Source organism: Lethenteron reissneri, chromosome 42 (assembly GCF_015708825.2).
Source record: "Lethenteron reissneri isolate LAM-NWPU_2019-01 chromosome 42, ASM1570882v1, whole genome shotgun sequence".
NCBI classification, from domain to species: Eukaryota; Metazoa; Chordata; class Hyperoartia; order Petromyzontiformes; family Petromyzontidae; genus Lethenteron; species Lethenteron reissneri.
Window position 1 is genome coordinate 10,520,509 of NC_083820.1, and position 287,525 is coordinate 10,808,033.

The following is a 287,525-nucleotide window of genomic DNA, read 5'->3' on the forward strand; positions in this document are numbered from 1 at the left end:
AAACCAAAAGCGTTATTTTAGCAGTACGGAGGCAGATAACTTGGCAATGTGACAATCCATGAAAAGTGTTTCATGATCAAGCTTGACTGCACGTAGTTGGTCACATCACGAATGACAAAAACAAAAAATTGTTTCCTTCTCCAGAACAACTTTACCAAAGTAAAATTAACTAGTGTAAAAGAGTGAATATTACCAAAACGACATGATTGCATTTGAAAATAACATTGCTTTTCATACGTAGATGCCTGTAGGATGTCTAGGGGAAGCCGATGCATGAAATACTGTATATTCAGTGTATGGCGATTAGGTATAAAAGTGAGCTTGAGTTACCTGAATTGCGGACGTAATAGGCATGAGGACCCACACACCTCCATTTACAGGTAGGATAATTTCACATTGTTGGGATTAACAAAAATTCCATAATTTTGCAACTCACTCATTTTCATGGTGTTTTCAAGCTTTGCTATACTTCCATTAAGTAAACATTAGTTATTCGACTGCTGTTCACTCAACATAAGCCTCCCATAAGTATTCAAATTTTTGAAATTCATAATCAATATTATAACAATCTGCCAGCAATACGTGCAATAACATAAAAATACAGATTATGCAAAGATGGCATTGTTTAATCACCACGCCATCACTTACAACATAGCAATTAAATGGGTAGTAGCCATTTATCTAAATTATTGGTTTTCATTTTTTTTCTCCCGCACCTCTGATTAGCGCGGTTGGCAACATACAGTGCGAAAAGAGGTTCAACATACATTTCTGCTCGGGAATAAAATACAAAAAGTAACAATAATCGACAGCTATGATGCCACATCAAGTTTATAAAGACTGAAAAAGGCATCGGTCTCTAAATGTACGCATGTGAGCTTACCTGGACATATGGAATACCTGAATAGATTCTGTAATGTGTGGCTGGCAGGATGTGACCGTGTATTATTAATTATGTATGTGGATATATAGGATACAGTACAATCTCTTCATCCGAGGAATTTCTTTAGTGGCCTTGAATTATTCGCGATTTTACATTTGTATACCATACTCTTTGGTTCTTTCGGTAAAGTCACGTCGGTAGAAAAATAATAATACATCAGTGGTGGATCACGCCCCTGTGTGCTTACACGAAGCCATTGTGTAACGCGGACGCCATGCGCTCACACGCACTGCGGGTGCGCAGACGTTGCCGCATGCATTTGGCCGTCCAACTCGTCAAGGACGTGCCCCCTACGGACGCCTCGATGGCGTGTCATTAACTTGAAAGTGACCATGACGTGTTGTGGTCGAGATAAAGATTCTAAAATTACTACGTATCATTTCTTTGAGAATATGGGTGTTATTTGTGTGTACAGTACAGGATAAATGTTATTTAACATTTCAATCTTCTCCCATATTTAGTCGGAGGGAACCTCACCCCCTTTACCCATATATCTACATTAGCAAATTCTACCTTCATGCACATTTTCGAGAATCTCAAGGGCTTACCGTAGAGATTTGTAACTATATGGTTTTGTGTATGGAAAGGGATGCATATATATGTATGGATAGGTAGTCAATGTACATGGTGTGAATTAATCTGTATGCACGAGTATGTTTGTGAGTGTACAAGTATCTGTATCTGGTTATGTATACAGATGTATGTTTTTGTAGGATTTGTAATGTCACGAGAAAATATTTTCGCTATAAAACATAGTATATAGGGTCCCCACAAACACTATAATGAGGTGAGATTTTACTGTATAGCAATATTTTACAAAACGAAACATTATAAGACATCGTACAATGTATATCGTCATATTATAGCAACCTTAGTCTTAGATACTGGAGCTTGACACTGATGACTTAAAATTACCTTTTCCTAAAGTTGACAGCAGTCACCTGCTGCCCTGGAGTCGCATGTGGCTCTTTAATGACTGCTTCGTGACGTTATCAAGGACCGCCTCTCGTATTCACATGCATTGACGGCTCTTGAAATAAGAGTTTTTTTTACCGAATTCGAAAAAAATGGCTCTTCTTGTTATTATGGTTGCCAACCCCTGGACTACACAGCCATTATGTAAATTATCAAATTTAGCAAAGGTGAGAGGAAGCCTGCACAGTTCAATGGGCTGGACTTTAAAAAACTAGCAAAGCTTCTGGGTTCAAAACAGGTGGTGTATGCAGAGTATGGTAGGAATTTCATGGAGGTAAAAGGTGAAAAATAACATGCCATGATGGTATAGGATGGCAGTTTATCAAGGTAGACAATGAGTTGTACTCAGCAGAGGTCCATGACCTTGGGAAAAGCCAGATGGTGGGACCGTGCAATTTACAAACATTGGAAGTCAGGTGTTGACTTTGAAACTCTAGGATTTCGCAGGAGGAAGTAGTGATGGTGAAGTGCAGTGACACCAACTTCGTGATGACTTCTTGATCTCTCCTTCTTTATCGTGGAAACTCGGTAGTTCCTTGAAAATTAGCAACTCTATATTTTTTTAAGCTAAATCATTACATTTGGACCATATCCCACAATTCCATTACTTAATGGCACACCCGATGAGTGCCAGCGTAAACCTTTTCCATCATTCAGTAAAAATGCATTATTTCATAAATGAAACCTGGGTGCAGTGTTTTACTCTTCGGAGTCATGTATAAATATATCAAATAACTCGGGTAACCAGAAATGCATGAGTCAAGTTGTTCAAGCACTCCATATTTGTGCACTGTCATTGAAAGTACAAAAAACTAGCTCAAGCGCAATAACCAAATTAACTATTCCAATAATCCTCTTTACAAAGCAAAGTACAGGAAACCTTAAGTCCTTGCAGACATTTCCCAGATTTAATACGGTTTATATTTATAAAACGGCTAGGACCAAATCACTCATAATTGAGCCTTATTGATATATCCCCAAGTCATTAAGTAGAGAGCCTGTACCAGTGCTGGATAGGTGACCACCATGCACAAAAAACAATCTAGGATTTGTGGGCAGCAGAGGGCAGTGCAAGAAATTCCATTGATGTCGTGTACTCTCCGCACCTTCACCAACCCCGCAAAACACTGAACAGCGTGAAGGTCAAACATCTCTCGTGGGCTGCGAGGTGTGGTGGGGGCACACCACCTGGCAATGCACTGATAAACAGCTTTACATATTCGAGTCCTATATTGCATGAGTGTAGAGAGTTTCCATTTTGCTGAGATCCATCACGGTTACCTGTGCAGATTTTACAATTGAGGTCAAAAAGATGAGCCTTGTGCTGGTCAGTGGTGTCGGTGAGCATGCTAGACATGATGTCGGCCTTTGCAGTCTCAGTCTTGCAGCCCTCAGGAACGCTCTCCTCTGCCTCCTGCAGACCACACACCCGGTCATCAGCTGGTGTAAAAAAGCGTGCAGCGCATGGTCCTACATGACACAGCATAGCAGTTACGGCAAAACTCAAATGGGAAAACTGGACAAAGGTCGACCTCAGAGTCAGGATGTGGAGGACTCTCCTCCATGTCCACTTCCACCTTGTGCCGATGCCTCCGCTCCAATTCCCACGACTCTCGTTTCATCATCTGGACAGGACCAACACGTACATTCATGTTTAAATGCGCTCTATAAAGATATGCTACGGCACCAAAAATAACAAGACACCCATGTGTTTATAAAGCTCAAGAAAAACGTCCGAGGAGAGACATCTTACCTTACTGCTGTCCCTCTCCCTCCACAACGCAAGCTCGCGGGATGCCAGCTCCTCAGGGCTCAAGCGAACCAGGCGAGGCGCCGTCATGTCCCCCACCAATACGCGCCGGAAGAGGCCCTTCATACACAGCGCAGTAGTAATCGTCAGCCACTTAATGCACACACACCATCAAGCAATGGGGGCAGCAGCTGTGCGAAATGTGTGACGTTAAGACTCCCAACCTGGTTCTTGGGGTCTTTCAGGTTGAGGATAAGGCCACGGACTTTGCCCTTGTAGCGGCTGTCCGTAGCCTGGAAGAGCAAGAAGAGCTCCTTCTCGATGCGCCCTGCCACCTTCACCAACTCCTCCTCCGCCACGGTGAGGTCGTCCGAGTCGCTGCACCTGTTGTGCACCAGGGCAGGTTGAAGTCAATGGTCCAACACAGCAGAACGTCCAGCAAAGGTACAGCCCTGCAATGTCTTGCTCATGTCACTCTAAGAGCAAAGGCCTCTGTTAATAGAAGCTCTAGTGAGCACCTCGGTGTATTTGGCACTCTTCCACATCTTGGAAGAAGTGGGAGTACCCACATTTTACCCCACAACATGCAACCTGCCAAGTGACTGTGGTGTACCCATTTACACTCAAAGGTGCACCGAGGTGGGATTCAAGAAACGTGAAATTTGTTTCAACAGCCACATTAGGAGCTTACACCGGTGACATCTGCATTACAAGTCTAGTACATTAACCTTTATATTATGGCAGAGCCTATGGTAAAACATTCACAACCCGAAATACAATCTAAAATTAAACTGTTTGCTAAAATGCAAGAAAGATATAAGAAGTGCTGTGAAAAAATACACTGACAAAGGTCGTTGACAACCAAAATATAACAAGTGAAACATTTTAGTCTATAGTCCTGCAGGGCCACATCAACGTATGTTCACACAATTTGTTTAAACAGGCAAGATTGGGATAAACATTGATTCATAAGACCCAAATGCTAAATTAGCAAGTGTTATTTAATGCTGGTAAAACCATATCTATTAAGTCTAAACCGTATTTTACCAAGACAATATATAACGTTATACAAGATTATGAACCTTAACATAGATTGCTATAATGGCAAGTGAATTATTACGTAAAATGGAGCCTCCTGGGATAAAATATATGCACGTAATATATATATATCAAGTTCAAACGATTGAGAAGCACCAGCCTATATATTTTTAAAATTAAACCAGTTGAACAAATGTGGGCTTCTATTTCAACTTTACAAAATAAAGCACCGATGGCTCAGCTAAACATCAGTTGTTTCATTTTACACGAACATGTCTATTTACCGTTTGGCAAGAATATCCTTTAGTGTCCTTCGAACATTCTGACGGATCTGTTCCACAGATGGGTGGTTCTTTTGGTGGCTCGACGCTGGGTGGCTGCCAGAGGGTGCTACAGTCTCCTTATGCAGTATTTTCTCCTTGGAAACTGAGCCAAAAAACATTTCACGAAACACATTTTGTATTAAGGCACATCTCATTGTAAATTGCAAACACGAACCAGATTAACGGAAATGTAGCTCAATGTACGAAAACATTTCATTTGTATCTCAAATATAAAATGCGACTGTCCCCATCCCATTGTCTGCCTGTCGTCAATGACCAATCAAGCATGCCCACGTCCTTCCTGTAAGTCCGTCATCACTTAAAGTCATGTGACCATCACCCCAAACCCTCCACCCCCCAATGGCCAGATTCGAATTCCTGATGAATGTTAGACTATTTGTTTTTTTTTGTAAAATCATGTAGTTAAAAATAAAATAAATGAAAAAACGACTGAATTAAATCATGACGTTTCAGAGGCAACAGAAGCTTCCGTCTTCAGGTGGAACCGTCACAGAAAAATTACTGTATCAAGTAATACAGTTGTTTTTTTATTTATTTTAACTATGTGACTTTACCAAAAAAAACAAAGAGTATGAAACCTTGCAGTCACGAAAACTTCAAATCTAGAATTAATGCTAGACTAATTAGCATGCTCAGCTCAGGCAAGCAGGGTGGAAATATGAAAGACACTTATGTCAACATGAAAATATTAAACGTTTAGATATCAGTCCATAATCTGTGAACGTGTGGTGCAAGGCAAACCGTGTCAGGTGAGCGATACATTTTTTCAGTTTCTGGTGAGCAGTATCAGGCGAGTGGTGCAAGGCGAGTGAACTTGTCTGGTGTGGTGTCAGTTAAGTGGTGATTGGCAAGTGGTAAATGTGACGAGGGTGTGATGCACGAGTTGTACTCAGTAGTTTTTGTGGTCAGGTGAGTGGTGATTGGTCTCCTTGGTGGAGACTTAGCAGGTGAACGCCAGTCGTGAGTAAGATGAGTGTCGGGCAAGTGTCACGTCACCCCTTCAGGCCTATTACTAAACACAGATCGGAGTAGTGATGTGAGAAAGAATATATGAAAATGAATCAGGGTATTGATTACTGCAAAAAAATAAGTGTATATTTATCCATTATTTATTATGTACCTTGATGAGATGAAGAAGTTGAAGCTACTGCAGTCTTTTCTATTTTAGGAGCTGTGGAAGCAGCTGTTGGTTTCTCCACTTTGACTCCTGGTGTTCCAGCAACAGACTTATCTGGCCTGAATATTGTTTTTCCAACTTCGTGCTTTAACACCGTTTTACTCGCCTCTTGTTTGACAACCGTTTTACCCATCTCATGCTTGACAACTGGCTTAAAACCAGGTTTAGACGTTTCTAACTTGGTACCTGGTCTAGAAATGTCTTGCTTGATCAATGGCTTAGTAGCTTCTTGTTTGACAACAGACTTACCAATGTCATGCTTCACGAGTTGCTTAGCATTGTCCGACTTCACATTTAACTTGCCTTCTACCTTAAGAATCGGCTTAAATGTTGCTTGCTTCATACCCGGCTTTACAGTATGTTTAAGAGCATCTACTTTTGCTGCAGCTTTGGCCACCTCTACAGCCGAATGTTCCTGGGATCGTTCTGCTGATGCAGTCCTTGTGACTGAAGCCTGAGGATTTCCTTTTCCCTTATCTGTGGGAAGAGACTCTTTGGCTTGTTTGGAGTCCTTACTTGCTGCTGCTGCCGCCACTGATTTTTTTACAATCTTTCCAGCTTTGCTCTTCTGAAAAACAACATTCACCACATCACAAAATAGTAAATAAACTAAATAACTTATAATATCCGTAAATTAGAATGTGTGCATTAATACACCATTACGTTAACCCAAGAGTTGATTAAATAATGTATATTTTAACGATTGAAAAAAATGTGCAAATCTGTGCCAAAATTTACCTGTGTGGAACTCTTGTCATCTTTTGCGGACCTAAGTTTGGACTTGAGCATTTTTTCGTGCTTCGCCGGGCTCTGATCCCGGGACTTGTCGAGCAAACCTTTCTTTTTCTTCTTGTTTTTCTTATCTTTAACTTTCCCTCCTTTACCCTTGACAGCATTTTTGCCTTTTTTGTCCTTTTGTTTGGCACCATCCTCGCGCATGCTCTGCAGTGCCGCGGCGGCGTGCTTTAGGATGCATTCGTTGCTACAGTACACCGAGCCAGCTAGGGCATTGTTGGAACACTCGACAACAACACACTTCTGTGAGACTGATGCGGGTTCCGGCTCATTCGGTGCAGGCTGCGTCTCTTTTTCCGTGGGTTCCGAGACTTTTGCAGACCGTTCCGATTCCGTTGTTGCGGGTTCTGATTGTTTTTCTGCCGGTTCAGGATCCTTTGCAACAGGTTCTGGGTCTTTTTCAACAGGTTCTGGGTGCTTTGCAGCAGGTTCAGGATTCTTTGCAGCAGATTCTGGGCCCTTTGCAACAGGTTCTGGCGCCTTTGCAACAGGTTCAGGGAGCTTTGCAGCAGGTTCAGGATCATTTGCAACAGGTTCAGAGAGCTTTGCAGCAGGTTCAGGTTCATTTGTAACAGGTTCAGGGAGCTTTGCAGCAGGTTCTGGGAGCTTTGCAACAGGTTCAGGGAGCTTTGCAGCAGGTTCAGGATCTTTTGCAGCAGGTTCTGGCTCCTTTGCAGGCTTTAAGAGAGTGAAATAGACCACATTTCAATCAGATTGTCATAGTAAGCTGAACAAGCACCCCAAACAATTATCCCACCATTCGAGGTTCAACAAATTGTAATGAAAAATAACTGAATGCTAAGCATACAAAATAGGAAAATCAGCAGTGTAAACATATAATCTGCACACAATATGTTCAAATAAATAAAAGGCAGAGATGGTGATTTACACATTCCTTACCTCTTCTTGTTGTATCTTAATCCTTGGCCTTTTGGGATCCGAAGGTTCAGTTGCTTGCTCTAGTTTTCCCATATACTTTTTGGAGTCCAGAGAGTCCCCTTTTGATGCCGGTTTTGCACTTAGACCAGGACCTAGCATTAAACAAAAGGGTAGGCACAGAAGTAAAAGTAAACCCAGATATATGAAAGCTTGCTCTCTCAGGTGCTCTCCACGTGGCATTTGTAACAAGATAACATTTTGGTGAAATGCTTTACTCTTCTGTGAAACTAAAGTAGTATAAAATGCAAATTAACAACACGCATGTATACCTTTCGTATGTGGGTCTTCATCATCACTCTCCATAGGACAGCAGCGCGGACATAAATAAACCTTGTTGTCCTTTTCTAATTCAAGTGCCAGCTCCACCGTGATGCCCACACAGCTGCCGTGAATCCACTCCTCACACTGCTTGCACAACACTTGAACTCTGCACAATGGAAACAGAGGCATTTACATTTTCACGAAAGAACGCACGCCAAATTCAAAGTGCAGTACTGCAATGAAAAGCCGGCTGTAAATTATATGGTCACAAGTTAAATGCAACTAATGCTCTGGCAATATGCTTACCTGTCAAAATTATTTTTCCCACAGATGCACCCAGTTCTCTTCTGAAAGGCATAGTCGTGATCTAGCAGGTTCCCTGTACAGCCAAGGGACTGATTGTTGTCATCAGTGTTGGCGTCTTCAGCAGCAACCATTGCTACATCTTGCAAACCTTCATTTTCAGATTTATTTTGATGTTGCACATCATTAACTTTGTTATCAGCGACTGGTGTTGAATTTACTGATGTGACTTTGCTTGTTTCAACCACAGCTCCCAAACGGGCTTCCATTTGTTGCTGCTCCAATTTTTTCTTCCTTAACCTCTCTTGCAGTTCTTTGAGAGGAAGATCATCTTCACTACTTCCACACATGGGCTTCAAAGCAGAATCTTCCTCTTTCCTCAGAATAGCAGTCGGCAGAGGTGTTAACTCTATTTTGGCAATTTTATCTCGACACGCTCTGTTAATGGACATTTCAGAAAAGTAACTTGCCGCTTCTTTATTTTCAGACATCACAGTATCCTTATCACACTTGCTAGAGCCTTTACCATCACTACTCAAGTCAATTTTGTCTTTACTTTCCTTCACGGGCGAGCCAGCTGTTGACCTGCTCGACGTTGGCGAGCTGCTACCAGAGTTTGCAGGTGAACCAGACGATTTTTTACTCCGACTTTTTGGGGCGAGGAAGGCCTGCACATGCGGCGACCGCTTCGTAGACCGCCCACTGCGCCTGGGCATGATTTGTAAGGTAAAAGAGCTGCGTCCCCGTGTCATGGGCTTCTCCTCTTGTGAATCGCTCAGACTTTCGCCATCTCGCTGTGCCAGGGTGCTTCGTCTGAACCCCCAAGTCTTTCGCAATTCTTTTGCTTTCTTTTCATCCTCAGTGTTGTCTCCCTCTTCCTCCACACCCTCGTCGTTTTCTGTCACGACAAAATTACCACTTCAGCTATGCAATGCACGACACGTGTAACCTGAAAACAATTTATTACAAATTATTTGCGCTTCTTCATAATAGTGTCATGTTTATGATACAGAAGCTTAAAATTACCTTCGGGCTGGGAGGCAGTCTCTTGAAGTTCACTTTCTGATCCTCCGGAAGCATCTCCTCTCATAGACTCCAGCTCTGCAGGATCTTTTGAACCACCGACAGAACTGTCACTTTCAAGCTTATTTTCTGTACCGTCAGACGCTTGTGAGGTCACGTCCTCGGTAGCGCTCTTCTCTGCATTCGCAGAAACCTGGTCAGTGCTCGTCACTGACATTAATTTAGCATCAGATTTGTCAGTGTCTGCCATAATACTTGCATCTCAATGCTAAACAAAAACACAGAGGAGAAACACAACTCTTGATTTTGTCTACGGAAAAACCACCACGTGCTTAAAATACGCATCATTAACAGCTAGGATTCGCATCACACTTATGTATTATTTGCCCAAATTTAAATCTTTATACACAGTAACACAATAAATGCCACCAACCTGAACATGCGCAATTCATGCAAAGCAATTTATATTTGCGAAAATTGCTAGAATCACTATAAAATTGCTAACGGGAGGTCACGGTGTGGCTCAGATCAGAAACCAGCAAAGTGAACTCTCGTGATCGAATCTGGACAGTAAACATTGATGAAGCCGGTTTAAGATATAGAACGATTTGATTGATCGTCTCAGTCTGGTCTCCAATGACTGCACAAATTAAATCTAGAGTAAATATTTGCCTTTCCATGTGTTTGTCAGAATTAACTCGCGTGAAAAACAACTCAGCTGTGTGGAAACGTGCACCACATTATAATAAATAAAGAAATGGCCACTGTACAAGAGGTTTTGAGATGTTTTAAAATATCTTCCAAAGCCACTCGGGACACGGATTCGTATTGCTGAGATTATCGAGTGAATTATATCTAAATAATTAAAGGCGAAAGCACAGCGCGATAAAACAAGGATTACCAAAAACAACGACGCTTTCCATTACACATTACGTAAGAACTCCATTACAACGCATACTTTTCCAGACTCATGAGCCACACACATTTGACGAGCTACAGTTCATTGCAGTGAAAACATTAACTTATTATTCGACGCTGCCGCGAAGTTGGCCTATTAAGAACCCCAAATAAACATTGCAATTCTCAACACATCCGTTCCGTGGGACGATAAAAGTATACAATTGTTTAATCATCCGCTTTAGTCTATCCACTGCCTGATGAAGGCCTCCCCACACCGACACAATCCCTCACGATCCATTGCAACTTGCATCCATTTCATTCCACCGCATGTCCATTCAGTATCTCATCGCTCTATCTACGCGATGGTCGTCCTCTTGGACGAGTTTTCTCCATTGGCTACCATTCACAAATGTGTTTAAGTATGCATAAAATAATTATCGGATTCATCATTAAATGTGGTGACTTTTGTTCAAGTAAATTAGTTTTAACGATGCGTGTCATTGTTATATGATTGTGCCGCAGCGTGCAGTACAGTACAACATACTGTATGTACTCACTGAAAGAGTGTAATGTAAACAAACAGCATCGTAGTTAAACTTAGAAGCCGGCTAGGCATTTCATTTAAATAAATCAACACGCACCACCAACACAACTCGAGACGACGAGGTATAAACTAAGGCTTCACAGCCCAATGGACTTTACCTATCTACCCCGCTCCGCCATGCGGAGTTATCAAAGCCTTGCACGAACACTGGGAAAAGCGCCATCTTACTCCGCGTGGGAACCCCCATAACAAGCGGGCTTGTTAACCTCGTGGACCTACAAAGTTATTTACCCAAACACCACAATACGCAAGGAAATGTACGAATACAAACCATCGAAAGCAACGGACTTCGCTATAAAGAACACTAGGTCGGGGCCCCAATGACCATCGCCATTTCCACTACCGCACCACTTCACACGCTCATCTCTCTCTGCCACGAACGAGGCTGAATTACGGCCCAAAATCCCGACTCGAGCACTCAAAATGCCAGCTGAAACATACGAACAGAAAGGCGACAAAAGTGCAGCCACTGCACCGACCACAAAAGCTTCGTGCTCACCCACGCATCGTCCCAGGACGCTCACGACTGCCGGTGCTGCCCGCTGAGATGGAATACACCTCGTTAACGAGACCAGTCTCTCTCTCAGGTGAGAATGGTGGCAAAGACGCCTTGTGAAGGTGAACATTGAATTCGGAAACCCGACAAGACAGCCAGGCCGCTCCAACGGGAGACGCCCAGTAAGGGGAAATGAAGCCCCGATATTAAGAGTCGAGTGAGGGGGGGGGGGGAGAACCCCAAGGGGGTAAGACCCTGCAGAGCAGGATACCCCCCGAGGAAGTGAGGCACGGTTCGGATGCGCGGCGTGGGAGCCCCGGGCCACGGGGAGGACGACGCAAGGCCCAGGCCTCGCCTGAGCACACAACACGAGCAGCGCCTCCCGCGACGAGGGGGGTCAACCCGCGCGTAGAGGTTACGACACCGTACATCGCGAACGTAAACTATGCTCGGGAAACACGACGACGACGACGGGCGAAGTTTACCGCGGCGAAGTCGTCTTCTCGGGCGTTTCTTAGAAGGAGAGCGCCAGGCCCAGGCGGACGGGAATCAGCACGAACCGAGAGCCGCCATTTCGAGACAGTCACGTGACGCGGCAGAGGGGCGGGGTGCAGGGGGGGGAGGGGGCGGGGCATGAGGCGCCCGTGAAGGGAGGGGCCACCGGTGAGGGGAGGGCTCCGCTCATGATTGGAGGAGGTTGCCTATGAGGGGAGGGGCCACCGGTGAGGGGAGGGCTCCGCCCTTGAGGGGAGGAGGTCGCCTATGAGGGGAGGGGCCGTCATTGAGGGGAGGGGCCCCCATGAGGGGAGGGGTCCGCCCATGATGGGAGGCTGCAGAGTCCGATGGGCGGTGATTCCATTCTATTGAGTGGTAGTAGTGGTGTAGTAGTAGTGGTGTTGTAGTGGTGGTGTGGTAGTAGTAGTGGTGTTGTAGTGGTAGTAGTGGTGTTGTAGTTGTAGTGGTGTGGTAGTAGTGGTGTGGTAGTAGTAGTGGTGTTGTAATAGTAGTGGTGTCGTGGTAGATGTGTAGTAGTAGTGGTGTTGTAGTGGGGTTGTAGTGGTGGTGTGGTAGTAGTAGTGGTGTTGTAGTGGTAGTAGTGGTGTTGTAGTTGTAGTGGTGTGGTAGTAGTGGTGTGGTAGTAGTAGTGGTGTTGTAGTAGTAGTGGTCTCGTGGTAGTGGTGTAGTAGTAGTGGTGTTGTAGTGGTGGTGTGGTAGTAGTAGTGGTGTTGTAGTGGTAGTAGTGGTGTTGTAGTTGTAGTGGTGTGGTAGTAGTGGTGTGGTAGTAGTAGTGGTGTTGTAGTAGTAGTGGTGTTGTAGTAGTGGTGTAGTAGTGGTGTTGTAGTGGTGGTGTTGTAGTAGTAGTGGAGTTGTAGTGGTGTGGTAGTAGTGGTGTTGGTGTGGTAGTAGTGGTGTTGTAGTCGTAGTGGTGTTGTAGTGGTGTTGTAGTGGTGTGGTAGTGGTGTAGTAGTAGTGGTGTTGTAGTAGTAGTGGAGTTGTAGTGGTGTGGTAGTAGTGGTGTTGGTGTGGTAGTAGTGGTGTTGTAGTCGTAGTGGTGTTGTAGTGGTGTGATAGTGGTGTACTAGTAGTGGTGTTTGTGTGGTAGTGTTGTAGTGGCGTGGTAGTAGTGGTGGTGTCGTAGTAGTGGAGTAGTAGTGGTAGTAGTGGTGTAGTAGTAGTGGTGTAGTAGTAGTAGTGGTGTTGTAGTAGTGTAGTAGTGGTGTGGTAGTGTTGTAGTAGTAGTGGGGTTGTAGTGGTAGTAGTGGTGTAGTAGTAGTAGTGGTGTTGTAGTAGTGTTGTAGTAGTAGTAGTGGTGTTGTCGTAGTAGTGGTGTTGTAGTAGTGTTGTAGTAGTAGTGTAGTAGTAGTGGTGTTGTCGTAGTAGTGGTGTTGTCGTAGTAGTGGTGTTGTAGTTGTAGTGGTGTAGTAGTGGTGTAGTAGTGGTGTGGTAGTGTTGTAGTAGTAGTGTCGTAGTAGTGGTGTTGTAGTGGTGTTGTAGTAGTAGTGGTGTTGTAGTAGTGTCGTAGTAGTGGTGTTGTAGTGGTAGTGGTGTAGTAGTAGTGGTGTTGTAGTAGTAGCGTTGTTGTAGTAGTAGTGTAGTAGTAGTGGTGTTGTAGTGGTAGTAGTGGTGTTGTAGTGGTAGTGGTGTAGTAGTGGTGTAGTAGTGGTGTGGTAGTGTTGTAGTAGTGGTGTTGTAGTGGTAGTGGTGTTGTCGTAGTAGTGGTGTTGTAGTGGTAGTGGTGTAGTAGCTGGCCACCACGAGAGGGCCTTAACAGGGGAGAGGGAGACTTCACGAGGCGTTGATGTTCCTCCGTTGAAGCAGCCCAGACTGGCAGCGCTTCGTTACTTCATCCATCGTTTGAATCGCATTGCTACAACCGCACTCGAGTGCTAATTTATATCTAGAAATGTGTTCATTTTTTTCATTTTTCATTTAATTGGTATAGCCCTGTGAGCCATTCGGCTCTTGAATCGGGTGCAACCGCAACAAACAAAAACATGAACAAGAAAACATCTTAAAGTGACTATATGACTAAGTGCAAACATAAAATCCAGGAAAAGACAGCAAAATATTGCAGAAAAAGCATCGTACACCAACGCTGTGTGCAAAAATCCCAGTGGGATGCAAGTCAAACAACAACAACAACCACAAGACAACTTAGACTAAGACCATCAGTCTTACTTCGTACTACAACAAACAAACATGGCCAAACCAAAAAACTTTTCGAAATCACCAAAATAAAGCCATGAAAGCAATGAAACAGTGATCATAGGAACTGTGACGGAATTTTCACAATAAATTACATAACAACATGTAATAACCAAAACCCTGCAGCCATAGCTGGCTGATGATTTCGTATGGCCAATGAACATCCACATCAGTAATACCCTGAATTACGTCTCCCACTTACATCTCCTTTGTGTGGGGTATTAAGAGTTTTACCAAATCATCAGGTGGTGCTGCAGCGTTGGCAGGAACGCGCACGCAAAACTAGCAATTACCTGCGAAACGTCGTACTCTGATTGTAAATGTTGTGGCTTGGCTCTCCAACACACAACCCGTGTGCTTTAAACTATTGTCGGATATCACGTGTCACTGGTCATAGCCGTCACTGGGAATCGAACTCAAGTTAGGGGCCGTCCATAAATGACGTCACGCGATTTTGGACGATTTTTGACCCCCCCCCCTCGTCACACGGCGTCACAAAAAGTCAGACACCCCCCCCTCAAATATGACGTCACAAAGCTCTGCCCCCCCCCCCCAAAACCATATTTCCATTTTTAAAATAAAACATGCTTCACATCGCTTTAAACTATTGTCATTGTAGGGCGTATTTAATGCGGCGCTGCACTCTGATGTTGTAGGAGAAAACGTGTATTAAAAAGTCTATTTCATTAAGTAGAACGTGTTGTCTATATTTAAAGTTGCGCATTTTGATTTGACGTCACATTTCTCAAACCCCCCTCCCCCCCTCGTCATATATCGTCACAAATGTCTGACCCCCCCCCCCCCCCTAGGTGCGTGACGTCATTTATGGACGGCCCCTAAGCAGAAATGTAGATACCACTGACTTATGTGTGTATGGGGGGGGGGGTCTACTGACAATGCACACATAGGAAACGGGGGTGGGGGGTGAAGCCTCGATAATAATTTGTCTACATTGGCCTTCAAATGAGTCAGATAGTCCGGCGGTGGACTATCTGTTTGCTTAAACACGTTAATATTATTAATCCTTGATCGTTTCTTCGTGGATTAAATATCGGCCGTTCTATAGGATTGGGGGGGGGGTCAAGTTTTGACAGATTTTTGCGTTCCTACTAAATGGATGGCTCCATACTACTGACTTGTTTGTAGGGTGTGTATGTCTATATGCCTACAAAATACATTTATTTTTTGGGGGGGTCGACAATTTGTTGTAAACCTATTGGATCAACTTGTTACCCCCACATCTGTGGGGGGGTGGGGGGTCCACTTTCGATAACTTTTTGATTCAGGGCGCCTAATTTAGTTGACGGATAAACGTTAGGAACGCCAGGCTTTTTATAATAAATTTATTTTGTGAGTTTTGTGGAAAAAAGTTTTCACAGTAGGAGGCGATATTGCTATGTGTAATTTGCAGATACTGTGTATATATTTTTTTATTTTTCAAATTTGCATCGGGATGTTTGACCATTAGTAGTACTCGTTGCTATAGGAGGTCAACCGAAGGAGCCAAAGGATACCCAAACAGAACAGGACATGCATATTGCACACAGAAATGCGGGAATCGAGCCCAGGCCCTTCTTGCTGTGATGTGTCTTGCCCATGCCAACTTATTGTGCTTGTTCACTCATCCATGCGTTGGTCTCCGTGTCCGAGTGTAAAATAATAGGCATTGGTTGATTCAGCCTGGGAAATAGCAAATATCTTCATTCTGCAGTTGATAGATCATGACTGATGGCGATGAATATGTACAGCAGTGCTTACCAACTCCAGTTCTCAACCCACCACGGTGGCGAGATGTTAACTACCTCGCCTGGTATACAGGAGGTCGTGGGTCCGATCCTGACCCTTTCGCCTGTGTATTTGGAGTTTGCGTGTCTCTCTCCCAGTGGTGGCGTGGATTTTTCTCTGGGTCCTCCGTGTTTTTCCTTCCACATTCAGAGTATTTGGCCAATTCGTTGAGCTATCGTTTGTGGCTAGGTCGCTTCTGAAAAAGAGCTACAATGTGCAACTCAGTGGGCCTTGCCCTGTGAATTCAAAAGTTTTAGTTTCGTTATAATTGGGTTTTTTTACCCTTTTATCTGGCAACAAAACTGACACCTTTTTTACAAGGAGTCATGTTTGCATTGACCACAATAGCTGCAGTCGGAATGCAAAAAAACACAACTCTGATAATGTATGCACTGTCCTTGAAATTGATTGGTCCACACCCGAGACAGCTTTCCTTAGAGCCTAGTCTCACATGGTGTTGGACCAGATGACGCCAAAAGGCGCACAACTCAAAGACAATGCACCATCAGAGTATGAGAGCTCGGGGTAAGCATTTACACCATTGGAACCTCATTTACCAGTAGAAAAATATGATAATTGGTTTTTTTACCCTTTTATCTGGCAACAAAACTAACGAAAAAAAGGTGTCAGTTTTGTTGCCAGGTAAAAGGGTAAAAAAAACAATTATCATATTTTGCTAATGGCAAATGAGGTTCCAATGGCGTTTTAGTTTCGTTAAATATTTTCGTGATCACCAGCCCTGCAGTTGCGTTTTCTTGCCTCAATGAATCACACGTGGGATTGAGTCCCTCCCTTGTTAGTGGCATAAAGTCGGGGGCACAGCTTTACAGCGTATGGCTCTGCCCAAGAAATGGGAGGACAGCTTCCCCTGAGAGTTTATGGTTTCCAGGATAAATGGAGGGTTCGGTTTGGCGGGCAAGTTGGCAATATTGAAAAAGCCTGCGAATGTGTACTCAACTCTGCCCATAGTACATGAGCCCATGTCTGATATTTCACTGATCGGTATCACTCGAGGTGGCATAACTATACTGGTGCCAAGTTTTTCGCGTGGCTAATAAGTCAATAATGTGATAGCTGCTTGAAATTAATGGGGTTATGAAATAATCTAATTTTATCATACATATAAATACATCGCTACTGCTAAGGTTTTGCTACCTAAGGTGGTACTGTACCAATTTCTGTGGACTATATACTTTCGAGAATTAAACAAAATAAACAAGACACCGAGACAATTGCTCAATTCAACTTGGGCTATCTTGAAGGCGATGTTTGGATTTCGAACATTTCAGTAATGCGGTAATCAAGGAATAAATATAAAGTTCCAGTAATTGTAATGATTGCAAACTGAAGAAAACATGCGATGTTTGTAAACTAGGAATTGGGAGCATGTGGCGTTACTGTGGAGATGAGACTGTGTGAGAGATGACTCAGAAAGCGGGCATCGCTTCGTGGGACAAACACTCCAAATATACATTTAATTGCAGCGTTACTGCCAAATGTAAATACGCTCAGTTACGGGTGACATTTAATTAGCATGTGTGCATTTATTCAAATGCATTACTAAATAATACAAGTGCACAGAATGCAATTGTAGATTATTGTATTAAAATGTAACTGAGGGCGGATTGAAAGTGGTAAGCACTCAACGAGTATGAGTCAGTCTGTCGCTCAAAGTATGTTAAGAGTGTTTGACAATGTCTGCGGCACGGTTGTATGCTCTCTAATCGCGTTTCTAACCATCTTAAATGTTATTGGTACTACATTTGGTTTGTCGCAATAGGTAGTTGTTTTATGATTCAGTAGTTTAAAATGTTAACCGAGGGATAATCATTTAAAATTACCAATTTAAAATGGGCCAGCAGTGAATGAGATCGCCTATAAAGGAACATAGTTTAATGGTAAACGGTATTTATGAAAGTACATGGATCTATAGTCTTGGTTCTTTCGGTAAAATCACGTAGAAGGGAAATAATAAAATAATCTAAATATAAAAAAAATTTTAATCACGTTTCGACTGCAACACAAGCAATCATCATCAGGTGTGAAATCCACAGCAAGAAAATTTGATGATGATTGCTTGTGTTGCAGTCGAAACGTCGTGAAAATTTTTGTTTTACATTTATATTATTTTATTATTTCCCTTCTACGTGACTTTACCGAAAGAACCAAGAATATGAATCCCTGCAGTCACGAAAGCTTTAAATCAAAATTTAGTACATGGATCTATTAAGACGCAGCACATTTACCAGTTGTGAAGCCATTGTTGCTGTTCAGCACCAATCTCTGCTAAAGGAAACGGTACAATTGACAACAAGCAGGAGGACTGTGCCCCATTCGCTGCACACACAAATACGTTTGGCCTCATTATTAAGTTCAACTGCTTTTATTGTTAGCAAGCCAAACCTCAGTTACTGCAGGACAGGCGCACGTTGTGGTGACAAACCTTGGGCGATTTAAATTCTGCAAAATCTTATCACGTACACTTCACATTCTTAGTACAATACGAGTAAAAACAATATTAAAAATCATCCGGAAATAAAATTAAGACGGTCGAAGCGCATATCTGCATGGCGTCGGTGTGGTTGCAATGCGGTCTCCTTGGCTTTGCTCTAATGTGCAAATATCCACTTGGCATCAGCAAAACGAACACAACAGAGCCCTGTTTGATCCACCCCAACTCCACAACAGTGATGGGAAGCCAGAAATGAGGGCATGGTGCTTTGTCTGCCCTTGGTAGTCATAACACGATGAGTGCGCTTGGCCGCTCATGTGAACCAACATGAACACGCATGGCGATCGGAACAAACCAAACGGCTGGGCTTATACTGGTAGAAACCTCCTGGTTACACCAGCCCACAAGGGATTATTGTGTCCGTCCGTCGTGCAGGGAATGGCTGGGTGAGGGTGGGGCTGGGTGGAGAGGGGCTGGTCACCCCGTGGTGCCCTTATAAAACTCAACGTTTAACCTACTCACGCCGGCTTGTGCCCGCCCTCACAGTCGGGCATATTTGCGGAATACACCACGCCGCCGTTGACCCTGCAGGCCATTGACCGAGCAACCCAACGTTCCTACCAGCTCCCTCCGCAGGAATGTTGTTATGTGTGGCGGGTTAGAAAATTAGGAATGTTCTGAAAAACTCGGGATAACCCACATTAAATTTCAGTAGAAAACACATTATTTCATTGAATCGCCTGACGATCCATTTTTGATAGATTTGATTGTGTCACTTACCCGAAAGATGGCCGCACAAATAACCCCAATAATTTACTTACTTCGACCACCTAATTCACTGTCAACTAAAATCCTACTACTTTCTGGACAAAACGCTTTGTGGGTTATTGTGTTTTTCCAGAACACCCCCATCAAATTGACGAGGCAACAGCACTACTTGCTCAAGTTATAACTGCGCAAATGTAGGAATACGATTGCAGGTCTGGGACCAAAGCTTTGTGGGTGCATGAGCAGTCTTGTAAGAGATGAAGTGGATCAACACATTCGACTCACTGTGACATCATTAAGTCACGCTCTGGGTGTTTAAAGTGTCCCGTAGAAGCTGGCCATTAGTGGTACAACAAGTGATGCTCTTTCGCAAAGTGATAACAGTCAGTGAACAAAATACTTGTGAAAAACACATTTATACAGATTAAGGCAATGTCTTTTCTGTATATTCCGAAAAATAAGGCTTCACAAAGTTTGGAAGCAAATACCTCCACTTGCTACCTTGCTACAAAACACAAAGTCGAATATAAACCAACAGCTGCAGGTTTTGTGCTGTGCTCATTCTACAACTGATTTCCTTGTGATCCACAACAATTAAGTGTATATCCCTGTCCATCACAATTATACTTTCTGTCTATACAATGGTCTTTCTTGGTCTTAAAATGATAACACAATGAATAACCCTTTTTGCAAATAAAAAAACAAGATTTCACTAAAAACTACACATTAGGTAAGTGCTTTTAAGCTGGAGTCGTTGGTAAACAGATGATTATAATCACCATATCAGGCACGGTGGATAAAAAAAAACCTCATCAGTTTGGTGTGAACATCACACCAACACATTACCAGTTGCTTTAGGCAGGCTACAAGGGTTACATGGCAATACACGAAGCAGTTAGTCCTAGGGCAGGCTTTCTTATTCTATAGCCACAAGATAATGCGCACATTGTTAACAAAACTAATTTAGAGAAAGCCACTTTTTATCTGTGCATATAAAAACGAAATAACTGCGGACTCAAGAGGTAGCAACGCCAAAATTGTCAGCAGTATATTTAAGTTGCATTGGACTTAAAATCTAAGCAAATTTAAACATAGTTATGCAAACACTTCAGCACACGTTTACCTTTGCACATTTGCCTTTTGCTCATATTATCCTGAAGCAACGACGATAAGGACCATGTTCTTGACTTCAAAAGGTGGCAACATTGTGCCAGTGTAAGTTTGTGAGAATGCCAGGAAGTCAAGCGTTTAGGAGTTGCTATGTCACGGTGCGCGCAGATGACGCACACAGTCACTGAGGGCATTTACATTATTCAGGACATGTCTGAGTAAACGGCTAGCCGTGAGACGTGCCACCAATTTGTTGAAATAAACCGCCTCACTACAACGCTTCATTCTGACAGTGCTCATAAAGATTTGAAGTGCATTTTCCTCCAAGTTAGTAACTCTGAAATGTGTATCCTCATTGTGAAATGTCCTCAAAATGTGAGTGTTTAAATGCCCCGCTTTAAAGTGTAAGAAATTTATCGTGGAGTTCATGAAAATGTAAATCAAACCAGAGCAGCTTGAATCTTCCCAGATAAGTGTAATTTGACGAATTTCCACACTGCAGAAGGCTGCATTTCATACCAATGTTGCAGCTTGGGAACAGACATAAACAATCACTTTTGTCATCAATGCAGTGTCAGCTTTTTGTGTTGATGATCAGTACAGGACGTGAGCACCGACTTATTAGGAAAATGTTAGATTTACAAATTAACTGCTATTTCCTTCCCTTCCAATTTTGACATACCAAGTCGAGGGCTTAAGTCAACGGCTCATGTACAGGGTGCGGGAAAGTTGGAATCCCCCAAGCGTGTCGGCCTTGCCCAATAAATGGGCCTGGGGTATCGCTGTGTTACACTCGCTTGGGCTTGCGCTGCCGCGTGCTGTTGCCGTTCTCGTGAAGCTCCCCAGTGCTCCGTGGCTCCATCTTGCCGTTCGCGTGGCTCTCCAGCTTCGGGCGCGAGCCCTGCTTGATGTACGTCTGTGGAGCAAACACCAAGCATTCTTAGTATCGTTCTTTTTACGACTGTTTACCCAGAAGAATCCTCGCGAAGTCTCGTCACTCTTTTTCAGGAAGATCCAGCCAAGTTTAGACAGTAGGGGGAAAACGATTGCTGTGCATATGCCAACTAAGTAAAAAAAAATTTGACCGTGACGCCGGCACATATTTACCTAGACTTGCAAAGGGCGTCACAGGATCTTTAATGTCCACTGTGAAGGGAACTTAACGTATTTTAAGTTTGGACACCCGTAATATTAACCAGGGTGGAACCACGGGACTTGAACCGTGAGCAAAGTGTGGTAGACGTGCTTCCACTCTACAACGTAAACCGCCCAAAGTGCTGCAGCGAGCAACGGCGTGCTCGGGTATTATCTGTAGAAGTCATACATCCGTTGTATTATAAATCAAGTCATTATTTATGAATGGTGAACGCTGATTCTATTATATTGATTGTACAATGTGTTTTCTCAACGAGGAACATTTTGTGCGAACATCTTAGGAGCCAAGCTCCTCTCTCCTTTCATGGCCGTGCAACAACATATACTTGGCATTCCCTCCCATAGTCTCTTCTTCCCAATGTTCTCAATTCTATAAGTGTGTTAATTAGCTATCGCGACTTTGACCGTACTGTTTGTAGCTGGCCGCTTGACATTTTTGTCCTTTGGGTCTATGCTTTTGAATAGTGTGTTAAAAAAATATACGTACATCTTCCAAAAGCCAACCAATAAATTATCAGTAATTCAATGACAGGCATTCAAGAGAATGTAATTTACTGGGAGAGGGTTTGGACTGTTACATTAGGGTGGGTTTGAGCACAGCTACTACATGTTTCCCATTTATCTTGTTATTGTTGTTATTGTTCAATACGATGATCGTTCCCCGAGCCCAAACCATGAGTACAAATTACCTGGATGTAAAAGTTGGAGAAGAGAAGCACCAGTGACATCATATAGGAGATCTGGAACCACAGCCAGCCAACTGGAAACCCACACGGCATCACGATGGCACTCCCCGACTGCACCATTGTCATCACGAACTGTGTCTAAACGGGACCAGGAGCAACACAAAACAGACATTTATACAAATCAAGTGTGTATCATCTGAAATTAAGAATAAAAAAATTCAAGTTAATTGCAGGTCTAGCCCTGCTAATTCCACTGCTGACAGAAAGGCCTCCACTAAAGGGAGCTCTAGAGAGACCCTCTGCAGGATATTTGGTCCACTCTGCAACCCTGGCCACATGTCTTGGAAGAGCTGGGAGAACCCATACATTGCCCCACCATGAGCAACATACCGATCGACTAACTGTGGTGCCGTCCCCTTTTATACCGCCGGGTGGACAGAGGCGGGCAGGATTTCAGAAACTTGCACTATTGACACTATGAGACCTCCTTTACCAGTGGCAAAATATAGTAATAGGTTTTTACCCTTTCAACTGGTACAAAAACTGCGCTGTCTTTGAGTAGTACGCCTTTTGGCATCATCTGGTCCAACACCATGTGAGTCTAGGTTCTAAGAAAAGCTGTCTCGGGTGTGGACCAATCAACTTCAAGGACAGTGCATATCATTATCATCATCAGAGTTGTTTCTTTTTGTTTGCATTTTGACTGCTTGTGTTGTGGTTATTGCAAACATGATGCCTTGTATAAAGGTGTCAGTTTTTGTACCAGTTGAAAGGGTAAAAACCTATTACAATTGCACTATTGATTTAACTTCTATGCCAGGAAATCAAACTAGTGACCTCTGGATTGCAAGTCGAACGTCCTAATAATTACACCATGGCAAAAACAGGGTAACATCATTTAAATACAGGTTTTCTTTATTAAATGCTTAAACACCCATGATATTTGGCATACACATGAATTCGCTTATGTAATGTAATTCTATGCTGCGGATGCATTTACAGTACACATAGCAGCATTGATCATTTATTATCCAATCATCCGTGCAGCAGAGGGCTTCGGATCACTGGACAGGATAATAAATTGTTTACATAATCAAAATGAACTACATGTGCATGCAATATTCACGCTGAGGTTTAACAGTATGTAATAGAACAATTAATGATTCATAGTTACTTTTTGGGTTTGGCCACGTCAAAAATATTACCAAATTTTAGTCATTAAGACCCTCCCACCACTCAACATACCCAACAAATGAAAATGTCACGTGTACAAGTGACACACATTTTGGCAAGAGCAATATGTGACCTCACCCAAAAGTCCCACTCCAATAACCTGTGTTTTATATTTACAAAAACGAATGTCAAAGCAAACAGCACGTTAAGGCAGTTTAGTTAGGCGGGTCTACACACATACCAGCTGCGCCTGGGTAATGTAGCGCTTCCACCAGAGGTAGGGCCGCATGGCAGGGAATGACAGAGAGTCCGTAGTATCCGTACATCAGCACGTGGATGAAACAGTTGAACGTTGCCCCAAAGTACGCTGCAATGCACACCAATGCACGGCATGGTTTTTTGAAACATCAAAATACCTTTGCGAAAAATTGTGCAGGGTTACCGTCCTCTCTTTGGGAAGGAATGTGGTCACCATTAGTACAGTTTAATTCAATATACAACATTATTTGGATGTAGCGGTTAGATGTGACGCATCTCAAGATACGGTACAGAAACAGTGGGCATATTTATTTTATAGGAAGAAAGTGGCAGCCATTTATAGGCAGAAGAAAAAAAGGAAGTTGTTGAGCCTCCACTTGAGCAGGGGTAGAGTCGACAGCATGGATGGCTTGGGGAAGGAAGTTCTCCATACTATGGGGGCAGCAGAGGAGAATACGGGATCTTCCACTGACACGTTATCTGAGGCTCTGACAGAAAAAGCCTTGGTTGCCCGAGTACAGAGAGCATAGACAGGAGTAGAGTGAGATGAGTTGAGTGGGGAGAGGTAGGAGAGTGCGTGGAGGGGAGTAGAGTGAGATGAGAGGGGAGAGTTTGGCAGGGGGCGAGTCAATACAATTCTATATTTTCACAAGCAATTTGAAAATGAGAAAACTGATGTGAATTTCACATTGCAAACAGAAGTGGAATTTAAAGGTCATGAGCTCAAAAACCTCGCTCAGTTAAGTGCTCCGTGGCAGGCATTCGTAGCTTACAGTGTCCGCAGGGCACCCAGTTGAGGACAAACCACCAGATGGTGGGCATGGAGGCATGGTGGTAGACATGCAGCACTGTGACCTGGGTGTTCTTCTTGCGCACAATGAAGAACACCGTGTCCAGGAACTCAATGAGCTTGGAGAGGTAGTAGATCCAGAGTACACGGGCAATCTGTGCAGTGAGAAACAAAAAATCAATCGAATGTATTTTAATGTCACAGTACACAACCCCCTCCAATGGTAAAACTTTCAAATAGTGCTCGTGTTGTAAATAACTTGAGTGTTTATGACAATGCTATAAACTGTAACGAGGATACACCAACTGGAAAACCCAGCCAACTTGCATAGTTGGCTGGGTTTGCCTGCAAAACAGTTACTTTTAATACTCCTGGTTTAACCGATAGGGACCTGTACATCAATATTCACAGCTCACATAGTTCAACTCCCATTATCTATTCAGATATCTATTTGTCGAGAAAATATGATGTTGGGAAAATGGCCAAGCGGTAGAAAAAGCAGGACGCTGCATGACAATTGAAAGGCGGAGGGAGAGGGTTGCACATAACAGCATGACGAAGAAAAAATATTTAAAAAATTTAACAGGAAGGAAAGAGTCTGAGCCAAGGACCCACAAGTGCGCAGAAAGACTAAAAAGAGTGAGAAAAAGAAATGGGATAGATGAGTATGTACACTGGACACCCATCAATGACTTCCCACAAACCGACACTGCTGTTGGGTACAACCCAAACACCAGCAGGTGAATCAACTTGTTCTGTACACACGTTTCTATTGTTGGTGGATGTGTTCACAAGAAGAAAATAAATAAAAAATGTCAGCAGCCGTACCCTCATGTCAGCTTCCCCCGCACTGTGCGTGTTCTGGCAGCGCAGGTTGTAGCCCCCTGTCCACACGCCGGCCACGAGCTGCGAGGCACCAACAAGCAACTACTTGTGAGCAACCACGATCATGGAACTTGCAAGCTGCATTCCAGCGATGCGAGGCAGCACCACAGCTTCACTGCAAGTGCAGGCCCACCTATTGTTTTGAAGCCCGCTAATTAGAAGCATTTGCAAGAGTAGGTATGGAAGTTCAGGACAAAGTGCTTTAGGTTTCTTTGAACAAGGAACGGCTTGATTGCCAGTTGAGAAAACTCCCCCTTTTCACGCCAAGGTGAAATGAATGTATAGTTTTTTTACATCTATGACCAAATCATGTGGAATGCGCCAAATTCCGTCAAACCTTGGATATTAAGCAGGATTGAGCTTAGATGGTGCTTGGAAGAGTGCTCAGTATGCTTACAACAGGTGCTATAGGCTGCTGTGTGACTACGTGCCTCTAAAGGACGTCAGCAACTCACCACACACATTTTGTGGGCATTCTAAATCGAACTTTGTTATTATTCCATATTACGTTGTGGCAACAGAGGGCAGTGCAGCAAAAATCCTTTGTTGTACTGTACTTCTATCCTCCCATATTTATGCTCCTCATTTTTACCAACCCACACTGGCCGGCGTGGTGAAGTATGGTCAAATAACACACAATCTGCAAGGCGTTGGAGGTTCAAATCCTGCAGGGCTTTTACAAAAGGCTGTACATGTCCATTTTTTTGCACTCAAAAATGGTTAATATGTCATTCGATGATAGGATTCAGGCAATGAAAGAACAAGATGTAATATTTTTCATGGTATGATAAACACATTTCATTGCGTCTTTAAAATCAACATTTTAAAGTACTGTACCGTTTTACAAAATTATTCAAACATGGAGGACATTAAGGAATTCCATTGAATTTTTACAATTTTCTAAGGCATTTACAAGAAAAAAAAATCCCATGCACTTATGGGCACTTTGAGGCAGGAATGCATTTCGGCTACATTAAGATGTTGGTGGAGAAAAATATATGAATATACAGTCCACAGAGAGTATTCACTCATTCATTTGGCACCAATGATGTGCTCCATGCCATTAGCCTGACTCCATGCAGACACAATGTAGCCAGAACCCCCCCTGGGTTGCTGGTCGACTGCTACAGCCAAAATCTGTCAGGTTAGAGACCCACAAGGCACACACATGCCGTGCACGTATTGTACCTTCAAACCTAATCCCGCCAGGTGCTAAATGTTCTCTGAAAGCGTTGATTAAACGGACAATAAAATACAACAGTTTACAAAAAAGATTAATTAATGTATGACAGAGTGACCTTTCCTAGGAATTTCATTAAAGCCGTTAATGCGATTTATTAAAATCGTAGTGCATTTAAAAGCGTTGGTAATCTACGATATTTATTAATATTTTGGTTTCATATCGCGACACAAATGGAGTTATTGTAGTATGTGCCTCACTGGGCAGCACGTGCAATACATTTCATTATCTGCACTCCACGTGTGATGCACACAAAAAAACTAAACTCCGAACAGTGTTTTCCTGGAACACATCACACCACTCATGACCTGTAGACGTGGTGGTGCCTAATTTTCAGCCAACGGTGCAATGACCTACGATTAATGATTCACTACATTGGGTGACGGACATACGATATTGCCATGCGAATCCGAGATACAGCATGGGACATGACACGTGAGGATATGTTCACTCAACTTGACACAGAGTGACCCAAATCGGAGGACTTTGCTCTTAGCGTCAATGTCACCAAGATAGCCACTATGTGAAAGGGCAGACTTGACTTTCAATGAATTGGACAGGGTATATTAATTGTGGGACCAAGGTTGAAAGACATGCCATCGCCACGCAGCGCCGTACTTTGTATCAATCAGACCACAGAAGAGAAGCCAATCGTAAACGAGTTGTTAACAGAGGCTCGAGGTGACAGCAACCTTTGCTGTGGCATCAAGTCGGGCTCATGACATGTCAATTATTTATCAACTGGCTATTTATTTATTGAAACCGACGGTTGCTCAATTCATTTTAAAAAAACGTGTATGCTTTGCTCAAGATAGCAGATGGATGATATATGTGATGTCATACAAAGGCTGATTTAAAATTTTGTCTGAAACTTTCTGTGTGGGAGTTAATCCTAATGCATTTGAGCAGAAGAAAAAGAAACAGCTTAACCTTTAGCTATATTCTCTTCCTCCTTTGACAGAAACATCCACAGGGTTTTTAAAGGTCACGCAGTCATCAACGGCAATACAACTTTTAATTTTAACGAGTTTGGTTTTCTCTCGAAGTACATAACATTAAATTATTTCAGTGATAAGCCTTTTTAATTGTTTTACAACTGATACAATGACAACATAAACCGGTATTTTTCATCATAATTCAAGAGTATTTATGTTACCATCATAACACAGTCATCCTCTTTTTAAAGACACCTGGCATGCAATCACCTGATATGTTAAAATTGACAATATTAAAACGTGACGTTTTTGGATGGACCTTCAGAGCGAGACAGACCTCATAGAACATGTAGAAGGAGAGGCCAGTGAGCAGCGCATTGTAGACGACCAGCAGCCCCTTAAGCGACAACGGCTGGCGCTCACGCATCAGCTTGGGCCCAATCGCCACCACCAGCAAGTACACCAGCGTGGACACCAGCGTGGGCAGGTATGAATCCAGCAGCAGCCACCCACGGATGCGCGGGTCTGTTTCCCGCATACGGGGGGTTATTAGCAGGAGAAGGAGTAGTCCCCCTCATGACACAAGTTTGGTTCCAGTTAAGGTTGCCGCAATATGGCGATGGAGCGCTACGATATGTCGTACGACATGAAGTGCACGCAAATCGTACATCGTCCCTTTGGCACGATATTGTCATATCGTGATTATTGTTGTTAATTTTTTGAAACATAGATTTTAAATCCTGACTAAATATCTGTGAAATAACAACCATTAATATTGACAAGAATTCAAGTAAAACAGGTAGCTGTCTCCCATGAAATTAGTGCTTTGTAAAAGTTTTTTGGATAAAGGACAGTATGGTGGTGATATGACGTCACCGTTTTCTGATAGCATTGTAAGTGTTAGAGATTGTAAAGCGGCAATGATAAGAAGCCCGGAGCCAGGCATGTATTGAGTAAAAGGGAATTGAAAATCTTTTAATCTGTATTTGCATTGGAAGCACTGCCAAGCACAAACTCAATACAATAAAAATGGAAAATACAATTTTAAAGTTATGGAAAGGTGATATCACAGCAATCGTCGTATTGTGAAATTTAATATCGGATTTAATGTCGTGATATAGAAGGCAGTGTGCTTGTGTGGGGGGTTATTGGCACATGCCTGGAAGTTTATTGGCTTTGATGACGATGCTAATGGAATAAATCATATTAATACATTTATTTTCATAACTTTATGAAATAAGTGGATGGATTGGTTCTCTTTGGGATAATGAACGTGTAGGTATGTTCAGTGGAAATTTAGAGACCTAATCCCCAGGGCACCCTGTTGAGAAGATTATAAAGGCAAGCGCAGAGCAATTCAAAGTTGGAAAATTATGTAAAGGTCCTTCAGAAACCAAACACAATTCGCGGTAATGGATTGGGGCAATGGTTTTGACACGCTGATGAACCCAGCGTTTTTTAGCATGCTGCTGGAGACGGCAACGAATTAAAAGCCTCACCAGCGTGGTCCGATTTTGTCGTCCAACATCTTTGTCAGTGCTGTGTCCAGTGCCTCCATTGTTCCTTCAGCCTACAACACACAACACATTCAGTGAGCATAAGCACAGCACTGTAGATTTGGCACACTCCTTGCACACCCATCGAGTACGATGTCATGGCCAGAACACAGACAAACTTCGTTACTTGTCAGTGGCTCATCTATATGTTGTCATCCATTAAAGCAATGTTGTCCCATGACTGATATATTTCTAGATGCACTATGTTAAGCTAGGAGCTGTCAAGTGGGTAATCAAGAGACTGATAATACATTTACCTAATTTTAATCATAGTACAGTGATCCATCTTCGCCAAACATTCAGCTCTGTTATTGTTTTGATATCTACAAGGTAAAAATTTAATGTAGTAAATGCCATTTTTATAAAGGAATTCTGTGATCGTTTGCCCTTTGGCCTACAGTACTGTACACAAAACTATTGGCCAGCCCAACATTGGAGTAGACTTGATTCAAGAACGTTGTCCTGATTTTGCTAACGGTAATATCATGAGACAAAAAGTAGCCAATCGGAACTGTGGAAGAGCTGTGAAAGAGCAGTGCAACCATTCGTGTCGTTTTAATAATGGTCCATCGAAGCGAAAAATTGACAACTACTTCTGAAATGCCTTCAAATGACCTCTGCCCCACATATTTGGGGACAACCCTTCCCCACCCATTCTGCCACTGACCAATCGGAGGCACGTGCGTTGTTACTTCAAAAAAGACATACATGTCCATGCTCGCAAAACTGTTTTGTACAGGCCAACCACTCATAAAAACCAACTTTGCTTAACGTTGTGCTGATGAAGTTGAGTCATGCCATGTTCGCTCTAACATGCAGGGTGTGCTTGTCTTGGCCGCATATGTTGTAGGAAAGTTGTCAATGTGTATCAGATGACTGCAGCCGCCACCACTCACTCTTGTGAAAGCCAAAGCCAATGCTAGCACGCGCTTACAATTAGGTGCGGTCCATACCACAATCAAGAAAAAAAAGATGTGATGTTTGATTGGAGCGAATTGAATGTAATGCCCAAACAAGCATACAGTACGAACGTGCCTATGAGAAAATCAGACACAATATATTCCCCAATTTTCTCATATCTTGGAAGCTAAGCATGCTTGAGTCTGGACAATTCTTGGATGGGTGACCACCATGCACGTGGGCTGTGCAGCAAAGATCCACTCTCGTTCTGCACTACCGCTCAAACTTCACAGACCTAGATGGTCAAATTACCCGCACGGCAGAGGTCGCAAACGGGTTTTGATTTCTTACCCGTACCTGGCCGCAACAGGGTCGCAAACGGGTACCCGGTTGCGACCTCTGCCTCACGGCCCACAAGGCGTAGGGAGGCCCTCATCCAGCAGTGGATTGACAAACGCGGGTTACAACTTGTACAATACTGCACAAGTAATGCCAGTCTCCTGTGATCGATATAATTAATTGCCAACACCTGAATCTAACACCTAGCCTTTAATAAAGGTGCAGTATGCACTGGGGTACAGCCACTGTACTGTAAAATAATTGGGAGCAATGCCATCTCCTGGAAAATATTTAACAATCCCCAAGCCACATACTCCCTCCGATGAGTTCATAATATGCCCACGCACGAAACAACCACAAATGTACCAGCACAGATAGACAGGTCGTGTTGCGGGAATGTACCAGTGTGTCACATTACACGTTTCATTAAATCTGCGGCGGTATATTTCATGTCACCACCACCACCATCATCATCACCCATGTTTAATCCACTGCTGGATGAAGGCCATCTCAAGCTGCCCCAATCCCATCTCGATTCTGAGATATAATCCACTTAGCACTTGCGCACAATCCGATTTAAAGCGCCACCTCCTTAATTAGACGTCCCGGCAGATCCTTCCCTAGCCTACAGTTGTAATGATGCCATTAATCAAATTTAACGTACTTATATTTTATTTTTTTACAAATGTATATACCATGATAGAATTACAACTCTGAAAGGTTGCATTGTACGGTAGTGTACTGGCTTGTATATAAATAAGGTAAGGACCTGTGGGCCAGTCACGAAATAACATCTTGAGTGAAGATTTCCCTGAATTGATATTGATCTCAATGGGAGAAAGGGTAATATTTATACTTGCACTTAAGTTGCGTTATTCAACCTTGCAGTGGTAATGCTACCTAGGTTACCGTGGGGCGCATTGCAGGGTATTAGGTAATATGTCCTTAAGAGGCAAGAGCATGGAGAAATGCCCCATGACTCTGGCTCGCAACGCAGTTCAGAATCAGCAAGAGCACCTCCAGAGAAAGCATGAGAAATACATCCATCTCCCTTCCCATGTGTCAAACATTCACCCCCAAAAATGTAAGCTGAAGAGTGTTTTGATTCTTACAACAAATTTTAAAGTTTGGCCTTGAATCATGAATTCTAACAGAGAGCATATTCCCTGACACAATTCAGTCATTTCAAAGCAGACAAATGTCATTCAATCCCACCATCATCCCATTGGCAGATCACTGATATTGATGTACCCTTCAACACAGTACTGTACCATTCTTTTGCAGTAAAAAGTGTGAAATACGTCAGTGCAGTGTCGTGCTTTTTAGCAAAGCCGTATACATTTGTGGACCACACTGCCACGGTCAAGTTCAATGGGCAGGTTTGCATGTGGTGGGGTAAAGTGTGATTACTCTCACTTCTTTCAAGACTCCTGGCCAGTGCAGAAGAGAGGCCAAATGACCTCTGTAGGAATTCGCTCCAGTCTCGACCTCCCTCGAGAAGTTAAAGGCCCTTCCGCCAGCAGTTAGCGTGAGCAGGCAATTGCAGGGCTGCGTCTTTACCTCTCTCCGTGGACATTTGCGGTGTGTGTGTGCATATTGCACGTGTTCAGGCCCTTGGTCAATCCACTGCTGGATGAAGCTGCCTCATTATTTGACCATACTTCACCATGGCTGGGGTGCATATAAGCACGGTGCAACACGTGTAATGCAGAATTGACGTGGACCAGTCGTGAGGTTGGGAATAACACAATAATTATAGAAAGACAACATTGTGTACGGCATTCTGCCTCGACCTTCAAATGCAGTGGCAGGTGGTGGTGATGGAAAGCGGATGAAACTGCTCTTGAACATGGGTTTACACCATACAAACAACAACACGTGAGCATTGCCAACACATGCAAAATAAAACTACAGTCCACCACCCAGTCTACAACACACGGGGCAGAATGGCAGAAAATAATTTGACCAAAAATGACCACGAAGGGGTTTGTAAATGTACTAATTGGCTTTTCTTTGATGAGCAAATGATAACACATCATCTACAATATTTCGGTAATTAACTAAATTATTACCCAATTACGTTTATTAGCCACTACCATAGTTACCGTGTTGTGATGTAAAAATGGATTAAGCCTGGCTCGGTTCAAGGTGGTGGTGGTGCTGATTTACAACCACCACGTGAATCCAAGTCATCGCTGTTCTGTTAAAACGTCGTAAATTATAATGATGTATATACGATATCAGCAATACTACACACACACGCTGCTATAACGGCTTGCTACAGTATATATATATTTAATTCACGCGCCAGTATAACACTGAATTAATATAACATTTAATCTCGCAAAAGCAAATGCGCTGGTTTTGCTGGTGGCTCTCTCACCAGAAGGCGACGACTCCAGATGAACGAGACGGAGTCGAGGACGACGATGCCGACAGTGATGAAGATGATGTAGATGATGGCTGGAACGCTTTAAGGAGGAGCTACTTAGAGGAGGAGGAGGAGGCTTGGTGGTGGTGATGATGATGATGGGGAGGAGGAGGAGATGATGGAGATTTGTCCGGTAGCTGCCTCCACCCACCGCCGCCCGTGCTGTGTGACGCGGGGGAGAAGGGGATGGAGCCGGGGGTAGAGAGTGACCTGCAGTAACCCCGGGGTCCCGCCTCTTACAACGGGAGGGAGGCAATGGGGAGCTGGGCTACACGTGGTGTAGAGAGGGGGTAGGGGGAGCTGGGGCACACGTGGTGTAGAGAGGGGGTAGGGGGAGCTGGGACACACGTGGTGTAGAGAGGGGGTAGGGGAGCTGGGCCACACGTGGTGTAGAGAGGGGGTAGGGGGAGCTGGGACACACGTGGTGTAGAGAGGGGGTAGGGGGAGCTGGGACACACGTGGTGTAGAGAGGGGGTAGGGGAGCTGGGACACACGTGGTGTAGAGAGGGGGTAGGGGGAGCTGGGACACACGTGGTGTAGAGAGGGGGTAGGGGGAGCTGGGACACACGTGGTGTAGAGAGGGGGTAGGGGAGCTGGGACACACGTGGTGTAGAGAGGGGGTAGGGGGAGCTGGGACACACGTGGTGTAGAGAGGGGGTAGGGGAGCTGGGCCACACGTGGTGTAGAGAGGGGGTAGGGGAGCTGGGCTACACGTGTGTAGAGAGGGGGTAGGGGGAGCTGGGACACACGTGGTGTAGAGAGGGGGTAGGGGAGCTGGACTACACGTGGTGTAGTGAGGGGGTAGGGGGAGCTGGGACACACGTGGTGTAGAGAGGGGGTAGGGGGAGCTGGGCTACACGTGGTGTAGAGAGGGGGTAGGGGGAGCTGGGCCACACGTGGTGTAGAGAGGGGGTAGGGGGGAGCTGGGCCACACGTGGTGTAGAGAGGGGGTAGGGGAGCTGGACTACACGTGGTGTAGAGAGGGGGTAGGGGGAGCTGGGCTACACGTGTGTAGAGAGGGGGTAGGGGGAGCTGGGCTACACGTGGGGTAGAGAGGGGGTAGGGGAGCTGGACTACACGTGGGGCAGAGAGGGGGGAGGGGGGGCTGGGCTACACGTGTGTAGAGAGGGGGTAGGGGGAGCTGGGCTACACGTGGTGTAGAGAGGGGGTAGGGGGAGCTGGGCTACACGTGGTGTAGAGAGGGGGTAGGGGGAGCTGGGACACACGTGTGTAGAGAGGGGGTAGGGGGAGCTGGGATACACGTGGGGTGTAGAGAGGGGGTAGGGGGAGCTGGGACACACGTGGTGTAGAGAGGGGGTAGGGGAGCTGGGACACACGTGGTGTAGAGAGGGGGTAGGGGGAGCTGGGACACACGTGGTGTAGAGAGGGGGTAGGGGAGCTGGGAAACACGTGGTGTAGAGAGGGGGTAGGGGGAGCTGGGACACACGTGGTGTAGAGAGGGGGTAGGGGGAGCTGGGACACACGTGGTGTAGAGAGGGGGTAGGGGAGCTGGGCCACACGTGGTGTAGAGAGGGGGTAGGGGGAGCTGGGACACACGTGGTGTAGAGAGGGGGTAGGGGGAGCTGGGACACACGTGGTGTAGAGAGGGGGTAGGGGAGCTGGGCCACACGTGGTGTAGAGAGGGGGTAGGGGGGAGCTGGGACACACGTGGTGTAGAGAGGGGGTAGGGGGAGCTGGGACACACGTGGTGTAGAGAGGGGGTAGGGGAGCTGGGACACACGTGGTGTAGAGAGGGGGTAGGGGGAGCTGGGACACACGTGGTGTAGAGAGGGGGTAGGGGAGCTGGGCCACACGTGGTGTAGAGAGGGGGTAGGGGAGCTGGGCTACACGTGTGTAGAGAGGGGGTAGGGGGAGCTGGGACACACGTGGTGTAGAGAGGGGGTAGGGGAGCTGGACTACACGTGGTGTAGTGAGGGGGTAGGGGGAGCTGGGACACACGTGGTGTAGAGAGGGGGTAGGGGGAGCTGGGCTACACGTGGTGTAGAGAGGGGGTAGGGGGAGCTGGGCCACACGTGGTGTAGAGAGGGGGTAGGGGGAGCTGGGCTACACGTGGTGTAGAGAGGGGGTAGGGGAGCTGGACTACACGTGGTGTAGAGAGGGGGTAGGGGGAGCTGGGCTACACGTGTGTAGAGAGGGGGGAGGGGGGGCGGGGCTACACGTGGTGTAGAGGGGGGGTAGGGGAGCTGGACTACACGTGGTGTAGAGAGGGGGTAGGGGGAGCTGGGCTACACGTGTGTAGAGAGGGGGTAGGGGGAGCTGGGCTACACGTGGTGTAGAGAGGGGGTAGGGGGAGCTGGGCTACACGTGGTGTAGAGAGGGGGTAGGGGGAGCTGGGACACACGTGTGTAGAGAGGGGGGTAGGGGGAGCTGGGATACACGTGGGGTGTAGAGAGGGGGTAGGGGGAGCTGGGACACACGTGGTGTAGAGGGGGTAGGGGAGCTGGGACACACGTGGTGTAGAGAGGGGGTAGGGGGAGCTGGGACACACGTGGTGTAGAGAGGGGGTAGGGGGAGCTGGGACACACGTGGTGTAGAGAGGGGGTAGGGGGAGCTGGGACACACGTGGTGTAGAGAGGGGGTAGGGGGAGCTGGGGACACACGTGGTGTAGAGAGGGGGTAGGGGAGCTGGGACACACGTGGTGTAGAGAGGGGGTAGGGGGAGCTGGGCTACACGGGGTGTAGAGAGGGGGTAGGGGGAGCTGGGCTACACGTGGTGTAGAGAGGGGGTAGGGGGAGCTGGGACACACGTGGTGTAGAGAGGGGGTAGGGGGAGCTGGGACACACGTGGTGTAGAGAGGGGGTAGGGGGAGCTGGGCTACACGTGGTGTAGAGAGGGGGTAAGGGGAGCTGGGCTACACGGGGTGTAGAGAGGGGGTAGGGGGAGTTGGGACACACGTGGTGTAGAGAGGGGGCAAGGGCTCTAGGGGACCTGGGTTTGCACGTGGGGTGTAGAGAGGGGGTAAGGGGACCTGGATTTGCACGTGGAGTGCAGAGGGGATAAGGAGAGCTGGGATATTCGTGGTGTAGAGAGGGGGTAGGGGCTGTAGGGGACCTGGGTTTGCACGTGGGGTGTAGAGTGGAGCTGGGATACACGTGTGGCATACAGATTGAATGAGGTCTGTTATAGGACCTGGATTGCACGTGGGCTATAGAGGGGACAAGGGGAGCTGCAATGCACGTGGAGTATTATCGATGGAATAAGGGCCCGGAGGGTGACTGGGTTTTCACACGTGGGGCTACAGAGGGGAGTTTAAAGATGAAGGTGTTGGGGCTTGGGGGAGACGAGGAGGGGGGGGGCAGCAGCAGGCGTCACGCGCGGGGTGTGCCGGGAAACTGGACCCCACGCACGTGGTTGCAGACGCTGCTGGTTCTGTATAGGGGAAACCGGTGTGGCATACAACACACACACACGTGTTGCTGTAACACACAACACGTGTTGCTGTAACACACAACACACACATGTTGTGTGTTACAGCAACACGTGTGTGTGTGTTGTGTTACACACCATGGTGAAAAAAAATGCTGTACGGTGTTTATATGGATTCTAGATATTAAACTTTAGTGACTGCAAGGATTCATACTCTTAGGTTTTTTCGGTAAAGTCACGTAGGTAAGAATAAATAATAAAAATAATAGAAATAATAATTGAAATATTGTGATTTATAATTGTATATGGATATCAGAAACTCAGTTTGACATGACGATACAACCATAATACTGTAGAGGGTTTTTTTGTCGGTTAGATCGCGAAAATGTGTCGTTAAACCCGCCACCACCCGACACAGCCAATTAGTAGTAAGGTTTGTCACGTAAACAGAACGTGGCCAATTCGTTAAACGTAAAGCAGCACTCCGGTGTGTTGGAGAGCAAATCCACAAAGTTCACACTGAAGATACCAGCTCTTTTCGATTTAAAGCTTTCGTGATTGCAGGGATTCATATTATTGGTTCTTTCGGTAAAGTCACGTAGAAGGGAAATAATGAAAAAATTACATAGTAAAATAAAATTCTCACGACGTTTCAGCCACAACACAAGCAGCCGTCCTCAGGTGCAGACAGAGCTGTCTGAAAGACAACGTTTAGCAGTGTTCATTGGAGCGTTGTCTTTTAGACAGCTATGTCTTCACCTGAGGACGGCTGCTTGTGTTGTGGCCGAAACGTCGTAAGAATTGTATTTTATTATGTTTTATTATTTTATTATTTCCCTTCCACGTGACTTTACCGAAAGAACCAAGACGATACCAGCTCTATATGGCAGGAACGTACTGCGTAATAAAGGCGCAGCCCTGCAATTGCTGGCTCACGTCACTGCTGGTGGAAGTGGCCCCAGCTAGAGGGAGCGCTAGAGAGTGTCTGCCTAGAGGGTTTATTGGCCTGCTGTACATAAAATACACAAAGCAAACACTTATGCCAGTGTGTGTGTGCTCTGATTATATTCTTAAGGGTATTATACATCTTGGGAACATGAGTACAGCTGGATAATTCCCTTAAGGTAATCATTGTAGACCACGATACGCGTTATATAATAAGCAGTTACACTGCACCGATTTCGAGTGACTCGTGTATTTATCTATTTGTGAATATTGTTCCCATCACTGGGTGTAGCTGCACAATTACAGTACAATATAAACGCATGTACGACAAGAGCATTGTATTCCCAGAGTGTGCATGTAATATTCCCGTGTTAAATGTCAGCACATGTGCAAAGCATACTAGTTTAGTACTTGTTAATAGGTTTTTTTACCCTTTTACCTGGCAACAAAACTGACACCTTTTTTACAAGGAGTCATGTTTGCATTGACCACAATACCTGCAGTCAGAATGTAAACAAAAAACACAACTCTGATAATGTATGCACTGTCCTTGAAATTGATTGGTCCACACCCGAGACAACTTTTCTTAGAGCCTAGTCTCACATGGTGTTGGACCAGATGACCCCAAAAGGCACACTTGCCATCGCTATTCGTACAGCATGCAGTGTACCGCAAGTTACTGTATCATAACCACTTGTTACCACCAAGTATAGCAGTTGTTACATTACACACAGTAGTGTGCATGCATTGATACTATTGATGCATTCAGTAAATATGCTAACGTTCTCAACGTTGACGTGTGGTTGCAACCCTTGGGGTCAACGTTACATGACAATTAAATTAGTCCACGCTCAGTGTTCAACCCACCAACACTGGGTACCACTATGCAATGCTGTAGTACCAGCAACATTGCATTGGTACCAGTGGGTGCACAGCTGCACGTGGTCTTGAGTAGTTGCCCATGTTGTGTACTTTAACAAGTTCAAGCAAGAGGAGTAGTTGTCTATGTTGTTCACTTTAACAAGTTCAAGCAGGAGTAGTTGGTGCATGTTGTTCACTTTAACAAGTTCAAGCAGGAGGAGTAGTTGGTGCATGTTGTTCACTTTAACAAGGCAGACACCACAGCCCCTGCCATATTAAAATATTCCCTTCCCCTATAGCCTGAACAGACTGATGGGGCACGTGCTGTTTGCGTGTGGCATCTATGAAGGGGGTGGATGGCACCACGCCCGGCCGCCTTTGTCTCCCCGAGTGGCGACGTTTAACTACACACACCACTCCAGGCGACTCATTTACGGCTGAGTCGACCTATAGGAGTTGGCCCGGGACCGGTTTTGGATAATTCGTCACTGGCGTCGTCGGCCCGTAGCGGCGCAGATGGCCGGCTTAGACTACCACCACCATCATCACCATCAACCCACTCACCACCACCACCATCACCACCATCATCACCATCACCCCCCTCACCATCATCACCATCACCCCCCTCACCATCACCCCACTCACCACCATCACCACCATCACCCCCACTCACCACCACCACCCCCCTCACCACCCCCCCCCCTCACCCCCCCCCCCTCCACCACCACCACTCCCCCCCCTCACCACCACCACTCACCACCACCACCCCTCACCACCACCACCCTTCCCTCACCCCCCCTCACCCCCCCCCCTCACCACCACCCCCCCCCCTGACCACCCCCCCCCTCACCACCCCCCCCCTCACGCCCCCCCTCACCCCCCACCCTCACCACACACCCCCTGACCACCACCCCCCCCCCTCACCCCCCCCTCACCCCCACCCTCACCACCACCCCCTGACCACCACCCCCCCTCACCACCCCCCCCCTCACCACCCCCTCACCACCACCCACCCCCTCACCACCACCACCACCCCCTCACCACCCCCCCCCCTCACCACCACCACCGCCCTTCTCACACCCCCCTCACCACCACCCTTCCCTCACCCCCCCCCCTCACCCCCCCCCTAACCCCCCCCCCCCCTCACCACCACCCCCCCCCCTGACCACCCCCCCCCTCACCACCCCCCCCTCACCCCCCCCTCACCCCCCCCCTCACCCCCCCCCCTCACCCCCCCCCCTCACCCCCCCCCTCACCCCCCCCCTCACCCCCCACCCTCACCACCACCCCCTGACCACCACCCCCCCTCACCACCCCCCCCCTCACCACCCCCCCCTCACCACCACCCCCTCACCACCCCCCCCCTCACCACCACCACCGCTGTGTATATCGCGGGGTGCTCCCGGCACGCCGCAGCGCATTGGCTGGAGGCGCTGTCACGCCATGAAGCGACTGCGCCGGGCAGCCAATCAGAGCCGGGCTCGTGGGGCCCACGCGCCACGCCAGGCGACCCTGAACCCACCCGGGTGGGCGGGGCGGGGGGAGGAGGGGGGGGGGGTACCCCAGTTCATAGGGGTTCACAGGGGTCCGTGGGCGTGAGGGGGGTAGGAGAGAGAGAGGTGGGGGAGACCCCGGTGGGGGGGGGGGGGGTACCCCAGTTCACAGGGGTTTATAGGGGTCCATGAGGGGGGTAGGGGGAATCTGACAGGTTCTTGACGCGCACCGGGGCTTGTAAGCCACAAGAGGTCGCCAGTTCGATCCCCCGGTGCGGCATTTTAAACAATTGTGCAAGTTGCTTGAATCTTGCTTCCCCCTACTACGTTTGGCCACTGTGCAGCTGCAGATTTATTTGGTACAACTCCTAATAGTGGTAGGAACCTCCTGGTTACACCAGCCCACAGGGGATTATTGTTTCCGTCCGTCCGTCGTGAATCCAAAAATGGGTGGGTGGGGCTGGGTGGAGAGGGGAGGGTGGGGAGGGAGGGAGGGGCTGGGTGGAGAGGGAGGGGCTGGGTGGGGGGTGGGAGGGGTGGGGCTGGGTGGGCAGGGGCTAGTCACCCCGTGGTGCCCTTATAAAACTCAACGTTTAACCAACTCACGCCGGCTTGTGCACGCCCTCACAGTCGGGCATATTTGCGGAATACACCACGCCGCCGTTGATCCTGGCCGTTGACCGAGCAACCCAACGTTCCTACCAGCTCCCTCCGCAGGAATGTGTTTATCAGCAAGCAAGCAGGTTGCTTACGGAGGGGTAAAGTGGAGGAGGTAACGCCCACGTCTTCCAAGAAGTCTGGCCAGCGTGAAAGAAAGAGCAGGCCGAATACACCATTCGTAAGGAAGCGAGACGTCGCTCTCTAAGAGCCCCCCTCTCGTTGCGGAGGCCCTTCAGCCAGTAGTGGCGTGAAGCGAGACATTGCAGGGCTGCCCCTTTGACCTTTATAGGACGTGCCTTTTGAGAGCGAGCTCCTTGTGTTGGCAGCTGACGGGCAATGCGCGAGAGTGGCCGGCAGGGGGCGTGAGGTTTGGCGTGTGGATGCGGTGAGAAAAGTGGCAGTAATCCCGTGCGAGAATTGAAGAATGTGGCACGGGTCCTGTGTACTCTGTGGCGCTTTGCACGAGTTAAACCTTTGTTTATTCACACTTTATTTATTGATTCACTCTCTGGGTGTTGTAGACTGCATACCCTTATCAGTGCCTAGCTTATACCAGCACCATTTAGACCTTATTGGTCACCGCATGCCCATATAAATCTCAACGTAATTCCTACAAACTCCCATCACAAGGGAGAAACAGAAACATACAACAATTTTTTGTTGTTGCCCCAATTGGAACGGCTGTACACTCAATTTCCCTATATAGGAATACGGGTAAACCTTATGGGTTGAGAGGTATGATACTGGAACGCATTCTTTTATCGCATGGTCCCGTGCCGTCCCCATCAATATCTGCCACATATACCGAACTCGATACACAAATTTACCTTTCGATTTAAAGCTTTCGTGACTGCAGAGATTCATCAGCTTGCGTTGTGGCCGAAACGTGAGAATTATTTTATTATGTTTTATTTTTATTATTTTATTATTTCCCTTCTACGTGACTTTACCGAAAGAACCAAGAAGACAAATTTACCTGTTTTCCAGATGCTCCTGTCCAAAAAGTTTCCTATATTTCCATTCAAAATGTTATTTTCAATTGTGTCTATAACAAATCCGAAACAATAAACACCCTGACTGGCTCTTATGATATTTTGCAGTTCGTTTTAGAGGTGTCATGTCTGAGGTTTTTTGTAATACAAATCACGCATAGACAAATTGGGGGAGGTGGGAGTAGACAAAGCAAGGTGGTGGCAATGCACTCTGAGAATAAATCTGCCGAAATTTTCACATCTCCTGTATGTCTAGATTTTGTATTGGAGGGGGTGGGGGGTAGAGTTTTATTTCAATGAAGGGGTTCTGGCGAGATGTTAACATCCTCTACTGGTATGAAGGAGGTGGTGGGTTCAATCCCGACCCTGCTGTATATTTGGAGTCTGCGTGTTTTCTCTCCCTGTGGTCGCATGGATTTTTCTTTGGGTCCTCCGGTTTTCCTCTCCACATTTAGAATCAACATGCGCTTAGAGTATTTGGCTGCAATAGATTTTCACATGATAATCTACTTCATCGAGATATCATTTGTGGCCAGGTCACTTCTGAAAAAGATCGATATAGCTCAGTGTGTCTTACCTGGTAAAATTTTAAAAAGAGTTCATAGTTTAGTTTAGAGGCTAGGAATGGACCACATTTTATAGCATTCTATGTTTTTTTTCTCAGCTTACACCCCATGTGTTCTAGTGATGCCATTTGATAAAGTGTATTTACCAATGCTTTGAGGATGGGGGTTCGTGTTCCTTCCAAATGTTCAGAATATAGTTTTTTCTTTCACCAACATTAAACATTTCAATGAATATGTTCTTGTGTCCTGTGATATTGTGCAGTTATATTATTTAGCAGTGTTGATTATTTTATTGGTCAGAGCGTGTTGTGGTTTATCCTATGAATTGAGATATTATTGTTGAGAGGAAACCCTGTGTATCAGGGCATGTCAAAAACGCACGTTGATCGGTTTGAACAGTGACCAGAGGGCATCCCAGGACAATCTGGCAAAATCCCATTAATCAATGTCGATAAATCCGTGGCTGGTTGATGATGAATGGACTCTGTGCTGTACCTGTGTTTACACATCTGATCAAACCCAATAAGGAATATACAAATGAGTTAGATAAAAGGATCAGACACTTAAATACGTGGCAGCTGCAAATAGAGTCAAGTTCATGTAAAAGTGGTTATTTAAACAAGACACTTTTAATTTTCGATTTAAAGCTTTCGTGACTGCAGGGATTCATCTTCTTGTTTCTTTCGGTAAAGTCACTTTACCGAAAGAAACAAGAAGAAGACACTTTTAACATTGTGATTACCGAAAGGCGGTTACCACTGTTTGGCCACATATAATGGATGCAGAACACCCGAGCCCATGCCGCTGTACAGCTATGTGTCAGGTCGATACCAAGAGGTGACTGGATGCATCCATTTGGCTAACCTCATCACAACGTGCTGTGCCAGATCGAGATGGGCGTGGGTCTTTATGCTCCACAAACAGGGACTAATGTTGAAGTGACGGGCTGGGTGGAGGCCGCTACCGACATTTTGCCTGTCAAGCGCAATCGTAGTAGCAATATTTGTGCAAACTTGGCACTTGTTTTCATTCTAGATTTGAAGCTTTCGTGACTGCAAGGATTCATACTCTTAGGTTTTTTTCGGTAAAGTCACGTAGATAAAAATAAATAATAAAATATAAGTAGAAATAATAGAAATAAAATAATAAATCACGACGTTTCGGAGGCAACACATGACACGGCGTGCTGCTATGCTTTGATAAAAAAATAGATATCAGGACACGTATTAACAATGTACTGAGACTAATGTTCAACCAGATATAAAGTCACAACTGAAAACAGTGCAGACAGATCACACACGACTATCACAACAAATGTGTTGGGTCAGGATTAGGGGCTGTCCATAAATGACGTCACGCGATTTTTGAACCCCCCCCCCCCTTCGTCACACATCGTCACAAATGTCTGACCCCCCCTACCCTAGGTACGTGACGTCATTTATGGACGGTCCCTTATTTTATCTCCTAAGTGACTTTGACTCTTAAGTCTGTAACCTTTATCATAACCCTAAAGCATTTACAGGTAAAGCCCACACGGCAAAATACTTTGTGCAGTGTACACTCTATAAAGAGTCAGCGCAGACCGTGAAACTGAAGCTGCCAAAAAAAACACATGCTGACATTGGGCCAATATTGGACATTGGCCATCTCCGGCCCAGCACTGGGACAATATAGTTTGTGAAATGGGGGTGGCTGCGAGCGCTTTTCAGTTGAAACACAAGTCTCCTGGAGGTTTTTCTTACATAACCGGGACAGTGTCCTCCGTTGGCCAACAGCCCCATCCATGTGGGGGTCTTGTCACATAACCTAGTGTCAGCGTCGCACAATACCACAGGGGCTTCTCAGAATCCATGGCAGATCGGTGACCGCCACACAAAGCTGTTCCCAAAATGATGTAATGGCAAAGATGTCGGATTCTGGAAAAGACCAAGGATAAAGGTAGGGCCTCGTGCAGGATCGAATTTAAGCATTATGAGAACACTATAGAAAGCTGCCAACATTAATCACTTCTCACACCAATTGTCTGCAATTACACGCAGTGATGGCACCGATATATATGTTATATAATTGTTTTTATTGTTTCATAACTGGAACACCGTGACAATGCAATGCGGTCATGCTGTGTATGCAGCCGTTGTTTATGGATCAATTATCTGTTCTCCCTTCGTTTTATGCGTCTGTTTTGTGGTTTTGAATTCACACAAATGTTTTAGCGTAACACATTAAAGGATATCCACTCTGTGCAAAGTGCTTTTAAGTGGACCACTTGGCAAATTCCATTACTGTGGCTTCTTTTCGCAGCATTCGGCAGAAGTCATTAGTGTGCGCATTATATGTAATGAAGCACAGTAATGAGCAGTCAATAAGTCCTACCACTCGGATTTAGGAGATAGGGGCAGGGCTTTACCTAATGGGGTAAATCTCACGGTTAATGTTGTCTACTCGTGAGAATATGTGCACCGATCATCGATGCACAGTTGTGTAATGGTGGTATCATCCATACAGGCCTTCGCACGTGCTGGACTTTTAGGGACCTGCAATTAGTCTCAGCTCTGCTTCACTTCCGAGGTCTGATAAGGTCATCGGACACATTCTAGGCGATTTGGTCAGGCTACTGTAATTATATGCTCCCCGCCTTCACCAATCAGCACTGACCAGCATGGAGAGGTAAGGGAATCCCTCATCCAGCAGTGGATTGACAAAGATCTATAAACATGCTGGATCAGCATCGGCACCAACATAAACTAAATGACCCTTGCTATGATTTTAAATTACACGTTGCAAAACAATGCAAATATGCATTACGTTAGCCATGCAGAATGACCTACTGAATGCCAATGTTCGGCGACGAATAGATGTTTACAACTGGGTTTTCACTTTTACATTTGCGTTACAAGCGCATGCCCATTATAGCTGATCATTATGATAATGGCTCATGTAAATGTAGCTTTGATCGGTAGCTGTGTGTTGCAAACAAGCTAATAGTGATCTCAAATACAAGCTTTTCGCTCTTTGCATCCCAATTGAAGGACTGTTATCCACGATTCCTAAATGGTCTGCAAAAACTCCTATAATATATGCCCATATTATTCCTATCATTCGTGGGGTTTCTGATTCTGGATTTTGGAATGGCTATCACCAATTTTTCACGGATGAGTGGAGTCTGTTGGCAAATTCAACCTATTTGCGTTTATCCATGGCAATGTTGAAGCACAAGAAAGTAAAACTCATATTTGCAAAATGTTGTGGATAAGTGCACACCATCCGCAAATGCATCCTGTTATCCACAGTTATCCACAATTATTTTTCTCCAGGTACTTGGAGTAATTCCGCGGATAACCCCGTGGGTAATGATACAAACTTGGTCCCCTCTATCACTGTGAATAAATGTCTGTATTCATTTGCGCGAATCTGGCCAAGAAATGGCAGTGCAGCAAAGGTAACAATGTGAGTGTATGAGTGGTGTTTTTAGAGGTACAGTATTATCCTCTGCTTTTTCACACACTTTGTTTTTCAATATGCCACTAATTGATGGCATTGATTCAACATCTTGTTACAGCATCCTCTTTGGAAAAAAGTATCGAGAAACAGTGAGACTTTCCTGTGTAAACACGCATTATTATACATGGGTTGCTAATTCGCATACAGTACAGCCCATTTGGTTACCTGACCATACTTCACCACCCTGGTCAGTGCGGGTTGGGGGAGGTGGGGGAGGATTGGGGTGTATAGAACTGCAGTTTTCTGCTTAAACACTGTATACGTGCATTCAATTGTATGCTTGTATTTATCTAAAAGATAAAGAGAGGCAAAGGTGCAGCCCTGCAATTACTTGCTCGTGCCACTGCCGGCGGAAGGACCTTCACTAGGGATGGGGCTTCGAAATAAAAGCATCGATATTTCGAACACGCAAAGTTTTTCATAAACACATCGACGCACACTAAAATATCGCAATGAAATTATCGACGTTCTTTCATTTGTGAACGATTTGTAGGGGAAAAAATCTGCGTCAATGTTGATATAGTGTCGAGACACTGTATATAATTTACATCAAAAAGAGACCAGATGGCTCAATGAGCCATTCTGTCTACAGGAAAGCAACCCATACTGATGCCTACCTAAAACATGATTCCCACCACCATCCATCCCAGAATAATTCCCTCATCAAAACTCTACACCATAGAGCTCAATGAACACCTAACCAATGAACTCAAACACGTACACCAAGCTCTCAAGGCGAATGGATATTCTGACTACACAATCCGCAAAGCCATCACCCCAACCGTGAGGAAGGAGCCATCTGAGGATCCAATCAAAACTATCATCTTGCCATACATAGCAGGGGTAACCAAAAATATTTCCAAAATCATGAGCAAACAAAAGATCCAGGTCCGATTTAACACAGTACATAAAATTCGTGATCTGATCTAATCTGTGAAGGACAAGATTCCTGACATGCAATATCCTGGCGTCTACAAACTGAGATGTGTCTGTGGCAGTAGTTACATTGGGGAAACTAAGCGACATGTCTCGGACCGTGTTCGTGAACATAAGGCAGTTCTGAAACACGGTAGGACCAATACCTTGGCTGTGGCTGATCATTATTTTAATACGGTGGGCTCACACGAAATTGATTTCTCTAAGACGAACGTACTCTGCAAACCCACTGGCTATCAACAAAGTTTCGTTCATGAAGCCATCCATATATAGACACAGACACAATTTCTACCGAGAGGATGGGTACAAACTTATCAGTCATTGGAAGGACGTGATCAACCAGTTTAAGTCATAACTGCCTGTGATGTTCCCATCCTGCCACCTTCCGATGTTAGTTGTTATTTTCGGCTGTCCGATTTTACATTAACAGGTTACATTTCTCACACCAACACGGCAGCCTCCGCGTGCCGACTTCGACGTGGCGACGGCTCTGCGATCTTACACTAACATGCTAATCTCTTACATTAACATGCCAATCTCTCACATTAACATAGCCACACACCGCGCGCTCGCCGTGGAGGCTGCTCTCCGATCTTACATTAACATGCAAATTTTTACCTGGCAGTCCTTTAATTGGTGGAAACCCACCACCAGCGCCGTCAGTGACCATCACTTACATTAACATTAGCTGCCCCGTCCATACTGCTGACACTTGGGCTACGCCCATTTTAAACCTTTATAAACAGTTTGCCTTTAGAGGCTAACCCACTTTTCCTGATGACGACCGCTTGTGTTGCGATGGAAACGTCGTGGTTTTTTTTTCTATTTGCGTTACTTTACCGAAAGAACCAAAGAATATGAATTCCTGCAGTCACGAAAGTTTTAAGTCAAAATTTAATAGAAAAGTTATTTTTAAAAATGCATAAGGCTGTTGTTGCAGGGTCAACATTCATCCGCAATCTTAAGTATTTTTTTCAAAATATTTTGCAAAATTTACGTATATATTTCGCATATTATGTATTTTGGTCTGAAGATATTGGGCAAATCTATCACCGAAGCATTTAGCAGTTTCTCCATTGCAATGGACGGAGACCACGGTTTGAAGCGGGAATATATTACTCGGGGGAAATGTACATCTACATTGTATCGCCTTTTCGTGTATCTACTGCTGGATGAAGACCTCCCTCGAGCGTGCGGTGCATTCTTGGGATCAGGTGTTCTGCCTTCGTCACAAATGCCACGATGACATCCCCGCATTGGTCTCGCCAACATCAAGGCGTTGGTGTGCGGTGTTTTTTCTGCAATATTTTGCTGTCTTTTCTTGGATTTTCTGTTTGCACTTAGTCACATATTCACTTTAAGATGTTTTTTGTTCGTGTTTTTGTTTTTTGTTTGTTGCGGTTGCACCCGATTCAAGAGCCGAATGGCTCACAGGGCTATACCTAATAAATGAACTTGAACTTGAAGGACCTCATCTGACACCTGCCATTTGGGCCTATCCGGGCATGTAGCTCGTCTTCACCCAGACGGAAGGTTCCGCCTTCCCTGGCCCTGCGATTGAGCGTCGAAATCAGATCTGCAACAAAACCCCAACAGTACGTGGGCCTCACCACCCCAGGGGGATGCCCACGCTCAACCAGGTGCTCGACAGATCATCGCCTTCGACGTCGACGACCAGCCTGTCCACGAGGCCTGGGCTAGGGGCTAGGGAATGTCGACACCTGGAGGATACATTTAGAAAGGGCCCTGTTGGTGACCCAGCGACGACCACTAAATACCACAGTGTGCGGGAAGTGGGAGATGTATGACCGTACTGAGCAGAGCCGGCCCAGCCACTAAGCGACCCTTGCAATTGCAAAGGGCCCCGTGGCCAGCAGAGGGCCCCCTAGAGTCACTGCTAGCTAGTGGGTGAAAAAAATCATACATCAAAGGGGACTCCAACCAAATTTTGCTTAGGGCCCCCAAAGGTCTAGGGCCGGTTCTGATACTGAGTGAGCAACGTTTGTCAGTGTGGGGGTATAATGGCGAAATGCATGGACGAGGGAGCACTGGACAGTATTGAGCTACACTGCCCTCTGCTGCCCATCAAGTAAGCTGTATTTAAACTTTAATGAAGATTTACAAAACGTGGATTTCAGACGTGTTAGCTCAGCTCTCTGACCTCCAAGCCGCCCGGCAAACTCAATAATGTATGTTTATATCCCAATGTAAAAAAAATACCCGCAATTACTCAATTGGGATTATAGATAACAATAATTGCCCTCCTGTGAACATTTGGCAAGACATTCCTGAAAAAGAGTCACCAGACTCAGTGAGAATTTCCTGGGTAATGGTGATGACGTTGGTGGTGATTGTGATGATATTAGTGGTAGTTATAATGTCGTTATTGATAATGATGATGGTGACTGTGATGGCGGTGATTGGGGTGATACTAGTCATAGTGATGTCGTTATTGGCAATACTGTTGATGGTGATGCTGATGATGCCAGTGGTGATTGTGGTGATGCTGGTGGTAGTGATGATGTCGTTATTGGTAATGCGGGTGATGGTGGTGATGATGATGATGATGCCAGTGATGATTGTGGTGATGCTGGTGGTAGTGATGATGTTGTTATTGGTAATGCGGGTGATGGTGGTGATGCTGATGATGCCAGTGGCAATTGTGGTGATGCTGGTGGTCCGTGATGATGCCGTTATTGGTAATTCGGGTGATGGTGGTGATGCTGATGATGCCAGTGATGATTGTGGTGGCTGGTGGTGGTAATGATGTCGTAAATGGTAATGCTAGAGTCACATTCTTATTGTTATCGTTTGCTTTCGCGTATCTCCGTCCACGTCGCTCTTGCTGACGCTCCAGTGAAAGGTAAACTCCGAACGGATGTTGCCCAACAGCCCCGTCACGAACGTCGGCATCTGTGGATGGTGGGGAGAGGGACAGTCGCAGGACGCAGCGAGACTCAGGAGTGTAACGTTGCCCATGTTAGATGCAATGGATTAGAATAAATTTCCTATTCGTTGTGATCAGAATGAGAATCTTTATTTATCCTGGAGAAATCCGATGAGATACTAAGCTCTTTTTGTCAGCTGTGATGGGTTCATGCAACTCCTTAGCACCAGAGGTGGGACAAAGTCATTGTTATGCAAGTCCAAGTCGAGTCTCAAGTCATCAAATTCATGACTCGAGTCTGACTCGAGTCCAAGTCACATGACTCGAGTCCACACCTCAGAGGTGGGACAAAGTCATTGTTATGCAAGTCCAAGTCGAGTCTCAAGTCATCAAATTCATGACTCGAGTCTGACTCGAGTCCAAGTCACATGACTCGAGTCCACACCTCAGAGGTGGGACAAAGTCATTGTTGTGCAAGTCCAAGTCGAGTCTCAAGTCATCAAATTCATGACTCGAGTCTGACTCGAGTTCAAGTCACATGAATCGAGTCCACACCTCTGCTTAGCACTAACCAACAGGAGCCAAACCAGCCGACCGTATGACTAATCTCACCCCTTCGCTTATCAACACGAGGTAGACCAGCGGATGGTATGACTAAGCTAACCCCTTCGCTGATCAACACAAGGTAGACCAGCCGATGGTATCACTTGGCCCCCCGTGGCACGACTGAAGTGGAGCGTCACTCAACAGCGAGCGGGTCGCGATGCGAGACATTCCACAGTAAAACGTCTCCAAACAGCGCATTGCAATGCGTGGTTAAATAGGGGGTGGCGATTCCGTCACTCGGACGTGAGCGAGCAAGGAGGGCAACCGAGCAGGAACCATCTTTGGTGCTGTGTGCACCACTGGCAGTGCCGGATTAAGCCAGTGTGGGGCCTCTAGCATTTGTTATAAAGGGGCCCTAAAATAAAAAACGTAAATATGAAAACACACATCATTAGACCTCATTTGCCATTACCAAAATATAATAATAGGGGTTTCCCCCCTTTTTTTCTGGCAACAAAACGGAAACCTTTATTTTAAAAAAAAATAATCTTGTGTGCATTAACCACAATACTTGTGGTCAAAATGCAAGCAAAAAAAAAACACTCTGATAATATGTATACTTGAAATCTAGATATGCATTGTCCTTGAAACTGATTGGTCCACACCAGAGACGGCTTTCTTTTGAGCCTCGTCTCAATTGGTGCGAGACCAGAGGACGCCAAAAGGCGTACAGCTCAAAGACAGCTGCACTATCAAAGTAATGAGGACTCGGGGTGAGCATCTACATCATTAGACCTCCTTTGCCAGTACCAACATATAATCATAGGGGTTTCCCCCTTTTTTCTGGCAACAAAACTGAAACCTTTAACAAGGAATCATGTGTGCATTAACCACGATACTTGTGTTTATTTCTAGATTTGAAGCTTTCGTGACTGCAAGGATTCATATTCTTAGGTTTTTTTCGGTAAAGTCACGTAGGTAAAACATTTAAAACGTTTATTAATTAATTACTTTTATTAATTTTTATTTTTTTACCTACGTGACTTTACAGAAAAAACCTAAGAATACGATACTTGTGGTCTCGTTACTCTGATAGTGCATGGTCTTTGAGCTGTACGTCTTTTGGCGTCCTCTGGTCTAGCACCAATTGAGACGAGGCTCAAAAGAAAGCTGTCTCTGGTGTGGACCAATCAGTTTCAATGACAATGCATATATTATCAGAGTTTTTTTTGCATTTTGACCACAAGTATTGTGGTTAATCCAGACATGATTCCTTGTAAAAAGGTTTCAGTTTTGTTGCCAGAAAAACGGGGGGAAACCCTATTATAATATTTAAACACACATTTTTCACTTGCATAGTAAAGTACTTGTATTTTTCATTTGCTATACAGCCAGATAATACGACAAATCGCTAACCTTAAACACCCAGTCGTTCATAAAAGTCGAAGGCGGAATTGATAGCTTGAAAGCATTTAGCGCGGGGCCCTTGAAAGTGCGGGTCCCTTTAGCATATGCAGCTACTTTTGCTACTACGATAATCCGGCACTGACTACCGGTCGCACACCATCGCCTCCGGCTCGCCTCGGTTTACCATCGAGGTCACATCACCACCCCTCGAGCTCACGTCACCACGTTCGTAGCCGGCAACGTGATTGGTGGGGTGGCACAGGCGACACTAAGCATTTGTTACCAGGCAAAGGCCCACTGAGCTATGGAGCTCTTTTTTTCAGAAGCGACATGGCTATCACAAATGATAGCTCAACGAAATTGGTTTATCACGTGGAAATGGATAGCAGCGAAATACTCTAATCGCGCGTTGATTCTAAATGTGGAGGGAAAAACCGGAGAAAATTCCCCGCGACTACGGGGAGAGAGAGAGACGCAGACTCAAAATATACAGCAGGCGTCAGGGTCGGGATCGATCCCACGACCTCCTGTATACCAGGCGAGGGAGTTAACATCTCCTAGCCACCGTGATGATGAGAGAGGCACTGAAACTCCAAATATACAGCAGCAGGCGTCAGGGTCGAGATCGAACCCACGACCTCCTGTGTACCAGGCGAGGTTTTAAACATCTCCTAGCTACCATGATGATGGTGAGAGAGAGAGAGGCACTGAAACTACAAATATACAGCAGCAGGTGTCAGGGTCGGGATCGGGATCGAACCCACGACCTCCTGTATACCAGGCGAGGTAGTTAACATCTCCAAGCCACCGTGATGATGAGAGAGGCACTGAAACTCCAAATATACAGCAGCAGGCTTCAGGGTCGAGATCGAACTCACGACCTCCTGTGTACCAGACGAGGTTGTAAACATCTCCTAGCCACCGTGATGATGACGATGAGAGAGAGAGGCACTGAAACTCCAAATATACAGCAGCAGGCGTCAGGGTCGGGATCGAACCCACGACCTCCTGTATACCAGGCGAGGTTGTAAACATCTCCTAGCCACCGTGATGATGATGAGAGAGGTCAACAGCAGCGGGGCAAACGAATGGCGAGGGCTCGATCCGGTTAGTCGCAGGAGATCTTGAACAGAGAATCTCAACTCTGTTTGATAGTGGGAGCAATAATTATTGATGCGTGGAGCTCGCGGTACCCAGTGCAAACATGTTTACACAAACGATTAAGGAGATACATTCTTGCAAATAGAATTAGACTAATTTAATCAGTGATATTTATTTGAAAATGAATCCCATTAGAACAACAAACAGATGTTCGAAACACGTCTAGAGTTTGCGCGCATTAAATCAGTGATCCTCAAATGATGGTGTAGGACGACCGATAAAGTGGTCTTGATTGGAGGGTGCAATGCCAAAGGGGCCGTCCATAAATGACGTCACGCACCTAGGGGGTGGGGGGTCAGACATTTGTGACGATGTGTGACGAGTGGGCGGCGGGGGGTGAGAAATGTGACGTCACATCAAAATGCGCAACTTTAAATAAATAAATAATAGTTTTAACAACACTAATTGTTATAAAAACACTCCTACAACATCAGAGTGCAGCGCCGCATTAAATACGCACTACAATGACAATAGTTTAAAGCGATTTGAAGCATGTTTTATTTTCAAAATGAAATGTTTTTTTGGGGGGGGGGGGGGGGCAGAGCTTTGTGACGTCATATTTGAGGGGGGGTGGGTCTGACTTTTTGTGACGCCGTGTGACGAGGGGGGGGGGGTCAAAAATCGTCCAAAATTGCGTGACGTCATTTATGGACAGCCCCCAAAAGGTTTGAGAACCACGGGGTTTGGCATCTCCTCGACGCCTACGGGAAGGGAGTTCAAAGACATCCGTTCAGTGATCCAACAACCCCCGGCCACCACAGGGCTGACTCATAGGCGTGCATAGCCACCACCACCGCATGGGTAAGGGGCCGTCCATAAATGACGTCACGCACCTAGTGGGGGGGGGTCAGACATTTGTGACGATGTGTGACGAGGGGGGGGGGGTTGAGAAATGTGACGTCACATCAAAATGCGCAACTTTAAATAAATATAGACAACACGTTCTATTTAATTAAATAGACTTTTCAATAAATGTTTCTCCTACAACATCAGAGTGCAGCGCCACATTAAATACGCACCACAATGACAATAGTTTAAAGCGATTTGAAGCATGTTTTATTTTTTTCGGGGGGCGGGGGTGGGCAGGGCATTGTGACGTCATATTTCAGAGGGAGGGGGTCTGACTTTTTGTGACGTCGTGTGACGAGTGGGGGGGGGTCAAAAATCGTCCAAAATCGCGTGACGTCATTTATGGACGGCCCCTAAGTAAACAATGCAGTCGTGTTGACACACCAATGTGGTGGTTGTGGTGCTGGACACGAATTGGTTCATTGCGACCGATTCCAACAATCTCCTCGTTCTGCCACGCGGTCACATGGCGGCGACATCGAGTCACTGTTGACAAACCCAAGTCAAAGCCATTCTTTCTACCGCCAAACCCCACTAACACCCAGCCTCAATCCACCCACACGGTGTCCCAGATCACCACACATCCCCTCCTACCCTCCTCTCTCTCTCTCTCTCCACCTAACTACTCTCCTCCTCCTCCTCCCACCACCATCATCGCTCACTCACTCAGCCATCACCAATCCTCACGAATCCTCCAAGCCACACGCTGCTCCCCCAGTGTGGTGCAAGGGACGGAGGAGGAGGAGGAGGATAAGAAAACAAGCCAGTAGGAGCAGGAGAAGAGGAGCAGGAGGATAAGAAGAGGAGGATAAGGAGGAGGAGGATAAGGAGGATAAGAAGAAGAGGAGGAGGAGGAGGAGTTCCCGACAGTGGCTGGAAACATCCGGGGGCTGACTTGCCTGGGCTTCTGAGCAAGAAAGCCAACTTCGCAAAGGAGGGATTAGTGAATAAATATTACTACTAACAACAATAAGATAGCAAATACTTTACGTGTATCGCCAGGGAGCATTAATTAATATTTTTTAAAAACGCATTAGCGAAGAGGATCCAGCAATGCCGGACCACATCAGCGTCCCCGACTTCGTGAGCGAGACTCTGGAGGACTACAGCTCGCCCACCACGTCCACCTTCACCACCAAGATGAACATGTGCCGGTCGTCAGTCAGTGCCGTGGAGGAGGTGAGTAGGGTGGACTTTAACACAGCGGTAGAGTTAGTGTGTTGTTGTGTGGGTTGTTGTGTTGTGTGTGGTGTGGTGTGGGTTGTGGTGTTGTGTGTGTGTGGTGTGTGTGTGTTTTGTGTGTGGTGTTGTGTGGTGTTGTGTGTGTGTTGTGTGTGGTGTGTTGTGTTGTGTTGTTGTGTGTGGTGTTGTGTGTATGTTATTGGTGTGTTGTGTGTGGGTTGTGATGTTGTGTGTGAATACGTGTGTGTGGTGTGTGGTGTGTTGTGTGTGGTGTTGTGTTGTGTGTTTTGTGTGGTGTTGTGTGTGTGGTGTGTGTGTGGGGTGTGGTGTTGTGTGTGTGGACACGTGTGTGTGGTGTTGTGTGTGTGTGGTGTTGTGTGTGTGTGGTGTTGTGTGGTGTTGTGTGTGTGTGGTGTTGTGTGGTGTTGTGTGTGTGTGTGGTGTTGGGTGTTATGTGTGTGGTGTTGTGTGTGTGTTTTGTGTGTGTTGTGTTGTGTGTTATGTGTTGTGTGTGAACACGTGTGTGTTGTGTGTTATGTGTTGTGTGTGTGAACACGTGTGGTGTTGTGTGTGAACACGTGTGTGTTGTGTTATGTGTTGTGTGTGTGAACACGTGTGTGTTGTGTTATGTGTTGTGTGTGTGAACACGTGTGTGTTGTGTTATGTGTTGTGTGTGTGAACACGTGTGTGTTGTGTTATGTGTTGTGTGTGTGAACACGTGTGTGTTGTGTTATGTGTTGTGGTGTGTGAACACGTGTGTGTTGTGTTGTGTGTGGTGTTGGGTGTTGTGTGTGTGGTGTTGTGTGTTGTGTGTGAACACGTGTGTTGTGTGTTGTGTTTTGTGTTGTGTGTGAACACGTGTGTGTTGTGTGTTGTGTTTTGTGTTGTGTTGTGTGTGAACACGTGTGTTGTGTGTGTGGTGTTGTGTGTTGTGTGTGAACACTTGTGTGTTGTGTTGTGTTATGTGTGTGTTGTGTGTGACCTCTTGTGTGTCATCAGCATGTTACTTCGCAGGCGGGCTTGGGGAGGGCGTCATCCAACAGTAGATTAACCGTGGCCGATATGCAGATATCGTATCGATTATACACATGCAGATATCGTATCGATTATACACATGCAGATATCGTATCGATTATACACATGCAGATATCGTATCGATTATACACATACGTGATGCTACGCCGTAGAAGTGGTGGTACACTAGCCGTACACATGATGCTATACATACAGTAGTGTAAGTGTTGGCATACGCAATTGATACGATACATTTATACACAGTACAGTCTATACATTGACACACACACAGGATACAGTCTATACATTGACACACACAGTACAGTCTATACAGTGACACACAGTACAGTCTATACATTGACACACACATGGTACAGTCTATACATTGACACACACAGTACAGTCTATACATTGACACACACACAGTGCAGTCTATACATTGACACACACACAGGGTACAGTCTATACATTAACACAGACACACATGGTACAGTCTGTATATTGACACACACACAGTACAGTCTATACATTGACACATACACACAGTACAGTCTATACATTGACACACACAGTACAGTCTATACGTTGACACACACACATGGTACAGTCTATACAATGACATACACAGTACAGTCTATATATTGACACACACTACAGTCTATACATTGACACACACACACAGTACAGTCTATACATTGACACACACAGTACAGTCTATACATTGACACAAACACAGTACAGTCTATACATTGACACACACAGTACAGTCTATATATTGACACACACAGTACAGTCTATAAATTGACACACACACGGTACAGTCTATACATTGACACACACACATACAGTATAGTCTATACATTGACACACAGTACAGTCTATACATTGACAAACACAGTATAGTCTATACATTGACACACAGTACAGTCTATACATTGACACACACAGTACAGTCTATACATTGACACACACAGTACAGTCTATACATTGACACACTGACAGTACAGTCTATACAGTGACACACACATTACAGTATATACATTGACACACACAGTACAGTCTATACATTGACACACTGACAGTACAGTCTATACAGTGACACACACATTACAGTATATACATTGACACACACAGTACAGTCTATACATTGACACACACAGTACAGTCTATACATTGACACACACAGTACAGTCTATACATTGACAAACACACAGTACAGTCTATACATTGACACACACATAGTGCAGTCTATACATTGACACACACACAGTACAGTCTATACATTGACACACAGTACAGTCTATACATTGACACATACACACAGTACAGTCTATACATTGACACACACACAGTACAGTCTATATATTGACACACACAGTACAGTCTATACATTGACACACAGTACAGTCTATACATTGACACACAGTACAGTCTATACATTGACACACACAGTACAGTCTATACATTGACACACACAGTACAGTCTATACATTGACACACACAGTACAGTCTATACATTGACACATACACGGCTCACGGCAGTGGCGACAAATGCTATGTTGCGGTTCTGGGTCTGCCCTAGGTTTGCTCGGCCTTAAATTTAGTACCTAGTGCAGTGTATGAACATCAGCACTGGGGAGACGTGGTGTTGGCTAAGATATTTGTGTTTGATTTGCCCCCCAAGTGTTTGCTTGCAGAGCCCCCCACGATTGTTATTATTTGGGACCAGAAGCTGCCCTTCTTGCCAAATCTGTATTGTTTCTATTGTTATTTCTATTATTTCTATTATTTTTATTTATTTTTACCTACGTGACTTTACCGAAAAAACCCAAGGGTATGAATCCGTATTGTTGTGGTACGAATTGACCCCAGCGTAAATGTTTAGGGCATCAACAAACACAGCACCGTGACCATACAACTCCTGTAGCAAGCTTTGTTTAATGATTGAGAAGATGGGGGTGATGTAAAAGCCCTCTTGCAGCTCTGTTATAATGCGTCTATGTTACACTAATGTAACATAGATGGCATCAATGAAGGCTGGCATGATTATCTACTTTCGTTCTCATTGTACTGAAAGTTTAATAGTGATTCGAGGTTTTGTCCACATTTCTCCGGTTAGTAAGTGATTTTTTAGCCCGCCAGGACACTTTTTTCGCTGGGAACTGACGAATTCACGCCATTCTGTGTAGAATTGTCGACATTATTAAGTGGATGGAAGCCGTAGAAGAGTAAAAACGACTGGGATGGGCTGGGGTGGTCTGCACTGCAAGATACATACATTCTTGATCATTTGAAGGCTGTGTTATTCTAACTACTACATGATGTAGATGCTCTCATTACTTTGATAGTGGCATTGTCTTTGAGCTGTCCGCCTTTTGGCATCCTCTGGTCTAGCACCAATTGAGACGAGGCTCAAAAGAAAGCTGTCTCTGGTGTGGACCAATCAGTTTCAAGGACGATGCATATATTGTCAGAGTATGTTTCTTGTTTGCATTCTGACCACACGCATTGTGGTTAATGCAGACATGATTCCTTGTAAAATAAGGTTTCAGTTTTGTTGCCAGAAAAAAGGGGAAAAACCTATTCATATATTTTAGTACTGGCAAAGGAGGTCCTATGATGTAGATACTAATAGCTAGCCATTCATGTGCCGATTTAAACGCGTTTATCAGACAACATTAAAAAATAGTAATTCTCAGCAGGCCCCATGGTGTAAAATGCAGTCTCCAACTCTTATCCATTTTATCATGGGACTTTTCTTGTCAATATCAAAATATAACAATCATGTCCGCATTAACCACACAAAACTTGCGGTAAACATGCAAACAAAAACATGCTCTGGTAATATATGCATTGTATTTGAAACTGATTGGTCCACACCAGAGACAGCTTTCTTTAGAGCCTAGTCTCAAACAGTGTTAGACCAGAGAACGCCATCATCCATTGTGTCTCTCTGGCCTTTCTATTTACGTCCTATGAGAAATAGGGCCATTACCCAAAATTTTGCTTCTTATATATTTTTCCTTTTAAGGCCTGCACACCACTACAAACGCAGCATCACCAAATGATTTAGCTGCAACATTTGGGTCAAAATACAGGGGATGATCCATAATCATAGAAACCCCCACTAGTTTCTCAATAACCCCATTTTCAACTCGGAGTAAAAGTGACTTTGTTGCTCATATGCGCATTGAGACGGTGCTTATCTCCTGTTGTTGAAATTCCACTTTCCTATGGCTAGACCGAGTCTATCCATGGGGCAACCAATGTTGACTTCCCCACAAAGTGGTACTCGTCTAACGTGAGCCGGCAGAGATGATGGATCGAGTCAATCCTCAACCATGATTTGAACTCGCAACCTCATTCCCAGCCGATTGTTGTGCCACCAGGTGATCGAAGATTAGCAAAACGAAGATTCAATATCTTACACAGTAATGTTCAATGATATATAATCCGTATTTTCCAGATTATGAGACACCCTGGAAAGAAAGACCCACTCTGGACTAGCGGTATCAATTCGATGATACCATTTTGGCGTCTCACACGCACACTCGCCTACCAGATTATAAGACGGCACCTTCGGACGTTTGCTGCAAAACACGGAGAGAAAAGTCCGTCGTAATGATCAGACTACGGGAATATCGTCTATTGAGATTTGTCAAGATTTATGCGACGCGTGTAGAGGCTTTGAAACAAAACATTTTCTCGGTTAAGTCGCCACCCCCCTGTTATTTTAGTGGGGTATCTGTAAACGGACCATCCTGTTTGTGGTCACACTTTTAGTCTGGGAAGCCAGTGTGCAAGCAGAAGATTAGCGATGTTTGAACGCTCAAAGCTTGGGGAGGTTGCAACTTGCATTCCTCCATATTGAGTGTGTTATTGTTTACATGTTGTCTCTGTGCCTCTTACCTATCCTTTGCACTGAAGTCTCCTGCGATTGTGGTATATGTAGGGGAACGCCTATTGCCCGCGATGATATAGGGGTGCGGGCAGTATCTGGAAGGATATGCATGATTTTACTCCAGCGATTAATAGGATGAATTTGCCACACGGCTACTCTTATCCGTGGAAAAAACCTGAGCATTAGGAAGCCACTTTGCTATGCATCAGGGGTAAAATCGCAGATAATAGGAAGAAAATTGGGCCGCGGATAATAGGAGTTTCCGCGGACCCTACATTTGCCATGGATAATAGGGTCGTGGTTCAGCGCAGTTATGAAATCTGTTTTGCTCCAACACGTATGTCTGTTTTTGAGTTGTACGCCTTTTGGTGTCATCTGGTCCAACACCAATGTAGACTAGGCTCTAAGAAAAGCTGTCTTGGGTGTGGACCAATCAACTTCAAGGACAGTGCTTATCATTATCATCATCAGAGTTGTTTCTTTTTGTTTACATTTTGACTGCTTGTGTTGTGGTTATTACAAACATGATGCCTTGTATAAAGGTGTCAGTTTTTGTACCAGTTGAAAGGGTAAAAAACCTACTACTACGTATGTATAGTTAGCATCCACATCCAGCCCTTTTAAAATCCACTGCGAGCGAGATGAAGGCTTTCCCCACAGCCTCACAGGCATTGCAGTTGTTTGACCACACATTCTTAACCCTTGCTGGTTTGTTTGGATGGTTGAAGGGTCATGGCCAGGAATTGACCTCAGGTGGCCCGGGTTCGTAGCGCAGTGCGATAAAGCACTATAGCTTTAATTTATAAGATAGGTAATGCCTTCACACATGTGAACTACTTGTGCATGTTCATAGCTTGTTATAATATACCCCAGAATGTAAGTGATGTCTCTCAATCCGCAACAAATTTCACGCAAGACGTGATTGCGAGCTCGTGAGAGAAGCCAGCTAACATTTGAACATTGCCACATACAGAACAAACTAATTGCAGTAAAAACAAGATCCAGTACAATGTCGCATTCCCAGCCATCATATATCCGCCATGACCAATTAACTGCCCACACCCAATGGACTTTGTGCACGGTGTAACTATAGTTTTGTAGATAGTCACATATCAGACACTCTTCACATATCCGACCCCTTTCACATTTATGCCTATGCCTCACTACCCAGCCAGTCGGAAATGCGACGTTCATACTGACGTTTACATTCAAATTCAAGTTTCATGCTCTTAGGTTTTTTCTGTAAAATAATTTTACTGGAGTAGTTACACCTGATGATGGAGGCTTGTGTTGCTTCTGAAACGTCGCGATTTTATTTAGTTATTTTCATTTAATATTATTTTATTATTATTATTTTTACCTACGTGACTTTACCGAAAAAACCTAAGAGTATGAATCCTTGCAGTCATGAAAGCTTCAAATCTAGAATTAATTCAAGTTTGCTTATCGGAGGAAGAAAACAACCCTGGGAGGTGTTTTTGTGGACACCTCTTGGAAACCCAGACCCGATGCATGCACACACAGCTCGCACACAGCCCACATTAGTCTTTGGCGTGACACCTTCACCGCCACCACACAGGAGGAGGGCATCATCACGATCATGGGAGCCACAGCAATTTATGTATCGCAGTCTCGGCTGCGTGAAAGGAAACTAGAGATGAATGACGGCTTAAAAAAAACGTCAACTATTACGGTCGTTTGCATTTTGAAATGTCAACACGGTTAGCAAAGTGAAAGCTGGTGAGTGAAGGGATCATTGTGGAGTGGTTAGGGAGGTGGTTCCTGGGCTGTATGTCGGCGTCGGTTGAGTGTCTTAAATTATTGTGCTGAATGGGTGGTGGGGGAGGCATACGGAAAATGAGGATGGGGTGGAATGGGTAATGCGGAGGTGGGGTTGGTAGTTGGGCGATGGGGTTGAGGAGAGGGCACTTGAATGGATTAGTGGGGGCTGTGTTGGGGTTCGCTGAAGTGGGAGGGTGATTGCATGCTCGGGAAGGTGGAGAAGCAGGGTGCCAGGTGTTCAGCTCAGGAATGGGCTAAAGAGTGGAAGGAGTGGGGGAGGCACGTGGTGCTGCTCGAGGTGTGGGCGTTGTGGAATGCCGCCGTGCCTGGTCCACAACAATTTGGCCACGGGTTCCCTGTGGGGTGATGGGTACAAACATACAGTGCTTGCTGCCGGAGTGAACTGTCAATCACGTTTCTAGATTCTTGCTCTCGGTTTTGCACCATACTGTGTCCAAACACCACACTGCAGATCAAAACATCCCCCCCCCCATTCTCTCGCACTGCTGCACTTAAGAATTGCATCCCTTCATCTCTTTTAACAAGTTCTTTTGACGATAAAAAAATCCTGGTCATCAGAAAACATGAAAACTGTCATGCTTATGAGTCTTCATTGTGTAAAGTGCAGCCTCCAACTCCACTCTCTATGGCCTTTCTTGTGTGCTCAGAAAAAGGGTCATTGCCTGAAACGCTACCTTTCATTTACTGTCATCTTCCTTTTAAGGCCAAGTGTTATTGATTAATGTATTTTATGTGTGTGTGTTATTTGTGACTTTACCGAAAGAATCAAAGAGTATGGATTTCTGCAGTCACGAAAGCTTCAAATGAAGATTGTGTTATTTGTGCTTGTGATCAACTGCCAAAGCAGCAGCAGCATCACCATCACCACCACCACCATATACTTTGCTCAACTCAAGAAAAAATAACTCATCACATTTCACCTTCAGCCGTCCTATTCGTTACTGCCACTTGGCGTATGTGGGCCTCTGAGCCTGTGCTCGGCAATGATGATTTATGCAAGTGAGTGAATAACTTTTTGTGCTCTCAAAGTTTAATTGTGTTTACAATATTCTCTACCTCTGTCAGGATACCGCTACCCTGTTTGGAATAAAAGTGCCTGTACACTACCGACTTCAGCTTCTCTCCGCTGTGTAGACCAGAGGCCACTTGAAGGGATTTCAGAGGCAGCTCTGTGACATCCACCTCTGTGGGACTTGAAGGAGGGATTCTTCATCCCGTGACATAATTCCAAAAGCACAATCAGGATTGAATTGGGGTGGAAAATATTAAGTACACGACTTCACCAAACTGCACTGACCAGCGTGGGGAAGTATGGCCAAATAATCCGCCCCCTCCCATTTTTCAGCAGTTGAATGATAAAGGAATTGTACATGTGCTACATTTTGGCCATCAACAAATCCATAAAAATATTAATGTGCCTTCGGGGAAATTTAAAAAATAACGTTTGTTAATTGTGTTACGAGCATAACACTATGTGACATTAATTGCGACATTGCTTCCTGAAATAACTTTTTTACGAAAACATTGAATTTTATCTTTCTGGGGGAAGTGGGGGTGGTTACCACATGTTTCCTTCCTGTAGCATGTCCATTATGTTGCAAGAAGAATCGCCACCACGTACCTGATCGATTGAACATACAGTGTCGTTATCACATGACTGAGTGTCTCTGCGTTTCGTGGAAGTGCTTGCCTGGAACCTAATTCTCCACCGGCTTCGTGAACATTCACTTCGCATGGCAGTTTCATCATTCGAGTCCTTGTTCACTCATTAAAAAGCAACACAATTGTTAACACTTTGTTTGGTTAAAAAAAAATTAAATACACGAATTACATTTTAGACGAAAGTATTCAAAAGTGATTTCTTGCTCAATTCAGCAATTCACGTGGTGTCACTCATCTCCAGTTTACAGCTCTCCGAAGCCATTGGAGGAAATTCCACATTACCATGGCGGGGGAGAGGAGAGTGAGTTTATGAATAGGACAACCACTGTTGACCTTCCAACATAAGTGGTGCTCTATTTGTATCGACCCCGGCGGGATGATGGGGTGAGTCAACCTGCAATCGGGATTTGAATTTGCGACGCTTCCAATCGCGAGCCGCTCGCTCTACCGCTGAGCCACCTAAACTAGTTGGTTAATTTTAATCAATCATTCATGGCCTTCGTCAAATTCCCTAGCTGGATGAAGGCTTCCCCCGTGCCATTTCAGCCATGTGGGGTCTGTTGGACTGTTGGACCATAACTTCACCACGCTGCTCCGTGTGGGTTTATCAAAAGGGGGTTGGGAGGGGTAGGGGAGGAGACGCCCAGGACCATTCCGATTTCACTCACCACTGATTTTAGCCATGTCCGGGTATTCAGAATAAAAATGAGAATATGTATTATTCTGGATGAATCCGATGAGCTATTAAGCTCTTTTTTCACATGTCCAGTAGTTTCACAAATGTCGTCCAGTAGAATTGAACTCAGGTCGCTGGTTTTATAGACCAGTGCGCTTAACCACTGCACCACCCCTCCTTCCTGCACGTTTAAGCCGACGTTGTTGATGATTTTCTCCACAGTGCCAGTGAAAGGGAGTGGGCGTATTCCTTTGTTTTGAGAGAGGGGAGAGTTAAGCCCGAAGGTTCACACGACCAAGTTGGGAAAGGCATGTAGGGCTTGAATACAACTCTGCTTGTTCTTTTGTCATTCCACTGCTGGATGAGAGCTTTACCCAGGCCATGCGGGTCCTGCGGGGTTCGCTGGTCAGTGTGGGTTTGGCGAAGGTGGAGAACACCGATGCTTGAGTAGTATTTGCACAACAGTGTATTTTGCTGCAGTGCCCACTTGCCGCCCCACAATGTAGCCATGTGATCGTCCTGTGTTACCTGTTACGTGTGGCGATGACTCATCCGAGCATTATCCAAGGCTAAACATTGCTTAGCCTGCCAAGCACTCATGAGATGTGGTGCATTCCGGATGATTTGTGCATTGGCGAATGAAACTGCAGCAACGCAAATCCGATAGTTTATGTGTTGTCTCTTTCCCTTCCCGTGACGTATTTATATAAACGTTGTGTTTTTTCCGCATTATTTCCTCCTTTCTGGCGGCGACCTTCTGTGTTACAGTACTGTATTGTGTAACCCCTATGAGCGTGCAAGTGCTTGTGTGTGGCCCGATTTGCTCGTGGCACTTCTTGCCTGCATCCTTCCTCGCACTCCTTCCGTCCCCGTAATCCAAACGTACGTCCCCAGTGGCCACCGCGCCATTGTTGGCCGGTTTCTCCTTTCGTACGGCCAGGGGTGTCGGGGCGCGCGACTTCGAGGTCGGCGATGAGCCCGGCGGACGGGGCTACGGCTGGGAGCGACGTCGTGAACGCCGGCGAACGAGCGAAGCGCCCGGGCGTTGTTTCGGGCGACCTGTCTCCGTCGTTGAGCCGCAGTCGCATTGCGGGCTGTTGCCAGGCTTTGATGGCTGCCGTGCATTTTGAGTGAGCGGGACCCCCCCCCCCCGCTCACTCAATATGTGCTGGAATCCACCGCAGTCGGCGTGCAGCATGCGAGGCCCTGCCACCACACTACACGCGCCTGTCAACCCCCGGCAGCGGTGGCAGCACAGATCAGAATGACCCAATAGACAAGGCTGACAGGGAGAACAATAGACGGATTGACGACCGCACGGGATACCGTATTCTCCGGGTTATAAGAGAGCGTCGGCAAGTAAGATGTGCTCCGAAACCCCGTGTTTGTTTCCACAATGTCCATGAAGTTTTACAATTCTGGTCTTGCACAAAACCGCGCACAGCGACTGGATTAAAAGACGCACCCCTAACTTTGGTTCTAAAAAGAAGGGAGAGGAGAAAAGTGCGTTATAATCCAGATAATATGGTAATTGCATAATTGACGACAATTTTATGCATTTGGTCAGCCGATCTTACGTGCTACACATGTACGAATGCAGCTTTTAGTCATTCCACTGCTGGATGAAGCCGTCCCCATATCACACAGCTCGTGGGTTTTATTTGTACCACACAGCACCACGTTGGTCAGTGCGGATTAGTGAAGGCTGTGGAGCATTGATATAGGAGCACAGAAGTGCAGCACAACAATGGATTTGACTGCACTGCCATCTGCCGCTCACCACCTAAGCCACGCGGCCTATGAAGCCCTGTTACGCATGGTGGGCCCTGTCCCAGCTCAAAGCCACTTTGCTTCCAAGATCTGACAAGCTTGGTTGCATTCCCGGGTGACTTGGTCATAGGCGTGCACTCTACAGTTCCGATAAATGTGATAATTTTAATTGAGTAATTTTGTTTTCATACATCATGCTGCCACTGGATGTCCATGCCCTGCGAAGCCTTTATTACAATGTTTTTTTTCCAGCCAGATTAAATTTGAGATCTGGGAAAACGTTAAACCAGGTAACTCTGACCTGTAATAATAGTCAGTTTTTCTTGTTGGTAATCTACCGGACACAATATCTGTCGTATCACGTGATGTGAGGAAGTGCCATTGCTCAATATATTTCATATTTTAAGGCACAATGCTATCGATGAATGTTAGAGGGGTTTTGTGGTTGTTTAATTGTGCTTCTGCACCACCGCAAATTCAGCAGCAGCATCACCAAATCGTTTGTTTACCATATACAGTGGTGGAAATGTGCCAGTGTCCAATGGTACGCCACACCAGCACTTCTCAGAATGGTTCTTATTCCTTTAACTGCGAAGTTTCCGCAGAGGGGGAAACAACGGCAGAGAACCTGGCAAACGGCACGAATGGGTGTAACATTGGCACTTCTACATTTTGGTGACTGACAATATATGTAGTGATCTACTACTTTTGGATTATTCAATTTATATTTTGTCGGCTTGGTCATCATGAAACTCGAACCCTTACTCTAACCGTAACCAAAGGAACAATTTGTAAATCACAAATGAGAATATCATTTTAGAAATGTAAAAATTGGATCGATATCATAGGGAAATATATCTACGACGGGGTCATTATAAGGACGGTTGGCTACGCACGGTGTGAAAAAAGTTTAACATACATAAGAAGTTTTCACTCTCCTCCTTTTTAATGTTGTAGTTCATGTAATTTCATTAGTTGTGAATTCTTGTAAAGGTGTATTTTAATATTCACCGCAGCACAAGCACAGACATTTGCACATTGTTTACTAAGAAAGGAATGGTTTATTGCACTGAATGCTTTTTTTACACAAATCCTTGAGGATTAACAATGCAAATGCAGATCTATTCATGTGTTGCCTCCCAGTGTAATGTACGGTTAAAACAAATAAACAAAAACATCCAATTGAGGTTCACATCAAAATAAATCCCCATTTCCCAAAATTGTGATGAAGTGATTGAACATGTGGTGGCTCGAGAATTCAGCCGATGTAAATTGAATCGGGCAGCCCGGTTGTTATTTTCATATTGACTTGAGAAACTGATTAAGGTATATAGCTTTGTTCCAATACAATGACCTTTCTTTCACAGGAAAAGAGGGCCCAAGGTTGCTGGCTTAGTCTGCCACAAAGTCACTTTGCATGAAAAACATTCGAATGTAACCTCGACTCGAAAGGCTGAGTGTGTGCTGTCCCCGCTACTTTCAGCACACAGCTGGGCTCGTTCCAAAGTCCTCCTCGACAGATTATTCCAAGTGGATGATGGCTGCATACTGGACACGGCAGTTCTGGACAGCTCTTTTTGAGTTCCTCAATATTTGCCAATCTTAAGTATGAGGCGTTCTCCTTGTTGTTGTCGTGTCTGGGCTTCGGGGCTGGCACGTTACATCAGATCCTCTCTCAATCCATAGTCCACTGAGTTCCTGCTTCAAATATTCTCGAATTTGCGAGGGACATTGTGTGCCGGAGTCCCATCTTGCTGCAGGATGCAAAATAACTTTGTGATCACCCTGTACTGTGTGGGTTTTCGTGTTTGCGTTGCACAGCTATGTAGCTCTGTCGTGTTTTCGGTTTGGACTGTGTTTTTGCTCGGCTGCGTGTTGTCCGGCGTGATGTCCAACGTTTCGCTCCTGGTGCTGAAGCAGCTGCTAGCAAGTGGAGCGAAGCGCCGTCCGTTGCGACGAGCAACGTGCGATACAAACCTAAAATACATCGGAGTCCTAGCCTGAAATGTCTCTCCAAGACAGAGTGCTTGGTGCTGCTTGAAAGCCACCCAAAAAAAATAGATTGAAACGTCACAAAATTGGTTGGACATCTTCCAACGCCTTTAATTCAGTAATTCCCATGTCCAAAACAAATATCCTTGCACATAACAGCTCGTGCAAGGCCAATGGAGGCGAGGCGATGGTTGCAATTTCAAGAATTGACTAATGTTAGTGATATAAATGTTGCCTCTGTACAATTGAACAACTTGCCAATTGTTTTGAACAGGTCTCTTAATTAACATGTGGACATTTAAGGTTTCCATTGACACTTTTTGGAAAACAAAACATGACTACTGCATAGGTTTTCACCGTTGTACTTAATAATTCTCCCGATGTGTTTTCGGGTGGTGCCGCGTGTGCCGTAATGACGTCCAAAGTTTCACACCAGCGTCTTCAGGGGCTCAGTCGCTCCCAGCACGTGGAGCTGAAACGTCAGACATCGTGCCGAGCAAGACGCGGTACAGGCCCGATATTCCATTCCTATTAGTTGCAGGGACAAACACACGAGCCTATTTGATCGGTGACAGTTACCCATTCTCCTGCTAGCATCTTTGTACCAAGGTACTCTGACTGAATGAAATAACAAAGAGTTTTAAAGCTTTTACCCTTTTGCCCCCATCCCAGCAGGTTCGAGTGTGACAAATAACTGGTGACATCACTGTACAGTGCAGATTAGAGCAACCGCACCAGGTACTCATTTGAGGCCGAGTCGACCTAGGGGAGGGAAAGAACCAGTTCAAATTGTCATCACGGGTTCATAGCGCAGCGTGCTAACCACTATACTACCGCTCCCCACAACACACACACACGCACAACCACTTTAATTTGTGTCTGTCGGGGTAATTGGTGTGGCAGCAGATGCATGCACAGGTTTACTCTCCGGCACGATAATTGCACCATTGCGACAGGTTTTGGCACAGTGTAAATCGTACCGGTACAGTGTTTACTCTCTAATGGATGGATCGTGTGACTCGCTATCTCTTCACAGTCCTATTTTTTTTATTAAACGCAATTAAACGTGTGGCGGTGCCTTCAGACTCAGCCTTGAACGCATTAATGCCTTTTATTATTTTCCAGCACTATAGAGATGTTGTCTTCAATTGAGAACCCAATATTTATTTAGTGGAATCATTGTAACGTAGTATGTATATTGAGCTTATTTTTGCACCGTACGTAGCCAAACATGCGAATTGGAGGTGTGGGGGAAGGGACAATCAACTTAAAACCAAAAGCAGTTCTCAAGAAATTAGTTTTCACTATTGATTTAAAAGTGCATAGCTCCAGTGGCTTCCAAATATTGGAAGGAAGAGCGTTCCAGACGGCCGCAGAAGTGCACCTTGAAGCGTGGCGATGCAGTGACCGTCTTTGTCCGATGGCCAGATAACATGGAGGCCTCGTCGTGTTCTATATCGTATCGCAGGATGGTGAGAGGTAGCGGCGGCTTGGAGAGGCCTTCATCCAGTAGTGGATTGATCATGGATGATGATGATGATGATCTATCAGGAGACAATGATTTAACATTTAAAAGAGGGACTTGCTTTAAAGCTTTCGTGACTGCAGGGATTCATATTCTTGGTTCTTTCGGTAAAGTCACGTAGAAGGGAAATAATAAATTAATACAGATATAAAACAATAAAAAATTCTCACGACGTTTCGACTGCAACACAAGCAATCATCATCAGGTGTGAAATCCACAGCAAATTTTCTTGCTGTGGATTTCACACCTGATGATGATTGTTGTGGATTTCACACCTGATGATGATTGCTTGTGTTGCAGTCGAAACGTCGTGAGAATTTGTATTGTTTTTTACTTGTATTATTTTATTATTTCCCTTCTATGTGACTTTACCGAAAGAACCAAGAATATGAGGGACTTGCTGTTTGGTTAAAGGTTTGTTCTTAAAGAGTTGCATTTTTGTTAACAACTAAATTTGGCGCTGTTGTCTTTGTTGGAACGCAGCAACTCCGCTCGTCACCGCTCTCGCAAACGAGCCGTCGTTATACGTTTAGTTAATCTCGCTCGCGAACGGCGACGTTTTCCCCCTTTGTACCACAAATTCTCGTGGAAGGAATTTCCGTGGCGGGGAGAAGAATCGGTTTCTTTATCAAAGTGTTGTATGACGTGTCGTCGTATACCACAGCGTTGCGTGCATTCTCGAGGTGCAAAGTGCGCTGGCTGGTCTTGGAGGCCCAGCTGCCAACACATTGACTCATTCGGAAAAAAAAACGGTGCTTAAACGTTACAGCGAGTTTCCTGCTGGCATGGAGAGTCGTATGGCACAGTGGTTAGCAACACTGCACTCTTAACCCGGTGACCTGCATTTGATTTTTGGCCATGACTTACATCAATAGCAAGTGATTTCTTAGCCGGTCATGCCCCCCCAGCACCTCCCCCCACCCTTACAAACCAGTGTGGTGAGGCCATAGTATGGGGATACCTTTATTCATCAACTTCTTCCTTGTTGCAATATGACCATATTTGGAGATTTCTCAGAATTATATAAGGCTACGTACCAAAGTGTATTTTCACATCTGCCACGGAGATGGAGCAATGGAATCGGATTGTGCGCAGGAGCTAAAGGAAATTTAATCTCAGTTTAATCTCAGTACCTTGAGAGATGGTGGTAGCTTGGGGCGACGCCTTGAATTCATCCAGCAGTGGATAGATTACGGCTAATTATGAGGAATCTGTTTCGTCGGTATGCAATGAAGTGACTTAAGCCCGCCAGCAATTTGGAGACAAAGCTACCGCTTCACTTAAATGAATGCCTGTTGCCCGATGCGATTCTTAATTCACTCACGTCACTTTTATTGGCAACATATTGCCATAGGCAAGACTAGAATTAGAATAATCTTTCCACTGCTGGATGACGTCCTCGACTCGGCAAAAAAAAAGTGGCACGAGTGGTTCAAAGTTCAAAGTTCATTTATTAGGTATAGCCCTGTGAGCCATTCGGCTCTTGAATCTTGGTTGAGGATGACGAGTCTGTTTATAGCATTTGCAAGCACCACGACCCCACCGCCAGCCCTTTGATTGGAGTGACCACTTCCCTCCAACGGCTTCAGTCTGATAGCAGCATCTTTAAATCACCAATATGACATATTACTGTTTTTGTTTGAAATGTGTATATTTTGCAGGTGCTCTTTTTTTCCCCCTTTCCGGCTCTAATCTTAATCTTTGTGCACTGGCTTTGAGGGGGGCCAGGTGGTTTTCAGCCGGTATAAGCTGGTGAGATACATTTAAAGGTTAACCTGGAAGTCACACGGAAAGTTGCAGAGAACCTGTAACCTTCAGGGCATCATAATTGAGTTTATTTACCTGTTCTTTACGCATGAATTTCATTTTCACAGCGTTTTTTTTTTAATGTCACACTCGTATATGCCCACACCCAGGCCGTTTACTCAGGCCCTGTTCACCAATTTTACTTTTGGTAAAGTGACGCAGTTTGTATGTGGCAACCAGTTCACAGCTTTTACCCGCACTCATTTAGAAAACATCTTTGCCACTCGTGTAGGTGTTCCTGGTCGGGATGGATGGCTCTCTGACGTGTTTTTTGGGTTGTAGCGTGTGGTGTAAAGTTAGCATTAACAAAAAAACAACACGAGTAACAACGATACAATTACTTGTTTTTTGCGGGAATTGAAACTGCTCCATTGCTAACCGGCATCTTGAAATATACTTAAATACTTTTCCATAGTGTTGCTAAAATATTGTTCAACATTAGCAACATTTCCAGAAGGTGACATAATATGGGGCACCAATGCCACGGACCCTATTATCTGTAAATTTACTTCACTGATCCATGGAAAAAAAATGAGTTCTTGGACACTCTTCCACATTGACTTTTGGGTAAATTTACAGATAATAGGAAAGAATAGAACAACGGGTAATTGGATATTTTGCAGATCCTACAACTCTTGTGGATAACAGGAGTCGTGAGTGTACTTGAATAACCTTTTAAGTCAATCCACTGCTGGATGAGGGCATCCCCTCGCCTTGCCACGCCGTGGCAGCACATTTGACCGTCCGTTACCACGTAGGAGCATGGAAATGTAGAGTAGGACAATGAAGTTACTGTACTGCCCTCTTGCCCTTTGCAATGTAGCCCTTCGGCCCATGACCACTATTTATTGCACACGGTTGTCACGCATCCAAGAACTATCCACTACTCAGCCCTGCTTAGCTTCCAAGGTCTGATGCTACCAATGTTTTCGGATGTTGCTGATAATGTTGGTAATTGTTTGTGCATACCGTGCATACTGACGCCCACATCATTGCTACCTAGGGCGCCGTGCATTTGAAATAGGACGACGCGAATAGATCTCTAAAGAAATGTGAAAACAGCCCGGTGTGTGAAATGTGAAGAAAAAAAAATGGCACTTTGTTTTAACACCCTTTGCAGCAGCGCGTAACATCACAGCTCAGCAATTTCATGGCAAAACACTCGTCGGGAGAAATGAATGGAGGCTTAAAATTAATTTGACACCAACCGCACCCGGACCTGCGGGTGCACAGTGCGGAGTTGCTTGTAACAGGAGAGAGAGAGACTTTTTTTTTTACGTTGGACTGAGGGCGGGTTGGGGCGTTGGCCATCTGGCCCGGAGGCCCACCTGCACCTTCTCCGATCCACATTGTGTGCGACCTGCGTTCGATTATATTGTAGATCACGTTGCACCCTCCCCGCATTGCGAGTCCACGGCTGGGCTGAGATGATGAATGTTGGATTGGGGGGCTAAGGGGGTTACAATGCAGCAGAGGGTGCCCTGCCAGCATGCCAGCGTGCGATCGCTCTGTCTTTGGCACCGTCGGCAAGAGGCGCTGCCAACGCCGGCGAGCGGTGTGTGTTTTACTGGCAGCCGCCGATCGGTGTCGCTTTGCTCGACTAAGAGGCAGAGGTGCAGCCGCGCAATTTCTTGTTCACACCCTGCTGACAGAAGGGGCCTCCCATCACGTAAAAGAACTCGAGAGAGCCTTTATCCGAGGGTTTTCGGTCTACCTTTCTACGTTGGCCAGATCTCTTGGAAGAGGGGGGAGCACTCAAACGCTTGACCCCCACCGCACGCGACCTGCCGCCCCGTTGACAAACTGCGATGAGGCTGTGGGGGATTTAAGAAACATTCTCCCACGTTTCAGTTGCCGTGCCGGGAGATCGAATCGAGCCAACTGGTACCAGTGTGCCGCCCATCGTCCCAACGCAGCATCCTCGTATTTGCTTTCTTTTGATGTAAACGCGTGCGCCAGCGAATGCAAATGTGTGCGCCCAGTTTCCAGCGTAGCTGCCGCATCGCACTCGGAAGAGCGTGTTACAGTTGTGTGGTTTTATTTAAAGCAGAAAGTGCCGTCGAAATGAATTGCTACACCACGCGCAGCGTGTACAGCTCTGTCGTTGCGATATTTTACAAGGCTGCGTATGGGGGGGGGGGGGGGGCATTCCCACTGCTATTTCTGCCCAGCTTGCGTTGCGCCGCTATTCCATGTTGTGTATGAATTATCTGGTGGTGATGCTGCTGCTGCTGCTGTGTTGGCAGCAGTGCAGGAATAACAAAAACTCAACACATTCATTGTCAACACTGTGTGGCCTTAAAAGGAAAAATACATAATAGGTGACATTTTGGGCAATGGCAGTTTGTCATAGAACGTAACTAGAGAGAGGCCAACGAGTACAGAGCGGATAATGTATGTATTATCCACTATATATGTTTGGCTTATTTGTATAATTTTATGTTGAACTTCTTTCACACCGTACGTAGCCAAACCGTGCTTATCAGAGGTGCGGGGGAAGCACAACAAACTGAACACAAAAGCAGTTCTCAAGAAATTACTTTTCAATCTAGATGATGATTTAAAAGTGCTATGAAGGGCCATTGCCCATGATAGATTTTTGCCTTCTACAGCTTTGCAATGCACTCGTTTAGTGCATACTTAACAATTCATTTGAGGGTATTATTGTTATTATTTGTACGGTATTTGGATTCATCGTGCTATAAACGTCTCTGAAGGATCTCGTTTTACTTTTCGGTCGCGTTTTGAGTCAACCTGTTTGTTGAGATCGAACATTTATAAGGGCTGCTGCTGTCGCTGCTGCCTTGGGTTCAGAGCAATGGTTCTTAACCTGGGGGTGCGAGATGCCCTTTTTGGGGGGTGTGAGACATGGCCAGATTTTTTTTTAAACTAAATAATAAAAAAAACATTAAGCACGGGCACGTAAGTACAACTACTTTGTCTCATCAAACCGATGTATTTATAATTTATTTTTTTACCAAGGGATGTAAGGCTGCAGTCAAACGTTAAGAACCTCTGCTTTAGACCAAGGGGGCGATCGTGGAGATGCTCGCGTTGGAGTGAGCTGCCTACTGGGATGACGACAAAAACTAAACGCAACTTCTTCGGGGTTCGAACGAAATTCCTGAGACCTGTTGAGCCAATATCACATCGCTCACTGACCGAACGACATCAGAACGCATGCGCGCTGCGTGCTTGCCAGACCATAGCACGGCACATGCAGGTAAAAATAAAACCCATTTCACCTGTGGGACACGGGGTGTGGGGAGGGAGGGACTGGTGGAGCCACTCACATTGTTTGTCTCTGGTTCCTGGAAAAGAGAGGGGTGGGTCATCTCAGTCACACTCACACTGTATGCCGTGGCGCTAGGTATATCCGATAAATAAGTAATGGATTTCCCGGCCGATTATCTGTCGGTTCAATTACCCGACTTATCGGATAACACGAACATTGTGTGGGGGTAAAAAGCCTAATTGTACTATGGTACAATGCTCTAAAACTAGTTGTGATATCGGGTTGAGTAAGTAATCGGTTACTCGGCCAATTATATTATCGATTGGTTCGATTACATTTGACTAATCGGTTCACACGGAAGTAGTTTTCACCCGTGCCACTGGACGGGAGGTGATGGGAGGGGCTTTGGTAAGCCAACATCATCATTGGCTGCATTACGCTGGGTGTGGCTTATACGGACTGGGGTTTCCTGCCTTCAGGGATTCAGGGTGTGGCAGAGGGACACCATTTTTTTTTAAAGGGAGCCAAGTAATCACCCAAACAGAGATGAGTCTATGAAAAGTTTTCGTCGATTAATAAGCTTGGCCAACTGTCCCGGCCGGTTCTAATCACGTGAACCCCGCCAGGTAGCTGCCATTCATTGCATTTCTTTTTTTAACCCAAAGTTTGCCGAGCCAGACAACGACAGGCTTTTAAAAAGCCAAGCGGCCAGCAACAAACGGCGCCGTTGTAGTCGCTGTCGATGAGAGTCGGCACGTTTTTTGAATCGAGTAAAGTTTGTGATAGGAACTTGTGAAAAGTAACGATTCTAAATGGAATTCCATGGTGGAGCAGTGATGGGGGAAAGGAGCAGAGAGAGAGAGGGAAAGATTTGTCCTGCAGTGTGGTTGTTGAACAAAGTGTGGGTGAGACAAAGTGGAGTTGGAGCTTTGAACTGCGTCTGTCCCATTTGGATGCAGGTGTAGTTATTAACTAACACGATGCCACTACACAAGTAACATGCTTCTGCGAAAATCATACAAATACTGTACTTCGTTACCTTAAAAAATGAAATTCCGAAATAGTCTTTCGCTAATTAACCCGTAAAAATTGTCTCCGGGTAATGATTCAGTCTCAGCTACTACAACCTGCGATTAATTATTGCTCGAACTATAACGCATGCATGGTTTATGTTGTGTGCGCAAATGAATACGTGCACGGGGCGTCGCACGCGGTTAAAACAGAAACGAGACGGCTTGATGGTTAATTCTCTTCACGTTCGGCTTTTCTTCCTGACCTACCCGAATGTCACGTGGAGACGAAATGTGACGCTGCTTCATTGTTTGTTATCGTCAGCACGTCTTGTTCTGATTTCTTTTCGTAACAATTCAAATGACATTGGTTGAGAATTTGGAAAGTACTCAACTCAAACAAAGACCACCACCCCCCCCCACCGTACAGCCTTCAATAGAGGCTGTTGCGGGGAATTGCTGTTAGAGACCACCTATGAAGGCCGGCACAGCACCACTCCCCAGGCCGCCTTTGTCTCCCCAGTGCTGATGTTGACACACCAACACCAGGTACTCATTTAAGGCCGAGTCGACTTAGGGCAGGCCCAGGACCTGAGCTGGTATTCCCCACTGATGTAGGTCACGAGCGAGAATCGTAGCGCCCAGAAAAGCCACACAAACAAAACCCGCAAACAGCATTGTACTTCACTGCGTCCGTTCGATTAACGTTGCATGAGTCTATGCATCGCCCTGCCTCCTGTCAATATTTATTTGGACTTCAGTCTCCGGGGAGAATGTCATTGTGTTTGATCAACAGCGTGCCTCCTTATCAGCATCATCGTCTGTTTGGTGTCCTTCCCACGCACCTCCGGTTGGCTACGTGCGGCAGTGCGATAGAAGTTCAACGTAACACATCGAACCGTGATCTATCCGCTGCGAGAGGATGGTGGTCTTGCTGCTCAGCCGTCGCCAACCCATCTCGCGCTCGTGCCACGCGATCATCCTCCTGGGTGCCCCTCATCCTCCAGGGTGCCCCTCATCCTCCTGGGTGCCTCTCATCCTCCTGGGTGCCCCTCATCCTCCTGGGTGCCCCTCATCCTCCTGGGTGCCCCTCATCCTCCTGGGTGCCCCTCATCCTCCTGGGTGCCCCTCATCCTCCTGGGTGCCCCTCCTCCTCCTGGGTGTCCCTCTTCCTCCTGGGTGCCCCTCATCCTCCTGGGTGCCCCTCATCCTCCTGGGTGCCCCTCTTCCTCCTGGGTGCCTCTCATCCTCCTGGGTGCCCCTCTTCCTCCTGGGTGCCCCTCTTCCTCCTGGGTGCCCCTCATCCTCCTGGGTGCCCCTCATCCTCCTGGGTGCCCCTCTTCCTCCTGGGTGCCTCTCATCCTCCTGGGTGCCCCTCTTCCTCCTGGGTGCCCCTCTTCCTCCTGGGTGCCCCTCATCCTCCTGGGTGCCCCTCTTCCTCCTGGGTGCCCCTCATCCTCCTGGGTGCCCCTCATCCTCCTGGGTGCCCCTCTTCCTCCTGGGTGCCTCTCATCCTCCTGGGTGCCCCTCTTCCTCCTGGGTGCCCCTCATCCTCCTGGGTGTCCCTCTTCCTCCTGGGTGCCCCTCATCCGCCTGGGTGCCCCTCATCCTCCAGGGTGCCCCTCATCCTCCTGGGTGCCCCTCATCCTCCTGGGTGTCCCTCTTCCTCCAGGGTGTCCCTCTTCCTCCAGGGTGCCCCTCATCCTCCTGGGTGCCCCTCATCCTCCTGGGTGCCCCTCCTCCTCCTGGGTGCCCCTCTTCCTCCTGGGTGCCCCTCTTCCTCCTGGGTGCCCCTCTTCCTCCTGGGTGCCCCTCTTCCTCCTGGGTGCTCCTCTTCCTCCTGGGTGCCCCTCTTCCTCCTGGGTGCCCCTCATCCTCCTGGGTGCCCCTCATCTTCCTCCTGGGTGCCCCTCTTCCTCCTGGGTGCCCCGGGGTGGTGAGAGCCGCTCGGGGTCCCGTCCGCTGGCCACCCACCCACCCACCATCCCTCCTTTTAGCAACGTTTCCTTAACGCTCAGTAGACGGCGCCCAACCTTTCCTCCTACAAATGAACATTTTTAATTGCGTTTTGGTATTTTTTCGTTCTTAAATAATTTAAAAAGCACGTTTTTTGTTGTTAAGCGCCGGCGCGCAGGAGAACTCTGGCCTCGTTGCACAATGGGAGTCTTTGATGGAGTCGAGTGCTCAGACCGGGATAAGTGCTGCCTCTGCTGCTGCTGCTGCTGGAGACTGTGGGGGCGTTGAGGGGGAGGGGTTTTCTCGTGGTGGTGTGGGGGTGGTGGTAGAGGGGGGTTAAGGGTTAGTGTTCATTCAGCAGTGGATTGGCAAAGGGCTGTAACTTATAACTGCTTCCTTCTTACGTTATGCCCATATTTGGAGATTCTTCAAATGTCTTTATGGCCACATACCGCAGTGCGTTTTGAGACGTGTGGCTCGGAGGAGATGGAGCAACGAAATCAGCTGGTGTGCAGCAATTAGACGGGTGGATTGCTTGCATCTCGGGATGGTGAGATATGGCAGCAGCTTTAGGGGAGGCTCTCATCCAGCAGTCGATAGATCATGGCTGTTGATATTTTGCCTGGGGGGGGGGGGGGGGGGATCCGTGGTGGGATGTAAAGGATTGAATTATCGTGGCATCCGGGAGATGGAAACACAAACCCACCGTGATTCCACCCGGCAGCAGATTGTTCACTTTAGCCGAAAGTACAGGGATTCGGGCACAATCCCCCTTTTAATATCTTGACCCTTTTGAGCCATTGGGGTTATGATCCAGTGGCTTCCGATATTATGAAGCCACTTGGAGCTATGCACTTTAAAATCTGGGTTGAAAACTAATTTCTTTAGAACTGCTTATTGTGTTTAGTTTGTTGTCCTTCCCTCTGCACCTCCAATCAGCACGATTGGCCACTTCCGTCCACCAAATCCTCGCAGTGTTCTCTCCACTTCTCTGGTCATCATTGAGTCTTTCAACTCAAACGGCTTCCATCGCCGTCCAGCGTTTTACGTTCATGCAGATCACGGTCTTCTCTCTACCCATCGCCGTCCTTTTCGCAGCCGGTCACGATCCGTTCTGGTCACGTGCCCATAACATTGCAGCGTCCTGTTCTCTCACCGGACTTCAGTGGCCTCGATTGTTTGTCTTGTGCCGATGTTTACCCCCACTTCTCTTTCTGTGCCCCTAAGCGATTCCCGCTTAAGGCCAACGCCAGTGACGATTATCTGAATCGGTCCTGCACCTCCCCCTTGGTCGACTCAGCCTTGAATAATACCTGGTGCGGTGTGTAAACATCACCACTAGGGAGACAAAGGCGGCCGCGCGTGGTGCTGGCCACCCACCCCCTCGTGTGCCGGGCCGGCCTTCATAGGTGCTCGCTAACAGCACTTGCCCCAAACAGTCTGTTAAGGTTATACAGGGGATGTTTGTCTTTGTGTGTAAAACCCAGGGCAAGGGGAGTGAACAAGACCCTGATCACTTCCGCATCTCTTTCCGCCTCCAGTTCTTCCCGTTTTAAAATGTTCCGTTTATCAGTTTAACACGTAGGCTTTCTCGACCTTTATCAATGTTTTTTTTCCATGTACTAAGTGGAAACTCATTTTTCGTCTTAATTTCAACCCAAGTTGGCTTTTTTTCTCTCGAGGGGTGAGGGGGGAGAGGGTTTGGCGGGGTTTTCGGCAACATCGTTTAAGGTCAAAGGTTAACTCCCATCCGTGGGTTGTACGCACGCAACGGAAGCTGTTGAGTTTCACTATTTCGGATGGACATTTCTAATCCTTTCAAGCTGTGGGTAACGATTAATATCGCTCGGTGGCTTTTTAACACGGGGTGCAATATGCCACCCTATTTAGGGCCGCGCTTCGGATGAAAATAATTTGTCCACCTTGTTTTCGGAGAAACGCTCGTGAAATACCGCCGCGTCGGACGTACTCGGATCCGCCGATTCCTTTCCTAGACGCTGGGGGGGATGGCACACGTAGGTTATCGCGTGTGTGTGCATGAAGCCACTGACTTATTCGACAAATACTCCATTTTATTCTGAAACTATAGAAATAAAATTACATTAGTTCCCTTCGAAATCGAACCCCACATATGTAGTACGGTACAATATTCAAATAATGTTGACATTTCGACTGACTGCGAGGCTGCGTGATGTGTGGAATAGCCCAGCATTAAGTTTACCACTGTTGCTTTGCCTGACGGATGTACAAACACTGTGTTGGGGGCATGTGCCAAAGCCACGAGGTGAAAATGCATTAACTGCATCTGTCACTGGGAACTCAAAAAAAAATCCTCTTTCGGATCACTGCTTTCACAGCTTTGGGATTGAACCACATTACTGATGTCTGAAATTAGGAAACGCTCAGTTGCTGCATTTTTGCCTTAGCTTCCGGTTGTGATTCGACGATATGTTGCCGTTTTGCTCGATGCATTGAGCTGTTACGTTTATCTCTCCTTACATTTCGCCGCTTCACGTACATGTGGGCGAGTCCGATAAATGTGGTACATTTCGGCAGAAGCTACCCAAGCTAAACGGGCATAGCAAGGACTGGAGAAAGAGATGGACTAACGCGGTACAGAAGGATATACGGAGCTGAGTGGACTTGGTGATTGACTGGTACCAGTGGTGTTAGGATTGTCCTTTTAGCCCATGAGCCCAGGTCAGATTTTACTTATCAGTACCACATGAAGTGCCATAACTTTAGGGGTTAAAATGTATTTGTGGTGCATAACAGCGAATTGCTTGATAACAATTTGAAATGAGTAATTCACTCCTGTAAGCCATGTACATACACGGGCACTACTAAAGATGTGCTTGTTGTCGCTGGTACCAATTTGTGTTCTTGCCCATTGCCTATTTGCGGAGGAGCCTCATTAAGGAAGCTAGTGGGCAGTTGCTCTTCCGGCAATTAACTGAGGGCAGAGGAGTAACGCTCATAGCAGTGGTCAGAACACCTGGCGCCTAAAACAGTTCAGGTACGTGCGCATGTATGTTGAACTTCGTTCGCACTGTACGTAGCCAACCGCGCTAATCGGAGATGACAACAAACTAAACACAATAAGCAGTTTGCATTTAGTTTGTTTTCCTTCCTCTAGCACCTTGGGGAGCACAGTTAGTGCATCTGCCAGTTTCTGTTGTTGTGGCGCATTTGTGGCGATGCAAGCGAGTGCCAAGGTGTCCGTGCACGTTCACGTTGGGGCTGGTTGCACGCAGGGCGGCCATGTGTCCCCGATAAAGCCTCTTCCACTGGCAGATGCACCCAGGGATTATCCCTGCTCATGGCCCTGTAACACGCCAGTCTGCAATCCTTTTGAGTGCGGAGATTTTAGTGAAAGGCGGGATGGGGTTAACAAATTAAAATCGTCGACCTTCGTTTTGGGAAAGACCAAGGTCACGAGTCGAGTTTGGTACGAGGACATTTCTCACTGCGCACGCGGGAATGCACCTTGCGTTCCTGCAGCGCGATTCCCGCAGGCAAACCTCCCCCCCCACCCCTCCCCGTGTCAGTGAACAGCAGCTGAATGGACACATTGGGCCCAGTGTTGTCCCAAGGGTCCGGCAGCACGGAGAGGGAAAAAAAGCTCCAGTGTTTTCAATAAAACACTCGAAGCTTTGTTATTCGACGCATTCCACACGGCGCATTGTTCGCGCAAACCACGTAAGTGCGCCGATGTGTTTTTTGAGTATAGCGCTTGCTCGGCAGCTTTAAGCCACGAGCTTCGGTCGGGCGGGCTCCATGGTGGCGAGATGTTATCTACCTCGCCTGGTATGCAGGAGGTCATGGGTTCGATCCCGACCCTGACGCCTGCTGTATATTTGGACTTTGCATGTTCTCCCCGTGGTTGCGTGGAATTTTCTCCGGGTCCTCCGGTTTTTCCCCTCCACAATTTACAATCAACATGCGCTTCGAGTGTTTTGCTGGTAAGGCACTTTTTTGAGCTATCATTTGTGGCCAGGTCGCTTCTGAAAATGAGCTATGTAGCTCAGTGGACCTTACTTGGTAAAATAAAAACAGTTTAGTAGTTTTAGAAACAAGCGGTGGACGGCGTAGGCCTTTGTGGTTGTGCTGTACGGCTCTCCGATGTGTTTTCGGGTTGTTCTGCACGACGTCCGACGTTCCGCTCCACTTGCTGGGGAACTTCCTCGGTTCCTTGCGCTCTTCAGTTCCCAGAGAAGCTCCGAGCGGGTGGAGGGAAATGTCTGACATTGTGCCGAACGACACGTGGCGCAACCCTCAAAAAGGCGCCGGAGAGCTGTGAGCGTTTTGTCTCCTACTAAATTTTATCAGTCACCATTGGTGCCTCAGCCTCTGCTCTCTGACCCCCACACAACCCAACATCGTCTCTCTCTCCTCACCCGACGGGCGAAGAAGCTGTTTGTGTGGGACATGTGCTCTCAATCACTAGGCACGCATGCTCATCCTATTTGTCAATGGCATGCCGTTGGCCAATGGAAGGATCGGCGTTGTTGACCCTGAATGTGTAACTGTGGATGTCGGTGAGTTAGCTTTTAGCAATCTTGGCCCTGCTCGGGATCGTGTGGCTTGTGTTTGGTTGCTGGCAATTGCGGCGTGCGCGCTGGGATTTCGAATGTCATCGCCAAACGTGCCTCACTGACTGGGATCTCTTCACAGCTCGGAAGGTAAGCAGGGCTGAGCCTGCATCGTGCTTTGGATCGGTCGCCACCCATGCGCGCCAGGTTGTCTTTGGCAGCTGCGTGGCTGTGCTACGCGCGGTTAGCAGGGGGATGCAGAGCACAGTACATACATTGTTGTACTGTGTATCTAGGCTTCCCCGACTTCACCAACTGGTACTGGAGCAGCGCGGTGACGTACGGTCACACGGCTCTCACGACCCGCATGGCGCGGGGAGGCCCTCGTCCGGCAGTCGATCGACAAAGGGGGCGTAAATGAACGTGTGTACGAAGCTGGCGAGGTCTCGGCCAGGGCGTCTTTCTCGAACAACGACCCTGGGCAGTGGCCCGATGGCCAGCCATGGTGAAAAGCAAAAGGTTCCGGTCTTTCGCAAAGTGCATGCTCTGCAGTGTTGCGGATAATTCTGCAGAACGGCTCATTTGCGCCGCGCTGCGTGCTGAAACAAGCACCTTCAGTCGAGTATTTAAGGAAGCATGCCCATTCTTTCCCCATGGGGATTGCTGCTTTGCCCAGCTGTTGACAAACTATAGTTCCCCTTTTGAGGGACCGGTTTGCTGGAGCGTGATGAATGGAACGCAAAAAGAAATGTCTAAAATAAAAAATGTTTTGGATGATTTCGGCCAAACGTGGCGCCGCTATTGTAATTGTGTTTTTTGGCGACGTCTGCCTCGGAGAATAACACAGTAAATGGAGGTGAACTTGTATTTGAGGCTCTAATACTGAGCGTAATTAACCAAATCTGCAATGACTTAATAATTCATAAAAATTATTAGCCGACAAAGATGCGAGCCAGAGGTCACCGGTTCAAATCGATCTCCCGGCGCGGCAGTTAATACAATAGGGCAGCATTCTCAAATCTTTGGGTCCGCCACGGCTAGTTGATCGGGATGCCGCATTTGGTGGGGTAGAGTGTGTGGGTACTCCCCCCACCTCTATCAAGAAGTCTGGCGCTGCGCGTGAACGAGTCGGTCAAAATACCCGCTTGAGGGAAACTCTCCAGTGCCGTCTCTGGCGGAGGCCCTACCACTGCTACCACTGCTACCACTGGCAAGATTGCCAGTGGCGTGAGCAAGAAATTACGGCGCTGCTCCGGTATCTGCTTCTTCTATCAGAGTTGGTGACCGCACAGACTCGCCGCAACGCGGGAGCGTTCGCATCCGGCACGCAGCCTCTCCCGTGCGTGCGAGGCGGGCCCAGCCCACGGCAAGCGGCGGCCGACGGTCTGGCAGAGTTTCAGGAATTAAAACCGCGGCATCAAAGCCCTCTCTCTCCATAGGCCGCCCGAGTCGCGGCGAAAGGAGATGGTTCCATTCGTCGTCGAGTCGAAAGCTGCACCACAGCACCGGCTTCTTTGACGCGTCAATCACTCTGTGGCGGGGACTGGTCCGGGACAATTCCACACCCGACGCCAATGCCAGCCCTGTTACAGCGGTGCCGTGCGATTTGCACCCTGGTGGGTGTTTTTAATGGCTCGTCATGGTGGGGGTGCTCTGAGCTTGTGAGCAAGCGAGTGAGTGGGGGCACGGGGACACCCCCCCCCCCCCCGGGAGGCCGGCCTCTCCTCTGTGCTCGCGTTGTTCGCGGCGTTTACAATGCAGGGTTCGCGGGGGGTTCGCGAAGCCTCATTGGGAATTGGGACAAAATGCCCAAGGAACAAAGAATCCCAACTCCAGCAACAAAACAAAGCGGGCTTCCGTGCCGTGCCCGGCGCACATTAAGAGCCGCCCGCAAGATGCTGTCGCTCTAAACAGCGCCATGTGCCGTGATAGAACGCGTTTATTTTTTAAAACGAGCATTTTGCCCGTCCAAGGACGGGTGTATTGCAGTAAATCTGAAACTTGCAAGCGAAAAGCAGACCGCGACGTGGTATTCATTGCATCAATTCGTGTGCAGTTTGTAAGGGTGCGGTGACACAGACTTATTCAATTTAAAGATTATAATCCCTTGTTCATCATGGCGTCATTTTTTGTGCTATGTCTCAACAGCGTTACGGAGATCACGTGACGTGAGGGTTCTTGGCTTTGTAGTGAGGGTTGTGAGTTGACGCTGAGGAGGGGGGAGGAGGCGCCTCGCCCCCCCCATGTGGAGCGACGTCACCCGCTAATTATTATTAATGGAGGGGGTGTCCATTTGGAGGACGTCACCTCTTCATGATTATTATTGAGGGGGGGGTTGCCCCATGTGGAGTGACGTCACGCGTGGGGGTGGCCCTCATGTCGAGTGACGTCACGCGGCGGGGGGGGGGGGCCTGCGTCCTTTTCAACGCCATCCAACTCGGGTTGAACGCGTGCAATGCATTAGGTCCGTCCTTCAGTCCGTCGTCACGTCTGTAAAGTGGAGTGACGATAACTCTTGTAACGATGATCAAACGTGAATCAAACTTTTTCGTACACTTGTGTTGCTTTTAGGGACGTATCCATGAGAAAACTGGAAAAAATTGTAGCAAAGGATTACCCAAGACGTGGAGACATAATCCACTGCAAAAAGGACAATTTGCAAGTGTTGCAAATACATTTTGCCCTTGACAGCTACCCGTTAACTTCTGTGCTGATAATTACAGTACTGTACATGCTTATAAATACATTGCATGTAGGAAATCAATACAGAATCAATTTATGTGGATTTGCTTTAACAGACATTAACTTATGACAGTGGTTACAGAACCAAGATAGAGAACAGAGCTGGGCTGTCCGATTGTTTAAGTAATCAATCACTCTGCTGATTATCCACTTGATTACTCGACTAATTGGATCACGCAAAAATAGTTTGGGCAAAAAGAAGTCTCAACTCTGTCCCCACGTGTGCCGCTGGACGGGAGATGATGGCTTTGTGACGTCATCGGCACGTCACGCTGCGCGTGGCTTGTCGGGGGTTTCCCGCATTCGAGAGGCAGGATGTGGGGGCAGCCGCCATTTTTTAAAAAGCTAACGAGTAATCGACCGGGGAAAAAAGAAGAACCTTAACGATTTTTATTTCGAGTGTATTGATTTAATGGATGAATTGTGGCCGTCTCTTATCGAGATATGCAGTATCTGAAAAAATGTGCCCGCGTTCAGCGATACACAATGATAGCTTGATGCCCCCCTCTCTTTTGGGGAATTGGTGCCGGGCATAGAGGTGGTCCCATTTCTAGAGATGCACGAGCTTACGTTTTTTTTTGTGGCATTCGGAGTACGAGCGGTGTGGATTTGGACGTTGGGGGAGATGTTGTTGCAAATCCCTCTGCTAAGTTTGCCACCTGCCCCAGCGCTCTGTTTTGATGTCGCTTTTTATTGAAACGAGCGCTCAAGGGCAGAGTGAAATTCACCGCCCGCAGCAACGCTTGCCGTGCGTCCGTCCGTTATCACTTCGCCATCATTTCTGGTACCGCTGTATCGCGATCCCGCGCTCAGTTTAGCCCGAGACGTTCGGTCACAGCGTGCGCCGCCCCAAGCGTCTGGTCAACTCGTTTCACTCCACGCGCGCGAGCCGCGACGGTGAGCGTCGCTTGCTTTTGATCGTACTCCGGCGCGCTAATTACAGGGGACCGTTATCCGGGGTAATGAACTGCCCTCATCAAACAGGCTCGCAGTCTCTTTGTTGAGGCGTCGCGTTCGCAACTCGCCAGCCCCCCAACAGCAGCAACCGTGGTCTCCTCACCGCCGTGTCCCGCATCCTCCCGCTCCGACTCCCCCTTTGTCCCTTCTCGCCGGGGACTGATCTTTTTCCAGAAGCGGCTGCCAAATTTTGTTTTCCCCTGAATTCCCACGAATGCTGCGTTTCGTTCTGTCGCGTCCAGACGCAGCTCCGCCGTAGCGCGGCACTTGGCAGTGAACCCTGGGTTTAGTGCCGGTCGTCCCGAATAAATATTGCGGAGCGCATTAATCTTCATTCGCAATTTATTATCCCGGAGCGTTCATTAGAAGCGTTTAACCATTGCCAATTTGCTCGGAGCCATTGTGTGCAGATGAAATTCCTCCCCTTGATCAACGGCTGAGCTGAGCGAGAGATAAACTGCCAATGAGGGTGACACAAGCGGAGCCCCAGCTGCACAAGCCCTGGTTATTTTCATCTTCACAGCCAACTTTGAAGATGCAGCTCTCCGACGTGTTTTTGGGTTGTTGTACCACTTGTCCCATGGCACCATGTCCCGACGTATCGCTACCAGTGGAACCATCCGCCGGAAACCTTTCGATTTTTAGGAAGTTCGTAGGAATGCTCAATCCCTGCAGAAGCTCCCAGCACCTCATTTCCGAACAGCAAGTTACGCCGTAACTTCCTGGCACCTCCGATTAGCACGGTTGGTTACGTACGGCGTGAAAGAAGTTCAACATACCAAGAGAATGTTTTGGGCATGGAAGAAAGGTCATCGGTGCAAATGCAGCCATTGCGTTATAATCGCATCGCCACGCTCCCGGCCAGCTCGGCCCGCTGCAGTGCCGGTGTTGTGTTCGGCGAGGGCCGTCGCGTCGAGGTGCTCGTAGAGCGATGGCGTCGGCGCATCTTACAAAGTGAAGCCTTGAAGTCGCTGCTGCTGCTGCTGCTGCGATCGAGCGAGCGTGCCCTTCCCTCTGCGCCGTCTCGCCAGACCCCTCCGCCCGCCAAGCGGCCCGTTGTCATGGGGATGTCCTCGTAAATACGCGCTGCGGGTTTGGATCCCACAACCGCTCGCCCTGATCCCCCCACAACCGGCCTCAAACCCACCCCACCCCACCCCCCCATCAACTCTCATCTAGAAATGAAACAGAATGCATGTATGTGTGTGTGTCAGTGGGCACAGAGGGGAGCGCGCATTGGCTCCAGGTGGGGAGGTCATCATTTCTCTTAACGATTGTGAATCTCGGGGTCGATCTTGACTGTGACCTTTGGGCCACATCGTGGGCCCTCGGAAAGTCAGCGGAGGCATTGGGCGACATCCGTTCAGCTTCCCTCGAAGGCCATGCCTTGGGCTACCAGGCCCGGACACCCTTAGCAAATGAGATGTTCCATCTCGAGGGATTTTAACAGGTTCAATATTCACCATTGGAACCTCATTTTCCAGTAAAAAATATGATAATTATTTTTTTTTGCCCTTCTATCTGGCAACAAAACTGACAGTTTTGTTGCCAGATAGAAACTGCCAATGTTGTTGCCAGATTGAAGGGTAAAAAAAACAATTATCAGGTTCAATATTGTGATGATTAAAAAGAACAAATAAAATAAATAACCTTGGAATGGAGTGAACGCGAATTGTGAGTTTGCTCTACAAAGGCTGCGTCGGCTGGGTCAGCTTGCTGTGCGGCACACCGTGTGTTTACAGTCTGTTGAGGCTATACGGGGGATCTGTGTTTTGTTTACCTGCTGCAATTATTTCTGCTGCTGCTGCTGGCGAGGGCGGCGATGGTGTCCGTACGCGTGGCAAAAGGTCCCCTCTCCATGCCTGTGATGCCGTCTCACGCCTGCTGCTCGTTTTCAAAACACGCACGGAGTTCTCGGCAAGCGGTGGCCGACTGGCGTTTACCGCTCCGCCAACTGCTGTCGTCATCGGGCCGCTCGTATTTTAATTGTCTAATGGCATGTGGCGAGGGCGATCGATTTGCTCGTGGGGGGAAACGCCGAATTGTTTGTTAAAGGGGCCGTGAATTTAACGTTAACGGGAAGGGCACTTTCCCGTGGACTGTGCTGTATGTCCCTCCGCTGTGCCCGCGGGTGTTGCCGCCCGTCGGTCGGCACGGTGCCCTCTCCACATTTCACATTTGGGACATCGTGGCGAGCAAGACGCAGTGCAAACATTAATAAAAACAACGACAACAAGAGCAAATTCCTGAATAACCTCCCAGCACGTGTAGCGGAACGTCGGACATCATGGGTACAAACCGCTATGGCCTTCGGAGAGCAATTAACGAACGCGCCCTCTGGTCGTTGAGACGTTGGGGTTTCCGGGGGTTAATGGCATTGCTGCGTCTTGCCGCCATGGCTACGTGGGTCTGCGTGCGCCAGCTCTCACCGTCCCCGCCGATGTAAAATGAACGCTTCATTGAGTTAACGAATGTCACTAAAATGCCAGCGTCCCAACCAGCCCCGCAGGAACACTTAAGAAGAACTGCGCCATAAAAAAATCTATTAAATTACAGCTCACGATTTTAGGGGTTAAAATAAAGATGCGATTGCTCTTCATGGTTACAGAACTGCCGCGGAGGCCGCGAATGAGATGCAAGTTACACAGCAGGCGAATGCACACGCACTCGGGATTGGAATGAGTCCCAAGAATGCCTGCCCAGGGAGATGGAGCGACGAAATCATTGCCCAGGTGCAGTGGGGATTGTGGCATCGCAGAACCTTGATGGAGAGTCACGACTTGTAGGGAGGAGGCCTTGATCAGTGTGCAGCTGCTGATGTTGATGATGCGCACAAGAGCGTGAGGGCTATGATCCACTGTCAATTGATGGTGCCATGGGGCGGGTGAGGGGGGCGGTGGGCCCGAGGGGGTACAGACAGAGGCTGCGCCAGGTTTACGGATTATTAGTTGCACGGCTGAGCGTGTGGCTTCCGTTTTAGCTGTGGAAGGGATGGTACAAATTTAGCGTTCGTGCCAAGCCAGCTTGGTCATAAATGCGTCAGGGTTGCGGGGATTTTAATTTTCACTCAAATACGGCTCTCGCTTTACTCACGGCCGAGCATGTTTGTCGTACGATTCGCGATCTGTTGTAGGGGGAGTGGGGCTGTCATGGTCGGCGATGCTGGAGTTGGCTACGTACGGTGCGAAAGAAGTTCAACGTACGTACAGAGGTTGATCTCGAAGCTGAAACAATTGGGCAAGATTATATATATTTTTTAAAATCACCCCCCCCCCTCTCCACTCCTCTGTTCACCCTGCGGTGTAAAATAGGTAAACACAACAGTTGGTAAATCAGCAGGTTGCGTGCGGCGGCCTAAAGCGTGGGCACCACACCACCTCGGAGACATGCGGCTACCGTGGAAGAGTGGGCCCTCTACTGTACATCCCCCAAGACTCTCCTGAGCTGCCTCCTTGTGGAAGGTCTTCCGTCAGCAATGGCATGCGAAAGAAATTCGCGAGGACTGCAGCTTGTGCCTTGTGTGTTAAACTTCTTTCGCACCGTACGTAACCAACCGCGCTGATCGGAGGTGCGGGGAACGGACAACAAACTGAACGCAAAAAGCAGTTGGAAAGAAATGAGTTTTCAATCGACATGATTTGAAAGTGCAGAGCTGCGGTGGCTTCCTAATATCGGAAGGAAGAGCGTTCCAGATGGCCGCAGAAGCGCTATTTGTACCTTCCCCCCCCACGTGATCTTCACTTGTCCAGCTCGAGCCGAGTCAACGTTGAGTGAATGGAGGAATGTGACTGTGCATTGAACGTGGCTGGCTAGACGGCCTTTATTCTTGTGTGTTTGCGGACTGCGAGTGGATTTCAAAACATTCTCTTTGAATGTGACAGAGCATGGCTTTTGACTTGCATGCCCTGTAGTCATCCATTGAGTGCTGTTGGACTAGCACTTGGTTTCCTGCCTGTGTTACTATTGTACAACAGTGTGTTCACACGATTAGTCAGGAACACTTTGAAACCCTTAACCACCAGAGCCTCGCCAAAGCCCACACATGATAAACGCTGACTGTTGCAGCGGTTGCGTGAAACATTTGCGTTGTCATTCCCACTCATCTTGACTCCAGGGGACTGCATAGCCACTCAATGGGTGGGTCGCTCCTTCTCCTCTGCTGCCCCCATGGTGATGAACGCCCCTGTTCAAGTCCAGGCTTAAAACGTTGTCTTCTCCTTTCTCTGACTGATTGCCCCCGTCTCCCTGTAACATCTGAATGTGCCCACTGTTTGTGTACAGCAGCTTGAGATGTAGTCACGTTTAGACGCGATATAAATCTGCACTCTTGCATTTGGGGTTGTTTGGCCAATTCCGTATTGCTGAGAGCGCGCACGCACGCACACCCCCTCACGTGTGTAATGCCAGTGCGTGTTAAAAACACAACTGTGGCTTTGCGGCAGGCAAAGTCGGCCGGGTGCACGCATCACGTGACGTTATATATATAAAAAGGGGCAATACATGTGCACACTTAACCACGTGTCCACTGCACTCACTCGCTATCGAGTGCGCAGGCAGTGCAATCGCACCAGGGCTCACAGGATGGAGCTGCCCAGGCGCTGTGCTTCAGAGGGGTTGTGGGGGGGGATGTTGGGAGAGGGGGGCCCCCATTTCATTGCTTGCGCCAGGACCCTTGCCAGCCACGCTACGCCACCGGTGGGGCACGGATATGTAACGGTGAATTGAGCGATTAAAAAAATCGACATTTGTGCTTACAGGATACGCATCCGGGTCCGTGCGTGTCCTCCTGTAAGGATCGTTTGCGGCGTTTTCAAGTTGTCCTAAACAGATGCAAACGTAACCCTCTGGGCTGTTCGGACGGACGAGATGGAACGAAACAAATTAAATGGACAATTCAGATTTGTCACGATAAACGAGACGAAATAATTAGTTATTGAATAGAACGGTGACCCAAAATTAAAACAAACTCGTTGCATTGTGGGGGGTGGGGCTGGAGGGTGAGGGGGAGTGCTGTCCGTTGCAGAGCTAATTCCCAATGAAAGGTGCAATCCAAATATGATTGAAGGTGACGGCGATGCTGTGATTGGAGTTCATTTAACATTCCAGATGCTCAAGGCATTTGATACACGGTGACCACGTTAAAAATAGATCCCCTGGTGCATGCAGCTGTGGCTCAGTGGTTAGCACACCGCGCTATGAACCTGGCGACCTGAATTTGATTCCCTGCCGGGGCTAACATCGGTTACGTGTGATACCTGAACTGATCCCGGACTCCCTTACCAACCCACGCTGTCCAGCGTGATGAAGCTGAAATCGGCCCTATGACTGGCATGGCATGGGGAGGCCTTCAGCAGTGGATCGACAAATGAGGGTTCGTCATCACTACGTAGGCTTCTCTGGTTGTGCAGTACCGTGCTGTCTGACGCGTCTTCGGGTTGTACCGCGTGTCGTCTGGCACGATGTCCGACGTTTCGCCCCACGTGTGCTGGGTGCCTCGGTCAGCCCTTCAAGGGAGCGTGGCGCATCTGTTGCATTCCGTCGACTGTAATTATCACAAAAACTACTTCGTGCACAGTTTAGAAAATTATTTATGATACTTGAAAGTCACGTACTATCGAGCGCGTGACATGCAGCACTCAGCCCAAAGGAGAGCACTTAAATTGAGCTTGAGGCGCGCCGCTGATTGACAGGAGAGGGCTCCAGCGTGAATATGCATCCTGTTTTTTTGGGGCGCAGCAAGCGGCGGTGCAGTGTGACGGCGCCGCTGGGAGGGAGGAGGAGGAGAGACGGAAGGAGGGAAGGGAGGGGATGGCGAGGGAGCGGGGTGGCGAGTGAATGAGTGAGGGAGTGAGCGAGGGAGGGACAGGCAGAGGTTGGGAGCGTGAGAGGGTTTGGGCCTTCCTAGGCATGAACACTCGAGCTAGGTTAACTAATTATATAAGTAATCGATTTACTCTACTGATGATAGTATCAGTTCGGTTATATGAATATATATTTATACATTTACGCGATCTACCCCCAAAAACCTCTTACGGATAATATTGGTCACGTAAAAATTGTAACAAAAGTAGAGTCACCTGTTCACACGTGTGCCGCTGGATGGGAGGTGATGGGCGTGGCTTGCTGATGTCATTTGCATCATCAATCAGGCTCCGCTGCACATGGCTTGTGCAGAGGTTTCCCGCCTTCTGAAGGGAGCATGTCGGAGCGACGGCCGTTCTCTGAAGGCAACCGAGTAATCGATCAGGAAACACGCGCGTTGATTACGAACTTAAGTCGCTTCATCGACCCAGTGGGCTAATCGTCCCAACTCTGCTGAGCAACCGTCGGGCGCCGCCTATAAACATCGGACAGTTCGCCAGCGGTTGGTCCTAGTGAGCGCGACTGCTGATGAGGCACTGAATGTCGAGTCCGCTCCAGAGTGTTGCTCGTATTGAAACCTAAGCAGCGAAGGCCGTGTGGCCAATGGGATTTGTTATTTGTTTTTGCTGCACAGAAACAAATCTGGGAAGGGGGTGCATTATTCACTTACATTATAGACGTTCCCAACAGCGAGCGCTCGGTCGTTATTTTACGAAGCCGTCTCATTGTGGTGAGTTCGGGGGGGGGGGGGGGGGGGGGCTGGCGTTGCGTTGGCGCGGACTCGAGAGCTCTTCACCCGCTGCTTCTCCTTGCCCCCCGAAGCGAGCGCCGCCCGCGCCCCGTGACCGGCGAGATGCTCCGTCCCATCATCCTGGGCCACGCTGGGCCACGCTGGCCATGCCGAGCCATGCGAGCCACACTGGACACATCGCTCCCAGCACCCCGTCCTCCCGTCCCCCCGCCGTGAGGCCGGCGCTGATGGACGCTGGCGATAAACTCAGAAAACTTCTCCCACGTTTATTGGGCCTCCTCCAGGGCGGGGTCTTCGTGTGGTCGTGTTGTTGTTGCGTTTGGAAGAGGTCCACGTCGGAGTTTGGGTGGAAAACAACCGCCGAATCCCTTTCCTTTGGCAAGTATTGTTAAAAAGAACCCCTCTGCCGAACTTTTATAAAGCGCAGACACGCAAATTAGGATGATTGGCTTGTTTTAAGAAGCGCATTTTTATTGTGTGTTGGTCCTGCCAGAATGCATTGCAGTGGTGTTGCGGAGAGCCTCAAACGGTGTGCTTTGTTATGAACGAGAGAGACCGTCCATCGTGCGTGTGGCGTGACACTGAGATGAAGTGATTTATTTTTGTGTAATGCATCCGAAACGCCAGTGATTCCCTGCTCATCACACAAAGTGCTTGCCACAAATGACCAACAAATACCTTGGCCATAAATCATCACGTGAACTCCGGTCATCCTCACAGCAGCAGCTTTTTGCCGGCCATCGAACAAAGACGTTCACCGCATCGCGCGCTTTCAGATGCACTTCTGCAGCCGTCTGGAACGCTCTGCGTTTTGATATCAGGAAGCCACTGGAGCAATGCACTTTTGAATCGAGATTGAAAACTCATTTCTTTAGAACTGCTTTTTGTGTTTAGTTTGTCCTTCCCCCGCACCTCCGATTAGCACGGTTGGCTACTTACTGTGCTAAGTAATTTCAACATACTCTGTTGTACATACCTGAGCCAGTGGTAAATATTCCACATTCCTAATGGCTGGGGAGAGTCTATCCATATAACGATCACTGCTAACTTCACCTCCATCATGGTACTCATTTTACTGACCCCGCCCCTCTCCCCGGGGGGATGATGGGCCACGTCAACCACCAACCAGGTATTGAACTAACTCGAACTCCTTTTCTGCCGCTGAGCCGCAACGTCGTTACCGCCGTGGGTGACGAAGCACTCGCGCGACTGGCACATTCCACCTGGGGCAACCGAATTTGTGCGTATTGGAGGATCTAGAGTTGCGGGCGGTGATGGTGCCAGCCCAATGGGGGGTGGGCGCCTGGAGAGGGGGTCGGTGGGGGGGCTTTACAGAAATCATTTTTCAGTAGGTCATGTGACTACGTACATTACGTGGTGGGAAAGCCACTTAACTTAATCGTATCGCCGTTGTGTGAAATCACGATTGGCCAATTGAAAATGTCATTATTTTAATTGTGTTTTTTTTTGTTTCCGAATGAAGAGGTTCGTAATGATCCCAATTCCAGATTACATTTTGCACAACGCTATTTGTATTGTGAATTCGAGGAGGCTGCTTGAACTGCTTGGGGCGCTAAGATTTTGTTTCGGTGCTTATACCAGATGCTTGAGTGGCCCCCTGTGGAGGGAGAGGAGATGGTAAGAGAGCTCCAGGTGCATTGTTGGATTTAATCTACGCAAATTACGATGAATAGCTTAATCAGTTAACACAAATCAAATCCTGAGATATGATAAAACAGTTATTATTTGATTAGTATTATTATAATCATATCCGACTTCTTTTTCAATCCAATGCTGGATGAAGGGCCTCCCCATGCCATATCAGTCATGTAAGTTATTTAACCATACTTCACCATGCTGGTCAATTGGCTTAATGAAGGTGTAGCAGGAGGAAGGCGGATGTCCCAGGATCAGTCCGGGTTTCACCGCCGATTGTTACTTCCGGCCGGGAATCGAACTCGGCACGCTGGGTTCATCGCTTGGTGTGTGGAGCCACGTTGCCTCCTCGTTCCGTGCCGTGTCCTTTCTGAAGGGGGTTGGCAATCATGGCCTTTCTGTCCATGCTGTTTACGCGTAAACATTGCGTTCGATACTCCTTCCAGTTGCATCAATTTGAACAGACCGTTTGCGTAACTTAATTCTCTCTCTTACCCGGGCTTCTTGTACCTATCTTTTTATTTTTACCCCAGTCAATTGAGATGGCACAAACAATTAAAAAAAATATATTTGATCCTTCAATCCAACCGCGACTACAACTTGTGATGATCTATCATACGGGCGGTGGCGCGGAGTGCTGGGTTACACATACCCAGTGAAACGGAGGTGGTAAACATCGCCTTCCCTCGCGTGAAGGACAACACGTGTCATCATTTTAGGAAATCCAACCAGTACGTTCACATTTTTCTAAACACTTCAGAAGCTTCGCCCCGCCTTGCCTCCGTAGAACGTGCCCCACACACATGCATGTGCGTACACGGCACACACACGCATGTGTGTAGATAGCACACACTGCGTGTGTGTTTTCACGGCACACCGTCGCACATACCACTTGCTGGTGACTAAGGTATAGGCGGATGTGTGAGCAAGTCGGACTTGTGACCGGGTCGGATATGCGAAGATTCCACCACAGGGGAGAAATTGGTTACTCAGAAAAATAAAGAGCAAACGGCTCTGAACGTGGGAATATGCTCTGCTGTGCCTCAGCAGTCGGCGAATGTACGCGAGGTTAGATCACCGCCATGCTATGCGGTTTGTGGGGGGTGATTTGACCATTCTCTACCATGCTGGTCATCGAAGGATGATGAATTTGGGGAGAGCATAGACGCGGGAGCGTAGTACAGCACAACAATCGATCTTGCAGCACTGCCAGCAGCATATCCCCCTCGTGGCATCCTTGTGCACGCTGATCGCCCATCCAAGCGCAATTGGGACCTCGACTCTGCTTAGCTTCGTGAGATCTGACAAGATCCGAGGCGGATGCCGGGCGATTTTGGTCTGCGGGCTTCTTGCACAATGCGGCGGACGTCGGTCCCCATCGAGGAATGTGCTTCCTGTGCTTCCTCGACCGTTTGCGGGGCGCGACACCCGCCCACACGACCCTAAGTGACGACGACGACGACGACGACTCTGCCGCCAGCCTGAGTTGTGGCGCGTGGCGCGTGGGCCTTCTCAGACGCAACGAGCGGCCTCTCGAGTTGGTGGAGCAGAGCGGTATTTGCAGGGCGGCCCCCCGCTTCGTTGCCGCTTTTTCCGGATTTGTCCGGACAACGGTGCCCCCCCCCAACCCCCCCTCTCCTAAGCGTGGCGCAGTGACATAGACCGGCTCCCTGGCCGGGGGACAGCTGTCCTCGTGAATATTTGATCTTGGTGGACCCGAGAGCGGAGAAGGGGGGGAGTGGGGAGCGGGGATCAGGAGACTTGATCGGTCGAGCGTGGGCCGCCGGCTCCATCGCCCACGACGCCCCCGCACCGTGTTCGGCGAGGGCGACCCATCTTTGCCGTCTCGCCGTCTCGGCCGCGATTGACCCAACGCGCTCGCCGCAGCGCAAGAAGCGCGTCCGCGCGGCGGAGGAGCGCAGGTGCAGCCCCGCAACGGCCTGCCCACGCCCCGCTTACTGCCGAAAAGGCCTCCGTTAGAAAGCGAGCTCTGGAGAGAGACCCCTTCGCAGGGTATTTGGCCTGCTCATCCGCGATCGTCAGCGAGTCGCCGCGGAAGAGATGGGAGTCCCCACACTTTGCCCCGCCGCACGCGACCTGCCGATCAACTATCCGGCCAAGTGGCCCTGCGGAAGAGCGAGCGGCTCACAATGGGAAGGTTACAAGTTTACATCCTGTTTGGGGGTTGATTCAGCCAATCATCCCTCTCGGGGTCGATAAAATAATTTGCACTGTGTGGGAACAGAAGGCAAATATGCCTGTTCATTATTTTGGCACTAGAAGGAGCTGTAGAGGGGACCCCCATTTTTGAGGATACCTTGCTACTCTCCTACAATAAGTCTGCTGCTCAGCAGGAAAACCATGCGACAGAATGACAAGATGAGGCTATTTGGAAGAGGTGGCGGTACCTGCAGTTGTGCCGCCGTAAGCGACTTTCCTTCCAGTCGACACAACTGTTGGGGCTGCGCTCGTGTCCACCGCTGGGTGGACAGAGCCAAGGGAGGAGGGGGGGTAGTTAAGAAACGCGCACCGTTGTTTCAACAGCCGCCCTGCTAACCGTTACAATGCGCAGCGGCAGCAGCAGCAACATCCCGGTCACGCATGGAGGCCGATTTATCCACTCCCCGTCCTCCAGTGGTCGCGGCTCGGAGCGGCAACGCTTGGCCGGCCGTGGTAAAGTAAAGCCCCGAGAATCCGATCCGCCTTTCCGTGAGTCATTGCAATTACCTATTAAATAGGATTAATACGTAATCAAATTCTGCGATGGAGAGGCCGACTTTGGTTACGTCACCCCCCCCCCCCCCCCGCACGTATCGATTTTCGCGTTGAATTTAAATTGGATTGGCGACGGTCGCGATGGGGCAGCAGAGCGACGTGGCCGAAGCGCGTGTGGGAAATCATATTTTGGTGATCCCGACACGAGCCCATCGTGCATCCACCCGTCTGCGATGCCCCTCCGTCTGTATTCCACTGTTTGATGAAGGCCTCTCCGCACCCTTCAATTCATTGGGGCTTAATGGCCATACTTCACCACACTGGGCATTGTGGGTTGACTGAAAGTGAAAGTTAATTGTTTCAGGGTTATTTTATTTTTGTCCACAAAAATAACCTAAAAACTACGAACTATTTATTTTTATTTTACCACATAAGGAACCACTTGAGCTGTAGATCTCTTTTTTTAGAGGCGACCTGGCCACAAATGACAGCTCAACGAAGTGGCCTATCACGTGGAAATTTATAGCAGCCAGATACTCAAAACGCATATTTATAAATGTGGAGGGAATAACCGGACGACCCGGAGAAAAATTAACACGACTACGGGGAGAGAGAGAGACACGGAAACTCCAAACATACAGGGGGTCAGGTTCGGGATCGAACCCACGACCTCGTGCGTACCATGCGAGGTTGTTAACATCTCGCCACCTACGCTGGTCAGTGCGGGGTTGGCGAAGGCGAGTGGGGAGTGCAGAACTACGCGAGCTTTTTGCTGCACCACCACCCTCGGCTGCCCACGGCACCTGTGCTGCACCACCTGTCCCGTGTGCACGGTGAACCACACATCCCTGAGCGCTATCCCGGCTCGAACCTGCTCAGCTTCTGCGACTTGATAAGATCGGTGCAATCCAGGCTGATCTGGTCATATGCACCGTGTATTTTAGGCCAATACATAACTTTACCAGTCACGTGTGTGTGTATGTATATATGTGTATGTGTGTATATACACACACGTGTGGGGGAGTGGTAGTGCAGTGGTTAGCGCGCTGCGCTACAAACACGGCGGCCGCCCGAGTTCGATTCCCGATCAGGACCACCACCGGTGACGATTATCTGAACTGGTTCTGGGCCTCCCCTAGGTCGACTTATCCTCAAATGAGTACCTGGTGTGGTGTGTAACCATCGCCACCGGGGAGACAAAGGCGGCCGGGCGTGGTGCTGGCCACCCACCCCCTCATGTGCCGTGCCGGCCTTCATAGGTGCTGCTCGCTAACAGCACTTGTCCCAACAGTCTGTTAAGGCTACACGGGGGCTGCGGGTGAGGGAGGGGGATCTTCATCTTTGTGTTTTCATTCATTTGCCGGCCTATTGTTAAGATTGACCAGATAGGATTGATAAGATAACTTTCACATTTCGCTGGATGTGCAAGTTTGAAAAAGTAGATTTGCATAGTAGGCTTTCCCCTTCTGCTGAATAGCACGGTGTGCTCGGCCTACGGCTCTGTGAATAATTTATTGCCCGTCCTGTCCTTCTGCCTGTGGAACGTTATTTATGAGTCGAAGGCATAGGTGAACAAAAGAAAATCAGATACAATTTTTTTCCAGCGGCTCCACCTACTGAAGTCTGGGGGCTGGTTCTTTATCAGCATCAATCACAGCTTAATCAAGACACACACCGCCGGTTATACACCCACGCCCGCCCGTCCCCCTTTTGTTGATTCACTCCGGATCTTCCGCCATCCGCACTTCAAATTATCATGGTTGGCTACGTGCGGTGCGAAAGAAGTTCAACATATATACATCCTCCCTTCTTTCCCTTCTTTACTCCTCTATTGCATCTCCCTCTATAATCTCCCCCTATCCTATCTTCGTCTCTTATTTCCTCGATTATTATTTATTCATTATGAGACCTCCTTTGCCAGTAGCAAGATTTAGTAATAGGGTTTTACCCTTTTAACTGGCAACAAAACTGACACCTTTTTTTTACAAGGAGTCATGTTTGCATAGACCACAATACCTGCAGTCGTAATGCAAACAAAAAACATAACTCTGATAATGTATGCACTGTCCTTGAAGTTGATTAGTCCACACCCGAGACAGCTTTCCTTAGAGCCTAGTCTCACATGGTGTTGGACCAGATGACGCCTTTTGGCGCCTTTTGGCGTCATCTGGTCCAACACCATGTGAGTCTAGGCTCTAAGAAAAGCTGTCTCGGGTGTGGACCAATCAATTTCAAGGATAGTGCATACATTATCAGAGTTGTCTTTTTGTTTGCATTTTGACCGCAAGTGTTGTGGTTAAGGCAAACATGATCCCTTGTATAAAGGTGTCAGTTTTGTTGCCAGTTAAAAGGGTAAAAACCTATTACTATATTATTTATTCCATCACTTGGTTATCCAGAATAGCCTCGCAGGGGGCTCGGTTCTCGTTTCCCAACTAAGTCATCTGCGGTTTAATGTTCCAAATTTGGTGAACTTGGACCTTGTTGTCACTGGCCCACGATGGCCTGCTGCTCTTCTTTTTCGAACGACGTCACAGGATCTTTAACTACCTCCACTGTGACACAGAAGGTGCAACGTATTTTACGGTCATTTAAGAACAGGGTTTTCCCTTCCTGGCAATAAAACAGGTGTTAAGATGTTAAAACACCAAACAGAGCCCCTTTGCAAGGAATCCTGTCTGCATTAACCACACGTACTTGCCGTGAACATGCAAACAAAAAACATGCTCTGATAATACACGCATTGTCTTTGAAACTGATTGGTCCACACCACCGCGGTGATAACCAGGGCCGCCCGCTGGATAGGAACCGCGGGCTCTCTGCGGTCATGCCAAGTCGTGTCATCCGCACCGCATCAAGTGAACGCGGCGGTCGCTTGGAGGACACGCGTGCTCGCCTCTTTGCTTTGTCCGTAACGTCATTGAAAATGTGAATAGGCGGTTGCAGTTTATCCCCGCGGTGGGGGTCGCCCGTCGGCTTGGAAGCCTCTCCTTTCCCGGGGCTGTGTTATTTTGCAAGGCATTTTTTTTGTCTCTAAATCGTATGAAGAATTGACAATTGAGATTTCCAGAGAGCATTGATATTATTTTTTTGCTTTATATTTAGCAACGGCTGAGTGTCTCTGGCTAAGTGAGTTGACAGAAGTGTAATTTAGCCAATTTTAAGAGATGCGAATCAATCCTTTGAATGATGACATTCTCTATTACGCCCGGCTGTGATGGCAAAATCGTTGTGCAATGCAGCACAGGTAAGTTTAGCGACATCATCATTCGCGACGTGAAGATAAATAATGATTTGCAGCCCTTCGTCAAATACACCGCTGCATGTAAGGCCTCACCACACTATTGTCGGTAATGGGGATTGTTTGACCATACTTCACCATGCCGATCAGTCCGGGTTGGTGAGAGGGACACGTTCCCCAGCACCGGATCAGTTAATCACTCGCCACTGATGTTAGCCGCGGCCGGGAATCGAACTCGGGTCGCGTGGTTCGGGGTGCAGCACGTCAACCACCGCACGGCCCGCTTCCCATTCCTCATATGCGTTGTTTAATTTCTGGAATGACTGGCTTATTTTGTAATCGCCGGAACATCATTAACATTATTTTAGAGACACCGCAGTAGTTGCTCTCCTGCCTTCACGAACGAGGCACATAGGACCCGAGTTGTGCGGAATCACTTCACGGGTGGCTGAAAAGGCGAAGTCAGCACCGTGTTTCCCTGCAGACAACGGCAGCCGTGTACAAGGCCCGAGAGATAACCTGGGGAGGCCTTCGCCCACCGGCGGCTGGACGATGATGGACAACGTTAGCGTGGCCCTTGGAGAGGACGATCGATGTGAGATTTGAACTCCGTTCCCTCTAAGCTACGGGCGTCCCCCCCCCCCACCCCCCGCCGGTGCGGGGCAGGTAACGGACGCTGTGTCCTAGCGTTGCGCGGCTCCGTCGTGGAGGAATTATCGAGAGCCCTTGGCACCTCCCCCGCCCCCCCCCCCCCGCCCCCCCCCGGGGTTCCGGCAGCTGCGCCCCGCACCACTCGTCGCGACACTGCCGATGCCGAGCTGGGAAACTTGCAATCATCAACTGGCATGACACTTGTAATGGGACCCAGAGATGACCCGTGGTGTCCGCCACCCAACGTGACAACACCCCCCCCCCCTGACCCCTTTGCTGACTGATTAGTTGATTCCTACACTCATGATAACTCCCCTCCACACACACTCTCCTACCTCCCCCCCTCTCTATCTCAGTCTACTTCACACACTCTCCTACCTCTCCCCTCTCCATCTCACTAGACTCCTCTCCACATTCCCTGACTTATTCCTTCACATCTCGCTCGACACCACTCCATGTACCCTCCGCTCACCTCGCCACAAGACTTTCTGTCCAAACGCCCAGGCAGACTTTGTTATATGGGAGGTTGCATTCTTTCTAGATTTGAAGCTTTCGTGACTGCAAGGACTCATACTCTTAGGTTTTTTTTGGTAAAGTCACGTAGGTAAAATAAAATAAGAATAAAATAAAATAATAATAAATGAAAATAACTCGATTAAATCACGACGTTTCGGAGGCAACACAAGTCTCCGTCTTCAGGTGGGACCGTCACAGCAAAATGATACAGTAAATTTAGCTGTGACTGTCCCACCTGAAGACAGAGACTTGTGTTGCCTCCGAAACGTCGTGATTTAATCGAGTTATTTTCATTTATTAATTTATTACTTTTTTACCTACGTAACTTTACCGAAAAAACCTAAGAGTAGGTCGCTTCTTCTCCTCTACTGCCATCAGCATTTTAAACTCCCTTCTCCCAACCTGCCGTGATGTTGATTCCCTGCCCCTGTCGAAATTCAGGCTCAAGACCTTTCTATATTAATCCTCTCCTCTGACCGACTACCTCTCTGTATGAAACAGGCATGCCCCCCCTGTCCCATATATAGTCTTAATATAGGGACATATTTAGATTGTCGATACAGTAAAATATTCATTGTGTTGTATTATAGTTGCATCAAAGTTCATTTATTAGGTATAGCCCTGTGAGCCATTCGGCTCTTGAATCGGGTGCATCCGCAACAAACAAAAAACTAAAAACATGAACAAGAAAACATCTTAAAGTGCATCAAATTGTGCTTGTGGATTTGTAGTACTGTATTTACAATGCACGCAGATTGCACTGCTGTATGGGCGTGGGTTACCTTTAGGCTAATGCAAAGAATGAGACGGAGCAACAAAACACCCGAGACGTTGCAGGGGACGGACACGAGGCAGAGCAAAGGAGACATTGCAAGAGGGCCGTGGAAAACTGGACAAAAAAGCCGATCGATTTAGGATTCGAGTTATGACCCCGAGTAGAAACAGACTCGCTCTCACAGCCACAGAGCTGTGATTCAAGAAATCATTACATGCCTAAGCAACAGCATCAACCCCACCGCCCCCCCCACCCCCCCCTTCTTTGCGATCGAATACATGTTTCGGGCTCTCCGTCGCTGTAAACCTTAATATTGTCTGAACGAGTCCAGCCAACCGTAATGTCGACATCTCTCTTTACTCTCAGTGACGGTGAAAAAAAAAATCCGCTATTTTAATTGATCCGTTATTCATTTTATACGTTCACTGAAGCGGTAACTTCATAACGAGACTGCCGTAAAGAGTTGTCCTTAGCAGTCGCTCATTGGTTGCTTGTTTAATATCGAGCGGCATGGTTCGCGGCACGTGCATCCTTATCAGCGCGCGTGAGAATCGGGTGACTAGCGTGGTGAAGTATGGCTCACGAAAAGTCCCCGTCACTGACTTGACGTGGGGAGGCATTCGTCACGTAGGTAAAAATTATTCAAATAAATAAATCACGACAGTTTCGGAGGCAACACAAGCTTCCGTCTTCAGGTAGAACCGTCACAGCAAAATTACTGTATCAAGTCGCTTATACAGTAATATGTGACTTTACCGAAAACATCAAAGAGTATGAATCCTTGCAGTCACGAAAGTTTCAAATCTAGAATGGATTTAAAATATGTTTTTATAAAGAATGAAAGGAGGAAAACTCTCTCCCGGAAGTACGTTTGTTGGTTGTGGAGATGGAGCAAATAAATTAGTTGATCCGCACGAGCCATACGGATTGTTGTGTCGCAAGACTGTGAGTGGGTGACAGGCTCGGGAGCCATGGTAACGAGATGTTAACTACCTTGCCTGGTTTACAGGAGGTCGTGGGTTTGATCCCGACCCTGACACGTTTATATTTGGAGTTTGGATGTCTCTCTCTCCCCGTGGTCGTGTGGATGTTTCTCCGGGTCCTCCAGTTTTTCTCTCCGCATGTAGCATCAACATGCATTTACAGTATTTGGCTGCTATAAATTTCCACGTGATAAGCCACTTTTTTGAGCTATTTTTTGTAGCCAGGTCTCTGCTGAAAAAAATAGCAATCTAGCTCAGTGGGCCTTACCTGCTATAATAAAATAGTTTAGTTTTGGCCTTTATTCAGCAGTGAATAGATTCTGGTTGATGATGCTGATGATGGGGTTAAGCTGTAACGTGTTTCATGTGACCTACTGTGATGTCTTTCATTCACCAATAAAGAGTAAAAGATTTCTGAATATGAAAACACAAACTGTTGGTATATCCTTACTTACCAGTCAAGATGCCCTCACAAAAGAAGGCTTTGCTTACCAACTTCATCATCCTCTTAAGCCATGGTCAATCCACTGCTGGATGAAGGCCTCCCCAAACCATTGCAGGCACCCACTCACGATCCTACGATGCAGCAAACCACCCAGCACCACCTGCACACGAACCAACCCGGCGTTTTTTTGATTTTTTTGCCGACAAGTTCATTAAAGATTCAAAAGCTAAATCCCAACGTGTGCGTGACGTAGAAACGTATCACAGCCTATTAGAGCATTGATTTTGGTTTCCCCCATCTCATGCGTTTCTCTCTCTCTCTCCCCATCTCTCCTCTCGCTAGATGCTGCCTCTGAAGTGCTGTAATTATTTTCTTTATCTTTCTGGAGGGCATGGCGTGACCTTGTGCGTGCGCTGCAATTGCTGCGGGTTCTCTCTCTCTCTCTGGGGTAGGACGCTGCGGGTGGTAAGGAAGCGGTGGTGGTGCTGGGCATAAGCAAACAAAGCGCAGGCGTTGAGAGTTCCCAAGCAGCTCAAGGGGTTGCACACAATATCAGTTCGAACCCTGATCTTTGTAAAAAAAAAAAAGCTCAACATTTTAAATACATTAAGATAATTCTAGATTTGAAGCTTGATACAGCAAATTTTGCTGTGACGGCCCCACCTGATGACGGAGGCTTGTGTTGCCTCCTGAAACGTCGTGATTTTTATTATTTTATTTTTTATTAATTTTAATTTCATTTTTTACCTATGTGACTTTACCGAAAAACCAAGAGTATGAATACCTTAAGATAATTAGATTTTTAGTAATTGCAACTGTTTTGCATATTTCTCTTCGGCGCTTTGCATTGGCCCAGGGCAGGCTGTTGGGCAAGTGCCGGACAAAATCAACTCGAGGCGGATGGCAGAAGCGATGGCAGCGAGGTGAAATCGCCGAGTTCGGAGGCCACTCCTGGAAAGGAACAACGAAGGATAGCAAGGCAGGGAAGTTACAGGCTGACAACAACAATGATAACAACAACAGCCCAGCACAGTTACGGACGTGTGCGTGTAGTCGTCACGTTCACATGGCCGCCCGTTTACACAGGTCCCCAGCGAGTCGGATACGCGATACCGTATAAAGTACATTAAATGCAAAGGTTACACGGGTATACGGTGATAGTTGTCCGAGCTCGTATTGTACTTGAAATGCTCACATCGGGTAAAGTAACCGGATTAAACCATCTCTCTGTAAACAAGTCGGTGACGACGCCCCAATCGTAGAGACGTTTGTAATTTGCCACAAAAGCTTTGAGAGCCCCCCGGCATAATGCTTTGTGTTGATGAAACACTGCTGCTCAGATTCTTTTGTGAGCCAATTATGTATTTACTCGGCTTTGGGAGCTCCCCTGGTCCTTTTACTTTCTTGCACGTGACTCGCTGCCGTCCGCCACAGCCCAGTCGATACGACTGCCGTGGTGCACGCTCGTATACAAATGTCCTCGCTGGCGTCCGTCGACTCACGTTGCCACCCATATCCGATTTTTTCCCGCATGTTACAGTCCGAAATTACATTTCACAACCTTGACGATCATCGCCGACGTCGGGGTTGCCGGACTTCGTCGTTGTACTTCACAGTTTCACCATCTTGTTTTTATTTTACGCTTCCATACAATTCAGTTGGGAAGTGATTGCTCAGTCCTGCTCGGCGATCTACAAAAAATTGAAATTTTGACGCAATTTTGCGGAAACAGACGACACGACTGTCCGGGCGTCGCACGTGGCGCCACCACCGCCACCACCACCACCGATCGATCGGAGCGAGATTCCGGACGTCGGCGGTTCCACCGACCCGGAAATTCTCCGCCACCGCTGCACGTTCGAGATTCCCCGCCGGTATTGAACCGGCCCCCGTTAAATATCGCTTTGCGGTGCACGAACACCGTGCGTTCGGGATAACCCAGCTCATAAGACTTTATAAATGTGCCTAAACATGTGGCTCGATATTGACGGCTGATTTTCGTGTTTAGTTCGTTGTGCTTTCCCTGCACCTCCGATTAGCACGGTTGGCTACGTACGGTGCGAAAGAAGTTCAACATGCATATTTACATGTATGTTGATGTTCAACGTGCGTACATACATGTATGTATGTGTTGTGCAGTAGACTCACGCGGAGACGAGGCATACTATAAGGGCTGTTAAATTTTTTATTAAAACTTTCGTGACTGCAGGAATTCATATTCTTGGTTCTTCCGGTGAGGTGACGTTAACGAAAGAACCAAGAATACTATAAGGGCTGTTGCCGTTTATTAAAACACTGTCACACTCGACATCCTACACTCGCACCCGTGTAGGTGCACTCTGTCTCGGCCCTTTACCCCGGATACTGAATACTATTTGGGTCCTTCCCTCGGCTACCCCTTGGGCTCTCTCACTCGTCTGCCCGGAGCGGGGGTTCAGCCAACACCGCTGTGCGACCACGCCTTAAGAACCCCTTGGGCGGCTCCTCCCCCCAGCTCGGCCCCGCCTTTGCTCCCGAAGGTGCTCTCCGAAGCTCCTTACACAACCCGTGACGTTACGTCATCCTTGACTGTCGACTCGCTCACCTCCTCCTGTTCGCCCCCTCATTGGCAACTTCAACCAACCACGGCAAAGTGCTCGCAAGTGTCGTCATCACATCGACCCCTCGAAATAAGGAACGAAACAGGAGGATTTATCCACAAATCTGGCTGTCGCCTGATAATGCTAATTACTGGTAGACATTGTACTCCGATTGTTGTGGCTTTGCTCTCCGACACACCGGTGTGCTGTACTAGTCACGAATTGGCATGTTCTGTTTACTGTAACAAACCTTACTAAAAGGCTGTCGGGTGGTGGCGGGTTTAACGCCACATTTATATATTCACGCGATCTAACCAAAACAAACCCCTGTATTATAGATAATACATGTGTGAACTTTTGTTTGCACCATACTTAGCCAACCACGCTAATCAAAGGTGCGGTGGAAGGATAACAAACGAAAGACAAAAATCAGCTTTAAAGAAACGAGAGTTTTCGATGTAACTACGCGCAGAGCGCAATTTGATCCCAGCGCATGTAACGTGCGCGCAGTTTTGCGTTGGCGACGTTCAAGTCGGCAAGCATTGGCGCTGCTCTAGTTTTCCCAGGGACCTGTCCCTGTGTGTAAGCGAGCGGGGAGGGAGCGAGACACGACGTGCCACCCATGCCCTGCCCCGGGGGGGGGGGGCCGTAGCTGGGCTCGTGTTTGCAACTTCAATGTCAGTGGAGTCGCACGCGCACGCAGAGGCATGCGTGGGCTTTGGCGGAGCGTGCCCATGCACACGATTGGTATTGATTGGGTTGTTGTGTACAGAGTGGAGGTCGCGCGTGACAAACAAAAAGCTAAGTAGTAAAAAAAATCACGTTTGTGGTTAGATGGTTGATAATGACGAGTTGTGCTTGCGTCATTAGACGCGGTCGCTCCATCGCAAACAGGGCCGGTAATCTATCGCCAAAGGCTCGGCACTGGCCACACACTCGCCGCTCAGCTGACTGATCAGCCAGACACTCGCCGCTCATCGCTCGGCTGACGCCAATCACCAGACACCGATACTCACCACATGCACCCACTCCTCGCCACTCACCGTGTGGCAAACACTCGTCCAGACACTCACGGCGGCTAGTGGAGCTGCAGAGGTCACATGAATCCATTACGCGCAACATATACAGAAGCGCTAAATGTTAATTAGTTACACGCACGGCTCGGTGCGCGCATCGTGACCTTGTGGATCGATATTAATCGGTGAACCGACGCGTTATTACACCCATAATTATAACGCGGGTGGAGTGGTGTCGCAGTCATTTTGCGCACTGCAACTACGAACCCAGAGACAATGACGCAGGGGGGCGTTAATTCCTCCTTGCGGAACGTTCGCGGTTCGAATCCGGCAGCTACCCTGGTTACCACTGCGGGTGTAATAACCGTCACGATAATGAACCGTGTGCTCCAGCGGACATTAAAAATCCCTGGACCGATGTCTTGTCTGAAAATTGAGCCAAATTCGAAAAGTTACTCAAATTGGCTTTTACGCACACACACACGTAGCACTCATCAACTCCCTCCTGGACAGACGAATGACCCAGGCCGCTGTTGCGAACGTGGACTATCCCTGGTCTCTTCAGTTTTCACCTGGTTGAACAATCATAGCTAAACTTCAACTAGACCTGCATACAATGCCCAGCCACGGGTAGCGTCAGCGATGAATGACATTCGACCTGGTGCTGGCCACCCCTACCCCCTACCCCCAACATGAATCCGTGCTCAAGTAAATTTCAAACTACCCTCCCCCCACAAAGATCGACACGGCACGGCCTTCATCCAGCAGTGGAGTGACGGCAGGGGCCGTACTTGACACGTCACTTGTTCTCGTATGCTTTCGAAAAGCTGCTTACATTTAAAAACAAAGTTCCCCACGTACAGCCCTTCCCCGTGTCGCTGCTCCGTGCTTTTTCCACGACCTTCCTCCCGCGGTTTCCCGTGACACGCGAGTCGACTTGACCTTCAGTCGGCATTGGACCCGGCGATGATGACCACTATCTTGCGGCGCGCAGCGACCGGACTGGGAAACAATGCGAGTTTCCGATCCAGTGGGAATCAGGAAGGTGGGGGAGGGCGGGTGAGCGGGGGGGGGTGGGTGGAATGGCAAAACAAAAAAAAACCCTCATCGCAAAATCGTCCGCAAAACAGGCAGCCGTGTTGTTGGACACAGTGGGCGGATTGTTGCTGGTTCCCCTGGGTGATGTTCCGTGGGTGCGCTCCAACTTCCAGCTGTTGATTCCCTGCTCGGGGATGGCTGACCCCCCACGTCCAGTCGGCAGCCGAGTTACGCGCGGCGCCAGCTGATGCGGCGCTCAGCTGCTGTGATCGCTTTTTCTTCTTGTTGTGGTTGTTGTAACGCTTTCTGACTGCGGTTGAAAGCGTGAATGCATTAGCTCCGTCCGTCCGTCCGTCCGTGTGTCCGTAGCTAGCTGTCACAATTACTCGCTTAGGGATGATGCCCCGCTATGAATGAGACGTTTATGTCTAGTTGTGCTACCATTGGGGACTTCCGTCAGGGAAAACCAGCCGCATTGACCTCGGGGTGCCGCCCTGCCTTATCCGAGGCCTACGGAGGCAGTGGCTTCTTGCGCGCGTGCCGCGAGACTGACCATTATAATTGCTGATGAAGTACTGTACTTCCGAGGACGGACGCATGTTGGAGAGCGTTACATAATCCACGCGCATGGAGGATTTTTCTTTCCTGTTGTTGGCGGTGCTGGCGATGGGAACTTCCGACTGCGTTCCGTCGGCTTGTTTTTGTGCACCCTTAGCCGATGAGCAAAGTCACCCGGAATGCGAACCGGTCTCGTCAGATCTGGGAAGCTAAGCAGGCTTGAGCCTGGATAGTGTTTGAATGGGCGACCACCAGCGGTGGCTCGTCATCAGGGTCCCCGTGGGGTTGGGCCCCCTCGAGTGAAAAGAGGAAAAGAAAATGTACAAATACTTTGCTGCTCGCTATAAAGATGATAAACTGCATGCACCCCACTCCCTCCCCCTCCTTCCCCTGCTCCGCCACGAGCTTCTGTGCCTCGCTCATATATTAACCCACCACCTGCCCCTGGCGACCACCATGCATAACAGGTGTTATAGGCCGCTGCTGGGATGCCTTGAGAGCAGTGCGGAAGAACCCGTGTTGTACTGCACTATGCTCAGGCGGCGTCTCTGCTTCCCCGCGTTCACGAACCGGCACCGAAGTGCCACCGATGCGCCACCGAACCGGCGTGGTGAAGTATGGTCAAATGCGCCCCCCACAACCCGCAACGGGTATGGGGGGAGGTCCTCGTCCAGCAGTGGATTGACGACGCGGGCCCGTGACCCGGGTGGTATCTTTCGGCGTAACTTCCCGAGCAAGTGAGTGACGTGAGCGACGGTGAATGTTTGCGGTGCGTGTGAATGGCTCGGGGTTGTAGCTGTTCTTCAACAAGAGCAGTCATTACCTGGCGTGCTCATGGCAACGCCGGTTGGGTGCGCTTGAAATTCGTTACAGCCGATGTCGACCTTGGTGGGGAAAAAAAAACCATGATTTTTAAGGGTTTCTGGTTCAGATGAGTTGTCCTCCATATCCAGTGTAGTGCATGTTGTCAAGGACTTATCAGGCATGTGTCACTTGATTGGAGATAAGTAATGTTGTTCAGGTTGGTGATTTTTTTGTGTGGTTTCTGCGAGCAAAAAAGTTTTGGGGGATAAGTTGTCGGCTAAATACTTTAACCCTGATCATGGACTCTGTCGTTTCTCAAGTGGGTGATGTTTGAACGGTATTTTGTGTGGTTTTGTTGTTTATTTATTGCTGTGACTCTGCGCTGGCTGTGGTCTGCCCCTGCATCATGAACCCTCCAACCAGGTCCTTTGCCTGATCAACATTGATGGGGGGCCCGAGGGCCTTATCGTTTAGCGGGGGGCCCCCTCTTTGTATTTTCAATTCCCTTCCCTTTACCGATTCACCACCGACCATGCCAACTTAAGCCAAGCTAGTTCGTCACCATGGTTATTCGAGATCCAACTTTGAACTGCGTTGCACAAATTGCAAAAAAGCTAAATCAAAGTCTAAAGAAACTCACCCGTTCACACGTGTGCACGCCACTGGTCGCAATGTGATGTTGTGGCTTTCATTATGCTGTAGGATTTATGCTGGTGCTATAGTATTGCATATAAATCATTATAAAGCATTGTACTCATTTTTTGCGGGAGGGAGGGGCCTCAAAATCTGAGGGCACTGGGCTTGCAGCCCCTAAAGCCCCTGCTTTAATTCCGCCTGTGGTCCTGGCGCGTCACCCACGATCGTAAAAGCTGAGCGGAGGCACCTTGAGCAGCCGGCGCTCCGGCACGGCTGCGGCTGCTGCTGTGACGCTTCACGCTGCAAGGTCACGCCGTCTCAATCCACACGCCATCAGCCAGCTGTACGCTTAAGTATTACTTTGTCAAAACAACTTCACCAAATGTTCCGGCTTAAGTCTGCCACGTGCCCCCCCCCAGCTCCTCCAGCTCCTGCTCAACTCCACGCCCCCCACCCCGCCCCCGCTCCTTGCCATCGTTTGTCCCGAGGGAGCGCTCCCGTAGCTTTCATGCGCAGCTGTGCCTGGGACGAGGGCTCACACCCAGCTCCAGCTGCTGAGCTCTTAACCGCGACTGCCTGCGGCAGCCATGGCACATGCTCGTGACTTGCGCACAAGTGGCCAATACCTTTTTGAGCCCCGAGCCTTTTTGGGGGCCTTAGAGTAATGCATGGGTACCGCCCTGGGTGGCAAATGCACGCAATAATTTTGTTCCAGAAAAGCATCTTTATGTCACAAATTTGAGCGATAGCAAGCCCCCTGTAGTAGCGTTTCATGAGAAAAATGGAGTTTAAATCAGGGTAACATTGCGTATTTGATACGAGAAAAAAAAACCTGTATTGTAATATGAAACATCTACAGAATATGAATATAAATTGTCTGTAAAACAGGCATTGTGTATGCTAGGCAATTGCCCATTATCGATCCTGCTCATGGTGGAGACTGGCAGCATTTGCCACCCAAGGTGGTACCGATCGACCCCCTTGGCTTATGGGCTGTCTGGTCTATGGCCCTGTGTGGTGGAGCAGAGGAGTTGACAAACGGGAAGAGCCCAGGCAGGATTGCCACCTCTGAGTTAGAATAAAATCGGTACATAACATGGGCGGAACATCTCACAGGACAGTTCAAGCAGAGGGGGGGGGGGAGGGGGGGTTGACCGGCATGGTTGGGTGGTTTATTATAACGCCACTGATTAAAACCGGGACGACTTCCAGATTTCCCAGGACAGCTACCTCAACCATTAACTGATCCTGGGAGAGCCAGGGCAGGTGACAGCCCCAGGCCCAGGTGTTGGCTTGGGGTTGGGGGTGGCAGGCAAAGGTCAAAAGTGCGGTTGTGTGATCGAGAGCGATAGCATACCCCTCTCCCCACCCTCTGCTTTGTTTACTATTTACTGTCAGTGGCGATGGCTTTTATTGTGCAATTGTTGATGCCCAGGCTGAAGCCGTCAACTCGCGTGCGCTCTGGATCCCTGTTGTGTTGTGGGCGGCCGAGTCCTGAAGTCTAACGCAGGATCTCAGCGGTGCCGGCTCTGTGCTCTGTCCGCTCACATCCGTGTAAAATTCACGAAGGCGCCCGTTTTGCCTTCCAGTGTCACTTAGTGAATTAAAGGCGGCATCGGCACCCCGGTCCGGAAGGACGGTGACTCGCATTTCAGGTCAGAGGGCGTCGTTGTCGGCTTAAGACTGATTAATAGCGACGCTTAATTAGCCGCTCTGACGCCAGCACGGGCGTCACTGAGCGACGGCGACTCGAATGACCCACTCTCGAGCTCGAAGAGAAAAACCCCAATTGGGTTTTCTCATTATGGCCATTTGCGAGCGCCGTCTGGCCAGGAAATGGCTTGCAATTACGCTGATTGAGCTTTCCCTTCCGCTTGCAAAGGTCACCGGGGGGTCACTGATGCCCTGATTGGCTCCGGCTCCTGCTCCTGTTGCTCTCTGGACTCCCACCTTGAGCGGCCGGCCGCGTTCCGCAGGCTCCCAGCCGCTCAGCGCGGCGCTCTGCCTGGGCCCAGTGCGACCTGCAGAGGTTGAAGACACAGGCCCCGCAATTGCCAGCCGAGGCCACTGCTGGCGGAAGGGCTCTACACTAGAGGGAGGCTCCGCCAGAGAGCCCCTCCCACCCCTCGCGAGAGGGTAATTTGGCCAACCGTGAGCTGCCGATGGACCCTAACTGCTGCGTGCCCATTTATACTTGCCGGGTAGTGAGTGAGAAAAGTGCCGCGCCCAGAGATGGAATCGAACCGGCGACATTACACCGTGGCAGTATCCCTGCTGCTCCTGCTGCTGCTGTGATAAATGCCTGCTGCTTCCGCTGCGCGCTCGGCAAGCGAAGTGCACTCGTGAGCGTGCTGTAACTAAAAGTCATTAGCCGTATAATGAATCCCATTCTCTTCAACTTTAATTTTCCTCCTCTTCCCGACTTGCTTCTGCCGCAGGTCGGTTTGATGACGCCACCGGCACTGTCTGCATTGTGCCGAAGCTGCTCGCGGTGTTTCTTACAAAGCGCGAAGCGATAGGCATCTTTCAGCCATCTTCAAAGTGGTAGACCCTTGGCCCCTGCACTGAAAATATCTTCCAGATGCATTTAAAGCGAAGTGTTTTAAATTACCGCGTAGGCAATTACAAGGCGCTCGGCTTGTGTGTCGCAATGCTTTCCGTTACGCTCAACTTGGTCTTTTTCGAATCTCTCCCTCTTTCAGCCCTTGCATCTCTCTGCCTCTTGCTCCTTATCGCTGTACTGTATCTCATATCTCCGTGCGGTTCATACTCCCACTGCGCCCTCTCATCCTCACCTGTGTCTCATTGTCTTTTTTTTATCACGGTTACTGTGCACAGGCCCAGAGGCCGTTAAAACACCAAACGGCCAGAAACACACGCCACTATTAACATTGTAATTGACAAATGTCAAATCTAGAATGACAAATGTTCATAACATCCCTTGAGTTGAGCACAGCAAATTTGGCGAAAAGAGGCATTGGGGTGGAATTCCAGAGCCACGCAGTGCGGGGAGAGCAGCAGAAAGGGGAATTGTCCGTCTCTCGCGCGCTCACACGTTGGGTCTGACTACAGGTGTGGTTGGTGCTGCCCGGTGAAGACTTCCGTGTCCCTCGGTGTCCGGGACGCCTCGCGGAGGCGGGGGGGGGGTGATGGGGCGGCAGGTTTGACCGTGGAGTCACCTGGAGGCCCTCGTGAGCGAAGGGCACAGGAAGTGGCTCAGACCCAGACTCCACCTGCCGCAGGCTGCTACGGCCCGCGCTCCCAAATCGAGCGGTCACGACCAGGCCCGCCCAGAGGACCGTGGGGCCCCGCTACGCGATGTTGTGGCTGCAGGCTTGCATTCCTGCCCATCTAAAAAAAAATCTATTTTTTTTCGGAGGCCCCTGAGCTTTGTTGTATAGCTGCCCCACCCCTTTCCCCCCCTCCCTCGCCTTTCTCCCCCCATCTTTTCTCCCCCCCCCTCACCCCGAATCAAGCCTGGTCATGGCAGTCGCTCCGATAAACGCCGCACTCCCCCTACGATGGCTCCAACTTCCTCATTCCTTCTCCTCTGAGATATTCCCAACATCCATGTCAGTATTCTCGTCTGTGTCCTTTCAAGCGCTCTTATTTCTCGCTTTAGTGCCCAACGTCACTGTTGTAATAATAAAAAAACGGTGCAAAGGTTGCTGGAAAACAACTGCCTGGGCAAAAAAAAAGACATTTTATTTTAACTGAGAGAAATATATCTAGTCGAAATAACTTCACGTTCGTATTTGTTATCCACTCGCCATGGCTGCGGAAGCAGTCGAAGGCAGAGGAGAAAAACCCACGCCGTAGTTTGTCGTGGCCGTGCCGGATGGCCCTCCGGCGTTGACGGGGTCGTGTGGCGTGGTGCCAGAAGTCGGAGCAACACGTCGGAACATCTTGCCGAACAAACACGCGGCACGACCTGGAAACGCGTCGGGGAGACGCGTGGAATAATTGCAGTCGAGGGCAAAGACAAAAATTCCCTCGTGTAGCCTTTAGCAGACTGTTGGGGCAAGTGCTGTTAGCGAGCTCCTGTGAAGGCCGGAAATGTGGCATACGACGGGGTGGGTGGCCGGCACCACGCCTGGCCGCCTTTGTCCCCCTAGTGGCGATGTTTGCTACACACCACAGCTACACCAGGTTCTTATTTGAGGCCAACCCAGGGGAGGCCCAGAACCGGTTCAGATAATTGTCACCGGTGTCGGCCCAGTGACGAGGATTACGGGCACTGTGGGCCTTCGTCTCCTAGTTGTAGGCTTGAGAGGGGCCTTCAGGCTTAAATTCGAACCGATGAAGTCTAACGTAAGGTTAGGCTTCATAGGTTCGTCATCATCATCATCATCGTCTCATGATCCATGGGCACATAGCCCGCAGATGTTCACTGCACGTTTCTTAATTTGGTGACACTTTCCTCTGCCTTGTGGAAATATGCTCAAGTAGTGGCCAGATCTTTCTGGAACCAATCTCTGATGTCGTCATCGTCAAGCCATTCTCTGTTAGGTCTTCCTCTCGTTCCGGTTCTTTCCATTTTTGCAGAACCCATGCTGCGTGCGCACGATTTTTCTTCCTGGATCGTCACGGCCTGTCCCCCGGGTAGTGGGACCGGCGAGCCCGTCGCAGCGCAACAATTTTTATTCGTGTCGGGAGACATGTGCTTAAGACCGCCGCCGCTGCTGCCGCTCTTTACGGGGTCATTGCGAGCGCGCGTGGCCACCGTTCGTGCTCCCTGTTGAGTAATAAAAACGACCGGTTATTAGAGCCGCATCCGTCAAACAAAATTTCCGCCATATTTTGTTTTCTTCGAATAACGCGGCAGCATTTTTGCCGCCGCGGACGTCTTGCGTCAAGCAACTGTATTTCTGCGAGCACTGTACCTTGTGCTTGGTTAGAGCGTCGCTGCGTTTCATCTCGAGGGAATTCCGCCGGCGTTCCCCCCCACCTCCTCCCACCTCACCCCCACGCGGCCCGGTGTGTGGGGGTAAATCATCGCCGGCGAAAAAAGGGGATCCAGAGCAGAGGGGGACATGTGTGGCACGCTGGCCCTTTTGCGAGCCGCCCGTGCCGACGTAGAGGAGGTTGCCACGGCCAGGGCACCGCGTGGGAAAACGTTTGAGGTCGTTTCGAACGATGCGGGGCAATAACCTGACCACGCGCTGCTGGGGAGAGCCGAACGACTGAGAACAACCCGCCACGGCCATCACGTGCGTCGTGAGAAATTAGCGGCCGTAGCGTGCGGAGTGTGTGGCATGCCCCCCCCCCCCCCCCCCGATCTTCGTAGCTCGGCCTTCATGCGCCTCCACTGCAGTTGCACCGCCTGCACACTATGTGGCAACTGCCCGCCAGTTTTTTGAGACACGCTCAATACAAAAAGCAATGTGTGCGGTTTGTAGAAAATGTTTTCCACCTCGATGAGTGGTATGGTGCTGTGGTTAAACTTCCGTGTCCTTTCCTATTTTGTTCAATAAAAAACAATGGTGCAACGCCCTTCGTCAGTCCGCTGCTGCACAAATGCAACCACTACCACCACCGCCCCTCTTTTACGCCGACCTTTGCCATTCCTACACATGAGTTCGGGTTTTAAAGCGCTCTATCTCTTAGACAGTCCAAAGATTTGCCTATTTCCATCGCTAATGAGTCACCGGGGTGAATGAATGTTCTCTTTCTTAGGGCCGGTGAGACCGTCTAAATCGGGTGTGGTGGTTCAGCCGTTGTGGTTTTTTTTGCTGGCGTTGCCGGCTCTACGCGAGCATCAGTATTTAGGCCTCGTTCACTTGTTGTTGTTCTTTTACTTGATAGATTCCACTCAGAGACCACACATTTTTAGGCTCTGCGGCTTATGCTGTCATGATATCTCCACTAAGAGGGTTAGGGGTCACCAAACCTCTACCCCCGCTCCCCCGTGCCCTCCCCCATTTCACCCTGTACACCTCCTTGTGGCTATGGCCATCCTGAGTTGTCAAAATTGTTTGGGATCGTGAAAAGGGGGAGGTTCCAGGACCGTTTAAAATATCGCTTGTGCCACTGATGTTGGCAATGGGCAGGAATTGAACGCGAGGTCGCTTGGTTCATAGGAGAGTGCGTGAACCAGGATGTTACTGCTGCATCCCCCTCTTCCTATTTTCATCATCAGCCATGGTCATTCCACTTCCAGATGACGGTCTCTGCAATATGCTTCCATATCTGATAATGCTGCTATATAGTATTTCCTGTTTTATGATAGCCTTATGTTTCCCAAAATTTTGTTCAGTTTTTTTTTTAAGAATCTCTATCTGAAGGTGGTCCAATTATTTGCATATTTTCATCGCTAATGAGTCACCGGGGTGAATTCTTTTTTATTTTCTGAAGGCTGGTGAGGCCATCGGCTTGTGGTTTTTTGCTGGCTATGCCGGCTCTAAGCATGAGTATTTAGGCCTGGTTCACTTGTTGTTGTATTACGTTATTGCTTTCCACTTGGGGGCCGCACATGATTAAATTTTGAGCCTTTGTGGCTCATGCTGTCATGATATATCCACTTAGGGGGTCAGGGGTCACCAAACAAAACTTTCCCCCCCCCCCCGCCCCCCAACCTCTTCCAAGGCTTCTGGACAGTGATGAAGCATCGGCTAAAAATGCCCTCTAGAGCTCAATCTAGTGGCGGCCCTGCCGCCAACGGGGATGTGAGCGAGTAATTGCAGGGCTGCGCCTTTTACTTTCTCTACCGAGGACAGAATCGATGGTGCGTGTTTGCACACAGTTATCGCCTATTTCATTGAGACTGCAGGGATGTGTGATGTGTTCTCCGTGTTTCCCAGGATTGCGGTATTCACCCTGTAAAATTGACTTGGAGATATAATGCTGACTGAGAGGAGTGGGTGGGCTTTGGGTTAAGGCTTACGAGTAGATTGTGAGTGACATGCACACTGTGGGCTATAAAGTGACACACACTATTGATTGTGAGTGACACATACACACAGTGGATTGCGCGTGACACATACACACATGCTGAGTGTCGTAAACATCAGTCCGTTGTGTTAACGGAAAACTAATTCTGAGCTTTTGAGTTTGAAGTTGGTGGTGGCGGGGGGTTGTGGGAATCCATTAAAAGCAAAGCCATCAATTTTCACAGCATTTATAGCCCTAATAGCTGCGCACGTTGCCACACTGTGAGCGTGTGTGTGTGTGTGGCGCCGTATTCATATCCATCGTGGCAATTCCGAGCGAGCCGTGTGATTGCAGAAACCCTCCGTCCTGATCGCCTGAGATATTTTCGTGCTCGTGAGATATGCGCCTCAAATGAAGGTGGAGCATGACCGTTTTATATATATATACAGGTAAAAAAAAGTTTTGCTTTAGTAGACGACACTTGAATCCAGAACAGGCACCGCTTAGGCATTGGCGGTTGAACTGTTAAAGCTCCATTGGAACCTTTTGGCATCATCTGGTCCAACCCATGTGAGACTAGGCTCTAAGGAAAGCTGTCTCGGTTGTGGACCAATCAACTTCAAGGACAGTGCATACATTATCAGACTCTTAGTTCTTTCGGTAAAGTCACGTAGGTAAAAAATGAAATTTACAATTAATAAAAAATAAAAACAATAAAAGTATTAATTTTAATTTTATTTTTTACCTACGTGACTTTACCGAAAGAACTATGAGTATGAATCCTTGCAGTTACGAAAGCTTCAAATCTAGAACACATTATCAGAGTTATGTTTTTTGTTTGCATTATGACTGCAGGTATTGTGGTCTATGCAAACATGACTCCTTGTAAAAAAGGTGTCAGTTTTGTTGCCAGATAGAAGGGTAAAAAACCAATTATCACTGTTAAAGCTCTCCAATGCCGATCGGCAGTGGCGTCGTGCGGACAGTCCGTCCCAAGTGCCACGGGAGCTTCTCCAGGGGGAGGGAAGAGTGGGGCGGGGGGCGGGGAACTGAATGCTGAAGGGAATTTAATTTCGAAACTCTTGTGAGGGAATTGAATTCACTTCCAGAAATAAGTTATCGGCACGTAGCCGGGGGGGGGGGGGGGGGGGGGGAAACGTTGTTGCACGTCGATTCGAACGACGTGGGGCAGGACCCCCGAGTGCACGGCGCTGAGAAAGCGTCGCTTAGTCTCGCGGGCGTCGGCAGATTCTGGCAGCATGACGGACGTCGCCTGCTCTCGAGGTGTCCGTGTGCCAAGCACACTCGGTGTTGTGCGCGCCCATCGACCGAAGCCGTTTCACGAGTCATTGTGTCCGCTGTGTCTTGTACAGCGCTGTGAGATTCTCGTCGACGGGCGCTTTGCTTTTTTTTTTGTCCCCCACAAAGAAGTCGTTCTGCAAAAAAGGGAAGGTGCGATTGGCCGGCCTCGTTTCGTGCGTGCCTTTGTACCGTGGCGTCACCGATCCTCTTGGGAGGCGATTTGGGCCTCCCTCCTGTTTGGTCAGTTTTAATGGATTCCCCTTAAAATCGCGTAGCTTCTGAGTACTGTGTTGGTATGTCTGTGGTGGAATTTCCATATAAATCTGGTTTCTGCTTGTATTAGCAAGAAACGTCTTGGTCGGAGAGCCCCTGTAAGAGAGATACCCTAATTGGATTTTTGTTGTAACCATCTGTGCCCAAAGTCGGCTAAATGTGGCATCATATATAGCATCTGCCATCCTGACCGTGTGATTACATTCTGTTTGAGATGCGAACCAGCCGCCTCCCGTCTTCTTTGTAGAACGTGGATGGCCTGTCATTTGGTATAAATCAGCGGCGGCTCTTGGCTTTAAGACCCAAGGACAGAGCAGTTACCGATTATGTTTTAACCGTTTAGTACTAAACTGCATTCAAGGTGCGTGTAATGGTACGTCAGGTGATTATTTTTGCAATTGTGTGGCATTATGGGTAATGTGCCACCACAACGGCGGCGCATAATGAGTTGCTTTACAACAGCGCTGTTTGCGTTTGACCGGTCGCTGTAATTTAGATGGGAGTGCTCTTACCGATAACATCTGGCAACAAACCGACATTTGTTTAACAGGCCTGACTGCTGATGAGATCCCGGAAGGTTGAAACCGTTGCCGAGTTTTTCTGCTGGCGTAATATAGTTCTTGAAAGTCAATAGAGCAATAGGCCTATATATTTATTTATATATGGAGACGCATTACACAATTCTGTTTATGTAGCAGCACTTGCACGCAGTACGTACGGAAGGTGCGTTGGCAAAACCCGAGCGGAAAACGGAGAGATGACGAGGCTGGCAGAGCAAGCGCGCTGCGAAGATATATAGATTTGCATTTTTTAAAACGTCCGAGTGACAAGTAAAAATACAAAACCCCGAGACGAGCAAAAGCAAGTGGCAACTCTCCTGGCAGCCTCGTAGGGAGACGTCACTGGCGGCGGTGACACCGCGGGTCACTGGTTTGTAGCCGAGACTCCCCGAGAAATGCGACAGCCTCATCGGCCTCGCAGGGAGGAGGAGAGGCTGCGGTTTACGGCTTCTTCCCGGCGGGGAGCGGCTGCCGCGTAAAATAGGTCACCGTTTAAATGTTCCTTTGACAATTGCACGATACTAGGGGGAAGTGAAACGCGTACGGTAGCGTGATGTTAACTACCTCGCCTGGTATACAGGAAGTCGTGGGCTCGATCCTGACCCTGACGCCTGCTGTATGTGTCTGGAGTTTGAATGTTCTCCCCCGTGGTCGCGTGGATGTTTCTCCGGATCCTCCGGTTGTTCCCTCCACGTTTAGAAACATGCATTTACAGCATTTTGGCTGCGATAAATTTGTACGCGATAAGCCACGTCGTGGCTATCATTTGTGGTCGGTTCGCTTCTGAAAAAGAGCTATGTAGCTCAGTGGGCCTTACCCCTGGTAAAATAAAATAAATAGTTTAATAGTTTAGTTTAAACAGTACATCCCGACTCCCGCTGGAACACCTACTTCCCAAATTGATGCCTTATTTAAAAAGAGAAGAAAACGCACGTACAACGGGTTAACTTTCATACGGAGCAGGGTATTTGGCATTATGGTGACAGATATGTGTGTGTGTGCGTGGGTTGAAAATGTGAATCGGTGGTGTAATGGTTGGCGCACGATTGCCTCCGCTTTGAGCACCCTGTTTAATCATCGTCGGCCTTAACAGGCACTCGCTCACCGCGGTCGCTTTGAAAGTTCGTCGCCTAAATGGGGATCTTTGTCCGCCCGCGTCTCTGTGTGTGTGCAGTACCTGGATTTAGACCGGGCCGCGCTGCAAAAAATGAAGAAGTCGATTAAAGCCATCCAAACGTCCGGGCAATGTGAGTTCTTTTGCGCCCGATCCACAAATGCACGATTTTGTAACCCTGAAACGGAGCAGGTGTCCTACGTTCCGAACGCTGGATGTCGCATTTCGTACACGCATGATTTCTATCGGATGTTCTCTAATTGTGTTGTTGTCAAGGTTCAAGAAAACCGATCCTGAACTACAATTTCGGGTTGCGCAACAGCGGAAACATACGCGTTTTGAATGCTGCGTGTCACGTGTTGCATACACGCTGGAAACAATTCCTTACGTTTTCTCCACTCTAGTTAATGTTGTTGTCAAGCAGAAGCTCAATACGGCTAATGGGTTGAGGATGTTGTTGTTGTTGCTGCTGCTGTCTGCCATTTGCTGCGAGTTAATAAGTTCTGTCTCAATGACGGGGACAGATACAATGCAGTTGGTGGTTGTAAATACTTGGCAGTGAGACGGTGTCAATATATATACGCATACATATTGCGTAGCTCTGTGATACACCGTCTTTCTTGTTCCTTGTAATTAACATGTATCCGTTTTATTCCGCGTGCAGTCGAAGTTAAATGCTTAATTAAAACACACGGGTGGCATTTAATAAAGCGGATGTGTTTTTTTTTTGCCGTCACAATGTCGCCTTTAATTTACGCGTACTTCTAATATAATGGCAGGCTTTCAAATTTACGAAGATGCAGGCAAAATCCACTCTCTACTCATTTGTATTAATCACTTTCTTTGGCTGTTAAAGAGGGGGCGGGGGGGGTAGGGTCGGGAGCCAGGGGGGGGTAGATGACACGGTGGTTCGCGCACTGTGCTATGAACCGGGCAGTCTGAGTTCGATTCCCGTCCACGGCTAACGTCAGCGGCGAGTGACGCCTTCAACCAGCCCGCACTGGTGGCCAGCTTGGTGAATTGTGATTGGGCGAAAAAAAGACCACTTGACCGACACCACATGGGGACGCCTGCGTGCAGTGGTGGGTTGACGAAGGTGCTGTAAACGTTAGGGTGGGCGCGAATTGACCCGAGCCGAGAGTCTCCAGTGCTGCCGCCCAGTTATGGTGCCAACGTTGACGAGCCAATGTTCGCATGTGGCCGGAGAACCGTTGGTCAAAAAACTTTGGCCCCCGACCGACGTGCCGCGTTTCTCCGGGTGGTCGTGCCGTGTGACGCCGTTTTCGTGCGCCCATGCCTCCCGCAGCCCACGTGGAGAACGAGGAGGCGTACACGCTGTCGCTGGACAAGGTGGGCACCAACCTGATGAGCCGGGACGACCCGAACCTGGGGGCGGCCTTCCTCAAGTTCTCCGTGTTCACCAAGGAGCTCACCTCTCTGCTCAAGAATCTGGTGCGTCCGCGCCAGCTTCAAACTGCATGCGTTGCGATGTGCACTTGAATAATAATATAAACTATTTAAATTTTACTAAGTAAGGCCCCCCACTGAGCTATGTAGCTCGTTTTCAGAAGCCACCTGGCCACGAATGACAGCTCAACAAAGCGGTTTATCACGTGGACATTTATAGCGGCCAAATACTCTAAACGCACGTTAATTCTAAATGTGGGGAGAAAAACTGGAGGACGCAGAGAAAAGTCTACACGGCCACGGGGAGAGAGACGCACAAACTCCAAATATACCGGCATCACGGTCAGGATCGAACCCACGACCTCCACCATACCAGGAGAGGTATTAAACATCTCGCCACTGTGACGCCCAATAAATTAGTCAAGAGAGCGCTGCCCCCCCACCCAGGTTTAAACACCTGAAACGACCGAATAATAATTTGGCGCTGCCCACGCACGGATCGGCTAGTGAAGTCTTCCCTCGCTGGAATTTCTGTCAATGCCAGGCCGTGACCGCCAACAATGCGGACGGCGGGCAGCGACGTGGCGACGCTATTTTAATGACGTCCCCTCCCCAACTCCCCCGCACTCCCTTCCGGCCGAGCGCCGGCACTGAATGGCACTCGGCATCTCGCTTGGCACCGTGGGGGGTGAGGGTGGGGGGGTCTAGGGCTTTGACCGAGTTTTCTGCGGATCCCTTCACATGAAGTCATCGGCTCTCTGTGCGCAGAACGTGGGCGTTCATTAAGGGTTGTGACGAAGCCGCGTTTTTGTCTTCTTCTTAAATCAGAACGGCACGAATTCTTGTTATTTTTTTTGTAAAAAGATGGAATGCGGGGGTCCGGGAACCGTCACACAGCGGAGTGCCACGCAGCCTCCGTTGCAATGGAGGGATCCCAGTTAGCAGTGCCTTGAAGATGGAGATGTAGAATATGTTATTGCCGCGTGGGTGGCTCACGAAAAAGGGGTAAAAGAGAAAAAAAACTACGTGGCGCGCACAGTGTCGCATGAATAAAACATTGTCTTGTGCAGGCTTTGTGAGCATATGTAGGCTGCCTGTAGAACGCACGTGGCTACGTGCGTGTGTGTGTGGCTACGTGCGTGTGTGTGGCTACGTGCGTGTGTGTGTGGCTACGTGCGTGTCTGCATCTTCGTGGAAGAGGCGTTGGCGCAGGGGTTGGTGCATTGCGCTACGAACCCGGCGACCCGAGTTCGATTCCCGCTCACGGCCAACACTGGTGACGATTATCTGAACCGCTTCTGGGCCCTCCCCCCCCCCCCCAGGTGGACTCGGCCTCAAATGAGTACCTGGTGCGGCGTGTAAACATCGCCCCTCGGGAGGCAAAGGCGGCCGGGCGTGGTGCTGGCCACCCATTCGCTCATGTACCGTGCCGATATTTGAGTGCTTGCTATAACAGCACTTGCCCCAAAAGTCTACTAAGGCTGTACGGGGGAGCTTTGTCTTTGTATGTGCTTGATATAGAACAATCCCTTTAGTTCCCCAGAAAATCCTCACCAAGTCTCAAGGCTCCTTTTTCAGAAGGGCGCAGCTCTGGGTTGTTTGTCCAGTTTCATTACCGAGCGTTTAGCTCAAAGAAGGAAAACTGAGTAACCGGGGAAAACCGCCGCGCATACAAAGCGGTGACTCAAGGCATTGCGCAGGTAGATTCAAGAATCCATAGCTGCAGTGCTTTCTCATGGCCGCTTGGCATTTAAAGTCTGTAACACCTCGTATGCAAGGGCAGTCAATCATCCAACTTCTCCATAATAGAGGTTTTTTTTTGGGTTAGATCGGTAATATAAATGCGGTGTTAAACCCGCCTACCACCCGACACAGCCAATTAGTAAGGTTTGTCACGTAAACGGAACACGCCAATTCGTTAATAGTACAGCACACCGGTGTGTTGGAGAGTAAACCCACAGCATTTACAGTTCGATAATTACAACTAGCATCATTAGGCTACAGCCAGATTTGTGGAGAAGTCCTCCTGTTTAACCCAATCAACCATGCCAATTCTAACCCAATAAACTGTAATAGCCTACGTGTGAAACCATCCAGCATCTATCCTCGCAAATAGCAGATGGCTGTGCCTACTGGCTACTGGACATCTGTGAAAAATAGCTTCATAGCTCATCGGATTCCTCTTGCAGTATAAATACATATTCTGATTTTCACTCCCTTCGGCAACTGTGGCTCACTGTCAACAACCGCATCCCAGCATCAGACGGATGCTGCGGATAGCTTGTGCAACGAATTGGAGACTCGAATGCTCGCTCGCTCATCACTTAAACACTCACAACACTCTTGCAACGCACTCACCCACGCGCACGCCCACACGCTCGCTCATTCGCACGTGACTAATGCACACGAGGAAACTCGACGACACTCCACAGTCCGAACGTGGTGAACAAATCAAACAATGGGACATCGACGTGACCTGCTCTCCCACTTGCATCTTTACGCATTTCCCGGAATCGTCTCTGAGATTCACTCCGCGCCTCCCGAAGCTCTTGACACCGCACGGCAGAAGGTTGCTTTTCTTCCATATGATGTCATCGTCATTGTGACTGACCAAGTGCAACCCCCCTTAAATTCCTGAGCTCCGATGTTATATAGAGGGCAATAGAGGTGATGTTGTCGTGTGTGTGTGTGTGCGTTTGGTGGGACCGTGGGAGCGGTGCTGCATTGGTTAGCGCACGGCGATTTGAACCCAGTGACCTGAGTTCCATTCCCCACCACGGCTAACATCGTTGGCGAATACCTGAACCAGTCCCTGGGCGTCGCCTTGTGTCAACTCAACCTGATGTGCTGTGCGTGGCCCTGGCCACAGCAACCGATTATGCACCGTGGCTGACCCTTCATAGGTGCTGCTACTCGCTAGCAGCATTTGCCCCGACAGTCCATTCCAGGCTGTACGGGGGAGGGGGGCGGGGCGGTGGGGAGCGATCTTTGTCTGTGTCTTGACTGCGGTGATGTCGCTGCGCATGCAGGTGCAGAACATGAGCAACATCGTCGTCTTCCCCCTCGACTGCCTACTCAAGGGGGACCTCAAGGGCGCCAAAGGGGTACAGGACGCTCTGCGGACTCTCACCGGATGTCGCTCGCAAACGTCTCCTCGCTTGCGCTTCCTGCGGTTTTAGTCTGGAAGACATTTTTTTTTCTGAAGCTCTGTTCGACTGTTGTAACAAAAAACTGTTTTTTTAATTTGACACGGTAAGGTCAAATTAAAAATAATAATGTTATTTCAATTTTTTGCAATTTGACCAGGTAAGGTTAAATGAAAAAACGGCTTTTTTATTTGACCAGGTAAGGCCCACTGAGTTGTGTATGGCTCTTTTCAGGAGCGACCTGGCCACAAAATGACGGCATAACGAAGTTGGCTCATCTCGTGGAAATGTTTAGCGGCCAAATACTCTAAACGCGTGATGTGGATTCTCAGTGTGAAGGCAAACACCGGAAAACCTCGAGAAAAAAAATTCAGGCTACCATGCGGAGAGAACATGCAAACTCCAAATATACAGGCGTCAGGGTCGGAATATAGCCCACGACCTCGTGTATACCAGGCGAGGTAGCTAACAGCTCACCACCGCAGCGCCCCAGAAAGTGATTGCAGACCGAATGAGTAAGTATGAAACGTAGTAGGATATCGTTCCCTATCTAGATTTACTAAGCGCCTTTATCCAAGGCGCTTTACGGCAACAACAAAAAATTGTGCGTATGGTGATAGTGGTTGAGATAGAGTGGGGTTATTAGAAGTGGTGGTGTTGTCATGGTGATAGCTGGGAGAGCAGGGAGAGGAGAGGTTACACTCGTGCCTCACAGAAGAAGCACCTGGGTTCGATTCCCAACTTGAGTGTCTTTGTGTATGGAGTCAGAATGTTCTGCACGGGTCTCCTCCTAGGTTACAAACAGTGTGCACCGAATAGAATACAATAACAGGTGTTATAGGCCGTGTTGGGCGACGCGGGTAATAGAAGGCATCCGGCACGCTACATCCTCTGTACATCTCGCTATGGCTGTGGCAATTCGTCGCTGTACCACCTGCCAGTCAACAGTAGCCCAAAACTATTAACCTCTGCACACATGCAATATATTCAGAGTCCACACGCGTGTAGCGGTTTGCGCCGCTGCGCTACGAACCCGGGGACCCGATTTCGCTCCCCGCTCACGGCCAACATCAGTGACGATTATCTGAAGCGGTCCTGGGCTTCCCCTAGGTCGACTCAGCCTCAAATGAGTACCACGATGCGGTGTGTAGACATCAACACTGGGGAGACGAAGGCGGTCGGGCGTGGTGCTGGCCACCCACCCCCTCGTGTGCCTTGCCGGCCTTCATAGGTGCTCGCTAACAGCACTTGTCCCTAAGTCTTTTGAAGGCTATACGGGGATCTTCATCTTTTTTTTGTATACCCTTGACTACCAAACGACCGCTCCACAATGTCCTTATACAATCTCTGTCTGGATTAGAGATGCCTCGTAGAGTTCAGTTGTAATTCCACTCTTGTGCAGATTATGTGCGCTATTTATATCTGCGACCAGCAGCCGCTAGGAGTATTGAGCACGCCCCCTGGTGGTCGTTACAAAAACACGGAACAACAATTAATCATATTCTTGGTTCAAAATTTAACAATTCATCAGTTCATGCGACGTGAAGTCCACGATGAACTTCTTTTGCACCGTACGTAGCCAACCGCACCAATCGGAGATGCCGGGGAAGGACAACAAACTAAACACAAAAAGCAACAATTTATTTTCTAAAATAATGATACAATTATTTTGTAAGCTTGTCGATTAGATATTAATTGCAATATTTAGAATTTATCCTGGAAAGCATCGCAGTTATCAGACTGATTTTCTAATTTGAGTGTTTGGTAATATTTTACACTCGGTTTTTTTTTGTTCCCTAAGTTTCATTGTATGCATCTAACCCCACTGGAGCTTCAAGAATACAATATAAATTTCCTAATTTTTTTTTTAAATGCTCCGAATTACAACTAATTTGTAAAATAGCGCATATAATTCATTTCTTAACATCTAAAACATCACCCACTTCTCGGTTCATCGTATATTCCTGCACTTTGGGGTGTGGTGCATGGCTTAATTTCATCCAGTTCTGTCCGGGTCGGCGATCCGGCGGATATTTTCTGCACCCGGCACACCACATCCAGAATGTTCCTCTCGTTGTGGATACCGAATCGTGCGCCACCTCCAGTCTCTACGGGCGGCCCGGGAATATTCTCCAGTGAGAAATGAAGCCGCGAGAGCGAATGGATTCTGCCGAACTCCTGCAGCTGCGGTGGCTGTGGGGATAGATGCTGCTGCTGCGGCCTCAGCCAAGGTGCAGCTGTGTTGCTTGAAAAAATAACTCCTGGTCTCAATGGGCACTGAGCCAATGATAAACAAATGTGATCTTAGCACCATCGTCATCACCATTGTCATCGGCCCTGATCGGTTCACTGCTAGATGAAGACGTTCCCTGCGACGATCCGTCCGGCCACCCGCGCACGCACGCGAGCTGATTTCGTCGCTTCATCTCCACGATGGGCCGCCCTCTCCCCGCATTGCGGTTCATCGTAATCGGTTGCCGCTTCGATGCGGTGGCATCGGAAAATTATTCCAAAGTGCGCGCAACGGGTAATCCACACCGCCCGGATGCCCACGCCGCCCGGCGGTGTCCCGGCGGGACGATTGTTACGATTGTAAAGGGGACGCATTAACGGCTGCGCCGATGCCGCGTTTACTCACAGCGCGTCGTATAATGAATAGCGGCGCGCGAGCCGTTCATGGCCGTCACTCTCTCTGCTTGTGGCCCTGACGGCTGCCACGTCCGCGTGGGGGGGGGGGGGTGATGGGGGTCGGAGGTTAGGCGTGCCGCGAAACGTTTAATGGCTCCGTCGCGAGTTGTCATAAAAAAAAAGTGCCGCAGCTGTTTATTCTTACTGATGCGCGCGCATTTGCGGAACGAGTACGTTTTTATAACGCGTGTCAAACGTGCTGATGGATGTCCGCTCGCTCGGTGCCAGGTGGTGGGGGGGTGGGGTGGCGGAGAAGGCGTGGGGGGATTTTTTGAGCAACCGGCGTTTGTCGGTCGTTGTCGGTGGTTGTCGCTCCTCGCTGCGACCGCACGTCTCCCTCGCTCGGCAACGTCACGGCCAACTGCGATGCCGCCGCCTTTCCAGCTCGACAGCTGAAGTGACGCTGCGATTCATCGGCAAGTCTAGCCCAGCGTTCTTCATTGCAAGGCCCGCGGGCCACTGGCGGCCCCCCGTGGTCTTTAGTGCGGCGCCTGACGTGCGCCCCCCGACAATACACAACAAACGTGAAAATACCCCGTCATGCTGTCAAACCCCCAAAGGTTTCAAACGTGTGGTGGCCCCCCTCACACTGATGATGTCTTATCGGCGAAAGTGGGGCCCCCCTCCTTTGAAAATTAGTGAAGAAAATTGTTCTAGCCACTTGACCCATTCGCGTTGTGAGCGAGCGGCGCTTTAATCCTTTTTTGTTCAAGGCGCCTTTGCGTTGTCGTGCTTAAAACACATGCCCCCCCCCCCCTGCGGTGAAAGTGGCGTTTGTTACGGTTTTGATGAAATGCTAATTGTGGAGCCGCTTTACCAGAGTACGTTGTTGTGCAATTAATGGCCGTTTGGCAAGGCATTTAAAGACGCTGCCAAAAATAATTGGCGTTTTCTTTTTTTAATTGAGTCGTCGCTAGCAAAACGACGATAAGCAACCCGGCAAACCGAGAGCAGCAGCCAGGAGCCTTGCATGCCTTGTCGTTTTCGAATTTTGGCGGTGCGTCGCGTCAATGTAACATTTTTGGTTTGGAGACGTCACCGGTGATCTTACGAGCCTGCGCGACGCCGTGAATGTGCGCGTTCTCGTGTTGCCGCGCAGACATCGCCGTAATTATGCCGTGCGTGCGTCATAATATTTATCGCCTGGCGGGTAATTGCGCGTTAAGGAAATATGGGTCAACGTAAAAAAATACACGAAGTTCAGACCTTACACGCGTAATAACTCCTTAGGCAAATTAGCTGGATTATTCGGTCATTCAGTTTCTGCAATCTGCCCTGCCCAGTATTGTGCCCCTTGGGATCCGTGAAGGTCACGGTGCTTAGCTTGCTTGACAATAAGGAGTTAAATCGACGTGCCACATGCTGGGATGGTAATGTGTTCGTGACAATGCCCAGAGGGGCTTTGTGCGCCCAGGCGATAGCTCCGTCGCCACTCGGCCACGCTCTGCGAGCACGCGATTTTCACTCTCACAGCCTCCTCATTCGTGCTCCTTGTCCGTTTGTATTTTTTTCAGGACCTCAAGAAGCCATTCGACAAAGCGTGGAAGGACTATGAGACAAAGTTGTAAGTGTCTCTCTGCTGTCTTCGTGTAGGTTGGGCTACGTGAGAGGGAAAAGATCGATTTGTTTTTTTAATCGGCACAGTTTTTTAGGCCTGCGCGCACCGCTCCTCGCCACTGTACCTGGGCTCATCGTGACGGTCACGGGAGGGTGTGGGTGGTAGGGGGGTGTCGGTGGTAGTACAGTGGTTAGCGCTGCACTACGAACCCGGGAACCTGAGTTCAATTCCGCTCACGGCCAACACCGGTGGCGATTATCTGAACCGGTCCTGGACCTCCTCTGGGTTGACTCAGCCTCAAATGAGTACCTGGTGCGGTGCGTAAACATGACCACTAGGGAAAGAAAGGTGGTCAGGGTGTGGTGCTGGCCACCCACCCCCTCGTGTACCGTGCCGGCTTTAATAGGTGCCCGCTAACAGCACTTGCCCTAACAGTCTGTTAAGGCTATACGGGCGATCTTTGCATTTGTGGGTGGTAGGGGACGGGGGTGGGGGCACTTCTGAAATGTATATCTTTTAAGCAGGGCACTGCATTAATAACAAGTCAATAAAAAAGTCGGTGTATATATTTTCCTGGTTGAACGTCAACCCGCCACCGAGCGCGGGCCCAGCGCAACGCTTCCAATGTCGCTCGCAGCCTCAAGATCGAGAAGGAGAAGAAGGAGCACGCGAGGCAGCACGGCATGATCCGCACCGAGATCACGGGCGCCGAGATCGCCGAGGACATGGAGAAGGAGCGCCGCGTCTTCCAGCTGCAGATGTGCGAGGTAGCCGAGCCACGGCCGCCGTCTCGCCGCGCACGCCGCTCCCCGACACGCACGCACTGCACTGCGAACACAAAGGTCTCCCCGTTCTCGCCTGTTGTTGGGCGCAAGTGACGTCAACGAGCAGCGCCTTCGAAGGCCGGCACGGCACGCGAGGGAGTGGCCGCTTCGTGGTGACGTTTACACGCCGCACCAGGTGCTCGTTTCAGGCCGAGACGACCTAGGGGAGGCCCAGGGCCAGTCCGGATAGTTGTCACCGGTGTTGGCAGTGTGCGGGAGTCGAACCCTGCTTGCCAAGTATGGTGCGCAGCGCCCCTAGCTGCTGCACCACCACTCCCCACCACACACACAGACATACACAGCGCCACCAGCCTGGCCTTAGCTGGGCGGCAGGGAGTAGCAGTAGCAGGGTGGGCTCGGGAGGAGAGACAGGTTTTAAGGGAGAAGTCGCCAGAAATTCAGGACACCCGATTTAAAATCTCCATTTGAACATTTCTGAATTTCAAATTCAGTTTCAAGCCGTGGATAAAGCTGCCCTCGTGCAATGGGTCAGCACGCTCGAAAGCTCGAATCGCAATCCAGAGATCGCCAGTTCGATGCGACTTCCCGGTGCGACAGTTGAGACCACGGTGCAGGTGTTTTTGAACCACCCCCTCCCCACCGCCGCCTCTGTGTGCCCAGCGGTGCAGATGGGTTGAGCACAGTGAGTCTACGGTCGTGTGCGGTGGGATAAAGTGCGGACACTACCACCGTTTAGAAGACGTCTAGCCAGTGTGGAATAGTAGGCCAAATACCATCTAGAGGGGCCCTCTAGAGCTCCCTCTAGCGGAAGTCCTTCCCCTCCCCAGCAGTGGCGTGGGCAAGAGATTGCTGCGCTTTCAGCTTTTAATTGAAAATAATGAAACATGAAGAACAAAAAAATCCTCGGCGTGAGAGTGCAAGGTTACCACCAGCAGACGGGCACACGCAGGCACACGCAGGCACACGCAGGCACACGCAGGGGCACGCAGGCACACGCAGGCACACGCAGGCACACGCAGGCACACGCAGGCACACGCATTCCCCAATGATGTCGGCCTACCATGCCCTCTGCTTCGCGTGACCTTGTGGCGCTCTCATTTTTTTTTTACGTTAAACGTCGGAACAAAACAACAACAACAAAGAATCCCCCCCGCCCCCCCCCCCCCCCGAAAAAAAAATGAAGAAAATGCCCAAAAGCAAGAGAGTGCAGGTCCTGCTGTGGTTCTGCGCCAGTGAGATTCTCGCCTTGACCTGCGCTCATCGTGCCGATGCCAAGTCTTGGCTGCAGCTCGGTCTGCATGAGAGCATGGGTGGAAAAACCCCGATTTTTCCAGCGGCAGGCATCGGGTTTTTTCTTTAATACAATTACATCCTATTTGGGGGAATTAAAACCTGGTTTAACTAATACGAAAGTCTGATCCAAGGCTTAGGCTGCTTCCTCGTCGGTGCTGCTATCGTACTCGGGGCCGTCGGGCACGGGGTAGTCGTAGAATGCGGCGGGCAGGTTGGTCTTGATGAACACGAGCTTCTCCTCCACAATTGTGGGTGCCAGTGAGTTCCTTAGCTTGGAATGGATGAAGCCCATCATTGAGAAGTTGGCGAAGTGCGGTTCTGCAATTAGAACCAATTAAACCGGATTTCTCCCAACCTCAGATGATTGGGTTTAATATAAAAAGATAATTAAACCCGATTGTAAAAAAACCCGACTGTGCCACCCTTGCATGAGAGCAGCCGCGGGCTCCGCCGAAATCCATGCGGAAGGATGCTGTCCGATAGAGGGAATAAATGTCCCTCCGTGATTTGTGTCTGTTTTGCTGACGTCCTTTGTCTGGACGTGTTTATTTCATCTTTGGACACGTGCCATGCAATCACTGCGGGCGGCACTGCAGTTTATTCTGGTCTTCAAACGGAATTGGCTGCTGCTGCCAGCACCGAAGCTTGTTTGTTTTCCAGACTGCTGGAATGACGGGCTCGATAAATTCTGAATGAGCGCGGCAGAGATATGGAATGTGACAGTCTGAGATGGCTCTTCAACTTCCCTCGATGGTTGAAATCTCTCTCTGGAATCGAGGCCGATTAATGTTGTCATTCGCAGTCAAATTCTGCCGAGCGCCAGCGGAGTGGTTAGCGCTTAAATCTGTGGCAAGTAAACTACTAAACTATTTAAATTTTTATTTAAAGCTTTCGTGACTGCAGGGATTCATATTCTTGGTTATTTCGGTAAAGTCACGTAGAAGGGAAACAATAAAGTAATAAAAATATTAAATAATAAAATTCTCACGACGCTTCAACTGATGATGATTGCTTGTGTTGCAGTCGAACCGTCGTGAGAATGTAATTGTTTTATATTTTTATTATTTTATTGTTTCCCTTCTACGTGACTTATCGAAAGAACCAAGAATACTAAACTATTTGTTATTTAACCAGGTCAGTCCCACTGAGCTATGTAGCTCTTTTTCAGAAGTGACCTGGCCACAAATGATCACCCCATGAAGTGGCTTGTCATGCGTTGGTCACTTTGGGCTCGTAAACGTGCGTAGAGCAGCAGGCTTCTTGCGGCGACGCCTCTTGCTTCGTGTTCCCCCAGTACCTCATCAAGGTGAACGAGATCAAGACCAAGAAGGGAGTGGATCTGCTGCAGCATCTCATCAAGTTCTACCACGCGCAGTGCAAGTAAGCGGCTCGCCCACGCCGACATGCGTTGCGTCGGAGATGCGTGTTTGTGCCGGCCCATCGGTGTGCCGGCGACGTCCCATTGAGATTGGTCAGCCCTGTCTCCTGCCCTACAGCTACAACGAGGCCTACACCAACCCCTATCACTACTCCTATCACTGCCCTACCCCTATCACTACCCCTATCACTACCCCGATCACTACCCCTATCACTACACCATACCCTATCACTACCCCTATCACTACCCCTATCATTACCCCTATCACTACACCATACCCTATCACTACCCCTCCCACTACCCCAAACACTACCCCTATCACTACACCATACCCTATCACTACCCCTACCACTATCCCTATCACTACACCATACCCTATCACTACCCCTACCACTATCCCTATCACTACACCATTCCCTATCACTACCCCTATCACTACCCCTATCACTACACCATACCCTATCACTACCCCTATCACTACCCCTATCACTACACCATATCCTATCACTACCCCTATCACAACCCCTATCACTACTCCTATCAGAACCCCTATCACTACCCCTATCACTACCCCTATCACTACCCCTATCACTACTCCTATGACTACTCCTATCACTACTCCTATCACTACCCCTATCACTACCCCTATCACTACCCCTATCACTGCCCCTATCACTAACCCTATCACTGCCACTATCACTACACCATACCCTATCACTACCCCTATCACTACCCCTATCACTACACCATATCCTATCACTACCCCGATCACTAGCCCGTCACCCCTATCACTACCCCTATCACTGCCCCGATCACTACACCATCCCCTATCACTACCCCGATCACTACACCATACCCTATCGCTATCCCTATCACTGCCCTACCCCTATCACTACCCCGTCACCCCTATGACTACCCCCTCACCCAGCCTCCCAGCTACGACGAGGCCTACTCCAACCGCTCCTGAACCAATCCATACAGCAAGGCACCCGAGTTGGGAATCGAACCCAGGCCCTTCTTGCTGTCAGAGACGAGTCTCCTGACTGTCACCGTAGCTGCACCACCACCACTTTTAATAACCTCACTCTTTATGTCAACCAGCATCATCTTACGTGCAATTCTAGAATTGTTGCAAAGCACCCCGGAATAAGGCGCTATATACATCTAGATACGATAATAATATATATTATCCTTAAATACATGATATTTTTGTATTTGTACTTTCAAAAACTACAGAAGCAGGAGAGAGATCGGGGGCGTCGGGGGGGGGGGGATACGGCATCCTCCGATTGACCGAGGCACACGCGCGCGCGATCGTAGTGCTCTCCGGACGTGTGACATCGTGAACGAGCGGTCCTGACCACTCTCCAGAGGAGTTGTCTCCCGAGTTGCCCGCAACGGGGAGGGTCGTCCGCCAGCAGTGGCTGGAGCAAGCAGTCCAACACATAGCAGTAGGGCTTTCACGACCAATGTTATACATAATGAAGGTTTTTTTTTGGTGAGATCGCGTAAATATAAACGTGTCGTTAACCCGCAGCCACCCGACACAGCCAATTAGTAAGGTTTGTCATGGAGAAACATGGAAGACCTCCTCGCAATTGTGGCTAATCGTATGACGAAGCTGGTTGTGACCGCCAACGAAACGTCGTACTCGAACTGTAAATGTTGTTTGGTTTCCTCTCCAACGCACAGCCGGCGTGCCGAAGTGGTAACGAGTCGGTGTGCTTCGTCTCCGTGGCAAACCCCCTTGATGATTGAGCGAGCAATCGCGGGGCCTTTTTTTGCCTCGGCGTAACATTTTTTTTTGTCCCTCGCGCAGTTTCTTTCAGGACGGCCTCAAAGCCGTCGAGTCCCTCAAGTCGTACGTGGAGAAACTCGCCAACGACCTCTACTCGGTGAGTGGGGATCGCGAGCGCCAAATTCTGCCGCTCCAAACGGCTCCCCTCTGCCCATCCCCCCCCCCATGCCTACCGGTAATTAGAACGGACAGGTTATACAATATGCCGTGTTGTGAACACTAAGCGCCTAAAAGCCATTGGGGAAAAATGAAAAAAAAAATACCCTTCGCCGTTTTGAGAGGCAGCCGCTATCACCGTCACACTGAAATACGCTCGTTTTTGGGCGTTGTGGACGGACGCACGGAGCCCTCACCATTGATGTGTGGGTTGAGCGCAAACATCGGCGTCTGGCAGGGAGAGGCTGCTTTTTAAAAATTACAATTTGCCAAATGCTCGCGCAAAGGGTCTAAACGCCAAGCAGCCAGCAACTAACATCACTGTTGAAATGGACACGGGTTGAATCGAGCAAGGTTATGAGGATGACGTCTTATCATCATCTTGGCCAGCGAAGCGGATGCTTTTCGTGATGGATTGTGTCTGAAAGTTTCGAGTGACACTTCAATCGATTTGGCAGGTTGTCTGCAGGATAAATCCCGAATAGCGACAACGTTATCGATTTAAAGTTTCATTCGTTTTGGACCATCTTTACGGGAGTTATGGTGACCCCACTTTGCAGACCGACGGACAAACGGGCAGAGTCGGTGCTAACCTAACACACAGATTTTTCTATTCTTGTGATTTAGTCTGACTTGCTGGTGTCCAGCATGAAGCGCCACGAATCCAATTGATGACTTTTGTCATGAGAATCGCTCTTCCACTCACTGGTGGCGAACGAGCCACAACAACAACAATAATTTGCGCGTCGTTAAACCCTCGTACTCGTGACCACTTAATTTGTTTCGCTATGCCGGGTGGTGGAGAGCCTCGCAACGTAAATATGGCTCAATTGCTACGTCGCCTCTCCCAAAAATCAATTTTAAATCACGATATTGGCCTGTGCGAAACCTTCTTGCTCGATCATAGTGACTGTTGAGAAAAATAAGTGGCATTGGGCAATGACTCACCACGTGGCTCGAAAGGATGATGATGGCCGTCCGTGGAGACGAGTGACAGAGTGGCATCCAAAGCGTGGGGGGAACCGTGCGGAGAGAGGGGCGAGAGAGGGGGGCATCTGCCGCAGAGTTGCGCCGACGCTTCCTAAAATCGTCGCCGCTAACGACGCGTGCCCCGTGCGCTTGTCCCCCGGCACACAGATCAAGCAGAGTCAGGACGAGGAGCGCAAGCAGCTGTGCTCGCTGCGGGACACGCTCAAGACCTGCCTGCAGGTGGAGCAGAAAGAGGTACGGGCGACCGTGGCATCACCAGGGGGGTGCACGTGACGGGTCAGGGCGGTTGCGATGTCTGGAGCTCCCCAACCCCCCATCTTGTTATAGAGGGGTTTGCCGGTTGTGGTTTGGGTGCCAGGTAGGGGAGAAAAAGCTGTTAATTGACTTGTTTTAATTTAAAGCTTTCGTGACTGCAGGGATTCATATTCTTGGTTCTTTCGGTAAAGTCACGTAGAAGGGAAATAATAAAATAAAATAAAAATAAAAAATAAATATAGAACAACAATATTTATATTATTTTATTATTTCCCTTCTATGTGACTTTACCGAAAGAACCAAGAATATAATTGTCTTGTTTAAAATTCATTTTTAAGCCAATGATGCCCGCATCATATAGTGGTAGAGTCGGGACCGGTGCTTAGGGGGGTGCACTGCGGTGGGTCCTGCACCACCAGATCTCCCCCCCCGCTGCTTCAAATTTAAACATGATAAGCCACTTGGTTGAGCTATTATTTGTGTTGCCAGGTCGCTTATGAAATATAGCTGTACAGCTCAGTGGGCCTTACCTGGTAAAATAAAAATAGTTAATAGTAAAAAAAAAATCGCCAATGAATGAAGATGTGTGAGTGCCCGGTTGCCACCGGGCCCATGAGCTGGTGTGGGCTAAGGGCTTTTGTGCCACGATCGAATCCTCCATCGCCAATGGGCACGGGTGGGAACTTTTTAATTTGGGCCATCAAATACCTTTGCCGGGCAACCACACTTTGACGCACGCACCTCAGTCCCTTCCGCCGCTGCAATAGACGCGGGGCCCTTCAAGTGTCAGCGGTGACGGAGGGCGGCGCTAAAATTAGAAACGGCGCCGTTGCCAGGTCGAAAATTTTCCTCCTCTAGTACCCGATTAGTGTGGCTCACATGCTCGCAGTGGCGAATCAATATCGTGTGCGGGGCCACGTCGCAGCGGCAGGGCGTCGTGTGGCCACGGGCTGTCGGATTCCCCCAGCCTTAGCCAAGAGGTTCAGCGGGAACAATTCATGATGTTCCTACTCTAAACCCCCCTGATGATTAGTGCGGCTGAAATAAAAATAGAAAGGCTCGGGCAGTCGGCTGTTCGAGTCAAAGTGATGCAGTGTAAATTCACGCGGGACCCGGAGTGTGAACGAAAAGATTAAAAAAGACATGTTTATATTCACTCCACTTCACGAGCCCTTTCTCAATCCACTGCTGGATGAAGGCTCCGTCCCACCCCGTGCCGTGTTGGCCCCCCCTTCCCCATTTACCAACTCTCACATTGGCGAGCGTGGGGAAGTATGATCAAACAACCCCCTCGACTGATGGTGGAATATCTCACCGGCTTGTGCGTTGTATCATGCTGTCTGGCCAATTCCACGTTCGTCTTTGCACGTGACTTGAATTGTACAGTGCGGGGAGTCTCATCAAGTCAAAATCGGCGTCTTCTCTGCTCAGAGGTGCGAAGGGCAGTGCTCATTTGTACTGGTAGCTCTTAAGAGGGTGGTGAAAATTCCACATTCAAATGGGGAGTGGGTGCCAGCATATCGATAAAACTTGCTGAAAGTGGGAGATTAAACGTCTTTTAAAAAATCCAACTTACAAATCTGTTAAGAGAAAAATGATTTCCATCGTCTTTATTCAACTCGGTGAACATTTCCCTGCAAGGTTTTTCCCCCCTTGGAACCGCTTTAGACATTCGGTTGAGACATTTAATCTGAGATGTGTTCGATCCGGAGCATTTCGCCAACGTTCGTTGCCACTGGCAGCTAATGTTCCTCTGATGGCAGAAGCAGCAGCGGCGGCGGCAGTTTCGGCTTCAAAGCGATCGTCCTCATTAAAAATGCATCACAGCCCGGCAGCGTAAGAGGCATTAAAAGCCAGCAGCCGCCCGTCTCCCACGTTTGAAAGTGCGCACCATCTCGAGGGCCGTTTAACTCTCCCCTCGACCGTCGTGCCAGGCAATGGCAAGGAGCGGTGGCGACGTTGGGCCTCGTTTTGGGGCCTCGTTGACGACGACGAACGATGGAGGACGATGCCCCAGGGCTGCCTTGTTTTGACAGCCGGTTCAATTGCCATGGACACTATGGCCGTGGTGTAACGGTTGGCATACTGGACTTTGTAATCCAGAGGTCGCCGGATTAGTGCGGTTCAAATACGCCAGCGGAATCCGTGGATACACCACAGGTTAGCCGATCAGCAGGTCGCGTGGGGTAGGGTAGAGCGTGTGGTTTACTCCCACCTCTTCTAAGACGTCTTGCCAGCGCTGAAGAAGAGGCCAAGTATCCTCTAGAGGGGGCCTCTCTGGTGTATAAATGTGTGTTGAACTTTTCTCGCACCGCACGTACCCAACTGTGCTAATCGGAGGTGCGGGGGGAAGGACAACAAACTAAACACAAAAAAAATTCTAAACAAATTAGTTTTCAAGATTAAAAAAGTGCATAGCTTCAGTGGCTTCTTAATAATAGTGCTCCCTATAGCACAGGCCCTTCCGCCAGCAGTGGTTTTAGCAAGAATTCGCAGGTCTGCACCTTTACCTTCAATTGGCCCCTTGTGATATATTTAAAGGCGCGATTGTGTTCATTGTTTGGATTGCATCCTTTAACGTCACATCCAAAATCTAATTTATAGGTGATTAGAAGGCGAACACGGAGAAGGAGAAAGGGGGGTGGCCAAGACGGCGTGAGCGGTGACTGCGTTACCAAGTTTTACACGCCCAGATGCACTTCACCGATCAATCACTGTTGGAGGGAGCGGGGTAGCTGGGCCCAGTGTTCCGCTCGAGGAGGAGCGCAGCGCCAAAGGGCTCCTCCTGCGCTGCTGACGACGATAATAAACGTGCTTAAACTTCCCAAACCCGTACTGCTGACCCCGAGCACCCTGTTGCACGGCTGCAATGTAAAAATATATCAATCCTATAGCCGTATAATGGGAGAGCAGTGGTGCAGTGGCTAAGACGTTGCGCAATTAAACTGGCCGTCCGAATCGTTTGATTCCCGGCCACGGTTACCGTCATTGGCGGCTCACGAGTGAGAACCGGTCCTGGGCGCACCCCCTACCACCTCCTCACCGGCTTGTACCGACCAGCGTGATGGAGTATGGTCACATGACCTCCGTGACCAACAAGGCGAGGGGGGGGGAGGAGTGAGGCCTTCATCCCGGAGTGGATTGACGAGGGGGGCTCCGAGTCGTAAATTATTTGGCAATGAAAGAGACTCTTAGGTTTTTTCGGTAAAGTCACGTAGGTAAAAAATAAAATTAAAAGTTAATAAAAGTGATAATGGAAATAAAATAATAAATCACGTAATAATGGAAATAAAATAATAAAAGTAATAATGGAAATACAAATATTTTATTTCCATTAATACTTTTATTAACTTTAAATTGTATTTTTTACCTACGTGACTTTACCGAAAAAACCTAAGAGTATGAATCTTTGCAGTCACGAAAGCTTCAAATCTAGAATGAAAGAGACGTCCCGCGTCAGACAGGGAAACAAAGAAGGTACTCGCAAAAGGTGGAGAGAAAGCAGCAGGGGGCAATCCAATTCTGCCATGTCAGGGGGGTGATGCTGTGTGAAGATTAGCGCGTGAGGCAGGTATTTGATCTCCCCTGCGCGGGCGCCCTTTGGGCTCCCTGATTAAGCGACTTTCCCCGGGCAGCTGAGATGGCACGGCGGGGGGTGGGGGGAGGTGCTCGATTGCTTGGGCAAGATGAATCTCGAGGTGAAGGAAGGTGGCGAGGACCTGCGATCATTTATTTGGCTCTCTGGGGGCGGATGGGGTCGGGGGATGGGAAAGATGACGGTGACTCTTCTCACTGATAAGGACTCGGACGCACGTTTGTCCGCCCGTCAGAGTTGACTCTTGAGCGGCACGTGCAAACGAGCGTCCAGGGGTAACCACGCCGAGACGTGTCGCCACCCGGGCCTCGTGCCATCGACTCACCCCGCAGCCCGGCAGACGCCGCTCGTTTTTGTTTTGTCGGCATCGTCGCGACGGCTCCCGCTCGCCCGTCTGGCCGCCGTAGCCATCCGCAGATCGACTGAGCTACCTACCTCCGTGAGCACCCATTACAGCAATTACCTGATAATCCTCAGCGTGGCTGCAATACTGAGGGCCGTGCACCACGAGAGGGGGTTGGAGAAGGGGGAGCGGTGTGGAGATGGGGGCGGAGCACCGGAGAGCTTTACTGTTGCCGCTGCTGCTTCTGCACGCTATCCCGTTGCCGAATAATGGATCGTCAGCAAATAAATTATACAGAGCCCTGACACTTCCCCCGCTGCACTGCGGTCAGGATTCCGGGGGGGTGTGGTGGAGATCCATGGCCGGATTTGCTCCGGCGTCCGCCCCTTAAAAAGATCTCTGCCCTTGGGATCTGCCTCTAAAGCTCCGGGCCGGGGAGTATGGTCCTCAGTGGTGCTCGGTGTCGCTTAGCGCCGTGTCGACCGCCGATTCATTCGTGGGACGCTTGCGGGCGAGTGGGAGCCGGCTGCCGTAGGCCTCGTTCGCGTAAACATGCATCTCAGGGCCAACCCCACCTTATCCTCCTGCTGCCGGTAACGTGTGGCTTTTTGGTTCACGGTAATGAGTGGCTTTTTGGTTGACGGTAACGCGTGGCTTTTTGCTTCATGGCAATGTTTTGATTTTTGGTTCACGGTAACGTGTGGCTTTTTGGTTCATGCGCTCATCTCCGTTTGTTATTCTGCGTTCCTCAAACTAAATTCGGTTGCCATTGACGAGAACGCGTGGAGCTGTTCGACTTGCCAGCCGTGTGGCCGTTGAGTTTTTTTAATTTAGACATCTCTCAGGAGAGTAACGCCACACGAGCTCCAGGTGTTAAGTTGCCATGTTGCGTCATTGGCGCTGCAAATTGGTTTTTTCGTCAAATTTAACGTGCGAACGGGAGGCGATGGTGACGCGTTTATTTTGGTTTCCCGGAGATGGCCACCACGCGTTGTCTCCGCATTCGGCGAGCGCGAGTAAGGGCAGGTTCTAAGCTGTCGCCCCTTTTTGTCACAGCCGTCAGCCGTCATGCTCTGTGAAGACGTGTCGGGGGGAGTGTTTTACGGAGGTGTTTGAAGGTGCTTTGCAACGAGCGCTGTTACAGCTCTCCGATGTGCTCTCAAGATGTTCGGTATTGATGTCCGACGTTTCGCTCCACATGCTGTTGGGAGCTTCTTCACCAACCGTGTTCAGGAAGTGTGTTCCTGAAGAAGCTCCCGGCACGCGGAGTGAAACGTCGGACACCGTGCCGAGACAACACCGCGGCACAGCCCCTATACACATCGGAGAGCTGTACAGCACAACAGCGAAAACCTACGCACTGGTTTAGACCAGTGAGTATATGAATTTCATTTATTTCCACGTAGTTGATATATTGCCTATTCAGTAATTATGAACAGTTTTATGAAATTTTTACCGGAGGATTTTTTTCTAGCTTGCTCAGTATATTGCTCAGTTATTTTTGTCTAGATAACTTTTCAAATGGCACGATTTCCCCGGCAGAACCCTTCGTTGAGAATTGTGCAAAAGACACACATTGCTCTGCATAAGCACAGCACGTCAACTGTGATCAATTACCGGTTACTGCGTTAGTTTGTTGTACCAGACCCCCGCTGAGTTGCTGTTGCTGCTACTGTTGCTGCTGCTTCTGCGAGCAGATTTCACTTGGACGTAGTACTGAGGTAGGCACGAGTGCGGCACCGCTTACCATTTTTTTTGGTTTGCCGTAAGTTGCCGTGACGAAGGAAGGCTTCGAGAGTCGAATTGTGGAAGCTCTTTGCTTTGCAAACGTACAAAAGGAATAGGCCTTGAGGCGGCAGGGCTCGTTCTATTTAAATGCATTCTGCTCTCTTTCTAGCAACGCGCGAGACTAATTAGCGGTAAAGCCTCTAAAGCATTGCGGGCCCAGGATCTATTTGACAATTCTATTTTGGTGAGCACGCGCCTACGAGGCGGCGCTCTTCAAACGATGTTTCTCTTTCTCTTTTGCTTTGCTCGAATTAGTGCTTTTATGGCTTTCTGTTTGTTTGTTTTTCGTAGTTGCTTTCAACGTACGGCGGCGTGGCATTTAATCAAGGGGGGGGGGGGGAGCACTGCCGACAGCCGCCGTGAGCTCAAAGCCAAGGCTGGTTGCCAAAAATATAAAGCTGCAAAAAAATCCGTGCTGTTTTCTGAGAAGTCACTAAATCTCTCGTTCCCCTCCCCCGCGCTGCCTGTTTGCCTCTTCTACTCCCAAGTCTAGAAGAGTAAGTGCAGATTTCTGTTCCGCTCCACGGTTTCCACTCCACCGCTTGCCCTCTCGCCCGCCCGCCCGCTCGCTTGCCCGCCCGTCCGTGCCATCGTCTGTGCGTCGTCGGTGCCGCCCTCCGGTCTCTTCATTGCCGCCGGATGCGTCGCGCGTTACATCTCCACTCGCGGTGCCCCGCCGAGATTCCAGGGTTTGACTCCAGGTTTCGCCACCTGTCATTAAACCGGTGTTTCTCGAGTTGCATTAAACGTGGCGGTTCGTTTAATTTGCCAGAATTCCAGCTCTGAGAGTAAAAATTCTCGATTTGACCGTCGTGTGGCAAACCTCGCCCTTCATATGCAGAGCGAGTGGGAAAGTGCTGCCCTCTACTGTGTGTAGAACCAGAGGTCACGTGATGAAGGGATCTCAGCGGTAGCTCTGTGATGTCCTCTTCCATGGGTCGTTCTCGACCACGCAGAGGTTACACTGCTCTGTGAACGATACGAAAGGTTGCATCGTCGCGTGACGTCACGGCGAGAGTACATTCGGGATAAAAGTGTGGATAAAATGACAAAAACAATCCGATCCGCGGCTGTTTTAGCTGCATGTTGACACGGGAAGTCTTCTAAGTGGGCGTAGCTGTGGTGCCAGTGGCACGAAGTAGACAATTAATATTTGCGATGGAAATTTCAAAAACTGGCAGACTTCACTCAGTCAAATCGTCGCTGCCATCTCAGCTTAGATCCTAAAACTTAACCATCCGGTTTCCTTTCACGGTGCGCATCGTCTCCCTGTGTGTGATGGTTTTTTCCGGTGATTGTTCAGTTACAAAGTACCACAATTCTTCATCGTGTTGTGCTTGACACCTGTTGAGGGTGAATGAGTGTCCGTTCGATTTCCGTTTTGGAATGCAATGTTATGATTATTTCTCCCTCAACTTATCAAGTGACTAATTGGGTTAAAAACCTTTTGAGTATCAGGGGAATGTTGATGACATAAAGGTTCAGTTTTACATCAATAAGTGTTAATCTCCACAACATTGATGTGAACACCAGCTTACAGTTACATGCGACATCGTGTGTGTGTCGTATCTCCTCGTAAAATTGTAATAATTCGTAGCCCGTGATCAAAATCCACTGCTGAATTAAGGCCTCCCAAAGCATTGTTACTGATGGGGTTTGTTTGACCATACTTCTAAACACGCGTTCGTTCGGATATCACCTGCCACTGACTATTAGCCATGGCCGGGGGAAGAACTTGGGTAGCCTGGTTCGTAGTAAGTGCATTTCTAAACGCTCACACCTTATATAACCTAGCTCACCACGAGTGCGCAAACCGCCGCGCCACCGGTCCCCCTCACTTGAACTTCCTTTATCAACAAACCTGAGGGATAAAAGTTATCCTGAGGTGTTTTTTATGCCATTGAACCGCCGCAGGGCAGTATACCCGGTTGACGCGCGGAACGTCGCGTCAACGTTGACCCAACGACGTTGGACGAGTGAGTTCGCCGATCCGAGCCGGGTGATTTATGAGCTCGGCCGTCTCCCCTGCCGGCCATTGTCGGTGGGGCCTTCCCTGCGGGGCCTGCCCACGTGCGCGTGCACTACTTTGGAAGCCATTGGCGCGTTGGGGCTCGGGGACGTGTGCCCCCCCGCCTCCCCCCCACTTAGTCAGCCTCGGCCGTAAGCCGGTACAGTCGGTGCTGCGGTGCGTAGACACCGGCACCGGGGGAGACAAATGTGGCCGGGGCGCGGTACTGCAGACGGAGCGCCTCCTTGTGCATCGTGCCGGCCTTCAGAATCGGTGCTCGGCTGACGACGCTTCGCCCCCTCCCCCGCACTCCCCAACGGCCTGCGTGATGTTTGTGCTCGTGGGTGCCGTGTGCCAGGATTCGCAGGGGAGGCAGAGCGGTGCCGGCTACAGCCTGCACCAGCTGCAGGGCAACAAGGAGCACGGCAGCGAACGCACCGGCTACCTCTTCAAGAAGAGCGAGGGGTGAGTGAGCAGGCCGGGCGCTCGCGCGTGCAGGAGGTGCCGCCGGTGGGGGTCAGGGCGGCGATGGTTACGTGCGGCTGGAGCGTGCAGCGGTATGCTGTGGCTGCTACTGCTGGAGCAGAAGGAGGGTGGCTGTGTATGTGCTTTTTTATGAAGGTGCAGCTTTTGTAGGGTTGGTTGAGGACACGTGCAGGAGGAGGAATGCTGGGTAAAAAAATATAACGTTTACCCAGGAGAGTCTGGCTGAGTCTCAAGACTTTTTCAGGAGGGCCCTGCCACGTTTCGTCATCGTGGGTGGTGATTGCGATGTGCTTTCCCCCATTTGGAGTAATTTTCGGGTACATTTTCAAATTTGGTGATTTTTGAACCACGACTCCAGGCACGTGTGTGGTCTCTTGCTCTTTTTTTCAATCAACGTCACGGAATTTTCGAGGGCCACTGCTGAAGCAGACTATCTGGTTAAAACGGTATTAACCGGGGTGGCTGCAGGGTGCGAACCTCTACAACAGGTGGTAAAATGTGCTTCTGCTCGGCCACTTCACCGCCCGAATTTGCTTGGAGAATGGGGCGGAGAACAAGGCGCTGCTCTCTCACGTATTTTTCCGGTTGGTACACAGGAGGTCGTGGGTTCGATTCCAACCCTGACGCCTGCTGTATATTTGTTCTCTGTCCACGTGGTCACGTGGATTCTTCCCCGCACATTTAGAATCGACATGCGTTTAGAGTATTTGGCTGCTATAAATTACCACACGATAAGGTCGCTCCTGACGTTTTTGCTCGACACGGTTGGAGATCCTTCGGAAACTGAAAACAACGCACGGCGAGCCACGCATCACGACCGCGAAAACCCACGCGTTCTCGGATGTGGTGGCGCGCGCGGTTTATTCGTGCCCAAATAATGTATTTTGGTTTTCATCACAAGAGCAAATGTAAATGTATGGCCTTGTCACGGGGAGTAGGAGACAGCGATCGCTCTCTTGTCGACTCAGTCTTGAATTGAGCCCAGAAAACCTCTGTGAGGCGTGGGAGTCATCTATTAATAGCACTTTCATTTATCCAAAGACACTCGCAGTCACACTCATTTTTAAATGCCAACCCGTTCATTGGCTCTTCACATTCTCAAATGTCAACCGCGCGAGCTGCCGCGAAGATTAATTGAGCTGCCCTTACAAGTGGCACCAAGCGTGTTACAAGTGCGAATCGCCGTCACTTTTACCTGAACGCTGCCACTCGCGCAACACGCCGCGACATCTGTTATTGATGTCTCCCGTGACAGTCGAGCGTTGTTGTTGTTGACGGATGTCGCGATACCGCCCATGATGAGCCAAATCTCTCTCTCGCCCTCTCCGCTTCGGAAACGCGTGCGCAGAATTCGCAAGGTCTGGCAGAAGAGGTCGTGCGCGGTGAAGAACGGGTACCTGACGATCTCGCACGGCACGGTGAGGGGTTCCGCGATCCGCTCTCTCGTCTGCGTCGTCACCGCGGTTTCATTTTCACGCGGGATGTTGCACGGACGGCTATTCCGCTGCAGGAGATGGCCCATGACTAAGTAGTCACAAGGGGTGGGTTTCAGTTTTGCTGATCGATCTGAAGAATTCTGAAAATCGGGCTTGCGTTAAAAATTTTGCGCGATCCAAAATGGTTTCTTTTTTTTTTTACACTTCTTGTGATTTTTTTTGTAAATCTGAAACTCATCCCCTTGTCACCACAGAAATGTTAAGTTTACTTGGATTTGTTACACAAATGAATGTACGTTGAACGTGTTTGGCACTGTACATTGCCAACCGTGCTAATCGGAGGTTTTGGGTGAAGCACAGCAAACTACACGGAACTGTTTAGCCAGTTGCCCGGCTATTTTACAAGGGAGATCCGTGGTGCAAGAGCACAGCAACAACAAAATAAAGACAAACACATCAATAGTGCAGAGAATGAGTACAGGGTCCCTGAGAAATATTGCACAACTAAAAAAACGAGTTATTCAAAGGTCATAAATGAAACGCAAGAGAATCAACTAACATTGTCTTCATATTCTTAGGTTTTTTCGGTAAAGTCACGTAGGTAAAAAAATTACATTAATAAAAGTAAAATAAAAATAAAATAAAAATCTAAGAATATGAATCCTTGCAGTCACGAAAGCTTCAAATCTAGAATTAACATTGTCTTCCCCGCGCGTCTCGTGCCTCTGTCCCCACAGGTGAACCAACCGCCTGCTAAGCTGAACCTGCTGACGTGCCAGGTAAAGCCGTACCCCGACGACAAGAAGAGCTTCGACCTCATCTCACGTAACTATCCCTCGTGTGCTGCACACCACCGGCAGAGATGCTGCCTGACCCGTTCGCTCGCCCACTCTCTCACCCTCTCGCTCGCTCACCCGCTCTCTCGCCCGCTCTCTCACCCTCTCGCTCACTCGTTCGCCCGCTCGCTCACCCACTCGCTCGCTCGCCCGCTCGCTCACCCGCTCGCTCTCTCGCTCGCCCGTGAGTGAGAGAGCCCATCGTGCGCACACGTCGTCTTGCGAGCCATGACGAATTCCCGGAGGATATTCACTGATATATAGAATTTTAGTAAAATGTACTTTTTTTTAATGTCGTGTGCCGTACTTGCACGCTGCTGCTGCGGCACAATGGCGAGCAGCGCGCTGCACTAGCAACCCAGAGGTCGCCAGTTCGATGAGAATATTCCGACTCGGCCTTTGAAACAATTGGGGAATTTTTTTAAATCCCCCACACCACCCCCTCCCCCCCACTACCGCCTCCTCGGTCGACCCAGCGGTGTGAGTGGGTTCGGCACGGTTAGTCGATCGGGTAAAACGTGAGTACTCCCACTTTCTCCAAGGTGTCTTGCCAGCGTGGACGAGAAGACCAAAGTACCCGCGAGAGGGGCTCTCCTAGAACAAGTGGTGTGAGCAAACGATTGCAGGGATGCATCCTTAACCTTGTACTGTTATTCAAAGCAAACGTAACCACTTAATCGTTACGTTTCATGAACTCTGCACGGATTTTCTTCATAAATTTTGCACTTTCCCCTACCTGCAGCTCAGCGCCTGCTTGTGCCGTTTATTCTAAGGCGGCCGTCACTGCCAGCTCTGCCATCGCCGCTGCTGCTGCTGCGCTTATATAAATGCAGGCGGCACGGCGTGCCTGCCGCTGATTTGTTGATCAATCGCCGCATGTTGCCGTCCTCGGTGTGCAGACAACCGGACGTATCACTTTCAAGCCGAGGACGACCAGGACTGCCTCATGTGAGCACCCCGCCCCTCCCCGCCCCCCCGCTCTCGGCACACGTATGCACGTTTAACTTTTTTCGCGCCGTACGTAGCCAACCATGCTAATCGGAGGTGTGACCGCGCTTACGTAGCATTCTCCGCTCGTTGCTGGGGGCCGTGGTTGGAGCCCACGGGCGCTCTGGATTATTGTTGTTTTTATTAAGCGTTTTTATTATTATTGTTTTTCAAGAGCCAAGGATACAGTCGGAATATCAGAGGGAGGGTGAGACGGCGTTTAGCGAATCGTGCGATTGACGTGGCGAGTCACTGCACCTTTGTCATTCGGGAACGGACGGGGGCAATGGCCACCCTAGTTAACACACCCGAGCAGGTGTGTTAACCATTAAAAAAATGAAATACACAAGGCCTGCTTCGCAGCTGACACGTTAAAGATCCGGTTAGACTCTTCAAAAAGGAGTAGTAGGCCATGTGTGCTGGCAGCTTGGAATTTTTTTTGCCAATTTCCTAAAATTACTTAATTGGGAAACCCATAAATCCCTCCCACCCTCCTACAGTGACCCTCCTGGTAAAAGAGTCCCAAGACTCGGTGAGGCTTTCCTGGGGAAATAATGTAAATCTAATAAATAATAGTACAGCCGTGGTGCACTATTATACTCGAGGTCCTGAAGGGCGAGATCTTTAACCTGGCAGCAACACTAATAACGTGAGTGCACTCGGCCACCTCTGACACTGCAAGGGTGCTGTTGCGGTGACACGAGTGATTTGTTGCTTGGAGACCGGGAGATCATTGATCCGCCGGGTTGGTGGTGGCGTCAGTCGTGATATCTCACTTAACAGAGCCGGCCGTGTGATGACCGCCGTCTTCCACTGCAGTGACAGAAGCGACGCCGCTGTTGCGACGCCGCTGTTGCGACGCCGAGCTTGCGACGCTACGGTTGTGTTCGCAGGTGGATCTCGGTGCTGACGAACAGCAAGGAGGAGGCGCTGAACATGGCGTTCAGCGGCGAGGCGGGCAGCGACGAGTGCGACAGTGCCACGGACCTCACCAAGGACATCATCGCCGACATCCTGCGCACGCCCGGCAACAACAGCTGCTGCGACTGCGATGCACCGGGTACGCGGCGCCGCTCCTCGGGGCTCGTCTCGGCACGCTGTGCAGCGCACCAGCGATCGCCGGTCGTGTTTTTATGTTTTTCTTTTACCAGGTAAAGGCCCACTGAGCTATGTAGCTCTTTATCAGAAGCGACCTGGTCACAAATGATAGCTCGACGAAATGGACTATCACGTGGAAATGTAGAGCAGCCAAATACTATAATAAAATTATATTTAATTTTAATTTTATTTTTATTTCCATTCTACGTGACTTTACCGAAAGAACCAAGAAGATGAATCCCTGCAGTCACGAAAGCTTTAAATCGAAATTCAGCCAAATACTGTAAGCGCACGTTTCTGAATGTGGAGGGGAAAACCGGAGGAGCCGGAGAAAAATCCACATGATCACGAGGAGGTCATGTAAACTCCAAATATAGAGCAGGCGTCAGGGTCGAGATGGAGCCCACGAGGTAGTTCACGCTGCTGCCCCTGCCGTGAGGTTTACGTTGATCGTGCGCGCGTCGTGAGTACGTTTGGAGGAGGAGGACCTGTGTGAAACGTCTCCCCCCACCCCCTGCTGCCTCGTGCCTTTATTTAATTTCCTTGATTTGTCTCTCGTTTGCCCCAACTCTATCCCCGCATGCCCTGTCGGCATGTCACCACAAATGGTTGTTGATTTGCACGTGGAGACACAGAATGGGGTCCCGCCCTTTGTACGCTTTTACCCATGATGCTCCACAGCAACGCGTCACCACGAGGGAGGGGTTTAGAAGCAAGGTTTATGCAAAGTGGCGGATCCAAGGCGGGGGGGGGCGATGCGGGCAGTTGCCCCCACCCACCCCCCATGAAGTAAAGTCCCTGACAATTGGTAATTTATTGCGATTTATTGAGTTTTTTTGGCTTAAGTATAATAATATTTATATTAAAAAGTGGCAATCAACCGACCAAGAAAAAAGCAATGAGTGTAATGGTTTCAAGAAAAATATCTGGCCGTTCCCCCCTTCACCACCCCTCCGTGCCCCCGCCCCCCCATGCCCCCCCCCCCCCGCCGCCCCCTCATCATCATCGTTGCTGCTGCTGCCTTGCGCTCTGCACAGATCCGTCGTGGCTCTCCACCAACTTGGGCATCCTGACGTGCATCGAGTGCTCGGGGATCCACCGCGAGATGGGCGTCCACGTCTCACGCATCCAGTCGCTAACGCTCGACGTCCTGGGAACCTCCGAGCTGCTGGTTGGTCTCGCGGCATCTGGCGTGCGGCGGTGTCTGTCTCACGGGGCCTGTGTGTCGCTCGGAATGATGCGCCACGAGAGGCTTCGGAGAGCTGAGTGGACTTGACGATGACCGGTACGAACGGTGTCAAAGGTCAGCCTCTGTGGAGGAGGAGGCTCGTGAAGGACGCAGTCGCCCTCCAGCAACAACGGAGAGTGGAGGAGCGACGCTCACAATAACGAGCGGAGTGCCGGGCCGCTATAGCACAGCGAGTTGGCACAGTAGAGGGCACAGGAGGCGCACCTAGGTTTGTCCCGTGACCTCCTACCAGCGGGTATTCGACTTCACGTTGCCTTAAAGTGGACATAGCCTGGCACGTGAAGTGGCGAAGGCTCGCTGACAGGAGGTCACGGGACAGACCTAAGTGCCATGGGTTGACTGAGATGACTGGCAGATGCACCAGCTGTGCTTGTCTCCCCACAGCCATGCTCTACGCATCTTCCTTACCTTGGGGCTCTCTCGTTAAAGAGCCCCGTGCCTGCGCCTGCCTCTGTTCTCGTCTGTGATTGTGGACAGTGGCTTAGCTGTTGAGCTGTGCAGGCAGTGCAACTGCACCGGGGCTTATGGACCGGAGTGACCCAGGCACCGCGCTACGATAAGAGGGGGGGGGGGGAGAAATTACGTTCCATTCCTTGCGCCAGGGCCCATGCCGACCAGGCTATGCCACTGGCCGTGGGTGTGTCTGCGGTGCGGCCACAGCAGGGGTTTACTTGGTGGGTGCCCACTCTCGTGCCTGTGCGTCATTTCTAACGGACCGCGCGTCCTTCCCTTTTAGTCCGCTCGGTGGTACAGCCCGATATTTCTTGCTAATTGAACTCCTGCCCTTACATCAAGGGGTGTGTGAAATTGATTTGGCAACGCAGGTCCTAATCTATTACTCGTGAGTGATGTGCCTTGCCCTCCGTCTTTCATTGCCTCGGTCCCGTTCACAATTACGTTTCGTCAAACTGGTGAAGCTATGGTTGTTATTTTTTTTTATTAGGGCATTATCTCGGCTATCTATAATCGTTTTTCTAAGTAATGAGCAGTGATTTGCAGATGATTCCACAGGCACGAGCCTCAGACGTCAATTCGATCTCTCACGGTAACTTCGCTGCAGAGGCCATTGTTCCACCTTCGCGGGGTGTTTTAGCGTCGCGGTCGGCCCTTGCCCGGCTCTGTGCGAATAGAGGATTCAGCAGAGTCGTTGGGTAACTCCAAGGGCACGCAGGGAAGGCTTTTGCTTTTCCTCCCAGGCAGACGAGTCCGCAGGCCAGGCAGTCCCACCACCCCCGCCCCTCTCCCACCACCAGCCCCATAGCAAGGGTGAGATTTACGTTTTGACCTAGAGGAGTGACCTTCATAGCTCCCGAGCTACAGCTCCCTGGCACTGCACACTGTCGTTATTGTTACTTGTTTTTCTCTTTTTTTGTAACTTGCATCGTCTGACATGTAAGGCTAATCAATCGTTCAGCTTACCACCTGCCGGCTTTGCGGCCCAGCACAGCATTGCATTGAGTGCCTTCCGTGTAGGGTCGAAAGCGTTAATGCATTAGCTCTGTCCGTCTCTCCGTCCGTCCGTCGGTCCATCGCGGGTTGATGGGGGTGTCCCGATAACTCCGGTAAAGATGATCCAATGTGAATTAAACTGTAGTATGAAGTCTCATCGCTATTAGGGACTCATCCTGTTCATAATCGCCCAAATTTATTAAAGGAGTCTCCAAAAACTTGGGCGACCGGAACGTGTTATGGCCTGACCAGCTAACCTTGAGCTTCCGTACTTCCATCGAAGCACTGCCTTCCAATACAACACATACGGTTGGAAAACTTGCATTGATCCATGCACGTGCATGATTTTTCGCAACTCGTTTGTAACCGACGTCCCTCGTTGGCAGATCGCGCGCAACGTGGGGAACTCGGGGTTCAACGATGTGATGGAGGCTCAGCTGCCGGACGCGTCCAGCTCCAAGCCGACCCCGAACAGCGACATGTGAGGGCGGTCGCTCCTCCCTGCCCGCATCTCACCGCTCGCACGCGCTGTCCCGTGCGTTTCCGGTTTGCGCCGTGCGTTGTCGGAGGTTTCGCCACGCGCGACGATGGGAGAGCTTCGCCAACTTTCGTAACGGGCGGCCGTGTCTCGTCTGCACACGCCCCCCCCGCTTCCGTCCCCCCTCTTCTACCCCCGCCCCCTTGGCCCCCCCGGCCCGTACGCTCGCGCTTTCCCAGGGTGGCGCGCAAGGAGTACATCGTGGCCAAGTACGTGGAGCGGCGGTTCGCCCGCAAGTCGGGCAGCACGTCGGCCGCCAAGCTCAACAACCTGTACAACGCAGTGACGTCGCGCGACGTGCTGGCGCTCGTCGCCGTGCACGCCGAGGGGGTGGACCTCACCGAGGCACTGCCACCGTACCCGGGCCAGGTGTGGGAGGCGGGCGATTGTGCGGGCGAGCGTGCGGGCGAGCATGTGGGCGAGTGGGCTGGCGTGTGGGCGAGCGTGTGCCCGCCGCTCTTAGCGTGATAGTGTAATGCGCATTCACTGCACAAACCATGGCAGATGCGGATACCGGATGCACAAATGGAAAGTTAAAACTCTCCAGTAGTGTGCTGCGACTGTGGTCATCCAGAACAGACCGTACAACGTACAATGACGCAATGCCCCGATCCACAAATACGAACAAGACATTACAGCGATACACTCCGCTACTGCTCCTGACGCGGTTATATGGCTTAACTACCTGAATGTGAAATTGTAGTCGTTGCTATGGTACAAAATACACACATGAAGGACCCACAGACTGACACTGAGATCCGTATACTTTTACGGAGATGCATAGATGAACACAGAGACCCATAGACTCATAGAATAAAACAATACAATGTAGATTCATACATCGCAGCTCAATGCGACCACATCCCAAGAGGCTGTTTCAAAACAATGACCTATAGACTTAGACAGAGATTTATAGGTTTACAAGGAGACCTATAGAATGGCATATAGCATACAATACAGAAGCAGTCGGCACATTGTAGAGCATTGATGGCTGAGGTATGTAAATACGTATGTTGAACTTCTTTCGCATCGTACATAGTCTAACGTTCTAATCGGAGGTGGTGGTGGGGGGAGTTGTAGAGCACGGGGCCAGCAGCCCTGCACCGCGCACACGGCAGGCTCCACGGCAATAGCCACGGTCGCGATGACCTTGCAACCCCACGCAGCAAACATTTACCCGCCGTGCATTGTCGCCCGCCGCCGCTGCTCGTGGGATACGCGATAGGGCTCGTGATAAGATTTTACCGGCGGTTCGCTGCTCCGTGTTTGTGCGCAGGAGGTTGGGGAGACGGCGCTGCACTTGGCCGTCAGGAAGATGGATCGCTGCTCCCTGCACATCGTGGACTTTCTCATTCAGAACAGGTGCCTGGGGTCAGGGGTCACCGCGATAGAGCTCTGGTGCAAGGGTGTAGATGTGCTGGGTTGTGGATAATTCGAGAGATATGCAGCGCGTGAATGCAACAAAAGCTGAAAGAGGAACACGTGGACATGAGAACATACACAAGTTAGATTCATCATATTGTCTATTGAGAAAAGAGAGTGGGTTTTGGCAGAATACGTCGCTGGATGGGAGGATAGCAAGTGGTCGCGTCTAATAACGGATCACGACAGAGGACAATGTGCGGGAGCTGGATAGATTGCTGATTTTGCAAGACTGCTAGAGTTGGCGACGGCTTGGGGAACATCTTCATTCGGCAGCGGATGGAGCACTGCTTGAATGTTGTTTTCCTCAAATGTATTCTCTATTGTCCTCCGTGTGTCATTCTTTTCAATCCGCTTACGGCTGAATGTTTCTCACCAGCGTCGACAAATACAATCGGACGGCCGTTTACCGCCGAAGTGCAAGCGCTCCAGCGTTAATTTTATTCAGAGAGGTGTAGCACCGTTTTTTAAAATACATTGTACTCACCGCAGAGAACTGTAGCGACACGACCGCAATCTACGATAACAGGCGTCAAACTGTGCCACACGGCCCTCCCGCATGGCCTTGTGGGAGCCTCAGTACCGATAAAGTGATTTCTTTTATATTTTATTAGTACGTGTACACGTACGTCATCGGAACGGGAAAGGGTCGGTAGGATCTCGCGAGATCTGACTGACTCGCACGCACGGTTGCTGACCCGCGTTGCGCCGCGACTCCTCCCCGGGGTTAACAACGGGCGCCCTCGCCTTCTCCTCCTCGTTGGCAGCGGGAACCTGAACAAGCAGACGGTGAAGGGGAACACGGCGCTGCACTACTGCTGCGTGTACAACCACACCGAGTGCCTCAAGCTCCTGCTCCGCAGCAAGGCGGCCACGGATATCGGTGAGGGTGCCTGCGTCGTACGGAGAGCAGGGGGTCGTTGTTCCGACTGGGAGGTCGACGAACAGTGATCGCTATCCGAATGAAAATGATCAGTGGCACAATCACAAAATGGACCTGCAATTAAAAATAAATAATCTGGCCATGTTTGAAGGCAGTGATGAACGTCGTTGAGTTTGTTTTGTTTACTGTGCTTGTGCACCACTGCCAACACAGCAGCAGCAGCGTCGCCAAATAATTTGATTATAAAATGACACAGGGAGGGCTGCCTGAAGTTTGCCAGCATCCATCCCCAGGGGAGGTGCGGGGGGGGGGCGAGTGGGGAGCGGTGCATCGCAATATGAACCAGCTCACCGCAGTTCTATTCCCGACCATGGCTAACAACACGAGCGGTGATTGTCTGAACTGGTCATGAGCCTCCCCTAGGTCGTCAACCAGGCCTTAAATGAGAACCTGGTGTGTTGTGTAAACATCAGCACCGGGGAGGCCAAGGCAAGGCGCTGGCCAACAGGTTGCATGGCTACAAGGCGGATCTTTTTCTTTGTACTTTGGCGGCACACAGAGGGGGGAGTAGGTACAGGGGGGGCACAGGTGATGCATCTGCCAGTTATCTCGGTTAGTTAACCTATAATACCTGGATCTGGCCCGTGACCTCTTGCCAAACAGCACCTAGCCTGGCACAAGCGCTGCGGTGACATCACCGTCACTTCCTGGCGACCGGGCAGCCTGTTGTTGTTGGCTGTTGGTGTTCATGCGTGGCTTCAGGAAACCTTTTTGTTCAAACACAACTACCTTCTACATCGCACAGCTGTTGAGAAACACGCCGTGACAAAGGTTGTGTTGGCCTAAGCAAGCTGCCGTGTGTTGTTTTGTGCCAATGTGTGGGTGTGTCTGTGTGTTTGCGTGCAGCAAACGAGAGTGGAGAAACAGCGATGGATATCGCCAAGAGGACCAGACAGTCGCAGTGCGAGGAGCTGGTACGATGGTCTTCTCCCCTTCACGGCACGCTTGCTAACCAGCAGGGGAACATGTGACTAGAATCCACAGCCAGTGGATGTGGCGCGCCCGGGTGTGGAAATACTTTCCGGTTCGCTCAACTGCAAATTTATCCGTAAAGTGGAACAAACGTAGGCATAGTTAAATGAGAATTACATAAAAACGATATCCCAGTGGCCAGCAGTCAAGATCGTCGTCATGTCGTCACGTATCGCACACCTTCCGCTCACATCAGATTTAAGTTCATGCATAGGATTATTGTGCAACTAACCCAATTGCGAGTACACATAGCAATCATCGCCCCCCAACTGCCAGACTAATGCCCGCTTGCAGGCAAGGTGCCGGGTCACCTCGAGATGAGAGATGCAAGCTCGCTTCATCTCGCGTAAATCGCTCCCGAGATGCCCTGGTGTAAAGCAGGCCACTCTCTCTCTCAAAGACAAATCGTCGTGACTATTATTATAATTGTTATTTCCAGCATTTCCCAAAAGTGCAGCTTTGCCTCCAGTTTTGAAATGCATGTGGTATTGACATTGAACCTTTGAAATAGGTCAATGCAGACCTTTATTTTTTGCTGTGCTTCAAGAGACCAGTGCGCCACTTGGTGGACAAAGCGCAGCATTGCCGCCTATCGCACGGTGCCCCCGGGGGACGGTGGAGGCTTGCAGTATACTCCCGGAAAAAAAATCACTCTCTCCGTAGAATGGGCTTGCGACCGCGTTGTATAAAAATGCATTACCCCCGTACCGTCACGTCACGGAGTGGCACGTGAACTGGTGGTGGGAAATCCTGCCGGTGCCAGTAGCACGTATATTTGTGGTGAGCGACGTCTGATTCTGCTGCTGCTGCTGCTGCCACCGATCGCTCCACAGCTGATGCAGGCTCTCATGGGGAAGTTTAACCCGCACATCCACGTGGAGTACGAGTGGCGTCTGGGCGAGAACTTTTTGGACGAGAGCGATGACGAGCTGGATGACAAGGTGACCGCGTGCCTTCCCGCACCGTCCCGCACTGCTGCTGCGAGGTTAACTCACCGCTGCCAACAAACGATTGTGGGCGCCACGGTGGCTAGGAGATGTTAACTACCTCTCTGGGTACACAGGAGGTCGTAGTAATCTTGATTTGAAGCTTTCGTGACTGCAGGAATCCATACTCTTTGGTTCTTCTGGTAAGGAGGTCGTAGATTCGATCCAGACCCTGATGTTACCTGTAAATTTGGAGTTTGTATGTTCTCACTCCCCTTGGCTGCATGGATTTTTCTCCGGGTCCTCCAGGTTTTCCTCCACATTTAGAAACATGCGTTGAGAGTATTTTGCTGCTATAAATTTCCGAGCGATAAGCCACTTCGTTGGGCTATAATTTGTGATAGCCAGCTCGCTTATGAAAAAGAGCCATGTAGCTCAGTAGGCCTTACCTGGTAAAATAAAAATTGTTGGGAGTTATTAAATAAAGTAGAGTGGCGTTCGCGTGACGATGGTGGTTGATGCTCCTCGCCGAGACCCTCCGCCCTGGGCGCATCTCCCCTCGCAGCCCAGCCCGGCGAAGCGCGAGGGCTCGGTGCGCCCCGTCACCGTGTACGGGAGCAGCTCCACCACGCAGGGCGGGGTGCCGCCAGCGCCAGGCGCCGTGCAGCTCCCCATGCCGGGGCCAGGCCCCACGCGCCTACGCCCCAGCAGCTCCACGTTTGACAAGCGCAGCACGGGCGGGGGCGGCGGTGGCGGCGGTGGCGGCGGTGGCGGCGCGAGCGGGCTGGGGGGAGCCGGGGCAGCCTTCCAGGTGGACAACGAGACGTACGGCACCGTGGTGGACGGGGGCAGCGCGCCGACGTCGCCGCCGGGCACCGTGCTGGGCGCACCGCCGCTCCCTCCCAGGAACAAGGGTGAGCCGAGCCTGTGCCGATCCCGTGCCGTGCTGTGCCAGCCCGGTGCAGCTCGGGAGGCGTGACGGCAGAAGCCGAACTTTGCCCGTTGACCTTGCGCGTAATTAAACGAGTCGTAAGTACGTACATACGTTGAATTTCTTTCGCAGTGTACGTAGCCAACCACGCTAATCGGAGGCGTGGAGGAAGAACAACAAACTAATTGCAAAACGAGTCGGGTCTCCCCGCGGCGTACCGGCCAATGTCGCACACGCACGTCAGTCGCGTGCGTAGCGTCCCACAGTTTAAAAAAATCTCATCCCCCCCGTTGCCTTCCCGGTCCACAGGCACCATTCCGCAGGCGCCGCTGATGCCGCCCGGCCTGCCCGGCTCGCTCGACTTGTCCAAGAAGAAACCTCCGCCGCCCCCCCCCGGCGCACCGCTGGGCCCGCCGCCGGCGCCGCCGCAGCCCCCCGGCGGATTTCCCTCGGGCCACAAGCGCGCCATCTCGGACCCCGTGAGCCCGCTGCCGCCGGCACCGCCCGTGCGCGGCACGTCCGTCATAAGTGAGCAGCAGCGGCAACCGCCGCCACCTTCTCTCTCTCTCCACCCGGGGTTCCCTCACCTTTGGTTGCGTGCGCTAGCATTCAAATGTTTGTTTTTCTTCAGCCGCGCCGAGTCGTAGCACAGGGAAGGCTGCCTGAAGGTTGCCAGCATCCATCCCCAGGGGGGTGGGTGGGTTCCTGCCGCGTTTTTTTTTATTTCATGAAGGTTTCCAGCCAATTAATAATGAGTTTTTATTATACAAGCGGGAAGAAACCTGAGCACCGCGGACAAAACGCACGCCACGTGCGAGGGGGCAACACTCTATCCCCGTACAGATGGTACTGCCTTCTCCTGGCGGTCCAGAGTGTGGCGCCTCACCACATTTGTTGCGATCCACCTACCCCCCCGCCTCCACCGTGCCAGATTACCGGCGTGCACCACTCCCGCCGTCACCACCATCATCACCACGCTGGCGGTTACGGGTTGCCCCGGATGGGCTGCCTCCCAGCACCAGTTTAACGTTTCGCTCAGGTCGAAGATTAACTCCCGTGGGCCGGGGAACGAACTCGGACTGCTTGGCTCGCAACGCAGAGCGCAAAAACCACTGCACGGCTGTGGGAATCCTCGAGTCGAGATGTATGCAGAAGGTCGTGGATTCGATCCCGAACCTGACACCTGTACATTTGGAGTTCTCCACATGGTCGCGTGGATTTTTTCTCTGGGTCCTCTCCACAGTTAGAAACATGCATTTAGAGTATTTGGCTACTATAAATGTTCACATGATAAGCCACTTCGTTGAGCTATCTGTGGCCAGGTCGCTTCTGGAAAAGAGCTATATCACTCAGTGGGCCTTAGCTAGTAAAATAAAACTGGTTTCGATTTCGTTTATTGATTTTTTTCTTTTCATCTTTCTAACATCTCCGTCAGGGCACGATCTCTCCCAGCAGCCACCTCCCCCCGTGGCCAAGACTCCCAGCGTCATCGAGGCAATGGTCCAGCAGGGCAGGTGAGGACTGGGTACCGACGGATGCCGAGGCTGTTGAGATTTGAAAAATTCGCAGTTTTTTATTTCGGCCGAGCGGAGCGCAACCGGAAACCGTCCGTGCGACGAGCCTCGCGCTGACAATACGCGCCATCGGATCGTGAGTGGAACAAACGAGCGTTGAGGGTTCATGAGAAGAGAACTCTCCGATTCGTTTTCGGGGGTCGCACGCCCGCGCGTCGTTCGGCTTTGAAGTCCCACGTCTCGCTCCACGTGCTGGGAGCGACGGCCTATAGAGCGGAACGTGGGACATTGTGCCGAATGACATGCGGTAATAGCCACAAAAACACTTCGGAGAGCTCTTTTTCCATAAATTGTAAATGCTTGCTTATTTTCAGGCGTAATTCGATGTGATGATACACGCGCGAAAAACTTACGCACAGGTATTTATGCACTTTATATGCAGGCGATGTGCCATTAAAGTTAGGCTCATTGAAGTGGACATAACTGTACATGCAGAAAAACAAGAGCGTGCAAATGTGACGAGTAAAAAAACATAACCAAACGACAACCAAGAGATGCTTGAATTGAATCTCATTACTCTGAATCGTGACGCTGTGTCGACTCGCCAGGGCTGTGGGCTGAGTCACTCCGCCAGTGTCAAGGTCAACCTTATTGATTGTGTTACCCGAGTTTGTAACTTGGTTCTGTGCGCGCCTTTTCTGCCGCTGCAGCACGGAGAACGCCGCGACCAAGGCAAGTCGGGGTCCGCAAGGGCTGCCCAGCAAACCGCTCGGTTTGTTTTTCCGCAAGTCGACACGCGGCCCACCGAACGAAACGCGCGCGCACACGGCCATGTGATGTTTGTCTTGTTTAGCCGGGTAGAGGAACTCTAGAGGCAGGGGGTTAGCCCCATTTTCACGAGCGGCCACCACCTCACAAATGCCCCCGGTGGGTTTGAGTTCAAGATATCCGCTGCACCCATATTTTTGTTCAGTCGTGAGGGGACAACTTGAGCGACGAGCCACAACGGGCCCTAAGCTTTTGCTTATTTGGTTCATGCCTAGCATCATCACTCAACTCCGGTGTAGTCAACCTAGGGCATACATCATACGGTTAACATAAAACAGTAAGTGTATGCAGCCAGATGTGATGCCTAGGATCATTGTTATTGCACATAGGAGGAAACAACAAGTTATTAATGATTACACACGAAGCCACTCTGGCTTAAACTCAGCATGTTTAGAGGTTAGGTTTTGAGGTGGCCTGCAGGTGGCTCAGAGGCCAGAATGTTGAGGTCCTGGGTGCAATCCCAGGTTTCTGCTGCCTCTGATTAAACCGGGTTCTCAAGAGTAGCGAGTTGATGGACTCTACCCTCATCTTCCTGAACACCAATGTCTGAACACAATAAACCCCGTGACGTGAATTTGTTCAAGCCTGTTTGACTGTCGTGAGGTGAACATTTATTCTGTGGCTCGCTGGGTAAGAAAGCAAGTGCTGCCCCGACTGTAAGAGAGAGACCCAGAGGTATCTTGCATGGCGCTTGCCTCTAAGGGCCGTTCTTGATTTACATGGCTCGGCAAGAGTCGCGAATGCCTTCACGGTCTCGTGACGTGACACCGACAGCGCGATAACGCTGGGCAAAGAAGCGACGAGAAATAGAAATGCATCGGGCAGCACGTGGACATTGGACGCGTTCGGCCAGAGGTCACTTGTGAAGGGATCACGAGGTAGCTCTGTGGTGTCCGCTTCCACCGGGCCGTTCTCTCACGTGGGGGGATCGCACTGCTCCCCGCGAGAGTCCCGAGTCCGAGTGGCTTCTTAGTCTCGTGGCGTCAAGGCGACAGCAACATTTTGAAAAAAAAAAAACTGGGAAGCTTACAACAAGAAATTTAAATAAAATTTTAAAAAATGTATAAGGAACATGGCGAGCGAAACGCCACGCGGCAGGAGGGCCTGCTAACGGTTGTGGTTTGCGGTTGTCACTTGTGGTTGTTGTGCGGCAGCGTACGTGAAGTTACACAAGGAGAACCCTCCTCTACCTGACGCTTCCAACTCGCTCCCTGACGTGCCGCTCCCGGCTCCTCGCAAACACATCCCGGTGAGTCACCCCAGCGGTGGTGGTGGTTCCGTCACCCCGGGTCGAGGGGGCAGTGGAGGCTGCCCCAGGTTTTCCAGTCTCCGTCTTCTTCTTTTGTACGGCGGCTGATGTGGATGCCAGATCAACGACGACAATTTCACATTCAGGTGGTCAAGCCGGACAACCGCGTCAGGAGCAGCAGCGAAGTGTATTGCCGTGTTTGTGGACCGGACATTACGTCGTTATATAAGTGGCACGGTTTATTCTGGATGACCACAGTCGAGCACTGGAGAGTTTCTCATTTTCTACTTGCGCATCAGGTGGCCGCATCTGCCGTGGTGTTTGTGCAGTGGATGCGGTTTAGGTTTTCCAGCCTCGGGTGATAATTCTTGACGGATGTATTTATTGGGGAACTGGAATGCCCTGGCAGCGGCTTCATCATCAGCAGACGGACGCATTCAGCCACCCCGTGGCCTCGTGGAGTCCAGCACTGGGGGGTGGGCTTCATTCGATCTGCGCTATGAACCCAGCAGCAACATGAGCTTGCTACCCTACGTCCACTCAGCCACAAATGAGTACCTGGTGCAGTCTGTAAACTTCGTCGCTGGGGAGACGAAGGAGGCCTCGCGTGGTCCTCGCCAACCAAACCCTCCTTCGTGCTTCGTGTGCCGTGCCGGCCTTCATAGCACTTGCACCAAAAGTCTGTTAAGGGAAGGTGGGGGGGGTCTCTTGTTTGCATTGGGATAGGCATTAAGGGAATACCTGGGAGACGAAGGCCGGCTAGGAGCCAGACATGTAGGCTGTGCCGGCCTTCATAGGTGTCTTCTAACAGCACATGCCCCGACAGTCTGCTAAGGCTATACACGGGGGGATCTTTGCCTGTGTACGCGTGAGCGCAGCCAAAGCCGCGTGTGCGACGCGTCAAGGCCGTCTACGACTGCATCGCCGACCACGGGGACGAGCTGAGCTTCCACGAGGGTGAGGTCATCGTGGTGACGGGCGAGGAGGACCAGGAGTGGTGGGTGAGTATCTCGCCTCCCCTCACCACCCCACCCCGCCACTGCTAGCCTACCGGGGGTGGTGCCGTATCATGATAGGTTTCATAGCAAAGCAGTCAAAGTGATTGTTTGAACTAGCACTCGCCGATTCACTCCAGCAAATCGTTCACCGGCTGTCGGTCGCCTCCCTGTCACTCTTCTATTGCTACTACCGTGGTTCCTGTTCTCATGAACGTCACCCATCCATCCCTCCGCCCATGTCAAGGAATCAGTCTAACAGGCTGGCGGCCTCCTAGTTTCATCCCGCACTGCGTTTCCGCCACCACGCCGCAGGTCAAAATAACTTCCCTTTCTGCTTCAGTGGAATTCCAACTTTTCTCGTCCCCAGTTCTTACAACCTTGCTTAATTCGAGTAACGCATTAATGCCTGTCTATTGCACCTTCGACAGTGCTTGACTTAAAGCTTTCGTGACTGCAGGAATTCATATTCTTGGGTCTTTTGGTAAAGTCACGTAGATAGGTTCAAAGAAAATAACCAAAAACTACGACGTTTCGATCGCAACACGAGCGGTCGTCTTCAGGCAAAGGGGGGGTTAGCTTCCAAGGCTTTACCGAAAGACCCAAGAATATATTTCAACATTGCTGTTTGTCCCTTTGACAGTGTGGGCCTTTGGCCCTATGCCACCCTAATGTGATAAAACAAACCCCAACACATTTCTAGGTTTCGTGGTGGGAAGTTCGCGCTATCTTAGAGACGCGACGATGTTAATGGTTGGCGGCCGTACGGACCGGCCGGTCACCTCGTCGCCCGCCCTCGTTTGCCTCCCTGATGTCAGCGACACTGTGCTGTGCGTTTCTCTGCCGCAGAAGGGACACGTGGAGGGACACCCGGAGAGGCAGGGCGTGTTTCCCGTCTCCTTCGTGCACGTCCTAGTCGAGTGAGGTGGTGTCGCCTCGCAGCAGGGGGGAGAGCAGAGGCTCGCCAAGGGAGACGCGCTTCTCCGTACAAATCTGTACAAATCTGCACTGGACGATGGGACACCACAGGGATCGGTGGGGTTTTGCTTCCGTGGTGCAAGACGATTGAACTCCATACGGCTGCCTCATTCTTCATGCAAGACGTGTCGACAAACGAAGATTCACGCACCATGAGTGCCCAAATTAGCGGCATTCACATGAAGAAACACTCCTGTTGCAAATATTGTTATCATGGGAAAAAGAGACCCTTGGGATTGGAATAAACTCGGTATATGTAATATGTAATGCAATTATTGTAAGTAATAGAGATATCTCCAAATCGGTTTGGAGAAACGTTTTGTTTATATTCGTTCCTTTATTGTATGCCGTTGGGAGTTCCACGGACGTAACACTGTAGAACATTGACACACGCAGCGTAACTCTCTTAAGTGGCCGCTGAAAGCGCCGCTGGCAGCAGCGGCCGGCGACCAAACGGTGAGCAGCCCTCGCGACTGTTCTCGTCAGCTTCGTCCAGAGGCTTTGCAGGGAATTGTGTGTAGGTCCCACTCGCGACCCGCACGCACGCGCGCCGGTGTGCGTGTGTCACGACGATTGTGCGGCAAGAGGATCCGGAACCTCGGCGGGGGGGACGGGGAGGTGGGTAGGAAGCAGAAGCTCCGAGCAAGTGGTGCGGCAGATCCATCGTGGCGGTGCATTCATCGTAAGGCTCCAGCTGAGCGAAGTGAACGGCCACCCGCGTGGGGAACGGAGCCTTAAGGGGGGCGTGTTAGTTTATATCTACTGTAAATTGCCACAAGTATTTAACGCTTGCACTACTACTGCATGTTTCTTAACAACAACAACAAAAATTACAACAATAAGAATGACAACGTTGGAACAAGTTGCCTTATAAACACACCCATTGAGAAGACTTGCAGCAGTTGCTGAAAATATTACCAAAAGTGGGGATTTTTTGCTTTTTGTTTCAAGGGAAATAATAATGTTACAGTATATTTTAATTCTATTGGTAAGCTGCTCAACCCACGTACTCTATAATACACCGTGGGAAGACGTGGCTATTTCGGTGGCTTGAAACTTGGCTCCAGGAGACTTGATTTTATGATTTAAGCAATGACACGGAGTCCAGTGATGGAACTTTATATTGGAGATGCCACATGTGACAATGATGAACGTGGTTTCTTCCCCTCACCCCCACCCTCAAGTGTTATGCCGATTATGTAATCGGCATCATGTCATGAGACAAAATTTCCGTTCTGATCTATTGCAGAGCAGTGCAATCCTTCCTGTTAGAGAACAGCCCGTGGAAGTGGATATTACAGAGCTACCTCTGACATCCCTTCATCATGTGACCTCTGGTCCACACGGAGTGACAGTAATACGTGTCACATTTAAACCAATATTTTGCATCTCAGAGTTGGAATTTAGCCAAGTTTAGTGCATAAAAATTGTTTATGCGATTGTCTTTTGTGAGCGGTCGTTGGTGACCCGGCTGAAACCATCAACTCGGTACCCTTGAAAACCCAGTTTAATGACAGGCGACAGAAACCGAGATATCGAACCCAGGAACTCAGCACTCTGACCTCTGAGCCACCTGCAGGCCACCGTGAAACCTGATCTCTAAACATCCTGAGTTTTAAGCCAGAGTGGCTTCATGTGTCCTGGCAGCAGACCTGGCTGCAAACACTGTTATGTGTGTTTAACCCGCATGGTATTCACGATTAGCTTATACACAGAGTGACGTCTGCCCGAGGTTGACTACACTGGAGTTCAGTGGTGACGCTAGGCATGAGCAAAATAATAATAAAGCTTAGGGGCCTCAATTTGATAAAGCAGTCCCCCACATAACAGAAAGAATCGGGGTGCAGCAAATACTATCCTGAACACAGATCCTTATAAAATGTGTAATTATATTAACACAATTGTCATGGTAATTCGCTAAATTATTTCACGTAACTGGGCATGTATAGTGATGTAGCCCGTTCATCGTGTAATGATTGTGGTCAGGTGACGCATTCAATGTAATTAATGCTTAGGGGGGCACCAACCGCCCAGAGCTGGTTGAATATCCCTCGCTTGACATTTGTTCATGAGATGATTTGTCCAAAGCTGTGTGGACTTCAGTGAGACCCCCCCCCGAATGCTGGCTCAAGACGTTTGAATACTGGGAACCACGTGCTCTGTTGGCCATCACGATCCCAACAGCAGTTGTCCAACGCAGCCCCACACACAGTACTAGCCATCATGGACCAAGCATTGACCAACAGCACCGACCAATATTACTCCAATGAGGGCCAAAGATAACTTTTATTTTTTAACCACATTAATCTTGCATGTACACTTTACTAATTATTGTATATTTAAATAACATGTAGAAACAAACCAGTTTGTGAAATAAAATGTGTTTCACTTCATAAAGCTGCCCTCTCAAAGTAAGGAAATGGATGGGGTTGGCCAGAAAACTCTTTGGCAAATAGATATCACCTGCCACTTTCGACCATAGGCTTAAGTAAAATAAACATTACAGTAGGGAGGTTTATCATTGAACATAAACAAGGTTAAGTCGTACGATTGCATGCCAGATGCCTTGCTCTTCTTTTCGAACTGTACACATCAGATTAGTGCAATTTTGGGTGTCATTCAGGGGCCTGCCATTAAGCTGATATCCAACGGTGCTTTTTTTTACTCGATTAGAAACCCTCGCTGGGATCTGCACTTAATCAGGTATTGCATCATCTTCATAATAAAGGTTTTTAGGTTAGATTGCGTAAGTATAAATGTGTCGTAATCCACCACCCGACACAGCGAGTAAGGTTTGTCACGTAAACAACGTGCCAGTTAGTTTACTACTTCAGCCCAGCGGTGTGTTGGAGAGTAAATCCACAACATTTACAATTTGAATACGAAGTTTCGCTGGCATCATCGGGCGATTTGCCAGCCCGATGATGCTGAAGGTTTGTTTATGTGACAAACCTTACTGTGTCGGGTAGTGGAGGGTTACAACACATTTACACAATCGAACCCAAAAACCTTTATTATGAATATTGGTCGCGAAAGCCTACGTGTTGAATTGAATAATCTTGATTGCAAAGGACAGTTGCGTTTCATCTTGTTTGTTATTAAGGCGAAAACAACATTTTCTGCCACGTTCCAAAAATATAAAAGGTTTAACTACGAGTAATAAATAAACGAAATCACGTGACGTGTTTTTCACGTAAGAAAAAAAAGTACCATTGGGACATTTTCCCTGGTGGAGTCGGACAGTTACGTTGAGGGAGGGGGGGGAACACAAATTGGCTTAAAAAAAGTAAGATAGCGTGCGCCAATTTTTGAAAGGTCTGTTATGGGAAACGCAACGCGTTTTTACATGTTATAAACTAAACGTGTCGCTCTGTTGTGTTTTAAAGCCATTTGCTCAAGCGTGGAGCCTGCTGAAATTCAAGTATTTGCTTTAAAAATGGGGAAAATTACGATAAAAAAATCCATAATCAGCATATAAGTAATGTCCATAAACATAAGGAAAGCACCCATTAACACTCAGTTGGCAATATAATTGTGTTTTTTTTGTTATCGGTGAGATGTTGCATAGTTTTTTTGTTTATTTTTATGGCGGACAGTTACACAGTATAATCTGGGAAATGTAATCCAAGCGTTTGGAAGTTCAAGAAAAGCGTTCGGCTCGGTGTTTGGTGTGCGTTGCGGAGGGGCCTGGCTTAACTCGATATTACAAACAAGGGGTCATGCCTTGCGTGCATAACTGCAAAGTAATGAGTGGATTTGACGTTTATACTATTAAATGCCTATTGGAATGTGTGGTTGTGTAATGTACCATATGTTTTAGTTTCCGTCTTGTAAATTACTAAAAACTGCACTGGTTGCAGCATGGGGTATTTTCTGGGACCTGAGCGATTTAGTTTGGTTTCTTCTTCCTTTGGGTACATTACGATGACATTCTTAGACGTGCTTTTTTCTTTTACATTTTTTAACGTAATAACCACTGTTGTACATGTTTTATTTGGGGGGAAACTGCCTTCTGCATGTTACTGATTAATTTAAAATTCTGTGGCTCAGAAATAAAATGTGATTTAACAAGTGTGTTGTATGCAAGACCCCCCCCCTCCGCCACCTCCATCCTCTTCTTTCCACAATTTAATTGCTCGTCTCTTTCCAAGGTCACAGATGGATTCGTTTTTGCACGTATTGGTGAATGCAGCGGCCACTAGGGGTGACAACGGTCAGGTGAACGCATTCTATACGTGGATTCATTGAAGAATCGATGCGTAAATACTGGGCAGTACATTAACCATGAAATTCGTGGTGTCTGCGTCACAGGGGGAGTTCAAGATCCCATGACATTCGAAAAGTTGTGGGCCCTGTGTGCAGACGTCAAGGTCCAAATCTGATCAATTAAATGTAAATGACTGCGAGGCAAATGCGCATTTGCAGGACAGTGCTGGGTAAACATCGTGCCGCGTAGAGACAGCTGCTCTTGGGGCGGAGATCCCCCTTTGCTTTAAGGGGCTCCACGGTGGTTGGGAGACGTTAACTACCTCGCCTGGTATACAGGAGGGCATGGGTTCGATGCCGACCCTGAAGCCTGTATGTTTGGAGTTTTCATGTTTCTCTCCCCGTGGGCGCGTGGATTTTTCTTCTTACACATTTAGAAACACGCGTTTAGAGTATGTGGCTGCTTTAAATTTCCGCATGATTAGCCACGTCGTTGAGCTATGATTTGTGGCCAGGTCGCCTCTGAAAAACAGCTATATAGCTCAGTGGGCCTTACCTGGTCCAATACTAAAGAGTTTATATTATTGGGTCTTTGGGTAAAGTCACGTAGATAGGTTCAAAGAAAATGAAAAACAAAACTACGACGTTTCGATCGCAACACAAGCAGTCGTCTTCAGGAAAAGAGGGGTTAGCTTCCAAGGCAAACTTTATAAGGGGAGGATTTCCACACAACTCAGACACGACTTCAACCGAGAAGATGGATGCAAAATGTAGCAATCTTTGGAAGGACGTTGATCAACCAGGTAAAGTGTTAACTGTCATGTTGGCCGACTCTCTGAGTTGCATTACATTTCTAAGTTTGCTAAGTTTGATCTTTTTTCTTTGTCTCTCACCTTGTTCCCTCTGAATTTCACTCCCACCCTCCCTCCCCCCCCCTCGGATGAGCCGAGGTATGCCTCGCTCTGCGATCTTACATTCACTTGCAAATTCCATTTTACCCTTGGGTTGTACCCACCTCAAAACGTATAACACATTCCTGCGGAGGGAGCTGGTAGGAACGTTGGGTTGCTCGGTCAATGGCCAGGGTCAACGGCGGCGTGGTGTTTTCCGCAAATATGCCCGACTGTGAGGGCTGGGCACAAGCCGGCGTGAGTAGGTTAAACGTTGAGTTTTATAAGGGCACCACGGGGTGACCAGCCCCTCCCAACCCAGCCCCTCCCATTTTTGGATGCACGACGGCCGGACGGACACAATAATCCCCTGTGGGGTGGTGGAACCAGATGGTTCCTACCAGTATAACCTTTGCAGTAGCTCTCTCGCTACATTTCTTCCTGCCTCAGCAGTCCGCCTGCTGTATTGTTTCACCTGAAGACGATTGCTTGTGTTGCAATCGAAACGTCGTGATCTATTAGTTATTTTTCTATCTACGTGACTTTACCGAAAGACCCAAGACTATGAACGCCTGCAGTCACGATTTAAATAGTTTAGTTTGTTTAGACTGCATGAGGGCTTTAGAATTGAAAGTGGTGCAAAGGCGCCTTTATTGCTGAAACACTCAAATATCCCGTACGTACCACACATTATTTTCGCCCCTCTAGAATCTATCGAATGAGAAACCCTGTGAAATCCTACAAGGTGTGGCACTCCTCCCGTCAGAGAACGCGCCTCGAGTCGTTATATCATTGACCATTGCATTTCTACATTATCATAATTCTAGCATTGATATCCTTGACGGAACACAACCAGTAACGAGTAGGTCATCAATGTTAGCTGCTATCGAACGGTGGCAAGATGACGAAACAACAACGGATTATTTAATCCATCTGTATTGAACTTGGAGTGGTATCGTACCGTCTAGTATTTCACATTCCTTCCACATGCCGAACATTAAAATGGCATGGGATAAACATTTCAATACAAGACCCACCAGCCATACTAAGAGTCCTGCGACTAGGCAAGGGATTTCTACGAGGTGAATCTGCTTAAACACCCAAAATGAAACCTTCACATTTGGTTTGACTCAAATTTCACTCGTGAAATCACAATGGGAAATCCTCAATCTAGAACCTTGCTAAGCAATCGTGCATTTAAAACCAAACGAAACACAGCCTCACTCGCCAGTCACTGTTGGGTCCCCTGTTCAATGTTCTCAGTGAGCACACAAACGCACGGGGTATAGGGAGGGCATTCATCTCCATCTCTTGCAACTGCACAAGGTCCTCCAAGCAGGGCGAGGCTACCCTGGTCTGGCTTCAACAGTGGAACCTGTCCATCGACATTCATGAACATGACCGCACCTGTGTCAGTGCTGCAGGGTGGGTGGAGGGGGGTATCTTCCAAACGACCCGGTTTTGGCCGGGACAGTCCCGGTGGTTTCATGAAGTCAATCGCCTCCCCCACAATGACACTTGTAAACAACACAAATATGCTGGATAAGGATATTGCCCCCAGATTAACAAAACAATTTCCCCCCTACCCACGCTCAATTACGAAATTGCCAATGGGTGAGGCCACTGCAATGAGGCCGGGGTCCCAAACGACAAGCGTGGAGACGAGACGGGGGGTCTTGTCGATGACATTTTGGCATCTGGCCAGCAATGATTCAAGCAAGCCTGAGAACTACTGAAATCGCGCTCCATAGTTTGCTTGAGCTGAATCAATGCTGCTGGAAACGATGTACCGTACTCCCCCCAGAAGAAGGCCGTTGGGACGATGAATCGTACAGGAAATACTGTTTTTTTTTTGTTATACTCCAAAAAAATATGAAAAACACCACTTCTATTTTCTCGGTTCTTTCGGTAAAGTCACTTAGAAGGGAAGTAATAAAATAATAAAAATAAAAATATAACAATATAATAATATTATTTTATTATGTTTTATTTTTATTATTTTATTACTTCCCTTCTATAATAAAAATAAAACATAATAAAATAAAAATATAATAATATAATAATATTTTATGTTTTATTTTTATTACTTTATTACTTCCCTTCTACGTGACTTTACCGAAAGAACCAAGAAGATGAATCCCTGCAGTCACGAAAGCTTTAAATCGAAACTGTTCTATTTATTCTGTTGTTTGTATTCGTCATGACGCTAGGCGATGATTTGGTGAGCGAGAGCGGGTCAGCTAAGCCACCACGAAATGCGGCAGCCCTAGGCAAGGGCAGCGCACATTTACATCCTTGGGTGGAGTTCGTTTATCGTGGTGAAGGAATGAGAACTCGGTTTTGTACAATTACAAAGGTTGTTTTAACCACTGCAAAAGTGTTTACTTCCCATATTAGGAGTCCACCGGAGCCGTGCACTTTTAAGTCTAGATTGAAAACTCATTTCTTTATCACCGCTTTTGTGTGTTTAGTTTGTTGTCCTTCCCCTGCACCTCCGATTTTCACGGTTGGCTACGTACGGTGCGAAAGAAGTTCAACATACAATGCACTTCACACAGTGCCAGTGGACTTGGGTGGCGAGCTCATGGAGAGAACGTGCAGTGCCACCACGTTTAACCGCAAGGTCCCAAACTCGCCACGTTGCCACAGCAAACAATTGCAACACGTGACAATACAATTGACGTTAGCACGGCCCTTGTACCAGGCTAAGTGCAGCTTGAGGCCACGTGAAATGTCTAAGGCTCGCCTGCAGCTCACTGGACAGATCCAGGTGCTATGGGTTGACCGAGGTGAACGGCAGGGAGTCACCAACTATGCTTCCCACATCCATCTCGCCAGCAATGATTCGAGCGTCGCACACATTTGCCCACTGCTGTTGTTGGAGGGCGGCTGCCTCAAAGTGCCCCAGTAGCGTCCTTCAGGAGCCTCCTCCACAGAGGACGATCTTGAGACACCGCTGATATCAGACTTTGGCAAGTCTGTACCGGATCACTCCATCTCTTTTCCAGCCCGTTCCGCGCCTGTTTAGCCCCCTCTGTTCAGCCAAACAGAAGCTGCTTGGGCATGCGATGGCCGGGCACGTGGGCTACATAACCCAGGTGAACGCAGCCTCGCCTGCCGGAGGAGCTCACCGATGGTGGTACCGTGTCCAGATCTTTCAAGGATCTGTGAGCTTTTCACACAATGCAGTCTGGTTAAAACCCAGGATGAATCGTAGGCAGGCCAGCCTGAATGTTTCAAACCGGCGCAGATGTTCCTTCAAAAGGGGTCCACGTCTCGCAAGCGGAGAGAATGGAAGGTGTCGCTCTGGTCGAGACGAACCGGAGCTTCGTATGGAGCGATAGGCCAGGTAGTTTCCACACAGGTAGTTTCCACACACAGGTAGTTTCCACACAGTAGCGTTATGCAGCCCAGGTTCGCAAACTTCTCGATTCTCTCCACAGCACACTCGAGGAAGCATTCATTAGAGGGCCTCTCTAGATCGTGTTTTGCCTAATACCACCACCCGATTAACCGCAACCCAAACACGTGACGTCACCACCCGATTAACCGCAAACCAAAACACGTGACGTCACCACCCGATTAACCGCAACCTAAAACACATGACGTCACCACCCGATTAACCTTAACCCAAACACGTGACGTTACCACCCGATTAATTGCAACCCAAACAAACCTAAAACACGTGACGTCACCCGATTAACCGCAACCTAAAACACGTGACGTCACCACCCGATTAACCTTAACCCAAACACGTGACGTCACCACCCGATTAACCTTAACCCAAACACGTGACGTCACAACACCCGATTAACCGCAACCAAAACACGTGACGTCACAACACCCGATTAAACGCAACCCAAACACGTGACGTCACAATACCGGATGAAACACGTGGCGTGCCACTCGCTCGCGGGGAGCCTGCTGCCATACCCCCCGTGACCTTGTGCAGTCGGAGCAGGTGGCGGTGGTGGCACATCGGCCTCGCAGTTGTTGCCACGATGCACGAGCACCCCCCCCCCCACCCCCCCACGACGCAGCGTGGCGTGCGACCGATGCGCTGTGCCGGGTTGACCTAAGGCACGGTGCGAAAGAAAGCTCACTACGCACACACACAAACAAATACAATTCCGGGTGCGATGCATTACCCGACAACACCCACAGGCCGACAGGCAGCAGCCCGGCTCGCGGTGACACATGCAAGCTTTGGCTTTCGCTTCTCTTCTTTGCGAGCCCATCTCGCCTGCGGGGCCTCGCACGGCCGCGACCTGCCCGCTCCAGCACCGCCGCAGCCGCGTGCCAAGCGCGTCTCGACGCGCCACGGGGGCTCCCCGCACCACGGCTGCGATGTCCGCCGAGTGGAACGCGCCTCCCCCTAGTGGCCACATGAGCTGACATCAACACCCCCCCCCCCACTGCCATCCCCCCTCCCTTCCTCCCCCCCCCCAACCACCGAGCAGCAGCAGCAGCAACGCTTCATCAACAACAACAACATCACCACCAACAACAACAACCACACCAACCACAGTGTGGTTGGTGTGGTTCTTCAAGAAAGCATCGCCACTGTTGCACGGCGCTTTTCTTCCGCTGACCGCTTCCTTCCGCCAAGTTGCTCGCCACTGCCGCCCGCGTTGCTTGCGACACGGGCGGCTGCCTGCTGCGTGTTGCTGCTGCGTGTTGTGGCTGCTGCTGCGTGTTGACACGGCGGAGGCGGCACGGGGAGGACGCGGGCTTGGCGAGCAGGAGAGAGAGAAGAAGAAGAGGACATGGGCAGGGGAGAGGAGGACGTGGTGCGCATCGCCAAGCGCCTGGAGAAGATGGTGACGAGGAAGAGCGCGGTGGGTGACGAGCTGATGGTGGGGATGTTTGTGTGTGTTTGTGTATGTGTGCGTGTTTGTGTGCTATCACTTCACGGTGTGAGGTTCGTGGGGGTTAACAGGGGGCGTTCGAGGGGGGTGAACGGAGTGGAGCGAGCAACTTCGTGTCTCGCTCAGGGTGCGCACACGCGCGCGTGACTGTGTCGATGGGGGGCTAATGGATGTGGCAATTACGCAGCGCGTCTGTGGGTGCAGCACGTGCTCTCGTGTTTATCGTGCAGCACGGGGCTATTAGTACAACACAGTGCCACGTGCGTTGATTAGTGCAGCCACGTGGTCGTGTCAATTGGGGCTGCACTGGTTTGATTAGTGCAGCCACATGCTTGTGTTCAATCCTGCACGTGTGTTGATTAATGTAGCCCCACGCGTATTAATCCTGCACTCGTGTGTTGATTAGTGTTGCACATGTTGACTCGTGCGATTAGTCCAGCACTTGATGAATAGTGCAGCATTTTTTTTATTCGTGCAGCAACGCGTGTGGATTAATTCAGCACGCATGTTGAGGGTTAGAGGTAAGATGTAATGGACGCCTTTGCTGCACTCCACATGAATTGCTTTGCCGAGCTACAGCGTGCCGGATTTGTTCATCGCTGCACTGTTTTCACGGTTGTGGCTGTTCTTCGTGATGTCCGACGTTGAGCTCCACGTGCCTAGGAGCTTCTTCAGGAACGAGAGATTCCTGGTTTCATTTCAACTGCGGCTTCCGATTTCATCCTATCAACCTTGCCGTGGATGTCCTCGCGGGGGGGGGGGGGGGCGTTCCCTTCTTCAGAAAACTTCAGAAATGCAGTTGCTGAAAAATGATTCCAGCAAGTGGAAGTGGAACGTCGGACAACACGCGGTACACAACCCGAAAATACATCGGAGATTCGCCGTGTGATCTGCTTCGGCGATGCAGCTCGTTAACCCAGATTTAACAGCTCATGCAAAAGGTGTGTTCATAAACAGCAGGAAGGCACAACTCCCATCTCACGATCCATTGCACACATGTAATGTGACGTATGTTGAACTTCGTATGTACGTGGGACTTCTTTCGCACCGTACGTAGCCAAACCGTGTTAATCGGAGGTGCGGGGGAAGGGACAACTCACTAAACACACAAATCCGTGAGAGGTTTTTGGGTTCGATTGCGTAAATATAAATGCGTCGTCAAACCCGCCACTACCCGACACAGCCAATTAGTAGTGAGGATTGTCACCTAAACAGAGCATGACAATTCGTTACTAGTACAACACACGGGCGTGTTGGAGAGTAAACCCACAACATTTACAATTCGAGTATGTGATAAACCCTGACAAACCTTACTACTAATTGGCTGTGTCGGGTGGTGGCGGCTTTAACGACACATATTTACGCGATCTAACCCTCTATCACGGGTAATGTTAGTCGCGAAAGCCTCCGTGTTAAACTAAACAGAAAAAACGCAGTTCTAAAAAGATATTAGTTTTCAATTTAGAATCACCACATTGCAATGTGCATTGCTCTCAGCTTTGCCTGGCCCTATTGTCTAAGGACTTTAGGTGACCAACTCTGCAGGGTGAAACACAGACAACTGCAGACCGATTTCATCCTCGTTAGAGCTCATCAGTAGTAACATGACAGTCATCGATGTGCGCTGTTGCTTCTGGGAGCCATGCGCTACCTGGGGGCCTCTGATCGTTTGCATTGCGGCAGGGTTTTACAAACTCCAGTCCACGCCACCCACCCACCCACCACGCTGTTCTGCGTTTACAAATCTACTCCCAATACCAACAACGCCCACCATTCGCCACTGTGATTATATATAAGCGACTGGCACCACGGCGCATGTGCCAGGCCAGGTGAACTTTGATGCCACGTGAAGTGTCGAAAGGTCAAGGGACAGACCCAGGGTTGACTGACTGACATGACTGGTAGATGCACCAGGTGTGCCCCTTACTGTGCCAACTTGCTGCATTGTATTCCGCTCGTTGTTACGAGCGTCGTTCCTCTGCCCTCCGTTTTGGTTGGAGGGCGACTGCCTCCAACCGAGCAGTATCGTCCTTCACGAGCCTCCTCCAACACGTGCACACACACATCACATATACGAAACACGTGTACACACACACACTGAGACCCCAATCTAAATTTGAATCGGCTTGTACGAACGCAGACACGTTTGACAAACATCGGGCACGTGCAGCGTGGGACGAGTTCATTTGTGTTTCATGGGGAGCACATTGGTGAACGCGGAAAGACGTAGCGTGGAGTTTGGGGAAGCCCTACATGATGGGGGAACACCCCCTTAGCACTTGCCTAGAGGGCAAAACGAGCGGCGTGTGTTTGCAAGGGAGCATCGCTCCTCGGCAAGCAGAGATGACACTTGGCGTTGAGCGCAGATCCGGGATGGAAATAATCCATAAATAAACATGTGGAGCGCGGTCGTTGACGGCGGCAGGTGGTGGCTTGGTGCTGTTGCTGTAGCTGCTGCTGCTCCAGGCTAAATGGTGGTTCCTCATTCCACAAGCCAGGTCCTTAACCCGTCCGTGAAAGGCGAGCCCAGGCCCCGGCATGCAGATCTGGCTCCACAGTGGCACACATTCGCCCGTACCAAAGTAAGAGACAGAGAAAATGTCCGTGCATTACGCACGCTGTGCTTAGACTGTTTTCAAATACGGGACGGACACTAGGTCTTGATGTGTTCTAAAACTGAAATGGCTGAGATATTAACCAAAAAACTAACATCTGCATTGTACCCAACATCTAATTGTCATATTCTTAAGTTTTTTCCGTAAAGCCACGTAGGTAAAAAATTAAAACAAGTAAAATAAAAATAATTTTTATTTTACTTTTATTAATTGTAATTTTATAAAAGTAAAATTTAAATAATTTTTATTTTACTTTTATTAATTAATTTTTTTACCTACGTGACTTTACCGAAAAAACCTAAGAATATGAATCCTTGCAGTCACGAAAGCTTCAAATCTAGATCTAATTGTCAGCTATCAGCAGCAGCATCCGTCATCGGCTGCAATCAATCCTCTGCTGGATTGTCCAGGAACCAAGGAACGTTGAGCCAGCAGCCAACGTTGCATGTTCCCTGGGTGAAGGCCCTCTCCCTAAGCTGTTGCTATCACGGTTTCGTGATGCAACAATCCATCTAGCTTCCGCACACAAGCTCATTCCATCGCTTCACCACAGTCTATGGACGTTCCTCCAGGCTATGTTTTTCTCGTTTGGCTGTCACTCCGCTGTTAGTCTCGACCACACATCACAGTACTAGAAGTATCCTAACGCTGTAAATGAATTAATTGCTAATTGTGATTGTGTTTTGTGATCAGCATACATTGTTATTGTTGTGGCTGCGATTTCTTTACAAAAGCACAAAACACGTTTTTAGAACTGGTTTGGCAACTGGGCAAGTTAAGCCCTAGCTGATGCCACCAATCCAGGCCACCACCATGGCAGGGGCAGATGTTGAACTGAAGAACACAAAATGATTCATCGCTCAGCGATCTACTTTGCTATTACATTAAAGTACAAGCGGTTAATAGGCTGCCCTTTGCATTACGTGTCCTACTTGTTGATACAATACTGCAGTTCCTGGACAGTGCTAGAATGGGAGACCACCACGCATCCAAGAAGTGTTACAGGTTGCTGCTGGGCTAATGGGGTCAGCGAGAAGGCGGTGCAGTAATATCCATTGCTGTACTATGCTGTGGTTCTGTGTCTGCACCAAACCGCATTGATCAGTGTGGTGAAGAATGGCCATACAACTCCCATTGTCCCGCACGGCGTGCAGTGGGCGAGGGGGTAAGAGGCCCTCATCCAGCAGTGGATTACGTGTGCACGAAGTACGCAGTCCTGCAATGACCATCATTAAGTGCCGGCTTTAATTGGGAGCTCATCACAATCATTAATCTGGATAATCCCCCGAGATGGAAAATCTCGTTTGCAGAGGTTTCCCTCGTCAGTCGAAACAGTACAGGATGGTCCAGATGTCTTGTGACCCCCCAATTAATTGACCGCTAACATTTATTTTCTTTCCTTCATTTATGTTTCAAATAAACCTTCCTTTAAAATAAAGTTACGTTTTAGATAATTAAATAGGGGTCACATGACATCTGGACCACCATGTACATTGGCAACACATCATGGCACCTGAACTGCACAGACGTTTCAAATATTCTCTCCTAGTGAAGTCATTGTTGTTGTTCTTGGAGGCAACACTTTATTACAACACCCCAACAGGACTAACTACATAAACGTACAATGGATCTCCACCTAGGTGATAACTACACGGTGAACTGGACCACAACGGGGTAACTGCATAACCGGGTCAGTCAGCAACACACTGCCTGACCCACGATGCCGAGCGTAACATCGAAGACCGAGGATCGAAGAGACGTCGCACCGACGGGTTCCATTCCAACAGAGCCAAGAACCCTCTCGGGACTGCCCCTTGATGCTCCTGGGCCACGCCCCCTTCTAGATCCTACTAGAAGGCTCTGGCCCATATCACGTGTCCCTCGAGCCCCCCTTTCGGGCCCCCTAGCTACCCGGTCACGTGCCCTCTCGGGTTCACACAGAGTATCACGTCCTCACTTGCTCTCTCTCTCTCCGACCCTCACCAGAACTATGCCCCCTAGGGCTCGATTCCAATGCCATATCCACTCTGGTGTCAGAGAGAGACTCAAGACGGACAGTTTCACTCTTGTGACAGTAGCTGGCGCTAAACGCCATAGTGACTCCATATAAGTCACTACATCTGTGATAAATAAGTGAATGTTGTCCGTGTTTAGCACCACTGGACTTGCAATCCAGAGGTCGCCGGTTCGATCCCCTGGTGTGGCGGTTGAAACGACGGTGCAAGTTCATTAACTCCCCACCTCCCGATGAGAATAGGTTTTCCCCTTTTTTCTGGCAACAAAACATCTGTTAAGATGTTAGAACACTAAACTGAAACCTTTTTACAAGGAGTCATGTGTGCATTAACCACAATACTTGTGATCAGAATGCAAACCAAAAACATACTCTGATAGCATATGCATTGTCTTTGAAACTGATTGGTCCACACCAGAGGCAGCTTTCTTTTCGAGCCAAGTCTTAAACGGTGTTAGACCAGAAGACGCTACCTCCCTCCCTGCCTCTGTTCACCCAGCACTGTAAGTGTTGATCTGCAATATTAAAATATCTGTGCAACCCCCTTGAAGGCACCGGCTGATTATTTGCTGGGCCAGTGCCTGAATAAGGTCCTGAAATAAGTGTTCGGGTCAAACGCAAGAGACATTTTTACCCGGCGCTGGTTCTCGTGGAAAGCTGTCAACCTGACAAGTGGCAGCTCCAGTTTCATCGTACGGATCGCCAAGGGATCGGGATTAGAGTTCACCGCGTGAGGCAGATATAACAAAAAAATATTGGCAACAGCAGCCTTGACAGCCACCCGATCAGATAAAATATTCTGGCTCCTGCTTTCTTGGCATCTTTTGAACCTGATATTCTGGCAGAGGTGTGTGGTTAGCCTTTGTCTGAGTACATCCACATTGTGATGTACACTATAAGTGTAAAGCAACGTTCCCGGTACACTGTAGAGTAATATGATCTCCTAAATCGTGCGTTTAGTTTGCGTTTCACTTGAGTGAGAATCACGTATCTTTGGGAATTCCCATGAAGATGTTTTTATACCTTGAAAAAATTACAATACCATAACATATCTTAGCATATTTATAACAAAAACAATTCTTAGAATGTCTCCACATGCTCAATCTTTAGTGAATTGGTCGTTTTAACGTGGGCAAAGGGCTGACAGATGGGAATTTCCCATTGACTTTCTCGTACCTGCTTAACTTTGGAAAGGCCTGAGAAAAACGCAGCTGCTGTCACCTTGAATGACATGACCTAGTCCATATCTTACCGTGGTCGTTTGCAAAAAATGGGCCGTTAATGTATTTACCATGTCAAAGATTGTGCATCATATTCGAGCAGATATAATGTGCATAAGTCTGTATTGATGGATTACAGCAGTTAGGCATCGATGCAAACGGTTCCAATAGTTGTGTGGAAATTCCTTGCGCAAATCAGTGCCACGTTTCTGTCACTTAAGGATTCTGATGTTTGTTAGATTATTTCCTAACTTTTGGCTTTTTCTCAGATTTAGCCCAATCGTGCCGTCAGCACCATGTCATGAGACAAATAATTAGTTTGGAGCTCTATCAATGGCATGCATTGCCCCGTGTCAGAGAATGTTCCGTGGAAGGAGATGTCACATAACTGCTTCTGAATTCTCTCCAAGTGACCTATCTTTCTGATGCTGAAATACATATTCAAACTATACAGTCAAACACATATGTTGACTTCTTGAAGCTAAAATGCAGGCCAATTAGGTAAAAAAATATATTCTGTGTGCAGTCATTGGTAACCAGACCGAATCCATCAATTATCTAGATTTGAGAACACAGTTTAATTATGGGCGGCTGCTAGAATTCGAACCCACGATCTCAGCAGTGCCGGCTTAGCAATCTGACCTCTAGCCTCTGAGCCACTCACAAACCTCGTCACTGAATGTTTGTTAGTTGACACTTCTCCGGTACATTCTACTCCGTGACAACATAAGCAGAGACCACCCCCCATCAGTTCAGCCAGCAGTATAATCCCCCATATTCCACATCGACCTCTGTAACACGTTTACCAGGAATGTTGTACCACCAGCAATATTAAAAACAAAAGAATATATTATAGTTTAACACGTCGGCTTTCGTGACCAATATCATCCATAGCAGAGTTTTTTTTTGGGTTAGATCGCAGTAAATATATAAATGTGTCGTTAAAACCCGCCACATATTCTACTCGTTCATGTCATTGACTTGTATAGGCAGGGCTTAATATCAGGACGGGTGTGACTGGTTCGGTGACCCTGAATATATTTCCACACTGCACAACACATCCAGGATACCTCTCGCATTGGATGTGGCTCCGATAGCAGTGATGTGCCACGTAACGGAGACCACCAGCCACCCAGAACACATGCAGTGGGAAATTAAATCCGGCCTGAAGCAGGCGTACGTGCTGTCACTGGCGAGTGTGAACATGATTGGGATCGCGGGAATGAGACGTGATCTGGAGGCAGTGAATCTGTGAGACACATTGGCTATGCGGTGACAGGGCATGTGGTGACGTGATGTGGACGCGCTGTCGTGTGCACGAAACTGGGACACGCTAAGTAATGGACATGTCGTTATGCATGTTCGTGGAGTATTACCATCGGGACTTGGGTCTCAATTTATGTCTCAATTACTATCAGAATTGTTTTAAATAATGCACGGTCCTTTGTTAATCCACTGCTAGATTAATACCTCCATAATTACAATTATGGGTTTGTTTGACCATAGCTCACCATGCTAACCACTGGGTTGGTGAAAGCATGCAACAGGACAGGTTAATGTCACCACTGATGTTAGCCATAGCTGGGAATCAAACTCAGGTGGCATGGTTCATAGCATAGTGCACGAACCATTTACAATGTAAATGTTAGAGAAACTACTTTGAGCTTTGCTGGGAACATTACTGTATGCATATAGCATGTTTGGAAGGATAATGCTGTGTATGCTGCGTCATAATTTTTTTATGGTTTAATTATCTTCTAACTTTGGGCACCTTTGACCAAATCACTGGGAATGCACCCAACCACTAGCAGATCTCAGAAGATTCAAGGCCTGGACAGTGCTTGGATATATGGCCATGCTGCACAAACAGGTTGTCACAGGGCTTGCACGTGACGTGGTGGGAGAGTCGAGGGTAATTGCAACAACATCTGTTGTTGTGCTGTAGCCCTATGCTTCCTCGACTATGCTTCCCCCGCCTTAACGAACCCGCAATGACCGGCGTGGTGAAGTACGATCATATAATAACCCTCAAGACCCACAACAAAGCGGTTGTGGGTATTTCTGAGGCCTTCGTCCAAGCAATGGGATTACACGAAGGTCGCTGTGGTCACGTTCGGTACCCGCTACAAACGACACTGTTCACAAGATGAGCCGAGAGAGAGAGAGAGGATCTACTTTGAGGAACCACCCTGGTTTCCACCGCTAAATTGTAGATGTCTCCTGAGCTAGGTTGTTGTGAGCGGCGCTGGGCCTCACGCTGACGCCCAACTTCCAGTTGGCGTGCCGCGAGGTGGCTGCGTGTGTCAAGGTGGCAATGCCTCCTCGCTCGAATGTTGTCAACAAATACAACGCAAACGCGGCTGCGGAGTGGAGGGGAACGCTTTTGCATCGCGTGATATCGGCGGTAAAGGTAAACGTGCCAGTTGGCGGAGGGAGGGGGGCTACCCGAGACCGGTTCCCGTGGCACTCGAAGCCTGTGCCTCACCGTGGCCAGGATGCAAGCTGAGGTCTCGTGAAGTTCACGGCGCACGGTGCACGCAGCTCGACCACTTTGCCACTGCTCAACGCCGACGGTTCGCTAAACCCAACGAGTTGGCGTTGCGGGAATCCTGGAAGTGCCGACGGTGGCCGCCGATGAAGGTGACGGCGTCCACAGAGGCCACGCAGCAAGGACATTACTCTTTGGTTCATAGCATAGTGCATTGCCTCGTGGTGCATATGCCCGGTGGACTGTCACGCCGTGGAACCGTGAGGGATGGCGATGGCATTGGGAGGAACTTCATCCAGCAGTGGATTGGTCATGGCTGACAATGTATGTATGTATGCGTGTTGAACTTCTTTCACACCGTACGTAGCCAACCGCGCTAATCGGAGGTGCGGTGGAAGGATGACAAACTAAACACAAAGCGGTTTTAATGAAAAAATGATGCTGCTGATTTCCATGAATATCTACTGAATTGTCAAGTAGAATTGCATTCATTGGTTAGTGAAATTCGGACATTAAATATGTTTTGACTATAAACCCAGTGATATCTTGCTCAAAAAGCAACCTCCACATGACGTTTTATTCACAGTGGATCAGATAGTATCACAATCTGCACAAGAGCAGACTCGGGTACCCTTTGTTTGTATTTCCTCGGGAAGTCACGCCGACTCTTTTAAAGGCCTTTCCAGGAGGGTGTCTGCCAAGATTTTTGCAGTCTGTGGCGAAGTTGGCGTGTGCGATCCCAATCGAGTAACGGCTGAGGGGATGGAAGATGGAAATATTGGGTTGGGTGTAGAGTGGGGCTGAACGATTTGGGGAAAATATCTAATTGAGATTTTTCTGACATTGCGATTACATTTTTTTAAAGTCAAGCTTCAGTGCAATATTCACTGTGTAATAGATTAAAAACATGTGATGGAACATTACCACATGATACCATTAAAAAATATGAACTGCTCTATATATTGTAATGCAAGGATGAGAACTTAAAATATATGTTTGCAGTCGATACCACATTTGGAAGTGGGTTAAAATTGAGTTACAAGATCTGAGGACACAACAACAACAGACAGAGTGAGTTAAAAGAAAGCGTGTAGAATTAGAATCATCGAGAGTATTCTATATGAATAAAGCGCTCTACCTAGAATTTACTCTTATAAACCTTTTTCATGTGTAGTAGTACCCCAGTAATTACCCAGTAATGGGGTAATTTGTATAGGGTAAGGGTAAAAGGTAGGCTCGTTGCTTTTTACCTTTTACCTTACCTGCTAAAGGGTAAAAGGTAGGGTAGAGTGATCGTATCATGGTAAGGTAAAAGATAGGGTAAAGGTAGGCTCGTTGTTTTTACCTTTTAACTTTTACCTTACCTTGCCGAGGCCTAGATTAACCCACAATTGGGTTTGTTCCCGCTCCGACACGGTGTTCCGCAAATGTTGGATTATCGGTCAATTCACGTTGATGCCACCGACGAGACGTGGAACCATACAGCATGAGAGAACATTGAATTGTTTTTACTTTACTGCCATTCTCATTGCCTCCCCCCGCAAGTCATACCCATAACACTGTGTGCATGCAGTCGCCCATTCCAGTCCTGTGCACAAAATTTTAATTGGGCAAACGATGGGAAAGAATGTTCCACACAGTACCCCGCCAGAGAAGGGGATAATGCGTACAGTATACGGTACATGCATTGCCCGCAGTGTTGCAATATTGTTTATTGCCAATATTGGTTACACATTATTGGCAACGACAAGAATGGCAGTGTTTCCGGGACGACCTCAACAGGAGGCCCGCAAGCCTCGTCTGCTGAGCAGCAGTGGACACACGTGGGACTCGGGATAGGGAGCAGGAGAGTTGGTGAACTGTGAGGGTTTTTGCTCGCTAAACTAGTGAGTTTGCATTCGCATTGCATCACAAATCCACAAGGGCTGAGCCCAGAGTTGCGGTCACGCCGCGGGTTTGCGGGCGTGGGGGTGGCTTTTTGGTGGCTTTTCGTGGGCGCCGAGGGGTGTTTACAGTGTGAGTGAACAGAGTGGCGTCGCGAGGAAAAAGCGGGTCATACTGCCCTCTTGTGACGACAAGCCCATCCTATAACACCAACACAAATAGCTCCCCCGTGTGGCCATGTAACAAGGCTGTTAGGGCAAGTGCTGTGAGCGAGTAGCACCGATGGCAAATTTGCAGTTTGTTGCATGTCGGGAAATACGCTAAACAATTTGAACAGACACACATAATCACAACTTTGCCTTATATATATATGGATATATATGGATATATATATATACCCCACATCGGTGTTCTGTGCGTATTATTTAAAAATGGGATTTAAAATAGATATTCACACGCACTGTTTTGATCTGGCCCTCCACACAAATGAAATCGCCGTACGTGTTTTCCTCCTACCGTATAAATACGCTGATAATAATACACCCCCTTCATCGTATATCATAGCTTCGCCACCGACAAAAAAAAACAATCTTAAGTATTTATTTTACACATCCCATGAGCCACACGGAGTTATGCGAGTGCATGATTTCAGCAGCATTGGTTGAATACAAGAAAGCTGGACCGTTTTGACTTTCACTGTCTCATCAGCAGCGGTCGTGCTCGCCTGAACCAATGCTCGTGAACTGCCAGATGTCGAAAGGCAAAGACCCCCCCGTCTGTTAGACATGAGTCCTAGTTTGATTCAAAAAGTGTAAAATACACAAGGATCGAAATTTTTGACCGTGACGACTCCATATCTGGCAGAGGAGAATTTCAAAAGATTGAGTAAGTGAGATTTGGTGAGAGACGTTGAATGTTTTCTATATAATTTATCTTATTTTTGTGGAGTACGTATCTATAAAAGGGCACCACGGTGACAAGATGTTAGCTACCTCGCCTGGTATACAGGAGGTCGTGGGTTCGACCCCGACGCCTGCTGTATATTTGGAGTTTTCATGTTCTCCCCGTGGTCGCGTAGATCTTTCCCTCCACATTTAGAAACACGCGTGTTATTTGCACGCGAGTATTTGACTGCTATACATTGCCAAACGATAAGCCTCTTCGTTGAGCTATCACTTGTGGCCAGGTCGCTTTTGAAAGATAGCTATAGCTGAGTGGGCCTTACCTGGTAAAATAGAAAGTTTATCATGATGTTTTGCAAGAGTTGCCAATTGCCTGGATTTTTCCCAGGATTGTCCCATTGAGGTAGCTGGTATCCTGGGGTATCTGTAATTCTTCCCGTGGCATTAAAAGTCCACGTTTTTCTCACTTGCAGAATAACAGTAGTAGGAATACATCACTCAAGATCAATGAGATGTATTGTACACATAGTTGCTCTACCTGTTTGCTGGTATTATGAGATATTCTTGTCTCCCCCTAATGTCTGTCCCGTAGAAGGGAAATAATAAAATAATAAAAATAAAACATAATAAAATAATTCTCACGACGTTTCGGCCACAACGCAAGCAGCCGTCCTCAGGTGAAGAATGAGAACGGCTGCTTGCGTTGTGGCCGAAACGTCGTGAGAATTATTTTATTATGTTTTATTTTTATTATTTTATTATTTCCCTTCTACGTGACTTTACCGAAAGAACCAAGAAGATGAATCCCTGCAGTCACGAAAGAAGCTTTAAATCGAAATTTCGTCTGTCCCGTTGTTTGGCACCTCAGAGGTGGCAACGGTTCTGCACCGTGCGTTAAAAAACCCAATTTTTTACATCGTTTCATTCACATTTGCTGACTTTGGCCGAATGCCATTGTTGCTGCTGAGATCCACTACAGATGTTGCGGATTCCAGAGTCGGTGGGGAGGGGGGTCGAAAGGGGGGCCGGGTGCTGCTGAAGTGAAAGCAGATGTGTGGAATCTGAATAATTTCACCTAAAAATAGCAAAACAATTACAGCCCCGTGTCCCCCCCCCAAAACCTCTTGCAGCAGTGCTGTACGTTTGCATACGTGAGGCTAATGGAGATGTGTGGGGTGGGGGGGCTAGATTTGGGGATCACATCGTGTGGATTGCTGCAGGATGGCTTGCTCACTGACGATTACCAAAGTCGGTAAACGTTGAAGGTGCCAGCCCTGCAATTAAGTGCTCACTCATGCCACTTCTGATGGAAAAGCCTCCACGATAGAATGAGCTCTAGAGCCCCCCGAGTTGTGGTTTTTTGGCCTACTCTTTTACAGACGGCCAGATGTCTTGGAGGCGAGGGTGCTCACACTTTACCCCACCACGTGCGAACCGCCACGTGGTATGGTAAAGTGACTGTGGATTGTAGCAACTCGTTTATAACAGCAGTGCTTTCATGAAAAAAGAAAACATGTCATGGTGGCTTTTTAATTCCACGTGATATTTACATTGTACGAATAGTGGATTATTGTGGACTTAAAGCTGAACATATTTACCATAGATAAGCTGAAGTACTGTATATTGATACTCTTAGGTTTTTTCGGTAAAGTCACGTAGGTAAAATAATCATAATAAAATAAAATAATAATAAATGAAAATAACTAAATTAAATCACGACGTTTCGGAGGCAACACAAGCCTCCGTCATCAGGTGTAACTGCTCCAGAATTATGAATTCAGAAAATAAACTGGAAATCGTTTAGCTCCGTAGTGCTTTTGGTTGGTCGACAAAGCTGTGGAGAAGACACGGATGCTCAACTTGGCAGCTTTGAGCAATTTAACTTCAATTGCTTCTCTGCTCTCAACGAAAGCAGAGTTCCGACGAAGTCGAGGAGTAACTCCACCGAACCAATGAACGAACCCTCAGATGGGCCCTCCGTTGCAGCTATCCTGCAGAACCTCGGACTGACTTGTTTGTGTAGATGGGTGCAGAAAGCCATTCCAGTTCGCTGGAGGCACAGCTCAAGCTGGCTGCTTGTGGAGAAGTGGCTGGGCTGGGCACTGTCCGATGTTCAGGGGCCTCCCGCTTGATGCGTTGCCAAGCCCTGCAGTGCATTCCAGGTCAATGTGTGGCTCACAAATATCGTTTTTGGATTTTCCCACACTCAATGTAGTGAGGTTAATGTAAGTAATACATTATAATGTTGCACATCCAACTGGCACGTTTTCTGGCCGTATGAATATTTTGGCATTTGGCTCGCAGGGTCAGGAAGGGTTACATCCCCTGATGTCGTCTGGTTATTTTGCAATCCTCGTGATGACAACAAATACTGAGCGTTTGGGTGCTGCGAGCGTTCACGCAAACAGACGTTGAATGATTAATCTTTACCCGTGGTCTACTGTGTTGCAGGATGGAGCTCTGGATCTTCTTAAGGAGCTGCAGGCGATACCCATGACACTGGGCATCCTAAAAGTGAGTTGGACTGCTTCTATCACAAAGCTGGAAGATATTTCTTCATTGGCTGCCAGCAGTGTCAGAATGCTTTCCTCTTGAGCAATGTGAGTTCCCCTTCTCTGGCAGGTGACGCGAGTGGGAATGCTCGTGAACTCTCTAAGAAAACTCACGAAAGATGAGGAGGTGATTTCTATTTCCAAGATCCTCATAAAGACCTGGAAAAAGTTACTTGGTGAGTGACCAAACTTTCCAGCCGTTCATTCTCACTCTCAGCTAAGTGATCGTGTGTAATGTCTCCCCTTTGAGGGTTTTATTATTTGACACCCGCACCTCTGGCAATTTAAAATGTCACATTTCAAAGCGAGAATTTAATTGAACAACCATAATACAGGTTTTTTGGGTTCGATTGCATAAATTTCGATTAAATATTTATAAAATATATATTTACGCAATCTAACCCCAAAAAACCGTATTATGGATGATATTGGTCGCGAAAGCCTACATGTTAAACTAAATTGAACAGTATATACATATTTTGGGATAGAGTGGCGCCCCTCATGGCTGCTAGACCTATTACATGCAATAGTCACACATTTTTAAACGTATCAGTTCCTATGCACACAATTCAATGCGTACATCATGGGGGCAATGTTAAATACACGTGTCCTGTACGTGTGTGTTTTGTGTTTCTTGCCCTGTGTGTGTTTGACCTCTTAGGGGTGGATCAGATGAAGAGGAGGAGCTCGCACGATTCCTCCTCGTCCAGTCCACCCTACTCCCCCGTGGAAATGCCTGAGGGCAGGTAGCCTCCCACCTTCTCACTCCTGTTTCCTCGCTGATTTTCGGCGGGGCCTGCGTGAAACTCTTGGGGTGCGAGCAATAGTTCAAGCCGGTTTCGCCTTTGCAGTGTTGCTGAGTTCTGCACAGTGTTTTGAGCTGGAAAACACCAATGCTGTTTACAAAAATAACAGAGAGTGGTACTTAGAAGCTCTCCGCGTGTTTGTTTTTTTGGGGTGGCGACGTATTTGTTTTGTAACGTCAGATTTTTCACTGCGGGCGCTACAAACTTCTTCACGGGTTGGATGTTCAGTTCCTGAACTCGCTCGCGGCACGCGGAGAAAAACGTTGGACACCGTGCTGATGAACGGCACGGTACAACCACAAAAACACATCGGAGAGGTGTACAGCACAAGCACGGAAACCTCCTACACGAATTATAACTTTTACAAAGAGCACCAATGTTTGCAACTGCTATATTGGGTGTATCACATAATCAGAACGATATTAGAGCCAGGGATTCATTTAAGCAGGATCTGTCCAGGTTAGCGACATGAAAAACATATTTAAACTAAACTATATATATAAAAAAAATATATTTTTTAAAGTAATGCCCCCTGAGCTATATAGCACTTTTTCAGAAGTGACTTGGACACAAATGATAGCTCAATGAAGCGGCTTATCACATGGATATTTAGAGCAGCCAAATACTCTAAACGCGTGATGTTGATTCTAAATGTGGAGGGAAAAACCGGAGGACCTGGAGAAAAATCCACGCGACCACGGGGAGAAAACGCAAACTCCAAATGACAGGTGTCAGGGTCGGGATCGAACCCACGTTTTCCTGCACACCAGGCGAGGTAGTTAACATCTCATCGCCACCTCATCCGGTTTACCTCTGGCTGTGGCTACTCGTCAAATGGCAACTTCAGTCTAACAGCGACCCAGAAATTGTTCAGTGAGAAAAGAAGCTCTGGTTCGACCGTTTTTCTAAATGGGGAGTGATGTCAGTGGTTAAAATTTGCAGCGATTTCTATCCACTACTTTGGTATTCAGGCAATGCTCTGGTGCCGAAATGAGTAAGAACAATGCAGGAATATTCAGCAATTATGCAGTACGACTACTATTGTGTGATAAAGCCCCTCAGAATGGAGGCACAGTTCATGCTATCAACTTCCTGTGCAGCAATTAACACGTGCACTGCAATCCATGCATTATATTTCAGTAATTGGCACGTGTATTATAGCACATGCAGTACAGTGCAGCAATTAACTACGGTTGCGACCGGTCCTGATTTGCCCAGCATGTTCCTCTTTTTTTGAGGTTGCCGTCCTGGGAAATCGGTGAATCTTCCCGGGACATTAATTAAAAGTCCCAGGTGTTTTGTCGGTTGCGGGACAATACACCGCTCGAGTACGATGCGTTTTGATGTAGTTCTCCACTCTTCCGCGACGGTGAGATATTCTTCTTCCCGCGGGATTTGTTGAGCCTTGTAGATGTGGCAGCCCGATAATTAACACGTGTCTAGCAACAACGTGTGCAACATAAGTGCAACCGATGTACGTGTACGTACGTGTAACATGTCCCACTGTGTTGACCAGCTATTATCGTTCTGCTCATGGCAGCAATTCTGGGCCCGAAGGCAAGCACTGCGAAAAAGGAGGAGGAGGAGGTGACAGGAGGCGTACGGAGACCAAACCACCCAGCACCCCCACCACGCCCACCACGCCCACCACACCCACCAGCCCCAGCACTCCTGGCACCCCAAGGTCACCCGCGTTCCCATCGGCGGGCACCTCCAGCGAGGTTGTGCGAGAAAAGTGCCGGGAAATGCTGGCAGCTGCACTAAAGACCAATGGTGAGACTGTCGTAGAAATACATAAATGAAGGCGACGTGATTTCCGAGGCACTGCTCCTCTGCTGTTTAGAGCCATGAGCCATTGGTGGAAATTGCATATTCTTTCTAGACTTGAAGCTTTCGTGACTGCAAGGAATCATATTCTTAGGTGTTTTCGGTAAAGTCACGTAGGTAAAACAAAAAAATAATAAAAATAATGAAACGTCGTGATCTTTATTTTATTTTATTATTTTTATTAATTTTGATGTTTTACCTACGTGACTTTACCGAAAACACCTAAGAATATTGCATATTCTTATTGCGGGGGAGGGGGGGGGGGAATGTATCGACAGGACAATCACCGTTAATTTAACCAAAACAGCGGTACTCATTTTATTGACACCGTTGGGATTGCGAGCTAAGTCAACCGCTACCCAACCAGGATTGGAAGTCGCAAACCTTCCGATTGCGAGCTGCTCGCTCTGCTGTCGAGTCACCTGGCCGGGGATGACGGTGGGCAGCAGTAGGACAACGAAGAGGTCAACACAGGTGGCCAATGTTGGTGATGCCACCATTGCCTACTTCCTTGTGCCAGGTCCCGCAGTTGCTTTTTTTAATGTTTTGTCTTTACCCCCAACGTTATCCCGATTGTGAAGCAGACATCGCAGACCCACTTCTCAGATCCCCCGCCCCCTTCAAGTCACTTCTGGTCAAGGCGGTAGGGGGCAGCACTTCCACACATGCTCCCCCGGAGAGATTGTCTGTACTGGTAGGAACCTCCTGGTTACACCAGCCCACAGGGGATTATTGTGTCCCTCGTGCAGGGAGGGGCTGGGTGGGGAGGGGAGGGTGGGGAGGGAGGGACTGGGTGGGGAGGGTGGGGCTGGGTGGGGAGGGTGGGGCTGGGTGGGGAGGGTGGGGAGGGGCTGGGTGGGGAGGGAGGGGCTGGGTGGGGAGGGTGGGGAGGGGCTGGGTGGGGAGGGAGGGAGGGGCTGGGTGGGGAGGGAGGGAGGGGCTGGGTGGGGAGGGTGGGGAGGGGCTGGGTGGGGAGGGTGGGGGGTGGGAGGGGTGGTACTGGGTGGGGAGGGGCTAATCACCCCGTGGTGCCCTTATAAAACTCAACGTTTAACCTACTCACGCCGGCTTGTGCCCACCCTCACAGTCGGGCATATTTGCGGAATACACCACGCCACCGTTGACCCTGGCCATTGACCGAGCAACCCAACGTTCCTACCAGCTCCCTCTGCAGGAATGTGTTCATGTAAAAGTTAAAGCAATAATATATTTTATTCTTTGAAGTGGAATTCAGCCAACTGCAGATCCAAATGTAACGTGATGGATTTTGTTTTGTGCAATGATTATGGCCAGGCTGTAACCATTTATATGTTATTACAGGTGGCTAAAACCTCGACTCAAACCCAGGATCTCAGTGGAAACAGCTCAGCACTCTGACCTCTGAGCCACGTGGCCACCTTCAGATCCTAGAGTTGTTAAAAAGTTTCCACCTGGCCTTTGAGATCAGCTTTGACATCCTACCCCTCTGGCTTTTAGTCTCTGCTTTAGTGGCTATCCTATGGGTACCAATTCATTGCCTGTATCTAACCTGCCCGCCTATCATTATGCACACGTCCTGCGCATTACAACCTAATCTTCCCGATGACATCTACAAGACTATCATTGTCCAATGAAAGTTATACCCTTGGTCACCAACCTCAGTTTGGCCTGATCTTATCCGTCAATATTGCTGATGCGGCGTGTACGGTTAGGAATAATATTTTTGATTGAAAACTTACAAGTGGTTTATCCATGCTTTCAATAAATAAAAAAGCAACCCCTCAGAGCCATACTCCAAATGATGCCAATAATGGAAAGGAAAACAGTGACTGAGTGTTTTTTCGTGCAGTCATCGCTGGATATTGCTGACGTGGTGAATATGTTCTTCTGCAGCTCCACTGATGCAAACATGATCTTGCAGAATTGAAGACTTTTGTTTTTTTTGGGGGGGGGGGGTGGGGGGGGATAAAGTGATTGATGCCAGATATTAAACTTCGATACACTTCAACGGGCAGGGTGGATTCTGCTTACAACATTTCGACAAACAACATTTTTTTCCTTGCTGGCAAAATATACATTTCAGATGTGTCCCTCGCAAAACGCTCAAACCGTTTATGTTATTAATGCGAATGTTTGTACGAATGTGTTTTCATTATTTGCAGATGACTACGTGAAGTATGCGGCGAACTGCGAGCTGATTGGGGCACAAATTGAAGACTGTATCCTTTTTGGCAGGCCGCATCGTTGTGTTTTCACAGTTTTGGTTTAGAACATCTACATGAGAGACGCTATCGTGGTGTAATGTTGAGCACACTGGACTTTTTTTCACACCATATGTAGCCAACCATGCTAATCAGAGGTGCGGGGGAAGGACAACAAACTGAACAGAGTTGAAACAGTGGTGCAAGTTTCTTAAAATTTCCCCTGCCACCTCTGTCCACTAAACAGTATAAATCGCGGCACCATGGTTAGTCGATCGGCATAAGAGTTGGTTTAAATCGATGAATTGTTACAAGCCTACAAAACGGTTACAGTCAAGGATGACTTGGGCAAGAAGACATGACAGCCACTGATGGGGCAGTATGTAAATTAAATGTAATTCTAACATGTAATTTCACTACATTTGTAATTAGGAATTGGAATTTCTAAATTGCACATCACATTTGTATCTAAATTGCATTCCTCTCGTAATTTATGAATCAAAATTATGCACGTTTCTTTCCCGTCTTGATTACAACAGCATGTCTGGCCTAGTGGCTCAGCACTAGAGAAAGTGGCTCACACTCTGGAAGGATGAGAGTTTAAATCCTGATTGGTGGTTTGTTTCAGCCCATCATCCCCTTGAGGTCGATAAATGAAAGCACCACTATGGACAAATCGAAATTGTGGTTGTCTTACAAATAGACTCGACCCGCCATAAGAACGTGGAATTTCCTTCCCTGGCTCCGGGCTGTAAAGAAGAGATGAGCACCAGCTCTATGCCCTATTTGAGTAGGAAATCATGTTTTGATTCCAGCAGCAGGGGGAGGGAGGGTGGCATAGGAGCTCAGTGATTCATCACATTTGCCGTGTTTTTTTCCGCTGACGTGAGAATCGGCCAGCCATCTTCCAGGAGCTGCCTGCCGTGGATCAGAAGTACAAGAACCGCGTGCGCAGTCGCATTTCCAACCTCAAGGACCCCAAAAACCCGAACCTCCGCATCAGCGTGCTGACCGGGGCTATTTCTGCGAGCTGCATGGCCAAAATGACAGCGGAGGTTTGGAAGTTTGTTATCGCGTCATCGGATTTGTAATGGCCGGATACGCGATGTAGTACCGTGCACACATATGTATTTTAAAAACTCTCATTTGAACGGAAGCTTTTTAAATCTCTTCTTGCTCTGGTGGTCAGCGTGGAAGAGATTGCGTTACAGTGCCTGGAGAGTTAGGTGCCCTGTTTCTCATCCTGGAGCTGATCTGGACTACGTTAACCACAGAAAAAACAATGCGCAGCTCTGCTCAAAGCGGGTGGTGGTGGGGGGGGGGGGGAAAGAAAATTCCCCAACAGAAACTGTGTTGGAGTTCACGTTGATATCATTAACAGCCACCAAGAATTGCGTTTGGTTGACCGTTTTTGACAAAACAGATTTTTTTATTCTGCCAAACTAACGCAGCAGCAGCAGCAGCAGCAGCAGCAAAACAGCGACATCGGCACCAGCTCTGCCACGAGTGGTTAAGGTTACTTTGTTGCGGAAATTGTTGTTACGTACCACGGAGCAGTGGCAGCTGGATGCAGGTCAAACGGGAGGTAGCGTTCAACTCAGTGCGAGCTTATTTTTACATGAGGGTGCGTAGGATTTCACAGTTAGCGCTGTACGGGCGTTCAACGCGTTTTTCGGGTTGTTGCCGCGTGTTTCTCGGCACGACGTCCGACATGTTACCCGACGTGCTCGGAGCTTCCATTCCCTGAAGAAGAAGAAGAACCTTCAGTTCCCGACGAAACTCACAAGCGCGTGAAGCGAAACGCCGAACATCATGCCGAGCCGAACCAACACACGCGGTATAACCGGAAACACGTCAAAGAGCTGTTTTACATTGTCTATAAAATCAGTTTCTCCGCCTACCCTTAGCAACGCGTTTGTAAATGTGGATGAAAAAAAACATCAAAAACGAACGTTCGCATGGCTAGATTTGCATTGCTTTTGATGCGCTCGACGCATATTGTTGCTTCACGTGCATTTACATCTCCAGTGGCCATATACGAGACTATACGAGTACCACTCATAATCAACGTTTTTGGGTTAGATTGCGTTATTTATAAATGTGTCGTAACCCTCCACCACCCGACACGGCCGATCGGCAAAAAAGTGTCACGTTGACAAACAGACAAATAGTTCACTGCTTTAGCCCACCGGTGTGTTGAAGCGTGAAACCACAACATTTACAATTTTTGAGTAGTACGACGTTTCGTTGGTAATTGCATCCAGCATCATCGGGCAATTCGCCACCACCGGCCACCCGTTCCCTTCCTCTTTGTGGCGATGCTCTCGCTTCCCATTGACTTCAACTTGGCTTGGCCTTTGTATTCGCAGGAGATGGCAAGTGACGAGCTGAGGGAAAAGCGCAAGGCCATGACGGAGGAAGCCATCCGTGCGCACCAGATGGCCAAGACGGGCGGCACGGAGACCGACCTGTTCAGCTGCGGAAAATGCAAGAAGAAAAGATGCACCTACACTCAAGTGAGTGGCCACTTGTTCTTCAGCGGTGTCCTGTCCCTCAATGTACACGTGTACGTATGTAGAACTTCTTTCGCACCTTACGTAGCCAACCGTGCTAATCGGAGGTGCGGGGGAAGGACAACAAACTAAATGAAAAAAATTAGTTCAATATAGATTTAAAAGTGCATAGCTCCAGTTGCTTCCTAATATTGTAACAGCGTTCCAGACGGCCGCAGAAGCACATCTGAAAGTGCGTGATGAAGTGACCGTCTTTGTTCGATGGCCAGCCAAAAGCCGCTGCGATCACGACCGCAAGTTCACGTGATGTTTTATGCTCCTCGTCATGCAACCGAGCATCTGTTTGGGCCCAGGATGGCGTGCGAATCGGTGGTGTGGCCAGAACTATGAGTTACATACCGCATTGTGCAATTGTGTTAAGGTTGAGTAAACCTAATAGAGCATAGGACCGGTCCATGTATCATGTACAACTATCCATGGCCAGGAATCGAACTTGGGTGGCCTGGTTCACAGCGCAGTACATTAACCGGTGTTCACCATTCGTGAAAAGTTACCACCTTGTTTCCACTTGCATCTGATGCACAGCAAGTGCAGCACTTGCAAATAGGAATTGTGAATGGCTCGTACCGCATATTGTTCGACACAATGTCAGACGTTTCACTCCACATGCTGGGAGCTTCTCCAGGAACCAATTGGAGCAGCCCGCTTTTTTTCTCGGAGAGCTATACAGAACAACAGCGGTGACTTACGCAGCCGGTATCGTGAATTGTCGCGTTGTCGGTTTTTCTGTCGTATTTCAGGTGCAGACCCGAAGCGCAGATGAGCCCATGACCACGTTCGTGTTTTGCAACGAGTGCGGGAACCGATGGAAGGCAAGTTTTGCCACGGTGTTCATAGTTGCTACTCACACAGACACCGCAACAATGCAGAGTTATCGTAGGGTGCCCATTCACGTGCTGCTGCTTCTATTGAAACCTCACGTAGTAGACTATTCCTTGGCATACTTTACCACTGCTAACGTGTGCCGATTATAGTTGTACAGGCAAAGAACAGAAGAACTTTTCAAACTCCCATTCACCACACTTTGCACAATCCCTTGATGCCTTCCTCTCGCACACGAACAGTTGAATGCTTTATATTTTTTTAAAATAAACACCCTCTGGGAATGTTATGCTTTTCACCAATGGCTCATGTAACTCTAACATCCAATTGTTTTTTAAAAACCTTTTTTTCGGACTTTGTCAAAAACTACCAAATTTGCACGTCAATTTGTCTTGTATATTCGGTACATTTGCTCAAGAGGTGGTACTAATTTTATTGATACAATCAGGGCACCTGCCACCCTAAGGTTTTCTGTCAGATTAACTAAGTTAACATTGAATTGACCAGATCATTAATAGTTGTATTTTAATAACAAAACAAAAACCTTGTGGTTTTAACGTTAGGATATTAATCTTAGCGAATGAAACTCATAAGCCACTGTACCTTTACGCAACGTAGTTTTGGGTGTTTGCATCTCACTGTGATGACAAACCCCGGCAGCAGTTGTCATGCTCATGGATATAGTAAGCAGGAACTAATTACTGACCTTGGTTGGCTGCAATTGAAGCAGACGAAACAGTCGCCCTTAGCTTAATTGTCACGTGTTCTTTGTTGTTGAGAATCGAGAGCATGCATACGTTTTCCAGTTGCACATGTCCACACACACACACACGCATGCAGGCATTTCTAACTATTTCTAACCAACACTGTGCTTTCTAGGTGTTGTGTGATGCACGCTTACTAAAATATGCCACGTAAGATGTCAGTTTATTTTCTGTATTTACTCATATCCTCTATTTCCCCAGTTCTGCTAAAGAAGATTCAAGCACTTCAGTTTTTATGAAAAAATACTTCTAACTTCTCTTGCCTTAAATGCTTTTAAACAAGACAAAGGAATGTTTAAAAATGGTTTATATATTTAAAGAAAAAATGGCATAGATTTTTGTTTTATAAAGTCAGCTTAATTCTAATTGTCATGTTAAATTTCATTGGAATTATTTTAAACCTTAAGTAAATGATAAATCATGAGCTGGTGACCCCAATGTGTCTGCCTTTTCCTTTTTATATTGCACTTGTGGTGCGAGCGATGCGTTGACTTGCGTTGTTTTATGGAAAGACTGCGAGTCTTGTACGGTGGTTCATAAAAAAGGAATGGACATCCACTTGAGTAAGTGCAACTTTAAGACAACACGGAAAAATTCGCTTCACATAGCGAGACTCAGCTGAGATGTCACTTACTCTAAAAAAAAAACACTTTAAACCTTCCAACATGGGCCAAAACTTTTACAACATCCCATTACCTTCTTTGTTGTTTTACTCGATAACCAATTCACATCACGCCCCGTCCAACCTTTACTTCGGCACCCTGTTTTAATGCCGAACTTATTTAAAAAAAAAACGATGAAGGGAAACAATGTGGATGTTCTTATTGGCCGGGCTCGCTGGCGCTATGGCAGCATCCCCATCAAGTGTGGAGGTCGCGAGGGTGTGAGGCAGAGGTCTCAAACGGGTTTTGATTCCTTACCCGTACCCGGCCGGGTACGGGTAGGGTATGGGTATCGGGTACCTGATTGCGACCTCTGGGATGAAGCCATGTTGCAGGCGCGGGTGGGTTGATTCTAGGAACTTGAATTGTGAGAAGAGACAAGACGTTGGGAAATGAGTGACAAACGGTGACTCACCAGTGACTCACGGTCTACCCGTACCCGGCCGCACCAGGGTCGCAAACGGGTAGCCGGGTAACGGCTAGGGTACGGGTATCGGGTACCCGGTTGCGAACTCTGGTGTGAGGTTCCCACTGCAAACCCTGGAAGTGGGCATCGCTGCAACAAACTTCGCCATACCCGAGCATTCCGCTCGAAAGCGGCGTGAAGCTCGTCCGCGAATTTAGTGCTCAAGATATATTTGGCACAAAAAAAGGGGGGTTTTATATTTATTTCAGTCAACTGTAACTATGGGTGGATGAAGTGTTCAAGCACGATGATGATGATTACGACGCTCCACCAGACCCCAAAGCATGGCGATGACGAAACGGAATTGCCTACAGTGCTGTAGAGACTGAATAAAGATGCAGACGACGCTAATTTGTTATGAGAGACGGCATTGCACGAGGGAAGACCAAACATGGTCATTAGCTATACAGTATATATATAATCATTTACCGAGTTCACTCATTGGCCGACCTAAAATTGGGGGAATGGGGTGGGTATTGCACGGCCCTCATGCCACCATTTAATAGCCAAGAGGGGACTAGATTTTTTTACTGGGTTAGTGAACTGGTCTAAAGAGTATGATTCAGTGAGATATACAGCAATATTACAATCCACAGGTTGTCAACTAGGCTTTGACGGTTTATTCTGGAGGCAGTTGTACTTTCCATGTAAAAACACTTTTGTTAGTCTGCGTTCGAGAATTTTACTTAAAAATATTGTTTCCATATTCATGGTTCTTTCGGGAAAAAGTCACGTAGAAGGGAAATAACAAATATAAAACCAAAAAATTCTCACGACGTTTCGACTGCAACACAAGCAGTCGAAACGTCGTGAGAATTTTGATTGTTTTATATTTATAGTATTTTATTATTTCCCTTCTACGTGACTTTACCGAAAGAACCAAGAATATGAATCCCTGCAGTCACGAAAGCTTTAAATAAAAATATATTGTTTCCATCGAGCACTTATGCCACTGGTCCTCAAGCAACGTTACAACGCCTGTCTGTTGCACCTTCAATAGTGCTGTTTGTTGATGGCCACTCGGCGTTTTTGGCCTTCGTGCCCAAACTCATCAACCGTGATAAAAAAATCAAGCAAAGTGGAGATTAAACGTCTGAAAAATGCGATTTTTGTAAAACCCCACAGGCACACAGAGTGATATTCATTTAAACTGTATTTTAACAAAAATATACAGAACATAAATACGTGTAATTGCTTGCAATAAAAATAAATAGAACATGCTTAGTGCCACTGTTCTGGTTCAGAGAGCATTCAATACTCTGATGCTGATGACCCATTTACCGCAATGGGCACGATTGGATTGTCATTAATAAATGCAACCTAACAACACAAACAAATCGCAAACAAGCGCACATAAAATGCACAAAAATACAACACGTTGAAATGCATGCAATTTGCTTTTGGGGTTCGCCTGAAATGTAAATTAGTTGCCTGTGTCTCGTGGACATAGAAGGGTCATTTTAGTAGTTTGTGTCTTTGGGCATTCCAATGGAAAACATAATTTTACATTTTTGCACATTGCACAAAGTGTTTGTCGTATTTGTTGTGCTTTGATTTACATTGCAAATATGAAAACATGGCGGATTGTAAAGCAGCTAGTGTGGTAAAAAAGAGGTACTATTTGGGAGCTATTTGGAACCCTACACCATGTTGACTGGAGTTACAATTTAGTCATTTTCTCAGCACCAATACGTCTTCAATGCACAATGAAAATATTCGCGTATATACGCGAACCTAAAGGCAGTACCTAAAAACACCAGTACGCAACCACAAATTAGAGGACCCAGCCTGATGTGGCATGTCCTGTAAGAAGGTACAACGCCACATCGTAAGGGGAGCCCCACCTTATTCCAGGGTTACCGAGCATGTATAGCCCTCGTCGTGTTAGCCCGAGATGTGAGGCCAATTAATGGGGCACCACAAATAACGGTGGGGGGGGGGGGGGGGGGGGGGGGGGGGCATTGCCCCCTATTTCAATAGCAATTGCTTTCAAGCTTTATGAGTTTGTACTTGTAGTGTGGGGTTCCAATGGGTTCCCAATCCTAGCAGCTGTCTCGTTACTTACATTTAAAAAGGCATACATACCACAGCACATTGACAGATACTATTTTACCGTAGACCAGTACTCATATAAATAACATTTCACAGTAACCGTTTAAAAAAAATCTTCATAAAAGGAAAACGCCAATATTCGACATGTTTAAACATTCCATTTTGTAACAACATTTTTTTTTGTTTTGGCTCATTTTAGCACACTACATAAAATAAAAACTGAACTTTGAAAATATCATTTTTTTCTTATTTATTGGCAATGCATGAAGTGAGGGGGGTGTCATCAGGCACTCTTAAAGCCCAAGCAAAATGGCAGCAGTTTAATCAACTGGTCACTCAGCCTACGTGTTCAACATTTTCTTGAAACACAAATAACTTGTTCAAGAACTTCGAAATAAATAAGACCTGGATTTTTCAGATCAAGTACAAAAAAACCCCACAAAACACAAGTCGACAATAGTGGCTAAAATAAAGCTTAAATTGGCAATTCAAAATACTGTATAGAAGCAAGTGTGTGTGTTACATTATTATTACGTGATAATGTGGACCGCTTATTTAAATATAAAGACTATTAATCATGTAAGTAACTGATACATCACCCTCAAGTATTATATGGTGCAAATGAATTGTGCCATACATACATTTAGTAAACTGGCAACAGCAAATAACAAGACAGACTTTCTGTCCAACTATGTACATAACCTGTCTAAGGCCCCCTTGATAATCTAAATGTTAAAAAGTTTAAAATGTTGGACAGTTTGTATAGGCCAAGCAAGTAATTGTCTTGAACATTATTTTCATATTGCAAGATGCCTCAAAAAATCCACGTAAAAAAGAAAAACATGTGGATGAAAAACAAAGTGTAAATGATTGGAAGGTGTCGTTTTCTTTTCTTATGCAACGCACAAAAGTTCTCCACACTGTTTACAAGTTCTACAAGTGCCCAAGTTAGAGATATTCATAAAAATCTGTGATCATTCCAAAAAAAAAAACCCTACGAAGTGAAGCATCAACATCGAGTCCAAACTGAGGTACAAACAGGTCCCAAAGACCTCGGGTAAGTTTGTGGTAGACGCCAAGTAGGCAGGCAAATACATCTCTCGTGACGACGACGACGACGACGGCGGCTGATGAAGTGCTGACGCAGGCCACGTGCTATGTGTTGGAGGAAGAGCTGGAGAGACTCTGCAAGAGCGCCGAGTAGACGGACGAGCCGAGGAAGCGCGGGTACGAGTCTCGGTGCATGAGCGTGTAGATCTGCAGTTGTGCGTCGTCGAACGTGTGCGCCGAGGGCTCCACCATGTTCCTGTTGATGACCTCTCGCACCCGCGAGTCCAGGCTGACCTGCAACCCGCACGCACACACGCAGCACTTCACCTAAATGTATTCCTCGGGGTAACGATCTGTCCATTGAAACATTTTTTTTTACGATGTATTATTTTTGTTTTCCCAGTTTTTAAACAAACATGTGCCATTGGATGCGTGTCATGAGACGGAGAAGCCATTTGGATGTCTTCGCAGAGCAGTGCAGATCGTGTTAAAGAGTTGACGTGGCACGCAGAAGTGGATAGCACAGAGCTACATCTGGGATTCCTTCAAGTGACCTCTGATCCACACAGTATTGGGAAACACTTTCCTCCCTCTGCGTGGGAAAGTGTTTGCAAACAAACATGCTTAAAAAATGTATGCACTGTCCTTGAAACTGATTAGCCTAGCCAGAGACAGCCTCCGTTATGGCCCCCTCTCACCAGTGTCTCATTGTCCTTGTGCCGTTCCCGTTTTGGCACGTTTTACCACGAGCATGTGTTGTTAGATCCAGACTTGATGCCTTGTGATAGGTGTCTAATTGGTGTTTGAACATCTTAACATCTGTATTCTTGCCAAAAAGCGGAAAGCCTATGTTTTTTTTATCATTGTGTATGTTTTCACGGTTGTGCTGGACAGCTCTCCAACGTGTTTTAGGCTGTGCCACACGATGTCCGTCATCACTCCATAAGCTGGTAGCTTTTCCAAGAACTGAATTGGGCAGGTTTATATATCCTACAATCTCTTCAAATGCGGGTTTTCCTCGCTCTATGTGTGAGTAGTAGATGCGTTCCAAGAAAAACAGCGCACAAGGCGAAACCGCACAAGACGGCTGCCTGCCTTGTCGCGTGTTTAGTGCACAAAGTGTGTCCCACGTCCGCACATGAGCGAGTTCGAACGGCAAGTAGCGAATTTTGGGTAGAAATAGGCTGGCCGCATATACAGCGCAAAATCGCACCAACCGAACACGCATAAAAGCGAGGGAAACCTGCATGTAGCTATGTGATTATTTGGGGCGACGAAGGGTAACTATTAAGGGATTCAATTGACATCGTGCCGAATCTCTCAACGCCATGCAAACAGAGGGAGTAAAGGAGCTGGTCCCGGCAAGGTGAAACCAAATGACGGACATCACAACACGCGGCGCGGCTCAAAAACACGTCAGAGAGCACAAAACCTCCATTCGCCAGGGTTGTGAAAAACGAGGTGCAAAGGCCAGGGGCAGTGGCTCACCTCTTTGGGCGAGAGGATGGAAATGTAGTCTTCGTATATTGTCCTGGCCTTCTCCTCTACAACGTTCTTGTTCTCCTCCTTCTTGAGGTCTTCACAGGCGAGCCAGAAGAGCAGGTTCTCCTCGCTGAACTCCGTTCGGAGAAACTCTCTGAACACGGCACGCCCCGCTGCACTGTGCATGAGTCGTTCAAAACACTGGTTCCACGATGTGACCTCCTCCAGCGACAGCTTTCCACTGCAGGTCCCCGGCATGAACGCACAACCACACAGAGCTCCAGTCAGCATTTCTTCCCCCCCCACTCACCACAACTTTAATTTCACAAAGCTTTGATGTGGAAATAATCTATGACATAGCGCTGCTGTGAGAAATACGTGTTACCTTCACGTACGAAAGACATTGGCTGACTCTCAGACAATGAAAGTGAATGGCTAAAACTCGCAACTGAAGATATCATTGTTACTCCTACATAAGCCATGCAAAGAGGTAGGAAGGATAATGCTACAGCGTAGGTTCTTGTTGCTGTGTGGTATAGCTCTGCAGTGTTTTTTTTTTATTGTGACGCGTGCTTTTCGGCACGATGTCAGTTCCTGAAGAAGCCGAACAACACGTTGTATAAACCGAAAACACACTGGAGAGCGAGATAAGAAGATAATATCTACGAATTAGAAACGAGTTGGATCACAGTTTAAGACACAAATTGCCCCACTTCTTGGCCCACTGCTATATATGTGCCACGAGTATGGGGGATGGCTGGTTGGATGCGGGAGCATACAGATTTGTATAATGATACAACATTACAGTGGTAACCATATGCACATTTGAAACATAAATACTACGTAAAATATGGATATACAATTGTACATTCTTTGTCAAAGCACCACATCACGGACGGTTAATTCGTGTTATGTGTAAACGTAGCCACTTTACAGTTTGGGCAGCGCGCATGCCAAGAGGACCATCTTGCTGCCAAGTTGTAATACAATGACAATCTTTAAACTCCATTTTTTTTTATTTGCTAAAATGACAAAAGTGTCCTGTTCACAACGATATGCTCAACTAGCACAGGAAGCCTCATTCCCTGATTGCAATGCTCGTCTTAAACCATGCATTTACCGATGCCTGCACATTGTCACTCGGGAGCTGCGCAGGAAGAGCCAAGTCACGTGGCAAAAAAACGCACCGCCTTATCGTCCCATGCCTGTAGATTGGCAATTCAACAGCATTGATTTAAGCAATGAGATGGCTGCTGATGAGATACTGTATGTCGAAACAGGAGCAGAGTTTGCTTGTCTTGAAACAATACTGCTGAAATTATGCACTCCCAGAAGGCCATGCGGCTAATGGGTCGCCACGGTGGCGAGATGTTAACTACCTCGCCTGGTAAACAGGAGGTCGTGGGTTCGATCCCGACCCTGACGCCTGTATATCTGGAGTTTCCATGTTCTCCCTGTGGTCATGTGGATTTTTCTCCGGGTCCTCTGTTTTTTTCCCTCCAGTTTTAGAAACATGCGTTTAGAGTATTTGGCTGCTATAAATTTCCACGTGATAAGCCACTTTATTGAGCTATCATTTGTGGGCAGGTCGCTTTTGAAAAAGAGCTAAATAGCCCAGTGGGACTTACCTGGTGAGATAAAAAAAATATATATTTGATAGGGTTATGGAGAGAAGGATATGTGGAACCATTTTGTCTGCTTATTTATTTTGTTATTTATATTCTACAACACGACGCTCATAATTACTTTGAGTTATGTTCACATTGGGCTGGGTTTTACAGTTTGCTGACTGCACGCAGCCTGAACTTACCTCTCTTCGGGGCTTTGAATGCTTTCCAGTTTACTCTCGTGTGATGAGCGTCTTCTACTGCCCGCCCCTTCATGGTTTCTAACCGTCAGGCTGGAAAGGGAAAGGCTGCAGACTCAGTGTCCAACATTTTGGGTCATCACAATTTGGTGAATATTATTTGGTTATAAATTACACATTCAGGTTTTTAAATGTTTTGGTTTGTATTATCAGCTTTCAGCCATTTGTCATTAATCGTAACATCATGCATTAGTAAGTTTCCAGTTTTTTGAACAGTAGGATAATTTTTTTATCAGAAAGGGCAATTTATAGTCAAAAGCTGGAAAGCATTCAAAAATGTTCCGTTTGATCCTGTTTTTTTTTACTTTTCACTGTTTGATTTTACGAACACACCTACAGTAATTACCATATATATAAATAAATGCATACTGCAGTATAAGTATTCTTTAAAAAATAGCACACTGCAACAAATACATCTTTAATCAAATTGTAGCCCATTCGTAGCCCCAGGAGACACCAGCTAATGTAAACATCTTCAAAATAGATGGGACTATTTTCTTTCAATAGTTAATAAACTTCAATGCATATATACAAACCTCCACGTTCCTCCGTATCATTTAGAATCAAGCAAACGAGCACTGAGTAGTAATAAGTGTCATGCTTTGGGAATACATTATTTCTTACACGTGTGTTAGGCGTCTTCAACGGTGGAGATGCAGCAGCAAGGTTTAATTGCAGGGTGATTATATTACTACAAACAAAAGGAAAATTGTGTTTTTTTTTCCATTTTGCTATTTGCCTGTTTGCAACGCAAACCAAAAAGGCTGCAGCGAATTTTGTCCCCTGCAGCCTTTTAACAAAATACTTCATTCTCGGGCCGGTGTTTGACTCTGACCTTTTTAAGCAAGATGAGTTACAACTCCATGGCACAGTTTACATTCACGGCATGCTCTAAGGTGTACAATATTTCAGGGATGACTTCACCATTTTAAAACACTCCAGAAATCATTGTAATCATTCCCTTATCATAGTAGTAATAATAATTATCCAAATTAGTTTCGTTGCTGTAAAATGGCGAAATGTAAAGAACGAGCACACGATGTAAAACTTAATTCGAGATATGACTGTAAGGAGAACATCACATCACGTTTATGACGAAACTATGAGCGCGTGCATTTACCCATTTACGGTTTTTAGTTTAAAACGGTTGCATCGAATGCACGAGTGTGAAAAATAAATGCACGAGTGTGAAAAATCTATTCCCGTGCGGCACTGGTTCCATATAAGTCGTATCCCCATCTCCCACACCTTGGCTCTAAACAACAAGCATAGAGCCAATTCACCGACTTCCTGGGTGGGCAGAGTGAGTCAAGTGTTGTACTTATATTTACCCAGCGGAGCCAAAAATAGTGCCACAATCTTTTAGCAGGAACTAAAATAAGCCACTGAAGATATACCACATTCCCTTCATTTGTGTTTGTGTTTCTAAATAATGTGCCAGCTTATAAACATGAAAATAATGTGTTTACGACAAGTAAGAACTATGTTTGGTTCTTAAAAATACATTTTAAAAAAACATTCTGGGGTGTGGTTTACCATGCCTTTAAAACAAAGGAAATGGCAGCATGGAGATCAGAAAACTATTTGATGCATTATTTCTCCAAGGCCCTTGCCCAGGGGACATGCGAGATGGTGAGCGGATGGGCGAGTGAGTGAGAGCATGAGTAATAAGGGGGTTGTGGGAAAGGCTTGAGTGCATTTCAGAAAGATGCTGGTGTCTGCTCTAAGTTTGATAGTTTTCCAAATGTACACATAGTGCTCTGTCCACTGCAAGATGAAGGCCTCCACACACTGTGGGAGTTGTTAAACCATAATTTATACTGGTCAGTGTGGATTGGTGAAGGTGGGGAGATGATATAAATGGGACCATAGAAGCACAGTCCAACAATTTATTCTCTTGCACTGTTCTCTGCTGCCCATAATGTAGTCCCACGGTCTATTCAATGTGTTATGCATGATCACTCATACAAGTACGATCCAGGCTTATGCCTGCATAGCTTCAGAGATCGGGTACATTCTGGGTGATTTGGTTTGAGGTTAATTGTCCACACAGTTGACTTATTTATGTACCCTAAGAATGGATGCAAAAGTTACCATTTACACGTGGAATCCCCCCCCCCCCTGTCCAACGGGTACATCCGAGCTGAGACAGCACTGGACCCTAATGGCGCGCGTGGTTTTCTACTCGTTATTTGCCGAGTCTTTTCAGAACAAAAGAGCGATGCGCTCGCCTTACAAGACATGAATCTGGACCGGGGTCAAGCTGGGTCAGGGTTAATGACGTGTTAATTTCGTTGCCGTTACAGCATGGCCATGGCTTGTGCACTGGAATATCAACCTTGTGCCTGCTGAGCCGTGCCAGGCTAGCTCGGCATGGCCCCAGCGAGGATCGCTTGTACAGAGGAAAAGAGGTATCCTAATTCACATCAAGTGCTTGTGTTAAATAAGAGCAGACAGCAGCCTCCCCAAACTCAGGATGGTGGTGCTGGTGAGTGGGATAGTGGACAACAGACTTTGTATGGGATGGACGTGTGAGCGAGGATGGAAGTGTGAGTGGGGACGGAGAGGTTGGGTGTTTTTGGGGGGGGGGGGGGAAGGGTAGTTACCTGTCACGCAGGCGGCGGATTTCGAACCAAAGAGACCGGAGGACGTACCATGAGCAGCTGCAGCAGCAGCACCAGCAGAAGCAGCAGGCGTTGGGCGCACGCGGGCCTGGGGAGCGCACTCCCCCAGGCGAGCCGTCGCCTTGCGAGGCCGGCCACCGCCGTGATTCCACCCGCTCCGAGCCCATCGCCTGCGTCTGGTGGGGAAGGACGGCGAGCTTTTAGTAATTGTCACGTCAGCAGTTGGCGCCGCCAGGCCTAAGCGAATCAAGACAAAGCTTCGGGTCACCAAGCGGGTTGAGAGGTCCTGGATTCGTGATAAAAGGAGTGCGTTAAATATTATCTCAAATGCACATCATAAGACAACAAGCTAAGTTACAGAATGAGACAATATTTCTCATCTCTATCTTGCTGTCATCTCTCTTATCTGTATTTGTCTACATTTCTCTTAATTCACTCGATCCACAGCATATTTCTTGCCTGTACCTCTTCTGTAACTCCACGAATATTTAAATTTTTTTAAGGAGGCAATAAACAAATAATTCCTGCTTAGGGCCCCCAATGACCCAGAACCACCTCTGATGGTCAGGCAGCCGATCTGACTTTCAAGGCGAGTACTTTTTGCATCTCTTTTCTCACCCACCTAGCGATGACGAGCCCACAGCACACCCTTATATTTCATGTTCTAAGTAAAACAAGTAAGCGGAGCAGAGAGTGGATAGAATGCCTCAACATCCATGTGTGTTTCGATTTAAAGCTTTCGTGACTGCAGGGATTCATCTTCTTGGTTCTTTCGGTAAAGTCACGTAAAAGGGAAGTAATAAAGTAATAAAAATAAAACATAATAAAATAATTCTCACGACGTTTCGGCCACAACGCAAGCAGCCGGCGTTGTGGCCGAAACGTCGTGAGAATTATTTTATTATGTTTTATTTTTATTATTTTATTACTTCCCTTCTACGTGACTTTACCGAAAGAACCAAGAAGATGAATCCCTGTGTGTGGCATTTGCCCAGGTGCATGGCCTTTCAAGAGGCCTTCTGTGGTTCCACAACCCAAGGTGTGAAGAGGGCTTCTGTAGTGTCTGTAGGCAATGCCAGCAGGACCGCTGTTATATTTCTACCAAGTGCCGCCCATTCAACAGGTGACTTGGCCACGTTTTAACACAATACAAGCCGTTTTCATCTACCTTGATCTCAAGCCGAGCATAACTCCATTACGTTGAAAGTTATAATGAAATTCTCCACACACTGTGGGCTGCGTGTGAGTAGAGGCAACCTACTTGCAACCAATTCCAGCATGTACTATGAATACGTACGGTAATGTAAATCTGGTTACTGTTTTTGGCTGTAACATGACTTGTGCGAGTTCTTAACACGAAAGTTTACTGATTGTGGAACCATTTGAGTGGCATTTCAGTGCTGTATTTTTTTTGATCTCTGAAATAAATCAATTCCAGCCATTCTCAATCCACTAAAGGGTGAAGGCCTGGGGCTTGGGGATTCCTTGACCATGCTTTAACCTACTGGCTTGTGCGGGTTGGTGAAGCGGGGGCCACCCAGGACCAGTTGAGGTATTGCTCTCCACTGATGTTAGCCATTAACTGGGAATAAAACTCAGGTGATCGGCCGGGTTCACTGTTCAATACGCACAACTACTCTGCCACCACTCCGTCCCCTTTAAAATGATACAATGTTTCAAAACCGTGCAAAATAAAACCCTGAGGAAACCCAAACCTCCATCGAACAGCCATTACCTTAGTATACACTGAACGAGGCCATGCCATTTTGCCAATGTGTTAGCGTAACCGAGCCGTGCTATTGCGTGTCATTCGTCAGAGTTAACATGCTCCATTAATGTAACATGCATTTCCACTTGATCTTGTTTCTGGAGACGGATAATATCAAAACGCTCTTTTATTAAATAACTGCACTGACACTATATGTCACTTCTGCCTGTTACAGAAATCACTGGCTCCCCTTACACAGCGGAGTACGACACCAGAAAGCGTGGAAACACAATCTGCGGGAAACTAATGCAGTGGCGTAATGCACTCTTACACGATTACACATGGGCTGTGAGGTTTACATACACTGCAGATAATCTATACAGCAGAACACTCACATGCATACCTTAAAACATGTTGTCACTCTGTAATTTCCCACTGCTGAGCAGAAGCCCTCTTGCACATCCCTCAACCCTGCACCCCATTGGCTTCCATTCCCATCATACTCTTAGTTTGTTCGGTAAAGTCACGTAGGTAAAAAATGAAATTAAAATTAATAAAAATAAAATAATAAAAATCACGACGTTTCGGAGGCAACACAAGTCTCCGTCATCAGGTGGGACCGTCACAGCCATCCATTCCCATCCTCCTATCCAGTCGTGGGCTTCAGAATAACAGCCGAGCTATCGTTTAGATTGGAATGTTTTTTGGTTCTTGCCAATAACATCTGGCAACCCAACAGCATTGTTGAACGAGCCTTAAGTCTGCCGATGAGACCCGGAAGATCAAAACCTGTGTTTTTTCTGGCTTTTAAAATAAATCCTAACCGCTGGATATCTGTTTGGAAAAGCCAACAAACAGGCCGACGGACACAACGAACGACTGATTTGTACGCGGAGACAGAAAGGAGTTCTGCTCAGACACGATGTTACCTATAATACTTTACAGAAAAGCATAACGAGTTACATCAAAAATAAAGATTGCAGGTGGACATGACACATTGGAGTATAACGACCAATGCAGCAGCTGCTCGTCTCTTGCCATGCAGTGAGCCCCGTGGGGTAGGGATATGGTCATCACATGCAGCAAACACTGCCCCTACATGTCACAACAATATAATTCGATGTTGTATATTAATTGGAGCGAATTGTATTGTACACAGTACATCGCTAACAAATGACGGTACGTATATATTTATTCAATACAGTACAATTGTTTAATGTGTATACAATGTGATAATGTTCTACAATGTAGCATAGTGCGGTAATGTATTTGATCACAGTGTACTATATCAAACAACTGTATTGTGTAAATGCAGTCCTCAGTACTGTTGATATTGTAACAGTATACACATTGCACATAGCAGGCTCGGGACAGGCTTGAGAAGAAGTCGTTCATTCAGCAGTGGATTGAGCATGGCTGTAGATAATGTGACACACCACTACTTACACGTGCAGCATGCTAAAACAATACACCACACTCCTGTGCAATATAACATTATTACAGTAATGTTATACCGTGGCACGATGCAGTACTGCGGTTAGGTATTGGAAACTGTCAGTGACAATCTACAGCGAGTACACAGAACACGAACCACGTCACAGTCTACACACACAGAACAAGAACCACGTCACAGTCTACACACACAGAACACGAACCATGCCACAGTCTACACACACACAGAACAAGAACCACGTCACAGTCTACACACACACAGAACAAGAACCACGTCACAGTCTACACACACAGAACACGAACCACGCCACAGTCTACACACACAGAACACGAACCACGCCACAGTCTACACACACAGAACAAGAACCACGCCACAGTCTACACACACAGAACAAGAACCACGCCACAGTCTACACACACAGAACAAGAACCACGCCACAGTCTACACACACAGAACACGAACCACTCCACAGTCTACACACACAGAACACGAACCACGCCACAGTCTACACACACAGAACAAGAACCACGCCACAGTCTACACACACACAGAACAAGAACCACGTCACAGTCTACACACACAGAACAAGAACCACGCCACAGTCTACACACACAGAACAAGAACCACGCCACAGTCTACACACACAGAACAAGAACCACACCACAGTCTACACACACAGAACAAGAACCACGCCACAGTCTACACACACAGAACAAGAACCACGCCACAGTCTACACACACAGAACAAGAACCACGCCACAGTCTACACACACAAAACAAGAACCACGCCACAGTCTACACACACAGAACAAGAACCACGCCACAGTCTACACACACAGAACAAGAACCACACCACAGTCTACACACACACAGTGCAGGAGGGACAATGGGAGATGACAGCCATGGTGAATGAGGTGCACGACACATGCACGCTATGTATAGCACAGAGTCAGGGCAGGCTGCTGCTGCTGCTGCAGTGGGACCCATGTCAATGAGGCTTTCTCTACAAAGAGCCTCCAGCTGCTGCTGCTGTTGCTTCTCCTCCTCCCTTGCTTCTCTGTTGCTTCTCTGCCGATCAGGAAATTTGCTCCAGTATCCAGGCTTCGTGTTTGCTGTTCCCCATATGCGCGATCTCTCTCTGTCGCTGTCTCGCTGCTTCTGCTTGCTCTGCATCTTAACCCCTCGCTCCGCTTGCTAATGATGTTACTTCTTCTCCCCTTGATTATTGTGGTCCACCCCGCCCCAACGATGCTGCCGCTGCTGCTTCTCCCTTTTGCTGCTGCTTGCCTCGAGAGCTGCAGTCAAGGCCTCAGGGTTAACTCTACCACCACCAACACCACCAACCACCATCCATCCCATCAACATCGCCACCACAATCCATTGTCATCACCCTCCCACCTTCATCGCCCTCTCACCTCCACCTTCATCCACTGCTATCACCCTCCCAGCTTTACCACCATAATCGCTTTAAACTACCACTATCACCCCTCCCACCTCAACCATCACTGCTTCCACAATTACTCCTTCCTATGACCACCACCATCACCATTTCCCAGCCAACTCCACAATCACCCCCTCCTTAGCTCCATTACCAGCACCATTCAACCCCAACACCATCACACCTCTCCCCACAAACACAATGACCATCACTTTCCGATCGCTGTTTACCCCCAAAATCCATGACACCCCACCAGCATCAATACCACACACCCGTAACATACGTTCCCACTACCATTACCCCACTACCATTACCCCACTGCCACCAACATCACCATCATCCACCAGTGGACGTTAAAGATCACCTGACGTTATTCACAACAGTAGGCCATTATGTGTCAGATTCAGCGTCTAAATCTGTTAAATTTGAAGCTTTCATCAAAACATTTGGGTGTATCCACACGTAGCAATAATTGCCCCCTACTGGCAGACGAATACCGCAGGTCATTCTTGCAAATGGGATTATCCTGGTCTCTTGAGTTCTCACCTGGTTAAACAAAGTAAACTTGAAAATTGAACCTAAGACCATCACACCTTTCCACCACCATCAACTTCTCTGTTCACCATATTCCCCCACTACGACCAACATCACCCACTCCCACAATCACCACCATTACCCCCCCTACTCAAAATCACTCTCACCATCATCACCGTATCACGCCCTCTCATCTGCACCACCACCACCAACAATCACTGCCCTCCCAACCTCTACCACCACAATTATCAATCCCAAAGTCCATCATCACCCTTAATTTTAGAACTTTCGTGACTGCAGGAAATGGTATTCTATTATTTAATTTAATTTATTATTTTATCTTTAGACGTGACTTAACCGAAAGAACCAAATAACCATCATCACCCCCTATCACCCCGCCATCCCTACCACTATTAACCATCTCCCATAACCACCATCACCCATCACCTAAACCATGACTCCCTTCGAAACATATCATCACCATCACTAACAACCCCTTCCACCACAAAGATCCCCCCGTGTAGCCTTAATAGACTGGTGGGGCAAGTGCTGTTAGCGAGTAGCACCTATGAAGGCTGGCACGGCACACTAGGGCGGTGGGTGGCCAGCAACACGCCCGACCGCCTTTGTCTCCCTCGTGGCGATGTTCACACACCGCACCAGCTACTCATTTGAGGCTGAGTCCACGTAGATAATCGTCACGTAGGTCGCCGGGCTCATAGAGCAGCGCGCTAACCGCTATACCACCGCTCCTCCTCAACCATCATCACCACCACCCCCTCAAACATCCACCCCCACAACACCATCAACCCTCCGAGCCTCCCAACCTCACCGAATAAAGCCCTGTGCCCCAGAGATGATGCTGTAGATAAACGATGATGGTGCTGGAGTTGGAGATGAAGTACGACACTGGAGATGATGCTGATGATGAGGAATGATGCCGGAGAGATGGAGATTCTTAAGAGAGATGCTGGAGAGATGTAGATGGTGCAGATAGCTGGAGAAGATGGAGATGTTGGTGAGCGATGCAGATAGTGGAACGTGATGGAGATGCTAGCAATAGATGATGAGATGCATGACGATGATGGAGAGAAATTCAGGTGGGGTATATGGATATAATTCTGGAGCGAGATGGAGATGCCAGAGACAGAGAGAGAGGTTAGAACGATGGAGATGATGGATGGAAACGGAAATCAGAGTGAAACATGGAAATACTGAAGATGTTGGATAGATGGGATGATGGTTGGACGTGAGTTCGGAAAGAGACGGTGAATTGAGATGATTTTGGAGAGAGATGACGTGAGATTTTGCTAAAGAGAGGCTATGAAGTGGCAGATGATGCCGAGATAGATGATGATGATGCTGGAGAGGAGAGAGAGATAGGTGGAGCGGTGATGCCGCTGGAGAGAGACGAGGAGAGATGATGATGCTGGAGAGAGATGATGCTGGAGAGAGACGAGGAGAGATGATGATAGAGAGAGATGATGCTGGAGAGAGAGAGAGAGAGACAGAGCGAGACATGGAGAGGAGGGGGTGATGATGGTGTTGGCTACACTCACAGGCGCGGCGCTGGGTAGTGGTAGCCGCGGCTCTTATCGCCTCGGCGGCGGCTGCTGCTGATGCTGCTGCTTCAGTGTGCGCAGGGGCGGCGGTGTGCTGCTGCTGCTGGTACTGCTGCTGCTGCTGGCGGTGGCATGTGTAGGCGGCTGTGTGCGTGTGTGTGTCAGCCTCTGTGTGAGAGCAGAGATGAGATGACAGGCTATCCGAGGCTGTGTGTGTGTGTGACTGTGTCAGCCTGTGTGTTAGCCTCTCTCCCGTGTCAGCCTCTGTGTGTGTGTGTGTTTCGTGGTGTCAGGGCTGCGAGTGACACAGCGGCTGTGTACGTGTGTGCGAGAGATCGACTTATCCGAGGCTGCGTGAGATACAACTCGTGTCTGGCGGGGGAGGAAGGGAGGGAGGGAGTGGGTTAGGGCTGCGTGAGCTACCGTGCAGGCGAGAAGAGACGCGTTGTGTCGCCGTGTGAGATAGAGGGAGAGGCGAGAGGGATGAAGATGAAGATGATGCTGCTGCTCCTGATGCTGCTGCGGTGACGCCACGGGGTCTCCCGCTCCTCCAGCCGGCTCCACGCGCCCACGCGCATGCGCGGAGCGCTTCCTCGGGGCCGGGGAAGGGGAATGGGGAGCCAGGGACTCGCTCCGAGTGAGCGCTGTGTGTGTGGGGGGGTGTGTGTGTGTGGGGGGTGTGTGTGGTGTGTGTGTGGTGTGTGTGTGGGGTGTGTGTGTGGGGGGGGGGGGGGGTGTGGGGTGTGTGTGGGTAGTGTGTGTGGTGTGTGTGTGTGGGGTGTGTGTGTGTGTGGTGTGTGTGGTGTGTGTGTGTGGTCTGTGTGTGTAGTGTGTGTGTGGTGTTTGTGGTGTTTGTGTAGTGTGTGTGTGGTGTTTGTGGTGTGTGTGTAGTGTGTGTGTGTGGTGTGTGTGTGTGTGGTGTGTGTGTGTGGTGTGTGTGTGGTGTGTGTGTGTGGTGTGTGTGTGTGTGGTGTGTGTGTGGGGTGTGTGTGTGGGGTGTGTGTGTGTGGTGTGTGTGTGGTGTGTGTGTGGTGTGTGCGTGGTGTGTGTGTGGTGTGTGTGTGGTGTGTAGTGTGTGTGTGGGTAGTGTGTGTGGTGTGTGTGTGTGTGGTGTGTGTGGTGTGTGTGTGGGGTGTGTGTGTGTGTGGTGTGTGTGTGTGGTGTGTGTGTGTGGTGTGTGTGTGTGGTGCATGTGGTGTGTGTGGTGTGTGTGTGTGTGGTGTGTGTGGTGGTGTGTGTGTGGTGTGTGTGGTGTGTGTGTGGTGTGTGTGTGTGTGTGTGGGGTGTGTGTGTGTGTGTGTGTGGGTGTGTGGTGTGTGTGTGGTGTGGGTGTGTGTGTGTGTGGTGTGTGTGTGTGGTGTGTGTGTGGTGTGTGTGTGGGGTGTGTGTGTGGTGTGTGTGTGTGGTGGTGTGTGTGTGGTGTGGTGTGTGTGTGTGTGTGGGTGTGTGTGTGTGGTGTGGGGTGTGGTGTGTGTGTGGTGTGTGTGTGGTGTGTGTGGGGTGTGTGGTGTGTGTGGTGTGTGTGTGGTGTGGTGTGTGTGTGTGGTGTGTGGTGTGCGTGTGGTGTGTGTGTGTGTGGTGTGTGTGTGTGTGTGTGGTGTGTGTGGTGCGTTGTGTGTGTGTGGTGTGTGTGTGTTGTGTGTGTGATGTGGTGTGGTGGTGTGTGTGGTGCGCTGTGTGGTGTGTGTGGTGGTGTGTGTGTGGTGTGTGTGTGGTGCGCTGTGTGTGTGTGGTGTGTGTGGTGGTGGTGTGTGGTGTGTGTGGTGCGCTGTGTGTGTGTGTGGTGTGTGTGGTTCGCTGTGTGTGTGTGTGGTGTGTGTGGTGCGCTGTGTGTGTGTGGTGCGCTGTGTGTGTAGTGTGTGTGTGTGGTGCGCTGTGTGGTGTGTGTGGTGCGCTGTGTGTGTGTGTGGTGTGTGTGGTTCGCTGTGTGTGTGTGTGGTGTGTGTGGTGCGCTGTGTGTGTGTGGTGCGCTGTGTGTGGTGCGCTGTGTGTGCGTGGTGCGCTGTGTGTGCGTGGTGCGCTGTGGTGTGTGTGGTGCGCTGTGTGTGGTGCGCTGTGTGTGTGTGGTGCGCTGTGTGGTGTGTGTGGTGCGCTGTGGTGTGTGTGGTGCGCTGTGTGTGTGTGTGTGTGGTGTGTGTGTGTGTGGTGTGTGTGTGTGTGGTGCGCTGTGTGTGTGTGTGCGCTGTGAGTGTGTGGTGTGTGTGTGGTGCGCTGTGTGTGTATGTGGTGCGCTGTGTGTGTGTGTGCGCTGTGAGTGTGTGTGTGGTGCGCTGTGTGTGTGGTGCGCTGTGTGTGTGTGGTGTGTGTGTGGTGCGCTATGTGTGTGTGTGTGGTGCGCTGTGTGTGTGTGTGCGCTGTGAGTGTGTGGTGTGTGTGTGGTGCGCTGTGTGTGTGTGTGGCGCTGTGTGTGTGTGTGCGCTGTGAGTGTGGTGCGCTGTGTGTGGTGCGCTGTGTGTGTGTGTGGTGCGCTGTGTGTGTGTGTGCGCTGTGTGTGTGGTGCGCTGTGTGTGTGGTGCGCTGTGAGTGTGTGGTGTGTGTGTGGTGCGCTGTGTGTGTGTGTGGTGCGCTGTGTGTGTGTGTGCGCTGTGAGTGTGTGGTGTGTGTGTGGTGCGCTGTGTGTGTGTGTGCGCTGTGTGTGTGTGTGTGCGCTGTGAGTGTGTGTGTGGTGCGCTGTGTGTGTGGTGCGCTGTGTGTGTGTGTGTGGTGTGTGTGTGGTGCGCTATGTGTGTGTGTGTGGTGCGCTGTGTGTGTGATGCGCGCTGTGTGTGTGGTGCGCGCTGTATGTGTGGTGCGAGCGCTGTGTGTGTGTGGTGTGCTGTGTGTGGGTGTGCGCTGTGTGTGTGTGTGGTGCGCTGTGTGTGTGCGCTGTGTGTGTGTGTGGTGCGCTGTGTGTGGTGCGCTGTGTGTGTGTTGCGCGCTGTGTGTGTGTTGCGCGCTGTGTGTGTGGTGCGCGCTGTGTGTGTGGTGCGCGCTGTGTGTGTGTGTGGTGCACGCTGTGTGTGTGTGTGGTGCGCTGTGTGTGTGTGGTGCGCTGTGTGTGTGGTGCGCGCTGTGTGTGTGGTGCGCGCTGTGTGTGTGTGTGGTGCGCTGTGTGTGTGTTGCGCGCTGTGTGTGTGGTGCGCGCTGTGTGTGTGGTGCGCGCTGTGTGTGTGGTGCGCGCTGTGTGTGTGTGGTGCGCTGTGTGTTTGTGGTGCGAGCGCTGTGTGTGTGTGTGGTGCGCGCTGTGTGTGTGTGGTGCGCTGTGTGTGTGTGGTGCGCGCTGTGTGTGTGTGTGGTGCGCTGTGTGTGTGTGGTGCGCTGTGTGTGTGTGGTGTGAGCGCTGTGTGTGTGTGGGCGCGCTGTGTGTGTGGGCGCGCTGTGTGTGTGGTGCGCGCTGTGTGTGTGTGGTGCGCTGTGTGTTTGTGGTGCGAGCGCTGTGTGTGTGTGTGGTGCACGCTGTGTGTGTGTGTGGTGCGCTGTGTGTGTGTGGGCGCGCTGTGTGTGTGGTGCGCGCTGTGTGTGTGGTGCGTTGTGTGTGTGTGTGTGGTGCGTTGTGTGTGTGTGGTGCGCTGTGTGTGTGGGGCGCGATGTGTGTGTGGTCGCTGTGTGTGTGGTGAGCGCTGTGTGTGTGTGGTGCGCTGTGTGTGGTGCGCTGTGTGTGTGTGGTGCGAGCGCTGTGTGTGTGGTGCGCGCTGTGTGTGTGGTCGCTGTGTGTGTGGTGCGCTGTGTGTGGTGCGAGCGCTGTGTGTGTGTGTGTGGAGAGAGTGGGTGAGAGGTTGGTATCTGGAAATTGGGTGAAAAGGGCCTTGGAATCCGTGGGGGGGGGGGGGGGGTGGTGGCTGAGTTTGAGGGATCTGGGATGTGAGATGGGACCTGGATAGGAAGGGAGCGGGGTGTGTAGGTTGACTTAGGGGACCTGGCATTTAACAGCTAGCGGGGGATCTGTGGTTGGGATGCATGGGAGCACCAAAGTGCCAGGGGATCTGGGATGTGAGCAATTCTGAGTGATGGTGGACTTTGGTTAAAAGGGGGGGTCCTGTATAATGTGTATGCGATGGAGGGGAGGGGGGGCTGGATTGTCTGTTGAAACCTGGGATGTACGACACCTAAGATGTGGGGAGATGTCTGAGATGTTGGGGGGAGATACCTGGCCGATGAGGTGTGTAGGTATAGCTGGGTTATGGTGGAACCTGAGATGTGACACAAAAGTCATGGTGGAGCTGTGGCACAAGGTGCACGGACTGCTGCATTGTGGGGAGTAAATCATGGGACACTGGACATGTGAGACGTGGATATTAGGAAGGAGAACTGGGATTTGGGGACGTATGGAAGACTTTAGTGTTGGAGGACTTTGGGACATGCAAAATAGGAGATGTTGATCACTTTAGCCATGGACGGGGGGGGTGGGGGATATAGGGCACTTGGGATACAGGGATGTGAAAGATCCAGATATTGGTCATCCTTATAAATGGGAAGAAGGGCTTTTGGACTGCGCATGGAATACCTAGGGCCAGAGTACACAAAGTGTCACAACACCGTAGCATTGTCATAAGTTAGGTTTACGATAAGATTCCTCGTAACTCTTCAGTAAATAAGAGAGTACATATTGAGAAGAGACATGACACCTCAGAGATAGGGAAGTGTGGCAGATCAGGCACATATGAATGAGGCCATGATGGCCCGCAAATCGAGACCTACAGTTTGGAAAGGAGAGCTGGGATGGTTATGCGATCTGTTATGTGGGAGACTTGGGAATGGGACGACCTCAAACATGGAAGATCTCGTAGGGGTGTGGGGAAGCTTGGAGTTGGTGGACCAAGGACATGGTAAAGAGATCTTTGAGATTGTAAGCCTGAGACATGGGAGAACGTTGGAATTCTGGGATGTAAGGATAGCTAGGACGTGGGTGAAACGAGCAAATAAAAAGAGACATCAAGACTGAGACATGGAATGCCCAATACACGGACTACCACTGACATGGGAAGGAGGCCTCAATGTTGGGAACGAGATTTGTACGATGCATATCTGTGACAGTTGGAATGTTGTTGTACGGGGCTTATGGGTTAATGTAGAAATGCCTGGGAATCACAACGTCTGTTATTTTAGATTTGGGATTAGGGAATCTGTGGTATGCCATAGGGTTGTAACGATTGTGCCACCTGGTAAGTCTATGAAATGTCACAATTTGGGGTCATCATCTAAGAATACAACTTTTCACCCATTTGTGGTTTATGTAGCAGCCTTAAGTGACAGCAGAGGTCAGGCAAACCCATGGGAGTACAGTACTTGGAAGGTACAGGACACAAAAATGTGACTCTTAGCTCATTATTCATTGCACATGCGAAGCTTAAGTATTGGTTTTAATTGAGTCGATGCCTTGTTATATTCCTAATTATGCAGCGAGTCTTTAAATTTGGGGCACAAGGTACATACCAAGAGGTGTGACTAAGGAAGGTGACCTGGACAGTGGGAGGGACGTAATTGGGAAAAACTTTTGTTGTGTATCACATTCTATTAATTCCTTAGCCTTTTGTGATTTCCACAAGCCTTACCCCATTGCAATCCCTGATGTTGCATGTCCTGCCTTATTAACACGGCCAATACCCAGTGAACATGAAACTTTTGGTCAACTTTAGTCCAACGGTTCCAACCGCATGCCATCGTTAATCCAGCAATATTGCATGTTTACTGTGTTGGCACAATGTGGATCTGGATTTTGAGCTGCCCTGAAGTAAAAAGCGCTAGTTATTGTTTGACTAGGCACTAGGCATGTGTTCCCGATTTTCAAATCTGTAAAAAAAAATCAGGCCAATGTAAGATTTTAGATCCGATTTTTTCTTGTTGTAGATTGATCCGAAAATGGGACATAACAGGAAGTGATGTCACTTTCGAGGAATAATTTCCACGTTTTCCCAACAAAGGTGCTGGCACGAGACATCATACATTGATATGTGATGTCACTTTTGCGTAAAGTTCGTCAAAAAAAAATATATAAAAATGTATCAACAGTATTGTTATATTTTATAGGTACAAATAAAGAAATCAGTGATTGACATTTTAAAGTATAAAATTGTATGTTATTAATTGTAGAAAACAATGCCAGTTATTAAAAAAAATTGAAATCCAAAATACTAAACATTCCAAATTGTGCATAAAAATCCGATATCAGAAAAAATAACATCTGAAACCAATTCCTAATAGGGGTGGGTGACCATAGCGGTTGCCCAGTGTGCAAAGCTGTGAGAGTTGCCAAATATGTATGAGGGCATAGAACTCGATATATATATATATATGTTTTTATAGCTCAGCTTCACAAATGCGCCGTAGAGCGCTCGCGTGACATTTGCACACACGAGTCACGCTGAAAAATAAATTACCACATGGCAGGATATTATTGCCGAGAGGATCACTTTCAAGGGACGCTAAATTCCTTGTTCACCGAGGCAGCTCGATTGTGCTTAGAATTACCATCGAAGGGTTGGTACACTTCGAGCAATTTACAAGGTACCAGTGGGAGACGACTTTGATGGTGTGATAGCATGCTACACCAACATCGGGACCAGGCTTGTGATGCACTCCGTAGTGACCTGGACTTAAATAATAGACTCCATGTGTTGATGTTGGTGGCTTTATAGAAAAGTTAAGTGCTGCAAGTTGTACGCTTTTTTTTATTTGTTTATTCCCCTCTTAAAATATTTGTCTCTCTGTTTTTACTACTGTTGTTCCACAAATGACCACACTGCGGTTTATCAAAAGTGTCCAAAGTGGATAGAATGCATTCTCGAGTGGTCAACATTTTTTTTGTCAGTTTACCACCACCCCAGTAAACGTGGAACGTTGGGCCAACAGCTCCAAGCACATACCAACGTTGGCTCAACATTGGACGTTAACTGTGAATTTTGCCAAACATGTTTAAAAATATATCTGCACCACCACCACAGGCACAATCCTGAGAGACAGCTGGTGAGGGTGTGTGGAGTGCTGTCCCACTGAAGGGAACACATTCACCAGCTCCTTAACACAGTCGTCGTCATGAACCAGGTTCCCCTACATGTGAACCACACTTTGGTCTACCTTCAAGATGTTAGACAATCCCAGCTGGACGCATGATGATAAGGCCACGACTAATACCATCATTGGCTAGGACCAAATCACCTGGGATGTGCCCGTTCCTGTAACACCTCAGAAGCGAAACAAAATTAAGCCTGGATTGTGGGTGACCACCAAGCCAAAACACATTTGTAGGCAGCATAGGGCAGTGAAGAAAAATCTTAATTTCTGAACTCCTCCTTCAACATGTACTGAGCAGCGTGGTGAAGTATGGTCATATTACCCTGTCCGAAATGCGTGAGTAGGAACACATCCATAATAATCATGAGCGTTTTTATATAACGTCTTTAAATGTCAATGCATATTTAAATGCTGCACAATCAACAATATGCAGAAGTGCATATTTTAAGATGTTTTCAGATAAATTTTGAGTGTTTATACAGATGGGATGGCAGATGATATTAGTCCGCACTTTGTTGTTCCGTCTTCTCATGGCAAGCCATGGTATGGCACTTTGATGCCCACGGGAAGGAGTTTCACAAAAATGTGCGATCCACAAACCCTCGCATCCACAGTGCTGGATTACAGACACGCGTATCTACCACCACCCAGCAATGGTTTGACAAACGGGTTGTGCTTGTACAACACTATCACCTTCGTTTGCTAGCATTTGTCTTAGGTCGTTTGGGCCAGGACTTATCAAGGTATTTTCATCTTAATATTTCGCAAGGTTATTATTTAAGTGCTGTGTTTGAAATCCATCTTAACAAAGTATTTCCATCCAATGCACACTATAGTCTGACATGCTCTTCTCTGGTTTGCTGACGAATGTGACCTTGGGAATTCCTAGGTGGAATTTCCAATGTATGGCCAATTCATCAGTTTCCCTTGAAATCTAAATCATTACACTGAGAGGTGTCAGTTTTGATCCATAATAACGCTCACTGTTTGACACATGACCTTGCCATTCAATTTTTAAAATTGTTCTGATGCATCATGTCCATTTTCCTGCTTCAAATATAAAATATTAGAAAATCACTGAGGAAAATTAATCCGTCTCACCGTTCCCTTGCCATTGGCGAAGCCTTACATTGTATTCACTGACTCTCCAACACATTGTGAGCTATACAGCGCAACGCAGAAGTATTCTGTATCCACAGAACTTGCTTTTGCAGTCAATGTTTACGGAGTACCAATCATCTAGCGAGTTGGTAGCCTCATTATTTCTCCATACTTTGCAGGTTTTATTTCCGATTCATAATGTACCTGGACTAAATAAAAAAACAACACGATTGCCATCATTACAGCTCCAATTTTATCGAAGGTAAGTGCCCTCTGCTGGACAAACCAACTGTGTGTACTCTGTGTGATGCAGAGTAAAACATGTTCAGTGAGCAAGTCTGGGCCCCCACATGCCCTCGGCGTTATTGCAACTGTTAAAGCAATTGCTCTGTGCAAGCCTAATACGCTTCGGATAAACTACATACTATTGGCGACTATGAAGGCACAATGTGGTCTGTCAAGTGGCCCAGTCAACAGCATCCTGTACCATTTGTGAACAGTTTTGTGCGCGTGAATCGTACACCTATGCACCACCGTGGTGAATGTCCCATTTATTTAACCAGGAGTTGAAATAGAGGCCAGTTGAACCACACGATCCATTGCCTCTTTTTACGCGGGTGACCTGGGTTCCACCGAGTCACTGGAAATGCGAGACATAAGAATTTTTGTTTTAAATGTAACACCGATAGACGTGTACCGCAGGTAAGAGCCACGGGGTTTTCGGCTGAAGCGTGACGCTTGAATTTCGGAATTGTGTTATTTTCTTTAACTTGATCGTAGTCTGTATGCTCTCGCACGCATTCTCACAGCAAGACATCCACTTTGCAGATTGTCATCGTACTATATCCAGGCTGTTTAGTCCCCTTCACTCACAGAATTCGCAGAGCTGGTGCACAGGGCATTTTTCAAGCATATACAGTATATGTTAAAATATCAATTAGATAATTTCACCTGGATAATCTCTTGAGATTAAACGTCTCGTTTGCATTGGTGTCCAGGGTGACAATTGACGCATGTATTACAGAGCAAACACGTAATGACATGTACAGTATACAAACATGTGAAATCTATAACCTGTTCAGTCAGAATTTGGATATATCACACCTAGTAGAACATGTAAATAAATAAAAACAATTAAATGATACGCGCCGCCAGTTCAAATAGAATGTACCCTAGCTGTAACAGTTGTGATTATTGTGCAAGTGTATTTATTTACAAAGATTTAATGTTAGTGTGTCTGGGAGATTGCTCAATTGAAGGTGGTGAAATGCGCCTACAGTGAACATTGTTGACACGTCATACCACCCTACGAAGGTGACTTGAGCATGCAAATAAAAATCAATGGGAATTCAGTAAAAGTCACTTACGGATGTTGGTTTATTGCTTCAGATTTTTGTCTCACTCGTTTATCTCTTATACCTTTGTACCTTGAGTCATAATGGGATAGGGCCGGGTTTTTTTTTTACCTAAACATGGGTGTATGCTTTTCAAACTTGATGAGAACAATCAAATTCGTAGCTAAACACTATTTAGCTAAAAGCAATTGATTCCCCCCCCCCCCTATATTCCCGCACACAAATAATTTGTTATAAATATTTCAAATGAGAAATTTCAGCATATTTTAATGGAGTCACTAGTATCTTCTTCTTAGACTTGAGATATCAGGGCAGTGAAGCTGCTGCTGCCCATATGTGTAGCATGCAAAACCCCATTACTTTTACTCTCAACACATTCAATTTATAAGAACCAGGAAGAGGTCACAAGCAAGATTAGAGAACGTGAGATTTCTGTTAGGAATACTTTAATATATTTGTGTAGACATGGGTTCGTTCCAGATGAAAGGCTGGCCTTACGTAATGTCATATTTATGACTTAACAGCATTCAAAAGGGTCTTTAAAAATACAATATACGGTCGTATATTACAACTTGGTCTATTTGCCACGCCAATAATTTGTTTTAACATATTGGATTCTACGCAAGCCTCATGCAATATTAAATGCATAAATATTTAATTCATATTTTTTTGAGATTATGTAAAAAGGCCATTAGTGTAAAGGTCATTTTTCATTTAATCACAAGGCACAATGCCTCTGGATGTCAATGGGTATGCATGCAACAATTCTAAACTAAACTATTTTTTATTTGACCAGCTAAGGCCCACGAAGCTATAGGTCTTTTTCTGAAGCGACCTGGCCACAAATTATATCCTAACGAAGTGGCTTTTCACGTGGAAATGTATAACAGCCAAATACTCCAAACGCATGTTGATTCTAAATGTGGAGGTAAAAACCGGAGTACCCGGAGAAAAATCCACGCGACCACGAGGAGAGAGACACGCAAATTCCAAATATACAATGAGCATCAGGATCGAGATCGAAACCCACGACCTCCTGCACACCAGGCGAGGTAGTAAACATCTTGCCACCATGGCCACTCCACGGTGTGTGAATAATGTAACATTTATGTAAATCATATGCAACTGTTACGTTTTAGGAGATAGGTCATTAGGAAGTGGCAGCCAAGGCACGGAACGCGTCAGAGAGGTCGTCTACTGAGGATACGGAGCCATAAAATCAGCTTGCGTGCTGGCACGAGTTGGATTATCAACATCGCAGGAGCATGAAAGACGTTTGTGACATGGGGAGGCTGTCACCCAGCAGTGGATTGCCCATGACTTATGATGATGATGGTAACAGAAACGACAGATTTGTTTATTTAAAGGTTTCAGTTTCATTCATTTACTGTACGCAAATTGAAACATCCCCTACAAGTTTTTTCAAAGGACACCTCGATTACAAAGGCAAACACAAAAACAAGTGCAGCAAAGACAAACAACAGTAGAATTGCCAAAAAATACTAAAATGCTATTTTTTAAAAAATGTTAGTAACAAGACAGTGAAGACGGAGGATACAGAACACGCAAGACCGCACAAACAACGCAAGAACACATTTTATTCCCAAATAAAATCGCGACCTTGGATCACCTATTAATGAGCTAATTATTGTTCAGCCCTTTGTCACTCCACTGCTGGATGAAGGTTTCCCCACACCATGACAGGAATGGGGGTTTATTTGACCTTTCACTTGTTAGCCGTGGCTGGGAATTGAACTCGGGTCACTCTGTTCATAGCACTGCACTCACTACTGCGCCACGACTTCACCCCATGGTGTTTCCCCCAATTATTTCGAGGATGAATTGCTTTAATGGCGAATTGCATTCCTGTCTTGGAAGGAGAGGACTCATTAGAATGATACCATCATGCACTGTGGCTTTCACATCTCTGTGAGCGGTGGCATGGGGTGGCGGGGGCATGTCTGACTAACTGTGGAGAAGAAGGTCCTGCAGCTACGTCCGGCTGCATACAGAATCAGAATATTTATTCGTACTGGAGGAATCCGATTTGCTATAAAACTATTTTTCACAGATGTCCAGTAACATCATCCGCGATGCATAATGAACGTGCGTGTGTGTGCTGCTGGGGAGCGGTAGTGTAGCGGGTAGCGCTACGCTGCGCTATGAACCTGGTCACCCGAGTTCGATTCGCGCTCACAGTCAAAATTAGTGATGATTATCTGAACCGGTCTTGGGCCTTCCCTAGGTCGACTCAACCTCAAATGAGTACCTGGTGCGGTGTGTAAACATCGCCACTGGGGAGACAAAGGTGGCTGGGCGTGGTGCTGGCCACCCACCTCCTCGTGTGCCGTTTTGGCCATCATAGGTGCGACTCGCTAACAGCACTTGCCCCAACAGTCTGTTACAGGCTATACAGGGGATCTTTGTTTTTGTGCTGCTGCTGCTGTCACGCTTGCCCTCGTGGCAATGAAGGTTGACATAGTTAACCAAATTAGTGACAAGAAATATTCGTCAACTCGCCAATGAGTTTTGTTGTTGTTGTGGGTCAACGATGATGACTACGACTGCTTCCCACCAAACATCGCAGCAAGACCGACCGTGATGATGCGAAATTAACGGGTCGAGAATGGAGGCGCAGACCGAGATAATTGAAGAGCGTTGCTAGAGACCTGAGGAATACCACACATGGTCAGTGCCTATATGTGTACTGTGCCTAATAAAAACACATGTGTACTGAGTTCACTGATCTGATAATAATGGGGGGGGGGGGGGGGATTGCATGCCCCTCACACCAATATTTAATGACACACTCTATATGATCGGTAACCTTTCAGCAATGGCTCTTGGTCAAAGCATGCATGAGCTGTGAAGAAGGGCCAATGAACTGTGAAGGGCCACTGTCTGAAACGTTGCCTATTTTTATATATTTTTCATTTAATGCCACAGTGCTATTGACGAATATTTTTTTCAACCGTAATTATGGAGCTTTCGTGACTGCAGGAATTACTCTTTGGTTCTTTCGGTAAAGTCACGTATAAAGATAAAATAATAAATTAAATACTAGCATACGACGTTTCGATTGCAACACAAGCAATCATCATCAGGTATAAATAAAATAGAAACACAAATCTAGTATACTTAGAAATGTAATGTAATACAACAGAGATTCGGATAACATAACAGTCAACACCCTACCTGGTTGATTACGTTCTTCCTGAGAATGCTAAATTGAGAGAAAGATAAAACACAGAACCAGAGACATATAGACAGACATATAAGCAGACAGATATCACAGAGATACATAGAGAGAGACACACATAGGCACACAAATGATTTTTTTTTAATGTAGAATGTTTTTTTGTTTGTTAAATATACTCATGCACCACTGGTATCGCAGCATCTCCAATGAATGTGTTTAATAACTAAGGGTATAGTAGTTGACTGAAAATTTGACTGCTTAAGTAGACGAAACTAAGAAAGCAAAGGAATAAAATCCACAGACTAAGTAATTACTCCACTTCCACGGGTCATGATCGTCTCGACGAAGACTGTGACTAAAATAATAATACTAAAAAAACTAAATGAACACTGATGGCTATAATACTCAGATATGGCTTGGCAGAAACACACGAACACATTTCCCTTCATCTGTTATCGGGTGATAGCTCATTCGGACGAGACCGGTGAAGGAATGGCAGCCACGTGGGCGAACTTGCCTGAAAGGATGACCAGCGCGGAGATTGACCGATGATGATGATGAGATCAGTTCGCGCACTGCCCCGGAGTGAGATGGAATTGTGGCAGCACAGGATCGTGGGGGACAACGGCGGCGGTATGGGGAGTCCATCCAGCAGCGGACAGATGATGGCAGATGATGATGTGCATGTATACATGGGTATACTCCTATGACCAAGTTACCCGAATATGGCCGACCTCATCCGATTTTGGAAGCCCGGATAGTCCTTGGAAGGGTGACCACCACCATGCTGAAGGCAGTGTTTACGTAAAAGTTAATTTTATTTGTTACACGGATTATCCCGTTTAGCCAGCTGACCAGATATTTTTTGTTTACAAGATTCGTGGTGCGTGAACACAGGAACAACAAAACAAAGACAAGAAACATCAATAGTGTAGAGAACGAGTACAGGGTCTTTGAGGAATATTGCACAATTACAAAAAGAGCTACTTAACGGTCATTAACGAAACCCACGCGAATCGCCAAAACGGTGCAAATAAAATTAGAGCACGAGGTGCCAGAAAGAGTTCGGTACAGGTGCAAGTAAGCTCTGTGCGTTCGTCTAAGAGTGCCACAAACACACGAATCGAAAAAGACGGCGCAAACATGTGCGAGCAAGAGGCATCAGCACAAGTGAGAGGTGGAGGTGCAAGTAAGCGCTGTGTTTTGGTTTAATGGGGAAGTAAAGAGGGGGAGTGAAAGGAGGGAACCAGACCGTCGATGAGCGGCAAGGGTATCCAAAAAACGTGGGGCGGCAAAGCAGAAACACTTTTTTTTTAACCAAAGTTTTAACAAATGGAAGTTTCAGCAGGAATAAGGAGGCACTTCTGAGGCTACAGCAGGGAGGAAGAGGAACTAAGTGGTCCCGTGGGTAGTAATTGGCGGACTTGTTCAAGGGGACCTTTAGGATGAAGAGAGCCCAGCTGTGGTCTCTCCCAACATCCACGGGAGATAGATTTGCGTTGACGTACAGGCTGCAGCGATGAGTTCTGTCGGAGTTGGCATCAAGGGCAGAACGGAGAGTTGAGTGACTCGTGCGGCGATGTGCTCCGCCGCCTTCACAAACCAACACTGACCGTCGTGGTGAAGTATGGTCAAATATTTCGATTTAAAGCCTTCGTGACTGCAGGGATTCATCTTCTTGGTTCTTTCGGTAAAGTCACGTAGAAGGGAAATAATAAAATAATAAAAATTAAACATAATAAAATACAATTCTCACGACGTTTCGGCCACAACGCAAGCAGCCGTCCTCAGGTGAAGAACAGGTCTGTCGGAAAGACAGCGTCTGAATGAGCACCACCAGGCTTGGCAGCGTATATTTAAGCTGGGTTGGAGGGGGAAGGGCGCCTTGACAAAGGAATTTGCATATCAAGAGGAATTTAGCATATTTATGGGAAATGCAGATATGGGATTAGTCACTACTTGTGGAATGCGTAGGAGGTGGGGGGGGGTTCAAAGTTCAAAGTCACATGGTCAAATAATTGCGACGGTCCGCGGGCAGTGGATCGATATAAAGGGCACGTGCGTACGTTCACTGGCACGTATCTGACGTGCGACAACAGGGGTGAGATAAGTAGTCAAACTAAAACAAGAGCCAGGGCAACCACATTTGGTTTGACGTCTACTCTGGACACTGACAGCTCCCCCGTGTTGCCTTGCACGCTGCCAATACAATCCTCGTTTGCTGGCCGCAAGTACCCTTACTTAACCAGCAGAGGGGGCAGCCGAGTTCATGGCCTCGTGCGCTTCGTGTTGGTTATCAGCAGATGGTGCTCAAGACACACTGCTCGCATGCAGGGCTAGCACACACGTTGCGGGTTTTGAATAAACGAGAAACGAGCAGTGCCTTCAGAAGCACATCATTGCGAGAAATTCCCCACTTACTGGACTTCATAGAGCTTGTATAGAGCTGTTCCCAATATGAAGAACGTCAGAGTGGCAACAGACAACCATTACAGTTTTACCATGTTTAGTGGTGGTCTCCCTGTCACAGGTTGAGTCACAAACCGCACCTCTCCATAACAAAAACTGCATAACAAAGGCTCAGCCTTTGTTATGCAGTCTATTCTTAGTCTTAAGCCTCACCTTACCATATTAATAATAAGTATGCGGCCCTTGCCCCACCACCTTCTCCAACCATTATATAAACGGAGTGGTAGCTTCTGCAATCTCTCATTTACTTGATACAGCTGTCGTGGCTGTGACGGTTCCACCTGAAGACGGAAGCTTGTGTTGCCTCCGAAACGTCGTGATTTTTATTTTATTTTACTTTTTAATGTTTTTACCTACGTGACAAGCGAGTTTGTTTTCTCAGCATGTGCATCGTTGCGAACTCAGCGAACCATTAGATACCGTTGCTTGGAACTGGCACAAATGAAAAGGTCTCATGATTAGCTGTCGGAACGTTCAGAGATGAGATCACTGTGGTTGGAGAATCATCTTCTTCGTGAGATCTTCCCTTACCCGTAATTGTTTAGACTCCGAGTCTAAATCTCAACTGCTAAAACGAATGTATTTGTTCATACAGCTGGGTTATTACATTTTTGAAGGAATCGGTTGTTGCTTTGATGGCTAGACTACTTGAGTAATGTGAAATTAGTCGGTAACAAAAGTCTGATCATCTCTGTTCCCACGTGTTCCGCTTAACGCGAGGTGATGGGCGGGACTTTACAACTCAATTTGCATAATTATTTACGTCATACTGGGTGTGGCTTGTCGGTGGTTTCCCACCTTCACGAGGAAGGATGTGGGGTCTGGCCGCCATTTTTTTATTTACCACAAATTCATAGCACAGTCGTCGATTGCAACCTCTATTCGATTAACTGATTCATTGTTCCAGTTCTTCGAGACTTAATGCATTCTACAAAAACAATAGATGTACAATTATCTTGCAATGTTGAATTAGAATTACACAAATAGGAACTAGTGTTTGACCACATGGAAGTTAAAGCGCATATGCAAATGATTATACGAAGCCACAGGGCTTTGCGTTCATAAATTCACGTCGCTTCTCTGTGCTCGTGTTTCATGAGCACAATTTGGCACGTTACGTAAACATGCAGTTTGGTAGAGCATCGACAAAACAGACTCAAACCTTGAATAATAGGAAGGCCCACTGATCAGTCTCAGCGATTGAAAAAAGATCCTATCATAGCAGTAATACAACAAGTTTTAAGCCTGGTCCTGCAATGCACATCCACAACAGGAAACTGATACAGCATTGTAACAATACGGTGGCGTACAGACGAGTTGGTAAAATTAGTTTCGGTGACTTATGCTAAACTTTGCTACTAGTTTCACAGATTCGTGAGAAATGAGGAACATTCATTGTGGCTGTGTGCATGTCTGTTTTCCATTTAGCGTAAAGCATCTCCCGTGAGACAGTGAACTCACTGACTGTGTTGAATGGTCGCAATGCTTCTATTCATCAGTTTCCAATGCATGTGGATATGCATTGCACGGGAAAGCTTAACACCTGTTCCTCTATAATGCTGCGTGTTTTCCTAACGCGGATTGGATATAACGCGACGAATATATTAGAGAACACATTTTTTTAATAACACGGATGCGAATTGGACATAACGCGATCGAGCGAACGGAACTCCGTCGCACGCGTAGGAATAAAGTGGTTGTACGGCTGCCTCGGCGTGTCATCGCACAAAGCGGGATGCTGCTGGATACTACTAGATGCTTAGCCTGCATATGCATTTTTCTCATAGCGCGGTGTTCTTCAGGAGCCTAACTACCACGGCGTCACAGGAGAACAGGCTGTACGACTATTACCTCTTTCCCACTGTACAACTCCGAGTCGCACAGGGCCATACCGTGGCTCAGGAGGCACGTCGTTACTAGTTCTCAATAACATATTAGTTTAAATTTCGATTTAAAGCTTTCGTGACTGCAGGGATTCATCTTTTTGGTTCTTTCGGTAATGTCACGTCGAAGGGAAGTAATAAAATAATAAAAATAAAACATAATAAATAATTCTCACGACGTTTCGGCCACAACGCAAGCAGCCGTCCTCAGGTGAAGAACAGGTCTGTCGAGAAGACAGGGTCTGAATGACAACCCCAGGCTTGGAGCGTCTTTTTTAAGCTGGGTTGGAGGGGGGAAGAGCGCCTTGACAAAATAATTTGCATATCAAGAGGAATTTAGCATATATATATATATATAAGCTGGGTTGGAGATGGAAGAAGAGCGCCTTGACAAAAGAATTTGCATATCAGTTTAACGCATATTTTTACCAAAACGAATATTGCCCTATATGAGCTATGTAGGCTCGGTGTCTTTTAATAACAATAAAGCAGGAAAACCGCAATTTCATTTTAGAAAAAAACAGGCGGCTTGGGCTGAATGCGCTTCATGCTGGAATATTACTGCCGCTAATCCTCACCTTGCTCAACGGCCGTGAACGTTTTTGCAAAAAATTAAAACTCTTACAAAAATAAACCAGGTGCCTCTCAGTTGGCATGGCACTTGCTCGCGGGCTGACGATGTGGAGGCAACTCTGCGCACGCAGTGCATGTGTCAAACGGGGCAATTAGTCACATTATGGCAGAGTGAATGCACAGGACATGTGCTGGAGAATGTGATGCAGGGATGCTGCTGCCCTGGAGCCACGGTCAGCGGCAGAGGTCGCATGGTTCGACATCATCTCCCGGCGTGACAGTTGGAATGAATCTTCTTGGTTCTTTCGGTAAAGTCACGTAGAATTGAAATAATAAAATACAGACCTGTTCTCCACCGGAAGACGGCTACTTGCGTTGTGGCCGAAACGTCGTGAGAATTATTTTATTGTTTTATTTTTATAATTTTATTATTTCAATTCTACTTGACTTTACCGAAAGAACCAAGAAGATGAATTCCACATTCCCATGGCGTCTGTGAGTTCTCGTGAGCGGACAGCTCACGGATGATGTTCGTGCGAGAGTGGCCACCCATTGCGTTAATCTACAATGGCGTGATGGACTGCCTTTTGGCGTCATCTGGTCCAACCCATGTGAGACTAGGCTTTAAATCGAAGTTGGAATGAAGACGCGAGGTTCTTAACTTAAAGCACCCTCTGTCGACCCGGCAGTAGTATAAATGGGTGCACCCGCAGTTAGTCGAATGGCTGGTGCTGATCTCGTTCGCGTGATGGAGCATGAACCATCATCACGCGACACTTTGGTCATCCTCGCAGCAGCAGCAGCGGCAGCGGCGGCTTTTGGTTGCTCGCCATCGAACAAAGACGGTCACTGCATCGCGCACTTTCAGATGCGCTTTTGCGGCCATCTGGAACGCTCTTCCTTCGGTTATATGGAAACCTTTTGTAGCAATGCACTTTCAAATATAGACTGAACATTTATTTCTTTAGAACTGCTTTTTTGTGTTTAATTTGTTGTCTTTCCCCTGCAACTCTATTAGCATGGTTGGCTACGTACGGAGCGAAGGAAGTTCAACATACATGCAAAGGATAAAGTGGGTACTCCCACCGTCTGGCTAGTGTAAAAGAGCAGGCCAAATACCCACCTAGAGGGGCTCTAAAAGTTCCTCAGTAGTGGCATCAGCAAGAAGAAATGCTTGCCAATCGTCGTCAACTTTGCTGACGAAAGTAGAATAACACAATTAATTGGTGAATATTTTCGCGACTAATTTCGTGAACGACATTTGCCCGGGTCGTGGCGTGCGGTGTGAACATGTATACATGCTACACGCCTCGATGATCTGAGGCAAACAAACGACTTTTGGCTGGGGGCAATCACTGTTGCTAAGTTTCTGCACATGAGCACCACACTTATTTTTTAAATTAGTCCACCGCTCCTACGGAGCACAACTCTGAGCAGCTATGGCCCCGAGCATTGGTTTCGAGATTCAAAACGTCGCCGCGCGCATTTTAATCTCAGTCACTGTTCCGTGAAATGCATTATTCAAAAGCCTTTTGTTGTTGTTGCAGTAGTTTATACAAAAGTCCAATTTAAAAATGCAATTTTGACCTCGTACGTCGAACATGTAATGTCATCGCCTTCCTCGAGATATACAGAAGGCATATTTGTAACTGAGTTAGCATTGGCCTATTGGACGTGAGGGTGGACTTATGAAACGCTCATTTCGACCCACGTTCGAAGACGCATGGGTGGCGGCAACGTGGCCGCACCCATGAACGCTTTCCTCTTTGGGGACCAAATGCTTCCGTCAGCCGGCAATGCGCCGGCGCAGCAGAGGTAAGAAGGCTGCCACATGAGACTCCTGTGGGTGGGCTACGTGAACCCTTGGGTGGCCTCACAAACGAGGCAGGGAGCCTCGCTGGCGGTCAAACAATCGATAATTATCAAGCTCACTGCTAAACACTGAAGATTGACCCGCGGCCGAGGAATGCGCCCAAATCTTGTCAGATCTCTGACGCTGACCGGAGTCAAGCCCGGATGGTCGTGACCGCTTTTGCGCTAAAGAGAAGTCTACTGAGCGCCGTGGGCAATAGAGGGCAGAGTAGCGAAACCCACTGCTGTTCTGTACTGCACCGTTCACCTTTCAACCGACCTGCACTGAACCCGCGTGGTGACGCGTGGTCAAACGTTCCTCACGGCCCACAAGGTAACGCCCCAACTTGCAGGGTGGGAGCTTGTTCAATTCCGTTCCCGAAGAAGGCTCCTAGCAGGTGGAACGAAACGTCGGATGTTACGCCCGGGCATCATGCGGCGGTAAGATCCGTAAACACATCGAAGAGCCAGAATGAGTTTGTCAATGAATACATTTTTTTGTTGTGCAACAACAATCACTACGTGTTGAAGAACCAACGATACGATTATCATGGGTCTTATATCGTACGATATATCGCGTCATCGCCATATTCCGGTAAGCCTAGAAGTGAAGAATGTCCCCACGCTGTTTCAAGATTACTCATTATAATGGTCCCTTTTCTCTCGCGTCGCATCCCGCAGGGGCTTTCATGCAGAGTCTTGTTTGATGCGTGCCATGGCAGGAGGCTCTGGATTAGAGTGACGGCTGTGATCGGCTTAATATTGATTACATTTCAACTTGGCATGCATAGCTAGGATGCTTTTTCCAACTTAATTAAATGTAGGAGAACCCCTCTTAGCCTCTCATCTTCAGACATATTGGCGTGCGACTTTTCTAAGAAATAACACTTTTAATAAGTGCGTACGATTTGCTATAACATGGTTCTGAAATGCGGTCAATAACAATAACAAAAATGGAACAAAAAATTGAAATGGGTGCATGCTTGGAATCACATTGAGAGAGAGGAAGAAGAACACGTGGATTAGAGAAGGTACACACGTAAAAGGCGTTAGTGCTTGGGCAGAATGGGTTGATGGCCGATGATCAAGAAGAACGACGCAGTGGCTGCTAAGGTACGGAACGCGTCCGAGAGGACATCCACCATGGAGATGGAGGGATGATGTCAGCTCGTATGCAGTTCCTGGGTAGACTATTAACATCACAGGATGGTGAGAGAATCAAGGGAATGTGACTGTGTTGGGTGGTGAAGGGTCTTAATGACACAAATTTGGACAGATCATGACGTGGTCAAACCCAAATATCGATTATGAATCGTAACACTGCGGAAAGATGCACGTTAGACTTCACTGTGTATCGCCCGTGTTGGTGGAAACAGGCATTGGAGGAAGACGTTCATGAGAGTGAAAATGAATTTTCACAAGGGCCAGTGTAGCATCCATCTCCCTCCCTCTGTATGATGCAGGTATTGTTGGTTATTGACGCTGCTGTAGCACGTTGTTGTTGTTGTTGATATGGTGACCTGTCAGTAAATCGTCATCATAATGTCAAGCCAATACCCTGGCGACAGACTCAGCAGCAGTACAATGTGGAGCCCACGACCACAAGGTTGTGAGATCATATCCTGGTTATAACAACGGTTACTTATTTACCCAGAAAACGCATACTGGGTCTGAAGACTTTTTTTTCAGGAAGATCCTGCATTGGGATGTATCGCCAGTACCCATGACAACATTGTCGGTTGTTCTTAGCTGCAGGAGGAAAACCCAGAGGAATCGTTTGTAGAAACAGGGGGAGAAGATTTAAACTCCACGGAGAAAGGCCCCAGCTACAGGAATTAAACCCAGGTCTGTTTTGCTGTGAGGCACAAGCGTTACCACTGCTCCACCCTGCTGCCCCCTGGTCAGGGGTTGACGCAGACAATCAATCATCCAGGATCGATAGACTGAGCTCAACTTTGTGGGTATGTCAACAGTGGGTGTCCGTTTAACACGTAGTAGGCTTTCGCGATCAATATCATCCATAATACAGGTTTATTTTTGTTGTTGGGTGAGATCGCGTAAATATATAAATGTGTCGTTAAAACCGCCACCACCGGACACAGCCAACTAGTAAGGGTTGTCACGTAAACAGAACGTGGCCAATTCGTCACTAGTACAGCACACCGGTTGTGTGTTGGAGAGCCAAGCCACAACATTTACAATCAGAGTACGACGTTTCGCCAGTAATTACAACTAGCTTTATCAGGCGACAGCCAAAGAAAACCTCCCTGTATTATAGTGGGTGTCCGATGGGCAGCCTCACCCCCGCCATACGAACGTGAATTTGTCAACAATGTCTCAGGGATTAATTTTCTAACCGAGTATCCAGAGAGAAAAATTATATTTCACACGGACCGGTGTAACATGCAGCTGGCTGCCGTTCGAAGCGGTATTCCAAGAGGGCCTTTTGAGTGAAGTCGTCGGTGATCAACGCGTGTTCCCTGCTGTTGCGGCACAGGCAATAACGCGTCACTCTCTGAATGACACTTTTGGGACGCACCAAGAACGCATGCGATGCGGTCTCGGATTTCAATCGTGGCCATGCTGGGCAATAAACAGCGGATATGGACTGTGAACACACAATTACAGTGTGCGTTTACCGCTCCCAAACGCGGGCAGTGGCTTTTTATCTGCCTGTCGTTAACATTGCGGGTTTTTATTACAGCCACATTGACTTAGAGGAGCTATTTTAGTCTGCAGTAGGTTAGCAGGTACCTTAAGCCAAATTTAAACACTCACATAAAGCGCAAGGATCGACAGCGACGCGTCTTGCAATGGTGACGTGTCTGGGGACGAGACGTCTGGACCCGTGCACCGGTGTGTGAGGACTTTGTGCAGGAGACGTACAGACTTGGCATCCATCGCTTCTCTCCTTTGTCAATCCCCTGCTGGATGAAGGCCATCATCATGGCCGTACGGCTTTTGGGGGAAAGGCGAGACGTTAACTACCTCGCCTGGTATACAGGAGGTCGTGGGTTCGATCCCGACCCTGACGCATGCGGTATATTTGGAGTTTGCGTGTCTCTCTCTCATCATCATCACGGTGGCGAGGAGATGTTAACTACCTCGCCTGGTATACAGGAGGTCGTGGGTTCGATCCCGACCCTGACGCCTGCGCTATATTTGGAGTTTGCGTGTCTCTCTCTCATCATCATCACGGTGGCTAGGAGATGTTAACTACCTCGCCTGGTGTGCAGGAGGTCGTGGGTCCGATCCCAACCCTGACGCCTGCTGCTATATATTTGGAGTTTGCGTGTCTCTCTCTCATCATCATCACGGTGGCGAGGAGATGTTAACTACCTCGCCTGGTGTGCAGGAGGTCGTGGGTTAGATCCCGACCCTGACGCCTGCTGTATATTTGGAGTTTGCGTGTCTCTCTCTCATCATCATCACGGTGGCGAGGAGATGTTAACTACCTCGCCTGGTATACAGGAGGTCGTGGGTTCGATCCCAACCCTGACGCCTGCTGCTGCTGTATATTTGGAGTTTGCGTGTTCTCTCTCTCATCATCATCACGGTGGCGAGGAGATGTTAACTACCTCGCCTGGTGTGCAGGAGGTCGTGGGTTCGATCCCGACCCTGACGCCTGCTGTATATTTGGAGTTTGCGTGTTTTTCTCTCCCCGTGGTCGTGCGGATTTTTCTCCGGGTCCTCCGATTTGTCCCTTCAACATGCGTTTAGAGTATTCGGTTGCTCTACATTTCCACGTGAAATGCCGCTTCGTTGAGCTATAATTTGTGATAGCCAGGTCGCTTCTGAAAAAGAACTACATAGCTCAGTGGGCTTACTTAGTAATATAAAAAATACGTTATTTAATTTTACCAGACTTGACCACGCTTCTCAGTGAGGCTTGCAAAAGGCGCATGAGTATGAGCGATCGACCACAATTGAGCTCGCCGATGTATTGAATTAATCTGATTAAACGTTAATTGAATTCACTCTGTCGACCAACCACAACAGATATCGTTCATAATTGATGCATAGTGTCTGTATTCCAGTTTAAAATCCGAACAGTGGGCGATTTGCCCCGAGTTTACCGGCCGTCAGGCACGTGCTGCTAATTTAAATTAATGAACGTTGTGGCGTGGTTTTACCAACGTTTATGGCCGCATATGACACTGGGACTTTGGGAAACGTCACGCAGCGAATCACTTTCATTCGTGTCACGCAAGCCAGCTTAAACAAAAGGGAAATTAACCAAACGTGCAGGGTTATTATTGAGCAGGCCACGTGATAATCACAACACGTGTTCATCGCATGTTCTACTGGACATCTGCCAAAAAAAAATCATAGCTCATCGGATTCCTTTAGGATGAATAAAGGTTTTGACTTTGATTCTGTGTGTCACACACACGTTTATAGGGCGAGGGTATGTTAACTTAACGCAAAGGTTTCTTGCGCAGCCAGTAATACTCTGATGCGTAATAAACTTTCGGATGAGGCCACGTAACGAGCTGGCAGAATTTCTTGCCTTAAGGCCCTCCGCCTACCCATCACCGCCAAGCGAATGAATTCGCCATGCGGGTGTGCGATAAAACTGGTCAACAAAAAAAATATGTTTTTCTGGCCTGGACTTTTGCAGCTGTTTTAGACTAGTTTCAGGGTGCTGATTCCAAATCTGATCTCAGATTTGCTCTATCACATCGTTTTTATGCTATCGGCCTACCCCATTTTAATTGATTTTACCCGAAATTAACTCTGTCACTTATGATTAAAAGTTGTTGCGAGTCAGTGACTGCTTTAGTGTTAAAATATGGTGCTGTATTTTTAGGATAGTGTGTTTATAATATAATTTTATGTAGATAGCCACATTTATTTAATATTTTTCTTCTGCAGTTTTTATTGAAAATGCAATATTTGATATCTCAAAAACCTGATGTGATAGACAAAAACTGATACCAGATTTGGAATCAGCACCCCAACATTACCTTAAAACCATTGATAGCGTATGCCAGAAAAAGTGTGTTGACCAGTGATATCATTGTTTCAACTTGCTCATTGTTTCAGCGAGCTGAAGAACGATTCTCACAACCAAATTTAAGATTGTATATCAACTGCGGGGGTAAAGGTGGAGCCCTGCAATTCCTAGCTCAAACCACTGTTGACAGAAGCCCCCCCCCCCCTAAGAGGCAGCTCTAGAGAGAGCCCCATCTCGAGAATATTCCGGCATAATCTCTGGTATGTCACGATGTGCTTGCTAATAAACTAATAATTTGATGTTGCATTCCTAGTGGTGCACATGCACAATCAACGACAACAAAAAACTCAGCACACTCGTCACTAACACTGCCTAAAGAAAAACAAAATGTATAGTCAGCGACGAATATATGTTTATCTTTAGGCAGTGTTGTTGATCAGTGTGTTAAGGTTTGTTGTCGTTGTTAATTGTGTTTGTGCACTACTAGCAATGCAACATCATCAATTTTTTTTTACAGCAAGCACATCGTAGGATGCCGGAGGTTATGCCGTAATTGATTGAACCGTGGGGGCAGTGGTTGGCACACGGTGCTGATTCCCAGTCACACATCTAGCATTGGTGGCGAGTGATACCGGTCCTGGGCACACCCCTTCACCAGCGTGGTAAAGTATGGTCAAACAACCACTATGACTGACACATCTTGGAGAGACTGTCATCCAGAAGTAGATTAAGAAAAGAATTAGTTTTTGTATATCCTGTATTAAAATAACATATAGAACCATAATAAAGGGTTTTTTGTTTGGGTTAGATCGCGTAAAAATATAAATGTGTCGTTAAATTCGCCACCACCCGACAACCAGCTAGTAAGGTTTGTCACGCAAACAAAATGTGCCAATGAGTTACTAGTTGAGCACACCGGTGTGTTGGAGAGTAAAACCCACAGCATTTACAATTTGAGCAGTGCGACGTTTTCGCTGGTGATTGAAACCAGCTCACCAGGCGACAGCGAGAATTGTGAAGAAGTCCTGCTGTTTTGAAAAAACCAATAGATGTTGCAAACAACGTAGTGGTCATTTTATGGAAGACATTATGAAGTGATTCATGTTACTTGGAGTGATTTGGTCAACGGATGAAAGTGGGCTACAGCTCGTGTATGGGGACTTGAGGTTTCAGCGCGGTGTGGTGGCAGTCGTGTCATTTGGAGGCACCTGTATGTCTGTAGAAGGACGTAGAGAAAGTAGATCTCACCCATGCATGGCGGGATTTTGACCAGAACATTATTAGGGAAAAACACAGAGCTGCAGGAGGAATGTATACGTGCGCTTTAAGGCAGTGGGAGATGGCAGTGGGGCACAAGCACAAATGAAACAAGAACGTCATGCAAATGCATGGATGCTGCAATGTCTTTTTTTTTTAACCCAATAAACGTTTGTCCTTGGAAGTAATTAATAAGCAACAACAGAAATGATAGGGCCCGTGCCAGGCGTGCATGGAAGCCTGTGCCCCAGTCACGCGATGAGACAATGGTGGCTCAGATAGCGGCCGTGCCGGGGAGGGCACCGCAAACCCATCGGTCAATGTCACCGGCTCTCTCCCTCTCTCTCTCTCTCAGAATTTGCAGCACAACTTTACACTCAAGTCGAGTTCATATTGGGTGACCCTTCCGAAGCCTTTGTGCCCACCCATTGGAAGCTCCTGTTTCAGACAGAAGAAGAACAGCCGCTGGTTATTTTGTGTTTTCGAATAAACGACTCTTTTAGTCCGTAGGGCATCGTCAATGACGAACACGGCGAGTTATTTGCTTGCGCGCGTTCGTGTGGAGGTTTGGCTGTCGTGACAAAGGTCGGATAACTGGGCGCCGCTTCGAGGGAACACTGCGGGTCTCCTGCTTGCCGTGTCGTATTCATACGCCAGGCATGGCAAGTGTGCAAATTCAGTAACGGTGATAGGCCTATCTCCCACAGCAATGGCCTTGCACCGGGAATGTCTTTTGTATCGCCTCCGCCACGCTCTCCAGCCGTAAGTAGTTCTGACATCGGCGCAGGAGATGCTGCACATTTGAAGTGCATTACATTTTCGCGTCGCCATGGTGACACATCTATTCACGCGCGTGGGTATGGAGGTGATACAGTGTGTGCCGAAGGGAACCGCGTGACAACAAGCATCCCACACACCCTCTGTTGCTGCTCCAAGGTTATTGATGGTGGCCATACATGTGTACGTACATTTTTTTTGTCAATTCAGTGCCCGAGGTGGAGGGCCTTCCCCATGCCTTGTGGCCGTGCAAGGAATATTTGGCCATACTTCGCCACGCTGGGCAGTGTGGGTAGGTGAACGTTTCAGGACATGCACTGCCCCTCCACAGTGGTCACCTATCCAAGTACTGTCCACACTTAAATCTGTTTCCCTCCCTGCAATGTCCTGTAATTGCCGCCACTGATGGCGGTCTTGCGCCATGGTTATCCTTGTTAAGAGCTGTTCGGCTCAGGCTCAATGGGGCCTTGACAGCTGAAATAAGCTCGCACTCGTTACGCACAAAGTGCTTGCTACGAATGGACCACAATACCTTGCTGATCTCGTCAAGGAGCAGAAAGCATCACACGAACTCCGGTCATCCTCACAGCAGCAACTTTTGGCTAGCCATCGAACAAAGGCGGTCACTACATTGCGCGCTTTCAGACGAGCTTCTGCAGAGTCTGGAACGCTCTTCCATCCGATATTCGGAGGCCACCGAAGCTATGCACTTTGAAATCTAAATTGGAAACTCATTAGAATTTTTTGTGTGTTTTGTGTTGTTGTCCTTTCCCCGCACCTCCGATTAGCACGGTTGGCTGTGAGAAAAAAAGTTCACCGTGCAAGTCACACAAAGTCTGAGTGTGAGCTTGCGAGATCTATTGAGATGGCGCATTCCCAGTGATGTTGTCGCAGGCGACAAAAACATTCCAAAATTAAACTACTACGAATAAAAATAATAATCAATGATGACATCATAGCCCCTTGTCTGTCCATTGCTCTATAAAGACGTGATGTCAATCGTGGCGGTTGTTTGACCATACTTCACCACGCTGGTCAGTGCGATGTGATGAAGGGAGGGGCGGGAGGCAGGATCGTCTCAGATATTATTCGCGACTGCACGTATGTTGAACTTTTTTCGCACCGTACGTAACCGATCGTGCTAATCGGAGGTGCGTCTGGTGTGGGCCGGAGCCAGAAATCACACAGGTCACCAGATTCATCGGACCGTACTGGTCCGCGAGCCACTGTGCCACCCCTCAAAGCCCGTTGCAATATCAACTGTAACATTTTCTTGGTTCTTTCGGTAAAATCACGTAGAATGGAAATAATAAAAGAATACAAATAAAACATAACAAAATATTTTATCTTAAATCATAAAATAAGAAAAATAAAACCTAATAAAATATTTTATTTTATTATGTATCTTTTTATTATGACTTTACCGAAAGAACCAAGCAGATGAATCCCTGCAGTCACGAAAGCTTTAAATCGAAATTTAACTGTAACATTACAAAGCGAGGAGTTATAAATAAATTGAACTCGACACGAGGAAACAGACAATCACGTTTAAGCATGATAAAAAAAAAACTCTTACAAAACCAGTAATGTGTGTATACACCACTCCCCTCAACGAACTGTCGTGCTTACAGGCGTTAAACCGAATAGATACAATAAATACATTGATATTCATCGTTTGATCTCGGTCTAATCCAAGTTTAAACGCGTTTATGCATTCGCCCCTGCCCGTCCGTGAGCTAGATTTGATGCGTGCACCATGAGCCTTAAGAATAAAGTGTTATTCGACGAATCAATACGTGGATAAAAAGCAATTGTGCCGTGCCACTGTTATCAACTCTTATTGTTGTTTTGCGTATTATTGCACGCGTGTGTTTTCCATGACATTCCGTACATGTCAAGTCTCAAGGACTGTTACCCTTGAGACACGCCGTTTTTTTTCTTTCACAATTCAACGTCTCACGGCCGTGCAATGAATGCTCACGTGTTGTTGTTGTTGTTTACTTGAGAATAACCCACTCCAGCCCTGCCTTTTGCAGCGCACTGTCAGCTGCTGCCCGTGTTTGATCAAGTCCTGCACGAAGGGCAGCTCGACAAGTGAAATTCATCACAAATACCCAAGGCTATTACAAAACCATTGTTTCATTCACTATGCGGGTGTTCATCAGGCATATTCTTAGGTTTTTTCGGTAAAGTCACGTAGGTAAAAAATAAAAAGTAATAAAAGTAAAATAAAAATCACGACGTTTCGAAGGCAACACAAGCTTCCGTCTTCAGGTGGATCCGTCACAGCACGATAGCTGTATCAAGTGCTGCAGTTGCTGATAGCTGTATCACGATAGCTGTACCAAGTGCTTCAGTTGCTGATAGCTGTATCACGATAGCTGTACCAAGTGCTTCAGTTGCTGATAGCTGTATCACGATAGCTGTACCAAGTGCTTCAGTTGCTGATAGCTGTATCACGATAGCTGTACCAAGTGCTTCAGTTGCTGATAGCTGTATCACGATAGCTGTACCAAGTGCTTCAGTTGCTGATAGCTGTATCACTTGATACAGCTATCGTGCTGTGACGATTCCACCTGAAGACGGAAGCTTGTGTTGCCTCCGAAACGTCGTGATTTTTATTTTATTTTTATTTGACTTTATATTAATTTTAATTTTTTACCTACGTGACTTTACCGAAGGAAAAAACCTAAGAATATGAATCCTTGCAGTCACGAAAGCTTCAAATCTAGAGTTCATCAGGCAGTTTAGTACATTCGTCTATTGCAGCTGCTATGCAAACATATTTTGTAAGCCCCACTCCCGCCTCTCTTCTCTAAAAGTAGGCGCCCTTGTTACGTAACAGCTTTTCACCTGAACGATAAAACTAAATATTTGTTTTTAAATATAAAAAGTTACATTTCTGTGCCTTAGATTATTGGGGGTTCTCTCACTTTCTTGGGGGGGGGGGGGGAGGAGGGAGGAGGAGGGGTCCCCAAGGGTTTTCAATGGGGGGGGGGGGGGTGGTGGAGAGGTGATCGCTGATTTGAACTCTGTGGGGTCGCCACTCATGAACCGTGCTCATCGGTTTCATTCACGCCGCCGTCGACTCGTGTTGAACATCACCTCGCGACAGATATCTCTCAGCAGGGTAACTCTACGTTCGCAGCAAGGCGTTCATTGATTTTGGGCGGACGTCGTCGTAGGCGTGGGGGTTGTAAACTGTAGAGGATTGCTTAGGTCAAAGTTCACAGTTACTGAGTAGCGAGTTATGTGTGCGATGTGCCCCCCTCACCCCCAACCCACCACCCCTCCCCCCCTCTCTCCCCACGAGCTGTGATGAAGGCCCCCTTGTTGCTTCGGTCAACATCACGGCTGAAATTTGCATCAGCGTGGGGAGAGTATTCGTCTAACAGTGAATTGACCACGGCTGTTGGTGAGGCATTGTTATTGCTGCTGGGACCCGGCGTGGTGAAGGGGCCACACGGTGGCTAGGAGATGTTAACTACCTCGCCTGGTATACAGGAGGTCATGGTTTCGATCCCGACCCTGACGTCTGCTGCATATTTGGAGTTTGCATGCCTCTCTCTCTCATCATTATCACGGTGGCTAGGAGATGTTAACTACCTCACCTGGTCTACAGGAGGTCGTGGTTTCGATCCCGACCCTGACGCCTGCTGCATATTAGGAGTTTGCAGGCCTCTCTCTCTCATCATCATCACGGTGGCTAGGAGATGTTAACTACCTCGCCTGGTCTGCAGGAGGTCGTGGGTTCGATCCCGACCCTGACGCCTGCTGCATATTTGGAGTTTGTGGGCCTCTCTCTCTCTCATCATCATCACGGTGGCTAGGAGATGTTAACTACCTCGTCTGATGTACAGGAGGTCGTGGGTTCGATCCCGACCCTGACGCCTGCTGCATATTTGGAGTTTGCGTGTCTCTCTCTCATCACCATCACGGTGGCTATGAGATGTTAACTACCTCGCCTGGTACACAGGAGGTCGTGGGTTCGATCCCGACCCTGACGCCTGCTGCATATTTGCAGTTTGCGTCTCTCTCTCTCCCCGTGTCGTGTGGATTTTTCTCCGGGTCCTCCGGTTTTTCCCTCCACATTTAGAAACGTGCGTTCAGAGTATTTGGCTGCTTTCCATTTCCACACGATAAGCCAACTTCGTTGAGCTGCCATTTGTGGCCAGGTCGCTTCTGAAAAAATATCTACGTAGCTCGGTGGGCCTCCTTACCTGGTCAAATAAAAATAGTTTAGTTTTAAGTATGGTCAAACAATCCAATGGCTGACACGGTTGGGGAGGCAGTGGTTTGACACGGGGCTGTAAATGTATTATCGTCTCGCTGTGTGTGCGGTGGTAACACGTCCGAGTCTTTTGAGAACGCTCAGAATTCGCTGCTCGTTGCAAAGATAAAGATGAGTTTGGGAAAGGTCGCGTTTGACCAGTGGCGTTAGTATTTATTGTCTGTGTTTGCCCTCTCAGTAAAGTTGGGTCAAATAAAATTTACGGTAGTGCTATAATTATGCACACTTTAAGTAACAAAAAGGATCAGTGCACGTTCAAAAACATTAGAAAGTCTTCTCATTGTGCCACTACATATTGGCCACTCACAAATTTACGCGGTTCTGAAAACAAAGGCAAAGATTCCTGTATAGCCGACACAGACTGGATGGCAAAGTGCTGTTAGCGACCTATCCTGGCCATGCCACCTCCTCGTGTGCCATGCCAGCCTTTATGAAGTGCTCTGAAGCACACTACACCGACACCAGCTGCCATTCGCCACAAAGTTACGGTCACGTCGCCAAACCATTTGTGCCAGGCTAGGTGCAACTTACGGCCACGTGCGCTGTGGAAGGCTCGCCAACAGGAGGTCATGTATTAAGAGCAGACTAGCTGAGCTGACTGGAAGGTGCACCAACTGTGCTCTGCATCGTTGTGCGAGTCTCTCTCCTGCCCTCCCGTCGTTGTTGGAGGGCGACTGCCCCCACCTGCCCAGCAGCGTCCTTCACGAGCCTCCTCAACAGAAGCCGAACTTGACACCGCTGTTGCCAAGTCATCTACAAGTCCGATCAGCTTCACATCTTCCCGTACCACATCCGTCCACCGGCTTTCGACACCTTACCGCGCCCCCTTAGCTCCCTCTATCCAGCGAAACAGAAGCGGCTTAGCGTGCATCTGGAACACTCAACAAAGGCAAAGATTCCCCGTATAGCCTTAACATACTGTTGGGGCAAGTGCGGTTAGCGAGCACCGATGAAGGCCGGCACGGCACACGAGGGGGTTGGTGGCCAGCACCACGCCCGACCGCCTTTGTCTCCCCAGTGGCGATGTTGACCACACACCGCACCAGCTACTCATTTGAGGCTGAGTCGACCAAGGGGAGGCCCAGGACCGGTTCAGATAATCGTCACCGGTTGGCGCTAACCGCTACACCACCGCTCCCCTGAACAAAGACACAGGTCCCCCGTATAGCCTTATCAGACTGTCGGGGGCAAGCGCTGTTAGCGAGTGCCTATGAAGGCCGGCACGGCGCACGCAGACAAACCACTCTCAGTGCTCTGGCCGACCACGAAGTTCGCCACTCAGCGACCGTCGTACCAGGGCATGAAGGGGACGGCTCTCTGGCAGAATGGACACTTCGATCTCCTCCTGCCGTGGCACGGGTCTGAGCCACCACCTGGGCCACCAGCCTTGCGTGGGGGCTCCCTCCTGGCGCTGGTTGTTGTCGTCTTGGTGGTGATGGTGGTGGTGGTGTTGGTCCCAGCGTGGCAGGAACGATGCCCGGGTGCAATGGTCCTGCGGCGTGCCGGGCCGCGAGTTTTGCTGCGTCCCGCACACGGACTCCATGTCGCCCTCCTGCCAGCCGATGTACACCGCGCTCGCGTCTTCTACTCGCATTTTCCTCGATGACCCTAGCCTGGCACCGCCGCCACCCGTGCTGCAATCGGCCCCTCCCTGCCGAGCGAAGCGTCCGCGGCCGCACGCTTTGGAAGGAAGTGTCGGCAGACTGCAGCAGAGTTTGGCCATAGGTCAAGAATTCGGTGACAGCTTCAAGCCAAGGTCTATCTCTGCACCAAGCCTCAGCCGCTACTTCTTCTTCTTCACCCTTTTACTGAGCGCACTCAAGTCTGCGGGTTCACGCAACGACGAAAGTTGTGTCAACAAACACTGTCGCGAACTTGGCTTCGGTCGGAGGCGAGGGGAGGGGGATTAACGGCTGGGTTAATATTTCTCCCATTCTCGTGAAGAGCACCCCAGATTGCGTGTTTTCCCTCGCCCACCTTCTCCTTCGATGCGTTTTCCTCCCCCCACGAAATGCCAAGGCCGCCGTGCGTCTGCGAAGACTGCGACGGTCACCCCCAGGCAAATGCCGCACCGGTCCACCCCGCTTTGAATCGGCCAAACTCAGAGGTCCCCCCCCCCCCCTTTATGTCGAGTCAAAAAGTTTAATCCGCAAGCCGTACAGTTCGCGCTCTCTCCTCCCTCTCTGTTTCTCTGCCGGTGACATGCGCGTCTAGGAGGGGGGCGTCAGACCAGTCGGGCGGGGTGGGTGGCGACGGCGTGGGATTATGTTTATTGCCATCCTTGCCACGACGTGGCACTCGGACGGAGCTCGTGAGATCGCTGTTCATACGCAGGGCTGTGTGCTGCGAAACCGAGGGGAAGGGGAAACAGATGTCTGGTTACAACCGAGTGCTTGTCGTGGCTAATGGCCCTTTGCGCAACACATTTTGAACGTGGCGGGCGGGGAACACAACAGATGAAGGTTTTTTATTATTATTTCAAGCGGACTTTGCATGCTATGTGTGGCTACTCAGCAACGGCATGCCGTACACGGTTAATAAGTACATCATAAGCGAAATGCGATTGCTTGCTTTCGCAATAGCGAATCGGTCGTCTCGCTTGCGTTTGTCGTCGCGACCGACGTATCAGAGACCCAAACCCACCTCCGCCAAATGCAAGCCTTCGTCAGAGCAGCGAGGGCTTCGTTTCTAATGACGATGGCATCGAACACTCGCTCGTTTGATTAGAATGTTCGCTATCAAAGCATGAATACATTCATGCTGAGATTGTGTTGTTGTTGTTGTTTCTGCACCGAACGGGCGTGCAACACGTGGCGTGTTGCGACGTGCTCACAGGGGCCGTCCATAAATGACGTCACGCGATTTTGGACGATTTTTGACCCCCCCCCCCTCGTCACACGGCGTCACAAAAAGTCAGACCCCCCCTCAAATATGACGTCACAAAGCTCTGCCCCACCCCCAAATAAAACACGATTCAAATCGCTTTAAACTATTGTCCTTGTAGTGCGTATTTAATGTGGCGCTGCACTCTGATGTTGTAGGGGAAAACATTTATTAAAAGTATATTTAATTAAGTAGAACGTGTTGTCTATATTTATTTAAAGTTGCGCATTTTGATGTGACGTCACATTTCTCAAACCCCCCCCCCCCCCTCGTCACACATCGTCACAAATGTCTGACCCCCCCCCTAGGCGCCCTAGGCGCGTGACGTCATTTATGGACGGCCCCACACGCATCCTCTAGAGTCATCCGGACCGCGCGACGATTGCGCCGCTAAGAGTGTCAAAGGCGGTGCGAACGTGAAGATTGAGTCGTTCCTTGCTCCACCAGCTTCCATGTCGCTTCGTAGTCCGGCGCTCGCAGTTTCGTGGCCTGGCGTTCTCTCTCCCCACCCACTCCACACGACCATCTTCTCCTTCCACCCTTGTTTTTGTGTGTGTGCGTGGTCCGAAGGCTGTTTGTTACATTCACACAACCGGCGTCAAACGGAAAAAAATGCTCAATTTTGATCGTTGAGTTGGACCAATTCCGAACAAAATGAGGGTTGTTTTGTCGTGCGGGTAGCCAGGCGCGGTCATTAATTTGCAAGCGAGCAGGCTGCGGAATTCACAGGCCCTGAGCCCGTTGCCAGGATACCCTGCTGGCTGATGCCTCGTATCCACGAACACTGGGACATTGCAGTCCAATGATAACGTTACCTCCAAGCTAATGCAATGAATGAGATGGAATGGACAACAAAAGAGCAAACAGGATGCGCATTGCAAACGAGATGGCACAAATCATGCAAACAGCATCAAAAGCAACATCACTTCTTTAACGTTTACCTCCCCCCCCCAGATTGTGGGAATCTATCGAATTGTTTGAGGGGTGCATTGTTACAAATGTAGGTATTAACGCGTACTTCGTTATCTACAACTAAATCTAGGATCGACATTTAAAAAAAATATGTATTTTGCTCTGGATTCCGAATTCTCCTTGTGACTCCTATCCGTCATAATAACAACAACTTTGTTTTCCAGGAAAGCCACACGGAGTCTCAAGACCCTTTCAAAATCGTCTTGCTACGTGGGCCTGTTTCCCATACAGCAAGGGCATTGGAGGAACCGGAGAACCCCGAAGTAAACCCCAGGCAGAACAGGGCGAGAGAGAACGCTCAAAACCCCACGCAGAAGGGTGCCCGTGTCAGGAATCGAACCGGGGCCCTTCTTTATGTGAGGCCACCCTGTAAAAAAAAAAAAGTTTAATTACTCGAGTAGCAAATAAACAAGACTGTGGTAAAACAGTTTGGTTTGAAAAACGCCCAATGCTTGTCCAAGTTTGTGACGAAGTCGTGTGTCAGATATATATCTGACATCTGCTGGGCTGATAATTTTCATATGATGCAAGCGTGACCTTTATTCATGTGAACATTAAGCTGGCTTGGCTGCTGCTATAAACAAACGTATTACTTATGAAGCAGTTAATTTTTACTACTATAATTTATGTTGCGAACAGTAAGCCAGTAGTTCGATCCGGTTGTCTTTTTTTAGTGTGTGCGTATGAAGCAGCCCAAGAGGAAAATGTTGGGAACAGATAATGCTGCACGCGTGTTTTTTTACCCGAAGCTTTATGGAACGACGACTTCCATTATGTTGGACACGCTAGGAAATGCCGGACGACGCAGAGGTCAGACAGAGGTGCTCGCACATCCCACTTTGCCGCTGCACCACGAGCACTTTGCGTGAGGATGGACCGTGGCATCGGAGCTTTTAATCAAAATCCAAGATGCGGACAGACAAAGCAGTGGGAAGGAGATATTGTGTCGCGCTGGGGGAAAAAAAGGCACTCCAACGCTGCACTGCTATTAAACCACAAATGTCCCAAGCGACAATAGCGACGACGTTCTACCTCGTGTACGGAGTTATTGTGCGTATTTATGCCAGTGGAGTCGCTAGCTGGAGCGATGACCCGCCGTTGGGTTAGTGCGTCGGCCGCTCGTTGCAACAGGGGTCCGCGGCTCGAACCCAGCGGCTGCCCTGATGAATGCTGCGCTTGCAAGCAGCCATACGTGGGCGAACGTTCAAGAGCCCGTGGCGTCACGAGAAAGAGAACGGGGCCGCGTGCCCCGGCGTGGTGCTCCAGCGTTGCCAAATCTGACAAAAATTCCATGAGAATTACCCAACTGGGTAAAACCACACGTCGACATCGCCCCCTACGGGCGCACTATCCTTTGTACGCGAAACATAGCTGCAACAATAGCTTGCGCTATCATAATTGAGCGAATACCATCATTGTTATTATATTTCGATTTAAAGCTTTCGTGACTGCAGGGATTCATCTTCTTGGTTCTTTCGGTAAAGTCACGTAGAATGGAAACAAAAAAGTTTTATTTTTATTATTTCCATTCTATGTGACTTTAACCGAAAGAACCAAGAAGATGTTATATTATTATTGAGTGCGCACGTGTTGCAACTGCACGGGGCCCCATGGCCCAGAGTGGCTGCATGCTCCGTAGCTAGGCCAGGTTTGAGGTTTGAGTGCACGACAACCGTGCAAGCTCTGTGTGTGTGTGTGATGGCGCTGTTGGTGTGTGAGCGTGGGTGTGTGCACTGCGCCACAAACCCGGCAACCCGAGTTTAATCCCCGCTCATGGCCATCAACACCAGTCCTGCGCCTCCCCTAGGTCCAAAGGACCCTCAGATATGTCCCTGATGCGATGTGCAAACATCACTAGGGAGACAAAGGTGGTCGGACGTGGTGCTGACCACCTACCTCGTCATACACGTGTGCCATGCTGGCCTTCGTAGGTGCTCGCTAAAAGCATTGTTCCAACAGTGTTTAGTTTGTTGTCCTTCCCCCGCACCTCCGATGACCATGGTTGGCTACGTACGGTGCTAAAGAAGTTCAGCATACATACACACACACCTACAACCGGTCAGGCACAGTGCCTAAAAACTTTAAAACACGGGACCACAGCACGAAAGTCCAAGTTCACATATGGCTCCACAGTGGCACCCCGCAAGCAAGACCGACACCCGTGGGCACGCTTTAGATTAGAGCCAGCAGCCGCGTGTGTTTCTGGGCCTTTTCCTTCGTTTAAAAGTAGGTCGACATTGACCGCTTTTTTGTGTGCCCGTGCGTTTTCTCTAAACGAGCGCCGTTCGCTAATGCTGGTGCGAGCACGTTGAGCCATTTGCCGTAACGCCGGGGGCATTAGCTGGGCCCTAACGCGCCTCCCCGCGACATTTCTACACGAGTCTAAATCCTCGATAATCCTTGCCAATCAACCGGAACGCTAGCATCATCACATCAGCGTCCGTGGTAATAATTAGGTGCCTTAGCGGAAAAGAAAGTACTTACGGCGGCTGTGTTGAGATAATAACTCAAGTGTTTGCGCGGTTGGGCTAAGTGGGTCCTGTGCTGTGTTGGGGTTGTACCAGACGTAGCCTGCACTCTGTATGGTTTGTTTGGGGAATAGAAAATATACCAGGCATTGTGTTTATATTTTCATATGTACCGATGATGATAGCGCCAGTGTAATCGAACGGAATGTGTGTATTTGTTGATTTGTTGAGGATTGTATCTGTTTAAATAACGAAGTAATGTTTTCATCCACGAGAGAAATTGAACGCTGGATGAGGGCCCGCTCATACTGCGTGGGCTGTGGAGATTATTTCACCATACTTCACCACTCCGTTACTTCAGTTCATATTACTCCGTGACACGACTCGTTATGACGAGCCAAGATAACATCACGCACAAAGTGCTCATTCGCGTCGTCGTGTGGAGAATAACAAGCAGCGAATGCTTCACATATCCGTCTCTCCGCGTTAAAAAGTAAAGTACTTCATACATATACAAGTACACGGCTGTGGACCGGGTTTAACACTACTCAGTGGCTGTGTTTCATCAGCATCAACGCTGATGCATTCAGCATGTTGGTTGCTCGTTCAGGTGTGGACCCCCCCCCCTTTAGACATTTTAAAGTGGGGGGCTCATTAGGGTCTAGCGGGGGTGGAAGTGGAGGGGGTGAATATGGGGGGGGGGGTGAATGTGGGGGGGGGGGGGGTGAATGTTGGGGGGGGGGGTGAATATGGGGGGGGGTGAATGTTGGGGGGGGGGTGAATATGGGTGGGTGAATGTTGGGGGGGGGTGAATATGGGGGGGGGGTGAATGTTTGGGGGGGGGGTGAATATGGGGGGAGGGTGAATGTTGGGGGGGGGGTGAATGTTGGGGGGGGGGTGAATATGGGGGGGGTGAATGTTGGGGGGGGGTGAATGTTTGGGGGGGGGGGGGTGGATATGGGGGGGTGAATGTTGGGGGGGGGTGAATGTTGGGGGGGGGTGAATATGGGGGGGGTGAATGTTGGGGGGGGTGAATGTTGGGGGGGGGGGGGAATATGGGGGGGGGGTGAATGTGGGGGGGGGGGGTGAATGTGGGGGGGTGAATGTGGGGGGTGAATATTGGGGGGGTGAATATGGGGGGGGGTGAATGTGGGGGGGTGAGTGTGGTGGGGTGAATGTTGGGGGGGGGTGAATGTGGGGGAGGGGGGTGAATGTGGGGGGGGGTGAATGTGGGAAGGGGGGTGAATGTGGGGGAGGGGGGTGAATGTGGGGGGGGGTGAATGTGGGAGGGGGGGTGAATGTGGGGAGGGGGGGGTGAATGTGGGGGAGGGGGGGTGAATGTGGGGGAGGGGGGGGTAAATGTGGGAGGGGGGGGTGAATGTGGGGAGGGGGGGGGGGTGAATGTGGTTGGGGGGATGTAATTGGAACGTGGTTACGACTTATCAGGCCGCTACGGTGTTAGTCTTACCGCTACATCGGCATCTGCGGGGAAGAATTTTGTCCTTTACCCAGTAACACTGCTGCCCCGGAATAACCTCCCGTGCAAATTGTGTGTTCATTTCGCAATGCAATATTAATGCATTGGGTGTGTGCAGGGCATGATATATATCGATGTATTCCCCCCCCCCCCACTGCTTGCGCGTGAATTAATGTCGGAAAGGCCTTTGTTGCGTACGGCACGTCTGTCATTTCTGCACGTGTGAAACATGCGATCGAGAATACCGTAAAGGTTCACATCGAGATGTGTACAAAAAACAAAACACGTTGTCGTACAAAGTCGACGAGGACACGACAAAAATCCCGATGAGTAATCGCACACCGTACAAAACAATCGCGCTAAGAACGAAGCTGCGATGACCTTTGATGAGATGTTCGTGATGTTAATTTCACACGGGGGCTCCAGAGAATTAACGCAAATGTAAGTTTGAACTCTATATAAATGCTGTGTCTCCACATATAAATGAATAATTCCATTTGTCCATCAGCCTACTGGCTTTGGGGAACAATATTGTTTTAAGCCAAGCAATGGAACGTGTCCGATGGGACGTCCATCCACCGGGGAGACGGAGCGATTGAAAGTGGTTTGTGTATAGGGGCTGGGCGAATTACCCCATCGCAAGATGGTGATAATTGACTTGGGGAGGCCTTCATCAAGCAGTTGATTGCCCGTAGCTGACGATTAATTGTTTAAGCATGCAAATTCTGCGAACCGGGTTTTGACCGTCTCGATCTCATCATCAAAGCGAGGCCTGTTTAACAGATGGTATTGGCCAAGAGCACCCCGTGTAAAATATGGGACCCAGGACAAGATCCACAGCAACAGGCTATATGCAAATACAGAATTGAAGATGGAACGTGGGTTGTTTTAATTTCAGGAAATCTTCCAACTTGACTGCATCCCATGCGGAGAAACAATTTCAAAGCGCGCTCATGCACACCATTTAAATGCTCGTTTGTCTTGCTCCATCGCTAACGGTCACAATATTTAATGAACGGACAAATGCTGGCCAACGGCAGAGCGCCAAAGAACACGATAACATTGAATAGCGGCCCAGATTTGCAGCGTCCTTTCCAGAGAGGCACTCAGCGGGGAAGGAGGGGGGGGGGGGGCAGATTCCTATCCCCCTCCTCTGAATTTTTTAGACGCTTATAGTTGTCTGTCATGGAGCAATTTTGAGATGTTTCATAAACGCGAAGTGGTAAATAATGAACAATTCTCGACACACGTGTCATTTTGGAAACTAGTTGCTTAAACCTCCCGCCTCTGTCCACCCATCAGTAGAAATAGATACACCATGCACCGTGGTGCGGTAAGCGTGGAAGAGTAGGCCAAATACCCGCTAGAGGGGATCTCTACAGCTCCCTCGAGTGTCCTCTAGTGGCGGCTCTTCTGCCAGCAGTGGCACGAGCGAGATATTGCAGGACTGCGCCTTAGCCTTTGCAAATGTAATATTATATACTGAAAACTGTATTTGTACGCCATCAGTAGTGTTGTCCAAAATTAAATGACCTTGTATTTCAGTGGAAAATGTTTGGCCTCCGTCCTACCAGTCATTCCCACATCCGACATTTCACTCCGCGTGCCGGGAGCTTCTTCAGGAACAACTCGCAGCCCGTGGAAAGAAACGTCGTTCATTGTGCAGCACAACAACACGGCACAACCCCAGCACTAATCGGAGATCTGAACAGCACAACCGCGAACGGGTGACGCACTGTTATCCATTCACGATGTTCGCGAGCGGCAACGCACGCACCTTGTCGAGAATAAATACCATAATTAAGCAACTTGTGCCAGCACACGTGCACAGAACATGCCGTCCATACGCTTACCCATATTATTAATCACCCACAGGAGGTCCGTTAAGAATGTAATAGCGAGTGTGCTGGCAACAGGCCGTTCCAATAATGCGCTCAAGTGCAGTCGTCTATTTTTGACCTGGAGGATACAGCCCATTGATTGTGCAGATGCTCCGATAGCGAGTGGTGTGCGTGCTGCTGCTGCTCGACGCGTCTCCTCTGCGTCGCTGTTTGCAGTAAACACGCGGAGCGCGCGGTCGCACGCCCCAGGCGCTGTTTGGTCCGTTCCGGTTTGAGAACCAAATCTAGGACGGTTCGGCCCCACCACAGGTGCCAGCGCGCTGTGCGTCGTGGCCGCGGTGGCCGCCTCTTGAAGCCACGGGGAAGATCCCTCAATGCGGGGAGAGGTGAGAACTGCATTGGGACTGACGAACACCACCTGGGACTCTGATTGGTGAACGTCCCGGCACGACGAGCAAGTGGACATCTCAGAATGAGATGAGCTATGCAGCTCGTTATTCACAGATGTCCAGGATGCGCGGATCAGCAAGTTACAATGGCAAACAATATTTAAAAAAAACATGATATGAGTGCAAAATAGAGTCACGAAAGCTCCAAATCAAGTTCGAGTCACTAAATATAAATAAATGCAGTAACTATGCAAGTCAGATTTATCAAGGTTGGGCAAGGCAGCAAAAACAACAGCAAAACAGTTCCGGACCACGCCGAGATAACACCACACGGCAGTTGACCCTTAACAATAAAATGGCACAGTCAGATTGAATAACCTCTACGAGGGGGACGATCGTGGAAAACAAGGACACGTGGCTGCCCGAGACGCGGGTTGTCTGCTGTTCACGCGGTCTGTAAGATGGCGCTCCAGCTGAGACACTCAGCTCCTGCCTGTGAGTTCACAAGTCAATTGCACGCACGGGCGTCATTGTTTATGGTACGTAATTATGCACATGGTATTACGCAGCAATTGATCATTCATAATTTCTGCGTTACGTAAGAGCTTGCAGAGTGGGTTGTGGAAGCGAGTGCAGCGAACATTATACCGGTCTATAATAGAGTTGTTTTTTTGGTTAGATCGCGTAAATATAAATGCGTCGTTCAACCCGCCACTACTCGACAAAGCTAATTAGTAAAAAAGGTGTCTCACGTAAACAGAACGTGCCAATTCGTTACGAGTACAGCAACATCGGTGTGTTGGAGAGTAAATCCACAACATTAACAATCTGAGCACGATGTGTTGCCAGTAATTGAAACTTGCTTCATCAGGCGACAGCCAGATTTGTTTCGTTCCTTAAATCGAGGACGGTAGATGTGATGACGTCACTCGTGAGCCCTTCTTGTGGGATTAATGAATGCATATAAATTACAATGGGTATCCATTGCCGGTGGGGTATTCTATGGTAATAAATGTACATTATGCATGTACATTATGCACCTCCTGTCGTTTACCGGTCTGCTGATCTCACTTCTATGCTTCACGCCACTGGACAGTGCAGTTAAGTATAGTTAGTAAACCACCATAGCCATATGAAACTATTTCAAACATCATTGGAACCTCATTTGCCAGTAAAAAATTATGATAAATGGTTTTTTACCCTTCTATCTGGCAACAAAACTGAGTTGTGCGCCTTTTGGCGTCATCTGGTCCAATACCATGTGAGATTAGGCTCTAAGGAAAGCTGTCTCGGGTGAAGACCAATCAACTTCAAGGATAGTGCATACATTATCAGAGTTATGTTTTTTGTTTGCATTATGACTGCAGGTATTGTGGTCTATGCAAACATGACTCCTTGTAAAAAAAAAAGTGTCAGTTTTGTTGCCAGATAGAAGGGTAAAAAAACAATTATCATATTTCAAACATTTTATTTTTATTTTGCCGTGTAAGGCCCAGGCCTACGTCACACTCCACGTGACGTGGGCCTGGGCTCTGGGCTGGGGCGGATTTCCTTTCTTGGATGAGATCTTTGAGTAGCCAAAGCGTAGCGCCCCTACAAGCTCAAAGGGCCTCCAATTTATGAAAACACACCGTGCGTCAAATATCACCTCAAATTCAAATCGTCCAAAGAAGCAGATTAACATAAAAGCAACGATCAATCTGGCTCATGACAATCTTGTCCGCATCTCTCTTCTCTCATCTCGCTACATCTCTATCTCTTGTCTAAATCTATTTTTGTTATATCGCTAGGGTTCCATAGATTGAAGGGAGGTTGCTCCCAAAAAACACCGTCTGCTTAGGGGCCCTGTATGTGCCGGCACCACCGCACGCGAACACAAGACGAAGAGGTTCGTCAGACATGGAGCTGTGCCCTTCCACGGTAAATGCTAAAGGACATGGACTCCAAAGGCAGTGAAGGGTGATGCCTATCACAAGCCTCCATCAAAAGTCAACGTGCTAGCCTGCCATTAAAATTCACAAGCCGGCACTGCAAAGTAAATCTGATCCCTTAAGGACAACCCCTCAGGCAAAGATATATATTTTATGATAAAGACTTTCCCAACAGAATAAATCCGCAGCGTTGTAGCGCATTTATTTTATTTTACAATTTTTCGTAATAAATTCTGATTCGTGTGTTTTCTTCTTTTTTCCACCCTGTAAAGTATTTACGTGTTGCGTGAATAATATCCTTATACATTTTGCAGGGTCGGTGGCTAACAGTGGGATTAGGATCTGCCTCCAAGGGTTGATGTTCTTGTCGTTAGGAATTGAGTTTCTGCCACTGTCCCTGTTGCGACTCTGAATTCCGGTCACTGCCATCGGAACGGGGAATGCTGCTGCGGTGTATAACGGCAAATCGACTCGACTTGCAATCCACGCGTCGCCGGCTCGATTTGACCTCCCAGCGCGGCACGTTTCTTAACGTAATTCCTCACGCCACTGTCCACCCAGCAGTACATGTGGGTGTGAGCGGCTGGTCGTACGCCGTGGGGTAAAGTGTGGGGACTCCCAGCTCAGTGCTGCCTTGCAGTAGCTATAGCTACGTGTCAAATGCAGGTGCGGGGTGGGACGAATGGTCGCTGGTGCGGCTGCAACAGCGATAATTATCGCCTCTCTGCGATAATGAGGTTGACGTTTCAGATGCCAAGTACTCCGCTCTGTGATTACTTCGTACTAATCAGCGGACTCCCAGCGTCCTGATTAGGTTGTGATTATTGCCAAGGCTTTGCTAAGGCTTGAGTGACAGGGTCATGGTTACCCTCTGTGATTAGGACAGTACACAAATACATTTACAACCGTAACTCCTGTGCATGATACGGAGTGCCGTGTCAAGGGGACGCAGTTTCATTTGGGGGCTGGGCTTGCTCTGTCAATTTGGTTTAGTGGCTGGCTGCACCAAACCGGATTCTCCCGGCGGGAGAGGAGATTTTCTGACTGCGATGTCTCCCTCGCCCTGCGATCTGTCCTCTGAGGCCAGTTTTTTCCAGTTCGCTAGCGTCATCCCAAGTGTGTCCAAAGCAGATCATTTAATTACTTTATCCCTTTCAATCCCGTTTGCATCGAGCCTATGTGCAGCGGTCGACGTAACCACTCGCGGCATCCATGAGAGACCGTTGCTGTTTGTTGTTGTTGCTTTTCGTTGTCGAAAATTGGGTTACGCGAATTGCATTAATTTGTCACGTGCACTGAATTCCTCATTATATCGAAGCAGGGTTTCAGTTTCGCAGTCCCAGCGGTCTGCATCATGGTATCCATTGCTGCCTGCTCGATCTCTTCGTAATTCGCACATTTATTTCGGTTTTATTTTTTTCAAAAGCCGTTACTTTGCTGAGTGTATTTCCTGCCAGCGTTTCCGCCGGAGTGATTTTCGTTTTGTATTTTGAGGCGAACTTCTCGGCTGCGCTGCTGATGATGATGCCTTCAAATGTTTTATGCAACCCCTATAGGTCAGGGGGCGCACGGGCGGATCCGGAAATGTGAAGCGGCTGAAATAGCGCCCTATATGAATAATACATTATATTACCCGGTAAATATCAATAAAATAGACATTATTTTTGGGTTTCATCGCTGGGGGTGGGGGGAGTCCTCCCTTGGCCCAAGGTTTTGTTTCCACTACTGCACATGGCCAGATCTTGACTTTCGTTCTTCCTTTGTTTCGCTGTCCCTTGGGAGTGCAAACAGACGGAAGGCTGCCACGGTTCAATGGTTGGCAGTGCCACTGCACTTGTAATCCAGAGTTGGCCGGATCGATTCGATCTCCCAGCGTGGCAGTTAAGACGATTGACAAGTTTCTTAAATGCCCCCCCTCCCAGCCTCTGTCAACCGAGATGGCCCTACTAGACATCTGTGAAAAAGAGCTTGATATATAATCGGATTACTCCACTATTAATTTTCTGATTACCAGTGATGGGGTAAAGTATAGGTACTCACACTTCTTCCAAGGCATCTGGTCAGTTTGGAAGAGTAGGCCAAAGATACCCTCCAGAGGGGCTCTTTAGAGCGCCCCCTAGTGGAGGCTTTTTCACCAGCAGTAACGTTAACAAGACATTGCAGGGATGCACCTTCACTTTTTACCTTTCACAAATGTATTGGACTAACCATTATCATCATTATTATCATCATTGGCCATTTGTGTGTTTTCGATTAAAAAATCATATCATGATGATTAAAGCTGACGAAAAATGATAATGATCATGGGCGTGGAGTGGTGGAACAGTGGTTAGCCCATTGTGCTCTAAACCTGGCGACACGAGTTCAATTCCTGGCCATGGCCATGAGTGATGTCTGAACCAGTTCGAAGCAGTGTTGCGCCTGGTTAGTGTTTGGATGGGTGAGCACAATGCATAACAGGTTGTTATAGATTGGGCGGCTACGTGGTGGGCAGTGAAGCAACATGCATGGTTGTACTGTACATCTATGCTCCACGTTTTCACCAACCCGCACTGACCAGCGTGGTGAAGTATGGTGATATAACCCCTACGAGCCACACGGTATCAGGAAGTCCCTCAGCCAGCAGTGCGATTGACAAAAGGGGCTGTACATGTACCTGAAAAAATGTGGGGAAATCACCGTGGTTGTCTGTTAGATAGACCATCCTTTATTACAGGAACGTAGCATATCCACCACCGGCTCAGGAATGTGGGACAGGAGATGAGCACCACCTCAGGCGTTTGAGCAGGAGACCACGAATGGTCTTTCACATCTCATGCGACAGAATATGGTCATTGATCCATTTGTAGATAACCCCCTCGAAATAGTGGAGAGACATAGAAAAAATACTGACAATTCAAATTCTCTGCAGGTCTGCATGCCTCCCAGCAGTCCACACCGTTTTTATTTTAGGTGCTTGATTGAACCTGCGTCACAGAATTTGCGACACAGTTTTGTAAACCTCTTTCCTGTGCGGTAACGCACGCACACATTTCTCAGAGATCGAATTATGTTGTATTCTTGTTCATCGCGCTTGTTTACTCACGAAGGCCTCACTGAGTCTCACGACTCTTTTGCAGGAGGGTCCTGACAAGTTTTCGCAGCAGCAAATCATTGCCACGCGAAACCCCAGTTGCGGTAATTAGCGGTGTAATTTTCAAAATTTGGCGAAGTTGGACCACGACGCCGGCATGCGATGGCATTCTCTTGCGAATGATGCCAGGGGATCTTTAATGCACACCGTGGAGCAGATGGCACGTGGTGATTTTACGGATTAATTCACCCCCGCAGTATTCACCAGGGCGGCCGCTGGATTCGAACCACGGACTTCTGCAACAAGATGCGGGAGCCGCTGATTTCACAATGTAACAAAGTAACTAGGATCGTTAGCAATCAGTGGAGTATAGTATTAATACATCACCCCTGCATTTGAATTACATGCTCACTGACTCATCTCAAAGGTAAATGTGCAGCCCTGCAATCGCGTATATACTCCACCAGCCGGCAGAATAGCTGCTGCTGCTAGAGAGAGCCCTGGAAATCCCCTCTGGGGGGGTATTTGGCCTACTCTTCCACGCCAGCCAGACGTCTTAGAAAATGTGGGAGCACCCAGACTGTTCCTGCCACGGTACCGTGTACTTATCCGCCGCGCAAAACACCGGAACCTCGTGTTCGTGCCGGCATTTATTTGTGCCGTGTTGACGACGGTGACGAATCCGCCCCGACCGGACGGAGCCGCTCTGGCAAGGTGCGCTGAATCGTGACGGTCGTCACCAGGGCAGCCTCCGCCGGTTCTCACCTGTGCAGACAGGGCTGCACCACAACGCACGCCTCGCTCGCACCCGGCATCCAACAACACCTGAGACCCATCCACAAACAAGCCCGACCTTCTGCCGACGCTGTTAAGGGCCGCTCGCATCAAAACGAGAAATTGTCGGTTCTCAAGGGCGCGCGACGGGGCCAGGTGCGCGTCCCGTGCCCATCACGCCGCGGTCACTTCGCTCGTGACCTGCTTGAGTCGAAGTCATCGTCCGTCTTCCACGATTCAGCTCGGCGGCGACAGCTGCTTCTGCTTCGGCTGATTATTCCCCCCCCGGGAATTCGTGGGTGCGTGACGCCGGTTGATACGGTGAGGAACATCTCTCGGCGCGGCGTTGTGGAGGTCGACTGATCGCTCTGCGACTCGAGGCCATGCGTGGGTCTTTGATGCTGTCTGGGCATTGATGTCAATGTCTATTTGTTGTTGTTGTTGAATTTTTTTGAAATTAATATATGGCGCCAACACTAAATTAAGTTGTTCGACATAGCAACGCTTATTCGAGTACATGTTTGCAACCCAAGCAATAGGTTTCGAATCAATCTCTTATTTACATGACTTTTGTACTCAAGGTGCAGCCCTGGATTTGCTTTGTTACACCGCCACTGTTGGCTGGATGGGTCTCCACCAGAGGGACCTCGAAAGAGCTCCCTTTAGAGGGTATTTTGGGCCTCCTATTCCACGCTGATCACACGGCCTGGAATATACTTTTGTAATACACGTGCATCGTACAGTAATAAATGTCACTTCTTGTGACTCTTGGCGATGGCTGGGCTTGACGGCTTGGCGCGACCGGCAAGATTGCACGTGGCTTGACATCAGCCCTAATGGCTTTTGCTATTTCTCAGCACTGGCAATTAGGGTACCGACTGGAGAATTGCAACCTTAAGGGTTCATGGAAAAGGTTGAAATGGACCATAATGGAAAAGAAATTCGCTGGCACGAGGAACGAAGACAAATGGGTTTGCGGTTTGGTGGAGATTATTGGCAGTTTGTCTTCAGTTGGGATAAAATATTGCGTGGGGAAAATGTGTTCTGCGGCAAAATAAGTTACTCTTAAGCCAACGCATTTCCACTTGCTCCTCTTCGTCTCCATTTTAATTCCATTCCGGTTCTTCAATGGCTCCGTTTGGGGTTAATTTTCATCTGTAGATGGCTTGCGGACACTGAACACTTGAAGTCGGTAACGGCTCTTTGAGTGGATCATTGTAAACAGTAATTGATCAACAAAGCAGCAAAAGCAGCATTGCAATCGATATATGCTGCAATGTTTTTTTTATAATTGTAAAATGTTAGTAGACAGAACCAAACATGTTTTTTTTATTAATGTTGTGGTGTTAAAATCGGGGATGTTTCCATCTAGCAGTGGAAAGAGCATTGCTAATCATTGACCATATTTAAAATGCAGGGTGGGGCGGAAGAGTGCACAGTGGTTAACGCAATGTGCTAGTGGGCCAGTTATCTGAGTTTGATTCTCGGCCATGGCTATCATAAGGGGTGCGTGATATCGAAATTATTCCTGGCCCCTGAAATATGGTGAAACAACCCCCAAGACTAACACGGTGTGCGAAGGCCTTCAACTAGCAGTGGCTTAGCACAGGCCTGTCATTAATTAGAAAATATAAATATATTTTGGTATAAAGTTGGCAGTATTAAGATGGGGAAGTATTTATCGAGCAGCCTCAATGAGCATGCTAATAAATAATCTTCTTCCAAGTATAATGCTGAATGTTATAGTTAACATGAGACTCGTCAAAACAACCATTTGGGGTATCCCATGGTGTTTTTATTGTTTTCCATATGTGACCACCCAAAATTCTACTTTTATTATTAGGCCCAACTTTTCCAACTCCTTGCTCATGAAGACATTCATTCAAATCAAACGAATCACACATTTGGTATTCTCGCCATTCTTATGTACAAAACTATCGTGAAGGCACTGTTGCGTTTCACAGACAGTCTGCAGTAGTTTCACATTAGGGGGCGATGTTGCTGTGTGGTCTTGCCTAGGGCATCCCCAGTGGCAGCTGTCCCTATGCAGTAGTTTCACAGTCGGGGGCCATGTCGCTGTGTGATCTCGCTACTTTGAGTCGAGAACCGGGGCATCAATCTACATCCGCTTTGTTGCAGAATTGCATTTGCACGAGGACTGATTTATTTCCACATTGCTCCTGCCTTGTGCAGCTGATAAAATGACATTCTTAGTTGACCCAGAAGCTCACGTCGACAGCAGGCATAAGAAACGCGGGTTGCCTTGCATTAAACATGTTGGACAAATAACCGTTATTCATCTTCAGGCACTGCCCACCGGCTCGACAAATAATCGCTTGTGTGCTGCGAACACAATTTGACGGAGGTACACGGTTGGCACAGCCCCCTTGCGAGGAATACAACGTGAGACCCCTCTCGCTTGCCCGGTGCCTGGACTAGGGGTTTGCCACCACTATATCGAGACAAATCATGGGGGAGGGAGAACATCTCACGATACCAGACGAGGGAATAACGTGCATGCCAAATACGTCGTTCTGTAGTTGCGTAACTGACAAAAGATGGGACTTTTAACGTCCTGGGAACTTGTTGCAGATTTCCCCAGGACAGCGGCCTCAACGATAGCACAATCCTTGGTAAAAACCTCACCAGATGGCAGACCTGGCTGTAAAGTAATGTCACATTAATAATTATGGACCGTAAAAAGTGAAGGCTATGAGTGCATTTAACTTATATTTACCAGCGAAACGTCGTCCTACTCAAATTGTAAATGTTATGGATTTCTCTCCAACACACCGGTGGGTTGAAGTAGTAACTATTTGTCGTTTTGTTTACGTGATAAATCCCTTACTAATTAGCTGTGTCGGGTGGTGGAGTGTTACGACACATTTATACTTACGCGATCTAACCCAAAAACTTTTATTATGAATAATATTGGTCGTGAAAGCCTACGTCTTAAAGTGACTTATGAACCTACATCTCGGAAAACGCATGCATTATGAGAGTGTGTTTGTGTGCATGTTTTTGCCACAGGCACGTGTGGTTAATCCAGACTTGATGCCTTGCAAAAGCTTCTGGTGTTTGAACATCTTAACGCCTGCTGTTTTATCGCCAGAAAGGGTAAAACCTCTGGCCTTATTTCCCCCCCCCATCACATCTATGAGTGTAGTCAGTGAGACGATCCCAGCTGGAGCACCATCTTACAGACCGCACGTACAGCAGGCAACCCGCGTCTAGGTCAGCCACGTGTCCTTGTTTTCCACGATTGTCCTTTCATCGAGGCAGCTGTCCACGTGCGAGTCCCAGGGTGGTGTTCGCCAATGCGGTTCTCCCCTCTCCCCGCATTACGAGATCTTCTTCCTCCCGCGACGTGCCCTGGTCCCCGCGGCTTCAAGAGGTTGGCACCTGTGGTGGGGCCGAACCGTCCTAGATTTGGTTCTCAAACCGGAACGGACCAAACAGCGACCTGGGGCGTGCGACCGCGCGCTCCGCGTGTTTACTGCAAACAGCGACGCAGAGGAGACGCGTCGAGCAGCAGCAGCAGCACCCACAACACTCGCTATCGGATGATCTGCACAATCTGGGGTTGGGGTTAACCGTAGCCAGGATCCATCCCCGGCCTGTGAGTTGGCCCCTGTGCAGCTGCACCGCCTGCGCACCCTGCTAGCCGCACCGCCTGTTACTGATGCTCTCTCCGCTGTGTGTGCAGCTGTGAGCTCGGCGAGATGGACCTCACCGAAACGTCGGACTTTGCCTCTGCCAACCTCTTCTCCAAGATGGCAGAGATCCGCGCAAGCAAGATCAACTGGCAGCCCTACCTGCAGTGAGTGCGGGAACCTCGCACACACACACCGATGACACGCGTGTCTGCCGGGGCATTGGCCACGCACATTTGCGCATTGTATCACGATCATTGTTGTGTTGTTATTGTGTCACTGGTATTGTTGTATTGTTAAGTGTGTCACTGGTATTGTTGTGTTGTTATTGTTTCACTGGCATTGTTGTGTTGTTATTGTGTCACTGCCATTGTTGTATTGTTATTGTTTCGTCACCTTATCGTATGCACGTGGTTCTGCTGTCCAAGTTGTGGACAGCAGAGGCAGTGCATAAAAATGGACTGTTGGACTGTACTCTGCTCTGACATGTATGCTCTTCGCCTTCACCAACGCGCACTGAACAGCGTGGTGAAGTGTATTACTCACGCCCTCAAGTGTGCCAAGCTCTCAGCTTGTCCACCCACACCCCACGCCCCTCCCCCTAGCCCACGGCCCCCAGCCCACGGCCCCCCAGCCCACGGCCCCCCACCCACCCCGCTGCGGTGTGTGTGTGTGAGGTGTGGCGAATTATTCTCAACGTGCCCCGCATCTCCTGGTCGCGTTCCCCTGGACCCCGTTGCCCATCGCTGGAGGTTAAAGTGTGAAGAAACAGCCACGTGAAGGGAGTTTCACAAAGTTTGTACGTTGATTCACCAACCCACCCCTCCAGATCACGTGCATAGCAGCAACCCCCTGGCTGATGTGAGTATAAATCACTCGGAAAAGTCACTATGCAATTATTCATCCATCAAAAATTAATTTTAATACTCAGGATACATTGTGCATGTTAAGAATCGATTGCTTCACAATATGTGTGATTTGTATCCCGATAATATGCTTATGCTACACTTAGTTTCACGAGGAGAGAACAACACTCGACAACTGGAAATTAAAATTGAGAAACGCTACTTATGAGATGGTAGAAACGAGACAAAACGTAGCTGATCCTTGAATCGGATTGCAATTCACTCGGGGGAGGTGCATCGTTACATGCCGAGACATCAAAATCAGAAGTTTATTTCCCACCGAGTTAAGTCCATTGAGCTAAGAAGCTCATTTTCAAAGGCGACACAGCTGGCATGCATTAAGGTGGCCAAGGGCTTACTCCGGTGTTAGGGCGCTGAGCTACCGCTTGAGGAATTCTGGGTTCAAATCTGGATTTCAGCTGCCTGTGATTAAACTGTGTTCTCTGCGGTGTAGCATATATGATGGTCTCAGCGCAGTCAATAATCCCTGGACTTCTGATTTTAAAAACATCTTGAAATTAAATCAAATGTTCACTTCATTTGGCTTAAGGTCAGCTCTAATAATAAACAAGTGTCTGTTTGACTGCCACGTGATGACACCCCTTCCTCTGTTGCAGGCGTGTGGTAAAGCACGCCTCCTCAATGTGTGAATAAGAGGCCACGCGTAGGAACATGAGATGTAGTTCTGTGTCACCTCCTCATGTGCACCGTTCTCTAACGCACGGGGAGTGATATTCTTGGTTCTTTCGGTAAAGTCACGTAGAAGGGAAATAATAAAATAATAAAAATATAAAACAATAAAATTATCACGACGTTTCGACTGCAACACAATCAATCATCATCAGGTGTGAAAACCACAGCAAGAAAGAACCAAGAATATGAATCCCTGCAGTCACGAAAGCTTTAAATCAAAATGTGCACGGGAAGTGATGCACTGCACTACGAGCGTTCAGAATCGACTTCTCGTCTCATCACACTAGCATCGACACCACACCGGGAATAAAAATTATTTTAAAAAAACCACCCAGAAAAAGAAACAAAACAAAGAGAGAGTGCACGATCATTTTTTTATTTTGCTGGTAATTTGACTCATTGCTCACGTGAAATTATAATGCGATCTCTTTTCATCGCTGTGAAGTGTTAGAGAATGCGCTGTGAATGTCAGGCTTTGTGCCGGAGCCGACTTGCTCGATCCAAACTTTACAAAAAGTTGCGAACAACATTTTTATCCCGAGTCTCGGCGGCGTCATTGATGGTCTATCCTTTGTCACGATTCCACAAGGTGCTTGGCTGCAAGGATGGAGGGGGCTGCAAATGAGTCTGGGAAGTCTGCGGGAGGACAATTCGGATTGGTGCAAGAGGGCACGGCTTTTGTGAACTTCTAAAGAGGCCATTCAGTTCGCTTTCTCAGCGGTGACTGTCGCTGTCCAATTAAGGGGCCTTTGAAGAAAAGTTATTTTCGGAGCCCTCCCATTCAATTGATAAAATCAACAGTGCCACCTTATATAAGGGGTATAGACAAGAGATAGAGATGCGGTGAGATAACAGAAGTCGACAAACATGGATAGATAATGTGAAGAAAGATGCAGGCAAGATAGATGTGAGCGAGATGAATGAGATGTTTTAAACAAATATTAAGTTTCTTGCTGCGGTCAATGGCAGCAGGTGCTTTGACCATACATATTCATGCCGTCTGCTTCATAGTGGACCGTTAAAGGTCCCGTGATGTTATTTTCACAGGAGTAGGCCGTGTGTCATGGTCCAAACTTTTCCAAATTAAAAACATTGGCAAACAGATGTAAATCGTTGCCCCCCACTGCAAAACCTTGGCAAGACCCTCCTGAAAACGTGTTTTGAGATGCAGAGAGGCTTTTATGGGCAAACAAATATATTAATTCTTGTTATCGTTATGACGTTCGTTAGGATTCTAATTTGAGCTGATATTTGATGCGCCCATTTTTTTTCACGAGCCTCTTGGTACCCAGATTTGCTTATGAAAGTAATTACATTTAGAAAATATGCAACTATTATAACCTAGGCTATCACGAGTGCGCAATATTCACACATTGTAAGCTCTATTAAACAGCTCCATCTTGCATTGTCGACTGAACTGGTTAAATTTTTATAAAGAGTCTCGAACATTGAGTTCTAGGCCAATGGACCACTGAGTATGTGAATGGGTGGGTGAGTGGGAAGGAGAGTTCCAGACCACACTTAGTAGGTGAGTGGGTAGGTGAGTGAGTGGGTAGCTGAGTGAGTGGGCAGGTGCGTCCCAGGCCGATGGACTGTTGAGTAGGTAAGTGGATGGATGAGTAGATGAGTGAGTGGGTAGGTGAGTGAGTGGGTAGGTGAGTGAGTGGGTAGGTGAGTGAGTGGGTAGGTGAGTGAGTGGGTAGGTGAGTGAGTGGGTAGGTGAGTGAGTGGGTAGGTGAGTGAGTGGGTAGGTGAGTGAGTGGGCAGGTGCGTCCCAGGCCGATGGACTGTTTAGTAGCTAAGTGGATGGGTGAGTAGATGAGTGAGTGGGTAGATGAGTGAGTGGGTAGATGAGTGAGTGGGTAGGTGAGTGAGTGGGTAGGTGAGTGAGTGGATAGGTCCGTTCCAGGCCGATGGACTGCTGACCGCGAAGTCGCGAGGTCCGAATCTCGCCGTCCGATGTGTGCGGAACGATCAGCGTCGCCGTGAGCCGCCGAACGGAGCACTGCGGCGATTGAGCGTGCAGTGTGCCGTGTGCACGCCCATCAGAGTGCGTGCAGCGGACCGGTGTGCGTGCTCGTGTCTCCGGACGTGCACAGCTTGTAATCAATCCTTGGTTTAATTGGCAGCCGGTGCAAGTCATCACGAATGCCGATGGTGCTCTCGCTGCTTCATCAAAAGGTTGAGGTGAAAGAAGCTCCGAGTCCCAAATGGCATCTTGCCGGGATATTTCCCTGACCACGAGAGGTGATGGAGACCACCAGTGTGAAATCACTCTTGCGGGCAATGGTATGGAACAGTGAACAAACTCTGAGTGCGCGTGCAATGTGCTCGCTAGAAGAGTGAGCTGTGTGCATTGCAGTTCAGTTCAAGGGAACATTCAACAGAATGAGAAGTGCGTATGATTTTGTGTCTGCTTTAAACGATTGAGGTTGGAATTGATAAGAGCCCCAGATTTACTGCGGGTGATGTGGGGGAGAGGGGACATTTCAGATTATTTTACAAAGGTAAAGGTTCAATCTTAATTTTAGAACTTTCGTGACTGCAGTAAATGATTATTTGGTTCTTTCGGTTAAGTCACGTCTAAAGATAAAATAATAAATTAAATTAAATAATAGCATACGACGTTTCGATTGCAACACAAGCAATCATCATCAGGTATAATGAAATAGCGACATAAAATCTAACCAGAAAACTATAGACAGACATGATATCTGTCTGCTAATATGTCTGTCTATAGTTTTCTGGTTAGATTTTATGTCGCTATTTCATTATACCTGATGATGATTGCTTGTGTTGCAATCGAAACGTCGTATGCTATTATTTAATTTAATTTATTATTTTATCTTTAGACGTGACTTAACCGAAAGAACCAAATAATCAAAGGTAAAGGCGCAGCACTGCAATTGCTTGCTCACACCACTGCTAGCGGGAGCTCTAGAAGACCCCATCTTCTTAGAGGGTATTTGGCCTACTCTTCCGCACTGGTCAGAGATCGTGGATGAGGCGGTTTGTCCCCACGCTGCAACTCACTACACGTGGCCAGCCTCCGTCCGCACAGCGGTATGCCGGGTACCCCACGGCATACTTTCATATTCTGATACATTGTAGTCTGGCCAGAGAAGATAAGATGCATTCCCTTTTAAATGTGGCGTGCCTGTCTTGTGACGGCAGTTTGAGCTCATGTTTTTTTTTTATTAGCTCATGCTATAAACCAAGCTCCGTTATGTCTGAGGCTGGACATACGGTTAATTTACAAACGTCTGTGACAGGATTTTCTGACATTGTTTTGATAAAAATGTGTATTTAAGCGCTATTTATTTGTTGTTTAACCTATTCGCAGTATGTTCTGGCGTAGATGTCGTGTAAATAATGTGCCCTTTTGCTCTGGTTACTTTGCACATTTACTCCCTGCAATAGATGCCTCGTAACTAGCACCACTAAGTGACGGCCGTGGGCCCTCTGGTCGTCATTGTACCAGAGATGCTTAACTCCACGGCGCCTCGCCAGCTACAACAAAGTCTTGAGAGCTGTCGACACACATTCAAGAAATTGCGAGTTTTTAATTCCAGTCGGGGATGATCGACTCAGTCCATCATGATAATTGTTTTTTTACCCTTCTATCTGGCAACTAAACTGACGCCTTTTTTTTACAAGGAGTCATGTTTGCATAGACCACAATACCTGCAGTCATAATGCAAACAAAAAACATAACTCTGATAATGTATGCACTGTCCTTGAAGTTGATTGGTCCACACCCGAGACAGCTTTCCTTAGAGCCTAGTCTCACATGGGTTGGACCAGATGACGCCAAAAGGCAGTCCATCACGCCGTTGTAGATTAACGCAATGGGTGTCACTCTCGCACGAACATCATCCGTGAGCTGTCCGCTCACGAGAACTCGCAGACGCCATGGGAATGTGGAATTTATCTTCTTGGTTCTTTCGGTAAAGTCACGTAGAAGGGAAGTAATAAAATAATAAAAAATAAAACATATTATTTTATTATGTTTTTTATTATTTGTATTATTTTATTACTTCCCTTCTACGTGACTTTACCGAAAGAACCAAGAAGATGAATCCCTGCAGTCACGAAAGCTTTCAATCGAAATTTAACGTGGAATTTGTCAGATGAGTCGCAAAGCATTAGCTTATCGCTCGTTTGAGCGATGAGATATTGCGACTCTTGTTTCATTCTCAGGTTCATTTCGATTCTTCACTCCGGTTCGGAGAGATTCAATGTGCCCCACGCACGGTTTGCTGGGATGGATTGCTACGCCGCAGAGCCGTGAGGGAAGGAGGGGGGGGGGGGGGCAACGGCATGTCGAGGCCTTCATCCAGCAGTGGAATGACCATGGCTGCTGCTGCCTCTGTAATCGCTTCCTCGGCTCGGAATGCGCCGCGGTTGCTAAGCTCTCAAGACGTAATCTGCACGCGCTATTTTCAGTGTGGGCGGACAGTGCCCTGTCCGCTACACTTAACCTGATGTTAGCCACTGGCCCAGGCATTGGCATGATTACCGTAATGGGATTGTACCTCTCTCCGTACCCAATCGCTTTCTCGTATCATTGCATCTCGGAGCCGAAAGCAAACGTCCCCGTAAGCCGTGGCAATTGTAGCCTCGGACCAACGGAGAGTCGTGGGCTGCCGTTGTGTTCGACGTTATTCGCGCCGCTCCTCCGCCGCCTCGATCGCTCCTTACGATTCCACGGACGGAGTCAAGTCAGAGGCGCCGGGAGAACCGTCACAGTAATCCACCAGAGAACATTGATTGCCATGTAAACAAAATTTTGCCCCGTCGTTTAAAAGTGGGCCCCATTTTCGCCGTCGCGACGAACGATTGCAAACGGCCGCTCGTGTTGAGCCCTTCGGATGCGCACGCCACATCCACTGCGGGCATGACGGCGTGGATTCTCAGCAGCCGCACCGCAATCAACTGGCCATTCTTTCACACGTCATGGATAACAATAATGACCTTCAGTCATTTCGATATCGTTTACTCCGTGCCTATAGCTGCTCGTGGCTGTCACGAAGGCGCTTTGTTTCTTGTACGGGTGTAGTCTGCCAGTCGTTAGGCAATGCTACTTTGTGGTTTAACCTAATTGGGTATGTTGGGTAATTAAAACCTTGTTAGACTGCCACCTCATGGGTGTAGGCCAATCCGTTAATAAAAAACAAAAATATCGTAGATATGATATATAACGTGTACATGTCATCAGAGCGTGTGTGTTTGCATGTTTTGCCGCAAGCACATGTTGTTAATGCAGACTTGATGCCTTGCAAAAGATATCCATTTGGTGTTTTAACATCTTAACACCTGCTGTCTTATTGCTCGAAAGGGTAAACCCTCTTCTTATTTTTTCACAACTTCATGTACGTAACATTACGTGATGCCATAAAACGGTTGGAACGATAATATAATGCCATACAAAATGTGTCACGTGGGATCGTGGTTGATGGCGAGTATACGAATCTAAATCATAAGCAGGAAATCTGTGTTCATGTTGTTTATCAACATACAGCTGACATCAGAACCAGTCATGCGCACCCCCCTCCCTCCTACCAATCAGTGTGGTGAAGTATGGTTAAACTACCCCCCCCCCGCCCTCCATGACTGACACGACATGTCATTGAACAAAAGCAGTCACCGCATCGAGCGCTCTCAGATGCGCTTCTGCGGCCGTCTAGAACGCTCTTCCTTACGATGTTAGGAAGCCACTGGAGCTATGGCACTTTAAAATCGTCTAGATTGCAAACTCATTTATTTAAAACTGCTTTTTGTCTTTAGTTTGTTGTCCTTCCCCGGCACCTCCGCTTAGCACGGTTGGCTACGTACGGTGCGAAAGAAGTTCAGCATATAAACACGTGCATGTGGAAGCCCTCATCCCATTGGTGCATCGAGAATGGCTGGAATGTATTATTTATTTTCAAACAGCGTGGGGCTTTAAACGCAGTCGAGTGCTTCCGTATTCTCTCAACCCATCTCCCCACTCGGTCTTGGACAGCAAGAGCCTCTTGACAGGGAGGATGTTTATTCCAACAGCTGATGTCCTCACACCCAACGCCCGCTCGCCCCCCCCCCCCTCTTCCCTCCATCATTTTCCTCCGATTGAGTCTGTCCGATATTATCTCACAGAACTACATTTTTCTCGCGTACAACTGAGTCCGTAACGTTTACATAAGAGTGCTCTTATTTGCCAATAACATCCGTTAACCCGGCAGCATTGGTTTAACATTCCAATAGACACTGCTGATGAGTACCTCGAAGGTAGAATCCTGTCAACAGTTTACTTGTTGAAAACAAATTATCTGTAGCTGGGTAGTTATCGATCAACAGGCTCGTGGAGTCAAACACGGGTTTCTGCTTATACGTGGAGACCCAGAACAGAGTTTGTGCTGTCTTTAACTTGCATTATTTTGGTAATGCTGGGACATAAAAAACCAAAAATACCGTTTTGCATCCCTTTATCAATCCACTGCTGGATGAAGGCCTCCTCATGCTGTGTCAGTCTTGCCGTGTTGTCTGACCATACTTCACCACGCTGATCAGTGCGGGTTGGCAAACGGGCGTGGAGGAATAATTCAGAAACAGTCGCCGCAGAGAGTTAACCGACTCGAACCCACGTGATCAGGCGCTAAGCACTGTGCCACCACTCCACCCCAATTGTTGTTTTGTCCGTGAACCAACTAGCAGGATTTGTTGTGTGACATGTTTTATTTCAAAGATTCGATCATCATAATCATCATCATCGGCCATGGCCAATCCACTGCTGGATGATGGCCTCCCCCAACTCATTGTGCTTTGTGACAAACCCACCGAGCATCTGGGCACGAACTGCTTTAATCGCTCCATCTCATCGGTGGACCTACCCTTGGCATGTTTTCATGCGCAGTTTACCCACAACAATATAGTTTTTTGCATTGTAATTCTCTCTGCAAACATTCGCAAATTACTGAAGCAGCAGCAGCAGGAATTCAGCTGCCATTTGGCCAAGAAGGAAGACGTGGAGAGTGATGGGATCGGGATGCCAAGAGCGGTGTGGCCAGTACTAAACTATTTATATTTTACCAGATAAGGCCCACTGAGCAATATATCTCTTTTCAGAAGCGACCTGGCCATAAATGAAAGCTCAACGAAGCGCCTTATCGCTTGGAAATTTATAGCATCCAAATACTCCAAACGCACGTTGCTTTTCAATGCGGAGGGGAAAATCCACGCGACCACGAGGCGAAACACGCAAACTCAGCAGGCGTCAGGGTCGGGATCGAACCCACGCTCCCCCGGCATAGCAGGCGAGTGAACCCTGGCCGCACAGCCGCTTGTCTCCTGCTCGGGCGGAGGGACGAGTCACCAGCGTGCGCCTCTTTAACGTGTCCGCAGGAGCCAGCTCATCGCCGCTGACGATTTCGAGTTCATCCAGCGGTTTACCGCGGCTGGAACCGAGCAGAGGCGCCGCATCGCCGAAATCGAGGGCACGCAGGTACCACGCACGAAACTCAGCCGCACACACAAACATCGGCAGCGCGAGATGCCGTCGACCCGTAACGTCTCACTGCTGGGTAGAGGCGACGTTTAGTTTGTTGTCCTTGGCCACGTACGGTGCGAAAGAAGTTCGACGTCCATGCATACAAAGGCCTCCCAAAATTGACTCCCACTTCTCTTGGTTGGCACTGACTGGTCGTGGTCTCGGAACTGCGCGACGCCGTCTCGCCGCTGAGGCCTCTCGCCTCCGTCTACTGCCCCATACCCCCCCTCCGCTCGGTCTCTGCTCCGGAGCGAGGCTTTGTCTCTCGCCTCTCTCGTCAATTGTTTTCACGACCGTCTCAAAGCTTCTGGATTTTTAAGAGGTCACGGGGGGAGCTTTCTAAGACTTTGTTTATTTCCTTTTGGGGTCAACAGATCCATCAAATATTTAGCGGAGTTAGCCAAGAGAAGCGATATAGTAAACAGAGCCGAGTGCATGTTTCTACGGGCAGAGAGCGAGTTCGATTTCGAACCGAGACACTGGAAAGGTCACGATGGTGGGTTCTGTCGGGAGCATCCAGTGCACAGTGATGAGCCGAATGGTAGAGTGAGTTTAGCTTATTTAATGCAAACGCAGAAGCGAACTGATAGACAACATCGTGGTTATAAAAAAATTGAAATATGCTTGCTCTTACAATATCTAAACGTAGCATAGACGGTTTGCGGTTTTTACGTCTGTATAGGAAGCCAATGTTAACATTAATCTTCTTTGCGGTTTAATCATTAAAATGGGAGTTAAACTTCAATTTAGAGTTGATGATGAAACCCAAAGTATCTGTACTCCTCCACTTGTTCGATTTTTGATTATCTCGACACATAACTTGGGTTGGAAACGTGACAAGATTTCACTTGTTGGAGAAACTCATTATTTGCATTCAGAAATAATTTTCAGGGGAAATAAGCTGACACTGAATAAGATCAAGATGACATTGTAATTCAAGGTGTACCTCTTCTGGGGCATTTACAGCTACCATTCTTTTTCGGTATGATCAGCAAAATTTTAAATTGGGATATAACAGCACAATGTAGAGAGAGAGAGAGACGGGCTCTATATAGTAAGATTAAAATAAGATTAAAAAGTTGTGCTGGCTGGCTGGCAGGGATGGGCGGATGGTCATGTCCAATGGACATGCGGGTTGCTTTTCATTTAAAACAATACCAAACCAAGGGAGCTACAATCGATCTTCCATAAAACTGCAGAGGTTCATTATATTTTTTTCATTATCCCATTCGCGTCGCCGTGCGGATCTGGAGTCAGGCTGCTCCGACCAGGGGATGCCTTCGCGCGACATTGCGGAGTCCGCGGGCGAATCGCAAACATCGCGAGCTCCGAGCGGCTTGCCAAGGGAATCGTTTTGCCTCCGAGACTGACGCCGCTCACAGCCCTCACAACCGAAACACTTTCTGAGCGATGAAGTTCCGCACGAATCTCCTGGCGCCCCCGTCTGATGTCCTATCAGTTCATAATCAACGTTTTTGGGTTTAGATCGCGTTATTTATAAATGTGTCGTAACCCTCCACCACCCGACACGGCCAATCAGTAAAAAAGTGTCACGTTGACAAAAGACAAATAGTTCACTGCTTTAGCCCACCGGTGTGTTAAAGCCACAACATTTACAATTTGAGTACGACGTTTCGCTGGTAATTGCATCCAGCATCATCGGGCAATTCGCCTCCGTGTTAAACTGATCCTATCAGCTTGTCTTCTTGTCGTTGTTTTGGCCTGTGTGATCCCGATACGCATTGCAGGGTGAATGTCGGACAAACTAACAGAATTTACATTGTTGGGATGTCCCATGAAATGTGCCTTAGCAGCGAGCGCAGCGGACTCGCAACCCAGAGGTCGCCGCTTCAATTCGATCTCCCGGTGCGGCAGTTGGAACAACGGCGCGAGTTTTCTAAACCTCCCCCACCACCCAGCAGTGTAAATGCCCTACAGCAGCCGTCCCCAATATTTTTGGCACCAGGGATCGGTTTTGTGGAAGAGCATTTTTTCACTGACCGGGGGAGGTGGTGGGGTCATCATTGGGTCTTTCCCCCTTTTCAAAGAAGCTCTCCGGCGACGTTTGTTTTTTGACTCATTTTGGCTACTAGGGGCTAGAGCTTGTGGGCTTACCAACACTGTGACTGAGACGAGTGCGCAGTGCGGGAAAGAGGCGCGGACGGAAGTGGTAAACAATAAATGAATGGGGGCGGGCCATGCGCAGACTCACCGCTCTCACCTCGTGCTGCTGCGCGGCCCGGTTCCTAACAGGCCACGGACCGGGCACGGGTCCCCAACCCACGTGACCCGTGGGTTGTGGACCCCTGCCCTACAGCACTGTCGGTCCGTCCGCCAGTGGGGCGCGTGCGGCGGGGTAAAGTGTGGGTACTCGCACCCCCTTCCAAGACGTCTGGCCAGCGTGGAGGAGGAGGCGGAGGACAAAGTACTCGAGAGAAGGAGGCTCTCTAGAGCTCTCTCTACATGAGGCTCTTCCACCAGCAGTGGCGTAACAAAGCAATTGCAGGGCTGCACCTTTACCTTGACTTCGTTTTTTTTTTAATTGCACAGTACAGCGCTCACTATGTCGGGGAAACATTTGCTTAAACGATGCATTATTAATGGCGTTCCCGTCAAGCGCTCATTGCCGTCGTGCGCAATGAATCATTCAAAGTTTTAGCTCGCGCGGCTTCGATTTGGCAGCTTAATTTTTTTCTTCTAAATGTCAATAGTCGGCGGCCGCGAAGACGCTGTAATTAGGGCCGACTTGCTTGCGCGCGCAATATAGCGAGAATCGAGAATAGAGTCGCTCTCCCTGTCTCTCTTTTTTTTTACGATCAGTGGAAACAAGAAGATGCTCGGTGTAGTCGGCATTTTGCTTCGTTCATCATTGCGTAAAATTTTTTTTGACATTTTTTTTTACTTTGCTTTATGTAACCCCCACCCCCCTCTCGCTCACGCTCTCGCTCACGCTCGTTCTGTCTCTCTCTCTCTCTGTCTCTCTCTCTCTCCGCAGTGCGCCCAGACGCTCCTGCACCTGGTGACGCGCATCGTGAAGGAGAGCGTCGTGCAGTTCGTCCTCGTGCTGATCGAAGACCTGCTGCAGGTGACGCGTGCACAGCTGCCTTTCCCACGTGGCCGCGCTCTCCGGATTATCTCGCTTGTGATTGGCTGTGCCCTCACAGCAAGAAGGGGCCGAGGTTCGAAACCCAGACTCGTGTGCCCTTCTGCGTGCAGTTTGTTTGTCCGAAACTATTTTTTTCGTTTCCATTGGTTTCCTCCGGGTTCCCCGGTTTCCTCCCATAGCTTAAAAGAAAAAGACAACCTCACAATGTAGCTGGCGTTGGCCAAGGTTAGCAATGCTGAAACATTGCCTTGCGAATTACTCTATGAGAATTGCGCTTGGCAACATTGCCTCCTACTGCGAAAAAAAATGTGGCAGGATTCTCCTGAAAACGAGTCGTGGGACTCAGTGAGGCTTTCCTTGGTAAATAGGCATAACGACACAGCCGTGCGGTAAGCGCGTTCGCCTCAGGTGCAGACGTTCGCGGTTCGAGCCCCATGGCCGCCCTGGTTAATAACTGGCGGTGGGTGTGGAGAGCTCCCTGGAGCTCCCTCTGGTGGAAGCATGTCCGTTAGCGGTGGCGTGAGCGAAAATTTTAGAAGGCCGCGTGACGTCCGGCATCTTAGCTTGAAGTGTAAAGTGCTGCACCTTCACCTTTCACGCAAACTCATCATGCTGTGGCGCACTGAGCCTCACGCAGGCCGGCCCGATGCATTGCCTCTTAGCCTCTCCTGCTCCCACAGCCTCCCCCCTCCAATGGCTTTCCCTGCTTTTCTGTCTCCGCCGTCGTCGTGAACCCAAAGCGAGGGACGCGGAGGTCAGGGGAGGTGGCCAAGGGTCACGGAGCTGTGAAGCCCTTGTGCTTTGGGATTCCCACTCCCGCCTGTCACCCACCACGGTTCAACGTTAAGTTGCCTTCAGTGAAGGAATTCATTCCCGCGCCAAACATCGTCCGTTTTAAAATTGATTATTTTCTCAGTTGCATCGGGGCGGGCTTTAGCGGCCTCGCGTTTTGTTTCCAAAAAATATTTGTTTTATTTATCGAGTAGTTTTCAGTTTTTTTAAACCCAATGACATCTGATTCTAGAGCGCAGGGTTTCGCGGTCGTGCCGCCGCGTAGTTCGCGTTCTTGGCCACGGCGTCCGTCGTTTCGCTCCGCGTGCCCCCGGGATCTTCTTGCAGGAACGATGCGAGAGAAACTGCTCACGTGCGCTACAGCTCACGCATGTGAATCGCGTTTCCCGTGCAGGAGAACGGAGAGCACGCGCAGATTTTCTCCGTGTTCACGCGGAGGAACCACAGGAGCCAGTGGGTGCTCTTCATGCCCATGCTCAACCGCCAGGAGATCCTCACCATGCACCTGGTATGAGCAGTGCCACACACAAAACACAAAGACCCCCCCCCCCATCGCATGCACACACACGCACACACACGCATACACACAAAGACCCCCCCCATATAGCCTGTAACAAGACTGTTGTGGCAAGTGCTGTTAGCGAGCACCTATGAAGGCCGGCACGGCGCACGAGCGGGTGGGTGGCCAGCACCACGCTCGCTTGGCACAGGTCTATGATCCCTGGTATAGCCTCTATAGATTGTTGGGGAAAGTGCTGTTAGTGTGCATGTGTTAAGGACAGTGGTACATGAAGGGGTGGTGTAACCAGCACCATGCCTAAGCCACCTTTATCGCCCCAATGTTGATGTTTACACAGAACCAGGCACTCATTTGAGACTAAGATTACCTAGGGGAGGCCCAGGACTGGTTCAGAAATCCCTTGTCACTGATGTTAGCCGTGGCAGGACATTTATCCGGGTTGATGGTGCAGCGTGCCAATCGTTGTGCCACCGCTCCCCACACACGTGTTCACGTACAGTCCCACGCACCCAACCACAGTTGATGACCTGCCTCACGCTCACGACTGGAACGGCCTCTGGAGATCACTTTACCTTATAGATCACGTGAGGTGGACAGCTGACCCAGGGCAGAGCACAACTTTCCGAGCATATATCTGATAGATTGAGAGGATGGCTTTGTATTCTTAGGTTTTGATACAGCTATCGTGCTGTGACTGTTCCATCTGAAGACGGAAGCTTGTGTTGCTTCCGAAACGTCGTGATTTTAATTTTAATTTTATTTTTATTTTACTTTTATTAATTTTAATTTTTTACCTACGTGACTTTACCGAAAAAACCTAAGAATATGAATCCTTGCAGTCACGAAAGCTTCAAATCTAAAAGGAGGGCTTTGGTTGGGGGGGGGGGCATAGATTTTAGAGAGTACAGCCAAACTTAGAGCCGCGAAATGGCGTCGTGTGTGGAGATTGCCTAAGGATGCCTTCACCCAGCAGTTGATAGATCGTGACTGCCGATTAGCACCGTTGGCTACGTACGGCGCGAAAGAAGTTCAACATACATGATGATGATCACAATCATATGTTTTAACTATGTGACGGTGTCTCACCATCACTGCTTCTCTCCCCTTCTCTCGGTATCCACTTCCATCGTTAGTTTTGTCTCTCAATCCCTCAGCTTCACAGTACTGCAATCACATTTTCTAATGTAGCCATATCATCGTAAAGTGGGGGTTGTTTGTGTGGAAGTAAACAAAGAAGCAAAGGGAGGGGTGGAGCGATAAAGACGGGCAGCTATAAAGTTGGCAGCAATGGAGGATATTTTATTTTCGTTACGAAGCTAATTGAATGACTTGACAGAGGCAACCTGATATGGACAATCACATCCCCTTTGATTCTCAATTCAAATTAAATCGCAATGGTTTTGCGTGGGTAAGCGCCCGCATGAGAACTGATGAATCAACGTGCTGTTTACTTTGTAGCGTTGTGGGGGAACTCGTTACGAGGGTGGGGTGGCGGTCGGTGTCGGCTTGGCACGAGAGGCCTGGCACTCTCCAGCACGTGTAAGCCACACTGTGACGTCAACACATGCGGCGGTGCGTGATGCATTTTTATAATTACAAGTCACAGCTCAGGTTTAAAAACTAATTTCGTTTTTTTTTTATTTTGCGCGCTGGAACCTTTCAATAATTCATCGAGTGAAACGCTCCAAAACTGCACGGCAGAAATTTTGTAATTGTCAAAGGAAAATGATCGTGGGTACAAAAGCAACTGAGTTTGGTGTGGTGATTTGATTTAAATTTTGTAATTTTTTTCCTTCCACTAAAACCCGATATTTTGCTTTCTCAGAGCTATGATTTATTCACATTTTAATTCTACAGTCATTGGCGACCTCGTTAAGACCATTATGTACCTGATCAGAGTTAAGGATTCAGCCAAGCGTGTGCAGCGTGTGATTGTTGCTGGTTTGCATGCACTCGCCTTCCGGCACCGAACAACAGCGTGGCGGCTTCCATACGTCCTCCACTTCGCAACAAAAGATCGATCGAACAAAAAATTTCACCGGATAGCCCCAGGGGTCTTTGAAGAGCTGCACTGAAGCTGAGCACCCTTTTATAACGACAATAATAATAATGTATTTATCCAAGAAAGCCACACTGGGTCGAACGACTTTTGTTCATTGGGTTTTTATTTCAAGATGTTTTCAGCCATTTCACGTTTTATACCGCGCATTAAAATACAGATAATAGTGCTGGCTGCTACACTATGGACGAGGTGGCCTGGGTGAAGGCGAGGCTGTTATGTTTCGGATGGACGGCCATGTCCTCCTCTCGTGTTGTGAAGAAGGCCGGCCAAGCAAAATGTAAATGTCCTTCCCTCTCACGGGAACACATTGTTTCTGGGTTTAAAAAATAAAAATCACAATCTCCAGGCAGCGACGGCTTGGAGAGGCCCTTCATCCAGCAAGTGAATTGATCGTGGCCGATGACGACCGCGAAGGAAATGTAAATATTCACGGTAAACACGACGCGCTAATCTCTCGGCATCAAAGTGCGCGGCAAATTGTTTTCGTTGGCTACCCCCGGCCGTTCGTTTTGCGGAGGCAAAAAAATAACCGGCGATATTCCGTAAATGTGCCGTTTATTTGTCGAAGAGATTAAAACGACGGTGCCCCGCGCGTGTGTGTGTGGACATCCGGCTGGAGGTCGCCCTTGCTACAGGAATCCATTACCCTTTTCCATCTGTCAGTCGAGTACCCGTTGCCCAACCACCAGAATGTGGCCACGATTTATGGACTACCGCCATCACCCGCACGGCTCCTGCCCCCCACGCGTCCCTCCCTCCCTCCCGCAACCCTCTCTTCCAAATGTCACCGGCAAACAAGCGGCACATAAACAAACAGAATTAGCTCTGCCCCGCAGATGTAACATTTCTAAATGCATTTTTGGGAAGTGCACTCGGTGTGCGCGCCACCATTAGCTCAGCTCGGAGCGGAGAGCCCTGTGCGGTCCGGGTACCGCCTGCTGTCTTGCGCACCCAGCCCAGCTCTGTCTGTAACGGCGGGGACGCGATAATGATCTAGCAAAGATGACCTCGTCCTAATGTTTCTTGTTCTGTTTTTAAGGATGAAGTTGCGTTACTATTAGCAACCTACCCGAGAGTAAACAGCTCAATTTGACGAGAGGGTAGCCCAGAAACTTGCAGATAAAACCAACGCTGAAAGGTGTCGTCTTTGGTGGACAAGGCGGCGATGGACATCACGTGATGTGTGCGGCTCGCAGAGTGACACTGTTATTGCCCATTGATTAGCGCGGCGTTCGTCCTCACACCTCTTCCTTCCAAGACATCTATCCGGTGGAAGAGTCGGTGAAATCCCCTCTTAGATGGGCTCTCGAGAGCTCCCTCTGGTGGAGGCCCTCTTCTTCCAGCAGTGGCGTGAGCGACATATTTCTAGGTTGCACCTTTGTACCTTTAACAAATATTATTTTAATTCACTTTATTAATATTTTAGTTTTATTATTTTTATTCACTTTATTATTATTTTATATCTACGTGACTTTGCCGAAAGAACCAAAGGATATGAATTCCTGTAGTCACGAAAGTCAACATTTTAAAATACATAATCAACGATTTTGGGTTGATTATGAATAATATTGGTCGCGAAAGCCTACGTGTTAAACATTTTTAAATACAGTTTGAGATTATTTGATTTGTTACACGGATGATCGCGTTCGGGCCAGCACAGAAGCAGCTGCAACACAAACCAAAGACATCAACGTTGCAGAAAAAAACGATGCACATTTATGATTAAAAAAATACTGTGATAAAAAAAAATGAACAGTTCCTAGGACAAACACGCATTGGGAAGCATTACAGAAATCCCTGCGTCGGCACGATTTTTCTCTTCCCTTCTCATTAACGTCCTACCCGACGACTTGGCCTTACCGCAAGGAACCTGTGTGGGAGAGCAGGGATGCGCTTTGAGCGAGCGGAGGATGTTTATTGAAGCGGCTAATTGACGCCGCGCAGCGGTGCGCGGATCGCATCGGGCGAGTCGGAGGAGAGCGGCTTGGAGCCTGAGCCCCCCCCATCCACCCCAGCGCGCTCTATCCTACCTGGCAGCGAATTCCACGCGCAAATTACAAAACCAGCATCGCCCACCAGCCTCCCCACTTACCCCTCTTGTCAAAATAATTAATTGCCATAATTTCTGCAACCTCCTGTGTTGACCTACTTGCTTTGTTGAGCACGCGTAGTTCCCGGTTCGCCCGTTGAAACAACTACGGTGCAACTTCCTCAAACCCCCTAAACCTCATCGCCTCTGTCCACCCAGCAGTAAAACTGGGTAAAAATGTGCTTTAGCTGGTAAAATGAAATAGTTTCGCTTTATTTGCATACATATGTTTTAGTGCTTTGCTCACCTTTTGTTATAATTCGCACTCCTATCGCGTGTCCATGTTTTGTTATTGTAACGTTCTGACCCCATGCCTCGACTGGACATCTGTGGCAAAGAGATTAAAAAGCTCATTGTATTCCTCCTCCAGTATAAATACATATTCTGATTCTGGGTTCGACACGGTTAGCTCATGGGCGATCGGGGTAGAGGGTGGGTCGACTCACCAACCTCCGAGTCGTCTGACCATTGTTGAAGAGTAGACCAAGTGCCCTTTAGAGGGGCTGTCTCGAGTTCCCTCCGCGTGAAGGCCCAGACGCCCTTTCGCGAATTGCGTCCATGCCGCGTCCATAACGCCGCGCGACATCTCGGGGTGCAGTTTGTTTGTTATTTTTTTCGCCGAGGGGACCCCCATGATTGAACCTCGTCCACACAAATGCTGCTTTGATCCGGCCGGAGTCCCCATAAGTTCTGGTTCCATAGGGACAGCCGTGAAAATTATCTGCTTCCTGTTCCCGACTCTCGCTGCTGCTGCTGCTGCTGCCGTAGCCCCTGGTATAATTTTGGGTTCGAGTCGCCTTTGACGTGAATGTAATGTCCTTCGTTTGAAGACGTTAGTTATCCCGCGCATTGGCACGGCGCTGATTTAAGTAGTTCCACTAGGATTTCTGCGGCATTATGGAAACGCCATTCCCACCGAGGGCCGCGGTTATTTAATGCGCTCATGCTCGCACATGCAGCCCGTTCGTTATTTGTTTACTAGGCTTGTAAACGCACTAAGAGCAGTAGCAAACATTGATTATAGATGCGTGCGTACCCCCCTTAAATGTTGATGTGTAATATCCGAGCTATTTTATTTCACTCAGAGCATCTTTATGTGCAATAAAAAAGCCCATTCATTAATGAATGTTTTTTTTACATATAATAGCAAAAAGCTCTATGCCACAAATAAACATCTCTAAGTGGCCAGATGGGATTCGTTTTGCTGCGCGAGACCATGAGGGATTGCGACGGCTGGGGATAGCCTTCATCCAGTAGTGGATAGAGCCTGGATGATGACAAAGATGATTATGATTTGGGGTGCAGTAGTGGCACAGTGGTTATTATGAATGATTACTATTGCACTTGTTTACCCAGAAAAGCTTCACAGAGTCTCGCTACTCGTCTTCAGGAAAGTTCGTGCTCTGTGCGATGAACTCAGTAACCAGAGTTCGATTCCCGGCCACGTTGCTCGCTCGTGAGCGACGTCGATTTAGTTCTGAGCCACCCCCTGCGTACCCTCCCACACTGATCAGCATGGTGAAGTATGCTGGAAATATCCCAATTACTGAATGTTTTTTTGGAGGGGGAGTGGGGCCCCACGGTGGCAAGATGTCAACTACTTCGCCTGGTATACAGGAGGTCGTTGGTTCGACCTTGACCCTGACGCCTGCTGTATACTTGGAGGTCGCATGTTCTCCCTGTGATCGCCTGGATTTTTCTCCGGGTCCTCCGGTATTTACCTCCACATTTAGAAACATGCGTTTAGAGTATGTGGCTGCTTTAAATTTGCACGCGATAAGCAATTCGTTGAGCTATCATTTGTGACCAGGTCGCGTCTCAAAAAGATCTATATAGCTCAGTGGGCCAGACTTTATAAAATAAAATAAAAAACATTATTTAGTTTTTAGAGTAGTTTGGGATTGGGCCTTTATACAGCAGTATATATGAGAAGGGGTCATATATTATTTACGAAATATAATTGAACTTCTAATTGGTATTAATGGCTGAGCTTGGGCAGTCGATGTTACCGAAAGTTGAATCTACTAAGGGTGGTAAGAAACACACGCACAAAACTGGAAGACACATCAATAAGAACGACCTCTGAATTATTTTGCCAATGTTTACATCTTACCCCCATCGGTGTGGGCAGCATGACTCCAAACACTGATGGATCATCGCAGCACCATGTAACCTGCACCGTCAGTGAGACTCGTGTTGAATGGCTTACAAAATCATTTGCACCAGCGGCGTGGTGCTGAGAGTGCCGTGGTGCCGGTGATTGTTGTCACGCAAAAGAAGCCAGGGTCGGCTGGTTGCCGCCCCCTTACAAACACGAGACGCAGCGCTACAGCAACCCGCAGAGTCCCGGATCACTCTCTTAGATGTCACAACACGTTACCGTCAAACAGACCTCCACTCCGTGTGCCCGTGTACAGAGGGGCACATTTGGTTCTTGCACCATTCTTTGAGCAAGTATGTTTCACGGACATCATCTGTATGGTTATATTGATGGGGGAGGGGGGGGGGGGTGATTTTGCTGTAACTTGCAGTTCGTGCTTCACGTTTACAAAAGTTAGATCCTTGATGTCGGCCCAATGGCCATGCGACGTCAACCGGATCTTTAACGTCGCTGTGAACCAGACGGAAGCAGGTGTTAGCCAGCACGACCTCGTTTGGACTTTAACCTGTTTGTAAACATTTTGCAATGAGCTCCGAACACGTGACCGCATGACGATCACCACGCGGTGGGCCACAGCAGCGCGGCGAGGAGTTTGTATGCAATTTAGTTCTTGTGTTGTTGTTCTTGTTGCAATTTAAAAGATCAAAGTTATTTCCTGATCAAATGACCATTGAGACGGTACTCATTCCCCGTTTTTCAGTCCTACGACGGTGGTGGCAATTCCACATTCCCATGGTGGGGTCGAGGCAAACCATAGGACAACCTCCACTTTGTGGAGGGGCGTACCGTTCTGACCCGCCCCTACTGGGACATCTGTGAATCAAAGCTTTCATAGCTCATCGGATTTTCCAAGGAAAACTAATGATTCTGCAGTGTGGGGGTGTGGTAAGAGCAAAGACATTATTTCTTGAAGCTGCTGCTGCTGCTTCGCTTGACAGTGATGAACAAGCACAATTAACAACAACAAAAGAAACAACCCACTAAACACATCCGCTTGTGGGGGCGTGGTGAGAGCAAAGACATTATTTCGTGAAGCTGCTGCTGCTGCTGCAATTGGCAGTGGTGCACAAGCACAAAAGAAACAACCCACTAAACACATCCGCCGACACGAGCGTAACAACAGCGCAGAGAATCATCTGTGACGCACCGTCGTAGGTCGACAAGCACCTCGACCGACCTGGCACATCACATCGCGTGCGGACGCTGTGGCCCCCCCACGACATTGGAGAAAATTGATAAATGTCTCGGCGAGGGATTTGAATGAAAATCTTGGGTCAGCTCGCCGTGCAGACGTTGAGTCCACAGACCAGCGGCTCGTCTCCTCGAGAGTGGGGAGCCCACGGCTTCCGTGGCGTCTGTGCGTGGCCTCGTCTCGACTCCTGGGGTGAATGAGACCAGAAAACTGAGAACCGCTCAGTCGGTGGGACTGAATGGACGCCTTCACTTCAGACATATCTTTATTATCGAGCGCTAGACAACCCTTATCGTTTTTCAGAGTCCGTTCATACGATTTAGCTCCATATATACGCACCTCCTCACATTTGATTTCTCAGGAAATCTCAGCTTCAGGGATATAGGACAGGTCAATCCGTCCCTTTGAAATGCTAATTGGGCCGAAGAATGCATTTCTAAGTCCGTTGTAATTTGGCCGTCACGAGAACGAATCTCTTCCCATAATGCAATGTGTCAACTACCTATTAAAATTGTACTTTTAATACAATTTATTTTATTTCGTAATACGTTTTGATTACAGAAGGTTTAGTGCGTTATTCATCAGCTATTAATTGTGAATTATCCATAGGCCTATTTAATAACTGGTCATCAATAAACATGAACAATAATATTAATTTAAAGTGTTAAGTGAAGTCCCTGGTTTTAAATACCCCCGCCGTCGATCTGGCCTCTATCCACGAAGAGGGCCCACTGCCAAACAATGCCGCCTGTTGGATATGTATTTTTATTTAAGGCAGTGCTATCGATCGCTGTGTTGGGTTTTTTTTTTGTGAAGGCAAAGGTCAATGAGAGGCTAAATTTCAAAATAATGTTGAGAAACTGTACTGCCATCAGGCCGAGGAGGGGCGTGGAGTCACTGGACTGGTCTGTTTAACTTCACGATACTCTCGTGAATTATTCGGCATGAATTGATGTTTAATTTCCATCCCAAATTGTAATTAATGTGTGTTCAGTGAGAAGGCTGATGGGGTGTAGCTGTGAATAACAAAACGCGATCCCAAAGCACGACGTTATTCAACGCAGCGGAAGGCATCCATTATACCTCGAGATGCACGCTGTTTATTTTACAAAATAGCACCCGAAGGGCTTTGTGTGAGCGAGCGAAAGATTTGTCACAATTTAAACAAGCAGATCATGGCGGTAATGAGACGACTGAGGCTGCGTGATTGATGATGAAGATGGTGGCGATGAACAATAACGGAAGTGATACTACTGGGTCGGATCTTTCTCTCTCTGCCTCAGTGATGTCGACCAGTTAGAAACAAACCTTCCCACAGTTCACTGTGCCGGCAACATTCTAAAATGAGTATCATGTATGCACCTTGAACTTCTTTCGCACCGTACGTAGCCAACCGTGCTCATGGCAGGTGTGTGGGGGGGAGGGAATGACAACAAACTAAAACACAAAGAGCAGTTTCCAAAAGTTGTGAATACGCAATAGCTGCTACAGTCAGTCCTCCCTTAACGCGTGGCGTTCACACGCTGCTTCTCTTGGGGACCACTTTTCACGCAAAGCAATGAACGCGCATCGTTATTACGTTATTAGGCGAACCATTGTAACGTTTTAACGTGGTTTCTGAGCAGTCGACGACGAGCCTACTTTCTTGAGCGTTGATTGGAATTCTTCCACACCCCAATAACTCCACCCCTCGCACCTCCACCCCTCACCTTTCACATGATTTCTTGTTGGGGAAATTGTTTTCCCTGATCGCGTTTTCGCTTTGCGCGGCACATTTCAGGAACGCGTCGGCTGCAGTCTCCAACCCTGATGAACTCTGTCTCTCGGTCCTCTGTTTATTTGCCATTCAGAAGGACTATTGCCTGCATTGTCGCAGATAATGTATTTTAGATTTTAATGCAGTGCTGTTGAAGAGTTTGTTGAGTTGATCTTGTTTGTAAATTGCGCCTGTGCACCACTGCCACAGCAGCAGTGTCAACAAATAACTCGTTCCGATGCTAGCTTTACTCAGTTGTCCACACGTAAAATAAAATTGGTTGAGCTAACATGCCACGATGCAATTGGCTTTAAATTGAACGAATTATCCTCGATGGCCTTTTGCAGCGGAATAATGAGCACGAGTGCTGCGATTTGTAAATCGAGCGCGAGGCCACCTGCATCTCCGGCACGCCGAGTCCACACTGGGAAGACCCTTGAGTCTAAAGCCCAGTGTACGCAAGGAAGCATGTTACCAGGAATATTTTTTTCCCAACAGCGGTTTCTAGGAAACATGATCAGTAAACGTTGTCGGCTCAGAGGTCGAGTGGGCGGCTCAACGGTAGTGAGTGACTCAGCGGTCGATTGAGTAGGCTCAGCGGTCAAGTGGGTGGTGGAGTAGGTAGGCTCAACTAGTCCTGGGCCTCCCCTAGGTGTGGTGTGTACACATCGGTACCTGGCAGACAGAGGCAGCCGTGTGTGGTGCTGTTGGTATCCACCCTAGGCGCTTGCGAATGACACCTGCCCCAACAGGCTGCAGATCTCGGATGGCGGTAGTGCGTTTGCTGCTTGTTTGCAGAGGTTTGCGGTTCGAATCAGGCAGGCCGTCCTGGTGATTACTGCAGTGTGTCTGAACTATAAAAATACGCGACGTCCGCTTCACAGTGGACGTGAAAGATGTAATTCCAAATGAGTAGACCGTTGTGTTGCCGGAGCCCTGAATTAAATTTGTCAAATTTGTGCTATTCCTCAAATTAAAAAAAGATTACACTGCAAATTACTCAATTTGGATTACCCTTGGCAATCATCGACATCACATTGACAGATCAATGGTCAGGCTCCGAGTCACTTTGGGTCGCGCAGGGTCAGCTGCTTCCGGAGGTGCCCTTTAAAACGTTTGAGATGCGGTGAGAATGTAGTTCGCTTCTGGCGTACAAAGCGCCCCGAGACGCCCCGACGTCGAGGGGGCACTCGATTGAAAATAAAACCATTTTTATTTTCCGCCTTTTCACATTCCCTGTCTTTGTTGCGCGTGGGCAGGCTGCGCGCGTCGTGGCTCGCCTGGCCATCATGAGCCGGGAGCTGCTGCAGGGGAGCGACCTCGGCTTCTACCTCATCTGGCTCAAGACCCACCTGAGCGTGCAGGTACCGAGCGCCTCTGCCGCACGCCAGGGGCCTGGGAAACGCGCACAGATCACGGGCCGCGGGCAGAGGGCCGCGGGCCGTGAGCACACTTTGGTTCCTCGAACAAAGATAAAGAGACAAAGATCCCCTGTATAGCCTTAACAGACTGTAGGGGCAAGTGCTATTAGCGAGCACCAATGAAGGCCAGCACGGCACACGAGGGGGTGGGTGACCAACACCACGCTCGTCCGCCTTTGTCTCCCCAGTGGCGATGTTTACACATCGCACCAGGTACTTATGTGAGGCTGAGTCGACCTAGGGGAGGCCCAGGACCGGTTCAGATAATCGTCACTGGTGTTGGCCCTCGATCAATGGCCGCAGCATCGCCGCACACGCGTCACACGTGCCCCTCCAATGATCCGATCGAAAAACGGCATTTTGCGACCCCCACTGCCACTGTGTAGCATATTATTAAGTGCCAGGGACTCTATGAGATGATAGGACAATAATCTGAGTCCATAATTGTCAATAAGTAACGGCAAAGCAGTTATAAGTGACTCAGAATTGTGCGCAGTTGCGTATCCAGTACACGACTTCCCTGAAGGCATCAACACCTTCAGCGAGCGCGATGCCGATCACACAACGCGGTTCGAATTTGACCCTCGATCGATGGCTGCGCCATCGCCGCACACGCGTCGAATAAAAAGCAAGGGGCAAGTCCTTACTTACTAACAACTCCTTACTTACGAACAACTCCTTACTTACGAACAACTCCTTACTTACTAACAACTCCTTTCATTTTTTATTGCTGGAGGAGTTGTCCCCCCTACCTGAAAATCCTGGCTCTGCCATTGCTGGAATTCAAATGTTTAAATGACACATAACGGGGACGAGAGCAGGTTGTAAGAGCGATTTTGCAAACATCAAACTTAATCATGGTAAGTAGTGTAACAATGTGCATAAATGTAATTAATCTATTCAGCCAAATTTGGACTTTGAATGATTATAACAAAATCATTACTTATGATTGATGCTATATGGAAACATGTGCATTAACAAGTCTATGTATAGACGCGACAATGATGACAATGACGACGCTGGGGCCTTAACGTGTGCGTGGCTGTGCACAAAAGATTTGTTTCCAATATTTAGGTCACCTCAAAACATCAAAAAAATCAGGCCTAGACATTGGTGCTCGTTTCAGCGCTGGCCGTAATTTCTTGTGGCCATGACGCGTCCGGCATGTTAACAGTCAACGTGATTCTTAAAATGTTTCAGTCAACTTGATGTGTCTATCTTGGGGATGTTCTCCAATCCACGCGTCTCTCGGCAAAGTTCCAAGCACACACCTTCCCATTCCTCTGTGTACTTTTCAGCTTCAGTTAATTATCTTTGTCATCGTCCAAGTTTCTGACAAAGACATCGGCAGGCAGGGTAATTACACTGATTCAGCAGAGGCTATTATAGTACTGATGTATAATGTAAGCGACCGTCACCACGTTTTTAGACTCCTATATGCAGATTATTTCCATCTGAATTGCAGTCCCAACTGGTGATTTACTCTGCCCAAGTTGAAATCCGCTTTACAATTACACCAATGACTACTCACATCTTTAAAGTGTCTAAAATAAGCACGTGAAATTGCGGAACTGACCATATGTGTCATACCCATGTACAATGACATATGGAGGATTAAGTGACACCGAGTATAGGTTGAAATAAGGTTTGGCGTAATCCCTCGGTGGCTGTGTGTTTAAAATATTCAGCTCCCTGGAGGCTGTCTCTCTTTGTCAGATCCTAACCAGTTCTCTTGGTGTCTGTGCCATCCCTGGGGTGCAGCAGACGGATTGTGCATTTCGATTCAGGCTGCCGTGTGTTGCGTGTCCCCTCGTGTGTGCTTAACCGACGATCAAAGTGTGTTACTCCACTTAATGGGATGCCACAACGATGGTGCAGGGTTATTAAATGTAGCCCTGCCTCTGTCCACCCAGCAGTTGGAATGGGTTCACCACCGGGGCTGTGAGGTGGCCAACAAAGGGCATCTGTTGAATGCCACCCCCTCGTATATGTGGGGGGTTTTCTCCAGGCACTCTCATTTCAAGCACCCATTATTAGTGCCTGCGGAGGTGTTCGCGGCTTCAACGCTTCACACGGTACGCGGCATTTCCTCTCCCCTTGCCGGGAGCGACTTCAGCGACCGAAATGCCGCAACATCGTTGTGAACGGCGCAGCCTGGAAACACGCGAGAGAGTTGCTCGTTAATTGTATTGGTCCAGGCATTGGCTAGACGTCCCAATGCACCAATGCAGGGCCATCCGGAAACAGAGTGTTGAGTGTAAGTGAGGATGGCCAGGATAGATAATTTACATTATCAGTGTTGTTTTTTTAAAATAAAATATAACATGTAGTAATGTAGGCACAGATTCCATCACCGGATATTTTTCGTCTTTGCTACCCTCCCTTCGCCAGGCCCACAACCTGCCCTTAACAAGTCACGAGGACCCACATTGATCAGCCACTGAAATTGCTTTGCCCTTTAGTGGCGCTGTCGGATTGTTTTTTTTTCTTCCTGACATACAGCCTCGTGGAATTGAACTCCACTGCTGGGAGTTCACTTGTAATTGGTGGATTATCCATGGAGGCCGACACAACACCGTGTCCTATAG

The 287,525-nt window shown here is 48.2% G+C and overlaps 6 protein-coding genes across 12 annotated transcripts in view; 3 read left to right on the top strand and 3 right to left on the bottom strand.

Moving 5' to 3' along the window:
* The window catches only part of LOC133353005 (death-inducer obliterator 1-like), a 22,299-nt gene extending 10,142 nt beyond the window's left edge, over nt 1–12,157 (bottom strand). The window contains exons 1-12 of one of the 3 annotated variants that reach the window (XM_061569069.1): nt 12,034–12,157; nt 9,552–9,725; nt 8,529–9,423; nt 8,231–8,388; nt 7,923–8,053; nt 6,966–7,700; nt 6,171–6,795; nt 4,991–5,132; nt 3,893–4,052; nt 3,672–3,788; nt 3,451–3,543; nt 3,200–3,332 (exon numbers count right to left, since the gene is read on the bottom strand). In XM_061569069.1, the coding sequence (XP_061425053.1) occupies nt 3,200–3,332; nt 3,451–3,543; nt 3,672–3,788; nt 3,893–4,052; nt 4,991–5,132; nt 6,171–6,795; nt 6,966–7,700; nt 7,923–8,053; nt 8,231–8,388; nt 8,529–9,423; nt 9,552–9,615 (3,253 nt within the window). In that variant the 5' untranslated portion in view covers nt 9,616–9,725; nt 12,034–12,157. Of the gene's footprint in view, nt 1–3,199; nt 3,333–3,450; nt 3,544–3,671; nt 3,789–3,892; nt 4,053–4,990; nt 5,133–6,170; nt 6,796–6,965; nt 7,701–7,922; nt 8,054–8,230; nt 8,389–8,528; nt 9,424–9,551; nt 9,817–12,033 lie in introns of all 3 variants that reach the window. The other 2 variants (XM_061569067.1, XM_061569068.1) reach the window with 2 other exon arrangements.
* Nucleotides 12,158–18,403: 6,246 nt separating this feature from the next.
* On the bottom strand, nt 18,404–32,898 carry LOC133353047 (elongation of very long chain fatty acids protein 5-like). The gene is given in 9 exon segments (XM_061569140.1): nt 18,404–21,285; nt 22,214–22,348; nt 23,625–23,684; nt 23,686–23,750; nt 24,415–24,586; nt 25,260–25,337; nt 27,829–28,018; nt 28,994–29,061; nt 32,670–32,898. Coding segments are annotated over 8 exon segments (885 nt in total). The 5' UTR covers nt 29,050–29,061; nt 32,670–32,898; the 3' UTR covers nt 18,404–21,156.
* A 20,585-nt stretch (nt 32,899–53,483) lies between these two features.
* On the top strand, nt 53,484–164,834 carry LOC133353073 (arf-GAP with SH3 domain, ANK repeat and PH domain-containing protein 2-like). Its single transcript, XM_061569177.1, has 28 exons — nt 53,484–54,088; nt 119,078–119,150; nt 120,324–120,469; nt 123,454–123,528; nt 127,773–127,822; nt 128,454–128,583; nt 131,189–131,274; nt 133,092–133,167; nt 134,364–134,450; nt 142,564–142,670; nt 144,040–144,109; nt 144,865–144,952; nt 145,863–145,911; nt 146,844–147,010; nt 148,086–148,219; nt 150,133–150,227; nt 150,464–150,653; nt 151,561–151,646; nt 152,474–152,589; nt 153,496–153,563; nt 154,455–154,562; nt 155,113–155,461; nt 155,788–156,006; nt 156,914–156,992; nt 157,703–157,764; nt 158,975–159,069; nt 159,948–160,070; nt 160,914–164,834. The coding sequence occupies exons 1-28, from the start codon at nt 53,963–53,965 to the stop codon at nt 160,986–160,988; spliced, it is 3,129 nt and encodes a 1,042-aa protein (XP_061425161.1). The 5' UTR covers nt 53,484–53,962; the 3' UTR covers nt 160,989–164,834.
* Nucleotides 164,835–170,570: 5,736 nt separating this feature from the next.
* LOC133352983 (transcription elongation factor A protein 1-like) lies at nt 170,571–194,085 on the top strand. The gene is made up of 10 exons (XM_061569042.1): nt 170,571–170,976; nt 184,581–184,643; nt 184,752–184,857; nt 185,343–185,427; nt 187,028–187,260; nt 189,456–189,512; nt 190,395–190,549; nt 191,864–192,010; nt 192,808–192,879; nt 193,855–194,085. The coding sequence occupies exons 1-10, from the start codon at nt 170,905–170,907 to the stop codon at nt 193,861–193,863; spliced, it is 999 nt and encodes a 332-aa protein (XP_061425026.1). The 5' UTR covers nt 170,571–170,904; the 3' UTR covers nt 193,864–194,085.
* Nucleotides 194,086–196,721: 2,636 nt separating this feature from the next.
* Nucleotides 196,722–243,353, bottom strand: LOC133352952 (regulator of G-protein signaling 20-like). Of its 5 annotated transcripts, none has more exons than XM_061568970.1 (5): nt 242,549–243,353; nt 203,887–204,032; nt 201,176–201,265; nt 199,372–199,606; nt 196,722–198,177 (listed from the first exon to the last, which is right to left on the bottom strand). In XM_061568970.1, the coding sequence occupies exons 1-5, from the start codon at nt 242,975–242,977 to the stop codon at nt 197,989–197,991; spliced, it is 1,089 nt and encodes a 362-aa protein (XP_061424954.1). In that variant the 5' UTR covers nt 242,978–243,353; the 3' UTR covers nt 196,722–197,988. The 5 variants fall into 5 exon arrangements, with proteins under 5 accessions (XP_061424954.1, XP_061424953.1, XP_061424957.1 ...); XM_061568969.1 differs by having other exon boundaries at nt 203,839–204,032; XM_061568973.1 differs by lacking the exon at nt 242,549–243,353 and adding an exon at nt 210,549–211,127.
* A 13,725-nt stretch (nt 243,354–257,078) lies between these two features.
* LOC133352987 (V-type proton ATPase subunit H-like) overlaps nt 257,079–287,525 on the top strand; it is a 103,915-nt gene continuing 73,468 nt past the window's right edge. Inside the window, 6 exon segments of the mRNA XM_061569045.1 lie at nt 257,079–257,383; nt 260,769–260,882; nt 269,694–269,793; nt 272,834–272,923; nt 274,131–274,244; nt 284,776–284,880. Of these exon segments, the coding sequence (XP_061425029.1) occupies nt 260,785–260,882; nt 269,694–269,793; nt 272,834–272,923; nt 274,131–274,244; nt 284,776–284,880 (507 nt within the window). The 5' untranslated portion in view covers nt 257,079–257,383; nt 260,769–260,784.

Coding starts and splice junctions, on each gene's coding strand:
- LOC133353073 (XM_061569177.1), top strand. CDS start 53,963: ATGCCGGACCACATCAGCGTCCCCGACTTCGTGAGCGAGACTCTGGAG. Junction 123,529..127,772: donor ACCTCAAGGGCGCCAAAGGG/GTACAGGACGCT, acceptor TATTTTTTTCAG/GACCTCAAGAAGCCATTCGA. Junction 128,584..131,188: donor TCCAGCTGCAGATGTGCGAG/GTAGCCGAGCCA, acceptor GTGTTCCCCCAG/TACCTCATCAAGGTGAACGA.
- LOC133352983 (XM_061569042.1), top strand. CDS start 170,905: ATGGGCAGGGGAGAGGAGGACGTGGTGCGCATCGCCAAGCGCCTGGAG. Junction 187,261..189,455: donor AGCTGCACTAAAGACCAATG/GTGAGACTGTCG, acceptor CATTATTTGCAG/ATGACTACGTGAAGTATGCG. Junction 189,513..190,394: donor TGGGGCACAAATTGAAGACT/GTATCCTTTTTG, acceptor AGAATCGGCCAG/CCATCTTCCAGGAGCTGCCT.
- LOC133352952 (XM_061568969.1), bottom strand. CDS start 242,977: ATGGCCAAACTCTGCTGCAGTCTGCCGACACTTCCTTCCAAAGCGTGC. Junction 204,033..242,548: donor GCCGTCCCCTTCATGCCCTG/GTACGACGGTCG, acceptor CTTCCCCACCAG/ACGCAGGCGATGGGCTCGGA. Junction 198,178..199,371: donor CCATCCTCTCGCCCAAAGAG/GTGAGCCACTGC, acceptor TGCGGGTTGCAG/GTCAGCCTGGACTCGCGGGT.